At 42.2% G+C, this 288,358-nt stretch overlaps 6 protein-coding genes and 1 long non-coding RNA gene across 13 annotated transcripts; 2 read left to right on the plus strand and 5 right to left on the minus strand.

Moving 5' to 3' along the window:
* Window positions 1-6,005: 6,005 nt before the first annotated feature.
* LOC138624708 (myozenin-2-like) lies at window positions 6,006-14,190 on the minus strand. Its single transcript, XM_069705100.1, has 6 exons — window positions 14,007-14,190; window positions 13,130-13,219; window positions 12,131-12,297; window positions 9,829-9,961; window positions 7,168-7,351; window positions 6,006-6,567 (listed from the first exon to the last, which is right to left on the minus strand). Exons 2-6 carry the CDS (start codon window positions 13,209-13,211, stop codon window positions 6,342-6,344), a joined length of 792 nt encoding a protein of 263 aa, XP_069561201.1. The 5' UTR covers window positions 13,212-13,219; window positions 14,007-14,190; the 3' UTR covers window positions 6,006-6,341.
* Window positions 14,191-19,926: 5,736 nt separating this feature from the next.
* LOC138624709 (synaptopodin-2) lies at window positions 19,927-36,520 on the minus strand. Of its 2 annotated transcripts, XM_069705102.1 has the most exons (5): window positions 36,367-36,520; window positions 28,742-28,893; window positions 26,709-27,502; window positions 22,715-25,054; window positions 19,927-22,678 (listed from the first exon to the last, which is right to left on the minus strand). In XM_069705102.1, the coding sequence occupies exons 1-5, from the start codon at window positions 36,472-36,474 to the stop codon at window positions 21,201-21,203; spliced, it is 4,872 nt and encodes a 1,623-aa protein (XP_069561203.1). In that variant the 5' UTR covers window positions 36,475-36,520; the 3' UTR covers window positions 19,927-21,200. The 2 variants fall into 2 exon arrangements, with proteins under 2 accessions (XP_069561203.1, XP_069561202.1); XM_069705101.1 differs by having other exon boundaries at window positions 19,927-25,054; window positions 36,367-36,519.
* Window positions 36,521-37,903: 1,383 nt separating this feature from the next.
* sec24d (SEC24 homolog D, COPII coat complex component) lies at window positions 37,904-53,526 on the plus strand. Its single transcript, XM_069705148.1, has 23 exons — window positions 37,904-37,951; window positions 38,929-39,135; window positions 39,694-39,796; window positions 40,104-40,237; window positions 40,374-40,649; window positions 40,914-41,035; window positions 41,643-41,754; window positions 42,140-42,267; window positions 43,776-43,914; window positions 44,076-44,191; window positions 45,092-45,216; window positions 46,984-47,175; window positions 47,519-47,612; window positions 48,876-48,992; window positions 49,393-49,563; window positions 50,283-50,379; window positions 50,475-50,620; window positions 50,722-50,860; window positions 51,196-51,314; window positions 51,503-51,682; window positions 51,843-52,034; window positions 52,595-52,684; window positions 53,340-53,526. The coding sequence occupies exons 2-23, from the start codon at window positions 38,985-38,987 to the stop codon at window positions 53,478-53,480; spliced, it is 3,084 nt and encodes a 1,027-aa protein (XP_069561249.1). The 5' UTR covers window positions 37,904-37,951; window positions 38,929-38,984; the 3' UTR covers window positions 53,481-53,526.
* LOC138624717 (uncharacterized) lies at window positions 49,664-51,887 on the minus strand. 2 transcript variants are annotated; one of them, XR_011311180.1, is made up of 3 exons: window positions 51,810-51,887; window positions 51,201-51,332; window positions 49,664-49,844 (listed from the first exon to the last, which is right to left on the minus strand). It is a non-coding gene; the product is annotated as an uncharacterized lncRNA (long non-coding RNA). The 2 variants fall into 2 exon arrangements; XR_011311181.1 differs by lacking the exon at window positions 49,664-49,844 and adding an exon at window positions 49,956-50,315.
* A 3,216-nt stretch (window positions 53,527-56,742) lies between the features above and the next one.
* kcnip4a (potassium voltage-gated channel interacting protein 4a) lies at window positions 56,743-165,500 on the minus strand. Of its 4 annotated transcripts, XM_069705149.1 has the most exons (9): window positions 165,398-165,500; window positions 164,402-164,553; window positions 66,081-66,205; window positions 60,854-60,923; window positions 60,280-60,350; window positions 59,124-59,231; window positions 58,140-58,244; window positions 57,993-58,055; window positions 56,743-57,906 (listed from the first exon to the last, which is right to left on the minus strand). In XM_069705149.1, the coding sequence occupies exons 2-9, from the start codon at window positions 164,538-164,540 to the stop codon at window positions 57,859-57,861; spliced, it is 729 nt and encodes a 242-aa protein (XP_069561250.1). In that variant the 5' UTR covers window positions 164,541-164,553; window positions 165,398-165,500; the 3' UTR covers window positions 56,743-57,858. The 4 variants fall into 4 exon arrangements, with proteins under 4 accessions (XP_069561250.1, XP_069561254.1, XP_069561252.1 ...); XM_069705153.1 differs by lacking the exons at window positions 164,402-164,553; window positions 165,398-165,500 and adding an exon at window positions 139,184-139,703; XM_069705151.1 differs by lacking the exons at window positions 164,402-164,553; window positions 165,398-165,500 and adding an exon at window positions 97,102-97,216.
* A 20,186-nt stretch (window positions 165,501-185,686) lies between these two features.
* adgra3 (adhesion G protein-coupled receptor A3) lies at window positions 185,687-216,355 on the minus strand. The gene is made up of 19 exons (XM_069705189.1): window positions 215,697-216,355; window positions 207,722-207,793; window positions 202,120-202,191; window positions 196,349-196,420; window positions 196,177-196,248; window positions 195,710-195,870; window positions 194,840-195,053; window positions 194,573-194,737; window positions 193,854-194,055; window positions 193,605-193,754; window positions 192,955-193,113; window positions 192,677-192,862; window positions 192,250-192,457; window positions 191,894-192,102; window positions 191,503-191,627; window positions 190,341-190,464; window positions 189,604-189,749; window positions 188,877-188,972; window positions 185,687-188,184 (listed from the first exon to the last, which is right to left on the minus strand). The coding sequence occupies exons 1-19, from the start codon at window positions 215,912-215,914 to the stop codon at window positions 186,732-186,734; spliced, it is 4,104 nt and encodes a 1,367-aa protein (XP_069561290.1). The 5' UTR covers window positions 215,915-216,355; the 3' UTR covers window positions 185,687-186,731.
* Window positions 216,356-218,149: 1,794 nt separating this feature from the next.
* Window positions 218,150-225,805, plus strand: LOC138624718 (cytosolic beta-glucosidase). 2 transcript variants are annotated; one of them, XM_069705155.1, is made up of 5 exons: window positions 218,150-218,319; window positions 219,096-219,320; window positions 219,419-220,221; window positions 220,751-220,874; window positions 225,525-225,805. In XM_069705155.1, exons 1-5 carry the CDS (start codon window positions 218,265-218,267, stop codon window positions 225,572-225,574), a joined length of 1,257 nt encoding a protein of 418 aa, XP_069561256.1. In that variant the 5' UTR covers window positions 218,150-218,264; the 3' UTR covers window positions 225,575-225,805. The 2 variants fall into 2 exon arrangements, with proteins under 2 accessions (XP_069561256.1, XP_069561255.1); XM_069705154.1 differs by lacking the exon at window positions 225,525-225,805 and adding an exon at window positions 221,675-223,839.
* The last annotated feature ends 62,553 nt before the right edge of the window (window positions 225,806-288,358 follow it).

Here is a 288,358-nt window from a genome sequence, read left to right on the forward strand (position 1 = left end):
GCCATTGCCCCGACTTCTCACCTTGAAAAAGCCCCAGTGAACAGCTCGAGATTTGCTGAACAGTGAATAAGCACAGCTCAAATGGCAAGCCAATGTCCTCTCTTTGCTCGTGTTACCATTTTTGCAATTTCACCAGCATCAACAATAACAACACAATAACTATTACATATCAACTCTGTGGAATCAGGTTTACATAAACATGTTATATTCAGTTCTCTGATTTCAATGTCTGAACAAGTGAGTTCATGTTTTGACCAGTGTATTGATTCCATGATGAGCTGTATTGGGTCACTGGGCGGCTATATTCCATTTCACCCCAAATGTGCCGTGCCATTTGAAATGGTGTATTTTTAGCCCTGTTGTCTGGCTTTTCAATCTATATTTACAGTATGCTACAGACACCATGGAAAGTGTGTCTGAAAACCACACAACTTATTTCAAAGTGTTTCAGTGGACTACTTTTACACAAATGTAAAATAAAATTTGAAATTAATTTATTCACACGGCAAGAATCAGTTTCTATATTCAGATAGGACAGTGGGAATGTAGCGTACGCTAAGTAAATTTGAATGAATGAAGCTTCTTCTCTAACTAGTCTCATCTGCTGTAGTAATAGCATCTGCAAAATTTAAGTGTCTAATTAAAATGTAAACTAAATCTGCTCCTGTCTTGGCCTGGGTAATAATAAATGGCCTAGTTTGGGTGCATGTTTGTGTCCGCACACACACATTTGTATGTGTGTGGTATCATGGGAAATGAAAATAATTCAAATGGAACAACTTGTACTAAAAGAAAAGTAATGAGGACACAAGTTGTTCGGACCATAGCCATAAACTCAAACAAATATGGGATATCTTTTGAAGAATACATTGCACCGTGTGAGTTCAAACTGTGAGGTTGTCCATCAAGGTTACGTCTCTTCAATGAAAAACACGCCTTATTCAACTCCTGGAAAACCTGCATGGAGAAGAATGACCAAACAAAGCGATGCTTGTGATGTTTTCTGTGAACACCATTTGTTGTGTTGCTATTGAATTACTTCTATTGAGTAAATCACACAGAAGTGAATACCCCGTTGTTACGTAAGAGATTAAAACATGCTCCAATGCCACAATGGGGGCCAGGGGAGGTGACGCCTCTGAAACAACTTAGCTTTACAGTATTGAACTAGGGATAAAAACCCGGTAATGATGAGTGTTTGGAGTGAAAACGCTCCTCAGGTTACACAAGAATAATTACAAGTTCTTGGAGAGGACTTTTTGTTCAACCACTTTTCAAACCATTTCATGGCCATGACACCTGGCAATAAAATTTCAAAATAGGAGCGTTAAGAGAACACTGCTAAGAATTAAACTGATAAGATACAATTATCTTTTAGCATCTTGTCTGTGTCATATCTAACTTTAACTGGAATGGTATTTGCATGCTGAGGATGACTTGTCATTACCACACACACAAAATGATGTCCTAGCACAGCTGCATTTCGTAATATGGGAGCAGGTTAGAGATTTTGTTCATCCACGAGAAAAAACCTCTTCCGTTTTACTTTTCATTCATTTGTATTAATTTACATTTTCTCTCTAAACCCACATAAGACTTTGCTCATTGTTTTACTGCAGAAAAGTGGATGACATGAGCATAATTTTTTGGCAATTGCCCATGTTACATTAACTCTGGAGTGCAGCCAAAGGGATGACTGTGATATATTCCACTGCTGTGTCTGCTGTATCCACGGTAGCTGCAGCACACGGGAAAGGCATGATATCGCCTCAGTGCTGCATGTTAGGAAAGTAATAGGCGTCATTGACTAAGATAAGGCACATTAATTATTCTTCCCCCCCCGCCCCCCAACAACATCACCAGAATGGGCTATTTCCTCCCCATCTTCACATTAAGGACATTCAAAGCTATTTTCTGCTCTTTCTCAGCTACATTAGATGAGAACCAAGCATTTGCTTGTCATCTGAGGGTGTCAGTTTGTTTAGTTACTTGTTGTGTTAGCAGTTGTAAGTTCATAATTCTTGACTCACTATTAACCAAAGAGAGGAGGTTGTCGTACATTGACCAGTCAGGAACATAGATGAGTCCCTGGAGGCAAAAGACAGAGGTTGGATTACTGAGACAGAACACAGCTCTAATTGGTCTCAAGGGCTTTTGCAAGTAAACAGGAACACAATTTTGAATGTTCATCTGTCCACACGAGCTAATTACTAGCCTAGCTGTGTGCATCCTTCCGTGAACTGGTTTCAACAGTGGTGAATTTATGTACACTTAAACTCGATGAAAGTGAGTGCACAGTGCTCAACAATCATTTTCTGTTTTTAAAGGAAGTAGATCAAAGATTAATTTTGGCATTCACCTTGTGACCCAATTAAATAATCCCCACAAACTTGTGCATAGACTCATAGTAACGTCATTGTTTGTAATGTGCACTTACGCTGGCGTGCAACTCTTGCACACCCCGCTGACACTTGATGGATTGAAACTTTTCTCAGAGCGAAACATAGTTCAAGGTACTGCGTCATTTCACCTCGTTTCAGGGCGTGGAATGTGTGCCCCATCACCCTTCACCTCACCTTGTCGGCAACCCAACACCACCCTGCTAACCCCTGGGATGCATTATGTTCCCTCGTATTTTTAGATATCCCATTGGGCTTTGCACTTTTCTGTGAAAATGACCACCTGCCCCGCCCATCCACCAGGCTCAGCGAGTCCATCATGTCATTAAATGAGAAAGACATAAACTAAAACGCTGACACGCTGGATTAGCTGTGCTTGTCAGTTATCAAAGGTCATTTAAAAACAATATTACAAGGTTAATCCCAGATTCCCAACACGTCTGGTGGAAAATCTGAGCATAAATTCCACTTGAAATATGACAGTGAACTCATCAAAATGGTGTCTGCATGCTCAAATCTTTTGGAGAGCCATATGTCTTCATCCTGGTACCGCTCAGTGCCCTTGCAGTTGTTATTTCACAGCACATTTGTTTTCTCGCTCGACCCATGCATACTTAAAGAAATCCTTAAGGGATATTGGCTAGTCAAGTGGCTCAACCTTTTAGCAGCTGTCTGTGTCAGCAGCATACTGCACACTCAGTGTTCAGTGCTGTGTGTGCAGATGGAAACCCAAGGGACATGAGCTTTGAAACATGACAGTGAATGCAAAAGCAGCAGGGTCCATTGTTAACTGCTGATGAAGATCCAGAAGGCCAGCTGCTCGGACGGAGCAGGCTCCAAAAATACAGTCAAAAACTCCAGATGAATTTGAGAATTTAGTTTAGTTTGGCATCACTTTTTGCACACCAAAAAAAACATCATGTTTTGTGTTACATAACGTGGTCACTCTAGTCCTGGATGTCTATCAGGTGTTTGTGTACTTTCTCCCTCTCCAAATGCAGTTTCTAAAAGGATTTTCCTCGCTGAAGCTTCAACATGCCATCCCGTAACTTAAAAGAACGAAGCACTATAAATTTAGTCTCTTGCTCAAGGACACTACAGGAGCCAATTGCTGCAAAAAGCTTCAACTCCATTTATATTGGGATGATCCCTCTAAACACTGTGCCACCAGTTTGTCCAAGGCAAATTGTAGACCCAATCTATAATACAGTGCTCAGTGCCTACTGTGCCATCCCATGCCAAGGCAAACATGCCTGAGGGGAAACGGTTTGCGGTTAGAGACTAATAATCGAAGCGTCTGGCTCCCCAGCCCTCAGCCTACGCCACAGTCCTTGCCAATAATATTTCCGTCACTGCATTTTGATAATGGCTACATTCAAAGTTCAAAGAGAGTTCATGCCTGCTCCCGATAAACACTGCTTGATATTTACTGTGGTACTTGGCAGAGCTGCTGGCACTGTCGGAAGCTGGGTGGTGTGCTGTACACACAGTTTTGTGAAGAAGCTGGCGAGAGGAATTCAGCAGGACTCAAGAAGGGAGTGGTACCGGGAGCTGCACATTCCAAAGGCCCTCCGAGAGACGCCAGGAATGCTGATGCTGGACTTGGTCACGTGGCAGTTAGAAATCTGAAAGGCATTTCCTAATTCATTTTTGGAAACAGAAAACACATCACTAACTTGGACACAATTAAACATATACAGATGCAATAGTCTTCCAGAGTGTGGTTAAGAGTATGAGGAAGCATGGGAAATTATCATAATACAAATCGCTGCAAAAATGCTTTTCCCTATATTTTCTTCTGATGGAGTTTGACCTCCTGAAGATGCAATTTCTTTTGTCTTTTTTTTTTTTTAAGCTATTATGGTCATCATTGTGTAAATCAACTAAACCATCCCTCTGATTACTCCAATTAAGTGTAAATAGATTGACTTAATGGAAGGGCCTTATTGGATGATAGATGCATCAATGCACGTGGTATAAAAGAACAAATGAGAGAACTACCAAAAATAAATACGCGTGTTGGAAATTGGTAAAATGTCCCCACAAAAACCAAAAACCATCTAATACACGTAACTGACATCCATAAAACAATGTTTTCATCAACTGCTTTGCAAACCAGGCCCATTACTTACTTACCTGATGTCAAAGCTCAGTGATATGCTACAAATACAACAACACGCAGTGTAACACGCAGTATGACACATTGTCACAGTGATTAACAGCTTCAGCCTACCAGCACTGAGATCTCACCCCTCATCACCTGTGTGTTTTCACTGATAGTCCTCCTGACTGTCTATCATCTTGTACGTTGGCATGTATCTTTTGTACTCATCACAATTTGATCGATCACTTGACTAGAGCTCTAAAAGCGTCACACATCACAGGGACCAAACCCACAGTTTCCAGCACTACTTAACACTCCTGAAGTCAAAGCTTAGCCTGTGGTCAAAGGTCAAATGCGTGGATATCTTCTTCCATGGATTCAACTTGTGGTGTGTGGATTTAGTCACTCAGTGTTTACATTCAAGAGGAATGAGATAATGGAAATGTTTCACATAAAAGGCTGGAGGAAACCTCTAAAGTATTCATTTCTCCACTGAGAAATAAAGTTTCTTCATGTATTAAAGTACACTGCTGTTTATGAAGCAGTAGGCTGTAAATGTATTAAGAACAGTAAAGAGAAACATTGGTATTATAAATTTCTGTTATATTTCCCACACTTTTTAAAGGGAATAACTAAGTGCGTATATATATATATATATATTTTTTTTTAATTTCCCCTCAGGGATTAATAAAGTAAATACCTACCTACCTATATACATGTACAGAATACATCGTTAAAAGCAATTTGCCCAGAGGAAAAAGTATGCAAGCTTGGAGGTACTTACTGCAACAAACAAAGTGTTTTTGGTTTAATAAGGACATAACACAAGTGTTTAGCACCATAATTAATTTTTAATTAAGTATAAATGACTAAAATTGTAACTATTACTCATATTTTCCACACATGGAAAAATTATAAATTAAATCCCAGGGTAAATAATAAACTTCTTTCAAATTGCTAAATGAACACGTCATTATCTTTGCATCCCCTGTACAACCTGCATGCAGCTTTGAACCAGTCTATTTGCTTAAGTCTGAGATTAATTCTGAAAACGTAATAAACAGTAAGACAGATGGGGAGTGGGCACAGCTCATCATGCTGCTCTCCCATCAATCCCACTCCTCCGACTGGGCATCGCCAAACGGTGAGAGATGCATCAGTCAAGTTGCTTGTATCAAAGAAGCAGATTTGATTTGTCAGGCAGTGTAACCTTGAGGCGCGTTATCGTGGCTCACATGCATCTTTGGCGTCTCACACGATGCGATAAGTGATGGCTTTGCATAGGACTATAACACACAGGCGCAGCATCATTCACTCAAGGGAGCCTTCGGTGTAGCTCATACCAACTCACTGTGAAATTATTGCCTGGGGGCATGTTATGAATACGTTACCAATTTGCATCCATGGCCCAAAAAGGAAGCATGAATTCATTTTATCAACAATTTCAGAGGCAGAGAAGTGACTGAAAGTGAAGAAACAAAAAAAGGACAAGTCACGTAGGATTTAGTTTTTTGCATTCTACACCACTTTATTGAGCAAAAACGTCTCTCCAAGATAAAATACTCTTATGCACATTAATATACAACAAATATAATTTGTTCCAGTAGTGTTTCTGCCTACTATACGAAGAGATTTATTTTGTATTTTTCTCTGCAGTGCAAAAGTTACCATCACTGGAAAACCAAGGGATGCTGCACACATGCTAACTTGAACAGCAAAACCCGACAGGATGCTTTCTCTCACCCTGACTCTGCTCTGACAGTAATGTCCCCCCGCCCACAATAACCTCGGGTGAAGCAACTAAGCAGACAGCATCTCTGTGTGACTTCATCGTGGGTTCAAAGGTCTTCTGACTCAGGGATGAGCACAGGCTCAAGGCAAACAGTGGGGAGGGAGCCAGGATCCCCCGCCGACACCCACCCCAGAGCAGATCTGTTGAAGGAGGGTCGATTTACTGCCGCATCGCCCTGGAGCTCCGGAAGCTCCGGGAGGGATTCTACCTGCAGGGCCTTGATGGGAGCAGGTCTGGGTGCCTTGTTGAAACCGCCGAAAGGTGTTGCCACCCTGGAGGTGACAGAGTGACGGGGTTAATAGTAGCCGTCATGTGCTACTGATTGGCACTGCAATGGCATTTGAAGTGATGCAACTAATTAAAGCGCGTCAACGACTTTGACCAGGGGACATATTCCAAGATATTGCTGCTGAGGGTGAGACACACCATGTTATGAGTTAGCTGAAGGACAACCCTTGTTTTGCTCACTCAGCACTCGCGTGCATGATAAACTAAGGCAAGACTTCTTACCATTTTTGACTGGATGAAAAGTTACATTTATGAGCAGTAAAACACACTCTCAACACCTTCAGTTTGTTACACTCAGGGGTATTTCTGTTTCAGTTTTACTTGGTCTGGCGCGACCGCTAGCTTACGTTATGTCTATTTTCAACAATACTGTGTCAGTTTTCTGACCGAGTCTCCTCTTCTTATGCAACTGTTACACTACGCCCCAGCAATGAACCCATCATTTTGACTCGTGGTCACAGTGGCTGTAGTCTCGCTTTAGATATAAAATAGTCAGAATACGTGCATTTTGATTCTTTAAATTCGACATTTCACAGCGAGCTGTATTTCATTGATAACTAGCCGTCCACCTGTGTGCTTGTTACCTGTTGAAACTTTTGTACCCTGGGAGGTCTGTTTGGGGCTCCAGCTCAGGCATGCGGGTGATGAGCGTGTCAGCCAAGGCCGGGTCATTGATGATGGCCTGCTCCCACGGTGAGTGGTAGGACTTTGGCACAGCTGTGCTGTTGAACCTCTCTGGAGGGATGTCTTTCAAAGGACCTCCATACCCTGGGTAAACGATACAACACAGACACTGAATGAATGCAGGGCTTGCATATGTCAAATAAACAACATGCTTTGGCTTTTCCATTTTCCTGTTATATTTATACACATTAGATATCTTAATTCATACATTTTTAATTCAGTTCTGCTGTTAGACATTTCTCCACCTATGGCTCGTATTAAAGTAGCTTCAGAGTCCAATTCTTCATATCTGAAAGCAGCAACAGGCAAAGATGCCGTCCAAAGAAAGCTGAAAGCTGGAGAAAGCTTTGATCACACGAGGGCCAGCTATCGATGAGCAAACTTGAGAGTCTCATCTTATGATTTCAGAGAGCTGAAGTTAAAAAAGTTCACCTCTCGCTACCATTTGGAGCTGTCAGAATTCAAAGTTGCTTCTTTTTTTTTAAACTTAAAAGTACTTTGTGTTTGCTGCCATCTGAAAAATCTGATACTTGTAAGATTGCTTGCAAGGCTATTTTATTTTTTCCTAACACACTGAACGAAGTTGAGGTGTTTGAAATTAGACTGTGGGTGAGTGTGAGGAATGAGAACTGAAGAGTCTCATTACAAAAGAAAAGAGAGAAAAATAAAGACAAATCTCATAATTAAACCTACAGTGAAAAAAGGAGAAATAACACGTGAAGAAAATATAATCTTAATTTTATTTCTCATGAATATGTAGCTAATTAATAGCAACCTGGGCGTTGGATTTTGCAACCCTGTACTATTTTTGCTTCTTTTTATCCTTGTTAAAGTTCACAGCAAAACAACTCAAGGGACATCTACCCTGTGTTTTGTGTGTGTGTGTGTGTGTGTGTGTGTGTGTGTGTGTGTGTGTGTGTGTGTGTGTGTGTGTGTGTGTGTGTGTGTGTGTGTGTGTGTGTGTGTGTGTGTGTGTGTGTGTGTGTGCACGCCTGCATCTATGTCTGCCCGCATAGTCTGTGTGTGTTGATGGGAGAGGCCTATCCAAAGCACTATCCTTCAAACCCAGTGCTTCACTCAGGGGGGCTTACAAGCTCAGGCATTACATAACGCGGGGCGTCGTGTCACATCCTAACCTCTCACAATGAACAATCCCCCTTCCTGAGTTTATGTTTTGCCCTGAGGAGGAAGCGGGAGAGACCAAACAGACCTGTGGGGAAGTTTACAGATTTTTTTTTGTGAAGGGAATCCATTACAAAACAGTGTAAAATATTTTCTGAGGCCGTGGAATATCGTTCTTGCGGCTGGACGTTTGGCTGAGTTGATATTTTTGTGGGAAAGGACTTTTATTCACCCAGCTTTTTTGTGGAGATAAAAGAGGGATCTCAGAAAGCACTGAGGGGACACGGAGAAAGACAGCAAGCTGGCTTTTTGTCCATAGATGTTTTTTTTTCTAGTGCTCAACATTTTTGAAACGTGGTCTGATAATGAAAGACACATTTGATATGTCTGCAGGCTTTGTTGAAAATGGCACAAAATTCAGAGCAGGACAGTTTTAGAAAGTTTATATATACATATTAAGCTCTATCAGAATCCAAAGTTTTCCATGTGTAAGAATATTTCCTGGTTAAGAAATACTGCTAGCAGCACAGGAACATGGAACATGCACCCCTGGGTGGATGAGTAGGCTATTTTAGGAGTTCTTACCATTTGATACCTAATGCACTTTGGCCTAATTTCTGCTACAGCTGGAGTGACTTCATTCAGATACTGTAGGGTGATGTCTGGTGCAGAAATAACACCCCACCCCACTGTAGACATACTCATCCTTGGATTAGTATCAGTTTTGTGTCAACTAGGCAAAACCTAGAGATGAGGGAGGATGTGAGCGCAAAGCTGATGGTATCAGTGGCACGAGAGGCAAACAGGAAGCACTTCTCATGGGTCAAACTCGACGATCTTTAAAACGATGGTTAAAGCTGATTGCAACAAGGAGGGTTTAAATTTTTTTATTTTTTTTAAAAAAACTAGAGAGAAAGAGGGGAATGTGGAGGAGTGGACATGAAACAAAGGAGTGGGATGAAGATGGAGAGAAAAAGTAAGACAGGCAGAGAGAGTGAGAGTGAAAAACGTGTAATCATATTGTGCCTGAGGCCGACTCATTCCAGGCAAGGAGCGAATGTTTTCCAACATTATCAAAGCCTGCGTGAGTACAAACAATGAAAAACAGTTGAATCCTTATCAAAACAGCACATCCAGTACTTTGTGCACGGCGCAGTCTCTCCACCACAAGCATTTCTCACGAGCTACTCTGCATTCAACATGTGTGTATATTTAAAAAAAAACAACAACAAAAAAACGCACGCACAAGGTGAAGTTCAGGATGACGAAACAAATTACAAAGCCATTTTAAATGTGTTGTTTTACAGAAACAGGGACTGGGTAAGGTCGCAGAGTTGAACAGAAGTCAGCAGGCCAACTTTCACTAGAGTGTATCGCTGCTGTAAGATTAAGGTTCCTTGAAAAGAGTTACAGTGCACTGTGTCACCAGTGTTACCTACCCGGGGCGATGCTCTCTGGATTTGGCACCATACTTGTATCTAGTGTGTCAGAAGTCACTTCAGGTGGCTGGCTGACACCCGGGACGTTCCCGTTGCTGTCCAAGACAGCCTCAGACTGAGAAACCACTGAGTTCTGAAAGAAAGATCAAAGAGGTTTAGATGAGCTTAAAAGAAAAGTTTAACACTTTTTTTTTGTATCTGTTGGGATCAAAAGTTAATGCTCGACTTCAGACACAGTACGAGACGATTTGTATTGAATACAGTGGGAGCTCTTCTTGAGATTCCTTTGAGCTCTGTTTTGGTCTCTACCAACCAACCAACCAACACTATCAAATAATGGCGCAAGTCAGCTGTAAATTTTCCACTTTGTTCACCATTTGTCAATCACCTTTTTTGTCTAAAATTGACTGCTGGACTGATATCATACAATGAATTTATTAAAGATTTTGTGCTGAAAAAAAACAACAGCTTACCATATTAACTCTAAATGCGATGAATTATCAACATTGTGTTCATAGCTTGTTTCTGCTGCCATTTCTCACAGCTTTGAGGATTATTCATCCATGAAATAAGTGACAAAATGTGGTTAAATAACATCTGCTGAGAAAGATTGTGACAAAATCAACAGCTACGAACAGCTAGCAGCAAACATAAGAGAAGTTCTTCGTAAAATGGAGGGTTGAGCATCTGTGAATTCATGACAACTCTGTCCATTTCATCTTTTGTGGAAGATGACTGAATGCTCATGTATGAAAGTATGATGAAAAATGTTATTTGCAGTAAATCAGTGGTATAGTAACCTTGCTGATTCTTACTGCAGCTATTTCACATGTTAAGAAGTTACCAGACCTCACTTTTACATGTTTATAAGTAAAAAGAAAGGCTGTCTGTCCATTTTCTCTCAACATTACAGACATTGTTTTGTGAGCTGGGATGAAAAGTACTGCAGCCCAAGCGACCAGCTTTCATCCCTCTGAAAGATATTCATGATGATTTAGGCTACTCCAGGACTTCCTCAGGAAATGTTGACAACTTGAAAAAGAATCCTGCCATTACCCTGAGCAATAAACAAACCGAGATATGCGAGTCTTTTTCACTTCAAAGATAAGGGGGAAAACGTCCCTGGAGCACAATAATTATTTTATCTGTGGACTTCAAGAGGGCATTGAAAAGTACACAAGGCCACCACACAACTAAATCCAAGAGGATATAACTAGTGCTGCTAATTAATTAGATATAACAAAGAGAAACTTAGTTAGCTTATCTTGATTAAATTTTACTGAGAGCTGTAGGACATAAATTGGCCTATGTGCAACTAGGTCAGGCTAAGTAGTTCTAGGGAAAGAAAATGCTGACTTGGCACAGTGCCCATCCATACACAAAGGGACATTAATTAAGTTACTTGTGACCAGCTGGAAGACTTTTACTACTATTATTCTGAGGTGCCCCATGTCTGTTTGCAGGAGTCAAGCAAACACTTCAAGTGCTTGTTTTTTTGCCACATAAGGTTTGTATAGGATGTAAAGTATTGTGCAAATGCTTTTCATGTGATGGAAGGAAACAATGTAGTGAAAAATGGATGACTGTGCATGAAAAAACACTCTGCAGTCAACTTCACTTAACTCTATTTAATCAACGTGTGTCAGTTGGCTGTAAGTCTGCTGCATTGTATGTGTATTTAAAGGAATAGTTCTGCATGTTAAGCAATTATTTGCTTATTTGTTGTGTTTATCAAGAGTTAGATAACCACTCTAATGATTGCTAGATGAGAAACCAGGGCCAGGCCAAGGTTAACATAGCTCATCGTAAAGACTTGTCTGTCACTGGGGAACAAAATCTCCCCGTAAAGCTCAGTAGTTGACAGGCTAAATTATGTTTGTAAGATGTATAAAACAAACACAAAGTGTAAAAATCTTTTAAATAAATAATGTCATGATAAAAGGTGCAGTTTTATGAAGATGTACTGGGAACTTGCAGTGCTCAACCAAGGAATAGACCATTGTATTTTTTACACCTTAGTTTGTAGGGTTCACGCATTAAAATTTTTAGTGGGTTGGAAAAAAGCTAATAGTTGTTTTTTTTCTTCTTTACGACAGAGCCAAGCTAACTAGTTTTTATGCCAGGCAAACCTAACTCGCTGCTTCTAGCACAAATATGAGTGGAATTAGTCTTCTAAGTGTCTTCAAACATGAAAAATGTTCCCAAAATGTTAAACTTTTCATTTAGACAAAAACAAACAAATGAGGTTCTTTGTGGGCTTTTGTGTGGCATGACTTCATGCACATGTGATCACACGTCTTACAGTGAGCTGCTTGTTGTTCTCGTTCTGGATGTTTTCAAAAGTGTATTTTTCGGAGCGTCTCTGGCGCATTTTGAAGAGACGGGAGCCCCGGTTGGAGGCGAGAGACAGCTCCTCCAGCATGATGTCCTTAGGCACGCTCACTTTCTTCCCCAGATCCATCTCTATGTCTGGACAGAGGGAGATAAAACAACAGACTAAAGATCCTGTGTGTATTCAGTAAAGTGATCAGACTTCTGACAGGACAGATTTATTTTCCTAATTCCTCTACTCCCACCTATCAAGCCTTGTTGAATACAAATTATATTCACAGAGGGGGGAAAAAACAGCTTGCTGCAAATAAAAATCCCTGCACATGGATTGCTGACTTGGTACTCCTGCCAATATGATGAACGAGGAATCATCTCCCCTCGCAATCAACCCATGTCCCATGCTTGTTTTGTGGTTGGCTCCGCATGCTCGCAACTGCATGCTGATCATGGAGATGTCACAGGCCTATATCCAAGTGTGAGACTTATAATTTGCCAGAATATCTTTCAGCTGTCAGTATCCTTCAGACCCTCCCTATTCCTGAGCCACACAGTTGTCCTCGCCCTGAAATAGCGTGTTCAAAGGACAACGACAAAGGGATTAGTTACTTTGACCCATAAAAGTATTCATTTGCTTATTTATAGTCAGGGGCGTAGAGGGGAGGGTTGGCAACTGCCGCACTAGAAAATAGTGGGATCATGCGTTGAATGCAGCCGTGGCCGGTGTGTGTCGGGTGAGATGGTGTTTACTATTAAGTTAATATGCCCGGGATTTAAATGTGTCTTGTAAGTTATGGTGTTAAATCCATGTCTGTGTTGAGATGTGGAGAAAAATAAGAAGGTAGATAGGTGAAAGGAGGGACGTGAGAAGAAGGTGACAAGGAAACAGAAGCAAAGTAAGGATGCAACAAGAAAACTGAGAGGTCAGAGGGATTAGGAAAATGAGGAAGTGAGGAGGAAATTATACGGATACCTTCCTGAGCTAGAAACTCCTTGCAAATCGCTGCAGCCTGCATTTTCCTTTCCCCGGTTGTCATGGTGGAGAACTGCGACATGGCTGCCCCTGGGGAGTACACGGTGAGGCAAAAAGTCACAGGAGACAGTACACATCAGTGCAACCTGTTCAGATGTATAACAAGAGACAAAAGCAAGGCTGCATTGATTGGCCAACATCAACCATCCACAACACGCCACCGAAACAGGTTGGGGCAGCGAACAGGACAAAGTTAGCACGTCCCTTTAAATAACCTTGGCCTGTTAAACACCAAGCACATGTTCTTTAGATATGGCAACGAACTGTGTCAGGGGTCTGAGAATCAATAGGTTTGAAATCACCAAAGTGTGCTGAGAGGACCAAGGTATAAAACACGGTGCTGCCACCGCAAACATGTGAGACAGTGGAGGAAACAGCATCATGGAAAGTTTTCACTGAGGTGTCAGTGAACACAACACACATGTTTCAGTCCAATCTAAAAATGTCTTTCACAAAGTTTCTTAATGAAACATACAGTAGGAGCATTTCATATTAAAGGGTGATGTGTTCTCATCATTTGGAAATGAGCGGTTTCAGTTCAGTATCGACAAATGGCAAGTTTGTAGAATTAACTTCTAACTTTCAGAATCTATTTATATCTGGAAAATTAAGCTGTACATCACATAGGAGTGCTGATCAATAAGGAGATACATTTTGCAATAATATTTACAAAAAAATAATCAAATCATTTTGTTTTTAAAACTGCAACAGAAGGCCAGAAGGCCAGCTGGGAGTGAGAATCATGCTTAATTCAAAGTGCAAGGATCACATTAGAAGTGGACAGCACACATGTGGAGAGGCCCGAGTGATGGCTTACCTGTCCTGAAGGACCCTCAGGGGGTAGTCTCAAGTTGTGCCTGTCTCCTCGGGGTAGGAAGTTAGAAAGGAGAGAGGCTGGAGGGTCAGACTGGCTAGTTCGAACTGTGTTGGGTGCTCATGCTCCCCGGCACTGGGGCTTGTCGCGGGGAGGGCGGGCAGAGGGGGCTGCAGCCTGATCCAACTGACTGAGTGGGTGGGTGTCAGTTTGTGTGTTGTCATTGGTATTTAGTGCACAAGCAGAGAGGGGACTAAATTTAGAGTGCTGCCACTACTGCTAACTTTACCCTGGGTCTCTCTCTCTCTCCCTCTCTCTTGGCTGGTGTTATTACAGTAGCTCAGGACAGTTTACACTGATTTCAAAACAGGAGTATATTTTTGTCCTTGGGGGTACTTTTACAGTTATTGGTAAGGAGCTAAACTACTATACTGAAATAAAAATAGAGTTTACAATTAAATTAAAAATATACATTCACATTTTGCGCCACCTGAAAAATCTTTAGTTATTAAGTGTGTGCAAAAAGAAGTTCGAAAGAGAGCTGAGAATTCAAACAGATAGCAAAAACTGTGGATAAAAAGATGAAAATCAGATAGCTAAACATAATGGATAAGTGTCTGGAATTGAAAGGAGAGATGGTTAAAATATCTAGTGACAAGTAACAGCAAATATTTGAAATGTCTCTTTCTCCGATCAAACTGCTATGCACACAAGCTGAAACTAAACTGATCTAACATTAGTTGAGTTGTACGCAAAATGACGAACAACCACCATTATGTGCACATATATCCATTACACCCAGTTTAACATGAACTTTATTGTTTGTTCTTAACTGTCTGACAATAATAGGATGGAAACCATTGCTAAATGTGTTTTATCTGCACCAAAATATGGGTTGACACTGACTTAATCACCTATACTAAGAGCAATAAGGTGTTGCCACCTTGCAGCTCTGCTCATCTATATGAATTGAAAGGCACCAATGGAATGAAAACCCTCCTGGAAACCACTGACAAAGCTTTAACAATAAGCTGTAATAAAGCTGTTTCAGCAGCAGTTGTCCTTATCAGCGTTGGAAATTTGCCGCACACAAGATATATTTTCAGTAACATCCACCACAGGAACATGGGCCCCTGAAGGCCTGCAGACCAATCAGATAGTATTTGTTTTAAATGTCATCATGTAATATAGGAGGGACAAAAGCCTAGTAGGTTTCACTCACCTTATAATAAAGTCACAGGTTTTAATTGACCTTGCTAAATCTAATTTACCTGTATATATTTCTTTACTTGGAGAAAGACTCAAGTAAAGAGAAGCAGCTTGAGTTTGCAGCACACAGCAGGGCAGGCAAGCATTGGGTTAGATGTAAAAAGCCTCATGTTCATTGGCATACTGCAATTCAAAAAAATCATGCCATGAACCCCATACACAGAAATACATATTTCAAAGCTATGTGTGCCACACTTCATGATGCATTGCTCATATCCCGCTTCAGGCTCCACCCTTTAAAAGCATTTGAATTCTACAAAGTGTTTCCCAAATCTAAATTGGAGGGGCAATAATTTCTGTTTATCGTCTCGCTCTGCGCCCTTATCTCTCATTCGCTGATGTTCCAGCTACAGTAGGTACCCACTGTTATTATGTAACTGGTGGTCACCATGGGAACAGGCCCCCCCCTTACAACCCTCTTCTGCTGTATATGACTCTCCAAGACAACACATCACAGAGAAAGCTTTATGGGATGGCACAGCGAGCAACAAATGGCCCAGAGCAATGGATTTTCAAACTTGGAACAGAGAGCAAAGAGCACAAACACGCAGGGCAATTTGTGAGCTAGTACTTCTTGGTTGTATTTATTTTGTGAAATGCTTCATGTGAATCTATATTTGAGTTAGTTTGGAACAGAAATTGATTACTGGTATTGTATTATGACCACAATAGGTGTCGTTTGAATGGAAGCAATACAGTGAAATCAGCACAGATACCCCGCAGCATGTCAGGATGCTAAGTGAGTGAGTTGAGACGCAACACAATGCTGTGAGATAAATTGTATTTATGTTAATGAGATTAGGATATTATGTACACTCTGTGGACACACCAATCAAGCTTTACTTCTTGGAGATGATTACAAGTCAATAGCAAAAGTCCAACACAAATTTAAGCCAGAAGCCCATCGGTTTCTGGAAGCAATTCTCTCAGTCCCAGTAAATCTTTCATAAACTAAAACAATCATTTTTGTTGCCATAATTAGAAAATATAAATTCAACTTTCCCTCCTAACTGAAACTCCCTTATCTTTGGACTGCCATGTAACAACTGACTTGTTTTTCCCGAAGAAAAGTGTTAGACAGCAGCAATGTCCAACATCCTCCCTCTTTCTCTGCGTAGTTAGTGGCCACATGCTAATGCACTAATTAAAATGCACTTGGTAAATATGTGAATTAATCTCTCTTATTACAGATTACACAACAACATGTCCGCCCACAACATGGCGAGTTATAGCAATAACCTTTCCCCAAGTTTCAAGCCTCATTTCTAATGCATCACTAATTGCATTCTGACACTGACATGATATCCTGCATGTGTAAACACCACAAACACTGTCCTCAAGTTTCACGCACTGAGAAATCAAACAAAACCAGCAAAACAAAAAAGTGAACAATCACTGCAAGAAGCAGCATGCTGAATGCACACTTCCACAGCAGACAATGAAATCAGTATAAACCGAAAATCCACAAGCTAAAAAAAAAGTTAAGAAATAGTCTTCACATGTAGTTTACTATCAAATAGGTGGGTCACTGTTTCTTTCACTCTCTTAGCATCCATAACTCTTTCCTCAGGACACCACAGTTATTGAAAGGTAGCGATTATCTTTAGACACACTGTAAATATACAATCACTTACATCTTTTCCACCTATTCTGCACTAAACATGTCCATTCATTCTCATGATATCCATTCTAAAGAACATACTCATCTCCTACAGGTCCACTTCAGTGTATTTACCAAACTAGACAGTTGTCTGTTAAATGCTACTAACGTCATTTTTAAGTGACCATACAGATGAGTAATCCTCTCTTTTCTCATTTGATTATGGCATGCAAAGTAAATGCATTAATCTAAAACCTTTTATACTCAAGATATAACAGCAAAACAGTAGAACACATTTTAAAAACGGCAGTGTAGCATCAAAACCAGGAAAACACGAGCAATCTTTCCACACGTCCTTCTTAGATATTAGCTTTCTTTCCTTAATAAACTTCTATTGCTTGGTTATTTAAAAAACAGCAACACTTCAACTGTATGTGAATGTTTTATAGAATCTATGAGTAATGGGATTTCACTCATTAAAGACCACACAAGCTGAGCTGTCTCCTACCGCCTCCAACTCCAAGTGTTGCTGTTATACACAGGCTTGTAAGTTTGCTTTCCCAGGGGCCTCGTACACTCAGATGAAGACACTGAGGGCCTCAGGTTTGCCCCTGTTGCAGACCCGTGAGGCTGCCACTGTCTGGGCAGGGACCTGTAGCCAGCCTGACTGACTGAGGCGGAGACAGGGCTCCTTGTTGGGGACACAAAAGATGGAAGCGGAGCTCGACTCTGACTGCGACTTTGGCTCTGGCTCCAAGTCTGGCTGCCTGATTTCTGCGGGGCTTGGTAAGAAACCCTGGCCGTCCACTCTGTTGGCGGCTTGGGCAGGATTTTGCGCTGGGCTGCCAAGCGGACATTTGAGGCGAGGGTTTGCTGGAGGTTCTGGAAAGCAAAGGCTTCATCTACCAGGCCCAGGGGATGCCGGGAGGCAGCCTCCCAGGGTGTGAGGGGTTTGTAGCCCTTTACCAGCCAGGATGTTGGCCTTGCTGAGAGAGTTGTGGAGGCCCAAGCCGGAGGCCTGGGAGAGGAAGAAGCTGAAGCTGACTTCTGGCCTGTGTTTGGTACTCTGGCTGGTGGAGAAAGGGAGTAGCTCCTGCCAATTGCCTGGAAAGAAAAATCCAGACATGTTTATTTCAGTAAGGGTTCATTTTTGTTTGTCTGACTGGCCCATTGGCCAAATCAACTCAGCTTGGAAAACTGTTGAAAATAGAGTAGCTCTTTGTCAACATTCTTCTTTTAAGTGCTGTAATACTCTTATGTTGTATTTCATGTTTAAAAAATGTACTCTGTTTTATTCTTTGCAGATAAATATGTAAATAGGTGCCAAGATTAGAAAAAGCCATGAAAATAAATTAACTGCAAAAGCTGTTAAAAGCTCTATGAAACTTGTTATCATTAAACTTATTGCAGACATAATCGCCCATTTCACAGTAAGCCTCTTCAACCCAGTGCTTTAGCATTTGCCCAAACAGAGTGTCCTCTTATTTCACAGAACAACTGGCTTATGAGAACGTATGAGCTTCCCAACATAAGTCACATTCATCTTGTTTTCATTAGATCTGCTTTGCTCAACAACAACATTTGGAGAGAACATGGTGACTTCTACTTAATTCTTCTTCCTAAGAAATCTAGGCTGGCACGGGTGATGTGGGGTGGAAAAAAAACAACCTCTGTGCTGTTCATTGTCTGTTGAATATGGTGGACATGCAGAAAAGGCAGTGCTGCCATCGCCTGGTGAAAGATGAGTACTATCAGCAAACAGTGACAAAAAATTGCAAAAATGAAGGAACAGAATAGAAAAGAGTGCAGTCATAAAAAGACAAATGCTGAACGAGTCAAGGGGGCGAAAAAAAAATTCTTTGCTGACTCAGGTATCTGATAGGCTTAAAATGCCTGCAGCAGCGCTATCCTGGATTAGGGCAGACACAAGAATGTATGAGTAGATTAGTGGACAATTTAAGGTCATGTTTTCATTCTACTGAAGGAGATTGCCAAGATGAATATTTGCACGTTATTTATGTCCCTCAATCTGCCAATTCTGCAGAATTTAACATACAGTATCTCAGAAATGGCAGAGCATATGAGCTGGTGTTCATAATGGTGCGCATACAAACACTTCCATATTGAGACAGATGTTCAAAATAGTCTCCATATGGAGGCATGTTACAGCCCTGTTTATGTAGATTTATGGGGTGGCCAAAGTTTTCTTGAGGGGCACAAGGTCTGTGGGAAAGTACATTTGAGAGTCATAGGATCAATCTATATGTGGAACATCTGCTGTGCCTTAACCTATTTAAAACATATATATGTAATATATGGTTTTAGGTAGTTTAGTCATATTAACATTCATTTAACTCTATAAACAAGCTATTAATGGGCTGTGAACCTAGGGTAAAGTTTGAATTAATTTATATCTGACTAACACAAGCATTAAAATGTAAAACTGTCTTCAGAGGGAACTGTGGAACAAGTATAGCTGAGATAAAGATGTGTGTGTGTAATCAGCCAATGAAGCAGTGGCAGAGTCACATTGCTCCAGATATAGCTGCAGAAATCTGCTAACTGAAGGCACCATTTGATATTAAAACTTCCACTTAACAAGTAACTGCCCTTTTTGAAAATGCATGACAGAACACGGATACGCGTTTCAAAGGAATTAACCAATGAGGTCACAGCGAAGTCGCCAATCTATTAATATCCTTAAAAAAATGCATCATCAGGTCGTCATTCTGCGGGAATGTGCTGCTCAAGCATTCACCTCACCCCCTGAAAAAGTAGGTTACTCTGATAATGAGCTGCATTTGACTGATAACTGACAGGCTCTTTTTTAGAGTATAAACTGTATTTTATTTTATTTTCGAGAACTAATTCAGTTTGACGTACTTGATGCAATGGCCTTGATAGATTTGTAATGGAATTTTTTTTAAGGGCAAATAATAATTGTCAGTGCTTAAGGTGGAAAAGTGATGAAAATCAGCAAGATGAAAAGAAAAGAGACTAGGAATAGAATAAATCCTAAAAGCATGCTCAAAGGAAGAAAGAAAGGAAACGAAACAAGAATAAAAGACAATTTAATGGCACTGCAGTGAATCATACAGAAAGTGCACTCTGAAGAGAAACACACAAAGAGAAAAGAAAAAGAAAAGAACATAAAGAGCAAAAGCAGCCCTGTACCAAAAATACATTTTTGTGAGCATTAGCTAGTTATCTGTTCAATAACTCTTCTTTTATATGTCATTTATTATCTATTCATATATTTATATATATATAAAACAATACCAGGAGACGATGCATGAAGAGTGAAACTACAAGAGAGTCGGTGATATTATATATTTGTCTGGTATCAGAAAAAGAAAATACTATACAGGTCTGAACTATAGTAGCTTTTACTGGCTTAAGTTGAAATTTAAGCCTCCTCTCTGGACTTTCAGATCTCCCTCTCATGACGCAGTTTAAAAATAGTACCTAACATGATGCAACAGCTGGTAAAAAGCTTAAAATATAACTAACCCACTTCAGTCGGGGCTATGGAAAAAGACACTGGGGAAAGGCACTGAAGAATAAAAAACTGTTTACTTATCAAACATTTTATGTTTAAGTTAGCCTGTGTTAGTTGTGACAAGGACAACGTCTTCACTGTCTGGCCGGAAAATGGCCTGAAACTCCAGAGTTGTTACATAATCCCCGTACATGACAACCCTGACACTGCAAATTTAGCCTTCTGCTTGGTATCATTACACCCCACAAGCCTCACCCTTTTCACTTACCCCTTTATTTCTATCTTTACTTTATTTATCTTTATTGTATTTTAGTTTTTCTTTCTTTTGTATAACAAATAATATTCGGACTATTTAGCATTTTCTTCTTTTCAAAAATCAACTTTCTTTTTTCACTGTCCAGTACCATTCACTTGTGGTTTATTTTTCTCTCTCACCCCTTTATTTAATTTCGTACTGAGCATTATGCTCCCCTACATTCTCATAAAGCCACCACATTAAATTATTTTTACATAAAATTGCATTAATCTATAATGACTGCATAATTTACTATAAAAATGTTAACAGTTCAATTTGATTCTCTTATGTCTGATAAGATACACCATACTTACAACCCATTCTTTTTGTTAAGTTCCATCTTAGTAATTAGTGATGCTTTTTGCTCTCAAAACTTGCCAATCACCAAGTTCTGCCCTATACCAATAATAACGGTGAAGATAGTCTTTGCCAAAGCAAGTTTATGTGCTCAAAATATTGCACTTGGCCGTGGACTGCAAGAGCACCAACCCCCTGATTCAAGCAGGCACCAAGCATGTCATGATTCTATGAGAATCACTCTTTATCAACTGCTGTAGGCTTCCACACCTGAGCTGAGCTCTTTTTAGCCGTGAATTTAGGCTTAGGAGCAGCTGCAGTGTTGCCACCGGATGCAGATTCAGGCCGAGCAGCCACAGGGAAACTAGGAGCAATATAGCTACTGAGAGGCTGCGGCTGGTAAGGTGCAGAGGGAGTTGCCATATAGGGAGGGCTATTGGCTGGCTGGTAAGCAGCCTGTAGTGCCTGTGGATAGGCAGAGTTTGGAGACTGAGGAGTTTGGGGATGATAAGCTGGCGGGGCAGGTTGTTGATACTGTTGGTTATATGCTTGCTGGTATGGGCCACCAGTAGGTTGCTGATAAGGATTCGAAGGAGGATAAACATTAGCTTGGGATTGTTGATAGTGGCCATCATGCATCACAGGCTGCATGGGCATATCATAGGCTTGCTGGGGGTATGGGTTGCTAAAGGGTCCACCTGGCTGGACTGGGGGCATTTGCTCATATCTAATTGGTTGGCTATCAAGAGGTGGATTTGGAGGTGAACAGGTGGGTCCAGGTGCAGAAGGCTTTGCAGCCTCTGCTCCCGGGCCAAAGATAAAGAGTGAAGAATTTAGTTGATAGGGTTGATGCTTCATGACATCTATAACATTGAGAGGTTTACGGGCAGGCTTCTGTTTCTCTTTTTCTTTTTTCTTTGCTTTGGTCAAAGGGCTACTTGAAGGGAGCTGCTTTGTAGCTGCTGGGGGATACGATGGGGACTGAATAGGATTATATGCTAGTGGAGGTGGAGCACGTACATTGGGGGTATATTTCCACTCGTTTGGTAAGGAAGCAACTGGTGATGTTGGCCGGCTCGCCTTGTTTGCTTCCACAGTCTCAGAGTCCACAACAAACTTCTCCATACGAGACAGCCTCTTTGCGAACATATCAGCTCCTTTCCCTCTAACGACTGGCATCTCAAAAGCTGAACCTGGGGATGATGGGTTTAAGACAGTGGCCATTGGGTTGATGGGTGATGAAATTCTTTGACCGATGGTAAAAGAGTGCATCCGCTGTGGTGGAGAAGGAGGGGTCCGGTTCTGTGGCACATTTTGTAGTGGATGCCACGGTTTTGGAGAGGGACGAGTGTTCACTATTGACGTGGAGATATTCACAGGTGTTTGCTGTGACTGTGGTGTCCAGGCATTCACGGGTGTCTGAGGCTGGGTCTGAGATGGAGGCCATGTATTCATTGGTGGTTGTGGTGGAGGCTTTGAAGTGGACTGTTGCCAGTTTGGCTGTGGTGTGGGCTGGCGTGGAATTGGTTGAGTCCAAGGTGGCTGATGTTGGGCCTGATTTTGCTCTTGGGCCCAAGAATTAATCTGGTGCTGACCATGTTCTGGAGGGGGCTGAGCCCATGGTGTTTGGGTCTGAGCCTGGGCAGGTACTGGTGCCCATGGGTTCAAATTTGCTTGAGGCTGTGCTTGAGGCTGTACTTGAGGCTGTACTTGAGGCTGTACTTGAGGCTGTACTTGAGGCTGTGCTTGAGGCTGTGCTTGAGGCTGTGCTTGAGGCTGTGCTTGGGCTACTTGGATCCAAGGTGGCTGAGCTTGGACTTGAGTTTGTGATGGGGCCCAGGCATTAATTGAAGGCTGCTGTTGCTGTTGAGGCTGAGCTAATACCCAAGGTGGTTGAGGTTGACCTGGTGCTTGAGCCTGGGGCCATGTTTGTTGCAGAGCCTGATGCTGTGGTTGCTGCATCCATTGTGGTTGTGGCTGGGATTCTGGCTGAACCTGTTGAACCCAAGGAGGTTGTGCTTCAGACTTTTTCTGTGGTTGTTGTGCCCATGGTGGCTGAGGTTGAGAGGCTGTTTGTGATGGCTGTTGCCATGGGTTCTGGGGTTGTGGTAGCATTGGTTCTTGGGCTTGATCCCAGGCTGGCTGCATTTGCTGTCGGTGTGGCTGTTCGTTAGAGTGTGTCCAGGGGGCCTGAACCTGTGGCTGAGTCTGTGGTTGCTCTTGAGGCTGGGCCCAGGATGGCTGAGCATGTTTCTGAGCTTGGGTTTGCTCTTGAGGCTGAGTCCAGGATGGCTGAATTTGGGGGGTCCAAGTATTTGTAGGCGGTTGAAGCTGTGCTTGGGCCTGAGTGGGTTGACGTGTTACCCAAGGTGGCTGTGATGGGGACTGACTCGGAGGTGGGTTCTGGGGCTGCACTTGAGCTGGATGCCAAGAAGTGGAAGATGACTGTTGTTGTACTAGTGATTGTGCTGCACCCCAGTTAGTCACAGAAGAAGACTCATGCTGCAGAATAGAATTCATATGACCATTTGCCTCCTGAGCTGTCACTTGCACAGGGTGTTGTTGAGGTTCAGGCTCCGGGTGAGTCCATGCATGCTGTTCCACTGTGGTGGTGCTGGCAGGAGTCTCCTGGGTAGCAGGAGGGGGAGAGGGCTCAGGGGCAGGTGCAGGGGCTGGCTCTACTTCTGGAGCAGGGGTAGTCTCTGCGGTGGGGGCTATAGCAGGTGTGGATAGACTATTTTCAGCACACTCAGACATGTCCTGGTTGGTCACTTCTATCGGTGGGGACCAAGGAGGAGAGTTGGGGTTGATCACAGGCTTTGGGGCAACTGGTGGAGGAGTCTTATGTTTAACTCGCTGAGACTGGAGGAAATTACAAGCCTCAGCCCCAAGGCTAAGGTAGTCTTCCTCAGGTCCGGACTCAAAACCCAACTTCTTGTCGCTTCTGTTGAGGAGGTTCAGGAGTGCTGGGTTAGGTGATACTTTTGGGGCTTCCTTAAATGTGAACATAGGTTTGCCAGTATTCTTCTTCCTTGTATCCGACAACAGGCCCGTCCTAATTGCAGGAGTAGAAATGCGCTCATCACGAGAAGCTATATGTTCCCCTTGAGCCACAGAATCTTGATTGGTCCCACTCATTGCTTGAGAATAAGGGGTTACCACCATGCTTTCTGTTGTGAAAGGCTTTGCACTGCGATTGCTGAAAGAACTCTGCATTTCATTGGTTTGATGTTGGACTGTGCCATTGATGTTTGCAGAATACTGCTGTATTTGCTGTTGCTCTTGATGATATTGTTGCTGTGGCTGATACATTTGCTGCTGTTGATAATGACTTTGTTCATACTGCTGCTGCTGATGTATTTGTTGTTGGTGTTGTTGCTGCTGATGTTGTTGTTGTTGGTATTGTTGCTGCTGTTGGTATTGTTGCTGCTGTTGGTAGTTCTGTTGTTGCTCATAGTACTGTTGCTCTTGATATTGCTGGTATTGTTGTTGACTTTGTTGGTGCATATTTACATCCATGTAAGCATGCCCCTCTGTTGTGGACTGCTCCGCGATCTTCTTTTCAACCTCCGGCACTCCTTCCACGGGCATCCCTTGGCGCCGAAGCTCATCATGTTCAGCAGAAATCTCATCCATCCTCTGACGCCTTTGGACGAACATTAGGGCACCCTTGCCTTTGGTATCAGGCAAACACTCCATCTCTGCTTGGTTGTTCAAGTTCCTTTCAATTTCAAGGAGACCCTTGTCCAAGTTAAAGGTTAGCACACCTTTGCTACTCTGAGCATGAGTAAGAGAATGCTTGTTTATTTCAGAATCGTTAGGTGCAACAAGGGTGAATTCAACATTAGGGGTTTCTTGTTTGTCGTCTTCGTTTTCCTCGCTTTCTTCGTCGCTGTACTCTGGTTCGTCTTCTCCCGTGCCGTAGCTCACAAGTGTGTATTTCTTGGCTCTCTGACGATGTTTCTTGAACATCAACACCCCCTTGTTGTTGGGGTTGGGTGGAGCAGCCGTAAGAAACAGAGCAATACGTTTACATTTGGACTTGGCCTCCTTCACCTGTTTCTCAGACAGACTCTCGCCACGCCTGAGCCCTGTAAAGAGAAGCAAAAGAGAGAAAAAGATCAGAGATCGGGAAATAAAAAAAATAAAAACTTCTCTTAGGTAAATGTCATCTGAAATTAAATCTATTAATAACTTACATCAGAGTTAAAAACATCAAAACATTTCATCTGCATGTTCCCTGGGCCTTAATTAGTACTTATTTTTGAACAATTCTTTGATCGCTGACTTAATTACAATGCAGTCATTCCACATAGTATTGTGTCATTGTGTATTTGTCATTCGTGCACCTTGAATACGAGTTAAAAAATAAATGTATATTTTACCATATAAAATGTATTTTGGTTTCGCACTCATCTGAAGAGCTTTCACAAGTTTTTTAAAAAGGCAAAGCACAAAGCAATTAGACTTAGCTTGTAAGATTACACTGATATCAACACTTTTGTAAAAAAAAAAAAAAAAAAAGTTTCAAAAATAAATTCTATGCTCACAGCAGAAGCAGAAATGACAATAAACTATTAATACGTGGTGGAACTGAACACTCAACAAAACTAAGATGTTAACGGATTCCTTCCCATAAAAAGGATACATTGTGTATATTCTTCATCCACACATAATATTTATCCGCCTGTTGCTGTGAACTAATACATTATACATTTTTGATTGGCTTACTCCAAATATGCTCATTCAGCTGAAGCTAAAACATTGACCCATAAAGCCACAATGAAATTCTCTGACCCATGTCTAATGTTCTCATTTGTTCACAGAGTATGGACCACATTAAATTAGTTAGTCAGGAATAGGAACTGAGAAAGACAAAACACAGCTTGCATGCAATAAATTCACCAGGAGCAGAGTGTCTTTACCAGTCGTTATCTGTAAGCTGGCAAGCTATCCTCTTAAAACAATTTTGTTATTCTGACATCTATCACATTTGCTGATGCTTGGGCCAATCCGATTACAGAAATCACACAACAAAACCACTCTCAAACCGTCCAACAATACAAGGCTGTAATATAAAGACAAGCAGGCTTACATTTTTATATTCTTGCAAGACTAACCTGAAGGTGGAGGAGACAGCGGGAGTGAGCAACGGACTCACTTTTTTAGCTCAGTTAAAGCACCCAGTTTGAAAGGATCAGGTAACAATCTGGGTGAGCACATGCTGGTGTCTGTCAAAGGGCGACTTCTGCAGGCATCATCAGCGTGCTCGTGTTATATTTATGTCTTCCACACAGCTCAGAGGAACGCCTCGGTATCCATATTCATCATCAAGAACTTTTCAAATGGGACAGTTTATAATCAATTTAACTCCGTTGAATCTGTTTTCCCTTTGGTGCTTTTACATAAAAATGTTGGTGATTGTCCAATCTACACTGTGCCTCCCTACTATCTACCTATTGCTTTGGTTCTGTCAAAATTCAGGTTGCAGCCGGATGTATCTGCTTCCAGTCAAAGGAATGAGCACCCTGCTCCAACTCCTGTGACAGACACATACTATTTTGAGGGGTACACACACTGGGCATCAGGCTTTGGAATGCACACATGTTGACAAATGCAATTCAGTGTCGCAGATGACCTCTTAAAGAATAGATCCTTGAAACATGCACTCACACACAGAATAAAAAAAATACACACCAGGAGAATGCTCACAGGTAGAAATGGAAATGCTCTAAGGGTACTTACTGGCGTGCCGCGCCCGATGCTTGTTGGGTTTGTCTGGATCCTTCTCAGAATCAGAGTCCTGCTCTTCTGCCGGCGTCGCCTCTTCTGAGGGAATTTCAAATGAGACAGTAAAAGACCCGGGAACACCCTCGCAGTGCCCTCCTCCTTCTTCTCCTTCACTTTGGGATCCAACACTTTCACTGACCCTGGGGCCACCCACACTCAGGATGCCCCTCCCTGCTCCTGATGCTGCTGGCTGCTGCAAAATGACCTCCACCTGCCCCAGCATCGAGGGGGAGCCGACCACCACTCCATGGTGGCTGAGCGGCTCTCTGGCAGAGCACGACACATTGTGCGATGCGGTTGTGGTATGGATAGTCTCAACAGTCTTTCTGTTTGAGAGTTCCTCTCCAATTCCTAGAGCACTCCCGAGAGAGGTGCAGCCCACGTCATCCAAAGTTTGTTCAGAGAGGGACACCTGGAGCTCGACCATGTCCCCGGGGGAGAAGCACCGCTGCTCTTCATCATCATTATTCCTGAAAACAGCCTCCCGGCCTCTTGGATCACCACATGAGGGAGCATGTAGTTGAGTGCTGAGCAGCTGGGGTCGCCTGGGAAACTCTGTGTCGCTGTCTACCTCCTCATAGTAGGCCTCTTCTTGGGACTCAGATACGTAGAGTTCCTTTGGGACGGGGGACCTGTTCTTCGGCGATAGGATGTGGAGGGTGGTGCTCTCTAAAACCTCACCCGAAGAGACCCTCTCACCAGAGTGTGTCCCTTCTGATTCACAGTCTTCAGCAGGGAGGGAGTGGTATCTTTCAAAGAAAAGGGAGAAAAGTAATAAGCAATGTGGCACATTCTGTTAGTTCATCATTAAGGTTAAAAGGAAAGAAAAGAAAATCACTTCTTATTCTATTTGTTTTTTAAACAGGATACTGGTAAATTTGTTTAGATCTCAGCATTTTAAAATAAGTATTTAAATGCTCAAGGGATGTTAAATAAATGGCAACTCAGTAGCTCCAAGTGATATTTAGGCAAATATAAAATCTCTATTTAGCCTTCAAACCACCCACATTTGCATCAGTATATGTATCTTTTTATTTTTACTTCTAAATAAAAGACAGAGGCCTGTTCACACACATCTGTACAATGCCATTTCAGTGAGTACTTGTTGTCACTGAGGCATATTGGATTGAAGTCTTTCCTGTGGTAGTTGAAGTTGTCAAAGCAATCAGGTATATTTAATCGTTATGCAGGAGGTTAATCAAAAAGATCAGGGAACTGAAGTAGAAAGTAATCACGTTTAAATATCACTTTGCCTAATTTCCACTTTTAAGGTCAGCCTGGAGTAGCATTAAAGAGTGTAATTATCTGTGTCTGCAGTTACTGACCAATTAGACCTTAAAGAAAAGTCCATCATCTGCGCTCCAAGTCTATACAAACAAGATTCTGTCTGCAGAAACAGAAGCATTATGAACACAAATATACCTGTTTTGTATGGTTGTGCAGTAGTCACACAGAGAATACCTATATGAGAGAGTATATGAATCTGAAAATAACTTCTCAAGAACTAGATCATCTTTAATCTGCCTTCAAAACAACTGTTTGCAGTAGAGATACAGGCAGGCTAAGAATCATGCAGCGTTATCTGAGGACATGTCACACTGATATACAGGCTGGCAATGCAAGCTGAGTAATGGCTGAACAGCTGCATGCCAATCAGACAAGCAAATCTGTAACACACGGACATGGATTCACATACACAGAGGTTCACTGAGCTCTGCAAAAGGGCACAGGTCATAAAACAACATGCTATCTAAATGCTAATACAGCAGTGCAATAATCAGATCCCACTGCTGTTGTGAACACCAAGGATCGAGGGGACTGCATGGCTCAATTGTCCTGATACACAAACTTTGCAGTGTTTTACAGAACTGTCCTCATAGACTTGAATTGTTTTATATTTCACACAAATGACATCTCATGAATCAGACATTTTGATGAACGCAAAACTGCATAATTGTCATATGATCTCAGCTGTTGACTGGCACTACCTTTTGACAAGTAACTGCAGACAGTCGATTGACGTGTCGATGAGAGCAACAGCTTGTAAAAGAGTGAGATCAGCACATGGCTCCCCGTTGACTGACACCACCTCATCACCATCGCGCACTCCTGCCTGGAAGGCACGACCATCCTCCTCCACCTGTGGAAGACAATATCGTAGTAAGAGAACAAAAAAAAACAGTCAGATCACACAGATCAGTTTCCATCATCTCCGTACTGTATGTCAGTTCTTCACAAACCTCATCAAAAGAGCACCATCAGTTAATAATGTCCATAATATGCGGTGACCCGAAAAAGGAAAAGATGCAAAGTTGAACAGCTGTACAGTGGACATCCCCCAAGTGTGAGAACCGCCCTCTAACCTTCACACAGCCCAGCTATCAAAGTGCAGCTATTTACAGGAAGCCAAAATAAATCATGTTTGAAATGTTGTTAGTTGCTGCTGTCAGAAAATAGAAACTTTTTCCCTGGGTCAGTATCACAAATCCATTTTTATCTGGGAAAGCAATAGGACCACAGTATGTCAGCTCCTAAAGAGGAGAATAATAAGAGAAAAGTCTTCATCTACCTGTAACTTAAATAAAGGAAAGCTGCAAATGATAACGATGTCAGCAAAATAGAGCTTAAATAAAGAGTGGTTTATGCCCAGCACAAAGATAAGACCATCTGTTGAGGGACTCCATTCATTGAGTTTTGTAATTGCCTGTCTCTTTTGATGTGTATGAAGTTCAGACAAGGCCAGAATGGCAATGTGGGCAGAGGGATCGTTAATATTTTAGAGATGTTAAATGAGAATATGATCAAAAATTGTCTCAAACTATTTTAAATCACTGCAGAGTCGAGCAACAGTTTGCACAAATTCACACTTCAATGTACAAACAGTGTCATTGACATATTTATCAATAATAAAAGTGGCAATTCTACCTTAGTGTGTACCCTTCTACCAGCTGCATCTTATAGCAGCTCTATGCAGATCAATTCAAAGGGAACCTCTTTACTCAGTTAAACAAATGACTGATGGTTTCATTTTCTTGTAATTGGTTCCTGAAGCCCATAAAATGGTTCATTAATAAGAGGATTTAATCAGGAGAAATATCCCATAAATTCTGCACAAAAGGCCACTGATACAGCAAGAGGGATAAATTATTACTTACCAGGCAATTACATGATATGCTCCCAGGAAATATAAAAATATATATCAAATATAACAAATGCAAAGCTTTGGGAAGATTAACAAGGTCTGCAATGCTTCTCTGATGTATTAATTCAGATGTATGTTCTTCCCTCATACTTCTACTCTGATAATTCTCAAATAAAGACAACATGCCAAAAAGATAACCTTCAAATATTGTTAGATATAAAGCTCCACAGCTCAATTTATTCACCATATTGAGGTCATGTATCTTAATCTGTGTTCGGGCTAATTCCCCTGAAGGATTCTTTTACAAGGTTACTGAGTAATGTGTGACATCAGAATCAATACTCGTTAATCTTTGACCCTAAACATGAGTAAGTGACCACGTTATTCTGCCATCAATGAACGTCCCTCTGTTGAATTATTTGATCACTTGACCATTTAACAACACAGTTCCCCCTTGCTTGGATTATTTAGGATACCGAGAAGGATCTCCTGGTAAGCATCAGCCACATAAATCGTGCAATAGCTCACAGTTAAGACATTTTAAACTGATGATTTTCTATTTCCCTGTTTATTTTCTCAATAAAGAAACACAAAAATACAAATTTGCTACGTAATGCCTTCCTGGAATAAAATAATTGAAGAATGCTGCTTACAATAAATAGGAAAATCACAATCTTTACAATCGTGTTGTTTTCTACTGTACTGATAGGAATTAATAAAATGCTAAATTAAATCATGCATTTGTTCATGTTCCAATTTCGGATCACTGTAATTAAACCTAAATAAATAATTCTACAACTTTATAACAAATGCACTTTGTCATGAACGTGCAAAAGCAGCTTTAGATACATGCAGTAACACAACTCTGTCACTAGAGGGCGATAAATACACATGTTTTACGACTGAAGGAGGAAAAGGAAAATCATAACACATATACAAACGAAGCAAAAGAAAGTAAAAAGAAAAAGTTTGCTCTTCCAAAACCGTATCGGTTTCATCCCTTCTATTTCAAATGCAATACAAAAATCACACCTCATTCAAACATGCATTCAGCCAAAGCACTCCCTACCAAAGTCTGAGTCTAACATGGGCAGCATCCAGAACAATAAAACGAGCCTACCTTCCCATGTATACAAAACTATTTCATGGGTTTCATTACAGAGCTGGTAACTTTCAGATAAACTCCCCCTGACTCCATCCTCACTCCAGTATTTAAGAGTTAACTGTGTGCAAACATGCCCTATAAGGTAGTCAGTGTGTCTGTCCACTGGGACTCACACCTCACTACAGGGAGGATGGTTTTGTCTGGAATGCCACAGCAACCACCTCTGCTCCAAAAAAGGAGGGGAAACATTTGTCGTCGTCTCTCCTCGCAACTGAAAGATACACAGTCAAGCAGTGTTCAAAGGAAGCAGATATCACCTGGCGTCTCAACCCTGTTTGTAATGTGCGGCTTGTAAAGAGAGGCCAGACATATATGCAGTAACTGTATTGGAGAGGATGACAGATAAATGCTACACAGGTGTGAGGAGAGGAGATCATCAACAGTTATTCCAAAAATATTGTTCCAATTATCACATTTACCGCCACGAGAGGCCATAATCAAACAACACTGTAAGCCCAGGTACCCCATTCGCAAACGATCTATTTAATAAACTTAAACACAGCCGAAAATCACAGGAAACAAATGAGGCGTCTGCCGAGCTCGAGGCGGTTCCTGCCTTTCACAGCTTTGAGCAATTATGTTTTCACATTTCAGGCAAATATTTCCCAGCTGCCAACAGGTAACGCTCACATGTGGGAAGATTTACATTTAATGTCTTCATTCACTCGGCTGTACTTTTAGTAATGCTTCCTGGAGGGCCACTAACAGCATATATTGACATATATTGTAAAGTATTATTGTGTTCATGCAAGTTATAGGATTTTGGTTTTCCTAATTAATTTTCTTCCAATCATTGTCAGTGTTTCACTTTTTACTTTAATTTGAGTTAAAGGTACACCCTGCACAGTTTTTGATGACAAGCAGACCTATAGCGCAATTTTCATCAGTAGGTCACCATTTTGTTTGTATCATGTTTATGTATGAAGTCTCACACTTTTACACTACGATTGACAGTTGATGGCTGTGATGTGACGACAAAGACAATTGAAAATTTGCTTTGCAAATGTGAGGAAGGAAATGCACTTTTTTGTTGTTGGACCTCAAACATGCACATGTCTCGATGAGAAAGACTGATTGTAAATTCAATTTTTGGTTGTTGAAAACCCCACAGGGGACCTTTAAAGGAGCAGTGTGTAGGAAGAAGCGAAGTGAGAAGTTGTGTTGCCCAAAACACTTTTTGAGCGGAGAGGGACTCATGTTATGCAACATTAAATTAACATTTAGTTGTAATATTAATGAAAATACTGTCCATTAAAATCCTGGATTCAAATTCTTAATTAAGTAAAGTCTGCAAGTATCAACAGCATGATTAAAAATATATATTCTATTGCTGCCCACCACCACAGATTCCTCCAGCTCCGCTGTCACAAGGACAGATACAGGAGATCATTCCTGCCCACTGCCATAAGACTTTACAATAACTCACCTCTGGCAAAATCCATCACAGTACAAAAACACTGTTGACTGTGTTTCTTGGTTGCTTGTATATTATATGTATATTATATATATAGATATATACTGTACCGTATGTATATATATATATATATATATATATGTTGACTGTGTTTATTGGTTTGTTGTATATAATATATATAGATATTTAATGTACTGTATATATACTGTATGTACTGTGCATTTTATATTTTATATTTATATTTTTTATTTTATTGCTTTTCTATTATATTATTCTATTCTATTATTATTTTATTCTATTGTTTCTATTATTGCTCCTGTATGTATGCTGTTGTGGCGAAAAAATTTCCCCTCGGGGATTAATAAAGTATATACCTACCTACCCTACCCACCTAACTTTTGGCAACGCGACAGTGCTGAAAAGAGAATAAAGAGAATAATTTAAAAGCCAACAGTCATTCAAATAAAAACACTATTACAGCACCTGAGATGATCCTCTCTTTCTACCATCATCTGGTCCAAAGGTCAACGAGTTCTCACTTTAAGTTGCGTTGGCAAAAAGCATTCACGAGCAGGAATACTGCAACTCACTCCTAACATCCATGCATAATGTGGTTGGAGCACTGGACTCAGTTTGCTGAGATGATACAATATGAGAAGAGCAAAACAAACCCAGTCATCTTCTCAGGTCACTGCTTTCTCCCAGGACCGGAACAGCTGAAAAACACAGCGCCAAAACTCTACAAACTGAAAGAGTAGTAGGGCACTTTGTTTACCCCGGGAAAACAGCATTGAATGACTGAGGCAATGGTATTTTGCCGATTGCCTGGCAACTAAATAAGGTTCCTATGGTGCACTATTAGGGCTGAAGCATCAGCAACAAGAGCCCTCTGTAAAGGCAAGATCATGCTGGCAAAAAGGACTATTAATTCAAGCTAACACAATTTAAGGGACTTGGAATTAGTTTTCATAGTATGTACGAATGTAAAGTCTCAAAACTTTGCAGACCTTGTCATTCAGTGCTCCAAAACTGACCTGATGCATGTTGACATCTCGCATACCTAGATGGCATACCTTCGTAATTAGGCGAAAATGTCTCCTGTTCAGGTTGGCACGACTTAAACTATTTCTTTTCTTTTTTTTTTTTTTTCTAAGATACAGGAGAGCAGCTGTAAATTGCCCATGTGTTTCTGAAGGTGTGTTGCCGTCTTTGTAGGACTTCACAACCAAAACGTTGTACTGTGCAGTTTCTGTGGCTTTAAAAATGAAGTGACCTCATCAACTTTGTACTCAGGCCAGGACTCCAAATAAGAAGAAAAATACAACCTCCCTTATATGGGAAGAAGCTTGTAAGAGTGGATAGCCTGTGCCCTTACACTGTAGTGCTTGTCAGTACACAGAACAATCACTTTCTCTCAGGAAACAAAACACAGTTTCCAATACGTTCAACAGAAGCTTTAAAAGAAAAAAACCACACACACATTTTATCAGACGCAGGAGAGCCTCGAGCTTAAGAGCATTTGTCATGATCTTGGTATGTTTTTTTTTTTTTTTTACTTTTATCTCACGGACTTGGCTCTGTCCTTCCCACAAGAAGACAAGTTTGTAGGTATGTTTAGAGTTATGCCTTCCAGATGAGGTACACTAACACCCCCCCCCACCCCCAGCTGTCCCAGGTTGAGGCATATGCATCATGTTGAGCTACTTCACTTTAATAGCCCCACATTTAAATGTAGTGTATTCACAAGACTCTAATGTAACACATGAGAACACTTTGGGGGCTAGAATACTTTAAACAGCGCATTTATGTCTAAATTTAGACAGTGAAGTTTCACGAGAAAATTAAAACTTAAACAGGCATTAGAAGTAGGGGGCATTCCCCCATATGGGGGAGAGAGACGGAGACTTTCGTAGCTGTTTTGCTTACTAAACCTTACAGTAGTTGCTTTTTTTTAGCACCGCATTTTGTAAGAATAATGTTAGCCCATGTGTAATATTTGTTCCATATAGTGTACATGACTGACTGTATGGGGCATTTGTATCGATGGAACTTTAGATTTTGAACTAAGCCTGACATTTGTTCATACCTTTTAATAAAACTTATGTCAACAACTTTAAGAGAGACCAAAGGGAATATAATAATAATGTTTCTTTTATTTCATACTTTTATTCTGATATAAGCTCATCACTGGAGATTCTTGACTTATTGCTTCTGAAGCTTCCGTACAAGTAAAAATAATTATTTCATGAAATCAAACAGAAATCACAATGAAAGTCACACCTGAACTTCACAATGGTGGCTGCAGTTGTTGGAAACAGGTTAAGCATCTGTCATTAAAATGATCTTGTGATACTTTCAGAGTCTCTGAAGCTTTCTTGTGGCGCTTTGATGTCGCAGGAATGCAGCTTAAGAAAAACGTTTACACGTTCACTACTTGGACGACAGGTTAATGAGGGATCTGTGCAGTTTGAGCACTTGTTACATGCATTAAGATACCATATATAGAGTCTCAGTATGTCTTCCAAGTAAAGGCATCTGGCTTTACTTCTTTCAATGGGCATTTACATCGCAGCAAAATATCAAATAATCGTCTGGAAAACTGCATACTGACATTTTAATTTGAGTATTTTACATATTTAAGCCCAAATGCATGCCTTTAAACAATACTGGGTTAACTTGATCCATATACAGATGCTCATTCAATGAGAGTAAACTAAGTAAAAAGTAAGCTGGTGTTGTGTCCATTACTATGTTCAGTGTTTAAATTGAAACGATAAAGGTGTTCCCATGCAACACTGTCCAGACTGTTGTACAATGAATTAACACGTGCATTTCCAAAATCTTTTGTCACAACTGGTCTGAAAGTAGCTGAATTTGTATTTTAAGCTATACAATTGTAAATCTTTGCTTGCAAGATGTGACCAGGTGTGATGGATGGATAAAAAAAAGTATGAAACATTAGCATGCAAATGTAAGGCACCAGCCTACTGCCCTGAGAGTAGTATTCATCCATACTGCCTCAAAGTGCCAATGCAACATGTAATAGAATGGCTGTTGTGCATCAAAGAAAATTAGCTCCATCAGTCACCTGAGAGCAGATCAAATGCACCTACAAGGTTTATTACCTCATTATCAGGCTAAACACATGCTGAAGTGCTCTTGTACCAACATTTTAATTCGCCTCGCCTTCTTATCACTTGTCTGAATGCTAAAGTGATATCTATAATCATATTTTATCTGAACCTCTGACTCTTTTTGTTTGTGAGCATCAACATGACGCACATACCTTTCACTCACGAGCTTGGTTATGCTCTAACGCTTTGCTTTCTCGCTGAGGTCTGCCTGATAACGGATCAGGCTGCCCTCAGCTTCACACTCTCTCTTGGCCTTGACCATATAAGGGTGCCGAGGAATCTCTCACCAAAACACAGCCAACGCAGACAAAAATGCAGCGTCGCTCACTGCTCCGAATAAATGAGCCCCACCGGAGAATTAAACTTTCTAGAAATACCTATTTTTCTATTGGATTTCTCTACAAAACTCTGATGCCGTCTAATTCAAACTGGAAAGTGAACGGGATCTAAAAAAAAACCCACCAAAAAACAAATGTAAAACTCTTTTTGTGGTCCAATCCAAAAATGTTCAGGTGACTCATCAATAACACAAGACTAGCAGGATATTGCTTTATCCCAAATTCAAATGGGGGTAGATAGATAGACAGATAAACAGATTGACAGACAGACAGACAGACAGACAGACAGACAGACAGACAGATAGATAGATAGATAGATAGATAGATAGATAGATAGATAGATAGATAGATAGATAGATAGATAGATAGATAGATAGATAGATAGATAGATAGATAGATAGATAGATAGATAGGGCCTACCTGGGAAACGAGAAAAGGTCTGTAGGTGTCCCCCTCTCCATCCCGTAGGGTGAATCCCCAGGGGGCACCACCACGCAGCGTTACGCAGATGTAATCCCCGGTGCCCATGCTGCGCACAGCTCCTCAGCCAAACTTCCACAGTGCGCTCATCAAGCTGTCAGCCAGACCAGCAGCGCTTTACACAACCCACCTCCACTGTATAATCCCCATCATCTGAGCTCTCCCTGAGTCCAGCCCGCTTCATAAACGTCACGGCTCAAGGACCCGCCTGCAGGCGTTTTATGCAACTGGTGGTTTATTGTCGGTGAGCTCTCTCGCATTTTGCCCTTTGCCAAACATCCCCGAGCTGTAATATCCTGAATTACTTGGGAGAACAGCTACTTAATACTTTCATAAATATCACCCATCCACTAAAAAAAAAAAAAAAGAAGCCAAGATAAGCTGCAACAGACAAAATATCACGAATCACGGGAGCTATATTGTCCTTAATTCAATATCACAGATGACCTCCGCAGCACGAGAATGGCAAATGAATATCGGAATTTAGGTCTAGAGATCAAATTTCAAATGCAACCCCACCTTAAGGCATTTTTGACTTTTTGACTCTGCTAGATAAATCTCTAAAAATTCCACACGACCCTTTTTCATGTAATTTTATGCAGCTGAGTGAGGGGAAATGCAGGCGCTGGAACGATGAATTTCTGTTTCACAGACGGGACAAAAATCAATATATTAAGTTTAGCCCGTCATAAATAATAATAGCCTAATAATAACAAAAATATATTGGAACTTTGTGATCTGGATGTCAGATTAGAATGTCATTTCATCATCTACTTGTGTCAGTAGATTCATGGAGTATACTTCAGTGTATATTTACAATAATTAATTAGCCGATTGTGGCTATAATCTATCACTAATCATCTATTAATTGAATTAGCAATTCGTTTTCCCATATTTTGCAATGACCATATTCGAATTTAGTGTATTTGAGATGTTCTTTTTCTTAAAAAAAAAAATAATAATAATAATAATTTAAAAAAAAAAATCATAATGTCTTTTCTGGCTGAGGTGATGTTGAAACGCATTTATTGAGGACCGTTCAGTTCCACAACTCCTGTGCTGACGTGTATGGGTTCCCTTTCCTTCCCGCATGCGCAGAGTGCAAGACTCTGCTCAAAGTCTTGGCTCAGCCGTGTCAAGGCAACTGGAAGCACACGGGCCAAAAATAGAAGCGTGTAAACTCTTCAAAATAAAGCATAATTTATCGTTTTAAAACACAAAACTCGGGCGTACAAAACACTAAAATTATTTCCACACAGTCACGAAATGTTAAGTTTTTAAAAAAAAAACTAAAAAAAAAAAACAAAAACGTAATTTTGTTTGCGCCGCTCACGTCGCGTGGGAACGTTTTTACTTGGCCGTAAATAGTCTTATTTTGAAATGCGTAACCGGAAGCTGCGTATCCTTTTACGCGCGTCGACACGCGCTGGGGGATTGCAGCGAGCGTAACCAAAGCGACCGGCGCTGTGGCGGAGTTTGACGTGGCACTCTGCTTTCAGTGAAGAGGACTCTGACCGACATCCAGGTGAATAACAACACGACACTACGAACGTTTCAGCCTCTTCAAACGAGTACTTTTTATTTTATATATATCTATATATCTATCTCAGACTGTTCTTTATACGAGTGCCTTTATGTTGGAAACGAATGCGTTAAAAAAAAAAAAAAAAAAAAAGTTTGTAGTAATTTCCGCGTAGCTAGCAAGATGTTTCCTATCAATATGTCCTCATCACCTGAGCGAGGTGCTGCGCTGTCACGTTATTGCGATATTTCAATGCATTTTTCTTTATTTTTTTTTTATCGACACAGATTAGTGTTGTTGTCCGGCTGGATGTGAATTAAATGGAGGAAGCATAACTCGAGTGTTTGGAGCCATCATAACGGGCTTTGACGTGGCAATCCTCGGAAGTGGCAGTTAACTATTGAACCACTATTATGGATTTGTTACAACGGTTTATAATATATATATATGTAGTCATAAATCAATACGCAGCTGTTGGCTTGTTTACCAATCTGCGCCGAGTACAGTTTTGAGAAAAAAAAAAAGTTTACATGTGTGCAATTTTGGTTTAATTGGCCTGAATGACGGGCCTTTTCACCCACCAGATTCAACCTAAATACTGAAACAGGCGAGCAGTTAGTCACCTGCAGATGACCAAAGATAGGCTTGCTTTATCTCTCATCAAGCAATTCAAAGGTCCATGTTACACGGTGTTGGTGATTGCATGAGGTCAAATATCCGTTGTTGTCGCTGCGGATGGGAAACATGCTGATTTTGTTGCATGTCTACGGCCCACGTAAACAATTAGAGCAGCAATGACGAGTTGATTAACTGATTAGTTTGACAGACCCAACATTTATCACCAACTATTTTGAACTGCTTTTTTTTTTGCCAAATGTTGCTGTAGAATATATATATATTTTTTTAAAAATCAAGCAAACGAGATGAAGTAAAATCCCCGTGTACGCTCGGTTTTACATTTTACTCTTTCAACTCCTCAGGTTGTCAAACCTTTTTGATCTTGGCATGAGAAGACAGTGACCGCCATCCCAGCAAGATGAGTCAACAGGGTTATGTTGCTGCACCTCCCTACTCCCAGGCCCAGCCGGGGATGGGGGGCTACCAAGGTGGATTTGGGTCTGGTCCCGCACAGCCCGTCTACGCGCACTATGGGGGGCAGACTCAGGCCTTCAACGCTCCACCGGCAGGTGAAGTACCTCTGCCCTCGCCTGCGGGTCGTTTCCCAAATAACATGGTTCTCGGGCTGTCATTTCACAATTTCAGTCTTGTCACCTAACAGTGTATATTTCTGCTCGTTCATTTATGAATGGTATCAATTTTAGCTGATGGCGCTCTTTTTTTCATGACGGCAATAAAAGCACATTGTTTGCATTCATTAATTGATGTGTTACACCACCGTGATAGTACGCATGTTGAGTGCCAGTGGCACAAGTAGGGTACAATCAATGTATTGGCTTTGCACAGCACACTGAAGCAAATTCTGTTAAACTGAAGTGACATTTCTTTTGAAAGCTCAAAGTCTCAATAGAACGACTGATAGACTTACGATCAGAGACAGTAATGCTTTCTTGACACCAGCGTGGAAATCCAGTGCTACCACAGCTGACAGTCGAAACAATGGGCAGCATCAGAGCAGTGCTTCTGTTTAGATTAATCACTGTCACAATTTAAAATAGTATTTGCCTCTGGTATACTGACACAATGAGGATAATACAATCGCACGTAACGTGCATTACTCACCGCAGGTATGATGAAATCGCCAGTTGCCGCAGCCCCCGGCATGCCACCGCCTCCGGTGTCCGGTCAGTACAATCCAAACGTCCAGCAGAATGGCGCTCATCCACAGAGGTAACGGTCTTCATCAAACAGCAGTTTCTTGGAATGGTTCATTTTCACTGATATCGACTCAAATGGGTGGGGTTATGAATTTGTGCTGGAAATATTGGGGATGACAGCTCACTTTGTCTGGCTGCATAAACAAGACAGTCCAGATATTTGTAGCTATCATAACCATGAGAGGTAATCACTGTTGAGATTTCCTGAGACTGTTGCAGAACGGCGGCCATGCCAGCATAATGTCAAAAGCACCTTCTTGTGTATGAGACACTGTGTCAATATGAGACCACACTGAACCCGCCGTTCTTATATTCCTCAGGTACTCTGCTCCACCAACTGTGCCTGCTGCATATGGACTGCCTCCACAACCACCAAACAGCATGGCCTCCCCTGGCCCACCTCCAGCACAGCATCTCACCAATCAGATGAGTGCTATGAACTTGGGCAACTATGGTAAGTTTGCTATTTAATGATTTATACTTGCTAGAGATTATAAAACCCTTTGATTATAGTAATTCAGTGGAAGGGATTCGACAGGGAATAGAACAATGACAACCTCTTGTCTTCATTTCACATTTTAATTGTGTAGCTTCAGGACCTGTGCAGAGCCCTCCTCTTCCATCCAGCCCTGTAGTCCAGCACCCTTTCCAGACACCCACTCCTCCAGTGATGGGTCAGCCACAGATGCTTACAGGCCCCCAGTCACCTCCACCAGTAGGCATGCCAATGGCAGGCCAGTTGATGGCAGGACCACAAATGGCAAGCATGGGCAGACCTTTCACTGGGCCACCTCCTCCTGGCCCTGGAGGTTTCCAGCAGCCTGGTCCTGGACTTGCTGGTCCACCAGGGTACCCACAACAAGCAGGTAACTCTAAACCAAAAGGAGTGGCGCTCACGCAGTCAGAGAAATGTCCTGCCTGACAGAAACGAGACAGAAACGGCAACTGGACCAGAATGTGAAAAATCTTAAAATCTCAACAAAAAGCTAAAAGTTTCTAACACTGAAAACCAAATTTAAAATCCACTCATGTTTACAGTCTCTTTGATGCTTCATCCCTCTGCTCGGTTAGTTACAGCTGAGCTCTGTGCACACCGATTAACGGCCAATACGTCTTCTTTTAACGTACAGGTCAGTTTGGGGGACCCATGGCTGGACCCCAGCCAGGCATGCCAGGGGCCTTCCCCGGAGCACCAGCAGCACTGGCAGGCCCACCTCCGAAGAAACTGGACCCTGACTCTATCCCAAGCCCAGTGAGTCGACAGTTAATCCTCCTGGGACCGCATACCTTCACACACACCAACATACCACATTTGTCACTCCACGTTTTCTGTTCTGAACTAGCAGCTTATTAATTCCTCAAAATATTTCTGGCAAAGGCATGAACATCTGCTCCTTTGCTACGGAGTATTTTGTATGAGTTTATTAGTTTGGTGATGTATAAAGGATTAAGCCAAAGGTCTAGGATTAGACAAGAAAATGGTTAGGGATGTTAATTTGTCTTCAAACAGAAAAGCAAAAGCAGACACAAACATGACCAACATTTTATTTCCTTATTTTTCCCTTCCTAGGTTGTCTTTAATAATGAAGTATCCAATTTTTAAGACTTTTTTTGCCTTTATTTAGATAGTGAAGTGTAGACAGACAGGAAATGTGGGGAAAGAGAGCAGGGCAGTGACATGCAGTGAAGGTTCGGCTGGCCAGGAATCGAAGCAGGGACTCACTGCTGACAGCTTTTGCGCACATGTGGTATGCGCCCCAGTCAATCAGCTATCAGATGGCCTCATTATGACCATTTTAAAAACGCGTGGATCTACATAACGGACCTAAAGGATTCACACATAACTTCTCTGAATTTAGACCCGAGTCATCGAAGATGACCAAGAAAAACGAGGAGGAAACGTCTTCACAACGAACATCAGAGGACAGGTTCCACCTCTGGTCACCACCGACTTTCCAGTCCAGGATCAAGGTAATAAAAATAACATCTGAACTTCTTTGAGAGCCCAAAATAGTAGAAGATGTTATTTATAGTGATTTTAGGTGAACATATATTTTGGAAAAAATTATTAAAACTTTTTTTCTACAATTTTCCACATATGTATACAGACTGCATACCTGAGCACATTGAATTCAGTCATTTCTGTGTCATTTATCTGACTGTATATATTTTATAATTGATCAACTTTTGCTCAAAACATGGACATTTTCATTAGAATTTTAATCATTTCATACAGCTGGTAATGTTAAATAAACATTCAATATTGCAGTCCTACAGTTATTTTGAGGAGAGTGGTATTATAAATGTACTCTGTGATAATATCAGGGTTATGGATTCTTCTTTTTGCCAACTCCAGGGAACGCCAGCCCCAGGTTCATACGCTGCACCACCTACTCACTGCCCTGCACCGCTGATCTGGCCAAACAGTGCCAAGTACCCCTGGCTGCCATCATTAAACCCTTTGCCAGTTTACCAAAGAATGAGGTAAGTTATGGTTTTACTCGCAACTTAAAGCGAGTTGCCCCGTCGAGTTCAGTTATAGCAACACAAAATCACCTGCTAAGATGAACCAGAGCGCGAGGCAGAGATAGACTGCTGCTTTGTTGAACTATTGCAAGGACTGATAAATCCTGCTATACGCCAATGTCTGTCTCCGACTGTTGGTCGACCATTCGTCTTACATCAAAGCATTTTTTATCCTTGGACTGTACTGCTTCTGTAAATGCTGTACATTTTCATCTCAATATTGACTCATGAAACTTACAGAACACTTGTGGGAGACTGTTTATGCAATAGGGACATTATAATGTCAAAATCTAATGGAGAATAGAATACCGTATAATACCATATTTTAAAGTCTTCGTTAAATCCAGCTCTTTATGATTCCCTGCTGGGATATGTATCTGTAGTATAGAAACAGGGTCATGCTTTTATTTTGAAAAGATGATCAAAATATGAATGTCAAGTTTGTTTGCATATTCTACTCAAGTGTGCGCAGTTAGTTCTCTTCTGAGAGGTGTCTTCACGGACTACAAAAGTTCATTTGTCCTATGACTGACCTCCTTTTGGATCATGTGTGGTCCAAGAATCCTGCCTTCAATATTCTCCCCCTCCACTCGCCTTGTCCCCGGCAATTTGCCTTTTTAGGCAATGTTAGGTTTTTCTCATCTGGCTTGAGGCTAATTAGCTAATGTCAGATCTGCTGGGACCAGTGAAGAAGGGAGGAGGTTCATACAAGAGGAAATTTACTGTAAGTGTAGTGCACTTTCTGATTTGATTCCATCTAGTGCAACAGGGGACATGAATTATAAGTAGCCAAACCCTATCAGTGCTCTGAGTTTGTACGTAATGCTATAGTGCCTGAATATTGTTTGATTGTTTAGTCCTCCACCAGGTTTTGTTCACTGCACTGCGTAAACAGCCCTGAGATAGTGTAAACACTTGTCCTCTCCTCCTCGAAGTCTGATAATAAACCTGCATGCTGCCACGTCTGTGTGTTTTATGGTTGTCGAGTTCATTCGAAGCAAACATATTCAGTTTATGTTGTGTTAAAGCCTGCAGAGAGCCTTAAATAAACAGTGCAAAGACAGTCTCTGTCATCTGCAGGCCTGCTCAGTGCTCAGTTAAAGTGCTCAGTAACAGTGCTGTGGTGTGCCAAACAGCTCAATACTAACCATTTACACTCCACGGTAGACAAATGTGTTGCCTATCAACGTACAATGTGTATTGTTTGGGTGTCATGGAACCACTGATGCTTCAGAAAGTCAAGAATTAAATATCTCATAGCTGTCACAGTCATTTATTTCCTTTTAAAGAAACATTTGTGTTGTTGTTTTTACAATACCTATACCTATATACAGTACCTATAATGCTGCTGTAGTGAAAAAAATTTCCCCTTGTGGGATTAATAAAGTAACTATCTATCTGTCTATCTATCTATCTAAGCTGTCAACTACCTGACCAATATGTCCTCTGTATATGTCCCTGTGTAGACTCCTCTGTATGTCGCCAACCATGGAGAGACGGGCCCAGTCCGCTGCAATCGATGCAAGGCCTACATGTGCCCTTACATGCAGTTCATGGATGGAGGTCGTCGCTACCAGTGCTGTTTCTGCAACTGCGTCAATGAAGGTACACAAGAATGCAAAACAAGGCGGTTATTCTGAAAATAACACGCATCCCGCCATCTTTAGGTATCAAAGAGGATTTAATTTAAAGAACAAGAATGTGAAAAGCTCTAAATATGTTGTGTACAGCCCAACGCAGAATTGTATTTCTCTCTCTGATCCTAGTGCCAGTCTTCTACTTCCAACATCTTGACCACGTGGGCCGGAGGGTGGACCTCTACGACAGGCCTGAACTGTCCCTGGGATCCTATGAGTTTGTCGCCACTCTGGACTATTGCAAGGTACACCAACACTACTTCACATCTGTTGACTGTTTCCAATACACAGGAATTAAGTGAATCAACTTTTATCAGATTGATAAAGAAAAGCACTTTTAATTCAAGGATTTTTTTTTTTTTTTTTTTTTGCTGTTGCAAGGCAGAGTTTATTCTTCAAAGATTTGCCGCTGAAAGTAATTGGTTCTTCCAGACTCTGTTTAATACAGTATAAGAGATTTGCATCTGCAGGACTGCATTACTGATGTTTCTGAAGGGGCTTTTAGACAGCACCCTACATTATTCAAGATGAGCAGGACGGCAAAGAGTTCAGCTCAGTGTGCTTTTAAAAACACACAAAAAAAAGACTGCTGCCAATCAACTGCATGTCCCCTCAGAGGCTGTGGTTACTAAGAGCAACATTAGAGGGTCAAAGAAAGTTGGCAGAGCTAAGTCACTCCACTGGCCTACTTTTGCTCTGTTTATTAAGACTTATAAACAACATCTGCAGGCCAGCCAACAGACAAAAGCCTGCAAGGTCAGTGTCTTGTTGTGGGTTATAACTGCGGAAACATAACGGCATCTTACTGGCAAGCCACTCGCACACTTCATTGCCGTTACTGTGTATTCAGCAATTAATTCCTGGCACAGTCTCCTCATGGCTACAGTTATAAGCAATCACAAATGGAAACAAATAACTGAAACTTGGAAAAGGCATAACAGCCAACCCTGGGTTTGGGTTTCTTATTGATAAGCTATGATTAAAACCTTCAATTTGAGGATACGGGACTGAAAACTCATGACTCACTGTAAGTTTGCATTCGGGAACTTTTTTTGTCATTAATCTGAAATGAACGATGTCACGTTGCGCATCTGTCAAGTCGTCTTTGCCTGGAAAGCTTTTCACCTGCTGCCTTTTCCCCACAGAACAACAAGCCTCCGAATCCTCCTGCCTACATCTTCATGATTGATGTGTCCTACAACAACATCAAAAGTGGCCTGGTCAAACTGATATGTGATGAGCTGAAAACTCTGCTGGAGAAGCTGCCCAGGTACAGACATAAACATAAACACACACACGCACACGCACACAACCCTTACATACTTGAGCATTATAGGGAGGAATATTTATGCATCATCTGCTATATTAAGCCCTAAGTATCTTCTATACAGAGCCGTAGACTCTGTTAACGGACGCATCACTTTATACATCCAGGATATTCTCAATAAATTCATGCTCAACTAGAATCGGTTTAACACGCACAACTACATCACACTGCACATACGACACATGCTTTGCCAAAAAAAAGGGGGCTTCCCTAAAGTCTTAAACATCAAGCCGACTATTTGTTCACATCGGCAATATATTTCTGCATGACGTTTTGCGGATGGTTGGTATCGGTGAGAGGAGGTTGCAAAGCTGCCAAAACCAGAACACATTACGCAGTGCACGCTCTCGTCTCTGAAAGGCATCCAAAACCAAAATCTTTGTTGTTTGTGCAACTCTGGTTTTGCGGTCAGAATTACTCTGGAAGTGAGTTTTTGATTAATTACAACGGAGCGGATGATGTACTTCACCTGCCTACTCCTTGAATAACTTGGAAACTCTTCTTACTTTGTCAGTGCCAGCAACAATATATCTACATTTATCTACAGCCATGACATCATCCTTCAAACACAGCAGAAGTGTACTCAAGAAGATAAGCTCTCCTTCTGCAGCGTTTGAATCTTTAGTTTTAAATTAAAGCCACTGGATGCACTGCATTTTTTAAAGCCCTTGTAATTCTGCAGAATTTGCCAAAATCCATGTTTATTTCACTGAAGATAAAGCTGGAGCTCAGTTTAAATACATGCAAATCTAGACCAAGTTTTTTAATGTCATTTTTATCATCACTGGTATTTTGTAATCGCTATCTGGCAGGAGAGAGAGAACCATAAATAAACTTTTCTGAATCCGTTATTTCCAACAGCGCCGTAGCTTATGCTTAGAGAGAAGCCGTGGGATGGCAGTGAACCGGTGGTGTACTCTTTTTCAACAGTTCAGCCACATTACATGTGTTTCTTGGTGTGTCTGCATGATTTAAGAAGAGAGACTTACAAACTGCAGTCTGCAGTGTCAGTAAAGAATTCCTTCAACTTTCTGTTATGGTGACAGGTTTTGATTTATGGTCTGGTTCAGCAGAGCTACCAGATCTGAATCCAGAGTGTTCTGGTAAATCTCAGAGTTTTCCTTTTAGTAGTTCTTACCGGCTGAAGCCAAAAGACTTGTTTTATATCAAGAGGCACAGTATAGATAATACACAGCAAGTTGACTGGAATAGTGAGTGAGAGACAACGACAAAACAAATGAATATAGCGGCCGAGCTCACGAGTAAACATCAACCGTTTTCTTTAACAACCCTGGATTTTGTGAACCTGTGGCAGTTACTTTCTTCCTTTTTCCTGCAATTCCTATTTAGGACTTCATTTCTCACATGCACACACAAATTTGAACATTAATGAACATGTCCATATAAATGTTCCTTCAATCCTGGAATTTTTTTTTTATACTTTACAATTTGACCTGGATGGTAAATAGTCCTTTGAAAAGTGAAACAGAGCTTTAAAGTGTTTTCCTATCCAAAAATAAACAAGACTCTTCATGATTCAAAAAAAAAAAAAAAAAAAAAAGAAGAAGCTTTTATTGATTTATGGATGACTGCCAGACAGTGAATTCAAAACCTGGCATCTTGGACAAAATTATTCTTATGCAGAGACTCTATGCTGCTTCAACTGTTGTACTAGAAATTCATAGATATTTATCCTCTCTCCCTCTCCAGAGTGGAAGGTGCGGAGAGCTCAGCAATAAAGGTGGGCTTCGTTACCTACAACAAGGTCCTCCACTTCTACAACGTGAAGAGCGCTTTGGCCCAGCCGCAAATGATGGTGGTGTCGGACACGGCTGAGATGTTTGTCCCGCTGCTGGATGGCTTTCTTGTTAACTACCACGACTCCCGGGCCGTTATCTACAAGTAAGATACAGCTTATCATTCATGTGTGGAATAGCTGGACTATTGTGGATTCTCCTTTAAACAGGTGGTGGAAGACAGAATTGGGCAGGTTATTCCAAGCAATTCTCTGGAGTTTTAATCCAGAGAAGAAAAAAAAAAAAAAAAAAGGTTATTTTTATATCACTGCATGGGAAACGCTTTATTTGTCAGTTACATATTTTAAGAACAGCCATTATCAAGCCAGTGAAGACGACGTGGCATGTCTTTTATCATATCAGAATACAATAGATGATAATATTGCAAGTTAGCTGGGTGAGGCCCCCAGACCGAACCACCATCATAATCCTCTGCCTCTTGTCTGCAGCCTGCTGGACCAGATCCCTGACATGTTTGCAGACACCAACGAGAGCGAAACGGTCTTTGCCCCCGTCATCCAGGCCGGTGTCGAGGCATTTAAGGTTAGTCAAGAGGGTGACATCTGTCGACATGAAGGGGGACACAGCAACCTGCTTGAATCATATGTGGCTGCTATAGTTTTAAGTATAGACTTATGTCTGCAATAATAAAGTTCAAAATATCAGTGGCTCAGCTGGAAGCTTCCTATTTAACAAAGACCCTTTCCGTTGGCAGCGGTGTTTTCATTCTTGTACCCTGATCCCTTCACTTTTTGGATTGATTTCGTATCGTTTTTCATTTAGTGCAGCCAGAACGCAATGATGTGTTTTTGTAAAAGTCCGTTAATTCAACCCCAAAACAAGGCACTGCAGCCACACCACGAGATTGTTTCAGTTTGTCAAAATATTTCAGATATTAATACTCTCGCTAACTTTGGCATCAAAAGTCTGAACTCATTCAACTTATCAACCGAGTGAAGCAACGGTTTCTTTTTTCTCTTCCTGACATGTTTGTCAGAAGGTCAAAAAAAAATTCAATAAAATCTCTATTCAAATTTATTTGTACAGCACATTTAAAACACAACAAAAGGTTGACCAAAGCACTTCACATAGACAAACCGTGTTGATCAATAAAAACAAGTAGCATCAAAATCAAGATTAAGCTAACACAAAAAATATTAAGTAAAGGTTAAAGTGGAAGGGCCAGCGAAAATAAATAGGTTTTTAAACGGCTTTTGAACATTGGTAAAGAGATTGTCGACTTAATATGCAGGGGAAAGTTGTTCCGGAGCTTAGGAGCCACAACAGAGAAGGCACGGTCAGCTTCGGGTCATCATTTTAGATCTAGGAACAACTAATAGCTGTTGGTCGAGAGACCCGAGTAAACGAGTTTACTTTTAACTCCCAACAAACTTTCCCGGTGATACGAGGTCAGTGTTTTGGCGCACAGTGAGGAAAACATTCACACAGCTTTTAATTGGAGTCAGTTGTGATATTACCCAACAGCAAAAAGTCAGGGACTTATTTGTTTGGTCATACCTGATCAGATTTTTTTTTTTTTTTATATTGGTTCTCACATTTTTTTTATCATTTCTCTGTTGGTTTACTTTTCAACAAAGACAAGTGTTCTGTAAAGGAAGTTTATCATTCGAATATTTGTTGGGAATGAATTTTGTACCTCCTGACCTCATGATTTTACTGTAACGCTAGACAAAGCGCACAAGGAAGGAATCTGCCACACACACACACACACACACACACACACACACACACACACACACACCTTAGTGAGATCTTCTTCTCTTTCATCCGTCTCTTCCCCCCCAGGCAGCAGAATGTAGCGGAAAGCTCTTCATCTTCCACTCGTCCATTCCCACTGCTGAGGCTCCTGGCAAACTGAAGAACAGAGATGACAAAAAGCTGGTCAACACTGACAAAGAGAAAGTGAGCAACTTTTTTTTTGTGTCGAGTGAACTCGCCTCGTACAAATTGTTCTCGACTTCAAATACAGAAGGAAAAAAAAAAAAAAAAAAGGTAAATGCCTGGGATCAATTTACTTACAGTAAGGACAGAAGGTAGATTGTTTTAATAACATCATGAAATGAAAACTTTTTCTTTCTGTGGACACGGTTTGTATCAAATCACCATTTCAAAATAACATGCATGTTATTACTGTAAACTTTAGTTCAGATCTATTTTTTTAAAATTTATTAAAGAAACAGACATCTTGTAATAATTTCAAAGTGTGATTCAGCTTTGTTTGGAATCTGAGAAGGCTACTGCAGAAGACTGTTGACTTACTCGCTGACTCGTCCGTTTTTTTTTTTTTTTTTTCTTCCCACAGACCTTGTTCCAGCCTCAGAAAGGTGTGTATGAACAGCTGTCTAAGGATTGTGTGGCACAGGGCTGCTGCGTGGATCTCTTCCTTTTTCCCAGCCAGTATGTGGACATGGCAACCATGGCCGACGTGCCTTCACACACCGGAGGCTCCGTCTTCAAGTACAACAATTTCCAGGTGCAACATTCAGCAGGCATACCGGTTTACGTTGTGGAAAGGGAACTCGGTACACACACACACACACACACACACAAAAACGACGCAGCAAGCAGATGTGAACAATTACAGTTTTTATTTCTTGTAATTACACTAAGAGGTCACAATTTAACACGCAAAAGCATTACGCAGCACAGGAAAAGCAAGTTGTAGTCACATCACGAGTTTGGCGTGGCACCAGCGGTCTGATGTACAACTGGTCCCAGAGGACGGGTGCAACAAGCAGAGGAAGCTGATTCAGACTGTAGAAACACAACAAAATGCAGTCCTGAAGCAGGACAACACAAATTTACACACACACACACACACACACACACACACACACACACACACACACACACACACACACACACACACACACACACACACACCCTAAACCTACAAAGTATTTCAACCTACGACGAAACACTTAAGAAAAGCAGCACAATAAAGGGAATGTACACAAAACAGAACCCGTCATTAAGAGCATTTGATCACTTCGTAGCGACTAAATACCATTTTTATTTTTGCCTGAAGTGACAATTCAAGAAATTCCCTCACCCGATATTACCCAGAATTACTCATGTTAATGTACATGTATGACTGTCTGCTAGGCTCGGGACCAAATAGTGACAGCACTGCCATCTGCTGGTTAAAGCTTCTCTTCAGAAAATGTCATATTTTCCACTCTGCGTTGACAGATGGAGACAGACGGGGAGCATTTCCTGAGAGACCTGAGGAAAGATGTACAGAAGAGCATCGGATTTGATGCCATCATGCGTGTTCGTACCAGCACAGGTCAGGACAAGATTTCTCATCGCGTCCGTGTGTGTGTGTGTGTGTGATGTAGTCAGCTCTCAGTCATTCACACTACTGTGTGTGCCTTCCTGCAGGCTTCAGAGCCACAGACTTCTTTGGTGCCGTTCACATGAACAACACCACAGATATAGAGATGGCAGCTGTGGACTGTGACAAGGCCGTGACAGTAGAGTTAAAGCACGACGACACACTCAGCGAGGACAGTGGGGCTCTCATGCAGGTATGGCTTTAAAAATGTTTTAGATACAAGTTGTTGTTTTTTTTTTTTTTTAAAGAGAGCTGAAGCCCAAAGCTTTGCTTATCACTCATGTTTCCACTCAGTGTGCCTTGCTGTACACCACCATTGATGGACAGCGACGTCTCCGCATCCACAACCTCAGTCTGAACTGCAGCTTGCAGCTGTCTGAGCTGTTCAAGAGCTGCGAGACCGACTCACTCATCAACTTCTTTGCCAAATCCGGTGAGCGTCCTTTTGCGTCTAACCGGACTACATTAAATTTGAACATTTTATCTTTAAGGGCAACATTTAAAGCACTATACGCCTCCTTGATTCGACCCAGCGTATGACTCAATAATTTACTAATGCTCGGAGACTTCGGAGTAAAAGAAGTATGACTTATGGAAATAAGGACCACGCGTCTTCCTGTCATCACCACTAAGCAGACCGGATTTCTTCTTTCAACTTTTTTTTGGTTCCTTATCATAAACTGCCTCTTGTGTTCCTTCTCTCCACCCCCCCCCCCACCCACCCCCCGCTTCTGTCTTGCTACCAACCTTTTCTCACGGGCCATCCAGCTTACCGTGCCATATTGAACCAGCCTCTGAAGAATGTGAGGGAGATCCTGGTCAACCAGACAGCCCACATGCTGGCCTGCTACAGGAAGAACTGCGCCAGCCCGTCCGCCGCCAGCCAGGTCAGCGCAGGAAGAAGCCTGGAATGAGATTTATCCAACGCATTCATTTGATTTCAGGGTTTCAAGAACTCCTTGACGTACACACAGTGTCTGTAACATGTCTGAAGATTATGTCATGCATCTGCTGCACGCACGCCGCCTCTCAGAAGAGTTTTTTTTTTTTTTCTTCTGCCTGTATCCACGCGTAGCTGATCCTGCCCGATGCCATGAAAGTGTTCCCGGTCTACATGAACAGCCTGATGAAAACCGCTCCCCTGGTGGGCAGCACGGAGCTGTCCACGGACGACCGGGCCCACCAGAGGCTGTCGGTCATGGCCATGGGGGTGGAGGACACCCAGCTGCTGCTCTACCCGCGCCTCCTCCCGCTGGTAGGGAACAAACTCACTCACCCCGTGCTTCTCGTACGCACAGCTCTCGAAATAAAGTGCACTGATGAAGGCCTATTTGTAGGTTTGCTTTACGTCGTGTTTAATTCCTTCGGTAAAACGGACTCACTAATACACCACCGCGCTGCACTTTTCTTCCCAGCACACCGTAGACGTCAACAGTAAGGCGCTGCCCGCTCCGGTCCGCTGCTCGGAGGAGCGCCTTGGCGACTCCGCCGTGTTGCTGCTGGAGAACGGCCACTCCATGTTTCTGTGGCTGGGCCAGGCGAGCACACCGGACCTCATCCAGAGACTCTTCAACCTGCCCTCCCTCGCCCACCTGCAGGGACACATGGTCAGAATTCATTTATTAGCACTTTGACCTCAGCACATTCAGAATCCAGATTATCTGCTCCGAGAGATTTGAGATGAAACATTTGACCTTCCCGGTGCGCCTTAAGGTATTAGATGATAGCTGCAGAACATCAATTCCAATATGCTTTTACATTAAAAAAAATGTAGTCAGGAGAAGTAAAGACATCATAATTCAGAAAATATTCAATTTGTAAAAAAAAAAGTCTGCCCATTTTATCCAGTGTGAGTCCTTTAGAAAAAATAAAAAATAAACCGAGTCAACAATACTATAAACGTCAAAGCCTGAAGAAGGTCAACTCGGACAAAGTTGAAAGATGGACATTTATTTTCACGGCAAAACTCAAGCAACATTTTAAAATGCGTTCCTGGTACACAAGGGAAGGAGGCAGACAGTATTCAGTGTTGGCCTTTCAAGGAAACGAAACAACTCGTCGCATTATTCTTAAGTGAACTTTAGAAATCAAGGCAATTTGCTCTTTGCCTTTAATGCGTAGTCCCAGCGACCATTTCTATAGATTTACCCCTTGTTCTGTTTTCTAGTCTGCGCTGCCGGAGCTGGACAACCCGTTGTCGGTGAAGGTCCGATCCATCATCAGTGATCTTCTTGAAAGGAGGCCGAACTCCATGAAGGTAAGATATTTATTGCTGCAACATACTCCCCAAAAAGCCTCGTTCAACCACAATCATCATCACCTTTCCTATTCATTTTTTTTTTCCCCTTTTTAAAAAGAATAAAATAACGGAGAAAACCTTTTGGTAGCGCCGAGGTAATCCTATGCGGCGCGGCCTTTAAACGATCTCTGCTTCCCTCTAGTGGAGCTGGGTAGTAAATACAACCCTCAAAGACGGCTCCAAAAACCTCATTTTAATATTTTTTTGGTCATCATGTTTCCATATAAACCATCTAAATCAAAAGTACAACTCGAGAATGCAGATCATATGACTGTATAAAAAAAAAAAAAAAAAAGCCCGTGCGCTGCAGGCCCAGTGCTACCGAGCAGTTCATACCAAACAGAATCGTGACGTTTTAAATCCGCACAGAGCCGTGCGACCCCGTGCCTTTAAAACGAAGCAAAAAGCGCGATAAAAACGAATCGGAAAAACGGAGATGAAACTTGTCACACAAAAAAAAATGTAACAACCGTTAAGTGACATGGCGATGTCACCGGTCGGGGGGGGGGGGAGAGGAGAGAGCACATTTTGAAAGTATGAAAAGTCAACGCGCCGGAGGGACCCTGATCACCCCGTCCCGCGTCGCTCACTTCCGTTTTTCTGTCCCGCTCAGCTTCACATCGTGAAGCAGAGAGACCAAGTGGAGATGTTGTTCCGGCAGCTCCTGGTGGAGGACAAAGGCTTGCACGGCGGAGCCTCCTACATGGACTTCCTATGCAACGTTCACCGAGAGATCAGGCAGCTGCTCACTTAACCTCCTCCTCCTCCTCCTCCTCCTCCCTCCCCTCCCCGTCCTCCTCCCTCACCGGCCCGGGAGAAACACGACATCGAATGGACCACGCACAAAAATCTCACAGGGTCTCGGTCCGAGTGGGCGCCGTTCAAATCTTTTAAGGTGATCCGCGCGAAGTGTTTTTACAAAGACGGAGGGAGAATCGAGGAACCGGGGGGGGGGGGAGCCCAAAGCTGCCTTTTCCAGCCCGCCTGTGTCATTATTTAGTCTACACACAGTATGATCTTCAAATAACCACTTGTCGCCGGAGGGGGGGGTGGTGGTGGTGGTGGTGGTGGGGGGGGTTTAACGTAAATCTGCAGGAGTGAAACGGGCGACACGTGCAGCATTTCCCGCGCAGATACTTTGCGTGACGGAACGACTGGAACGACATCAGTGCCCGAGTCTGAAATGCAGTCTGGCAGAAGGCCCTTTGGCAGAAGCAATAAAACATCCACTGTGTATTCAGTTGGTTAAAGCACTTTTTTTTTCATTCCACGTTGTAGATTTTTTTTTTTTTTTTTTTTTTTTAAGGGTCTGGCTAAGACAAGGGGTTATTTGTGGGCCATACTGTCGATGTTCAAAAGTCTTTGTTATTCTCCCAAGTACATAAAGGAGTCTCAGTAAATAGTTTTTGGTTTTCTTTTTTTTTTTTTTTTTTTAAACAATAAATGCTCAAAGAATATTTACAATATTTAAACGACTTACAGAGGTTTCTACAATTTATTATGCTTTTGCTGTCTGACTGGGAAAATACGTCGGGAGAAATGTGGAAACGGGAGCTGGCAATTCCTAATTGAACAGGACAGGACTCGGGGTGCGTTCACGTCACGCCACGAAGTGATTCGAAGCAGTCGGTTGACGCATGCCCCCCCCCCCCTTTCCCAAAATCGAGTTCTTTGACCATTTATGGCCGAGATTTCTCCTCCTTCCCAATGTGCAGCGATAACGAAACATTTTGTTTTGGCGTTCCGAGTACAGAATGAAATGATCGCAGCTGTTTCTTGATATCGAGAACAAAGACCAACTGGCGTTTTTGGTTTTTTTTGGTTTGTTTTTACCCGCATCAGAGTTGGTACAAAAAAGGAGAATATTTAATGAGGAGGAGGAATGGATTGTAGAGAGGAATCGGGACGGGGGGACGGGACGGGGACGGGGGAATGACCAAATAATGAAACTTTTCCATCAAACTGCCTCAACAATCAACACGGGAAAAGATGCTCAATTTGTTCCCGTTTGATTCAGTTTACTATCCAACAACCTTCGACAGCGATGGAGTTTTTTTTGTTGTTGTTGTTTGTTTTTAATGGAAAAGGACTTTCGCAATGAATGGAAATCAGTTTTAACTCTTGTCAAGACACACAAATCAGACAAAATGGAAAATGTAAAAAAGTTATTACCGGATTAGGTTTTTTTTTGTCAGGGAAAAGTTGAAACCACCCACGTTCATTGAATCTCGTCTATAATGATAATGCGATTTCCGTCTTTCCTTTCGGTGCAGTTGGGAGCCTCATACTGTATCACATCAGTCATTCTGATAAATTGCTTGAGTGTAATTCATGTTTTTCATTTGCTGAATATTGTCTGATCTTGTGTATGTGTGGCCTATAAAGACTTTTTTTTTTTTTTTTTTTTGTACATGAAAAGCGCAACTTGTGTTTTCAAAAATCATTACCACCTGCCTTAAGTTGATATGATAGTTGTTAAAAAAAAAAAAAGTGTATTAAAATATACATGTGCAAGAGGTGTATGACTTAGATTTCAGTTTGTATGCAAACTTATCTCAGGTAATTTCACAAACTATTTTTAATTTGAAAGCAGCGATTCGAATCTAACTGGAAAGACGTGTGGAAATTCACGGTTTTGGTGTGTAATGTACATTTCAATCCTAAACAACCTGTTTCTCATTAAACTCTTGACTTTAACTGTTGTTGCTCAAATTTGTTAACTGCATTTTGTTTACAAGTGAAATTCATCGTTTCATCTTCTGACCAATAATAAAATGAAAACTTAAAATGCATTACTTCATTGATTAAGTTCTTTGTGTATGTAAGGTTACACAAACCAACATTTAAAGTTGTCAAATGAACATTAAACTCTCTATATGTCCGGCAAATCATTTTACTTTTCTATTTATTTCACGTCAGTTAATCCAGGGAAGATAGAAAACGGTATTTTTGACACAATATGTAATGTCCTCCTGCTACCAGAAGGGGGCATAAAATGTCTGTTCTTCAGTCAGAATAATACAGTTTGAGCTGCAAATAATTGCTTTAGATGGCTGTTATTCTGTATTTTTGTCCGCAATCGGGAACACAGTCTATCTGGTCCGTCCGAGCGGCTGTTTAGCGTTTTCTGTGAATAATATATGACTTGGGAAAACACTAGAGACGTTTTAGTTTCAGAAAGTATCCACTGACATACCGTAGATGGATTTGGAAGTGGATAGTGGTGCCACATGTTGTGTTTCCTGACGGTTATCTTTCTTAAATCAGAATTCAGAGACTAAAATCCAACGCGTCACCAAACATGAACAGTTTTACAAACGGCAAATCAGGGAGACGGTGGCAGGTTTGATGGTGATCCCAGCTGGTGAAGAATATGTGACTTTCTTTCCTAAATGAAGGGATGACCAACAAGACTCGCTGAGGAGCTGTTTAAAGTTTGTCACTGCAACTCCCGGCGATACAGTGCAGTGACACACATGATGAACACTTTGAATCACAGACATGTTAAAACGGTCAAATCCTGAAAAATATTCACCAAAAGAAACGACCAGTTTGGAAGTTTTAGACACATTTCTGGCTCGTTCATCGGACACGTCCTGTGTCCAATGACCGAGTCACTGTGAAAAGGAAGAAACAACGAGAACTTGTCAGATTGAAACACTGAATAACTTACTTATATGATGTCCAGACACTTCTCTCAGGAGTCCAGGAGAGTTTCCAATGAGCTGGAGGAAGTCAGAAAGTGAGACGTCTTCTACCCAGCATGCCTTGTGTTTGCTAACATTTTGGAGCCAATCAATGCTTTAATCAGTGACAGCCGGAACCAATCAGGCTGGAGAGGTGGACTTTATCCCACGGGACGAGGAGGAGAAGGGAAACAGCAGGAAGCGTGTCAGCCAAACCCCCCCCCAAAAAAAAAACAATGAATATAATACAAATATGTATCCCCAACCAAAGCCCACTGCCCTTTCTCATTAAAAACAGTGATGTATATGAACAAATCTAAAGACCTGAAATTCACCCGTGAGCGAATTTTCATTTAATACTGTACAACTGACAATCTTTTGTACAATGACCATAATACCATATAAATAACCTCGAACACCGTTTTTAGTGTAAACTCCTAAACAGCGCTCCAAAAACAAAATAAAAACATATCGATAGATGGTTTACTTTCCATTAAATATACATCCATAAAGGTTAAATGAAATACACTGAAAGCAGCATTTTCTCTTGTGACAAAGATATCGTCGTCTAACATGATACTCATGGTAAATATAGCTACCTGTGTGCTTCTGTAGACAAACCATCGATATTATGGTCCGGTTTTGACATCAATACAATCCTTGTGTTGTCTTATTCTAGTTGGCAAGTAAACATGAACAAAGTTGAAAAGTTTCTCATCGTAGAGTTCTTACCTAATGCGTTATCTATATAGTTTGTACAATTTGAAATGGTACAATGAATGTTGTATTTTATTTTTCTTCCTCTAAATGCTTCCTTCGAAAGAGCAAAAAGACACCACAGCGGTTGCCTACGTCTGGCGGGAACACTCTGGAATTGAGAGCCAGTCTGGAATGTAAAAGCAGAGACGGCCGTGAAGGTACCTCCGATTTTTGCTTTTTGTTCGGTGTTTTTCATGCTTTTAAAAGTCACAGTGATTTCACTTGGCAGTAAATAAAACGCATCAAGGCTGCAATAGAGATGGAACAAACTTGTCTCTTCTGCCTTTTGTTGACAATATCGGAGCCGCCTGCAGAACTCAGCTCAAACACAAAGACACTTCAGAGACAGATGGTGGAAATCAGCCTTGATGTTCATGTTTTCATTTTGCAAAATGTAACCTAGCCGATAGCTTTTTTTTTTCTTCTTCTTTTTTTTCCTCTACTTGGGTTTATTGTATGCCATACATTTCTCTAACTAACTGTATTCAATTAATGGTTTTAAAAGGCAGCTAATTCCAGAGTGTTCACACCATGTTGCCTAATACTTGTGGCCCAGTGTAATGAACAATATTTTATCCATGAACAAAAGTCTGCATAGCACACTGTACACAGTATGAGTCCAAGTCAGTAATTGGGCCAAGCTAAAGATGATGCTCTTCTTCCAAAGCCTCCGCAGTCAGCCAAAAGTTAAAGAACGTTTTCAAAGAGATGCATTGATCGCATGATGTTTTCATCCTGAGGAGACAAAGAAACAACGTAATGAGGAACACTGACATTAAGCCAGCTGCAGTAAGAGCAGATGCGTCAAAGATCCAGCTTACATTTTGGCAACAGTCGATGAACTCGTCTATGGTTACCACTCCATCTTTATTCTTGTCCATCTTCTGTTGGAGACAAAGAAAATGAAAGATGACCAACTAATAAAGCCTCACGTATGGCACAGTGGACGCTGCCGGCTGCACACTTGCCTGAAAGAATACTTCTACATGCTGACGGGGTGTTTCCTCTTTGAGGACAGGGTATGTGCATTTTCCCATCATGTCGTAGATGGCCTTCATGATGTCCAGCATTTCCTGTGATCCACAGAAAAGCGTCGTTTCACCCAAATCATAAAAAAAAAAAAAAAAAAAAAAAAGGTCGGCAATGTCTTCGGTCCAGATTGAAATATGTCAAAAATTACTGGTTCGATTGCCATGCAGTTTTGTACATGTACATTGATGAACTTTGGTTACATTTTCATCTAGAGCTACTATGAAGTCAAAATTTGCCAAATACTTTGATTTATGACCAAATAACTACAAAATGGATGCCGTTCCTCTCAGCTGTAGCTTCCACTATAGTACATTCATTTGTAATGTAACGCGAAGTGCATTCAAACCACGAGAACCTGAATATCAGACAGAAATCAGCCTTGTTATAAAAAAAAGCAAAGAAAAAAAAGCTGGAGGGATGTGTTCCCTCAGGTAAAACAGAATTAAGATTTAGTTACAGATACGAAAATTCAAAAGCTTCTCACGGTGGCAATTTTATAATTCTTTGAAATTAAGTAAGGCGTTTATGTCACCAAGTCCACCAGGCATGTGATTTGCCAAACGTGGTGCCAGATGAAGTTATATTGTGGCAAAAGTTGGGTCTGCTTCGACTGTTTTGCTGGACGATGCCCGATGTTTTGGCTGCACCCCCTCTCCACTGTAATCCTCACCGTGTCTCATGCAGAGCTAAATTCAGTCCGAGTCCAGTCTTGCGTATTTGGTCAAGTTAATTTTCATTCGACAAATGACATTTCTTGATCGTACCATTGGAGCAAAGGCAAACATATCATAGGAGGAATGTTTCGAAACTCAAAAAACTTTACACCACCGGTGAGAAGTAGGTTTCATTTTTAAAAAGTGGATATTTTGATATTGCAGTCTGGTGAATTTCCATTATTGCCAGTGTTTGAGGAGACGTACCTCTTTAGTGATATATCCGTCTTTATTGATATCATAAAGGTTGAAAGCCCAGTTGAGTTTTTCCTGGACTGTGCCTCGCAGGAGGATAGAAAGGCCCATAACAAAATCCTGCAGTGGAAAGAAGAAAATTGTACAAAATATCACAATTAAAAAGTAGCACACTGTGAACAACGAGTACACGAAAACATGGGGGGGGGTAAACAAAAACAATGCATTACTCCCATTGCACTCTGTATAGGTGAGGCATTTCAACTGACTTCAACACTTCTGCAGGTGCACAGTACTGCCAGGTATTAATTAGAGGCAAATGATGAAACGGCAAGAGTGCAGACACTATAAATCAAAAATACCTCGTTATTCAAATTATTAGCCAGCTCGTATTCTGCGTCGGCCGTCAGGGAATCCCCGTACGTTTGAACAGAATGAACTGCACATTAGCCGGAGAAGCTTTGGTTTTCGGTAATGACGGCTTTTCTGTCCTAATAAGCAAATATGAGCCCCTCATAAATATTCATCAAATGTTGATAGCATCTCAAGTGAACTTGGTTCGGCTAATAATTAAAGTGGATTGGGGTTTGCGGGTTACATAATGCTCCAGTGTAATACATTAGTAACATGCAGCATCAATAAATACATTTGTTTTCCAGGGGAGCTAAACAGAGCTCACATCTTTACTACATTTACCACAAACACATACACTGTTCACGTTTTTTTTTACACGACGCGCAATTTTTATATTTATGGGAAAATTCACTTGTAACCTTTGTCAAACTGAAAAAAACTAATGCTGCGTTCAAATAGGGTCGGAGAGATAAGTCCATATGGATGGCCCCCTCATGTGGTATCTAGATGTCAGAGTTGTGACATGTTTCCTGACTTGTTTTCAGAAATGGAGGACGTGGAAGTTCATTTTTCATTGGATGGTAAGCTACATATATGTAATTTCAGCCATGTAGAGTTTGTCTTCATTACTTGGATAATAGCCTACGTCTGAGGAAAATGTCGTTCTTCCCAAAGGCTTCATCTTTCCCCTCCGTCCTTTTGCATTTCCTGCTTTTCGTTAACCCCCTCCTTGTTAGCTTGCTAAATTGTTGGCCTCTGTGGCCTCTAGACGCCGCCCATGCACAACTTCCTGTGTTGTAACCAGAATACTTGCCTCAAAACTCAGAGAGCCGTTGTGATCTGTGTCAAATGCATTGAAAAGGAAATGTGCGTACGTCGAAGCATCTACGAAGAGAAAAAACATGAAACGTAAAAAAACTTCGCCAATGACACCAGCTGTAACACATCAATGAGATTCTGTACCTTTTCTGTACTACTTCAAAGTAAACAGGCTCCTGACGAGAGAGAAGAAGAGCATGCTGAGAGCTACGAGTTTTATCATTGTTTCGTGTGTGCCGTGCCATTATGTTCACTGGTCTGCCTTTCTTCTCTCTGAAGAGATATATCAAAGCCTCCTAATGTTTTCCCTCTTCTTCCTCAGGAAGAGTCTTTGCATAATGATGAGATCCAGCAGTGAGAAACTCAAGGCTGCATAAATACTTTTCTCCCTCTGCCTCTCAGTCGCTGCATTTCCTCAGATGGAAGGTCAACTTAAAGTACCCTGAGCTCGGGTGCAATTTTTGTAAACACTCGTCAAAGACAATTTCCGTCATTCCAGCAAACAGATGAGAGAAGAAGCACTTGTGAGAGGGAACACAAGCAGGGAATACAAAGCGGTGAGCACAGACCTCCTTGTGGGAAGAACTGCGAGTAGATTTCTTTAAAAGTTTCTTCGTTGACGACTCCACTGGGACATTCCTGGAAGACAAAATGGAATTGCACAGGTCACTTGCCATCTATATTAAAGACTCCCGCTTATATCAAAGTCATTCATTTAAATTGTTGTTTAAGACGTGCCAAAAAAAAAAAAATGACCAAGAGACAGAAACTTAAAAGCCCCCAGTGACCACACGTGGCTGAAAAGTCCATTTTCGGTGGGAAGACGTATTTAGAAAAGAAACTTTTTATTCCATCACGGATTGACTTTTGTAAATTCCACCCTCAGACAGTGTGTTACAGTCAAAAACATGTTCAATTTGGTGGAAACCGCAAACTATCCGAGCCTTAATGCATACCGTCGCTCCTCCACGGCCATTCAGAGTCACTCACTGTGGTTGTCGGGTAGCATTCAGTGGAAAAGACTGAATACTTTTACGAACACTTCAGAGAAAATCGCCTTTGTCTCGTTTTCAAAAGGACCAAAGAAAATAATGGACGACCTTGCTCAAGGCAGCATGGTGATAAAGGCAGGCAGTTATGCGGGTTCAATTCCGCTCTCTTGGTGCGAGGCGGTACGCCGCACACTCTGGCAGGATATTGAATTCACAGACCGAGGAAATGCTCCACCCATATGGGCAATTTCCAGAGCAGGACCCACATGTTTCTCTCGGTTTTTCTGTACAAAGGAATGGCCGCAGTGGAGGCTGCAGTAGGAAATCAAGGATTTCACAGGGTGGATGCAACAATATGAATACCTCTGATACAGGGATAAATAGTGCAGATAAGGCATGTACACGTTCACATCAACACATTTCATACCCTGACATGAACAATGTCAACAATTAATGTGATTTCAAATCTGTTTTACTTTTGTTTCAGAAGCCTACATTAGGAGCATTTGCTACTGTCATTTCTCTGGGACTGGGTCTCCTCCTTCCTGTGACCATGTCTGATCAGACACTTTGGGAAACAGAGCAGTGGAGATGGAGAAAATAAAGATGAAACCTTGTTGTCTTGCTTCAAAAGGGGTCCTCGTGTTTCAAGCAAAGAGGATGCTGCAAGGTTGCCTGCATAAGTCCCCTGACACTCGCCTGCTTTGTCTCACAGACCCAGTTGCATATCTTGTACGGCGAGCTGAGAGAGGATTTGGGGGAAGTTAGGGAGACAGAATAAGAACAAGTCTGTCTCCACATTGTCGTTTGGTGTCTGTATTTAATGAGGTCTGAGAGTCACTGGTTGGACCACTGCGGGGATCCGAAAACTACTCTCCATTGGGGACAGAATAAATAGCACGGATTATAATGGAGTTAGTCCGGCGCTCACAACAACAAATCAAGACTAATTTAGGCACAGATTTGAGAAGAAATGTTCATGTCAGCATGAGAACATGCTAATAATAGCAATGCTAATGTACCCATGTTCAGCATTTCCACTTAAAAATGTATGACATTAGCATGCACATTTTTTTTTATTAATTAGCACTAAGTGCAAATGTCAACTGAGGCTGATTGCAACGCCATAAGTTTAGCAATTATTTGATTATAATTCAAAGTATTGAAAATGTTTTGACTTGATCATGGCATCATATATACAGTTGCTATAGAAACACAGATTACATTTTCTGCACACCTTATTGAACTGTAGATTTCATTTAAAATGGATACAAATGGTATTTTTAAAGTCAACACAAAAAACAATAATGACAAAATAAAAACATGTTTAAAAAAAAAAAAAAAATTCAAATGTAAAATCTGATGGAACTCCAAATTATACTCATTTTGTCCTTTTCGCTTTAACTAGTATATTCCTGAGATGTGTGTGGAACTGGCCTGGAGTCCACATGTGGTAAAGTGACATGATTGGACACACTTCAGAGAGGAAGACACCCGTCTATGTAAAGGTCCCACAATCGACACTGCATGTCGGGACAAAAACCAAACCGCCAAGTCCAATGGGAGAGCTCTGTGATAAAACTGCGGCATGGCATTGTTCAGGAGAAGAGGATAAAACAGTTTGAAAAGCTTCGAGTGGTCCCAGGAGCACAGTGGGCACCAGGGCTGCTCAACGAGATGGCCAAGAAAACTCTAAGCTGCCAAACGGGCCACGAAAGTGAGAACAAGTTTAAATGTGTAATACATGTTAAACAAAAGATACGAAATCTTTTGTTTAACATTATGGGTTCTGAAGTGTAGATTGATTGATTTAAGAAAACGACAATTTGACCCATTCAGAATGAAATCTACACCAAAACCCTTCACAGAAAAGTGAAAGTGGTTTGAAGTGACTGCATCTGACAGACGAACGTGTGAACGACATCAAGCTTCTCATTGCACTGGTTGATTTCAAAACGATAACCCTGCCGAGACCGCAGAGATGTTTTGGGAGGAAACCTTGGATATCAAACATATCCACCACAAAAGCAAAAAAGTGCTCTGTAGCATCTTTGTACATTTGACACAGGCAGTGTTTCTCTGTTGTTTACTGGAGCTTCTGTTAATTAGCTCTATGTTTATGCGCTACAACAGTGCAGGGAACCGGCTCTCAACAGTCAACCCGGTGTTGAAGTAGTAGTGCAGGGAAATGTCCTGTAATTAGGTGTTTAAAGTGGGGGGGGGGGGAGACGCTCAACACCACCTCACTTGTAGAGTCTGCGCACGCCTGTATGTGTGCGTACACAGACGGACAATTCCAGCTGTCAATATTATTAACACACCGATGACACACTGGGACAGTAATGTTCGAATGGCCGTGTTGCAAGTCAGCTTCTTCCTCGAACATCGCTAACTTATTCTGACAAATCTGAAGGAAAATTAAAGGTCACCGAAACCTATCCGAGCATATTTTATCGTCTCTTCTCCGTCTCACGACGACACCGGCGAGGGAGGCAATTTTTCAATTGAGAACGAAGCCCCTGTCATCTAGTTGCCACGTGCAACGCAAGGGCCCCTGCGATTCAATTTAAAGAAATAGCTGCACTCTGATTTAAGGTGCCGTCAGGATAAACTCTGATCCTGCAAAGCTAAAATCAGTATTTCATTTAACCGACGCCCTCTGCTTGAGTTATTAATAGCAAGCTACTGGGAAAGCTCTTTTCTTATCACGTGGGCATCAGTGAAACACGGATCAATGATTTACCCAATTAAAGACATCAAATTCTCCACATTTGTATGTTTTACGTTAAAATAAAATTCATTCCTCACAGCAGAAATAAAAGGCAAAGAGCAACTGGAATAATGGTAAATTGGTAAGTTGTGTACAATGATAAACAGTGAAGATTTTTCACTTTCCCTTGGATGCCGTTTCATTTTTCACATTATTCAGTGCCATTCTCCTTCGACGGAGTGCGAGATCAGAAGATGTATTTGTATTCATTTGATATGCTTGTAAAATTAGCTTATCCATGATAACAAAACCATAAATATAATCTGCGAAATGCAGGACCGGTCGGGCGTGAAATTCTGTTCGGAGACTCGTGAAGCGCTACAGCAGTAAAGCGGTGTGGGGGAATGAAATAAACCTGCGAACAGGGAGGCATCCTGACTGATGGAATAGAAAGTACAAGATCTTAATCTAATGTCCGAGGCGGTGCCCCGGACTGTGAACTGTGAAAGCCCAGCAGATTTGGTCAGACGTGAGGACAATATTGTGTTATTTTCTGTAGACTCGGGTCTGCGGGTTTATGAAACAATTGACTCTCTCAAACCTTTAAAAGTTGACCTTTGCTTAAATTCCTCTTTAAAAGCAAAACTCCCAGAACCACAGGTCGTGTTGCGCTCCCTCTGCCAGACATATTACTGGATCTAAAGACAAAGCTCCACTTTGACCACCTGCCCCACAAGTGCATGACTCGTCAAGTTTGTTGTCGAGACAAACAACCTCATCCTGCCACTCGGATCGGAGGCATTTGATTTGCTGTGAAACCCCGGACACCGAGGACGAAGGGCCACTTCTCGTCGTGGGAATCGTGCCAGCTTTTATTTGTTTGGCTGGCCTTAAAAGCCATGCTACTTTCTGCCGGTGTCGCTGGGATGAGGCAAGACAACGATGAGCTGTTTGACCCCAGCAGGTAAAAAAAAAAAAAAAAAAAAAGTGCTTCACTATGGACTTAGTGATGGACAGAAGCTATTTAATTGCTGCAATTTAAGGGTCATTATTCTCCTCGTCTGACTTGGACCTCTGCCTCAACAACATCTGTCTAATTACACGGCAGAGAAGTGCAATTGAGTAAATGAAAAGGAAATGTCTTTCCATGACAAAAAGCAAGACTGCGAATCTACTCCAGCAGCTCGGTGGGGTTGTACTGAGGCACAGCTGTGTGTTCTGCTGAATAGCTACTAACATCGGCATGCTGACATGCTGATGTTGAGCTGGCGTGACATCTGAGGCTGATGGGAATGACATTAGTTACGTAAGTATTTTGTCACAAAAAAACTATAAATTATAGAAATAAAAAAAACGTGATCTGATGGTGTTGACAGACGAAGTTCAGCATTAAAAGGGAATCAGGCAGATTGTGTGGCACAAATTAAAGGCCTCATTAGAACACTTTTTTTTACCCCCGTCTCTAGTGGGAGTGGACTAATGGGCAGGCTTTGCAGGGACTTCACTGGAACGGGCTCAACAGGAAACTGAAGCCCCGTGGGAATTTCACGATCACATGACTCGCTATCCTCTTTCATTCCCGGACAATTTCGGTTGAGTTAATTCTGGGTCACCTCATTACACCTCACACACCAGAGGTGACAATGAAAAGCGAGGCTGTTTTATGTGAGCTGCTCTCAAGGACTATGACCTGGATTGCTCATCAGTAATCTCCCGCAGTGGATTCGAGGTACAACCTAATTATCCCTGGCGCGGTGAATCATGTACATAAATTTCAATTTCAACACCTCGTGCAGCATGCAGTTTATTCAGCAAAGTGGGATATCTCGGATGCTCGATTATTTTGTTTTACTCCACGAGCGGAGTGAAAGCTGCAGTGATGAGCACCAGAAGGAAGTTGAGCTGTTTGAAAGGACTCGAGTAGAAGCGCGAGAGAAGGTGGTAAAAGAATGAATAACAGAAAATCAAAGAAAAACAATTTTTTTTTTTTTTTTTTTTTATATCCGAGACAGAGGGATGTCCGAGAGAGAACAAAGCCCACCGACTTGTACATTATGCGCGGTGCTGAGGCTGCACGGTGGCCGTGTCACTTACGTTCTTGAAGCCTCGGTAGAGGATCTGTAGCTCTTTGCGAGAGAAACGTGTCTGAGCTTCAAGCTGTTCCAGGCCCTCGGGGCGATGGCGGACGGCAGATAGTTCAAGCTCATCCTCAACGCTGTCTGGAGAGGAAGAGGAAGAAGGTCAGATGTGAACAGATGTTTGTTGGAGTACTGGCAAATTATCTTTTTTTTTTTTTGAGGCTGGCCTTTTAGTTATCGCACCAACACTTCCACATGTCAAAAAATAGGGACACAAATAATTCTAGACATTTGCAACACCTATATCCAAAAGGCTAAAAACTCATTTTGAAATGAAACGGCATCAGAATCCCGAAACATCCATTCGAGTAAATGAAGCATTATGTTTTTTTTTCCCTTCGCCTCATTATATATCAAGGTCCTTCGTTTGGCCCTTCACGAAACCAAACAAAAATCTCGGTGCCCTTTTCTTCTGCACAACAAATACAAGAGCAGAGGTAATTAGCGTTATTGAGACCTCAGAACACAACAAGTCCTTGTGGCAGAGAGCCTCCTCGTGAACAAGGACAGCTGAACCCTGTGAAATGTTTTAATGGGCCTGTAATGATGGCAGATGCTGTCTGGGCACTGTCACTGACTGCACTGTCCTCGCAGCACAGCGTTTGACTTGTCTTGTTGGCGCAGGGCCTCTCATCCACCTGAAGTGTGACACCCTGTCTAAGTGCCTCATTAGCTACCAAGGATCTCACTGTGGCCCACAGCCAAAAGGCCAGATCTTCTAATAAACCACAATTAACCTGCTGCTGCGGCGCAAATGCTGGGCATTTATAAGTGACGTTAGCTGATGTAAAGGAAATAAAACAGCTGCTGGATCTTATTTTCATCCTCATGTTAGTTCAGCAGCTGTAGAATTACAGCTGTGTAATTACTCCATTCATGTTTATCTGCCCGGTTGAACATCAGACACACTATTTGTGCGTTCACCATACAATTACGATGCAAATATATCCATGTCAATGTAAACGATGGCGATAATTCAGACTAAACAAATGACAAATGTGCTTTATGGCGCATCGTTTTACACATTCAACAAATGATTGAACGGTGAAATAAAGATTTCTAAAAAAAAATCGAATGTTGTGGCTGAAATGCGGCTCCAGCAATCGTGCGTAACGAAAGCCCGTCTTGAGTGCATGTTCAAATACCATGAAAAGCCACAGAAAGAAAAAAAGCATCTTAGACGACAACAACAAGAACAAAATCATCAGAGAGAGAGAGACAGAGAGAGAGACAGAGAGACAGCGAGAGAGAGCCTTGGAAGAGCCACTTGCTTTGACTACCGGAGGATGACTTTTTGGCTGTTGAGCATGGAAAGAGCCTCATGAGTCGAGCTCTCACGCCGCGCTTGTGGACAATCTGAGGGTAACCTGGGAAGTACAGCATTAAGTCTCGCGGTTACCTCGGCAACTGAGAGCCTCAGTACATTCTAGGAAACTGGACATGCAATTGGCGAGAGGGTCTATTTAAGTTCATACAGACAGAAGGTTGCTTCAGGACAACAACACAGTATTTTTGCACCGTGTTCGGTTTAAAGCTGCACCAGGTGCCTCAACAGGTGGAGAGAGACACCTTGTTAAATTTGTCAGACTTAAAAAAAAAAAATCCCAGAAAATGTTTAATGTGGCCATACCTGTAGCTCACAGCTGTGGCAGCTGCTCTGTGAAGCTGTACCTGGGCACAGTGGTGCTTTGAGCTTCACACTAATGTGAGCATTCAACCAAGCTCAAAATGTTAACACTGGTATGATATTTACCATTTGATTTGAGCTAATTTCATACTGGCCTTTGCTAATTTGCACTAAACACACAGTGCAGCTGAGGCTGATGGGAAGTTTTTAATTCTGCATGGATTTGGTCAGGACAAAATTAAACATTAACCTGATTGTGGTGTTGGATTAAAACACAGGAAATCATTTTAACAGTATCACAATTCATCCTGAAGATGAACCATCGTGGCCATTCATCCAATAATTGTTTAGACACTTTACCTAAAACCAAAAACTAAAATCCATGACACTAAAAGGACCATAACTTTGTGTACAAAACTGAATGGCAATCCCATCCAATTACTTTTGTCATCAGTCTAGACCAATTGGTGGATCAGCAGCCCAACATCCATAGAGACACTAGTGCAGATGAAAATATATATATATATATATAAGCTACAAGTTCATGACTGTCTAAGCCTGGCATTTCTGCAAGTCATGAGGCACTAGTCCACTGGGTTACATGATTTATTAATGAGTCTTCCAGCACATTGTAGGTCATCAGTGTAAAAGACAGGCTCTGAATATGATATGGAGCCTGCAACCTCACGTCAGGGTGCAAGTTAATATCTCATCAGGTGGGATCTCTTTTCACACTTAACCAAGCATGCTGCTGGACAAAAGAGTGTTTTCCTCCAGTCAATATCACAAACACTTTCATGTGTTTTGTGCAGCATCACTCTGTGAGCATAAACGTCATTAAGTAATAAGTCCAGAGCAATGCCCAAAAGTGCACAAACCCGTTTCCCCTTCTTCTCAGGGTTATTCTGACGTTTTTTTTTTGTGAGGTTTGACACGAGTGCTGTAAACCATTTGTCAGTCATGCAACACTTCATTAATTGCAAAGCTACGCACAAAGATACAAAATAATAATAGAGGTGGATCTCATGGTATATTCATAACTCGTCCACCAAACGACAAGATGGCCGTCGGGAGTTGTACGAGGCCTCCATAAACCTGGGCTATAAAGGGATCTCGTAGTAACAATTACATCACAGAGTAGAGGCAGTGAAAATTGGGTCATAAATCTGCAACCTGGTCTGGAGGTTAAGAGCAAAACATGTCTGTTTGCAGAAGAGAAGCTCAGTGTGGGTAAGAGAAATACGACACCTGAAAAAAGCTGCTTGACTAAACTGAATTAATGACTTTTTACGTTATTCCTTTGGATGTTCCACTGCTTTGATCAGATGTTTAATACCTATACGACTGATATATGATATCGGCTTTATTCATGTGAAATCATCAGTGAGTGTGAGGAAGAAGGCTTGACTAATCTTAGCCTGAAGCACGACTTCTTATCCAAAATCTGAATTCTCAAATGTCTCAGCCTTTTCACCCTCACAACGCACTGAGGTAAACACACGAACTGTGTTAACGGACTACAGGCAAACCACACAGCAGATGGTTAAAAGCTCTCGGATTAGACCTGGCACAGTGTTCAATATGACCAGCGTTATTGTGCCCAGCAAACCTCCCTGCTGTGAAAGATACTGATTGGTTTCTGCTGAAGGCCAGCTCATGCTGCCCTAATAATAATAATAATAATAATACGATAACTTTGGAGGATGACGCCCTCATCAGTTCTTGTTACCTCCCTGACACACACCTTCCTACCCGAGTGGAGAGGAGACGTCTGAGTGCCCTCGCTCAGGTTGAACTAGACAGATGTTGCTTTTGTTACCGAGATATATCGATCTTGACAGCAAGCTGTCTTTATTTGGAAGCATTACTGTACTAGAGAGAGACATCTTTTCTCAAGGACAAGCTGATGGGCTTCAGTATTGGACTGATATAGGATGCTGTGCAAACTAAAAGGAGTACATTCAGATTAGTTCTACTAGTAGAACTGAAAGCATGACTGTTGGCGAGAAGCTGAACCAATAAGAATGTCATAAAAACTGATCTCTAAAGTGGAGCAGAGCTTGAGTGACGCGGTGCTTAATCAGGCGAGAAAAGAGCATGCAGTCATGGCTGTCTGATTAATGTTTGCCCTTTCATTTCATTGACAAATTGGATCTGACGTTTGACTGCGTGTGTGATAATGTAAAGAAAGGCTTCTACTGTGCCCGCGAAGGTCAAAGTTCACCATTTTGCTGGCATTACATCACTTAAATGCAATTTTTTTAACGCCATGAATGGGTGTTGTTGTCCTGAAGAAACGAGTATATTAGGAAAGACGATTCCGTGAAGTCTAAACATGTTAAATTTCAGTCGTGCACACACATGATGTCATGCCGTACTTTTGCCTTTCTCAAAAGAAAAAAACCAACAAACCGTTGCAGCCTTTTGAGTGGCAGCTGCTATAATAGCCGATATATAGTAGCTGACTGTACAGCTCATCAGAAATGTAAGCCACAGCCACCTCTGGGTAACAAAGCTGCCGTCGCCATTTTGCCCTGCAGCAATACAACACAATGAGACTGAATGCCCCAGAGTGGGAGGGTCATAAACACAGGAAAATGTCTCAGCAAAATGTAATTACCACAGGACATAAGGTAACAAGCTTTGTAGACTACAGCCATAAAAAAAAGGTTGACTACACAATATCACAGCGTGAGCCAACAAAGCTGCAAAAATGCTTAAACACTGAAAAAGTGAGAATATTACCCCAAAAAAAAAAAAAAAAAAACGAGTCAAGACTGATTAATCATGGCTCAACTAGCACTCCCTCATGGTTTACTATTTAGGCCTCATTTATCTCAAAGGTAAGGTCGAGCAGGGAGGTAAAACCTCACTAGCTTTAATCTGATCCATAAACAACAACAAAAAAGAGAGTGGCTGCTAAATAATTGATAAATCTATATCATGTACAAACGAAAATGTATTCAGGTGGCTACACATGGCTGCTTAAAATCAATAAATCATGGTTCAATTCTTCTGCTGAAGCGTACAGTCTGATGAACGGCGCTGCTGAGCTTGCTGCTTCTTGGTTGGGGTATGAGGGGATACAGTAAGTGCTACACACAGGCAAATGATGGCCTGAGGGACCACATGGGACACATTAATTTAATACAGTAAGTACAAAAGCCCTCACTCAGGGCGAGATTCAAATTAAAAAGCATTAAAGGGATCTTTAATGGGTCAAATCTAGGTTTAATCTGTGTGAAATTGGACAAGATAGTTTTTAACTTCAGCCACTGATTACATTTATCAGCGCTAATTTTACTTCCTCGCTGTCTGTCTTTTACTTTATTCCAAACCTTTCGCCCTGTGTTGGAGCTGTATCTGTATGTGGACTAGTATCTTTTCTCAAGAGTTTCTCTTTCTCTCTGTGTGTGCGTGTATCTAAGATGAGGTCTTAACTTATACTGTTTAGCTTCAGCTCTTTGCCATTTATTTAGCGACGTGGCGCCAAGAAGGCAGGGCTCTCAAAAGTAGGCCATGACTCCGAGGGAGCACAACTTATCTTCCGACAGCTACAGTCAGATAGTGTTACGGGCAGCAACACCAAGGATGTGAGCCAGTGCAGCTGTAGGAGTGGTCTAAAGAGCTTAGACTGCAACTGGACAGTGACTCTGGGTTACAGTTAACGGCCGACTTAGTCTAATTGAATTCGTGTCAGTGACCTATGGTTTCACTTAATGCTCAGATAGAAAGACTTGTTTACACGCAGGTAACGTGAAAACCCATTTAAATAATGAAAAAGCTCATGCATGATTGGTTTTCAGGGAGTGGGGTTGGGATGACATCGCAGAAAGCTAAAAAAAAAAAAAAAAAAAAAAAAAAAAAGCTTCAGAGTAAACATTTAAACATTCAAGGTAGTGCTCTCAGTGACAGTGTAAACATGCTTCTGTTTAGAGATAATGTAAGTTTGTGTCAACTGTTTACCCGTTTCACCATCTCAGTTTGGTACGTTGGCATCTTTCCAATTGCCAATCAGGATTAGACACGTGCTGCTTGTGGATCTCTCACAGTAAAAATATAAACAGCAGATGAAGAGTCACGCACAATAACTGCAGGACGGACATGACATGATTTACGATACGATTTATATTATTAGGTTACAAAATATTTTTTTTACAGGTTTGAACGCATTAAGCACATCGTTAAAATAAATACAGGAAGACCAATTTCTAAGTCAAATTGAGCCTGTTTTTTTTTTAGTAGTCGAAGAAGCTATAGACGACACAACTGTATGAGTGTTTGGATCAGCATTTCATTATTTTACAAATTGCATGTATCAGCTATACTTTTATGCACAGTAAATTTGTTGGGGTGATTTCAAGTACCAACTTCCTGGTTGCTAACTAACACAGCCTTACATAAAACTTACATTATGTCAAATTGACAACAAACGGGTAGTAAAAATTTACAAAAGCGCTTGTCACATTTTATGCTTGCAAGACACTTCTCGTGTGACTATAACACTCTTATTGTGGGTTATGCACTCACCATCATTGCTGCAGGTATCAGAGGTTCTGCCAGAGCCCCTGCTGTTTCATTTAGATGCGTTAGTGATTGATCGCAACATCCCTAACTGTCGAATGAAACCGCAAGAATGAACCAGACTTCCTCACATTTACAGACTCAGCCACCTGCTGTCGAAAAGCTCCCGGTGACATCACGTCCTGCTGTCTCTGACTAACTTAACACCTGAACCAAACTCAAAACTGATTTTTATCTCAAACTGAGCTCGCTCCTAATATAGCCTCTTCTGAGTCCTGGCTATACAACACGGGGGGAGAAAAAAACCCAGCAGCAATCTGAGCATATCAAGTTCATCGCAAAGCTGTGCTCTTCCTATTGCTATCCATTTAGGGACAAAATATGTCAACAGTCACAGAACAGGTATGGGTGATTGCAATGGCAGACAAAAGCAGCAGCAGTCAAACGTGATCAGAAAGTTAGTTTCAGACTTTGAACTGATGTTTGCATTTAGGATTAAAGTTGGAATTGAAATTGCTGGGTTCCAGTCTGACTTTATCATTTCAATAGGCACATTATAATCAGTAGTCATTTTCTGGGACATTTCAAGTCCCCTCAGAGAATTTATCTGCCATTGGACACCAGTGCTGCCGTCCCTATCTTAATGTGACACTCTGGACGAGGTTGAAACGGGTTCTGAGATCAGGTTAATCACTGCAGAAAGATGGATTGTTTTACTGAGCTAGTGATTCAGTGTGACAGTCGTTCAGTGACACATGGTACCAACACAGCATCACATGTCCCCCTTAAATTACGACAAAAGCCATATGCCGACATATTTTGCACTAATTCTGAAGTGACAGTTAACATTCTCAAATTGGACTTTAAAAAAAACAAACAAACAAAAAACGTACTTTACGGGTTTTCTTGGTTTTATTAAAACATTAACGTTACTCGACTGATTATTGATGAGTGCTATCAAAAAATAAATTTGAAATGTTTGCAGTCCTCACACCAGGCATTAAAGTCAGAGGATCCCAGGTGTTAATCTTTTAACACCCTTAAGTTGTCTCCTGCAGACCTCGTGACAGATGGTATCAAAGTCAAAGTCAGAAAACCGCTGCCTCTTTCATCAGCAACGAGTTACACTAAAACGAAACACATCAAATTTTCATGGCGTCTGCATAGACAAATTATGTCAACCTGAACCCATCAAGTCATCTTTTGCAACCCAATTATTTGCGGTGGCTCATACATGTTCCTCACTCCATAGCATTAAAAACTAAACAGTCACGCAGAAGTAAAATGAATTGCCTTAGTTGATAGCTGTAAAAAAAAAAAAAAAAAAAAAGTAAAACATTTTTTATTTCATAATATTTAAGTCAAATGTGGCCCCTGCTATGCTGGCTTGTCGATACCTCTTTCGATTTCAAATCTAAACACCCCCATCTTTCTAAAAGGTCAGCCCAGTTTTAGTAACGGGCTACACATGGGACATTTGCAGAAGGTCATGCTGTCATACGGTCAATTGCACAAACGCAGAGGTAAAAAGCCTTTTGGCTCAATTATATCTAATCTAATCAGCGAAATCTGGTTGACTTTTAGCACTTTCCCCTCAGTGTTCAAATCCCAGGGCTGCATGCTGTTTTTGAGTGAAACGGGGACAAATGTAACAGACACTTTGCAGCCAGCAATTAACTGAAATTACACCTGCGGGGTGAGCGCAGATGAGTCGTGTTTGTCAGACAATGCCGGCGTGATTGGCATGATTCCCAAAAAGAAGGCCAATGTGATATCAAACTGACCTGCTAATCTGAAGTTACACCAACTCCTGGACGAAATGGAGACAAGTGTTGTTTGGCTGTTTTGATCTATGGCTCGAGTAATGCCTCTGTCAACAGTGAACGTCTGCTCACAAATGATCGCGCTGCTGCGGATGCTCAACATAATGAGAGTGCATTGATATAATATTTCCATAGACTGTGTTTACATTTGAAGCAGAGCCAGATTCAATGGAAAGATGAGTGAAGAGGCATTGATTATACATTTGATGCCCCCACAAGCGTCAGAGGAAACATTTCTTTGTGATTCACTTGAATGGGATACTTTGAACCACAACTAAATTAGAAGGTAATGAGTTATATTGCGAGTTCACTATCCTCATGTTCTCAGCTTTACTTACTCACATAAACTTACATTTTCTCTGTAAATGCTCAACACAGTTGGGGGGCATTTGAATCTGTGAATCTACGTTGAAAAAGAGCAGGTGAAACCAAAAGACACATGACTTTCTGTACAGACATACAGGCTGCCCTGTGGAAATATACCAACAGATATGAGTTAACTGCAAAAAAAAAAAAAAGGTGAATGGAAATGCAACATACCGCTGGCATCTGCAAGATCTACCTGCAGGCAAAAGATAAAAGATCGCGCTCCTTTGCAGCGGGTGACTTTGCCTTTCCTGAAGCATAATGAATTCCCTGTTGCGGCACCAAATATTTTCTAATGCTACAAAACAAATCATAGCAGACATCCAGAACGCCAGAGCTACCAACAGTGGACATCTACTGATTACAATGCTGCTTTCGCAAGTGTTACATCTGCAGAACCGAGTCAATAAAAGAAAAGTAATTCAAACACAGGCCCCACTGTGGAATGAGAAGGCCTCATTTTATATCAGATAAATCAGATGGACGATGAGGGAGGTGGATACACATCTGCCATTTGTTCTCATTTGGTGGGCGCAAATACAAATAAGCTCAGAGACTGGCGTCAGGCAGGGCAATATGTCACTGTTGTTATTTGATAAAACAGCTTCTGGTTCCTTACGTCAGGCAGGCAAATCTGGCAATGAAATCTTAGGACGGAAGGCAAGGTCAGTGTTTGGTTCGTCTCAAAAACCAAACCCAAGTGAGCTCACTACTGAGACCACAAAGACCAAATGTCTGTTCGACAGCCCGAAATAAAAAACACATTTGAAATATTTTTGCTGGGCTATGAATTTACTAATCCTGGGACACAACATCAACTTTTGTGCCTTGCTGCAAAGGATGAAAGGCAGATCCAAATAAATCAGAGGAGGCTGGGAATAGATGCGTGTTAACAGCCAAATGGACTGAAGCCGTGAGTATTCCCATCAGGTTAGCTATTGCAAGACGGGCGGCAAAGCAGCTCAAACTACAGTGCCAAAAACAATGCATTTGCTTTCCACTGCTACTGCAAGTTGCTACAGTTTGTATGTTGCCTAATGCACCAGCAGCTCTGATTAGTGTAAATGATTGTGAAAAGCGACTGTGAGAAATGTGACTGTTGTACAGCCTAATTTTTCAGGCTTAAGATGGACATGAAATAAATGCTGTCCTCTTCTCTTCTGTTTTGAGTGTGACTGACTACGCTGACTGCTGATCTGGGGACTGGATGCCAAGATTCTTTATGAGGCAGAGCGGGCTCTCACGCTGGCCATAATGACATGCCATCAGAGGGTCGAGGCATTTATTGGAATCTGGGGAAAGAGCAGGCTATGCTTTTAATTGCAATCATTTGTCACTTGGAAGTGCTTCAATAATAGTCTGTCTATAGGAAAACCTTCCTGCAGCAATGGAGGGAAAGGGTCTGCTTTTCTACTCCAATCATTTTAAAGATTAGAAGATGGGACAAGAGAGGAAGAAGGAGTTTTTATCACACTTTCGCTCCAAAGTTCAGAGCTTTCATGCCAGAAGAAGGTGGAAAGAGTCTTTATGACTCAGTTGTAGTGAGTCATCTGTATTCCAGCTGCTGACAGGAAACTCACACTGATGCTACCAGTCACTCAGAAAAGAGCATTAATGGATAAATGGATTTTCCCCTGACAAGATAGGCAGTGTTTATATTTCACATAAACAACCTCTTGAACGCACAACTAGTTTTCTCCATATACTGTGGCTCAGCCAAAAGACGATATCCAGTGGGGCAACATGGGGAAAAACTAACCGCGGAAATCACCAGAGGTGAAACCAAATGGGCTGGATAGTTACTTCTTTGACAATGAGGCCTTTTCTCTGTTGCTACTCTTGTGATGAAAAAGTTGCTTGCCAGTTATGTGACAACACGATTTATGGTCTGCAGCACAAACCAATATCATTAAAATGAGCAAAGCGATTTGTGTTTATTACTCTTACTTGCACTTTACAATGTAGATCATCTCAGTTTTTAAAAATGGAAAACGTTAATTTCGTATGCTGGGCCTGTGGGGCGGACTGAACATTCGTGCTGGCTTCACAGCTGATGATGTACTGTATTTTATTTTATCAGACGCTGCGAAATTAAAACTGATCCTTGCGCAGCAAATGGTTTCGATACACTAAAGAAATCTCTTTTATTGAGATTGGTTCACTATACAGTCGGTATAATTCGGCACTTTCAATCCGAGAGTCCCACTTCTCTTTACATTCGTGCAGTCCCCTGAAGTTTGAAGGCTTTTCCCACCACTCTCCTTTCATCACAAAATGTTATCTTCAATCAGCTGAGAAAAAAACAACACTCTAAGGGGTTCAGTGAGAGAGAGAGAGAGAAACAAAAGACAGAAAAACATCAAAAGACAGTACAGACACTTCATAAAACACACACACACACACACACACACACACACACACACACACACACACACACACACACACACACACACACACACACACACACACACACACACACACACACACACACACACACACACACACACACACACAAATCCTCTATTGAAGTACAGGGGACTTTAAAGCCCGGTACATAAAATCCATCTGAAAAATAAAACAACAGCTATAAGGGTTGGCAAGGAATTCCTGCATTATGCATGAGAACTTATGTCCTTGGTTTAATTATGAAACTTGCTGTTGCTGGATTCATGTGTCAACATGATTATTCATTTTTCCAGCTCATTAAAGTCATGAACATGCTGAATGAGCATGCTGGTTGGGTGGCCTTGATTGAAAAAACAATATCACATGTGGAGCTTCAAAAGGTCTCACAATGGTTGAAGGTTTACTGTTGATTTTGTTTTTCAGCACTTGAGCCAAAATATATGAATGAATGAATATCACAAAAATCAACAAGCATATTTATTTTTAATAACACTACGAGACAGTACATGATACAGCCTCCCTGCACTACTACTCCATGATCCAGGTCATTTAATTAAGTGCATCAGCGTGCCGCTCCCTCTTCCACAGGGAGCCTTTAAGCACTGCGATCATCCATATCGGATCCTCAGCTCAGAAGTATCCGTCATGATTCTTCTATCAGCATTTATTACCTGTGATGTTTTCATCAGACTGATACTTGTCCTTGCTCTCCTCACTTAGATTGGCAGGCTGAGTCCTCTTACTTCCAATAAGCTCTGCTGCTTTGCCCTTCCTGCCTCTAAAGACACCAGAGGGATCTGCAACTTAGGACGTGCAGACAAAGGTTAAGTCAATCAAGTCACTGCTCTAAATAGACATCATGGAAAATAGCCAAAGGGTAATTGGGCCAGTTGATTGTTGTCCTTTGAACGGACTGGTTCGTGGATGAACAATTACAGGTAGCAGTAGAGCCGCTCAAAGTATCTCACACTACCGGGAACTGAGTCATTGCTTCCATATTATAATCTTCAAAATGCTCACCTGAATAACAATAAAATGTATTTCCACGATGAACATTGCCAGTTGCATTTACTGAACACATCATAAATGCCATCATCTGAAATAATGAAAAAGATGCTAAACAATTCTGCTGACTCAACGTCGATGATGGATGTGCGACTCGGCAAAGAAAACAATCCCATCAAGATGCAGCACAGTTCATCCCGCGGCCATAAAACAGTGCGAGAGAGCTAAAAATCGACACACTGCACTTAGAAAAATGAAGAACATGCTTTCATTATCTCACAGCGTTTCAAGCCCCTCGCTGGTTGCCAACTTTAAAGAATATCACAATTACCCATCCTGAGAATGAAGACATAAAGACTCTGACCCACCGCAGTTAATCTTGGGCTCTAAAACACAGCTGTGATTCTCTTATAGAAGGGCTGGTTTTATACCCAGATGATGTGATTATCAATGACAGGCACGTCATAACTGCTGTATCACAAATAAATGCCACCAAAAAGCAGCAGAAAGGTCAGTCATAATTTTGTATCATGAAAATTCAACAAGAATGTTTCATGTTAGAAACCATGAGATATCCTTTAGTCATCTTTTTTTTTAGACCCGAATAATTTAACACCTTTTTTTCAGAATCTAAACGATGTAATAAACGATGTAATGAAGGTTGGTTGACCATTTACACCCATGTAAAAGATGAGTACACTTATTTTTAATAAACAAAGAGTTTAGCTGTGCTTCCAGCTGCGGGGCTGTGCTTCGAGCTAAATGATAACTACAGCATGCTCACAATGACATTGCTTGACATTGAAGGTCAGCAGGTTTAAAGTTCATCATGTTAATAATTTTAGCATATTAGCGTGATAACTTTCGCCAACCAGCGCTAAACAAATGTGTCAGCAGAGGGTTGCATGGACACAGAAATTTTGACGAAGATGATGGGACCAAATAAAAAGTAAAGCAAACACTAAATCCTCTGGAGAGCTTGAATGTCTGCACCAAATCTGAAGGCAAACCATGAAAAACTGTCAAGACATTTTACAAAAAAATGTTGAAATGTGAACCGACTGTTTGAGGTAAAGTCAGACGCTCACTCGGGGGTCAGCAGATACCCGTCTAACATCTGGTCATCCATGAGACGTTGAGATGATGACACATTTCAGTGGAGATCACCTGTCTGAAGGACAGGAGGCCACTCTGAAAACATTGCCTAAAAAGTTCAACAAGGTAAATAAGAGTAATTGTGATGATGATGATATGAAGAGTTAAAGTCATAAAATTAAAGTTTGGTTTTACTGAACCGCTTTCACCTCCAAACATAATTTGTGCTTCATCATCATCAATAACTTGACCGAACAGAGTCACGGGTGCTCGTTATGGCACCGCAACACTTTGCTTAAGTGAAAACAGACAATCGGCAGCAAAACAGGTCCAGGTCAGGGCTGACGCTGACGCTAACTCTCTCTGTTGCCAAGCAATTAATTCCCATCAAGGACACACGGAACACGAGAACCTTGTTCGATGAATATCGGAGGTCAGGCTTTCTGCGCTCTCACCCGATAATCACAAACGGCAGGTCCAAATTGACACAGTGCTCCATGCTTGTTCAGGTAATGGTGTACTTGTGAATGTGTGTGTGTGTGTGTGTGTGTGTGTGTGTGTGTGTGTGTGTGTGTGTGTGTGTGTGTGTGTGTGTGTGTGTGTGTGTGTGTGTGTGTGTGTGTGTGTGTGTGTGTGTGTGTGTGTGTGTGTGTGTGTGTGGTGTGGAGTTGGGGGTGTTGCTGTGTAGAGCTGAACCGGAGAATAATTCATCATTGTGTGACATACTGATTAGTCTGCAGCCTATGAGGCTTTACTCAGCAGTTTGCACTAATGCATCGTATGAGGGGAAGTAGAAATGAACATATGCGCGCAAAGGACGCGAGTACGTGTGTGGATGAGCGAAACAAAAAAGTGAAAGTCTGTCCGTGTTGTGCTGCAGTGTGTCCAAGTGAATGAGGCTTGGAAATGTAAAGATAGACTGGAAAATGGAATGAATGGAAAAGATAGATCACTGGAAAAAAACCCACCAAAAAAACCCCATTAAATCCAAATTTCTACAACAGTAACTCAACCTTTAATGAGAGTGCTCATTACACCATTTTAGGAGCCAAGTAGAGCAAACACTTAGCCAGCTGCGGTGACATCGAAACAATAGTCTTGGGATAGATAGCAAGAATTCACACCATTTCAATTACATTCAGACTCAAAGCGGCGACTCGCCACATCTCGCCCGTATTCACAGTACAACGCTCCGGTGACTTTTCACGGTGTGGTTCGATGATCCCGTTATGTTTCTCCGATATGAAAGCATGCCAGTGACCGGCAGAGGCTTTTAATCAACTGTTTTTTCCAGGTCTGAAGTGCTTACAATCTGTGTCACAATCCCTGTGGGGCAGACGTGACCCTCTCTGCTGGCTATGTGTCGTCTGCTACGTCTTGATGTTTACATAGTGTACGGTTTCTTTTAGCTGCCAGCTGACAGGATACAGTACAAAGTGGAGCAGTGTAAAATACATCCAGAGTTTACTCTGCTCAAATTCGCTCTCGTGACTGGACTGTTGCCAGTTTAAATGTGCAGTCCAGCTGAGAAGCTCTCTCACCATTTACCACACGGAGACTTTTAAAGGAAGACCTTTATTCCCCAGACGCCCCAGTCGGGCTGCTCAGGTGGCCGGCAGTGTAGAAGATGTGATCGCAGTGGGCAGCTTCCAGCTGTGAACATGTCTGACTGTATGAATGTTAAACAGAGCGTGCACTTTCAGTGAAACATCATCCCTTGAGGTTTGTAAAAATAAAATAAAAAGGGTCATAAACACCCATTTTTAGTTACTACAGAAGGTGACAGCTGCTACAAAGTTATTTTTGTATGACTGTTAGGGTTTATGTAAAAAAAAAAAAAAAAAAAAACTGTGGCTCTGGTTAGGAATGACACATCCAGTGGCAAATATTTGTAAGTACAGTCTCTGAATCCTGTTGTTAGCACTGGCCCTCCAACTATGCAATTCATTTATTTGTTCAATTTAGAAACATAAGTCCCCTCACTGCCTTAAAAATGTGACTCAACTAAACGCAGGATGAATAATTAGTTCAAAGTCTTTTTTGTTACGTTTTGAAAATGTTAAAATAGCTGAATCAACTGAAGTTGGGAAAAATAGTTTAATAAACCTAGGATATTAAGTTGAATCCAGACAGGCAATCGTTATAGTTAGATTGGTTTTCCTTTTATATTTTGTTTGCCAAAATTTTGCCAAGTTTTTCATTTCACTTTAGGAACTTTCTGCTGCAGCTGTTAAATCTGTTTGCAAAAACATAACATGAGCTAAAATTCAGTACGAAGACATTTTCTCACATTTTGTAAAGACGAATTGATAATTAAGATAAGTAATAAGATGTAGCTATAGAGAACACATTGTAAAGTGATTGCTCAATTATTTGGCAACAATTTTTTTTAATTATTATAATATATCATGTCAGTTGTTTTTCAATCAAAAATGTGAAACATTTCTGGTCAATATGTGACTATAAATCCTAAATAAACTGAAATTATGTTTGTGTAAACTAAATATAATTTTGTAATGCTGGTTTGATAAAGCAAACATTTATGTCACTTCGGGTGCTGGGAAATAACTGCAGGCATTTTTACTAATTGAGTAATCAAGAAAACAATCAAAAGGATAATGGAAATAATTATCAGTTGCACCCCGAGAGGGGACTATCTATTAGCTTCTTCATGAGCTCACTTTCAGGCTTAAATCCGAGACTCTAAATCAGCCACAGCTGTAAAAGTCAGTGCTCATATTTCTAAAAAGATCTGTGCCTTCTCATTATAAACCCAATCTGGCTCGTCGTAGAAACAATCTCAGCCTTATTTTTAAGCCCTCTCCCAATCTCTCTTGGTGGTCCATGCCCCTCGTCTTCTCCTGAACATGACTGAAAACACATGCAAAACATCAATACCTGTATCGACTGCTTGTCAGGTACCACGAGCTCAGACAGCAGATATTCTGTAAGCAATTACACCACGAGACACCTGTGAGGAATACAGATCACATCAACGGGCAAACAGCAGCCCCGCACGCCGGCTTTGACATCTGTATCATCTAACTGTGGCAAATAATCAATTCAAAGTCAGCTGCATTTGGAAACGCAGAGCGAGGGGAAAACCGACTCGTCACTGTTTAGCGAAGCACTTAAACCACTGCGCATGAGGTTTTCAGTTTCCCCGAACAGAAACACTGGCTCGCGTGCCTTTGAAATAACGCAGCCGGAGTATTTACACAGCCGCTAACACCTCCTCTCTCCATCTAAACATTTCTCTCGGGTTAGGTCAGGTCAGTTTTTTCCAGCTACACATTATGACACATTATCACTTCTCTATTTACTTATTGTCTCACTGAATAAGTACACAGCTTCAGACACTTCTGATTGATTATTCTAATTAGAAGATAGGGCGTGGGTACTAAGCAGCTGTCTAATGGATGGGCTGCTTTTTTTTTAGTTCAAACTGCTTACTATGCTGCTCTACTTTATTTAATGAGACAACCGCAGTGAGTCTAAACTCAACAGTTTATTTAGGCCCAGCACTTTATGTGCTCAGTAAACCTTACAGTGCCAGTACTTAGTACACTATGATGGTTTTCCAGGGGTGTACAATAAAATACATATCCATGAAAAAGTTGTCATTTCAATCTCTTATTTTTGTATATTGAAGATAAATCACTATCACAAAACAAGACAGACAAGCTCGGATGCTTGAAAATATCAGAAGCACTCTCTCTTTTCTCAGCTCTCAGATTTCAGAACTTGCCTCTGAAGCCTTTCCATCTTTCCGAACTGACACATTTTTCTTGCTCGAGACCTTTCTCTCTCCAGTCACATCACAAGCTCACACTTTTTTCTGTCCCATTTTCTGTTCCGTTCATGAAATCGTTTTTTTTGTTGTTTTTTTTCCCCCGAGTCAGAGTCTTTCCTGCTTTGGTACATGGTACTCAATTAATGTCACAACTTTTCAACTCGCTGTCATCGAAACTCTTCAGTCTGTTTCAAAGGAGTTCTGGCGACCAAAGAGTAACCCTGATGAGTCAGGGGGAAATTAAGAGGAAAACGCCTGCATCAACAATATTCACAACACATTACATCTATCAGCAAGCAATTTCTATTTATTTCAGCTTTTTCGTTCTCTCCCTCAGTTGCTCCGTCAGCGTCTTACCCTCTGAGAAGCTGATGAGCCCCAGAAGGTGCAGGAGCTTGATGGAGGCGAACACCAGCACCACGATGCCCACTGTCTGCAGCCCCTCAGTCTCCCAGATCGCGCTCAGCATTGCTCCACCCTCTGCCCACTCCGTGCCACCATACCCCGACCCGAACCCGGAGCCCGAGTCGGCCTCCTCGCCCTCTGGGACGCCGCCAGGACCAGGACCAGGACCAGGACCAGGACCGTCACTCCCACCTGGCCCCGCACTCCAGTTCCCCTGCAACAACTCCAGCGCTACGCCGGCCCACGTACACGGGCCGGGCACCTCCCAGGCACCCACCTACTGCTGGTTCGCTCCCTAAATCCAGTCTGGGTCGGGTTAAGATGGGACGAGAACTGCGATGAACTGGCCTCAGGTGAGTGAGGAGCTAAAAGTCATTGAGGATCTCTCTGATCTCGAGGGGGTCACTGGGAATTTAGAAGAGATGAACAAAAGGGGAATAAAGTCCAAATATGCTGAGCTCAAGGCCTCCTTCTTTTTCATTCCCCTCCTCGCAAATGAGGAGACATGTGAGAGCTGTAGTAAAAGCAAACTCTGCTCTTCTCTGACAGTTTGTGGCTCTCTCTCTCGCTCTTTCAGGCACACTGACTGCCTCACTGCAAAGTAAAGGGAGGGAAGATGAGAGGGAGTGGATATGAGTGAGGAAGTGAGGAGGGAGGGGTTGGGAGGGGAGGAGGGAGGGGTTGGGAGGGAAGGGGAGAGGAGACAGAGGCGGAGGGGTGGTGTGGTGCTAGAAGATGCATGACCACTCACAAAAGCTAAACATGTTCACATTCGCTTCAAACACAGAAGCACATCCTGAGATGTTGCACTGAAGGAGAGCACAGTAAGTGTCACTGAATATTAGTAGTATTGTATGTTTTCTAACCATCATGTCATTAAAATGAAGACAATTGCACTATTTTGTGGCCAGAGAGGATTGAAGTTGCAGATGATGAGGAAACACAAAGATTCATTTAATTAAGAAAGCATTATGGACAGCCAAAACAAGAACTTTCTCAAATATTTTCAATGTTTTTATTTAAGAAACGTCTCATGTTTCAAATTGCTTTTGAAGAGAGGCTTTTGGAAAGTTTAATTAGATAGTCATATGTCATATCAAGAGCTGTTTTAAACCTCTGAGAGAAGCTCGTTGCTTCCATGTGTAACACAGCATAACCAGAAGAAATAAAGGGAATATGAACTGTGAGAGGAACAAAAGCAGAATTTCCTGAAAATGTCCAAGTATGTCACGGCTAATTGAGCTTTCTCTCGGCACGTGAATGTAAACGGTCTGATTTGTCATGGGAATGAGGGGAAGTCGATGGTCTCAGTGGTGTTTACACACACCAATGTAAGAGGATAGAGAGTGAGGAGAAAAATAGCATTGATCACACCACTGTATTTAATGTAATAGCTCGTTTTCAAAAACAGTTTGAGTCGTGTGTGTGTGTGTGTGTGTGTGTGTGTGTGTGTGTGTGTGTGTGTGTGTGTGTGTGTGTGTGTGTGTGTGTGTGTGTGTGTGTGTTTGATTTATGTAGTCAGTGTTTGTAGCAAATGAGTGAAGACACCACCATCTACTGGCCCCGTGTAGAGTGTCATAGTCGTTACCATCAGCCATGACATTCATTATTTCCTTGCACATAAAACAAAGAACAGAGCAGAATTTTTGATTTAATCCTTTTCATCTATTTCTACAGTAAATATTCCAAATGATTAACCCCAATTGATACAAGCTCATAACGTGTAAAAACAACAACAACACATTGCGAGTAGTTATTTGCATCTACAAACACAATTTCTCTGCACTCTATTTGATTATTGGGACTCTGCTGTGTTGCAGGCTGTAATTCCATCTACAGTAAAGGCAGCCATATGTCACTGATGTAAATGCACAAAGCCACCTTAATTACAATCATCACGGCAGGAAATTATTTTGGCACTGTGATAAGAACCCGTGACTCACCGCTTGATAAATGTTCAATAAGAAGCAGTGGCTTTTACCAATGATGGAAAAACTCACACGCAGCCATTCAAATGCAGTCTATCTGTCACTGCTTTTTTTTTCACAACAACACAGCGTAGAAAATAAGGGATGTAAGTCAGATTTTTTTTTTTTTTTTTTTAAATTTTTGTGAATAATTTAGCTTGATAGAATTTGAAAAAGATAATATTGTTTCAACCGACACATCCTGCTTAAATTTTTTAAAAAAAGCCCCTGGCCATGTGACCAGTCATGGGTGTGAGAGGTCATCCATAGAAAGTAAAATCTACTCACTAACCGTGCTGTTGAAATATGATGGTGGACTCACCTCAACTATATACTGTGTACAGTAATTGTAATAGTAACAGTAATAAAAATGTTTGTTACATATATTCAAGTATTTATGACAATGCAATGACGTATGCTTCCTGAAAATGTAAATGAACTTGTTCCAGTAAAGACTGTCAGTCTACTTTTCTTTTCCAACTCTACAGACTGTTCCATATTTAATGATCTACATTAGTCAACAGATTAATTTTGTCTTTTGGACGTCAGCTGGAAAATATTGATTTAAGATTAATGACAAAATCGCTAAATTTGATCAAACCGCCGTCGAGCACATAGCAAGAACATTTTAAAAGTTGCAATAATCAATATTTCTATATCAACGGTAGATTAAATAACTGTAATATGAAAGTTGGTTCTCATATTGATCAAGCCACTCTCGTGTTTCTCAGCTCCACTGAGCGTTTTAGCACATTTCAGCTTGTTTTGATTTTGTTGGTTTGGTCCACTCTAATCATTGACATTTCCAGAAGTAGTAGGTAGCTCTAAAAATCCACTTCACCCTACCGGCGCAGCAGCAACTGACAACCGAAGTTAGTGACCAGCTTATGAATAACGGGGCACAATTAGCAGCGAGAAAGCCAGATACTTTTTTTTCCACCTCAGCTGGAGACACACAGAGAGAACACTGGACTTGGTTTTATTAAGGGGCCTGGTCAACTTCAAATATGATATGTCATGGTCGTGGTTACAGCCTGTCTTCAAAACCCACAAGCCACCTAAATCAAGTTAAATCAGGTGTAACTGTTTCTGATGGCTGTTAGAGAACAAATACCTAAATTTAAATATCCAATATTTTAAATCTGGACTCTCTCTGAACTTTCAAAAATCATCTAAAATAACCACAAGTATCAAAATCCTGAAGAGGATAAAAAAAAACATGTCCCAATGTTATTGTAGCACAACAGCGAGTCAATCAAAGGCAATAACAAATTCCCACGTGGAAAAATGGCAGGTCTTGTTCCAAGCATTATGCAGCCGTCACACACAATACATAAAATATCAGCTGAACAAACAGTTAAATGCTTCAGTTTCTCCTGAGCTGCAACATCCAGCTCCAAGCAGCAGTGCCAACATGTAGACACTGGCACGACATCAGTGAAGCCGCAGTGACATCACATAACCATTCAAGCCACATGAACAGCAGCCAGAACAGGCTTCACTTTCCTGAATGCATCCCTTTTTCACAAAATCAGGGGGATGCATTGCCTCAGGCCTTTCCCTTTCATGGCTTGGCTCTCCGAACGGTCCCCGATAGACAAATGGTTAATAAAACAGCCAGAAAGATTTGACCTATCAGAACCTCTCTCCAGTATAGAGATACTATATCCAAACAATAAATTATTGAAGCTGTGAGGGTGAGGCTGTTGGATATACGTGTTGTGAAAAAGTGGGGGTGGGGATTTTGTGACAGGAAGCACCCATCCAGCTATTATCAGAGCTGTGATCCTAGCAGTGCTGCTGACAGATAAATATTACACCCCACATCTTGGTCAATTAATGTCACACAAATTCTGGACAATCACCACTCTAACGACGCCACAACACGGCAGGCCTGACAGATGGGAAATCGAAGACTTCAGCGTTTACAGACCTGACAGGGATGTAAGAGTAAAATTACAAAATTATTTTATATCTAAAGTGGAAAAAGAAAACAGGAGCCGTGACAAGTTAAAGGAGAAAAGCATCCTGAATGAGCTTCGACAGATAGCTACTCACAACATTGATGATTCAGTGACCATATTGGAAAGATGCCAACTGTCTCAATTGCTGTCATAAAAGACAAACATGTATAAAATTACAATACAACTGTCATGTACACAAGTCCTACTCCAATCAGACTTACTATGGTCATAATATGTGTATTAAAGTCGTACCACTGGCATCATGCAGATTTAGACAAAAGGTTGTTCATTGCTTCTGGTTCAACTACTGAGCTGTAAATATGTCCCATATAAAAATGTGTGTCTGCTGTGATTGTGTAGAACATCGTGGCCAGACAAATAACTTTAATAACACTGGGACTGAAGCTAACATCTGGAAAATTAAAGAGTCGGGACAAAATCAGTCATTTGCGGTGATGAAATTGAACAGACTGATATATGCCCTTTTCAAATTAATTACATTTGTATAGTATTTCTCTAAATCTGCTCATGTCAGCAGACATTCATGCCTTTTAAATGATTAAATTGGTCTTCTCAGGTGAAAACATTTTCTCCTCGGCTGAATATTTTCAGATGGATGTTAATAATGGACCTTTTATTGAATAACAATTCCTTTTGGTAACTTTTGATGGCTTTACAAAAAAAAAAAACATCCAATCACTTGATGACAGCTGGTACAAACCAAATAACCACATGCCATCATGACATCGTGACTGATGGGTTCCACAAAAGACCTCGACCAACCTCCATAACCTCAGTTGGATACCATCGCCGAACGATCCGAGCCCGAAATGTCAAGCTGTACTCAGGTCCACATTTCTTATCTGCGTAACGAACAGGAGGAGCCTGAGTGACAAACCCGCACCTCTGCAGACCGAAAAACACTGATCTGGGAAGAGATTACATATTTTTCTCACTCATCACTGCCACACGTCTCCCACTTTCCATCCTCAGCATTCACCAGGGGAGGATCTTATCACTTTGTGTCTGGGCTGAGTGGACACGGAGGACATGAGCAGCGCTACAGGTCAATGAATCCATCTCACAAACAGAAGGCATGTTGACTGCAATAAATACAGAGAAGAAAAACAAAGAGAAAAAACAAGCTTTTAAGAGTTTCCTATGTACACTGTAGTTAATGGTGAGCATGCTCTGATCATTTCCTTCTAAACCCTTCAGACTATTAGGGAAGCAGGAGAACAATAAAAACGGGTGCTGGAGCAAGTTGAGTATTTTTTCCTGAGACTGTAACGACCTCTGGTTCTTTATTAGTTTTGTTTTGCGCAGCAACAGCATGTGCATACCAAACAGTCCATAGACAACATTTCTATTAAGTATTGGACAAGTGTTATCTTTCCTGAAGCTCGCAGTGAGCCCGTGTGAAAGTACGAGACCAGCAGAAGGGGAACTGGCTGCGATGTAATCAATCAAAGCGACACCGATCGGCGGACGGGCAAAGAGGCGAAGATGAGATAGTCCCGCTGTTTACAGATCAGCTTAGGGTACAAGTGGGTGATATAATTAGGCGACACCTGCAGCGATTTACTCAGGCATGCAAAGCAGCATTAGTGTTTGCGTTGTGTTTTCCAAGGCACAGTAAAATGAGGCTGTCATATCTACTGAGGCGGCGCCTGTGAAGGGGAAGGCAATTATGAGCCGTGAACCAGGGCAACCCTCTGTGAAGCAGCGTGTGCAATCAACCGTGGAGTGCCATGGGGTGGCTCTGATATTGAGAACTTACTTTGTTGACTCACTCCGCCAGGATGCATGCATTTATGGGAATTGGCCATTTTTAACCCTTCAGACACAAACCATTGGATCGACGGAGGATCAACAAGTGTGAGTGAATTGTTTCAGCTTCATGCGAGAGCTGATGATTCCCCACGTGCTGAATGTTAATCGCATTATTCTAACAAATGTGTAATTCCAGTTGAGTTCAACCATTTGTAAAGTTTCATTCATGATTTGTACTTACAGTTTAAAAAAAAACACCAAAAAAAACCCAGCACTTTCACATCAGATATTTCTGATATGAGCTGAAAATTGATCTGCAAAACGTTTCTTTACCATTTGTCATTTGTTCTGTTAGTCAAACCAAACAAGGGAAGCTGATTTCAAAAGTGAACCTGGGTTTTAGGAAATCGTGAAAGGCGTTTTTCGTTATCTTTTGACATCAACTAAACGATTAGCTGAAAAAATATTCTTAGATCAATACTTGATGTGAAAATTGTTGGGTGCATTCAGCCACTGTGCCAAATAAGGCCAAATAAGGCATGGATAATGTGGCGATAATTACCTTGACAACTACATCAGTAAAAGCAGGGAACACAATTTTGCATTTGGTTTTGCATCACTTGTTTAATGACTCACAAGCAACAGCTACTTGACTGATCCACCCACCCCACCTTGACTTTGTGCAACCTCCCGAAGGGTACCAAAAGTTTGCTCCCGGATCTTGCGGAGTCGTGTAAGACAGCAAAAACAAAAGCAGAATCCGGAACAATGACTTCCGGAGTGGAAGAGGCCTGTAAGTGAAAGCCATTCATTAAGAAATGGCAGCCTTCTGTGCGCAGCAGGTCCACTAGATTCTTATCAACATCCCAATTCATTCCAGATGATTAGTTCTAGTGTAAAAGGGAGAAGTCAATGGCATTGTCTGCAAGTAGACAGTAATACAAAGCTCAGGCCAGTGTGCTGGAGAAGATAACATTGACCTGCTTTTCTCTGCGTCTTTGCCATATTAGCTCCGGCAGGGTTATCTGACAGCTCACTGTGGACAACACGTAGAGGTAAAGAGCAGGACATGGGTTTCCTCTGCACAGCCAGCCTGTCATCTGATTTATGGTACGATATCCTTCAGCAGCAGAGTGCCAGTCAAGCTGAACTTCAAGTGCAAAGGCCAATGGAGAATATGCATTAGCTGGGACGCTGAAAGGAGAAAAGACAAGGGCGAAATAAAATGGCAGACAGAATAGGAGACGGCTGGAGCCACTGTCCAGAGGATGAGATATGACGAGCAGAGTTCAGCAGCAAGAAAAGGATGCTGAGAGGAAATCCATACAGGCGGTTATTTCTTCAAAAGAATCGTGACTGTGGATATAAAATTGTGGAAGCAGTGCGCGAGAGCCGGAGAGCTCCCGTTTGAGCAACATTAGAACCACAGGACGGTGATGAGTAGTGTGTTATTTATGATCACAATCATTTTAGGTTTACTGTTAGGGATTGTGTTCAACAAATACACATTTCCTGCGTAGAAGCACAAATCACGTGAAGCACTACATGAAACATCTATAGTGATGCCGACTTAGCTTCGACAAGGAAGCGTAAATTATTGGATCAAACTAAAGGGAGAACATGAGTGAATATTAGATTTGCATGAGAACACCAATGGAATGACTCGCTGCGTGTCAGCTGTGTTTGAGCTCACGTTAGCTATATGAACTAGAGTAGCTGACACAGTCAGACTTGCTGTGAACTTGTTTCAAAGTCGAACTTAATTTGGCTTTAAAAGCGCTGAATTAAGTAACTAGAAATACACTCAGTGATAAATGAATCACTGAATATCATCTCAAGTAGTTTTAAAAACCTGTTTAAGTGGAAGAAATATTTGCATAAATGTTCATTATTGATATAATGTGATAAAAAAGGAGGTCGGTAAGGTTTCTGTATTTAATATTACAAAAGAATCCTCTGATGTCTTCAGCTGCTTTGCTCCGTCTTGTGACCCTCGACTTGCCGGGCCATTGAGAGCCTCCTTACTTTCCAGTTGGCTGCATAAAGGGTGTAAAACTCCCTGCATTGGCACTGAGTGTCTGCACGGGACATAAATCTAAAGGTGTTAAATTATCCACAGGGAATAAAACACTTTGCTGGCACTGTTCATTTTCTCACTTGTTAGAATGGAGGTGAATCAAATTCACATATAACATCCATCTGAAAACAGGACTAATCCGATTTATGGCTTGCCATAATCTTGACCGTCGATGATGATCAAATCATCTCATCACACATTTACACTCCTACATGCTTTGAGGCAAATATACTATTTTACCGAATTGTATTCCTCATATTATTGAATTCGGAAGAATAGAACAATATTTTCACCCTTAAAAGACAGGATAAATGGTAAACCCTGAATGTTTTTAATGGAAAAAAAAAATCTGCATTCATTCAGCTTATCCATTTAATATTACAAGCAAAGGGCACTCCTCGAGCAAACTTTAGTCGAGGTGTTAATAATATCTCACTTCTAAAAACTGTAGTTAATTGTGTGGAGACATCCCTTGCCATAATGGTATTAAATGAGAGGAAATCATTTATTGGCGGCGTTTGGTTCACAGATCTATGAAGCGGATAAGCTATTGCTTCGAAGCGAAGCAGCGAAGTATAAGTTTTAATGACCCCCGAAGACAAACAGTGAATTAAAAACCTGAGTGAATTACGCATGATGAGTGATTTAATTTCATTCCAGGAAGTTCACTTAATGTATTGAACCCTGTGGTGGGAAGACGCTAAATGCATCTTTATTTCATAGTAGTCGTTCAAAAACAGAGAGGGCAGTCACGCCAAAGCAATAACAATAAACAGCACCATATTGTTTGTATGACACACAAGCAGCCATTGTGTTATTTTGAGAGGTGGTAAGATTATGTGAGACTTTTGCACACATGCAGAAACTGAGAACACTAAACAACAGCAACATAAAAACTTCAGATCGTCTGCGGTTACTGAGCTCATTCTGTCCAGGGACAAAAGATCAAAACAAACCACCAAGGACCAAATTCGTTGTATTTTTTAATCAAACTGCAATTTTGTTATATTACAATTACATGTCTGAAGAGGGGAACTTGCTGTAGTTTCCTATTGTAAGATCAGATACATGAAATATTAACCAACAATGCAAATTAGGAAACTTTTTTGTTTTTGCGTTAAATTGTGAGCAAATTCAGTTATTTGGTGATATAAAAGAGATATAGAACTTTATAGCAAGAACCTATGTCGTGGTGCCCCAGCGCCACCTTGAGCCAAAGCATAAAACCAAACCCCATTTGTACTCAAACTCTCCTATGCTCTGCTGGAGAAGGCTAATATAACATCTACAGTACAGGATCATGAGCTTGCATCATGTTTTTTTTTTTTGTGTTCTTCATACATCATTTTACTTACATATATCCTTTTACAAAGATGGACTTTTTACCAGCATTTTTCTCCACATTTTGGGAGAAATCCCTCCTGGCAGGTGTTACTGATTTTAGGGGACAGTCTTGCAACTTTAAAGGCATTTTTCCTGCATACAACTCTTCTCTGCTGCCAAGTTGCCAAACCAGCAGCTGCTATTTGGACAAATTAAAGTAACTTAAAGTAACTTCACAACTTGCAAATCAAAGCCGTGGTGAAAAAACGCTCCATATTTGGAGAACATTTCTAAGCCAGCAAAAAAAAAAAAAGGAGAGACAAGTCAGCCCAGACAATCTGACCCTAAATGCTAATACTACTCTAATGTTCAATATGTAAACAGGTTAAGGTTGTTTCAACACTAAAACAGAAGGTTTAAAGCTGCACTCAGGCGATTCATTCACTCATTATCTTATGTACACGATTACGCAACCTCCAAAATGAATGACGCTAAATGCAAAGCACACGAGCTCATAACAGCACTTACTGTACAGGTCCTATTACCAACAAGGTGGGTTTTTTTTATATATAGTAATAGTAAAAGTAGTTCTTCAATTAAGGTAAAAAAAAAAAAAAAAAAACAATAATCTGCTCTTTTACAAATGTGCCAGCAGAAAAAGCTTAAATCAAGTTACAGCATAATAAATTCTGGATTCTGAAAAACAGACAATAGTCGCTCCCTTATCACTGCTGTGATTGATGACATTGTAAAGCTAATGTCTGCAGAAACATCACTAACAGTGTTTATTTCAATGGCAAGCTATAAGGCACAACAATATACCTCTCTGAGGCTCCACGCTATTTTCAAAATAAATCATAATAAATTGCAGAGTTTTTAATACTCCTTCACTGAATAATATCCAACTACAATAAATGTAAGATGGAGGCAATAAGGAGCACGTTATAGATGCTAGCATGAATATGTATAACAGCACAAATATTAGAAAAAGAGACAGATAGGTAACATCATATTTCAGACACGAACAGTTCCCAGATTAACACGTCAGATTTATTTAACTCGCTCTATTCAAACACTTCCCTGTTATCTTCCCCTGTCTACATTTTAGACACTAATGATCTCGGAGGTGTATAATTGTCACATCACCGCTATAGTGCTGAACTTGTACAAAATTAGCTGTAACCTTTTGTACCATATGGGAGGGTGTGCCATCTCTAACCCGTGAAGTAATCCCTGTCAAAGTTGTGAGCTCACAGGGACGGACCGAGCTCAGCTTAGAAACATTTATAAAAAGAGAGCAATTAGGCCATTTTTTTTTTAACTGGGCTGACCTCGGATCAGCTTCTGCCATCAGACGCTTTCATGTGGCTGCTCAAGTAATCACAAAAGTGAGAGCATCCTCTTAGGCAGCATTGGTGGTCGTAACTATGCTCTACGCTTGCATATATTTTGATATGTTGACTACCTTCATATGTTTTACACCTGACATTTATGTAAACAGTCAGCTGTTGTCTGATTTTCCACGGGACATTTTCTACAGTGCAAATATATTATGGATTGATATGGTGGCAAACCGTTTTATTAGTCTGGATTTAAAGTGTAAAATAAATGAATATTCTCCTTAACAACCACTGCCTGAGAAATATGCCCAGTTATTCGGGAAAAACTAATCTAACTCAAAACTATTTGCAGGGTTTTGGATATTTAATTTGATTTATCTACACAGAACTGCAACATACATTTGAATTAAGTAGAGCAACCTGGCATTGCCTTTGCACCTAAACACTGGATTTGCAGCTGGAGTTGCTGGTTGAAGCTGATGGTAAGCTTTGGTTCCCTCTGCTGGCAAATCTGCTAACTCTCACATGTAGGTCAATGAAAGAGGATTTTTGCAAAGTTTAGGGTTGAACCTTAAATCCATACATAGTTAAACAGGCGGTACTTTTCCTGGGGACTAAAGTTTTTTTTTTTTTTTTTTTTTCTTTTCTTCACCCCTAACTTCAAAGAGAGCTCTTTATCTCAAACAACAGTTATGAGCTGTTCATGGTATTATACTCTATTCATGGTGGGAATGTTTGTGCATGTAATGTACAATGAATCGATGTTTCGAGTTCTCTGGTCCACAGCTGTAATATGTCGTTTTATTATCCATAAAAGCAGCAGAATATAACAAGATGTAATAATAAAAACACATCAACAAAACACATTAGGTCTAAAATGACAGCTCGCATGCCACAGATTAAACCTCCTCATGTGATTTCTCCAGCACCATGTGTGGCGCCTACTCCAAGAATCATGTGTCATAAAGCCTTCATGAGTGTTAACATATCCTCTTATCAAACACTATTACGATGTAAATCAAATTTGACTTCTTTGTTCATTCACATTGGGAAATGTTAAGTTCCTCTGTGCAGCCAAACTATGTGCTGTGTCTCTGATAAACAAGACTGAAGCCATGTGCACCTCAGGCCTTTGTTCACATAGTGTGCAGTTTAAAACGGGATTTTTCTTGTTCTCTGAAGTGCTCATCTTAATAACATACAAGCCATGTGGAATCCAGCTTCATACGACATTAATGTACCACACAGTTCTTGAGAAGAACACATAACGAAACAAAAGAGCCCAGTCACTTGAGCTGGGATTTATTGTGAGTAGAAGTTACAACAATGGGAGGATGATGTGTGACAGACGGTAGCTCTACAAACACAATAACCTACAGTAGGATAAGACTTGGGTGGCTTGAGTCAGTGGAGTGACAGAGGATACCAGTGGCTTGGTCAATGGACTACATTTGATCAAGTTTCATTCACGCTGGATACAAACCCGTTTCACCCAGAACATGAAGGTAAATTGTCCTTTTTAAAGTCAAAGAGTGAAAATTAGGCGCGATAATGCACGTGGCAGTGGTAACCGTTTCCAATGAGAATCACTTGTTCCAAAGTCACGGCCGATAAAAGCCCCTCCTTCAGCAGGGTAATAACCTCCAAAACCTGCCATATCAAAGGCTGCCCGTGTGAGCTGTCACGTCCCAGTGCTCTGGTGGCACACCACCGTCACTCACTGTCACGCCGCTAAAGAGAGGCACAGAGACTGAAAAGAGACATTTGCGTCCAAATGTGTTTCAAGTCTATTTTTCTCCAAAAGCCATCAAGTGGGAGAGCACCACAGAGTTATAATCAACTCTACAAATTGCAGTCGTATTTCTTGGCTTGTTGGCTTTGTCTTTGGAAAGATCTTTTATAACTGATCTATGATAAAGCATCTCAAATGAAATAATCCAATCTAAACAGTTCTGCTTTTAAATATGTATTAAATCACTCAAAAACTGTTTTAAAATGTGCACTACTATATTTCATTTAATTTTCAGAACAAAACGTACCAGCACTAACAGACTGGACATATGGCATTTTTACAATCCCACGTGCAGATGCTGTATAGCTGGGCATTCATGTCATATTTGAGTAAACATTAAAAATACAAGTGAAATAAGCAAGTGTTTAATTTTTAAATGGTCAGCCAAGCAACGCCAACGCCAACTTCTTTTATTCTGGCTGGTTGGAGGATGTTTGTTTGCCTCTCACTTGTGAAAGACCAGCCATAAGGCAAGCATCTTAGCCGCCTGTACAGTAAGTGGAGCTTATAAATAGCAGGTGGTGTTCGGTGCCAGAGACCCAACTCCTGAATATTAGATTCACACTTTGGTGGGGGAGACTCAGTATGGCACCTTGACAAATCTCAAGTGGGCACAGCTTCAATCATTGTTCGCCGCTAAGCAACATGGAAGAGAAAGTGAAAACAAAAACAAAAATTAATCACGAAGCAAAGGCATCTCTCAGTAACCGAACTCAATATGCGACATTTAGTTGCACACACATCCTGACTCTACTAATTAACAGTAACATAATATTTGCGATAATTTTTCATCTACCTGATTTCATTTGAATATCACGCCTTCTATTTTTCCAAGCTCACATGAGAATAGTTAAAGTCATCATGGCAGCTTCCAGCCATCACCAAGTTCCAGGTGCTCAAGGTTCCAGCTGCTGCCGAGTGACATTCAGTCCTTAGCTGTCTAACTCTCATTTGGATAAACAAGTTAGCAAGCCCACAGATGATGCAAGCTTTCACATACAATCTAATTTCCTTCAAATTTAATAAACTAATCATCAAATTGGAAGCAAAGTGTCAAGATCGTACAAAGAATATTGGATGTTAAATGAGAGCTGTAAATGATATCGAAATCCAATGAAAAGGATTAAAAGCAGAATGTCAGATTTTCATATTTGGCCGTCGTGCATGAGTAATCCGAACTGTTGAGCCAATTAGCCACAAAGTCAGGTGACTCATAGATGCAACATATTGAATTAAAAAGCTGAAAGGACAGACACAGAGGCTGTTAAAGACTTTGGTTCGATGAGAGACAGACTGAAAGTTGACCTAATGATGTCAATAAGACACAACTGAAGGAGGAGCCAAACTCCAAAATCAGAATGGTTCCATAAAATATTACATTTTGACAAACTTAACCCTTTTAACGATAAAGGAGTCAGACTTGTGCTTTAGGTTGCTAAAGGTGAACACTAACATATATATTAACCAGCAATAGACAAACATTAGAGAGAGCAACACGTGGGAGTTCTGAATTACAATGAAACGTGTCAAAAGGCACACAGCAGATGAAAAACACTCGGCCGGTAGGCAAAACTAGTAAACGATGCTCGTATCTTTTTTTAAACCTGGGAAACAACAAATGGTTACTAACTACCAACAGTAGAACAAAAAAAAAAAAATCTATTCCACAGCGTGAACAGAGTTTGCCATCTCCTTACCGTCATAGCCGGCTTCTAACAAACCAAACTGCTCCAGCACCTTCACAAACAGGACCACAACTACCAGCACAGCAATCATTTCCAGTCCCTCCAAGTTCATAGTCAACATGTCGGACGGGTCACAGGATGCCCATTGCCGAAGACGTAAAGCTCAGCGTCCAGCACCGTCTGCAGGTCATTTAACTCCACTTAAGAGCCCTGCATTTCTGGCTCTGATGAGAGACCAGCACAAGTCAGAGAGGTGGGGAGTGGAGGGAGGGGGAGAATAAGTGTGAAGAAGAGAAAGGAAGGAGGGGAGGGGGGGAGATAGAGTGGCAGGGATAAAGAGGAGGGGGCGTGCAGAGAGACTGGAAAAAGAGGCATGGAGGGAATTTATAGTATACTAGCCTAAAATGAAGATTCTTATCTGGATATTTTAGATTTGAAATGTACAAATACATCTCAACTATTTGATGGATTGCAAACATGTTGACATTCATGGTTCCCAGAAGATGAATTCTCGGGAAATCTGACATCATTATCAGCATTATCAAAATGCAATTCATCATCGCAGTCTCAACTTTAATTTGGTGCCAATTAGCAAATGCTAGAATGCAAAAGGGTTGCCCTCATTACTCTGTTAATTGATATGCAGCTATTACAGCTGTAAACTGTTGTTAAATAGACAAAACTTTAATAACTTTTTGAAATTATGCAAATTATTTCATCACGCTGCAAATGATGGGTAAATACTTCTAATAACTTCTCGTGTGGCTATTTATTTTCTCTGTCTGACAATCATAAAGCATCCTGGTGAGTGTTACTCTTGATTAGATCACGGAGGGCACTTGACCTCGGATGAAATTATTAATCGCTGTAGAAAATCCTTGTGATAATAAGAGGTCACATCATTTGTGAATTGCATGTTGTAGTACGTGCAAATTATAAATGTTTTTTAGCTGGAAACACAGCTCACTAACAGAGTTTTGTCTGAATAATAGAATAAAATCAGAGCACAATTGCTCGAGGAATTTTACTGACAAAGAGCACCTTGAAATCCACCCAAGTCAGTAATTAAAATTTTCAATATTCCCCACCTTCTCAATATTTACTCTGTTAAGGAAGTAATAACGTGTATGATTGAGACTCCATAAAAGTGGCTGCGGGAGGACTGATCAGTGTTAAATGTCAGCTCAAGAAATAACCCGTGTCTGTGACCTCAACAGCACCTTTACTTTAAATAAAGCGCAAAACCTTAAGGGAGAGATAACAAGGAAGAGGTCAGGGAGAAAGACAACACGGCAGAGAAGGAAGGACTCGGAGGTTCTGGGTGGAAATGTGCCTGCGGTCTGCTGCCGGTGGCTGCTGGAGACAAAGGAAAGATTTCATGTGGTGTCTGCCAGCAGTATTTTTCAATACACAGTATGAATGAATTTTAACAGGATCAGATAGTCTTTGTTCCATCGTGAACCCAGAAAATTGTTGAGTCCTTCACTAACTCACATCTTGTAGATACCAAATCAGGCAAACTCCACAATTAATAGTGACCTGAACGTGTTTCAAAAGGGCCACATAAACTGACAACATCCAGCTGAGGAAAGCCGATGAAAAGAGCATGTGGTTTCTATCAGATTCTCAAGATTAGGCAAAAAGCTAGATCAATTTTTTTCCATGCAGAGCAGTATCCACCACAGCCTGCTCCAAAAACACAGGAAGACCCTCCTTCCAGAATACGTTTAAAATGCTTCATTAGAAAAATGTACAATGTAGTTTGTAATTAAAAGCCACTCCACAGATAAGGTCCCCTTGCACACCACCTCGGGGAAGGAACAGATCCCATGCTAATCTCCACAGCCTGTTGGCTCAAACAAAATTGTTTGTGCCGTTTTACCATGGAAACAACCTCTCTGCTGTGCATGCTTTTGGGCAGCTCATTTATCCCACTATCACTTACTTTCCTTTATTTGAGGCAGCTGAGCAAGAGCCAAATATAGCTCCCAAACCCTGAGAGACTCTGTGTGTGTGTGTGTGTGTGTGTGTGTGTGTGTGTGTGTGTGTGTGTGTGTGTGTGTGTGTGTGTGTGTGTGTGTGTGTGTGTGTGTGTGTGTGTGTGTGTGTGTGTGAGAGAGTGAGTGTGTGAGTGTGTGTGAGTGAGTGTGTGCGCAGAAGTGTGCATGTGTGTGCTGTCTGCAGACATGAGCAGGACCGCCATCTGTGTAGTGAGCTCCTGGAGAACAGAGGGTGTAAAGGTGAAAAGGTGCGACAGAAGGTGTGAGATGGAGCTAGACTGAGAGGAAAGGAACTTCCAGCTGTGTTTTAACATGAAATAACATGAGATTTGACTTTCCCCGAGACGTTTCTATTCAACACCGTGACCTAATCTCTAAGAGACGTTCTCCACTTTCCAACATCTGCCCTGCAATCACCTCAGAACTTTGCACAGGGTGCAATCAAGGCCTTCAGCTAATGGTGATGAAAATAATCGAGGTTTGTGCATGTCATCAGCACAGGGTGTGCTGTATCAATCAGTGTGTGATTGGTGATGAATGTAATTGCCAGTGCGGAGCATTGTGGTGCGTTGTTTGGAGCTGGTAGCGTGCACCGTGCTGTAGGTGGCGGAGAGCGTCTGCAGCTCCTGCAAACTGACAAAACTGCTACCAGAAAAATACACTGAGCTCTCTAACAGCATCACATGAGCAGCGCATCACTCCAAATGAAAATAAGGTAATGAGTCATACCCCCCCCCCACCCCCACCCCCTGGGAATTGTGATAATTATGATAATGATTAGAATATCACACAAACAATATAAATGAGAACAGCTTATTATGTATTGATATTTGAAAACAAAACTGGGCTCCATTTTGTGCTGATTGTCCCGAGATGACATTCACATGACTTTTATAAGAATAAGAATTCGTACAGTGAGCAAAACCGATTAAATAACCCCGAAAAGGAATGAATCTATCTCAATACATTTATTGCCCGATATATCAGGCAATAACGGGGCTCAATTGTTGTCCAAAAACTACATAAATGACTCATGAATGCGCTGGGTAACGTGTTCCTTCTTCAACACCATGACCATGGGCACTGCTGTTTTGTTTTTTTTCCCTTCTCAGTCTCTTTGACTCATCCTACTGCTGTAAATACTCACGAGAGAACGAAATGTGAATTTAATTACAGCAGAAAAAATGTCTCCAACAAAAACACAATTTACTTCAGTTTGAGTAACATTTACTAAAAACTAAAGTATAGAGCTGATTTATCAAACCATGAACTTTTTTTTTTTTTTTAAATGAAAATCAAATTCATCTGCCATTCATAAAGATATACTGTACATCTTCACTTGGAACAATCGTAGGACTGAAACTAAGACAGGATAGGTAACAAAAAGTAGGCTATTGGGCTTGTGATTATGATTGGTTTTGTCTTTTTCGTTGAATTTGTTGACAACAATACCAAAATCAAATATTGCCAACCGTACTCTTTCATATATTTGACTAATTAATGTACTCCAACCCCCCCCCCCCCCCAGATAATATTCTACCAGATACCCACACAGTACCCTTCCAATGTTGTATTCGACACGACGGACGGAGGGAAATCATTAACCAGTTGAAAATAGTTCTTTTCTTTACATAATTTGCTCCTCTGATTTTCAATTCGATTTCAATTGTCAGTGGAAGCAAGTTATAAAATGCAAATCATGTCCTATACCGATCTACAGCATGTTTAGCATCTGAAGATCCTATATTTAGGCTGATTTAAATCAAAGCGATTGCAGCTGTGATTAACGGACCTGCGGGTAAAACGTCCTCTTAAAGTAAACACAATGGAAGGAAGACACTGTTTACTCACGTTAAATTAAGTTACAATTGAATTCCCATCTGTAGACAAACTAGTGCTGCAACGTGGCATTAAAACAAATTAATGTCTCCCATTTGTTGGAAGAAATTACACAGGACGACCCCGGTGGCCTGTAACCTTCAAACAATATGGTTAATTGCAAATTAATGTGATACGGATCGTGTTAAATTCACAGTAATAGATCGCAGTACAATGAGTTTGCTGTCAAATGTGTGCCGTGAGATTTTTTTGTTTGGTAAGACAACACAAGCTAATAAAAAAAAGTGGATCCTGCTACAGTCTGAGATTAACAATGAAATCTTAGTTAAAAAATAAGATTTAACTAAATAATTCAACAAAAGCTTCCATGGAATTGATTTGTTAGGTGTTCAGCAGGATTTAATCACTTTTTGGATTTCCACAAATGACCAAACACAAGTCAACAGAAGATGAACTGTCTGTATGAGTTGTCACTTTCACAGCTTCAGAGGTTTTCACCAATGCCAAACTAACAGGCTTTGTTGTTCTGAATCATCAGAACTGAGCTTTTCTTGTCTGCAAGAAGCCGGTTTCTTTGGCTCTGCTGCCATCAAGTGGACAAAGCAAGAATCAACAAGGCAAAAGCCCTAATTATACTGTAAATACAATGAAATACGTTAAAATATCCTCCGCACAATTTCATTAAAAATGTACCTAAAAACCGACAGGATACTTTTTGTAACATTAGATATTAGATTTAATTCATGTACTATTCATAGTAATTGAGGACATTATCCTTGTCTTCATAATTAGCTGTATCATTTGCTATTCTGCAAACATATGGACATATTCCAAGACTGTATATGAGATTTGGAGTGAGTCTACCGCATCAACCATTTCAATCAATAAGAAAACCCTTATATATGGTTTGTCTCAGTTTATATTTGAAAAGTCTTTTTTTTTCAATTGTTTAAATTTTCACAAACAGAATTCTGTATAGTCTGATTTAAGGAGTGGTTTATATATATATATATATATATATATAAATAAGGATATTGTAACTGATTTGGGTGTTTAAGATTTGGTTTCCCATTTTGATTTGTTGTCACAGACAGGAGGTTTGGATTACACTGCGAGTTGAATTCGATGCCTGTCTTTAATTAATTCAGTGCTGACTGTGTGAAGCAACTCACCCTTTCCTGCCAAATGAGCTCATCTTCCCATCACCAGGTGACTATTAGTTAACACCGAGCCTCAATTCAACTAAATTAGACTGTACAATAACTCACCTCTGGCAAAATACATCACATAACAATAATACTGTTGACTGTGTTTCTTGGTTGTTTGTATATAATATATATATAGATATATACTGTACTAAACATTTTGGACTATGAATCTATGTACGACAATTGCTTTAGTACATTCTTACGAAATATTGTTCATATAAAATATCAAATGGAAATTACATTGAACACACAGTACAAAGTTTTACGGATCTAAACTGTCTGTGTTATGCCGAGGAATGAAGTGTTAATCGAACTGGCAACGCACCCGAGGTGACATAAGTACACGTGGTTGCCCTACAGGTGGCAGTATGCTCTGCTACGACCCACCGTTTTCCTGGAAACTTCATGCATCGTGTGAAAAACAGATAGCATGCCACGGCCGCGAGACATTACATGAAAAGAAAATCAAGATGATCTGCAATCGCCACACAACCTGTGCGAGGCACGCGTCATGCGTGCCGTCTGGACAATAAGTGCTTTGTCTCTCTTTTTTTGCGTGGTTTCCAGCAAAAAAACACACACACAAAAAAAAACAGACGGGGAAAAGATCTGTAATCAAATGTGTACTATATAATCATAGCAGAAACCCAGTATAGGCTGTAATTATGTTAAATCAATAATTTAACGAGTGAAGGGAGGTGTTTTTCTCTCTCTCTCTATCTCTCCGTCTGTCTTGTGTCTGTGATTCTTCCTCTGACCGAGGGGGGAAACTAAAATCCAGGACTGCTTTTTGGTTCCAAATCTTCACTCAGTCATGATTACTGATGGCCATTATCAGAGAAACTCAAACTAGCAGACATGCTGGCAGCGTGGACACGGACGCACACGCACACGCACACACACACACACACACACAACACACACACGCACACACACGCACACACGCACACACACACACACCCGCCATGCAGGCAGTGTGTCCCAGGCCTGAACCACTTCACTGCCCGTGCACAGCAAAGCTCATTTTTCTGCACCTGCGGAGCTTCTCTGAGCAGGATGCTGGTCATTAATCCAATTCTAAGTGAACCCTCTTAATCCTGGTCACCGTGCCCTGTGGGAACAGAGTGATTCATTTCAGCCAACACACTGCTGCACTGAGTGCCGTGCCATGGTTGGAAATCCAAACAAGATCACAGCCCAAAGCCAACTGATGTGGCTTTGCTTTTCAATTTAAATGCTAATTTAGAGAACAGAGAAACCGACGCAGTATAATGACACAGTGACTTTGAAAAGGACTCGGATTACATGCTGCTCATAGACTCCAAAGAGAAGCAGAAGTTGCATAGGTGACCCCTCCTCATTTCCTCATGTAACAATAGCCTTTTGTTACACATTACAGAATATGTGATGTATTTTACATGCCGTGTGGCTCAATAAAAATCAATGATGTTTTCCAATTGTTGGAAGGAGAAACCAATTTCACTTTGATATTTTCCCATCAGAGTCTATAGATTCATCAAGATCAGGATCATATTAGACAGTGGAAGACACTGGAGTCATTGCAGTTATTCATAAAGAGACAATTAAGCTCTGAACATCATGTATCCTACAATAATAACCACTGGGAAGTTACCACAGTCCGTAGGGGACTTCTCATTGGCTGGTAGTTAATACTGCGATATGGATCAATGGACTTGTACTTGCAGCGAGATGAGTGCCAAAGAACTATGTGAATACTAAAGGTTCTCTCAAATCTCTGTCGCACTGTGGCGTCCACTTCTGAAGATAAGTAGTTCAGTGAAGAGCGGTGCATGTGGCAGATGGCTGAGGAAAAAAAAAAAAGAGAGTTCAAAGTGATTCGGGCATACAGCCCATGTTTACAGTAATAATTACACCAAGCAAAAAAAAAAAAAAAGTGCGCTCCCTTCCTCTTTTTGTACCGCGAAGTAAAATAGCCGGACCTTATAGGACTTTGTTGTCTAATAGTGCGATGAATGCGTGTTTCAAAATTCTTTCAATGAGCCATGCTTTTAGGAGTACGGGAGAGTGCTTACTCGCATGAAAGGTTGCAGTTACACTTAAAATAAGTGCAAACCTGCGACCAAAATGTACGAGCATATGATTATGCAAATATTTGATCTCACAAACATTCCTCTTTAGTGTGCAGCAATAGTCTGCCAACACTTTGGGGCTTCACTTTTCCTTGGCTTTGCGTTTCAATATCAATGTAATAATACTGGAGCAAAAAAAAAAATAATAATTATGGGGGTAGAGACATTTTGAAAACCTACTTTGATTCAGTGTTCAAAATGCACAAAAAAAAAAAAAAAAAAAGTTATTTTGTGCTTGTGACTAAATCTTTGTCAAGCAGTGTTGTTTGCTGTTTGTTTAAATAATATTCTTTGTGGCCATAATGCTCGGCAGAAGCTCAGAGATTGTGTCATGATCGTCGCGAGCTCCCGGGGTTTATGTTTCAACAGAAAATGCCTTGTTTTTCGTATGATCAGATTGGGCTGCGAGTGCACATGGCGATTTGGTGGCGAGGCTACCCCCAAAAATGACAGCTGCTCTCCCTGTGGTCAGCCAGAGTCTCCACTCAGTTCTGTAAACACCAGAAGGCCTGGAAGGAAAGGGGGCCAGCTCCAAGCAGCATACTGGACGTCTCCATTACCCCTCGTGTTCATGTCACACGGAATTAGCACAAGAAAACAAAGCTCAGCGTGCATCTTAACTCAGTTAAAATTATTATCATCCAAAAACAAAAAATGCTAACTAGTTCAGACAGTTGATCAAATTTCATTGCGGTCGCTGATGTTAATGTTTTGCTGCGTTTCCATTGGAGCAGCTCGACATCTGAGTGCAGCTCGCTCGCTCACTCGCTCGCTCACTCCTCCACAAACTCTACGCGCAGCAACTCCCGACAACACAAACAGGCAAAACATTTAAAACGACAGAAAACACGAGGCCAAACACGACTGAATAAAACCACGTCTGTTATCGCACTCGATGCGGGGGCCGGGGGAGGTGGGAGGGAGGGGGGGGGGCATGGGAGCTCGAGAGGGAGCTGCAGGCCAAAGTTTCTATGGGTGCTTACTGTTCCATCGTCTCTTGTCATGTAGATGAGCGCAGCTATGAAAACTAATGGAAAGCATTATAGTGGGTAGTGGAGTGGCACTAAGGTCTCTCAGACAGCGCATGTTTTATTATTCTGTCCTCACATAAAGAGCCTTACACGGTACGAATCAGTACGTGACACGATTTCAAAAAAATAGTTACAATTTCAGAACAAACTGTTTTGCGATGGATTTAGGACAAAACAAATAAAGGGATATCTTCTTCAAGCGTTTTGTCGAGCAGACGACAAGGTGGTGCCGATATTTAGTTGTTTTTTTTTGGTTTTGTTTTATGACCATAAATACAAAATTCTAAGATATTCACCTTACAATGACACAAATCAGAGAAGAGCTGCAAATAGTTATATTTGTCAACGAAAGCAAACGTTTGATAGTTACATTAACTGTCGATTCAACTGCAGCTAAATAATACGTTAAACAACTGAATAAACACCTCCCTAAACATTGATCACAAGTGAGCATCCGTCAGAAGGACACCTGTCGACCTTCGCTACATGCCCGTCATGTTCGTGGAGCTGTAAATAATAAACTTGGGTAAAAAAAAAAAAAAAAGTATGAACACGGTGGATATCTTTTGGATAAGAGCTTTTTATTTAGCTTTTAAAAATCAAACGCGCGAGATCTGCTCTAACGTAAGATGAAATCATAAACATGCCAGGCTAACAAATGACAGCAGTGACATAACCAAGGCTTTCTTAAAAAGGCCCCCCTGTTTATGATAGTGAAGATGTCTCCATGCCTGGTTATGTTCTTGCGTTGGCCTCATCTCGCGCCACGCTGCAGTACAAACGTGTCCACGTCTTCTCTTAAATGTGGCGAGGACGTTGACTTTTTGAGTGGAGCACGCAGCTTTTAATCTCCGCTTTTAGCAGGATGTCATGTGCTGTTATGTAGCCATCAAGTGCACATTGAACATCCCTTTTACAGTGAAACCCTTAAAAAGAAGCCGAAGAAAGTGTTGTCCGCCAACTCATGAAACTAATGTTGTCCTCGTAGTTAGCTTGCTACAACTCATTTTAGGGAAGTTTATCTCGGTTACCCAGTTCAACCCTTACCCACAATGGCTCGTGTCATATTAAGCCAACATGAAGCTGGGCAGCATTCAGGCCACGGGAACGTAAGAGCCCGGGAAAATAGGAACGACTCTGATTTTAGCTGGACAAATTGAACGTCGCCAGGATAAAGCCAGTTTTTAATCTGCCTCCATTTAAAACAATGAACCCCCTGTTTTAAAAATGACTTTCAATTTTGAAGTGTAAATCTCAACAGGCAGAGTGACAGTAAGAATGCAAACCACCATCATCAACCGACGCTGGAAAAACGAATCGATTTCAAAATATATCTCCTCCATATTAGTTTGGATATCAGCTACACTTTAAATACGGTGTACATAAGCCCAACAATTAGGAACATCGCATGCACAAAGACTGTGTGTATCTGGATCCCGTGTTCTCCTTTCTAGGTCTCCATGAAATGTGCTTATAGTGCACATGACTGCCTGCTCTGTGATCTATTGCCCGAGCGAGTTACAAAGAGCCCCTCATTCATTTTGCTTTCAAGCTCTCCAACAATACCCGCATGAAATATGACTTACTGTACTTTACATGTCATCTGTTCTGTCTCTCTCCCACCACACCACTAAATATAACCTCTGACAGTTATTGTCCACCGGCCACCCACTAAATATTTCATTGTTCTTTCAGAAAGACGGGGCTTTCTTGTCTTTTGTTACAGTGACAAGCAGTGACGAGTCGATGCAGTATGCTGCACGTGTGCTGTCACTGGAAAATCAATATTGGGAAGAGCAAATGGAAAAAGTCAGGCAAGTTTGTGGAGTTCAGCCCGAAATGTTTCCCAAAACGTGGCCGATTTCAAGTCAATTTCATGGACTGCTGGTGTGGCAACATGAACCCAGATGGGATTAAAGAGAAAACAGAGGATTAATGGAGAACTTTCTGAATGCCCAAATCCAAAACACACACACACAGAATGATGCACAGGACTCGTAAATGCATTACAACTAATTATCTGGTTGAAATATAACAGAGTGAAATAAATCTTCTGTTTTTTTGGTTATTAGTTAACAGCTCAGATTAAAGATTAAATTGTCTCGTCTTGCCTACCTGTCCTCTTGCGTCTTTGTTTTGGCTGAACGGAGAAGATGACCATTAAAGCTCCCATGATGCCCTCCAGACTTTCTCGCCTAGTGATCTGGAAGTACTGCTAGATTTCACACACTTTCACTCCCACACTTGGGTGGCTTGAGAGTGAAAACGGAGGAGGGGGGGGGAAGACCCACAAAGAGATGCTGGGATCCTCACATGAAAAATAAAGTCCCCGGTCCAAACTTGTCCTTTATATTCACCCTGGTTAGGTGGGCTGCATGTCGAGCAATAGGAGAGGAGTGGGAGTGAAACGTGCGTGCCTCTGTGGAGTTTTGAATTTTGACGCGCACACACTGCAGCCCTCTTTCTCTCGTTTTCACACTCTGAAGTGAGAGCCCGCTGGATAATCTCTGCTCTGCAACAGCTACTTCGTACCAGTTGAGCACCTAGATTGATTGAGCGCTCGGAAAGAAAGCCAGTAACACGCTGTGGAGTGTGGTACTGACGCTCTTTTCAACAGATCTCCTCTCGCGGGGAGGGACAAACTGGAGGAAGGCGAGAGAGCTCATGCTGGAGATAACATTTTTCCTTACTGGCTGATTTTTAACTACATCTCCTGCTGGGAACGGGAGGAGAAAATCACGCTGTGTCCATGGCACCGAGTCAGAAAGAGCCGACAACCAGTGGCTCGTTTACATATTTAAATGACGTACAAGCAATCACCTGCGAGTGTCTCTTCTGCCTGGTAATGGTGACAAGTCATTTTATAAACAGATTAATGGCACACCAGGAACACTGCTGTGGTAATAGCAACAGCATTTGATCCATCCACTACAATGGGGAAAAAAAAGCCTTCAAATCACTGGATGATAGCTGAAATGAAATCACTCCTATTTATTTCACAACAGGCTTTCTGCGAAGGTCTTAAATTGTATCTTAGTTGAACTAAAACCAATTAAATCTGATTTACAACATCAATGCCGACAATCTTGTGAGTAGCGTACAGAAATCAAGAGAACCCTCCAAAAATTCAACTACATTATATTTATGTAAGAAAGAATAGGTTCTGATGGGAGTACTGATTCAGTATTCATAACTGCAGTCAAAAATCTCCTGCTTCCATAAGAAACTTATTTCCCATGCCTTTCTACACTGCATGATTGCCTCTTCAGAGCTCATCCTGCAGCCGCTTATTCAGTGGACTCCAGCTGACTTTGAGGTTCTTCAGGATTACAGGGAAGGTCTGCAGGTCAGAATCACGTTGAAGCCCACATCTCTTCTATTCTCATGCTTTTGCTGAGAAAACTACCACAGAGACGCTCGCCTGATGTGACACAACAAAAGAGGAAAATACAAAGACAAATGCTTCCGCTCCCCATGCCACCCACGCGCAATTCATTTCATGAACTGCGATGCCAGTCTAACTGAGAAACGGAAAAGCCAACCACTGCAATCAAGTACCAATTTGCACCTACTCCATTAACCTGCTTCCTGGCGGCTGCGTGTTCTTTGTCGCTCCGAGGCCTCCTGCAGCTGTCAGAATGAAGGTAAGGTAACACTGAAATGACAAAGTTTACCAGCATCATTGAACTGACTCTGACTGTGGGTGCAGGCTCTCCAAACTGTAGATCTATATGTACAAAAGAAAAAGAAACACACACTCACACAAAGAGGTTTCCGCAGCCTTTCTGAAGGTCAAGGAACTTTAAATTACCAATGTGCTCCCTATTTCTTTTGTAATTAGGTTCCTGTAAAGGAGTCTGACCAACCACGGGTGCAATTACTTCAGCATGACACCTGCATTATAATACTACCCTTAACCTTGAAAATAGCCCTTACTATGGCAAAACAACATTAGGGAGCAACCGTTTCTATTGAACATTTATGAGCAATTGATTCAAACTATACTACTTTTTAACTGTTCAAGCATACGCCATGTACTTTATGCTATTTGGACACCAATGTCTCTTTTATTGATGTAATTTTGAGCAGGTTAACTGTTATTGCCTTCATTTAGGCTGATAAAACATGAACCTTTCATCCACTTGATCAGATAAACACAGCACTCACTAAATGCTTATTTGTTTTTTCTTTGGGTTTTAATAATGACCAATATGGGGACTTTTCTGTCATTTCTCGACAAACAAAACATGCCATTGAACAAAATTTGAATATGCTATAATTGCAAACAATCACCACAGAGGTATTACTTGCAGATGCAGTTTTTTTATAGTTATAAAAGTGTCTATAAGTGCAGATGTTTTAAGAAAACTGAGCTCAGAAGATGTGGTCCTCAATGATGCTGTAGTTTAAAGAGCTACTGATTAAAAATCAGTGCCAACGTTATGTTGTCCACATGTCCCATTACCTTGTTCGACAGCTAAATATTGTGAGTGTAAGAATCAGCAGAACAACATAGTAAACAGTAAATGTTTATATCCAAGCATGTGTATCTACATATGTTTACGGAGGCTCGAAATCACGGTTGAATTGATTTTGACTAAACCTAAGTGGCACTCTGAGAAAGGGTCAAAAGCACAGTCACTTGATAGGAACCCTTCAGCTGGAGCCCCAGTTTGAAGATCAGGCCAAATCAGCTGAGCATGGCTTTTCAAAGGGTCTTCTAATTATGTCGGAGCCGTAATGACGCTTCATTAAATTAGACACTCCAGAGAATAGGACGGAATAATCAAAATGTCTCTGGGGTAAATCCTCTCCGCACACACACGGAGGCTTACTCCACACCACTTGAGGAAAACAATCTGATTAACTGTACGGGTTTGGAGAAAGAAATTGCAAAGGCGGCACAAGTGCTTGATACTTGAAATAAAGTCACACAGAGATCATTAATAGCATTTAGGTCTGATCATTTCAAGGACACAACACGTCATGTAAACATCGCGTTACTTGGAAAAGTAAATACTTGTATATCTCAAGTGTGTAGGAGCTCTGCCGCCCACAGACCAGCTATAACTTCACATGTCGGTCCATTATCTGAAGTGCTGGGCTTCATGCCTATTTTTCTTCCAGCCCACAATACCCTTTCTTGCCCCTGTTTTTTTTTTTCTTTTTTCCTGCTGATCAATCTGATGCCGTAGACAGCACTTCATTAAAAGAGATTCTGTTCATCTGGAGGTGTTTGTGACTCAGACAGACTGGGGAGCTATATGCAGGTGGTCCCCCCCCCCCCCACTGTCGTTTGAACTAACAACATGCAAAGGCAAACGGAAATGTAGTTGAGCCATAGCCGCAGGAAGCTTGTGAACAGCGGTGGAATCATGATGAGAGCGATGAATCAGACAAGTGGATGTGCACACAGAGAGCTCTAGGTGAAGACCAAAACGGAAGGTTTGTGTAAGACATAACAACGGTTATTCTTTTGAACTTGAGTGAATTTCACCTTTAAAACCTAAAAAAAAAGTTCACAGCTCTTCTGCTTTCATAATGCCTTTGTTGACTTTCTTACCGGTAGGATAAACTATGGGCAACAACACGATGCTGGGAAACAAACGCCCCTGTATGCAACTGTGAAGCAGAAGTGTACGGGCTCACTGCTAGAACAACAATTTGTAGAGCGGCAGTTCCACGTGCATCAGCTTGTCTATCGGCATCCCAGTCAGCTTTTAAAGCAGTCACTGCGATTCTATGAACTGTACGATGTGCTCACTCCCACTACATGTTTTAATCTAACCTGCGTGGCGGAAACCAGCAACTTCTCTGCTCACAATGTACGAGTCACGCATAAAATAAGCATGAAACCAATGCAGTCTTTGTTCAGTGACAGTTACATTAAAGTTTATTCAAACAAAATGACCATGTGCTCAAAGAGAGAAAGGCAGCATTACTTTGCGCAAGTTTAAAGTGGAAATGGCACTGCTGATGTATGTTTGAATGTTGCACTCCTCTTCATGGACATTTTGTGTTTGGTTGATTCAAATCCTTTGTTATTGACAGTATGCAGTATTTCCAGTGCATCAACTGTCACAGTCAAACTTATGACCGATCAAACACATTTAGAAAATAATCAACAAGAAATATTAATTTATGCATATTGGTTGTTTTCTCTAGCTGTACTGAAAACATCACAAACCACTGACTTTATAGGTGATTAATTAGGATCATGTGAATTCTAAAGTAGCTGAGGATGATGTGGCACAAGAAAATTGAGACTCATTTCTGCACTTGAATCTGTCAACAAAATTATAATTCAAATTTATGAAGCAAAGATGTCAAATATTTGCTGGTTCCAACTTCTCAAGCACAATGTTTGTGTTGTGGAAAGTTGAAGGCTGATTCTTAGGAAAATCCCTCGTGGCTCTCCATTGCTTGTTTATCTAACTGAACTGACGAGAGTTTATAGTGTTTATTCTATGTTGAATCTAAACACATTTCTGGCTCATCCTGTATAACAATGTGCTTATGAGGGTTTTTCCTATTTGTCAGATTTCTATTAGCTGTACGGAGTATAGAAAGGAAAAAAAAACCCTCAAAAACGCACTTATTTAAAAAAATATATTTAATATGGAAAATATATCCATAGTTTTTCTATGTTGTTGTTGGCTTAATGTAAACCTTGCATTTGTTTTTCACATGGCTGAGTTACTTCACAGGCATCCTTAATTTCATCTCTAAAAGAGCAGTATTCATGTTGTCCACTACGTGGCAGCAAAAGAGTGTAAGTACATGCATCGTTGTTATCCTTTGCAAGAGTGACAAAGTATGCACATTTCTCTAAGCAATGCTGACTTCCATATTAATCTCACAGACAGGACAAACATAAAAAAAAGGATTTTTCACAGTATTTTACAGCTCAAGTGCTTCAAGCTTCTTTTACTACACAAAGACATACGTTACTTTCTTCCTAATTATTCATCAGTGCTATTGACACATGCAAACAAGAGAGACGACATCTAATCAATGAAACCAATGGATGTGCCCGTTCTTGTACAGCCCTCTCCACTGGATGCAAAAAAAACATTGATATAAAGCTGTTTTCAAAATTGTGGCCAACTTTTTTTTTTTCAACAAGACAAAATACAGCTTTTCATTTCATTATCTCGCAATCACTGTGGATCAATTTGAAGCCTTGTATGCAAGATAAATAAAAGAAAGTTATTGGTTAAGAAATAAAAGTCCACTTCCATACTTTGTACAGTAGAGGGCACAATTGATCTTGAAAAAGAAAAGTAGCACACAAACAGCCCTCTGACTGTCCACATACATATCTGGGAGAGGTATCTTCGTTTGTGCTATTTACTTTACAATAATGCCATGTTATCTAGCTGAAAGCATGCGTGCTGTGATTGCAGTTCTCCTATCTAAACAGTATTGAGATCAAAAGAACTCGGGCCATTAAACAACCACACAGTACATGCATCATAGACTTTATAACAAAGATTAGGGGCTCTTGACAAAAAAAAGAGCAATGTAAATAACAGAGAGCAGACATCCTTCTTTCTTTTCCATGACGTAACACACGGTCTGTCCAGAGTACACTGTATATGTCAGAGCTCGTTCTTATACAAACTATGTCTCTTTTTCCAATATACATTCGAATTCTCTGTCGGCTTTGGGTTAGAAACTAAATGTAAAATAAGCCCACAGCAAGCAGCGATGATCCAGTCTGTTTGATGGCAGCTGAGAGTTTGAGTAAGGAGAGAACACGCCGAGCAGCAGTCAGAGCTTTACGGCCACATTTCCCCCAAAATATTTCAGAAATACAAGCAAAGCAGCAGCGTTTGAAGAGGAAATTAAATTTAAAGAGGACAGGAGAATGGTAGACCTTTCAGTGATTAACGCAAGACAAAATGTGAATTTTAACTCCGAATATAAGAAAAGGAAATCGTAAGTAACAATACAGGAAATGGATTGTCTGCTACAGTACATTGGTATAACAGAAAAATGGCTTATTTTGTGCTGAATATTTTTTTGTTAATATTAAGGCTGGATGTGCAGAGAAGCAGTAACAGATCATAGCACGACCTCTAAAAAGAGACTGTCCAAACCAGTAAAGCAGCAGTTGACAGAGGTAAACCCAGCACCCTCATTTTAGACAGAATCTGCCTGCTGTTTGTAATTAGGGATCAATTAAAATGCTCTATGGAGGTTGTCATGAGGCTTATTTTCAAAGCACAGCAGATTATGCACATGCAATCTTAACAGTACAGTTAATGTCATACATGAGGGACGGCTTGGACACACAGCAACAGAAGCCACGACTGTGCTACTGTAAAAAAAAATGCCTGTTAGAATATGCACACTCAGCACTTTATCTTTCCTGCAAGGCAATGAAAGCATCAACTACACCTTCATCTGCAAAACGATCCCACTATCGTCCTGAGACTGGTCGAAGCATAATGTGAGGCTGCAGTGACACCGGGCTGCACTACCTGCCCAGATGGTCTGAATCAGTGGGCACCGGGCCTCACGGTGCGCACCGTATCCAACTGCCATCAATCATACACAAATATGGTGCAGGGAAAAGGTTACATCGCTTCAGATGGCACAAAAAAAACCAACAAAAAAAGCCTGACGGAGCCGAGCACGGCAGCTCAGCCGCTCCAACGTTTAGTGAACCTCGGTGAATACACTATTTGTTTGGCACCGTCTTCGCCAACAAAATATCTCTGTCCATTGAGGTAGCACAGTTGTTTGGGGATTTCTAGAATAGATCATTAGGAAGCGTTGGCAAGCTGTTTGCATTTATTAACTTTTTCCCCTCTTTTTTTCTTTCCCCTTTTCTCCAAGTGCTTACTGTAAACAGAGAAGAAGAGCATGACTCAGCACTACCTTTAATGACGCATTCAAGTACAGAACTTTCCTCAAGGAGTAATAAAAGCAGAGTAGTCGGCCAGAGTCATAACTTTAATCAAGCTGTCCTGCTGCAACCAGCAAACCGAGTATTACAGAGAAACTGTTCAAAACAAATGCCTTGTCTTTACCGCAGTCTGACTGCAGGTTTCAAACAACACATCCCGCACCAGTGGTTATATGGAGCTGTCCAACATGGATGCCAGCCAAGCAGTTACAGTTGGGCGTGAGGCTCAGCGGCACCCGCTCAAGTCGATCCGTCATTAGCGCAGCCCCACCTGCTGCCTTTGTGCACCCTGTAGGCCACATTCTTTTATTACCTGCTGACATGTAGCTGCTGTCCGTGTGACACCGAGCCCACGGTTACACATCAGTGTTCATCGAGCCGTGTATGACATGGAAAAGTGTCCAAAACAAATTACAACAGAGCTGCAACAGCGGCGCTTTTCTATGCAGTCCATTTACAAATGTATCAGGTCAAGCCAAAACTTATCCGGACTAAAACTCTCCCTCAGCGGCAACAAATGACAAATCTGCACAGATGGCTGCAAGGACACCAGATTCCGTGTTTTTACTTTCTCTAAGCGATGCGCTTCATCACCTCTTAACGCAGCGGATATTGCATTACAGCAGCGTAATGAGCAGTGTTCACGCTGAATCATAGCTCTTCACACCGGATTCGTCTCCAAATAAAAAACGATGAAACTCATGCGAGGATCAACCCAATACAATCTGCCGTGGTACATGCGGTGCCACTGGTACTCAGGAGCCCACATATTGCTAAATAAGCGATTCAGATGCGAGATGAAAGCACAATTTAATGCTCCTTTGGAATCGGTGAGGTCCTAAACCCCAACAGCAATAACCATCACGCCACTTGATTTTAGCAATATTGTATACTGTACATTATCATCCGAAACACTATCTGTGCCAATTGAGTTCTGCTTGAGGTCGCAGGGGAGCAGATGAGTCTACGGCGTGAGAAACTACACGAAGCTCTAAAGCATAGTATTAAATATGCACAGTTTAATCAGCTCACTCTGTTTCAGTCACATAACTGAGAGGGCAGGGATTTATACAGGATGTAAAAACACGAGCGCAGAACTGCATTGAGGCTTTAAAACGGCAAGCATGAAATCCATCTTTTTTTTCTCTGATTGAAAACACATTATGGTATCATGGCATTATGCAAAGCAACTGGTGGGAAACTTTTACATTCAAGACTAATTCTGGTTTATAACGACTGGCATCTTGATTTTAGTAACTGATCTGCTCACGTCACAACATGACTCCAGAAAGTTAAAAGTGCACTCCACCAAGTTTACACATCATGACTGGTTTACTTGTCATACTGAGCACAATTCAGCCTGTATGAACAGTTGTATTATGTCCTCTGTGGATCCACAATGGTGGTTTCACAAGTCTCCTGAGGGAAGTAACACTAAATTGCCCGATTACCCCCTTTGAAGTGACACTATTTAACTTTGGCCTTAAGTGACAATTGTGACGACTGACTCAGTGATGTGAGCAGCACAGTAATATTCACCTAAAATTTGCTACCATTAGCCACCAAAATCTACTATAAAGACCAAGTAAGACGAGGAATCAAACCCCTGAGTGAACTGAAATAATTAAAGATGTGTTTTAATGTTAAAAATTCCATCTAATCATTTTAGACCTTGTTTCTTTATAATATGTCATGTATGAGCTGGACCTGTGTGGGTTTGTCTGCCTGTTCTTCATTACCTCATCATTTAAAGGGAAGTTCATGAAGTCAGCTGAGAGGTGCAGCTGCGTATCCTTGGATGAACAACCTTGAACATCCATCGGCTTTGCCGGGGTCACAAACAGTGCCATGCAACACACATTCATCAACTGGCTCTAAAATCTATTAGGCTGGCTCTGATGACAGCTCATCACCAACAATGACAGGTGAAACACTGACCGTGTCAATGATGCCAACACTGCTGGTGCCCGACAAGCACACGCTCTCTGTTAATAAACCAGAGAGCGGAGGGGAAACCCTTTTCTGCGGGTAAAAGTCGAGACATGTTGTGAGCCTTCTTCCCACAGGGACCTGTAGCCCGTAACCAAATGCTGTTCGTGCCAGCAGCTACGGTAACACTCGCGTATCATCTATACTCTCTTATGTTTCCTACACGGAGGCCATATTGCATGTCAGGGCTGAGAAATTGCAGCATGAGTTTCATCATGTAATGCCAGCATCTAGTTCACTTTCACAGGCTCAGAAAAAAGCGATGATGATGTTTGGTGGAAACAGTCGATTGACTCTTTTTATCAGTCTTATCTGATAGACTGCAGACAGGCAAGTGATTGTGAATGTGAATAGCAGCAGTGCAAAATGAGATTAGAGGAGCACTGCTTGGAAAAAATGTTTGCACTATCTAATTTAAAAGCTGAAGTCAAGCCAACAGCTTTTGGTCATTAATCCTTGCGGATTGAGAGGGGATATTAGAGTGGGTCTTTGTTTCATGCCTCTCCAAATCACTAAAGTTTGCTTCCATTAAAATACTTTCATTCTAACTGTGGAATCGGCTTTTCTCTGCACCTTTGATCTGAAACTAGAAGCCAATCAATATGTACAATCTACTAGACCGTCTGAAACCAACCTCACACACAATGTTCACTTTACTAAGGCGTGCACTTTCAAGCAGGGGCCCATGACGAGAGTATATTTCTGTTTGCTGGATGACTGTACCACCAAAATGTCCTGCTTCATGAGTTCCTAATGCCTTAATGATCTGTTGTTACTGCAGTAACGTGCCGACTCTGCAGCAACAGAGAGAAGGGCTGAACAGTCAGTGTCTTCTGAGTGGATGCTACAGCTCAGGGCATATCCTCTCAGTCGAATTCAGTTGCACACGCTTCACACCAACAATGGGGAACAAGGCTGTGATCAATGCTGTTGGTGTCTCTGAACTTGCTGAGGCGGTTGCTTCTCTACCAAATACACTGTCTCACCAGTGATGAAGTTATGTTTAAGGCCGAGTATGTCCTGAAAAACAGTACGTGGCGAGGTGCGATACCCAGCTGCAGTGATGTTCCCTTCATTTGAATCATATTTACATGCTGTAAGAGGAAGAATTATTGTATATGTAATTATAATATAATATATAATAATATATATGTTGAATATTTTAATTTGACAGAACAGTAGAGCCATACAAACATGGAATCTTGAATATTTTACTCGGTATCAAAATGAGAAGTTGAAACCAGTTGAAGAACAATGTATGATTAGGAATAAATTCCTTTTTTTTTTTTTTTTCATCTCTTGTTTCGTGGAAAAATAAAAAGGGACAGCTCGAAGTTAAGAAGAAAATGTCATAAGTGTAGAGGATAAAATGTAGAGAAAAGGACGCATAACTTTTCAGGCAATGATCAAAGTACTTTTCCTTCTGCTTTATTTATTTACAACACTACATAAACACTTATGGTGTGAAAGATGATACAGTAGGTAAACCACTTATGTGAGGGTTATACAAGCATTTACGCTGTATATCTTTGAGGGCACCGATCTATGAATTAATCACACAGCAATCCTCTGCTGTGTAACTGCTGGTGTGCACACAGTTTCTCTCATCTGCAACTGACCTCTACATTTTCTGTCCACCTCAAAGTCGAGATAACTCCTTCTAACCTTTAAATCCACCTCCATAATACCACAGCCGCTGACCTTTCACCCCACCGACGCCATTTCCAGAAGCAGCTCGTCTGTGGTGCACCCGACAGAACTAGGTTGAGTTCCCGCTCATAAAAATGACATGAAGTTAAGTTGACTGGCAGAAATGTTCGCTTGAATTATGCATTGCATGATAAATACTGACCTCCGGGGGGAACTGCTTCCCGAGACGTTTCAGTTCAATGTAAGGTGAACAGAAAACACGGAGCTCTTCCCTCGGGGATTCTGATAGATGGTACACAAATCAAATGGATCAGTTCGGCGGACGCCGTTGTGCCATATTGAGGCCGGCGGCTGCGGCTCTGAATGTAATGTTATGAGTTAGGCCTGTCTTGTGTCAAGTGATGCAGTCACAGCTCATTGATAATCCATATGCAGATGTGAGGGAGCATGTGCTTAGGCCACTTATAGAAATTACAAGAAATGCCAATACGTGTGAGTCAACCATGGATAGAGCAGGCCTGCTGAGCACAGGACCAGGGGCCAAGAGTCACATTGCCCCTCAGATAGAGTCTTGATTTGAAATCAATGATGTTTAGAAAGTCACAAAGCTCAGTGGAAAGTACTATTATTTTTTATATATTTTTTTTTTATATCGAATATCTTTCATCCAAATCCAGTCTAGTATTTGTTTTTATTTTTTCCTTCACAGTTGCAGCCATCTCGAGCTACAGTGATATTTCCTTGAAATACAAAAAGAGATTTCTGTTTCTGCTCGATATCACAGAGAGAGAGAAAGATAACAAAGAGATGCAGAAAAACTACAAAGAGATGTAAAGAGACAAAAAAAAAGGGACAACAAGTGACGCAGACGTTTTGCGTCTCTTTGAATCTTGATGTGTTGCTCCTGCGTTTGGGGCCCTTTTTAAAAGTATCAGCTCAGGAGCACATTGTCCAATAATTAATTCATGGCGTCAGCTTCGCCTTTCTCTCCCTGTCAAACTCCCTTTCGCTGATACTTGTCAGGATGATGCAGTCATGTGGTCTGCCTATTATTATTAATGCAACACACACACACACACACACACTTCGGGCTATCCTTTAGTGTACTGTCCTTCACATTCACTGTGCGCCTCCTCTGCTTCCACCCACCAACCGTATATGACAAACATTGCAGGTGAATACATTCCAGCATTTCTGCACTCGAGTGCTCAGCAGCAGGTTTTTCAAGGTTTCAGCTTTTACTCAGAACACAGTGTTGTTTGGAAACCAGCCAGCTTCTCTGCAATAATGCAGCTAACTTCAATTACGCCGTTTGCCTGGCTCAGTTATTGGAACCCACACTGCATGTTTACAAGTGCAGTTTTAATGTGACGCCACCTGAAACTGCAGCCAGCGCTGTTTACCATGCATTCGTCACAGTGGTGCAAACGAACACTACTCAAGTGTTAATACATCCATTTTCAGGGCACAGTACAATTTAGTTCGGGGAATTTCCAGATGACAGAGTGGAACCCTTTCAAATACGCACACACTGACGTCGAAGAACACCCTCTCGCACACATATACACATCGATCCAAGGTGAGTTTTCCACTCAGATTTGTCTGCGCTCTGGGGAAGAGAGAAATGGTGGAATGGGGCACTTTTAATGCAGTTAGGGGCCGCTGCACCGTGTCATCCATCTAGTGAAGGACACACATCAGTCTATGAGCCCCTACTGCAGCCTAAACTCACAGCCCATCATCTTCTCAGCTCTCAAGGAATGACCAGAGGCAGAGGAACCAAGCAGGGTTTACACAGGAAGAAAGTGCCCGTCTGAGTTCAGAAGAGCAGGAATAAGGACGGGACTGAGGGACAGCGGTGTCAGTGATCCTGATACCGGTCGAATTAAACTGTTTGGAGAGAGCGTAGCAGCTCGGCATAATCCAAATTAAAGCGGCAACTGATTTCATCATCCAGTGGTCTGTTAATCCGTTTTTCAATTAATCTATTAATTGTCTAGTCCGTTAATATCAAACAATACTAACATGTGTACTTCACAATCTTCCAGAGCCCTTCCAAAAAAAAGAGTTTAATGTGGCTTGTTTTGTCAGAAGAAATTAAAGCTATGTTTAATTACAATGATATTGACAATAAAACAGCAGCAAATCTGTACTATCTGAAAAGCTATCAGCAACAATATTTTGGTATTCTTTTTTTGATATATACAGTACATTAAAAAAATAAATAAATAAAAAATCACCAAATGCATCAGATAGACTGCAAACATAAGTCTGAGGGGAAAATGGCTAAGCATTACACTGACTTTAATCACCACACTTTGCGTACTTTGATGAGCTGAAGTGCATACATTTGCACAACTTTGTTCACTACCCCTGATAAACCATCATCGTGTGAAACTGTCCTGTTCGCTTCCAGGATTCATTATTTTGAGATGGTTGTGCCGAGATTCGTCAGGAATTCGTGTATTTACATAAGCGGACAGGTTTACAACCAAGATAAAGTGTCTCCTCATATTTCATCCCTAAACCACAGCCCCACCTTTCTGGTGTGGGGTGTCAGGGAGAAACACACACACCTGGAGTGACACCGAGTTTACAGACATTTGCTGGCAGCAAAGTTTGACAGCACTTCAACAGCAAATTAAATTGTCACAAGTTTGATCATGTTCTTCTCGTATATTACAGCCATAAGCAGACAGCCCTTTAACCGGGGGAATCACTGTTTTGGCAGGTGTCTGAATCGCTGAAGTATCCTTGAGGCAATAACTGAATCCCTACCAGCATTAGTGACGCCGTGCAATAATCCTGACATCCACAAAACAACACAGCAACTCCCGTTCTGAACAGACGTCAGTGTTTCATGATCACTCGCTGCCTTTGCTAAAAAAAAAAAAAAAGGGTTAACGTCTGGATCAAACAGTGCAGGCTCGGCAGGCATCATAAAATCCCATTACATGGTCAAGCTGTGGCGTCACAGAGCTGCTCTGGATCTGAGCTCGGGGTCAATAGACAATCGATTAAATTAATTTCCCCATCTTCATAGCTCGGCAACAGAAATTGACCAAATTCATGAGAACATCTGAACAGATATAACTTGATTTGTCTGGCAGGCAGTTTAGCTTGATTGAATGATTTTCATCTTATGGAACAACATGCACCAATTATGCGAGAGTACAACTTTTTAGTTAGGATGTTTTAAAGTCTTAACGAACATTGTGAGCAAACATAAAGAAATATACACACAGATTTCTAGCTGGATAGAAACAGTTTATACAGTAAGCGTCTGTGGGTGCAGCTCTGTCTGTGGCTGAACAACTATGCAAGACGATTCATAAAGCAAATGCAAAACTTAGTTAGAATTTATAAGAAGGGTGCATGAAATTAGATCATCATTTCTCACAGCATTCAATCAACTACTGAAAATAAATTGAGATTACTTTAATCTTTTAAAGTATTCAGCTTTTTTCTTTTTAGTTTATTTACATTTAGCGGTAAAACAAAACAAAAAAAGCCCAATTGGCTGACGTTTTCCTCATTTAAACCCAATTTACACCCACGTTTGAGGGCACAGTTGTGGGTTTCTCTAGAAGAGAATCAGCTTTAACAGTTGAGTTTCAACAGAGCCAGCCTTTTCCCTTAATAAACATGGATTTACACCAAATTCCCACCTCTAAAAAGATCCTTCATAGCAAGAGCTGCTTTAACGCCTGCAGGATTGTAAACCTTTAAGCTCAGTCTTTTTATTCTTGCCCTCAGACATGACTTTCTCATCAATTATTCACATTCTATCGTTTGCTAGAAGTGGGGAATTGAATTTAAAACCAATAAAATCCTGGTTCTAACACAAATCATCAGAGATGTGCAACAGAAGGTGAAAAAAGGTGAGGGCCAAGTTTCCCTAATGTAAGTAATGAGTCTGTTTATATAAAACAACAGATAGAAAAGATGGGCAACTTGTGAAAAAATTATGAGAACACAACTGTGTTGATAGTTAATCAAAATCCTGAGTGTTTTGCATGCAGAAGATGGTGTACAAGGCTCAGGGTTAGATGAGAGGAGGCATGCCGAGGTCATGAATAAGAAATCAACAGAGGCATTCTCACTGATCCCATATAGAATAAATCTAACAACGCAAGTACAGTATGGGCTCAACTTAACAGCAGGGTGAGGAAACTAAAGCGTCTTGTCCACACTCGGCATCAGCTCTACTCCACTCTATTGGTACCAGGTACTTCAATGCAGCCTCATTACTTCGTCCAGTGAATTTGAAAAGTTTGGTCCCTGTAGTAGCTTGGCTAGTTAACAGTGGGTCAGGATGCCCTGTGTTGTGCACACAGTAACGCAGGGATTGTGACGAATCTCTCTGACCAATCAGTAGTCTGCAGTGTTTTCACATCACCTTTTAGTATCGGTGTCAGCGCTCTTGCAACCTTGATGGAGGTGATACTAAAAATAGTACCAGGTACCATCCACAACTTTTGGAAAACCCCCCAAAAATGCGAGTACAGTAAAGTTGATATAATGTGATGACAGATATGACCTGACTGACTGTTTGAATGCATCACTTTTAAACACCTTTGAACTAAATGTAGTAGAACGTACTGTATCCATTGCATCTTTTTCTTGGGCTGATGATGGCAGACAGATGCAACCCACACATGCACAAGTCCCCTAGAAATGTACAAGTATTTTTTTTTTTTTTTTGCACTGCTCTGTGAAAGCAGAGTCTGCAGCAGCCCACTCTTAATCCCAGAGAAAGGCGCTCTAAAGTCTGTAGTGACCGCCAGCGAGGGAAGAAAAGTCCTGACAGTTTTGGGTTGGGAATAACTCGCTCAATGTCAGCTGTTCACAAACAAATGCATACATGGATAGCATAAAAACATCATACAAATACTGAGGTCAACAAGCATGCGTGAGTGTGCTGTACATTTACAAAAAATAAATACTAATATAAATCAACTTTCAGTGCCTTATTTTGATAGCCATTATAACACTATGGTTGACTGATCAGACTTGCAAAGCAGGGGCAATCAGTATTAGCATAGGTTATAAAACATCGGTAGGCAATCAGAACAGCAGCATGTGAGGTGACTACAGAGTGAGACTGCAGGAAAGTTATGTTCCTCCTCTTAGGATCAAAACTATATTTATCGTGGGATTTAATTGCCTGACAGCCCAAATTAAGCTAACCTGCTCATCATGACGTAGTGATTTGTGTTTCCTGTCATGAAAAAAACTTCTACACCCTGGAACCTTTACGAACTCTAAATTGGCTTAAGGACATTTTAAGCAGACGGCACAGACTGCCTTTTCAAATCAGCAATTTACCTTTGAAACCCTCCTCTTCATCATTATTCCAGAGCTTTATCAACCTGACCAGAGAGTCTATTTTAGCATGTCCCAGCCTGCGCCGTTCAAACTCGCTGAGCACATTGATCGTTTTTTTTAGTTTTTTTTTTTAAAGGACAAGTAATTGTGGGTGAGTGGTGTGCTCTGATTGCCTCTGGGCTTCTTCAAGACCAATTTGTCTGCTTGTCACTTGAGGGCCGGGGCTCAGAACTCAGTGTGGGGCAGGGAAGGAGCCCAACGGGAAATGTGATCTCCTCTTGACGAGTTGAGTGCTTCCGCTTTCTCCGTTTGTGTGCGTTTTCTTGCCGTGTTGGGTGTATTTTGTGTGTTTCTGGGCACTGACGACTGAGCGCGAGACCCCTCTGTTTGAGTTGCAGGCACTTGTTGCTACAGAGCTTAGTGTTCAGAGAAGCTATAGAAATATCGTCTTTCTCCAAGTAAACGTATTTGTTAGCTGTGGGAAAATACGTTTCATGTGTTTGACAAATATATTTTTTGGAGAGAAATTCCAGATTGAACAAATAGCACAAGAGGATCTATTGATTTGTGTTAGTGTTCGCTATTCTCCATGTTCCAGAGAGAATTAACACTATGACTTGCCCAAGCAGATCACTTAATCAGCATAACCTCCTCAAAGTACAATTCAGCATGCCAATACTATCCTCTCGTATATCACGTCAGCACCATGACGATCTATAACAAGCTCATCTGTTTCAAGCTAAATGGAATCACATCGGCATCGTTCTCCAATAAAAACGACACGCCGCAGACACCTCCGCTGAAAACCATCACAAAATATCGTGGAGCATGTTTAGTGGAGAAATCATCACTTATACGGCATCTTCCCTCTTCGCAACGTTTTCTGTGTGGTTGCTTCGGGCTCCGGATTTAGCCAGCCATTACAGAACAAGGCCCATTTTTCATGTGTTAATAGGCGTCCTCCATTAAACATGAACCTGGAGGTACTATCATTTAGCTTGGCGCCATCACTTCCACAAACCAGCAGCAGATACTACAAGAGATACAGCCTCTATGACACTCACTGATGAAAGGATAAAGCTTTAGAGGGAAAGGGAAAAAAAAATATTAAAAAAAAACCCCAGAAGAGCACATTCAAAGCTGTTCACATTCAACCGCCCGTTCTCTGCTGCGACAAGGCTGGATTTACCACTAGGGAGCCTAATTCACCTCACTATGTCTTTCTCAAGGTGAGAAGAGACACTTCCTCCCAAAAGCTCTCCACACACCTTTTAATCTTGTAAATCATCTCTGAACATTTTGAAGATCAAATTTCATATAAATTCAATTAAAAAAAAAAAAAAAAAAAGTTTTATTATAAAGCATGTCTAGGTATAAATGCTGATAAAGTGTTAAAACGCTCAGTTCACAAATAAAAGCTCACATCCCATATTCAGCAAATGCGCAGTTTGGATTTCCGTAAATTGTGATGTCACAAACTCACCCTCATGCCACTTGTACATCCTCAGCACGACCTACTGTCCAACCTTGTTATGTGGAAGAAAACACTAAACGGTCATTCTGTCTGTTACAAGACTGAAGAAAACCTGGGGTTGGCTGAAGTGTGCATGATTCAGAAAAGAGTCAGCCAATCAGAAGAGAGGGTCACTGACATCTACGCACCTTTAAGACACTGACACAAACAGCCTGTTGTTAGCCTGCACCAGGGAGAAACTTAATAGACGAGGTATAAAACTATACTGAGATGGTTTCTGACACTTAAAACCACCAAAATATCTTCCTATGGATATTAAGACTGCATATAAAAACACCAGAAAAGTGTAAAATATGGGACGTTTAATGATCTAAGTTTTTGAACGCTACCACTTTCTCTTTAAAAAAAAATACCTAGTGAATCAAGTGTTTTACACTAGAACTATAAGATCCTGAAATGAAAAATGAAACCAAATTTTGCAAATTCATCTTTCATATTTTTCAAGAATTTACCCTGAAATCATCAATAATGTTTGAGTAAGTAATTTTTGATGTGTCAAAGAGACTTAATATTATAATTACATTTACGAGGTGGGGATAAATACAACTAACAATGAATGCTAATGTGGCTGTGTTCGTTTAATGTGTACACGTTCGTCATACCAACCTTATAAGATGTTAATTTGTAAATGGTGTGTTGAAACTTTGTTGTGCTGTGCCAAGTTGGCAAAAAAAAATATTATTGCAGATTTCATATTGTAATAAATTCAGAATATCATATAATGTAGCTTTCAAAACCAGGGAAGGACATTTAAACAAGACCATGACACGACTATCAGCAAAGTTCACAGATATCTGGTACCTTATCTCAGTCGATAAATCAATACACTGCCGAGCGCTACATCTATTTAAATGAGGAGTATGCAGCAAAGTATAAAGTCAAGTAAAAACAGATTTCGTAGCAAACCGGTTACTTGCGACTAAACCTTTTCATGATACCCAACCAAAACGCACGAGTGTCTGATTACGCAGACAATACCAATGTGAAACGTGGCAAAGAAATCCAGCCTGCTCCTGTACCACGCTGAAACCCCACACCGCTACCCCTGCATAACAGACAATATCCACCTCTCCCATGAGGGCCTTATCTTCGTTGAAACTTTCCATCAGCACACTGCTTCAGTTGCAGCCATACTCTGAGAACACTGGCACTCAATATTTGCCTTTTATGTACTAAGTCATAGCTCACCAGACGGTCAAAGTCAAGTGACAGACTCTAAATCAGAAAGCCAACGATGAGTTAAAGCAGAACTCTAATAAAAATTCATAGAGAAATCTGAGGTGGGAGAAGTTAAAAGTATGCTAATTTGATTGAAATGTGATTCTACTTTATCCAGAAGTTTCGCAATAAATCACGAGATCCTACCTGACATCATTACAGCCAGTCTAAAACCTAATACAGCAGACACATGCATAAATGCATGCAATACTCTGCCATGTAGACATTTGTCATAAAGTTGCCTCTGGCAGGATGTCCTATATTAAAAAAAAAAAAAGAAAATTGTAATACAAGGCGTGTAAGTGAAATATAATCTTAAAGACTGATGGAAAAAAACGACATGCTGTGATGTGATGGTAATGAGGAACGGACTTGGTTTAATAAATTGCTACTTTGTTGGGTACCCCACTGCTGAGACCTGATTCAAATGTCTTATAGATTTCTCTTTAATGGCAGCATGCCTTCAACACAGCGGACCACATGTTGGCCTCTCTGCGAGATCAGACCCAGGGTTATATTTATTTTATGCTGAGCCAATCAGGAAGTCTATACAAACCGTTGTGGGCGCGTGCACGCTCGCAGTGATGAGTATCCACTGAAATTATGCAATTAATCATAAAGTTGCTCCGTACGACATTAATTTTGTATCATAAAACATAGCAACATGAAGCTCATCCATCTTCTGCAGCATTTCAATAAGCTAGCTGCATATATGCAGCCATTAACTGTCAAAAAGCTGCTTAATGGTTGTGTGATGGAGTTTGTTTGATGACTATTCTCTCTTTCCAAGAATCTAATGTAATTACATGTCTCAGTGTGGTGGAAAAGCTTAATTGATTGTATTTTTAAACTTGGTTAGGATCAGAAGAATCGCGCTTTAAAACAAAACTCCACGTTTTTTTCTGGTTTGACTTTTAATTAGAAAAGCAAGTTGTGAAAAAGGGTATTTGTCAAATCGGGAGTTATTTTTTATGTAATCATTTTCACAACTTAAGTGTCATTTGAATGTGAAAGCAAACTCATCACCTTTGAAAAACTTCATGATGAATTCCTTTATATGCACGTCTATTCTGTGATGCCTGTTTTCACCGACTCAAATTCAAACGTTTCTGTTTTCTAGCGAAGGTGAGTCCACTGTAAATGAACTAATGTTTGGATATTTTACATAATTGGAAAACCCTTATTTCCATCCTGCATTGTTCTTCATGCAGGTCTGAACACACCTAGAAAAGTTAAACATCATCACAGTCATCTTTTTGTGCATGTCTCCCACATCTGACTGAGTTGCAACGAGATGCAGTCATATAACATGATTATAAAGCAAAGCAGTTGATCTGACCCTGAAGGCCAGTTTATGCCAAAGCTCTGAGTTTGTGCAGTGGCACCGTCCCCATCTTTCTGCCTGGAGATAAACTGTTTAATCTCAAAGATGGGGACAGTCAGGAAACCTTTTTCTTTGATGATGCACTGCAAACGGTGCACCTTGCTTGTCCCTTTCGTTTCATGTGTCTCCAGAAGCTGAACAAACGAGTCAGCAGCTGTATTAAGGAACAATTCACATTAAATATGGATATTTCCTTACTTGTATTAAAAGCTGTCAAGTTAAAAATGTATTAAAAGCATTATTTTACTTTCATTACTTTTGCTCTGTTACCATTGGCACAAAGGAATGGTTGGCTTCTCCAGCACCTCAGAGAATTGTTTTTTCTGCCTCATTCCCTGGCATCAAGTGATACACAAAGGACACAAATGGAAATACGGGAAGCAAATATTGCTTTGTCTACATCTCTATTTTCTACTTGAGCTTTTTATTCTCCGCTCCACTGACTCCGCTTGTATTTACTCTAGCAAAACTCAGATTACCCTTTTTTTTCTCCCCCTACAAACCGGAAGGTTTTCTTTTACTGTCTAAAGAACTTCTGGCCGTGCACGACAAGACTGGAACCACCAGGCAGAAGAAAACACATTCAGCTACACAATCTGTGCTGTGGATTCCGTTTTTTTTTTTTATATAAATATCTTGCTGCTTTAATAACTTTCAAGAGTTGTTAAGTCCTTGCCAAAGGTAACAAAACTGTTGTGCAGTATTTTGGCTTCTGATTAGCCTTTAAACTCAAATATCTACAACTCCAACTGGCCTTCAATTCATTTTCTCACCAGTGTGTGAAGCAACATGCCCGGACACAGTTACTGTCACAGATCCATCCACAAATACCTACCCGTTTGTCTTTAAGCTGTTTAACCTGACAGACCAAGGCCTAAACTCATGTGACCTGGTCAAAGCAGTCTATCAACAGCAACAAGGTAACTGTCCCTGAGATAAAAAAAAAATACACCGGCCTGGCAGAAAACCTGTGGCATTGTATTCAAATGAGCACCTCTTAAGGTTCAATGTTTTTAAAAGGTACAGATTACCCCTGGGGGCATGGCGGTTCTTTCCCCTTTAAAAATGTATACGGCAAAGATGGTTTCTAGGACACCTGAATCGATATCATGCTACTCAATCGATGCATCCATCACTGAAGCCATGTAATCCATTCTCAGGACAATAAACAGAGCTAAATCTTCCTCAGTAATCCAATATCAGTATTTGACGGTGTGTGTAACCTCAGATATGTTCGTATGGTGGAAGTCTCACTAGAATCAGTTAAAACAGGACACACAGGGTTGAGCGAAAGGTTCACATTTCCTTTGGGGGCACGGTGTAATCACAGAGGAGGAAGGAGGAAAAATAGGCCAATGAACCTAAAAGGAGGGACCAGAGCAAAAAGGGTGATCCATCCTTATTAGGTACCAATCTCATGGATCAAGCAGCCAGTCAGAGGCACAACAATGGTCAGGCAGATCTGAGAAGCAGTGCACAAGAGGAGATAGACCTCTGCTGTATCAGCCAAAGCTCAGAGCTTGCAGAGGCAGAAGGACTGTAAAATGGCAAACACAAATACCTTTCCCTTTGTGCTTTGCATTTAAATTGAATTTGCGATGGCTTCAGCAGTGCATGGAAAAGGCAGGAGACTGAAGAGAAATTCTAAATGACACCCTGCCTCCACAGAGGACGCTCCGTTGCTCGGCATGTCGTACATCACCTTCTCTCCTTGTCGCTACGTTTACGCGCCGAGCTGCAACCATTTAATCTGTATTTCGCAGAGTCATACCTACAGGAAAGGTGAAAAGTTGTCTTACCGGCAAGTGTGGCTAAAACTGTAGCAAGAACTGGAGTTTTCACATCATTAAAGATATTCTGATCAATCTGGCACTGTTCGAAATTTGGCCACCACACACACACAACAAAAGACTCAACTGGTGGTCTTTGAAGCTGCTGTTCAGCAAAATCAGTCCAACCAATTCATCAGGGTGTCCAATCTCTTCCACACAGCAGGTTGAAGTGTATCCATCGACTGTAGATCTGAGAAAGCCTTGCAGACAAAAATCACGATTCAAGATGCAGCATGTGTGAGGCTGCGTTATTGTTTTAAGGTCAGACAAATTTGCCAGATGTCTGACTGAGATGAAAGCTGCTCGTTCAGAGTGGCGTGCAGGGGAAGGAACCCTATGCAGGATTTTGACAAGAATAGAGCAAATGTTGATTGTCAGAGCTGTAACGGATTACAAAGAGATGTAATGAGTCACTGCTCTTTAAAAAAAAACAAAAAAAAAACAGCCTGGATAAGTTTTAAAATGAGTGACAACTGAAAGAAAATCCAGCAGTTGAACTAAAAAAGCAGATATGGTAATTGACATTTGGCTTTTACGGTGTATTGCACTGGAGATGTAAACAGCATTTTTCAATGAAAACATCCCCGTTACTCTCACAATGATTCAGACACAGAGACGCCTTTCAAAATAACAGACAAGTTCTGACCTAAGCACCCATACAGACAATGGTGGATTCTGAACACTGCATCATTCTCTTAATTTTATCCGAGCAACATATTCAAGAATGTGTTCCCTCAGATTTGAGGACACATACAGAGACACACTTAAATCCTACTACTACTTCCACCTTACAAAGACTAATGAAGCGAACAGAAATTACGCTACAACACATTACTTGCCTCGTTCAAGTTAATTGATCAAATTAATTTGTCTCTTCTAATGGAGGCATGTTAGCTGCCTTATTATGCTTTAACAGTGACGTTAGGCGGGCGAGAGCCCTCCCGTTTACACCAGCCTGCCGCTGACACAGAGTTAGCCAGGTAAGTAATGGGGCCGGGGGTGGATCTGTCTGCAGAATGATGGAGAAGGAGCGCCATTTTCCGCATGGCCATCCATGACGAGCTCCGCCGGGGAGAGTGAGTGATTACACCGGTTTACAACAGAGGTGTGGGGAGTCGATTGGGGTGGGGGGTAGTTGGGGGCCTTGTATAGTGGAGATCAGGGATTGTGTGTTGAGGATAGGAAGCAACATTCTGGTCACACAATAGCACTTTATCCCCTGCACCCTGCAACACCCACAGCTCAGCTGTCTTTATTGCAAAACCAGAAAATGATTAGGCGAGTTAATATTCTCCGATTGACCTCTGGAGCAGCTGCGGCTATTCAAATTAAATTGGAATCATGCAAATAATTTGATTATAGTGTGGACAAATAATCCCAAAGCGGAAAAATAAACAAGACAACGAGGAAATGTATGCGACGAATATATCATTTGACTGAAGCTGACCTTTTTGACAATTGTCATTCAGAAATTGGACACTAACTTTTCACACTGGTACGTCTCGGATGCCAATTGCATTGTGGTATATAATGAAAGTTGCACACACTCTCTCCACAGGACTGTGTATATGTACATTGCGTGTGTGTACACTCTTTTTTTTCTCCTCATGCCCTCTTTCATTGGAAACTTTTAGTCATTTACCACACCAACGTGAGATGCTGACTCACTCCACAGTGACTTCATCTACCCGAGGGTAATTAAGAAGGAAAACGCTGCTTACCCAACCTGCATTTATATACGACGCTCACACACATTGTTTTCCCGACACAGTCTAGTTCATTAACTCGGTCGCTGAAACAAAAACCCTTCAAGAAATAATAGGTTTTGTACAACATCATTATTACCTGTCCAAAACTGCAGGGAAAGCACTCGACAGCAACATTAATAATTACACCGAAACATGAAGCCCTGAACACAAGTTTGATCTCGAGTCCAAAAGAGAGCGCTGCATGGGGAAAATGTCAAAACGTACAGTTTGAGGGAATAACTGTCTGTCATTTACGTCCCACCTCGTATCCACCTTTTCATTTCTTCTGTTTATCCAACCGTTTGACATTTTGCGCAAACCTCCGCTTTCGGTGTGGGGAGATTGATCTGTTTGAAATTTCAATCTGCAACCAATCAAAGAGGACATGGAAACCATTTGAGAACAGTCATTTTCATCAGTGGATCCACGGAGTGCCTGAGGAAAATGAAAGATGAAAAAGAAAAAAAAAATACAAAAGCCCAGATTCCTGCGGGACAGCAGCAATAAAAGTCTCTCAATAAAATATGCAGTGCTCAATATGAGAAATTCGACTTTCACTTTCAGCCCTTTCTTAGACATTACTGACGCTACTGCAAAAGTAACTGCGCAAATGAGCGCGTATTACGATACTTGGCTCCTCTTGTTTCCCTCGAGTCCAGACTCTGACCCTCAAAGGCGCATTGATTTTCTTTTGTTGGTGGGGATCTGGAGCAGGGCTGCAGTCCCAGTAATTGCGAGCTAACGGTGCGTGGAGAGGACGTTGTCTCTGGTATCGCAGAACGTCTGGGGCAGGAGGTTCACTTTTTGTGAAAGCACAGCCAAGTCAGCTGACAGTTGGAAACATTTGAAACAAAGAGCCTCGACGGTACCTTAAATTCGGTGATTATGAGTGCGAGCGGGGAGATATTATGAGCAGGGGAGGAGGAACGGGGACGCAAAGCAGCGAGCAGGATAATATGGACAAAGAAAGGGCAAAGCAAAAGGAAGGTGATAGCCGAGGAGGGGAAAACTTTTTAATTTAAATTAACAATAGTAATGGCCACTTGGAGGAGAGTCAGAGCAGACAGGAAGAGCCCTTCGGTAATAAACAACTCTTTGGGGAAATAACAACAATAAAAAAGACAACTAATCCACACCAAACAAATTACAACTCCTCGTGACATCTTAAAGGCCAGTTTTGTGTTGGCAATTCTTTACTGTGACTTCACTTTGGTCCACTGACAGTCAGTCCTCACATCGACATCAAGCCGAATCATGAAAACTTTGTACCAAAGATTGTTTATGTGTTTGTTGTTGTTTTTCTGATACCAAAGCATTGGAGTTGAATTTCATGCTCTATTCACTCATAGACAGGAGCTTGTAACGCAGCCATGCACATCAAAACTAAAAATAACCCAGCCATTCCTTCCACTCAGGAGGACTCTCGTTTACCAACATTAGTGCAAATGGGAAAACTGATTACTTGCACTAGCATGGGTGAATTTAAATGGACAGTGTCATGGGATAACCACAGGCCAATGTACAATGCAAATACAGACAAATGTGGAGAAATGCCACCTGAAGGATCGGCGGATGTTGCGGCGGTGACACAGAGCTGATCGATTCAGGCAGAGAAACCATCAATTTTAGAGTCAGAACACCTGAACATGGGAAAACACAGCCCCTCGTTCATTTGAATCAGACCAGATTGACGACACAGTGGGGTGGGCACAGAAAAAAATTAAAAAAAAAAAATGCTGGGTTGTCTGGCAAAAAAGTTGAAGCTGGCTGTACTTGGCTCATTTGGATGGGAAATGCAAAAAAAAAAAAAATAAAAAGCACATTTCAGTAGAAGTCTGTTGGTGTGATGATGTCAGATCGTGCTGTACACAAAAATCCCTTCCCACTTACAACTTTAATCACTCTTTTCAAATACGGTGACATTTTAGTGACAAGCTCATCACTACCTAATTAGTTGCGGTAATTAATAAGGTATATGCAATTACAGGGCTGGTGGAGGACGGAGGAGTTTCTCTGGGTGTTTCCGTGACTACATCAGCCTTGAAATGTGTGTTTTGCAGGGACTTGTATGGAGCTGAAACAATGTGGGAGGGAAACAGGAATGATGATTGAAGCTGGTAATAATTCATGTGAAACTTCTCTCCAATCCCGACCTCAACAATAGCAAGGTCAAGGAATATTACACACATTTAGACTGAAGTAGATGGCGACATTCATTTTCCAGGTCAGCGAGCACACTCTCCCTCTCCTGTTTTACGTAACACTGGGCCAGATTGTCTTGCAGTACTTTAACAGCTCCTGACAGCCCCTCACTCATTTCCAGGCAGGCAGAGCAGGATCCGGGTGGACCGAAGCTGCTGTAGGACGTCAACAGTGAGTTCCGATGATACTCAAAGCCAAGCAATGTGTGTGCGCGCGCCCCACTGAGCTAAAGAATCTGTGCTGCTCTGGTGTTGGACGGCAACACAGCAGCAGAAACCAGAAACCAGACGTGGGCAGGGACGCGGAAACCGAGACGGTCAACTGCCAGGAAGCCGACATGGATACGCGTATCACGGTCAAACGTCTGCGCTCGCCAAAAGGCAGCAAACCTTGGGATAGGGGTCACGACGAAAGGTCACGGTGCAAGGTTAAAAGAAAGCCGTTACCACATGACACTGATACTTGCTCGTCTTTTTCCATTATGTAAGAGGCTTGGCAGAGGGCGGCTTGGTGTCGTGGATTACTACAACATCCTCCATACACCCAGATGCTCGTCAGGTGAATCAAACAGATGCCATGTCAGCGCACCGAGTGTGAAGGGAGACATTATGTAACGCGCTTTTTCCATCTGTTATTGTTTTGCCAGTCTGAACAACATGGAAGAAATGTTCATGTACAACAGATTAACTGTTCCATTGCACAGCATAAAGAGTCAGCGCTATTGGTCACCTCTGTGTTTTTAAAAGACATTCTCAAAACCTGCTGAACAAAAAAGGAAATGAAATGAAATATTGGAACCCGCACTTGACAGTTTTGTTCTGCATTAATATTTCAATGAGCTCTGCGGAGGTTGTTAAGGTCTATGAACTTTGGCAAATTATTACACGAGCGGCACCAACGCTGGCAGCTAATTCACAAACGAGAGTTATTAGCTTTTCTATTGTCAATGCAGACGTGGACTTCAAACACTAGCTGATAATAAATAGCTGCATATAGAATGTTTTACCACTGTTTAGAAAAAATGAATATACACTCATCCGCACTGCAAAGGCTCACTTGTACATCACAACTACAATATACACAAAACCACAGCAGTTCAAAACCAACAGCGTAGAATAGCGACTTGTCTCTTGCCATTCAGACCGGAGGACACTGTGTTGCACAGAGATGATGCCAAACCAACCCGGGTATCAAATATTCAGTGTTTGGTCAGGGATTATGGGCTTTGAACGTGCTGTCCTCGTGGGACAGGTGGAACATGACCTGCTAATAGCCATCAGGAAACCACAGAGAGGGAAACAAAGACGGGCCCTCGCGTCATTGGGCAGGCCCCCAAACATGTGCTCACAAGTACAAGTCAGTGAGTGCTTTTATTTTCTCCGTGTTGTCTTATGGCCGTAGATTGAATGACGAGCAGATCGTCTTAACACGTAGATCACATGAACAGACTTTTTCTTTGCGGTGGAGCAGCTTTTTCATTCTTTGGTGTCGTTGAAACCAGATAAGACTCTTTCAACTTGTAATTACTGTACAACTACAGAGGCCTCAAATAATTTAACATAAATATTCTGCAAATTATTCCAAGCAGCAGATGAAAAGCTTCATTTCGAAAGAGATTTTGCAGGGAGATAGCACAATTAGTTTATAGACTACACTGTCTCAAAGGACCTTGAACTCAAACCAGAACTTCTCCACACAGACAGACAGACGTCTGGTGGGGACCATGACTTCGGGGATGAACTGGACAACGACTGTTTAGGAGGTATGACCCAGGGACAACCTCAGACAACGGGACAGCAACATGTCCAAACTGAAGAAGTCTGTTGAAAGTCGCAGGGGAAAGGATGCGAGTTTCTCTCCGCTTGTGCATCGGTACATGAAGGATCCACACCATAAGTTTATGCACGCACAAATGACAAATGACAAAAGACCTGCACAAATTACAATAACTCACACCTTCAAACTTGAAAATGCCTCTTATTCTGCCCAAACACACAGTCACTGCAAAGTGTTCAGACATGTTTGAAGGGAATGCCCTTAACACTTTTATAAACAGCGGCAGAGATGGACGGGTACAGGCGAGAGTGCACCGAAGCGCATCATTCAGTATTTGTTCAGCATCGAAACAGACATGCGTAGCTGATTAGAATCGCGCGCTCATTAGCTAAAAAAGCAACAAACATTGTAATTAACTCCAAAATTCAGCATGCAGATGATTTTCAACGCCGATCACGAAGGCAGGTGAGGTGACTGGAGGACGTACAGTGTGCACAGCAGTACACCAGCGCCGTCTTTGAGCCTGGTGCGCCTGACACCGGCCACTGAAAAGATTTTGAGCAAAATAACTCTTTGAAAACTAATTAAGCCGTACTTCGGGAAAAATTCACAGCGGAAGATTTTGTTCTCTCAGATCAGGGAGAGGATAGCATCGTCCACAGCTTTTCAGCCATCCTGTGGTGTGTTCCACAACCGACTGGAGCCGAGTGTGAGCGTCGGCCGCCTGTCTCTCGCCTCTCTGCTCTGACGGTTTAAGAATGGGGTGATGAGCCAACACCAGACGCTCAATAACAGTTTATGAATGACTCGCATAAACGCATATTATTTGGGTTGGTCTGTATCTTTTAAAATAGAGAGGTGCTTATGGAACAATTAGTGATTTTCAGACAAGGTTACTGAACTCAAATATACAAAATACATTAAATAAACACCACATTTAGAAATAAACATGATCCCTTGTAGCTGATTTAGCAATACAAATACAAATGTGTAATCATTTGAAAGCCAGACACTGCAATTGTTCAGCATTATAAAGAACAGAGCGAAGGAAGTATTCATCTCTCCTAAACGCAAAACAACTTCATTGACAAGCTGAATGTAACTGCTGAAATCAATACGAGCTGGCTCGTCAGCGCTCTGGCAGTGCACAGAGAGCAACGTTTTCTCTGCTCCAAATGGTTGAGAGGACATGTGCGGTGATGTCAAATGATATGTTTGGAATCAGTTACAAGTATGTGAGCCTGTCCTGATGAGGAGAAAAGGATGATGGGTTACAGGAGCTGACAGCATGACACTCAGGGAAGAAGCGAACGGTTTAGATGTGGTGAAGAAGTCCCAGAAATATCACTCTGATTCAGAGCAAATGAGAGATGTATTGTTTTCTGAAATGCAAGCCAGCTGAACAAGCCAGAAAAGACCATGTGCAAAGCATCTCTCAGCACAACCAAAGGTATGAATTATGTAACAAATAGGTATTGAAAATGTGTCACTAAATAACCCAGTGATAGGACATGTCAATGATCCCGGTGGATACTCTGGTGGACTTGCTCGCTCTGCCTGCTCGTCTCTCACAGCGGCAGTGTTAGGAGATAAAGATTTCCCCTGGTGGGAGCAGCCAATAAGTTTCTGCTTTTCAATGGATTGAACATGTGCTGACATTGCTGTTTGGATTTATAACCTGCACATCTGTGATTTGTTTTTCCCCTACAGTCAGAAATTCAAGGTCTGCTGGGCTGCAGTGGTGGCATGAATAGGTATGGTGGACTTTTGTCTCTCTTAAACACTTTGTGTGGAAGTACACTCACTCTGCTTCGATCAATGAATGATTTCCTGTGTTCACTGAAGACATCAAAAGATTTTTTTTTTCTGGATTCTACCTTCATATCACAGTTAAGGATGACTGCTGTGTAAACAAGGATATTAAAACTGGAACTTTAACATGTAATATATTAGGAAAAAAAAAAGCCAGTGTGGAGGACAATCATTCATGGCATCACATATGTGACGTACAGCTACATCTGCGCAGGTGTCTTCTGTTACATCACGCACATTACCCTCAACCTGCACTATATGTTTGCACTGGCCTTGGCAACTAAGTGATCAATGAAGCAATGACTGTGAGGCTGTGAGACAATGAACATCTCAATTCAAATCCCATGGTCAGCTAACTGACTCCATCCACCATTCTCTTCCCCTGGTCCCCCAAATATGGCCAAGCCAGCTTCACTCTGGTCAAACTCCATTTATATTAATCTGCAGCACACAAGCTGTGTAAAATAAGATAATATGATGTGTTTATAGAGAAATGGATCCACCCAAGTGGAAACTCCCACATAAATGACTGGTAATGGCATTTCATAATGGCATACATCTTCTAGAAATTCATTTGCAGTTATATAATATGTGTCAAAGATAGGCTCTGTGCACCAACATCATAGTTATATGCTGACATTATCTACTTAGGTCAGTGGACCTCAACAGTTTGGATTAATTTATCGAGTTGAATGATGGAGAATAATCTGCAGTACTGCTGGCTTCAAACTAGTCCGATGACATCCGTTTCACTAATAAACCAGTCATACTAATATTACTTCAGACTGTGGTCAATCAAAAAAAAAAATGTCCTCATAAATTTACATGAATTAAATTAGTCCAAAGGGAAATAATGTCCAGCCTTATATTTTACGTGATCAATAATTAAGAAGCGCTGACACTGACAAGAAAGAATACCTCCCCCCCCAAGCAAACACTGTGGCCTGCAGCACAGCACAAAGCAACGCTACATTTCATCAAATGGCAAAGCTTCGAGGACACAAAAGGAAATTACACCAGAATATACACTAATTGTGTTATCATCAGATGGGAATTGCAATCTGACCTAAACGACTTGCTGGTAGCTATGGAAACCAACAGCATCCTCCTCTGGGCAGTTGCTGTGCATGGATTTCTTCAGGCCTGGAATCACTCACATTGTACAGTATTTTCATTGGTGTGATTGGAAAGCTGAAGCCATCTACTTCTTTTATAGGACAGCCCATTGATGGGGCGACTCTACTTGTTCTCACCGTCTCCAAGTAGAAGACAAAGTAGGCCACAGCTAGATGGACATTTTCTCTTTGGCTCAACTAAAATCTGTACAGTATATTGAAGGGGCCATGAGTAGTAAATATACTGTAAATCTCATGTTCACGAGCGTGAGGTAATTCATTGGCATGTTCATGAAAGCACCTCTCTGGGGCTCGGCACCACGAAATATGATAATCAACAACCGACTTGACAGCAGCTCCATTGATACAAGAACGAGAGAGGAGCCACACAAATCGAGGATGTCAATATGCTACGAGAGGAGTCACGTCATCTGTGCAGCTCACCAGAACAAAAACAACACAGTGCACCATGAAGTCCAAGAACAAACAAGAAAAACAAGTTCTGAACGATAGATAGCAATAACCCCTGCTAGTTTGGTGCATAATGTGACTCATGATGTGTGCAACAGTTGCAATTATGACTATGCGACGGCTGGAAATCTTTATCCTGTAATCTGCTGGTAATCCACTATAATCCCAGATTTCATCTTGTTAAACCTATTGATTCACTATCGCTTTTATTAGGAAAGCTCTTGGTGTGTGTGTGTGCGCGCGCACGCACCTCAGACAAAAAAAAACAGTGCAGACGTTGTGATAAATACTGCTGCGCGTGTTCATTTCAAATCCTCCCCTGAAGAAGAAATTGGAGAATACATCTCCGATTTCTTCTTCTGGGGAGGATTTCAGAAGGATTATTATTTCTCAGCCACTCTTGTACTAGATTATGTGATCTGAATGCACAACAACTGATGTAAACAAGAAAACAGGACTACTTGTAAAAAGATCTGTAGGCAATGTTGAATACAACTCTTGAGGTGCTGAAAGCATGACTGCGAGAGTGAGCTGACAGAACCAGTGATGCTCAAATACACAAAAACTGCTCTTTGTGTGTTGCGTGAGATTTCACTGCTTTGCCTTTAGTCCTCCTGTGTTTTTACACTTCCACATGCACGCACAGTCTCGTAAATCATGATGCAGCGAAGGAGATAAATCCAAACCCACTCTGGAAATCCTCACAGTTCTTTAAGTGCGCTTTACGGGGCATACATGTATACACAACCTATGCAAGCTCCATGTGTCATCTGTTGACTTTATAATAAGCTACTTTTATGAAAACGTGAATTAAGGGAGGAGGTATGATTTAACTGCTGAGAAGATAAAACAAAAAGCTCTGCAGGCTCTGGAGAATCACAGCGAACAGAGACACGGGGGTGGGGGGACAAATCGGCCACTCACAGTCTTACCGGTGTTGAGCGTCCCTGTGATGAGTCTGAACAGGTACTGGGCGAACTTGAAGATCTCACGCTTGCATCGTTTCCTGCAGCTCATCTTTGCTCCTCGGAGGGGGTGGGGGGGATGCTGGGAAAGGTCAGCACAAAAGGAGGACTCTGTCTTCAGGGTTACTCAAAAAAAAAAAAAAAAATTAAAAAAAAAATAAATCCAGGGGAAGACTTTTAGTTTGACAAAGTCCCACGACGGGGAAAGTGTCCTTTTGTCTGCTGCTCTCCTGCGGCTGTGTCAGCGTGGCCCTCGTGGCTGCGTGTGACAGGAGTGATGATCATGAGTGAGTGGAGAGCAGCGACATGGGGCTCGTCTCGCGTGTGTGTAGCTGTGTGTGCGTGTGTCCGAGCTCCTCTGTTGCGCCGCTCCGGGGTAAGGCTGTCTGATCAACACGGGGACGTTGTGGACTCTTTTGTCAGGTCATTAATATTTGCTTACCGCCGGTTTACCTCCTGCTCTCTGGGGGAGATGAAGGGGCTTCTCTGTTCTTTTTTTTCTCCTCCACCACCACCACCACCACCACTCACTAATCCTCTTCAGACTTTTCCTGCAACTCCTCTGAGCAAACACTCTGCTACTCTTCTTCTGTGTCACTACAGACTACTCTGCCGGCTTCACAATACAGTGGTCATCCAGCATGTCTGTCCCTCTCCGTCTTTCTCAGACACACAAACAAAAACACACTCCCACACTTGATCTCGTAGTGCGCCTGCTGCTCGCTCTACTCGGCACCATCTGTGGATGTTTTACCCTTACTGACGGTTGCCATGGAGGTGTGGCCTGATTGGCCCGAGAGGAGGAGGAGGAGGAGAAGAAGAAGAGAGATAGAAAGCACACAAGGAGGAGGAGAGAAATAAAGGAGAATTAAGGGGAAAGTGTCCACCTCAATGAATCAGCAATGAGAGTACATTATGGAACCGCCGCCTGATGTGTAGCTCAAACATTGAGTGACAGTAATGGACAATTTGAAATGGGGCACCGTGGGCTCTGGAGACGCACATAAGCTAAGTGGTTGAGGGGGGTGATAAATACACTGCTTCAATTAAAAGTCAAGAGACAGGTGGAGGCTGGAGGAAAATGCCAGGTGACTCAGGTTGGTGAAATTTCATGCAACAAAATGTCAAGGTCAGTCTTAATAATGACTGACAGGCTACGCCCAGCGTCTGTGATGACATTAGGACCAGCCAAGTGCATCATCTTCTTCACTAATTAGCCGACACTGTACCTCAATTGCACTCATCTATCAATGCCAAGCTTTCACATCTGAAAAGCTTGTTATTAACTCCAACCTTTAACTGTTTGCAGTCTTATTACTGCGGTAGAAAACAATGTCAGCCACATTTTTCTCATTATTACATGTCCATCAGGCCGACAGGTTTATGAGGTACAACTGGGCTTGAAAATGCTCTGAAACGGGGCTCAGGCTCTACAGGTCAGTTGACAGAGAGGCAGTTCTATTTTTGGTGGATCCTGCTCCGCGTAGAGACTCTGTAGACTCTGACCTTGGAGTTCTTGTCAGCGCGTTATGCCGCACACACTTTCTGGACAGGAATGAGCAGCGAGGGGATTGTTCCACAGGCAAGAATAAAACTTTTTTTTTTTTTTTTTTTAAAAGGTGCACTTTGAGAACACTAAAGATTTCAACAGCTTGAAGTATTGTGTGAAACTTCTTACTGGGCCAGAGCGGCATAGAGAACTGGTACAGCGTCTCAATTAGGTGAATAATTTACAAGGTACTTGCGGGGCGTCGCAGTGCCTTTGTGACACGATTTTCTTTCACAGACTTTGGCAGTGGACAGAAAGACTTTCAAACCGTGTCAATTATTTGCTAAAAAAAAAATAGAGACTTTTTTTTTTTGAAAGTCTTTAAAAGTCCTGAGTTTATGTTACTATGCCAGTCACACTTTCTATTCTCACACAGCACATATGCAGTTTACAATGACAAAGGGGCAGATTCACCTCTGAAATTCTTGGTTATTTTTGGGAAAGAAAAAGGACTCTCAATTCACAAAGAGGAAGACAACAGCAAGCGTCTCAGTTCTAGCCAATACCTGCTGACTTTATTGCTAACTGCCAGCTAATTATTATTAGGTCTGTTGGCTGGTGGTGAAATGTTGTGTCTGGTTGACTCACTTTGAAAACACTGACTCTGAAAAAAGGGCTGAAAGAGAGAAGCACTTGATAGCTTCATGCTTGACATAGTGTTAAACACAAGAGCTAAAAAATAAAGTTGTTGTCCTCACTAACAGACCATTTTCACAGCAGACATTTGAACTTGTTTTAGCAGTAAAACGACACGTGTAATTAAAAACCTGTCACAGGATTCCATTCAGGTGTGTAAGCTCAGATTCCTGGTGTGCACATTAGCTCACTTATCAGGCTCATTGAGATACTGCAGCGAAATCGAACAGAACCAAAACATATTTGGGTTGCAGGAGTGTCATATTCCCCAAACCAGGACAGATCTTCTCAAGTTTTATACAAGAACCTCTGTATTAAGCATCCAGTATACAACAAAGTGGACATGTCAGATATGAAGGGGCTTTTTTTTTTTTCTTTCTTTTTTATGTAAACATAAAATGACCACTTACCTTTGTGAAGTAATGCCACTTTAGAATTATAACTACGACATCTATTCCTTACTTTTCATTGTGTATATTTTTGGTTTAAGGAGTGCTTTTAAAATGGCATGCCTGGTCATTGGTCAGAGCTTGCATTCGGTCCATACTTTGCAGGCACCGCACTCCTGTTAACCCTCCTGAGAAAACTTAATTTCAACATGTGTGCTTCTCCATCACCTGTCACCTACCTCCTGGTTTCCATTTCTATCCATGTTTCCGATAAACAAATGCACGCCTGGAGACTCTGTAATTTCCACAGAGGCACTTTGGAGCAGCTACACGGCCGTATTTTCAGGTCACACAATGAAAAAAAATGTCCGTGGCAAAATGAGTACAGTGAGGTTTGTCACCTCACTATTTCTGAGGTGAACAGATGGCCTGCTGCTGACTTTTGTGACGAGCAAACGAACACTGACCAAAACACATCATTCAGGTACGCTGCGCTGCTGGCAAACACTGCATTCAAAACTAAAAGACATCTATTTTCCCGCAAGCCAACAAATAACCCACAGATCACTCTCAAGTACTCCCCAACCCCCGTGTTGAGTGTGAAGTGGGGAACAAATCACGACATTCCAAGTCCATATACAGTCAGGAAAAACTCTCAACACGAGTCGTGTTGTTTACCTTAATGAGCATGGTTCAGGCAAAAAGTGACATGGAAGCTGAGGACAAACACAGATGCTGAAAACTTGAGGGACATTTGGTTAAATTTAAAGATGAAAAAACATATCCATGTCATATGTGGAGCACAAGAAAAGGGTTTGCTTGGAAGCACTGAAACAACTCCCTCTATGGCAGGTATTTAATAACTGTCATGTCTTGCTTTAATTAAGAATCAATATAGATCAACAGCAGGATTTTTCAGACCCTATAGACATTAGAAAGAAACAGATTAATCTGAACTGTTGAGTAAAACTTGCCTCATCTTAAGTTATTCTACCATATCTGCAGCCTCGCCAAACACTGTCTTCTTCAAGTAAAAACAATTTCACTCCAACAACAGAGACAGGCACGGCTACTGCACGATATCTGCATTGTTCAAGAAATTGTAGCCTTGACGCAGAATGTTGTGGCCAGACGCTGCTCTAAAAAGGACCCTTGAACCTCCCACAGGTCTTCACTAAATGAAGTGTGGACTGGTTTCACTTCTGTTCCTACAGAGGTATGTACCGTCTAAAAGTCAATTTGGCCTTGAGGGTTGTTTGAAGTTGAAGGGAATCGGTGCAGAGCAGAGTGAAAAAAAATTCTCCAGCTCATTAGTTTTGACATTTTAAAATTGCAGTTAAACAATCTGATATATTTTGCTTAAGCAGAAAAGTTTCAGACCTATGCAGCTCGTGCAGGTGTATCTCCCCTAAATCTTTTTCACTGGCATTTCCCCTATCATCTAGAACATAAAGTCCCACAGAAACTTTTATTTCTTTCCAGACTTTGATGGAACATGAGCTTTTTCATGTTGCACCCTTGAGCAGTGACAGGAGGAACATGAAATAGGCTCCACTGAGGGAGACGTTGACAGATATATTGATCCATCTACAAAACACTGACTGCAGGTGCTCAGGGGTGAGCGCCAACATTAACACGAGAGCTTGTTTACCCAACTGTGTTGAAATCAGCTCGCTGAAAAATTGCATAGAACAGCTTGTCATCAAATATGGGAGCACGCGTGAAGAGCATACACAAACTGCAAACTGTTTGCCTGCTAAATAGCAGCAAAATCGCTGATTAAACGCCGAAACCGCAACACAACTCGTGTTTCACTCTTTAAAGTCAAAATGGATGATACATCGGTACTACAGCAGGAGAGAAACTGGGAGCTTTGGGCAAAGTGGCCCCTAAATTGAACATCAAGAGCTGAGTCACAATCTATAGAGGAGGTATCTGTCATCAGGTGGTGGAGTGTGCTTCACTGCGCTGGGTGAGTGCTCCACTGTCTCACCTTAGCTTGCTTGACAATATCCATAAAAAGGTCCTGAGAGTTGTTGGACTGGAAAAGAACACGGTGGTCAACGAGCCATCCACCGCCTCACTCACAGATGTTAGACTATGAATACCTTTTAAATTATTCAAACTTTGAAGTATTTCGGGGTTTTCTTGTCCTTATTGAAGGGGCATGCACCGAGAGAACAAGCATGCTACAAGCATGAACAGGTACCGAGACAGCAAAGGTAATTCAGCGTTTTATTCACTCAATTGTGCTGATTGTTCATTAGATTGACTATTGACAACCGGAGACAAATGCTAATTATGTTTTTTCATGCCGATGTTAGAGAACAATCCCTGCTAATCTCCAAGTGCACGGTGCAATCTGACAAAGCGCTAGCGTGATCTACATCTACTACATGATTAAACTATTATTATTATTATTCCACCAAAACACAAAAGTTAGACCCCTAATTAATAGAAAAGCTACAAAGAGCCAACTTGTCAAACTCTGCAGGTACAACATCAGCAGGCTGTCTTCAGACTGTGTTCCAGCACCTGAACATATCGCAGAACACCAGCATGCACTGAAATGAGTAATATCTGCTGCAGAACTGCTGCTCAGCATAGCAGAGTTTTGGTAAACAAGGCAAACGCCAATACGCCATCAGCACAGTATGAAAATCTCTGGGAACAGAAGTCGAAGCAAACAGAAAGATGACACACACACACACGCGCACATACACACACACACACACGCGCATGCGCGCACACACACACACGAACAGAGGAGCAGAAAGGCAGTAACATTTTCATTTTATTATTGCACCCACCACCTGGGCCATAGATTTGAGAAACACTGAAAACATCAGTCTAAGTCATAGAAAATTTGGCCTGAACATGAAAAAAAAAAAAAAAGAAACATTTTAAAAGGTATTAATATTGCATTTTGTGGAAGGTGCATGTTAATGATGACATTATTAACAGTTCAGATGTATTTTCTGAAAATTTGATTTCCCACACTCAATAGAAGGGTGTATTTCTGTGGGGAAAAAATACACATAGAATACCCCACCTGGAGTTTTTTGAATTGCAATTATCCCCTGAACAGTTCTTTGGTTTCTAGAATCCCTATAGTCATAGAAAAACCGACAGAAAGCACGACCTCCATGACCTCACTGGTAGCTTTGGTCCTTCCTAGCAAACATCCACCTTTTGTCCCATGGTTTACTATTATACTATCGTGGAAAATGTATAATGTTCACTGCAAAAGCAATGCTGTCACAACTCCAAAAGTCACTGCACAAAAAAGCATTGGTGCAATGACTAATTTGTTCATTTGTTTCACTAAACAAACATGCAATAAATTAAAAGCTCCTCAGAGTCCACACACTACAACACTGGAGATTCTGCTGAGTAAACAGAAAGCTGGGAGGATGCAATAACTACAGCATCAATTCTGTTCACTGCTTTCTATAGATATAAATCCTCAGAGACTGTCTGTATAAACACTTCTACTGCAGTCGATTTCAACAGTAAGGGGAGAAATAACTGGAAACCGTAGATACACTGTAGACGTGTGATGCATTCATTTCCAAATAGAAACAGTTAAGTCTGGGCTCTCTTCCCAGAATTGCTTACTGAATACACAATTTTGTGAGCCTAAAAAATAAGGTGGTAATTTTAAACCTCATTGCCAAACATACACAATGACAGGAAAATGGGACATCCTCACAGTTGAGAGCTACACAGTCGCCACATCACAAAATATTGAATAATAAAATAATAATTATTGGAAAATTTACAGGATGTGCTTCGGCAGCAATCTCTGAATCCATATGCACTTTAACAGAGGCAGTAAAAACCGGGTTCAAACGCAGCAACATTTAATTCAACACATTTTTCAGCCTCCAACCTGAAATGACCTAAAGATAAGCTCAACAACCAGTTAAAGCTCCTGAAAGCAGCTTCTTGTAAAGCAGAAAATGAGTGAGCGGTGGGGTTTCTCATCAATGTCTCTGTCAGGATGAACCCAATAAAGTCATGGGTGGAGTGAAGCTCTTTTTTCTCCACGTGAAGCTTCAAGTTTTGCTCGAAGGCCAAAAAAATGGCTGCCAAAGTATAAAAAGACTTAAAAATTTAAAAATGAACAGTCCAAAAATGAAGTGAAACCGTTCCACTGAACAATATTACGGTCTGATGGCCTAAATCACTTTAAATACTGGGTCTGCATTGTATAACCACAAGGGAACGAAGAGAAAAGCCTCCCCTCAGGAGATGCAGGACACTAAGCTATCAAGCCAAATGGTTGCTATAGTAACCTTTATGGAGAGCTTAAGCACACAGCTGCTGCCAATAGGAAAATGGTTGATCGATTTTGTAAATCTGTCATTAGGAAAAAGGTTAGCAGGTTTGTTAAAGCACAAAGGAAGAAATAACAACCATATTTGAATGCACAAAACAGCCTCATGAAACACTGGGTTAATGCTGCATCTTCCTCAGCAGATCAAGTTAGCCGTCAGGGAATTAAGGTCGAGGCTGGACTCGCATCAAAGGAAAGTGGGCTTCAAACAATATGATTGCAAATGGCCGATCAATTGTGAGTCATTTCTCCTTGCTGACCGAGACTAACTCAGAGGACAGTATTTTCAATGAGTCTCTATTTCAAACAGTTTGTTTAAATACAAAAATACAAACAAATATGGCTGCAACTCACCAATACTGAGTATTGAATCACTTTTGTCTGTAAAATGAACAGAATTACTAAAAACTCATTCAATATTTTCTAAAAAGGAAGATAATTCAAAAGCTCCCCCCCCCCCCAAAAAAAAAGCCCCCAAATCCTCAGATTCTGCTCACATGTTTATGGCATTAAAAATCAAAATAGTTGACAAATCTGGCTCGTATCATGTGTAACACCCGAGCATATGATGATCAAGCGAACTAACTTGGAATACTTTCAGAAGTTATTGCTTCCCCACTGCTCTGTTGATATCAGTGCTGCACTTCATTAGCATGCAACACAAACGGTCTTTGAACTTTTTGATTGCAACTTGTAGAGTAAAGAATCATAGATTATGCTGCTGTTATTAAACCAATTGTTAGATTAATATTGAGGATTTATTCGAAAGACAGAACTAACTTAAATTCATTAAAGGATTAATGGAGCTGAAGTTCTTGGAAAATAAAAAGGGTCCACCTACTCCATTAATGTTAACAACTGCAGGAATGTAGTGCTTTTTCTGACGCAACGGATTAACGGTCACTTTGACAATGCAAGGTGTCGTTGCAGATAAGAGTCAGGTCGGTATCTGAAGACAGTAATGAATTGCTTTTGACATCAGTGCACTCATGTCAGCACAACTGCTCCCTTAGGGCCCTTCTGAAAAACATATGGGATGCCTCCTCACATTAAAATCCATTCTCCTGCTTTGTATGCACTTTGCAGTCCACTCTGATACAGTGCGTGTATTCTGCATTACAGAATGATGGATCATCACACGGAACATATGGCAGGTCTAAAACGGTACTTTGCCCAAATGCTTATCGGGATGCCCACTGCAGTCTGTCTTCATTGGCATTCATTACCCATCTTTGGAATTAGGAGTTTGTTTTGAAAAGGTCATTATGGGAAATTGGCGTGATCCTCTTCATTATGAATCTGCTGATGGGATACTTAGAACGGCACGGTGGACCCTGAAATGCTATGTCCTTTTTCTTTTTACTGGAGAGAACACAGCGCAGTACATCTCCGTCATTACTCCTTGAACTCACAGGCGACGTTTTATCTGCACTCCGGTATCTTGCTGGGACTATTTGGAGAGATGAAGGCTCTTGAACAAGACACTGATAAGGGTCATTAGCTTTATGTCTCAATTCACATAGAGCTGAAAAAAGGCTTGTATTGGAAAACTCAGAAAAAATTGTGCCCCAAACAGGATGAGTCTCTACTTCAAAGATGAATGCTTTATTCTGCCCTGCTTGCATTTTAATTACAGGCTCTGAAATGGTCAAATAGACTTCCCGGCCCTTTTTCAAGGAGCATTAGGTCTTGTATTAATGCCTGCTGACAAAAACTACTTTCACACTGCAAAGCTTAATGCTCAATTCTGATTTCTTGTTGAGAACAGATTTTTTTTTCTTACACCCCTTATGAACTCAGTGTGGCCAATATCTAACACCAGTCTGAAAATGTTACATGTAGAAAATCAGCCACAAATTCTTCTTTTGTTGAAGTCATACGAGGTTTGAACCAATTCCTACGGCTCTTAAGTTCACAGTGACATTGGAGCCACATTCACCTGTGATCCTGTTCTCTTTGGACATGCTTTCAAACATAGGCCAGTTACGGTAGGTGCTTTGAAGTTTTCTTGGAGCCTTTCTCTAAATCCTAAATCTAAACACCTCATTATCCCTCCACTGAACAATGTCCTTCATGCTTCGTGCTAGTACCGCCAACAGTGCGTGTGCTCGATCACCACTATTAGGGTCGTGACAAATAGAGTCCTCAAGGGACGTAAAAGTTGTATACATTTTAATGTCTTCTCTGAGCACAGGTCAGATTGGTAGTGTATCAGAATCAGGGCCACCAGTCAGAGTTGGAAAGGCACACTGTCTTTCAAATTACAATCCAATACAACAATGACAGTGATTTGGACCACCTTCAAATGTATTGAATGTTGTAGGTACTGTTATTCAGGCAGCTCCTCGCCTTTGGCTCTGGACCAGATTCAGCACTGCCTACAGTACATATGTTAGCAGAGCAAGTCACCTTCTGTGTAATTGGTGGACTTATCCAACAGTAAAGCGTGCTGTATATCTTATAATGTGAGGGCAAAGAAGTTAATGCATGGGGCTCCTGCAGCTTGATAATGCAGGCAGGTGAGCTGACTGCCAACATCACTGATTGGTGATACTAATGCTCAAAGGCATCACCCTCGTGCATACTTGTGAGCACTTAAAAACATATGGTCTGTTAGCACACGTGCTAAAGCACTATTTAATGTTCCAGAGAACAATGAATGTAGGTGTATTCTCGAAGGAACTAAATGCTTGTGAACTCACTACTTTACATGATTTAGATATGATGCGACACTGAGAATGTCCCAACTGGCCATCGCCTATTTTACCCATCGAGGACTGTAGCCGCTAGCGTACCACACTGTCAAAAGGGCCCAAAACAGACAAGGTTCTTCATGCAATGACAAGATACAGTACTGAAACAAAGTTAGAGAGAGAGTACATTAGAGTTTAAACAGTAAACTCAATCATGAGCTGAAATGCAAAATCACTTTGCTTCATCATACATGACAGCTGACTGACAACGTCTGTCTTGATAATCAACACTTTGCATCTGTCGCCACTGACTCCAACATTATATTACATGTGTTTCAATGTTTTCTTCATGACTTTTAGACAAAACTATTCTGTATTAATATTATAATCAAAAAATACTCTGAACATGAATTGACAGCTGCAGCTCTAAGCTGCACTCTTTAATTGATCTTAAGATTTACGAAGTTTAAACTCTGCACTGGCTGTTTTTTTTTTCAGTTTCCTTAAAGAGCACTGAAAAGACTCGGCATTAAATTGTTTTTTTTAATTGACAGTGATACTGACACTAACACAGGTCACATACCTACACGGTCCAAATTTGAAATTACATTTGTGTAAAATGTTTCGGCAATTGCAAAGTAGGTGTGCTGGGTCATAGGCTCAATCCAAACAAATCAAAATGCTTCATGGAATAGAATATAATGACAGACATGCAGCAACAAAGTACAAGGCTTTACCATGCAGTGGCTGTAGATGTGTTTAAACCAGAAGTCAAAATCTGGTAGATGACAAAATGGTACATGAAACGCAAGACGGCTTTTGATTTTAAACAGATGCAGGAAGTCGCATCATTTGGTCGACCAATAGAGAAAACTCAATCACTCAGTCAGTGACGGAATAGTCATGTTTATAGGAATGGCCTTGGTGTTGTGGCCAATAAACTGCATATTAAACTGCAAGGAAATAGATTTTACAACGTCAGCACAGAGAAGGGTGACTGGATCATGAAACCACAAGGCTTCCATCTGCCATAGGAATATCAGGTGAGAAGAGAAACATAAGAGTAAAGGAAAACCCTGCATTACTGCAATTCATCATCTCTATTACGCAGCCACGAACACCAACTGTCCCAATGCAGTGCAGCTCTTACTCATCTTTCCCAACTCAAAAAAGTCATGAGTTGCAGTCGATTCTTAGGACGTTTTGGGACTTCTTGTGGCATTTCAAAACTGCCTGACTATATTTCTGACCCAGAGAGGTGGTGAGAAAAAGAGAATGAAAAAGGAAGGAAGAAGGAGTAAATCACAATACATCTGAGTAATGAACACATCAAACCCAGGGACAGTAATGAACTTCATCCCTCCTTCCACAACGACATCACTCAGTTTGATCGAGCGAGGGGTCAGCCTTCATTTTCACTGAGAGCAAAAACAATAATGATGTGGAAAGCTTTGGTCTCCCATATTTACTGTTCTTCAGTCCAGCCAGGTCTTTAATGATGGCACAGTAAAGACACAGACATCATGAATTTCAAATGATTTTCTGCAGGTGAGTGAATGAGAAAAAGGGGGCAGAGTATGTCACCAGGGAAATGTAGATGGCATTTAAACTATGGGTTTATACTGCAGAGTGTGGCTTCAATATGAAATGGAGTTGAGCCCATGTTGAATGTTAAGTACAATGTTTTTTGATTTACTCACTTCTCTGAGGAAGACTATTCCTGTTACAAAAACTTTATGGCTGGAAGTTCTGTTTCACATGTAAATTATGAATATAGGGTTAAGGCCATCTGGCAGTTCATTTTAAAGTGCCAATGAGTACTTTATATTGAAAAATACTATTTTGGTGACAAAAATGTACATATAAATACCCTTTATTTTAAGGATTGATATGAAAATCCTTGATTTTAAGGATTGATATGAAGTAATCTTGACCTGGCTTGATCACTGACACAAAGAAAAACCCAAAGTATTTGGTTTGCTCAGTGCTGACGATGTAATGAATTGTGATACATGGGGACACAGCTTTATCTCCATTTCATTTCCAGGCTAGAAATGCCCCCAATGTTGTTGAAAGTGTGGAATTAGATGCAAATCTTGTGTAAATCTTAACCTTGAATAAAAATACAGATTTTCTGGGCCATCAATCTTGATATGGTGGCCAGGCACTCTCCTTACAGATCGGTCTGTTGGGGAAGGCTGCAGCTCAATTTTCTTCAAAAGGAAAATAAAATGTTTCCGTCTCGCAAGAATTGAATGTGCTTGTTTTAAATAGTTACTTTGATACAATGCTAGTTGTATATGGCGATCATATGGGAGCTGGTCATGCAAATCTATCTGAGCAGGAGCCAATCAGTCTTCCCGAGAACTCTCCCGATAACTCAATGTGAAGCCAATAAGGGTAAGAGTCCTTGTTAACATGCTGATGAAAGCCATAAAGACTCGTATGCATGGACAGGATTTATATCATCTTCAAAAAAATGCTCTTGTCGTATTTGACTTTTTTCCTCTTGTAAATTCCCTTAAACCAGATTTTCCACAAAGCCTGAATCACTCAACAAAAGGATGGACAGAGCATTTGGCGTACGAGCATTAATCCAGACACACTAAATCATTGATAAGACCTACAGTGTGCTGGGGCAAATTCACCAAAGCCACCTTTAGTTGGCCCACTAATAATGTGGCAGAAGAGGAGAAAAGAAAATGAGGTGGAAGACGGTGTTTACGGCTGTGTTGCTTCTTTTTATTTCGTGATTTGAATCTAAACCACACAGGCTCCCTGACTGCTATCGTTATGGACCATGCAGAAGCTGTCACAACTAAGGGAGTACTTAAAAAAAAGAGTGAATGCAGAATTACACAGCAAAACATATATCGAAAACTCAACCACACTGAACCTCCTCTGACAGGACAAGTCATGGTCAACAACAGCTAATACAACATTTAAACAAGTCTACAGCCATTCTAGTGGCTCTTTAAGTCTGTAGATACAGTGGAGCTTTAAGATACAGACTGATATTTAAAAAAAAAAAATGCCAACATGCTCACAGTGACAATGCTAACATGTTTGTGTTTGGCATGTAATATTTAAGTGGCTCATTGATCTTAGTTTAGCAGTTTAGCATGTTATGGTTCACTGATGAGCAAAACAAAGTACAGTTGGCCAAAAGGAATGTCACTAGTCTTCAAAATAAATCCTGAATAACTTAATCAAATTTCATGGCAATCCATCAATTATCTTTTAATAATAATTATTTCAGAGAGAAAATGACACTTGAAGAACCAAGAACCTGTAAAGACTGTACTGCTGAATAAATATTTTGGATCGGGACATTAACATTTAAACATTTGTTAATTTCCATTACCAGCCCAATTGATCCAAAAACAAAAACAAAAAGCATTCGTGGTCTTCGCAGCATGCCATGTTCGACAGTATTTCTGCATCTTTGGGACATCCGTTTCAGCTCAAGACCCACGTTTCATTTCCAAACTATTGCAGCAGCCTTTAACCAATCAGCAATGACCACTATATGACGCATGTTGCACGCCGAAACACACCGAGCTGTAAACAACAGATTCTTCACCAATTTGAGCGGAGCGCAACGCAATGTCGGCCAATGACCATTGCAAGCTTCAAATAAATTCAAGGATACAAGCGGCATTGTTCTTGTTCCAGCTTCAACTGTTCGTTACCGCTTCTCCCAGCTCTGCCACCACCACTATTGTGGCGACTACATTTCGTCCACCCTTTAGAGTGGCTCAGCAAACCTTCATACAAACAGTGTTTCCACACTATGATCACAGCAAAGACTGAATCTGTGAGCAATAGGTGGCGGGGCCAAGCTAGTCCAACACATCTGGTCAGTTTCTGTGTTTAAAACTTTGTATTGTCAGGTAAAAAAAAAAATATGCAACCCTAATATGGGATGTGGCTTTCACTGGGAAGACAGAAATAGAGTTAATTTCAAATATTACACGCTCCGGTGCTATCAACAAACTTTTAATTCACTTATTCTGCAGCTACTCATGAAAGGCTTCTTTTAAACTTTTTAACACTGAAGGGCACAACACTACTCTCTCTTGCAAAAAGCTATTTACTGAATGACTGCCTTAGAGATGAGAAAAATAAAACAACTTGGTAGCTGCCATGGGAATGGGGAAATTACACCCAGTACTGTGCAGTACAAACAGTCATTAGCACTGTAATTACTGGACGGCCATCATGTTTGAAATTCATCAGTAGAAGTGGATTGCCAGTAAGCACTGCTAGAAGCACAAGGAAATAATAGGTGCTGTTACTTAAGCAGGTTCCACAATGTCAAACAAACGCGCAGCAAAAAGTCAAAGTGAACGATTCATCCTGGGAAGTGACTCTGTTAGTGTTGAGATGGAGTTATCTGTCATAACGAAGCGTATATTGTGCCATGCTAAAAGGCTCTGCAGGACAGCTGAAAGCCATCTCTTTTCCATGACCTCATTTTGTTTGGTTTCGTGCTGGAGGCCTGGTGTGGTTTGTTGACCCAATTTCTACAGGGTGCACGACTGCCGACAGACAGACAGTTACTTAAGAAGGATAGGCGTCGTCCGGTGGGAGCACTGATACTCCTCGTTTTCCCCTCAAGTGAGAACAAATGGGACTGGCGCCATTAGCACAGCAGCAAATATAGAGGCTGTCCTTAATGCGTTGCTACATGGGTGAGATATTCTCAACCTTGTTCTCTGTGAAAGTGAGACAAAAAAAAAAAATAGAAGTGCCACTTAAAAAGAATGTTCTGGATTGGACCAATGCCACCGAGGGACTAATAAGACACCAATTTCCTGCAAAAAAAAAAAAAAAAAAAGGCACTTTCAATACGACATAAAAATAACAAGGTGAGTTTCTTTCACAGTTCTATAACGGCATGAGAAACTAAATTCTCAAGGGCCTATCAAAGCACAAGGCATGGAGTGGGGTACAAAGGAAACTGACTAATTGTGCTTCAGTCTGACTAAAAATGTTATTCCATGTCCAATATAGGGTTCAGTATTGTATGAAAAGTTAAAATATTGTCTATATGTACCGTATTGTTTATACTGGTACGAAAACAACGTATTTTTTTAGCACCTTACTTTTGGGAATAACACCCTTTATAGCCACACAACAGAAAAATGTGTGAAATGCGTTATTTCTTTTTGATTTCAGGTGTGAAACTCTTGTTTGTTTTTCTATTATTCCTAAATTGAAAAAAATATCTAATGCTCAAGAAGCTGTAGGCAAATTGAGGCGAACCACTGCACCTGCCCAAAGATTTCAATATTTTAGGAGAATCAGAAGGAGCTTGTTCAGCTGCCGATTCTTCCGACGTGCACGTCACTTTATTTGCCAGAACAGGAAATGACAGATACATCCTGAAAATAATCACTGCAGCAGCAAAATAACCAATCCCTCATAAATGGTTACAAGCCAAAAACAGAAGATAACCGTCTTGAAATGATCAGAAGTTCAAGATGGGAAGATTAGCTTTTCTGCTACGAGTGAGAAAACATTTATAGGTTGCAAGATCGACACAATGAAAAAATATATTTGGCGTAGTAAGGGGGGTGACTGGTGGTTTGCCTTTACATCCGTGGAGCTTAAAATGCCATTTGCCTTGCTTTCGCCGCATAATATGTCAATCATGATTAATTTATGCCGTTAATGTAGAGATTTATAAAGATGCGCTGTTAATAACCCATTACCTATCATTATATATCATAAATGGATGTTGTTGACGCCATGGAGCGTGGCAATTAACACTGCTCTTCTGTGCTCCTGTTTCTGATATTAAAAAGTTTTTTTTTTTTTTTTTTTTGTAAAATCAGCATAAAATAAATTCTGCATTAATTAAGCTCTTGGAGTGGTAATATCAGTCTTATCCACTGCTGGATTACAACAGTACACCAAAGCAACAAGATGATAAGTTAAACCACTAAAAGCCAACAAGGTTTTCAGCAGGTGATGAGTTGCTCTTTTAGAAAAAACAAAAAAAGCACAGCTTAATTGTTAAAAGTGGTCCAAGTACAAACCGCGCCACAATTATTCTTCATAAATGAAATGCAAATCTGTAAAAAAATATGTACATCAGAAACAGTCTGATCAATGAATCAGTTAAGAAGAGTATGAATATGAGGAAGCAATCAATGGATTATTTGTACCGCAGGTACATTTTGATCCTTGAATGTTTTCCGTTACCCAGCTTTCATAAAGTAAATATCAGCAACATAAAGGCTGTACGTAACTGAAGTCTGAACCTGTGACCTTTGAGTATTTTTTTTTTTTCCAATATGCTGTCATGCATGTCCATGTTTATCACAACAGCTGCAGCAGACTCCAGTCTGTTTAACAGCTATCTGCTTGGGTCTCAAAGGAGCAGCTTTTCATTCTGTTGCAGTCTGCCAGCTCCAAGCTGGAAAACGTTAACTTTTCTCTGCCATTTCAGGCCGGCGCTTCCACCTTCAGCCATCTGTCTCTGCCTCTGGTCCTCCTCCTGCGCCGTCCTTATCTAGTCCTTCTCCTGTTTCTCCCACTAATTGCTCTGCTCTTTCCCTCTGCTCGCCCCTATTGTCTCGCACGTCTATTTCCAAGTCTCCTTTTCTTCACTTTCCACTGTGTATCTGCTCACACGTGTCCCTCTTGGTGGCGGCGGTCAGCAACGCTGTAAAGGTTGCGTCCGCTTCCACGGTATCAAACCTGGCTCAGGAGTCTCACGGGCTCAGCTGCAGGGTACTGGCATATAAATGAGCTCTAAACAGGCAAACTGTGTGGGTATTCAATTCAAATGACAACGGCATTAAAGTCCCCTTGAAGGCAGGAATCTCTCTCAAAGCCTCTTTAACCAACTTTTAGCTTAAAATAGTCTTCCTTTGCGTTATGAAAACAGGTGCTTCATTCTCTCCTGCTCACTTTGGCTCTTTTTTTTTTTCCAATGAAGTCCCACATCAGGCAGGAAGATCAGAGTAGTAAGACAGATAGCGGAAACACGCAGGCCGGCCAACTGCATCTCATATATTACCAGGATGGTGATTTGTGATGTAATGAGGCCGCATCATTTCATTATTAATTTTGGTCTGACTTAAGGGTGTAATGCAAATGTGTGTCCTTGAAAAGAAAGACTTTCTTTTGTAAAATCACTTTACTATCCTGAATACTGAATCAGTATCTCAGAATAATTTTACGACAGAATGATTGGAATTCATCAAAAAGCATGATCTCAATTAGCGAATATCTCCCTTCTACTGCAATGTTTTTCGATGGCGTCTTGACATTAGCAAATATTAACACTAAAACTTTGATAGCCAGACAGTTAATTCTCTTTATAGTTGCTTTAATTAAAGCCCCATGAAATGATGCCAAGTGAGTTCACATATATTCGTAAACATAATTGGAATTCTAAAATCGCACCATGTTGCTCGTTAGCCATGGTGAGAACAAAGTACATCCGTTTTTTTCCTAACGATCATTTTTATGTTTGTAACAGAAAAACTGAACAGGATTAAAAGGAAACAACACTTTAATTTATAATTTGTTACTCAGTCAAATGCCAATTAAATAGCATGTCTATCACATTTAATTGCAGTAAAACTAAAACAAAATGACTATCTGCTTTAAACTTTATATCGCAAAACGGCAAGCCCACAGATCAACGATGACATTTTTTCTGTTTTCCCTTCCTGAGACAGTCTTTACAACCAGGAACTAGTCTGTCATTTGGGACGTATCTGCAGACAGGTGGAGTGTTAAATGACAGTTTCACAGAGATGCTCCCAGTAGGACCTCAGTCTTATTTCTGTTTCTTCTCACAGTGACAGCTTGTTGAAACTCCCATCCTGTGCCGACATGTCATTAACGTGTCATATCACATCTGCATTAGAGTTAAACTAACGTCTCATAATGGACTGTGATGGGGATGTCCGGAGCTGACACGAGGTAGTACCGATTAAGGAAGGCTTTTAAATGATCCAATCACCATTAAAAATGTGACCACGAGTGTCTATTCAAAAAAAATATAATTGGAACCCGCTGCACCAACTGGGAAAAATACTGCATTATGACATTGTTTCCTTTAATTCTCAGATGATGAAGTTAAAATTTCCTGCAGCCTGCCACAGCTGCCTTTGGTAAATCCAGATTTATTTCAAACAGTTGTTACTGTTCGAGGAAACCTGAAACGTGATTTTTCTGTGCGATAGAGTTAAGTATGTAGTAAAGTGAGGAGTCACATGATTAGAAAAGCCAAGCAAAAATGTCATGAATAGGGTATAGCTTAGACTATCCATTGTGTTACTCTAATTATAATAATTAATTCACAAAGCTAGAGGTTACTTAAAAGTGACTTTACTCAAAAGTATTCAAATATCAAGATATACCTCCGTACAGATGCTTGCAGCACCCTTCATGTTGAACATGAAATACATCACACCTTACTAAACCATCTCGGAGGGACATATGAATGAAACTCGCACGGTCTCTCGGGCCTGGTAGTGAGCGCCTCTGCTGCTCGGATGGTGCCTGACAAAGGTAGAGGAGATAAATTAGACCAATGACAGGGACAGGTGTGTCAAAGCCGAGTGACACAAACACAGGAAAGTCATTTCTGCCCTACAGCAGCCAAAGGCTTACGATGTCTCTGTGCTGGGTATTAATCAGGAGGGCCTATTTATAGAGGGCCCAGGCCGCTGCTAGAAAACAAACACTTTGACTGAAGTAGGTTGCCAGCAAATGACTGTAATACCGGTAGACACGAGGGGAAAAGAGGACGCGCGAGGAAAAGAACGTAGCCAGGTTAAGGGTACGTTATGTAGAGGCAGCTGATGATTAATGACATTCACAACTGCTTATCAACTTTCCTCGAGTAACCTCTCAATCTATGACTAGTTTAGGAACTTTCATTTCTCAGTGGCGTATCTAGTTAACAAAAGAAGAATGTTTTTTGAAACTCCTTTGCTGTTGATCATCTGAAACTGTTATTTTTATCCTCAATCTGTTGATTAGCTCTTCCATTAATGGTTTGTGTACAAAATGGAAATACGAGGAATCCTGTGCACAAAGTCCCAAAGCCCAATGTGGCATCGTCCCTTCGTCATAAGATAATAAGTCGATGGAACAATCCCACACGGTCCACTAAGTAGCTGTAATGGAGGTTTCCATAATATCACATAATCTTCCTCAGTGAATTGAGTTTGTCAAATCAAATTGCTTAATTGCTCAAATTTCCATTACTTTCAAGTGTTATTTTTATTATGTCGCACAGTAAAGAGCTGCATTAGGGCTTTTTTTTCTGTGGCTTTAGAGGAGCATTTATAAATCTAAGTAAATAAATCCGATGATGTCAGTGATGTCATCGGGGATACATCTCTGTCTTGGAGACACTTGGAAATTGGAGTTTGAGAGGCTTGGGCAGTTATCAAATCAGCACTAGAAATGATGTTACTCAGTTGCATTATGGGAGATTTAGCATCCAGTGTTTTAAACAATGGTGTAAAACTGAGAATATTTTCTTTTACTGTGATGATTCATTTGGTGTCTCTCAAGTTTAGCAACTTTGAAGAACTGCATAACCAAGTTGCTGGAGGACTTTGAAGACGTTGTAATAGGGAAGATTTTTAGGTTAGACCTTAAATCTTATGGGTACCTAAATCTTACACCTTCCTCTTTCAATGAATTAATCGATTGACCGAAAATGTATCGTCAATTATTCGGAAAATGTATTAATCTCGATAATTGCAAGTTATTTTTTAAGCAAAAACATTAAGAATAGACTGGTTTACGCTTCTAAAATGTGAATAGCTTCAGTTTTTTTTCAACACGTTAATGGTGGTAAAATAAATACTAAAAAGTGGACTGTTGGGTGAAACATCCAATGTGTCAGTTTAGGTTTTGGGAAATTGTGATGGACACGTTTCATTACTTTCTTACAGTTTGTATATTAAACCCTCAAACCATCAACCAAGGACCGGGACAAAAGAACTGATTCGTGAAATAGTTTACAGACTTTTCTGTCAGTCCGCTTATTTAATTGTTTCAGGATAAAAGCATTACATACACTCGAAATGCATCTTTAATGACGTGTAGAATGAGTTCCTCGTACAGCTTGGACAAAAGAACCCGGCTTGGTTACAGTCATGACTCGGGCACATTCACGTGTCGAAGCAGCCGGCATCTCGGTTAGCGGTGTCCAACTGACAGGATGGAGTGTGAGTGTCTGTCAGCGGGCTACTTTAGGGTGTTTTACAAACACTGGTTCGCTGGGTTCTCCTATTCTCCGACTAATCCCAGGCTGTTAGCTGCTAATCCCTGTTTATCAACAGAGAGTTTCAGGTCGTGGTCGAGACTGAGGAAGAGAATGGCCGGCTCACTGTAGTGTGACATAATGGAAAGTGCTTCTCCAATCATGTGTGTTTCGGCTGGGTGATATTTAAGCCTTATATAGAATTACTAGGGAGGGCGTTAACTGCATTAACCAATTACAAGCGGATCGTTTCTGTGCCTTTAACAACAAAGTCATGATTTTTAGAAACGTATTCTTTGCATTGAAAAACATGAATCTTAATACAGATAAAAAAAATTCACCATTGGCCAGAGTGTTGGCAAAGGGCAGATCCCTGCAAGATAATGTAGCAAACACTTTGTCCAACAGAACAAAATTCATCTGCAACTGCGTCAGCGGCTCTGCAGGGGAATATATATGCAAGATTACAGGTGTGCAGAGAACGCATTTCCACAAATTTGTCATCTCTGAGCCCATTAGCTGTAAACAGCGTGCACTGTAGCATTTTCTCTCTGGCTGTCATCAGAAACGAGCAAGCACCATGAGGAAGATTAATGTCAGGGAGAGGCATCACTGTTGGATCCCTTCCACTCGTTCTCCAGCAGCTGTTTTCACAACATATGACTCAAATGAATGACAATAGCAGGACATGTCTGCATGTCAGCCTGCCTGTAGTCCCTGGGCAATCGCTCTTTTCCCTCCTTCCCCTCCCAACTGATAGGCCGCATGCTGCCTCAGCTTCCCCTCTAATACATCATTGCCTTTTCCCATTTCCACCTCAGCTCCACAGACGCCCGCACTCTTGACCAAGTGGGAAAATAGATTAAAATAGAAAGAGAGTTGCTTTACCGAAGGCAGACATTTGGCCCAAAGCTTTTCGCCAATTTGTGATTTATGCACATCAAGGACATCCACCCCGGGACTCTCAATGATAACATGTTCTCCGCAATACAGCAACATGGTGAATGGCACCGGATCTCAAGGTTTAAGGATCCTTTAAGCAACGCATCTCACCGTGGTGTCTGTTGAATATAATATTATGCTGCGAGCAAATTCTCAGCAATTAATTTCAAATTAGTGGAGAGGCAGTGGGATTTGAGTGTGACGATAAAAAGGAAAGGTTACCATTCATCCTGGCCATTTAAAAAAAAATTTTTTTTTTTTTTTTTTTTTTTGCCTGACAACAAAATGGATTGAACTTCTTCATAAAGATTCATTACCAGCGACTCGGCCATAGCAGAGGTAAATCAGTTCTGTGATCTTCAAAGAACACGACCCTGAACTGCAGCCTCAAGGTGGTGGGATTCTGCTGCTTACAGCCTCAGAGTTGAAGCTACGGAGAACGCAACAACACCTAAGTGAATACAATATATATATATGAGAAGAAACTGGAAACCAGCATTTCCATACTGCATCTTTAAAGCTATTTTGATCTTACACAGTCAAGTTTTGGTCAGAGATTTAAAAGGAGAACTGGCTAAAAGTGGAATTAAATGACGCGACAGTACGTTTGTCACTGCGCAAAATGTTATGGTGAAAAACCGGCTTGTTTAACATCACACTTGTGTGTATATCAGGATATCTGCCGACTAAGAACAAGTCAGAAATGAATAAAAACAGCTCTTGTATCATGTTTTAGCCTCTGCAGATAATGCTTGTGAAATAAACGACTTGCCAGAGCCGCAAAAATCCCAGTTGACTGATATTTCCCGCTGATGAACACTGATATGCTCGATTCTGTGTCCTGGACGTCCAGTCATGAAGCAGAATGCCAGCAGAGCATCCATATTCATATTTCCCTGTCATCATATTTCAATAGCGTGCTGTCCCACTATCAAGAAAGCTGAGTATCTGCTACAGTGAGTGCATCTGGGGCCACGAAATTACTGCTGCAGTGCAGACATTCAGAGAATTTATGACAGTATCACCACCTGAGTGTTCAAAGACACGTGATGTTTTCTGGGTGGGTCTTATCTTGCAGGGTGGTTATGCCGAATTATATTGGACTGCACTGGTGTTGATATTGTGCCCATACTGTGTATATAACAGCCAAATTTAAGTACGATAAAACCAGGTTAACAACAGCAGCATGATATATTATCAGGCATCCACATTTGTTTTGTTTAAACAACCTCAGAGGGGTTTTTTGAGGGGTTTTTTCAGACAATGCTGCACCTAGTTTTAAACAGGCACAGTGATTCATTCAATATATGATATCATCCTAACCAAATTAAATGATCTACTTAAGTTACTTCACATGAAAATCCAAATCCAAATCCAAAAACTGTTGCTGAAGAACACCGAGTGTAGCAAACTGTACATCAGCTTGGCCATTAATTTAGTCTGTAGCATGCTGCCCTCTCCTGGCAGGAAAGAGGAGGTGCAATGATGGATTTCTACCCCGTGTCCATAAAAGTATCAGAATTTCTACCAATTCAAACCAAAAAAAAAAGGGTTAACAATTGAAATTTATCGAACAAATAAACTTACTGTAATACATAAAATAGATGTAACAGTTCTATGTGAGAGTGATAAATAGAAATAGTATATTGTGATGTGACTTGACAACCATATCAAGTGTAAAGTTCAATTACTTCTCAGTAATCCTTGTAAAAAAAAAAAAAAAAAGTAAAAAAAAATATATATATATATTAGCTCATTATATATAAATATAATCCACAAACAGACGGAAAACATTTAAAGACAGAGTCCTGTATGTCATTTCCCTCTGCGTATAAAGCAACTGACCCGATTAAGTGCGTCATGAAGACAGCGGGGATTTGTAAATGTCTCTCTCGCAGCAGACATCTCTCTCAGGGACATAACATGCGGGTTGTGTATTTCTAGAGACGCGCGCTTTATTGAGCATGCTCACTTTCAGGAGACTGCTCCAACGTCCGGAGGGCACTATTGGCACCTGGCAGCTTTATAGTGTGTTGGTCTGCATGCTGGGAGGTTATTCTAGGCAACGCAGGGAGGTAATATTATTAGTTTGAGACGCCACCTAAAGACAAGAACATCTGAGAAAAACATATGGTACGAGAGAAGGCTTTAAAATACAGAACAACTGTTGTTGTTGTTGTTGTTGTGCACCTTGTGTCTCAAAAATCATAGTTTCCATGATGTCTATATTAATTACATACATTAGATGAGGACGTTTTTTTTTCTTTTTTATAAAATCTGTAAATTCTACTACTGCAAAGCCATTTAAAAAAGTTATTGTCCTTTGTACAGTATACAACAGCTAAAACTTGAGGCAGCCTGCTCTGAGATGGCAGCAAGTTTTAAATGAAAAAGGAGCAGAGAAAGGAATGAAAGTCGAATTCTAACGTGGCTGACAGAAACACCTGGGTCCTGGTGTGGCTCCAGCTGTGGTTGCCAGCTTGCAAGTTATTAGAAAGACAGATTCAAATGACAACTGTGTGCGCGCACACACACACAGACGCGGATTGTACGTAACCAACCCAAGGCAAAGTACAAGAAAAAAAACTACAATGATTATATGATCGAGAAACTGCACCTGCCCCATTGTCACCAATCTAATCAAAACAAAATGAAAAAGGCTTTTTACCTTTTTCATAAAAAGGTAAATATTCATGATGTTGCTTCTCTTATTTACGACAACAGATGTTTTGCCGGCCTTCTGTTGTTGTTTTCCCCCTGCAGAAAAAATATTTTCTGCAGATGTAATTTAGGAATCCCTACAGTAATATTCATGACCGTTTCATAAAATGTTAAATCATACCCAAACACAAGCCATTTATCCCAAACAATTGACGAGCCGCTGTGAAATACAAAAATGCCTGATGTCAACTATAACACAATCACAGGAACCAATGACGTGTACTTCATAAGTGACATCAAGATAGAAGAAACGGTGAAAAAGCTTAGCTCACAGTGCCACTACTTCCACAAGAAAATGATCTGCACATGTCGCTCGACAAGAAATACAAAAGTCTCCGAGGCCTTAGTAAAAAATCAATCATCGAAAATTTGAATTTGATCCCCCCAAAAAAACCAATAACAACACAAAGACATCAACACATATCGCAGCAGGGACGGCATCAAAAAGGGGTTAAATTCATGCTCTGGTGTACGTAAAAGGTGATATAATAACCTTTGCCAAATGGCAGCCGAGCGTTTTCTCTCTGTATTTTACAGACTGCTTCAGTGGCCACAAAATCCAGCTGTAAATCCTGTTTTTATTCGGCTATACGGCCAATGTGAATATCTAACCTGAGAAGTAATCAATACTGATACAGGTTCAAACTGAATTAATTTACAGGAGCTGTCGACTGTGACTCATGGGGCAAAGCGTTCTGATCATTTTTCATTCCAGTAAGATCATAAATCCTGGTGTTCCTGTGAGGTGAAAGGATGACGAATCGATACCACGTGAATATGTTTTCAAAGGTGTTGACACCCGAGCACTTTTTAGACATCCTGGAAGCTTTTGCTCCATTTCTTCAAGTCAAAATTCAAAGTTCGCAACACGGCCAACACGAGTAAAGTGTTACTGTCAAATTCAATCAAAAATATAATATTAAAATATAATAGTATTTAGTTGTCTTTTTTGGGGGGGGAGTGCTCTCAGAGTTTACATTGTCCTTGTGAACTTGCCTGAGCATGGATCGCAGTTTTGCTAAAAGCTTCCTGTTGACGATGTTTTGGAGAACATTTTTGTTGCCGTTTGACTTTTATCACAGTGAACGTTATTTTCTTTATTTTCTTGTAATAAATTATGTACGCGGCAATTCATGTTTGGCATAAAATATCCAAATCCACTGGCTTTTGGCTGTTGGTAATCAATATGCGAACAAAATAAGTTCTTGGCCTTACAAACATTTACCTTCTCTCTGTAAAAATGCTTGATGTTACAGTAGTGGCTTATAACTGGTCTCATTTATGTCAAAGAATATATTTAAACATTTTAGTTCCTGGTACAAAGCAACAACGTTAGCTCCTGCTTCCATGCACACTAAAATGCCGTTTGTGTTTCATGGAGAAATACTTCATTTGTCATTTGCTTTAAAAGGTCACGCTAATAGCACAAGCCAAAACAATTCAACTTCACTTTCACTGCTGTGCACACTAAAGCTAATCTTGGGTAATTTCTTTGAATCAGGTGATCTGTGGGGGATCCGTGTTTCTCAGCAGACCTGGAAACATCAAAATATCTCCACTAAGCGCTTGACAACCCAATCATCCTACGAACGAGAGGCGATTCATCACAACTGGCGCGGATTGGATGAGACTTGGTGCTGTCTGCAGGGATAAATCTGTGGTTTGTGTACCTTTGGGGTTCGGGGAGGCCCAGGTCACGATGCGCCGCACCAGGCAGCAGTTGAGGAGGACTTTCTTGGAGAAGCCGTGGTCTTTACGGAAATGCTGCAGCTCCTCCCTCCACTGGGTTCTCTTTGTTGGCGAACACATGGCTGGAAGTTAACTAATGTAAAATATATATATAATTATTTGCAAGAACAATAGGCAATACATTCTGTATAAAAAAAAATAGCCCAAATTATTTGGGGCGGTATGAAGCAAAACCCAAAAAGCACAAGGTTAAAAACAATTGCTGTAAACATTGATCTACTGCATATTGAAAACAGAGGTGATAATTATTAGCCTCGTGATTCAAAAGATCTGGTAAAAAGATTCAAACACAAATAGTTACATCCGCTGCAGCGTGCAAAACAAACTGTCACACGTTAAGGCAACAGACCTGAGAACAGATGCTAATCTGGAATACTTTTGGCACCCCCCAGTTACGCACGGCCATAAGGATATACAAGACATTTCCACTTGCCCTTTTTGAACAGGGAAACGCTCTTCTTACGTGTCCTGAGCTGTTGTTTCGAGAAAGCAAGATCTCGCTATTCAAAGACTCAGGGTGGAAAAAATAAACAAACCAATTAAATTGTCTTCATGCAAACAAGCTGCAACGACTCTTTCCCGACAATTTTCCTCACACTAATACAATGTCAAACTAAACCCTCAACATTTTTTTATTTGTCTCCAGACAATCGTCCGACGGTAAAACAAATACAATTTTGTCACGCCTACATAAAACATGACCTGATGATAGCCTACCTCAGGAAGTACCATGATTACAATCCCCCTGAACGTCCCATTTCAAGAGCAGAAATTTGACACATCGACAGATCACAGATCACTTAGTTGCTCTGACTGCAATTTTCAGGATCATAAATTTATACCCTTCCATGCAAAGGAATTGTGGTCCAGTGAGTGGACCAACTGCTGTCAATTTTCCCCGTTGGGGTTCATCTTACCTTGGAGGCTAAAAACACGACGCGCACGCTCGTTCTGCTTCCTCAGTCTGCAAGTGATCCTCAGGTTTCACACAAGCACTTTCCCTTTCCCGAGCTGATCGACAGAGTGTTAAAGAGGGTGGAAGGAGGAGGAGAAAGAAGAGGAGAGCGAGGACGTCTCTGTGAAGCAGAGCGAGTGAATGAATGGAGAGAGAGAGAGACAGAGAGACAGAGAGAGAGAACTGCCATGAGACACTGGCTTTTGCTTCAAGTTAGAGGACCATACACTTGTGTTTTACTCAAGTGTCAGAGGAAGAGGAGAGAGAGTCAGAGGTGCTGGTAGATGAGTTGATAGTGGAGCCCTTTGATCGGCCTCCTCGAGCATTTTAAAACACACGACAGCATTCAGCACACACAAACACGCATACTTTGAATGCCCGCTCCCTCCAACAGATCACAATTAGAAGAAATCTACAGTTTTAATCATTCCGCGTCTTCAAAAAGGTTGTGTCGTTGATGCTGACCAAAATGCGCACACAACTGTCAAGCCGAAAGCTGGCACCGAATGTCTCATCGCGAATAAGTCTTATTCTTTGAAACGACGGTCCCTTATTTAAATGAAATTGTTTCCAAGTATGGAGTCATTTTTAACATCTGAGAAACGTGACTTCTTTTGATAGATGAAGAGGGTTTTATAGAAAACGTTATTTCAAAGTGGCGAGTTTGTTTCCCCAGAAGTTGCAGCAGATCTGTTGCTGCCCCTGAACAAATTCCTGTTACCCTCCGGTAGTTTAGATACCTACAGTTCTACAGAACAACAAGTGCAAAGTATTTTTTTTTTTGAGTGTGGCATTGACTTGTTGTCAAAGTGTTGGTTCTACATCTTAGTTTAGTGTGCTACATTTGCGAAGTAGCACACAACATAATCTACAACTCGGACTGAAAGAAAAGCCACGAGATTTGCTTGATATTTTGATAAATTAACAATTTGACTTCATGTTGGCGCCAAGTAAAAAGCGAACCAGAAAAACTCAAGCACATTGTGCGAGTAAAGATTACAAGCTCCCGTAATCTGACCAATCCGACAAAATACAAGACCACGGTGATATTTAACGTGAGCTGCATGTGAACACTTCCTGTAGGTATTTCACAGTAAAAGCCACCTGCTGGTTTGCAGATGGAAAACTTGTACCGAGTAATCAAAGTTACACCACTGGTTGGTTGAATGCTACACGACTAACGAACTGTGACTAACCGTTTAAAAAAAATTGTTGTGTGCTCCTTAATTTTTTTCCATTGAGAAACCCTTGGTTCCTCCTTGGAAAAAAAAGTTACCTCAGTAAACCTCAGTGATGGCAATTATGTCTAAACGTCTGTACTAAAATCACAACACAATATGTATTGAAAAATCTCACCCAACACCACCAATGTCCACCTAATGATTGGCTATGTGTTAATCTACAGTTATTTCACTGGATACGTGAAAATTCTTAAAGTCTTAATAGTGGCACGACAAGAAAAGTCAGAGAATCAGGAGAACTTCATTCTCTGGGAACCATGAATGTTTTCACAAAATTTCAAAGCAATCCACCAAACAGTCCAGTAGTTGTTGAGATGCAGTATTTCAAATTATGTCAAATTATGGAGCAGCTGGCTTCCTGTCAAACCAAAAATGATACTCAGCTCTCAGTAAGAATTAACAACAGCCATGTTTTAGCTTCATTTTTTTTGACAAATTGTTTTGCGACATTTTGGCAACCGTTTAAGCCTTAGCCATCTGACCCTGCCCTCCGGTGTCTGTGTGCAGTTGGACTGTTTCTCTCTTTAATTACCAACATATTACTGTATTATACTTATCACAGATAGGTTAGGTTAGGTAGTTACTTTATTAATCCCTGAGGGGACATTTTTTTAATTTAATAGAAATGATGTAGCTGGTCAGACTGACTGAATGGAAGATGCAAGTTCATTTAAAAATGTTGTCCTTTGGCGTTTGGTAGAAAATGATGCACAGCCATTACAGCCCAGAAATTATTACCCCAGAAATGATTACCCTGAACGTATTGCTGGTGTGTTAATGTCTCCCAGAAAATGTTGGCTGTGGAATTTTTGTGAGCGCTCACCGCAATCCTTATATTTATGTTACAACATACAGTAAGTGTCCTACATTTCTGTACATCGCATGCAAAGGATTTTGTTCCTGGTCAATGGCCAAATGGGCTAAAGATTACATTTAAATGCACATAACGTTAATTTCTGCACGGTGATAGATGGTTATGCTTCAGTGGAGATGGCGATGCTAAATCTAATTACTTCCCCCTGAGATGAAGACGACGTATTCTGTACCTGAGAAGACAGAGAGGGGCCGTGGACGCAGGGCTGGGAATAAAGCCATGTTTTCCCAGCAGGCCGAGACACACTCATGATTGAAACGAGCCAACAGATTGGGCTCCGTGTTAGGGCGTGTAATAAACGTGTGCATGGATATGCATTCTCTGGTAACACTCGTTAGGTGAGCACATACGTCCACATCCTAAAGGAAAGGGCTTGAAAGCTTTGTCCCCAATACTGAATAATTTACATTCAAGAAGAAATTGATATTCAGGACCACCTGCCATTACGGAAATCAAACCGCTATAATGCTCTTTTCAAATCGAGATGTGCAACAATAACACAACAACACCTACTGTTTCTTCAGGTTCATCACAAATATACTAATTAACTATATGTAGGAGCTCTGCAATGTACTATTTCCAATAATAATGCATAGGAACTTAATTAATCAATTCAACTGGGTATTTTTTTTTTTTTTTGCCAGTCAACCATGTTACAGCACACAACTCCTCACCAAGCAAACAGAAGACACATCTGAATGTGAGTGGGGGAAGGGTGAAGTGATATTCCCATCTCATCATCTCAGTTACGATCATCCGTCCTGCTCAAGCCAACCTTGGAAAATGACTGAAATACAATCCGTGTACATTAGCTGCTTGAAGCCTTTAGGGTGCCATGCGGTTCGTGTACGAGATATACAAGTGGGCTTGTGCATCACTTGCAGACTTAAATCTTCATGGTTGCTCTGATAGAGACACCCAACAGTTATGTCAGAAGCAATTTGCCGTAATGCAATCGGAAATCAGTTCAGACAGACAGCTCAAGTGGAATGGATTTATTGTTATATCAAGTTATAAGTGTGTGTACAGTAAGTAAGCTCTGACATCATCGCTCCCTGCAGCAATTGTTAAATCTCCCCCAATTTCCCACAAAAAAAATGCAATTTATACAAATTCCATTATGTGTAGAATGGGCATCAAGTGTACTAATCCAATAACAAAACAACGTTTTCTATTAAACGGTAGCAGTGCAGAGCAAATAGCCATCAGACCATCACCACTGTTGGCAGTGAGTACAGCTGACTGCAGCTGCAGTTTAAACTACACAACAGAAGCTCAGCATTTACACAAACTCATGACAGAAACATTGAAAAGCCTGGCAAGCTCTCGTATAAATTTAAAGACCAATATTGCAGTCAAAATGTGATAAAAAAAAAAAAAAATGTTGAACAACGTAAAAGATTATCCTGCTTAGAGAAACAAATTTGCACTGAGCCAATAGGAAACTGCCAAAAACAGGCAACATCAAGGGAGCAAATATGTGCAAACGACATTCCGCTTTGATGAAACATGAGTTATATTTCACTACTATAAGTAAATCAAAAGCATGAAAATACCTCCAATCAAAAGGGAAAACAACAAGCACAAAAAATATGCTTAGCAACCAAGAAAACTCATGACCAACACCGAAGAGCACAAGCAGCTGCACAGGGAAAGAAACAAGTGGACAGTTAGTGCATACAAGCAGCCTCATGGGTAATTTAATGCCACCACGTTAACAGACCAACTTAAGAAAGCGGAGACATCTTTGCACAATAGGCTTGTCAGAACAAGAAGGTAGGAAGTGATCCTCGAGCAACTCGGCAAGCTTTGAAGGTTGGTGGAGTCGTTGTGGTCGCAGGCAGAAGGCCAAGACGGAAAACACCAGCAGCAGCAGAGTGTGGTACAAACCGGGTTTATACTCCTTCACCAAACTAACCCCGTGAAGTTAACAAGCACAGAGTTGACAGAAGCAAAGCAGCAAGCTGAAATAGACAGCTTTTTTTTTTTTTACACATGCTGCTCTGGACATACAGCACAGACTGTAGTACACACACACACACACACACACACACACACACACACACACACACACACACACACACACACACACACACACACACACACACACACACACCACTCTGGGCTTTGTGCTTCAGCAAATTCAATTTGAAATAAAATAATGGATTAAAATGGCAAGTCTGAGCTTAGTCTCAGCTTCTACCAAATCTTTCTCAGGCAGCTGTGTTGTTTCAAAGCTAGTTCATGCAGACGAGGTCAAGCAAGGCCCACAGTGGACTGACACTTGTTATTCAGAGGCGGAGTTGCCCGTCAATGTAAAGAGAAAAGGAAGGTAGCTTTCACCCATACTAATGAAGACGATAAAAACGAGGTTCAAAAAGGGTCACTGGTTTGTTAAAAACCAACACTTGGGTACATTTCAAAAGAGCAGTGCGAGTATAGCGGCGTGCCCAACCGAGGGAGCCAGCAGTAGTTCACATCAGAGGCGAGTTGCTGTAAACTAAATTATGTTCCCGGGTAACAAATGAATGTGACCAACAATGCTTTGACTTAAAATGCAGCATAAAATCCAGTCTCCTGAAAACAGTTTACATAATACACATGCAAGCAAAGCAACCCTGGTACAGCCGGAAGGCCCACACACAAAAAAAATAACTTCCCCTTTTACTGAATAATTGAGAGCATTATTATGTCATTTAACATCAGCCTCAGCTTGTGTTTTTAAAAAAATAATAGCACTTTCATAAACAATGAAAAATGTATGTCCCAAAATGTTTTTCCTGGATTTCAATATTTGCTGTAAGCAATTTCTGAGTGAATATACAAAGCTAATGGTAAAAGAAGAATTTCTGGTTTTTTTTTTCCACAATTGGGATTGTCTTAATCTTGCTGAAATTGCTTGTTTATAAAGAATGAAGTGATTATTGACGAGGACATGGCATCGCAACCAATAAAAAGCAAGGACAAACCTCTGAAAATGTGGATAATGCAGCAAGTAATTAATGAAGGCTCAATGCAGCCAGTTGTAGAACGAGTCAAACATCAGTGTAACTGGCAGAATTTCTCAAACCGTTATGTCCCCTGTCCCTTTACGAAGAACTGTGACTCTGGTCAAGCCCCAGAGTTGCAGCCCATTTTGGAAAAACTAGAGGAATATTAACAACCCTGTCCGAGTATAAAATGATGGAAGACACACATTCAGGAAAACGGGGTTCATTTGAACCAAGCCCTGCATTTCCATAAAACATTGCAAGGACAATGCAATAGCCCATTACAGAAGCCATTATCCATGGCAAAGGAGGTGGCTGCCCAGCAGCATCAGCAACATCAAATTGAATAAGCTCTTTAATTGTCTTGAACGTTGTCACCAAATTACCAAACCGAGTTCACGACTTGTCTTTACTACTCAAGTGTAACATGGGTGCTCACAGCAGCTTCCTATAGGTTCCATCGATTGAAAATAAAAAATAAACATACATTTTGGCCTACATGTAACCATTAAAAGTTGTAATGGCATCTACATGGGAACATACACATTTTAATACCTCTTTGTATTATATAAAGGTCATGACGAGCAAAGGCAGCAGGGTAAAATCCAGCGACTTATTGTTTTCTTTCCAAGATTTTCATTTCATAGAGAGAAGAAAAACTATGACCATCGAGTTGTTTTTGCCGCAGTACTCCAGACGCATCCTGTTGCTTATTTGCTACCACTGACATGAGCGGCATGCATGTGTGAATAGGATGTATACGACGATTACTCTTGAAGAGAGCTAGCGATGATGACTTGTTCTCTTCAAGTGCAAAAGATTTGGTTTCTATTTTTTTTCATGCAGAAACGGTATAAATGTAGAAATGAAGTCTTCCGAAGCTATTGGTGAAAGATTACTTTTTTGAGATTGCTCAACTTTATTGAATTGCCTCACCCTTGCCCACCGATAGTAAAACTTTAGAAGCACACAAACAACAGTTACAGCCACTGCAGAGCCCCGTGTTATAAAAAAAAAAAAAAAAAAAAACGCTGTCACATGTTGGAGCCATAAACCGGAGTACTCATTATTCTCTGTTGCAAGAGCTTGAAATAAGATGCTACTTTCCATGCCATCTTTCCTTCCCAGCTCCAATGTCACGGTGGTCAGAACCCCTGTAGCTCAGTGCTACCAGGTCACTTGGTAGTCACAGCAAGGCCAGACTGAAGACACACGGGGCGGTATGGAACAAGGCAGGCTGTCTCACTACCACCCCCACCCCCCCAACCCTCCCACTCCCACTCGCAGACATGTTCTCTTCCTAATTTCTCCCACACCCACTGTGACCTTGTCCTCCAAAGTTGCAGCTAAAATTAGCAGAATGCATGAGGGAAGCAGCCCCCCGTGGATGAAACAAACAGCGGTGCGGTATTTAAAGATGAGAGATGGAGGCTCGTCCCGGTGAAGTCGCAGTATGTATCGGCATGCCACGGATCTACTTTCTTCCTCGTTCTGAAACACGAGAGCTCCGTCATGGTACCTCGGCGGAAACGGTAGCTGTTCACTTATTTACTGAAGATGACCTGAAATCGACGCAATCACTTCTCGAACCGAGGCCGAGTAACGTGATGAGAGGGAGAACATACTGACCACAAGGAAGCAAAGATCAGTGTCCGATTTACTGAAATGAAAGTGTCCGTGTATAACCTCCCACTCAGACAAAGTGTTTTTCCTTCTCGGGTTAGGGTGTCCTGTAGCCCCCTGCCTTCAAGTGGTTGATTCAAATTACACCTTTCAACAGCATTGGTTGCAAAAGGCTAATTGAAAGGTCACAACATAATGAAAGAAAAAAGTGCTCCCCACTTAACAGTCCTGCTGATACAATTATCTGTCAATCACAGCATTTGTTCATTATCGTGCCTCAATTATACACCAGTGCCATTATTGCATAAATAAGAGTTCAGCACTTTTACAGGGGTAATTGACGAAGCTCTTGGGGGGAAGGCAACTCGGCATAATGAAAATGAATGGTGCACACAGTCAATCAGTTCACATTTGCCCGGCCTCTCTCACACGTGCTCACACTTCCACCTGTTAAATGGACTGTGGCATTATGGCCCATGTAGCAGTCGGTTTTAAATAAGAAGGAAAAAAAAACAAATCTGACGTGAGTAAAGAAGGAGAAAGTCAACACGCAGGCCCACGCTGCCGAGGGAAAGCTGGTATGTATGGACTAGCCCGCATCTTCGAACATGCAGCCCTTCAAAGCACGACGCCAAACCTGACACAACACTCCCCGCACATACAGACACCTCCAGAGACACACGCAGACCTTTTTACCACTTCCCTGCCCTCTGCGGGCGCGTGCAGTTTCCTCAGTCAAAGTGTTAGAATGCCCCCCCATAAATTATTCATCCGCAGCGCCTGCTATCTGAAGATAACAGAGGGTCGTTATCGGTCAGCGTGTACAGAGACACAGCGCCGGTGACTATACAAGCACCGAGAGGGATTTGGGGCACGTTCTGTGTAAGGATGCGTGTCACCGTGGCAGTCAAGCACACAAAAGAATAGAGCCTATCCGCAGGTTGACGTTGTAAGGTCACTTTCAATTTCTCTGGGGATGCTCTTGATTTTCAGCTCATCTAACGAAGGGCAATTTGTTTGCCACTGCATAACTAACAAGAGGCTTATCGCAGTAGTTACCTGCCATCAACGCTTGTATTTACGGCAGTCGGTCAGAAAAACAAAACAAAACTGACAACCAGGCATCCATGCACGCTCTCTCCAACTAACGGGGATCATACATCATCACTTTGTTTGTTTTATTGAATTTTAAGCACATCAAGTCAGTTCCAAAAATCCAACTGTTCCCTTTGATTCCCTATTCACCTATAAACTGTTGATCCGAGTGTATTGAATTTATCTGAACTACAATACGTATAAATATCTATCGACAAATATTTTTGAAAACATACGAGACAAAGCAGCAAGTGCTAGACCAGAGAGATTAATTGATCACCAGACAACAAGCAAACATTGTAAGTTACTTTTTTCCCACCAAAAACGCAAAAATGAATTGCTTCCACATTTTAAACTGTTAATATTTTCAGGGGTTTTCCGAAGTTTCCGATGATAATAAAGTAGATATCTACAGGCAGACAGGAGTCAAACCACACAAAGGTAGTTAAATCTGGGCTGTAGGAAATTGATATTGGTATTTTTCACTATTTTCTGTCATGTTATGTAAAGTGGTCGAGGGGAAAGAGCTTCCCAAGTGGGGAAGTTTAAAAACTGGGAGGGAGCTGGAAGGTGCAAAAAAAAAAAAAAAATACAAATTTGAATATTCTCATTATATGCACAAACACAGGCACCCAAATGACTTGTGGAAGACAGAAAAGGCTTGGCTCAGCAGCTCCTGTGGAAAGTGATAAATCAGGAAAATAAACGGTCCCATTCATCAATAACGATAATACTCAGTAGTTGCAGCATTAAATGCAGATTTACACACACAAATATATCAACCTAAACCCGGCCGGTGTGTTTTTCCAGATATGATATGCAAGTCAATAACATCGGTTAATTCTACTCTCATTGGACTGTGGCGCAATTAATTCATGGCAATATCTGACTTGATCTCAAAACATATTTCATTAAACTATAAAAGGTCAAACCATCTATTGAGGCACGCTCTTATATGCAAGCTAAAATAAATAGAATAAAACAAACAGTGAAAGGAAGTATGTCCCCTGTATTCAGGAGTGGAGCTCAACCGTTCGATGATGAAAAGTGTGTAAATAGTGCATTTTCTCTGTCCGACCACTTGGTGTCAGCCTTGCTCACTGCATCGACGCCACAGCTACCACGAAGCACACGGATTCTTTCCGTGGTGTTCAAGGTTGAACGTGAGTTGACAAAACATTGAAATGATGATTCCTTAAACCAATGCAGATGAGCCCATTGACAGCCACTATTCTTCCAGTCTATTTTCAGGTCTACCCTAATTATAAAGATGGACCCGGGCGGACACATGGCACACATGTCTGTACGCTTTGCATGTCATAATCTCCCATTGGAATGACAGATATGTTTAGTGCCGTGTTGTTGTGGAGTCTATATTAAGTCCTGGCAGTACCCTGCAAGGACATGGAAACCCCCTCCCCCCTCCCTGGGATGAGAAGAAAGACAGACGGACCCTCCAGTTGGCCACTGGTGCCAGGCCTGCCTCCACATATGGCCTGTATGATGTTCAGCCCCGACACCGATTCATCAAGGCGTCCTTGAAAAAACTCATCCTACGAGACATGGGGGCTGAATTATTTCACGTCGTTTTTAATGTCTTCTCTTTTGTTTAGATTCTCACAGTGGGGGGCAATGTTGAGGGAGTGAAATGTGACAAAGATCACAAGCTGAAAATGAACTCGGAAGCACATTGTGATGCACTGTTGCTTATTTGTCGGACGATTCGGGGATGTGTAGGGATGAGTAATTCACACAGGTGAGACGGAAAGCCCCAGGATATCTAACTTCAAAAGGAACAAAGCAGGAAAGGTTGATAAGTAAAACAAGAGCCAAACCAAACTGCTGGATCTGAATGCCAAGCTGCCAACTGAATACAACACAGTGGGAAACAGTAAATAGTAGGATCCATGTCATGCTCAGCGAATATTGCTAAATCAAATCAAAGAGAAAGCAACATTTTTCAAAACTAAATCTATCCATTCAAAGCTTTGACATGTCAACAGTTAACTGTTAACACCAATCTGCAGATGCTTAAACTTGTAGGGAGACAACTGACAATAAGTAATGGGTTAAATAATTATATTAGACATGCTTCTAAGTTTTTAAAAAAACAAAACAACAACACTGATATATTAGCAGGCTACCAATCCTTTAATTGATCGAACCTCCTTTACTATCAGAAAATGAATTATGATGTTCAGGTAAAACAAATAAAACGTTAAAGATAAATATTCAAAAGTTATAAAGGAACTTCAGCCTTGAAATATTTTTTCAAGTAACATCACTCCACTTATGCGAAACAAAACAAAAAGAAAACTGTTCTTCAGGGGAGGGGTGCTTGTGTTGTACAAAGTGCATTTAAAAAAAAAAAAAAAAAAGCAGGAGTCAATTTCTGACAAGGCAAGAAATGACCAGTGATAAAGGTTTCTCTTTTTCTGGGGAATGCGGTTCATCCGCAGCGTGACCTTGGCACAAACAAAGCCAAGCGTTGCCACCCAGTTGGCACCGGCTGTTTGGCACTCCGTCCAAAGAAGTCAAATGGAGTGAATCTGTGGCATAAACAAGCCTGCGGGTGGGAACGTAAACATGAAAGACAGTCCACTTCTTTTAGCCTCCAGCGATCACAAACAAGCACCTTATGTTCCACCGTCCCTGCGCTTAAAGTCGCCGCAACAGAGCCGTGTCCACCCTTCCACCACTTTCCCCTCTTCATCCCGGTCAGCCACCCCCTCTGCTCATGCATCATCGTCTTACTCCACCTCTCTCTTTCCGCTCCCTGCGTCCGCACCCCGCCCTCTTTTCTTTTGGACTTTTCCTTCGCTCATTCTTCTCTGGCCTGTGTCCCAAGGCAGATGGTCCATGCAAGCAGATGCTCCCCCACCCAGTGCCCGCGAAGGAAAAACAAAGCCGGGATGCAAAGCAAACAAAATCTGCTGGAGGGCGCCCGGGAGATGAAGAAGGAACTTTCATGGTGCAATTAATCTTGGACGTGACCGTGGACCGTCTCTTTATTGACAGGTAGCGAGCAAACACACAGGTGGTCCCAAAAATGTCAGAAAAAAAAATCATTTCCGAAAGACAAACACTTCTTTCTTAAAGATGGAGAGCACACTTAACTCCACAGCAGTTTGTATGCCATTAAGATTATCTGATGTGGCAGATCTGACTGTTTAATAAGTCAAACCGTCCAATTGTGAATCTATTTGCGGAGTGAATACAAAACAAGAGGCGCAAAGTCAACGTGAGGAAAGTCACGCAGTTACTTCTGCAATTACCATAATTAAGAACGCAAAAACTGCCACATAAAACATCACACGGTCCAAGTTGTTCAAATAGGTTTATTAACATAATCGCCACATCTTACTTTGAAATAATCAGGCATAATGTAATCGGGTCTATTAACAAATCAAACAGCCCGTCTCCACTGGAGGACTTTCGCATACGATCCTTTAACTGCATCCTGTCAAAACGTTGCTCTGAAAAGATCAATCACAACGCTGTGCCGTCTGACAGATTTGGAGCAGTTTCCCCAGTCTGTACCTTTGCTTCACTGTGATCTCAGGACCCCTGACCGACAGATGTTCAGAAAACACACAAACCCACACACCACATGTGGTCACTTCTCAACTCCATAGGAGCTCACAGCTGACAACAGACAGCGGACGCTATGGTTCCTTCCAGGCCTCCGCAAAGGTTCCTATACAGTCTATAAATTAGGATTAACTATAATCGAAGATCAATTTTCAGACGGAGCCTAACCTGGCCAGTGATTGGTTCCTATGTATCTGATGATTTTTTTTTTTTTTCTTTTTCACATTTCATGGTGGCTTAACTTTAAAACTGCAGCCTCAAATAAATTCTGCATATTGAGATCTTGACGATGTGACAACAATAATAAATGCTGCAAATGGGTTATTGCACTTGGTTGCATCAAAGCCTAACCCACAGCACACAACTCGGATTCACACTAAAATCATGACTCGGTACTAATGTTATACATGTTGTTTACATCAGAAAGGTCTGGGGTACTAAGATTGCAGACATCATAGGTTGTCTGTTTTTTTTAGTTCATAAACTAGTTCTGTTGGAAAATATAATTCATGTTGCAGGCTAAACATAAGCCAAAGTAATTAAATGCAAATCAGAGTAAACGAAGCATTGATTCAAACGCAAATGAGGTAAACGCCTCATGGTAACATTTTTACCGTTTATGTTTTATTACTTAATATTGTTGGACATTTGTTCAGAGCTTAATATCAGGAATAATTACAATGATAATTCATATTGATGCCGAAGACGAGACAAAAAGCCCATAACGGACCCAACTTTTGTCTCAAGTATTCCAGTGCAGGAGAAGGAGCTAGCCGTGGTGCTGAAAGCAACTCAATCGTAACAATAACCCTTACGGGGCTGCGTTTCATACACCGCCTTTTTTGAAACTCGGGGATTCTGTACTAAAGGAGAGAAATGTCGAGGGGAGCCGTTGGCAGACTCCGACAGCAGTTGTAATGGTGATCTGAGAGAGCTCCCAGGCACTGATGCAAAGAATCACTACACCGAGGAAGCAGCTCTTGGGAGGATCAACTCATGGCTGAATGGATGTAGCATTTTTATGGGCGATTGTTAAATTTTAATATTTCCCAGGGGGAAGGGTGTGGGGTATGATGTGGTCACCCACTGGGCAAAAAAGTGGTGGGGGGGTGGGGGAGTGTGTGTGTGTGGGGGGGGGGGGGAGAATAAGCACCAAGTGACAGACTGTTGTTTCTCTCTACATTGAGCAGTGCAAATTGGTAACAAATTCCAGCATGCTTCACCTCACCCAGGCTGACTCTGTAGTCCTAATGAATATATGAATCGTGACTACTAAGGGAGGCTGTGCGTCACTTACTGCTCGAGGCAAACCTTTCAGCTACAAACCCAAGTCAAGACATCAATGTTTTTTTTTAAAAATAAGATAACTGCAAATCCTCAATAACATAACGTCGGAGAGTTTAGATTTGAATACTGCAATATCCTATAACCAAGAAATGAAACGCAGACTGTGACAGTCGCATTCTGGAATATTCAGCCCCTTCGACAGCCTTTGTCAAAGTCTGCAAGATCTTATTAGTTGATATTAGTTTTACCACTCGGTGGAACTTATTGCTGCACTTGCATACGTTATTTGTCTCCTGTTCTTCGTAGCAAAGACCAGGAGTGGGGAAACATTCCTGAACCAATACAAAACACTTTCCTGAAGGAGCATTAAGACCTCTCAAATCTGTTTTAATTCTTAGAGGTGTGACTCATATCTTGAACAAAGGATAATTATAAGTCAATTAGGTGTGCAAACAAACATTAACCCGTGACGAGCAGTTAACGGCTCTTCTGGGTCTCCGAGCAGCAGTCAGAGGAAACCTAAGGACTATAACCGAGTGATCGTTATTCTGAAAGACGGCCAAGTACTGAACCCAGGAGAGGATTTGTGCAACCGAGTTCATTATGGTCCATATTTTAAAAGGATGCCCGTGTGTCCATATATTCAAATTCTATTATCACAAGGAGGTTCAAAAGTTTTGCATACGCAGTGTGGGGCTACAGTGGCAGATAAACATGAAAATAAATATCTTTAGAGGTTGTTGTTTTTTTTGTTGTTGTCATGGTGGACATGTTGACTTGACAAAGCAGGAAAACCACAGGTGGGTTCATGATGGCTGCGTGCCAATTAAGGGGAAACCCTGCCATCACGCAAGCTGGTTCACTGCCATGGTTTACTGGGCTGCTTAATGGAACTGAATCATCATTAATGTCATTATTTCCACCAGAGATTTTCCTGCTGTGACACGTGACAACAGGAATTTCTACACCTTAACTATCCGAAGAAAACCGTAAAGCTCTGCAGGTAAAACTATTTAGCAGGAACAAAAAAAAAAAAAACAAAAAAAGAAATGATGTTGCTGCTCAGTTGAATTCTGACAAAATGACAAAAGCCCGACACAATGGCCATCAACAAAACCATATTTTTTTTTCTTTCAAGAAAAGGCAAAAGTCAAAACGTGAGCTACAGTTAGTGGCAATAAAGCAACATATTTACCTACAAGCATGCAAACTAAACTTCAGCGTGGAAAAAAACAACAACTTATTAACTCAGTTTTAACTCATTAAAATGTCAATTTAATATTGCCTTTAAAAAATAAAAGGGCCTATTAACAATAAACAGACTACGCGCCAACTGTCAAATCACTTTGCTTCCATATAACTGTCAACTTTTTCAACCGGATTTAATTTGCTTTCGAGGAGACGTGAGCGTTAAAAGTTGTCCTCTCATCGAAAAGGAGTTTGTTTTGACATGAATTACGAGCCGAATTGGGAAACAGTCCCGCGATCACCCAAAAACTCACGTTGTGCCGAAATGGGTCACGGATCGTTTGACCGCTGCGCAAGGCAATATTAAATTGGGACTATTATTGCGAGGAGTTTCGCGTGCGCGCCGTCTGGAACAGAACAGGACCCGACAGATCACACCGCGTTACTACCGGTGAACGAGCCCAAAACACGCCACCGCCGTCCTACCAGTTGAAGAAACAGCAGCGTCCACCCGGCCGGAGACGGTTTCCACTCGCTTCGCGTCCATCGTTGATGAAGAAAACGGACTTTTAATTTTTATTTATTTTTATTTTTTTTCTTCCCCGTCAAAACCAGCCTCGGTCACAGGAGCTCGTCTGCGATGACTTGTGGTACGACTTGCTGCTCCTGCAACTCGCAAGTTTCGCAGCGTGTTGTGTGTGTGTGTGTGTGTGTCAGAGAGTAAGAGTGACAGGCAGCGCTGGAAAGCTACTCGTGCACCCGGTACTTTGTCGGGAGCGCGCGTTACGTGGGTGGGGTGGGGTGGGGTGGGTGGTGATGGCGGAGGGTGGGCGTGTCGGTCTCAAATACGCCTCTGGCTGGTCCCTTTTCCAAGTTTGTCCGATGTGAAAATCCCTTCGTGCCATTTGTTTATTGCAAATATTAAATATGGAAGTTCCAGAAATAAATAAATAATGATCAGATTTATTATGTTTGTTCATTCACAAACATTCAATGTCAATCAACTCAGTTCAAATCGGTTCATGATTGGGTTGTCGGTCGTGTCTCATCACTGCCTCGTACATAAAAAAAAGGCACATTTAAATCACCGGGGATGTTAAAGCTGCCACATAAGGTCCTTTTTCTGTTTCAACGTGACAAACATACCACTTCTCACGAACTCAGATCGAATAGCTCCACCGACCTCGGGCCAACCCAACAGACTCTGAAAGCTGTCAAAGAGCCAGGCCTTATCGCCCGACATCGATCCCCGACCTCTCGTGGCTTAGCAGGAACAAATCCACGCCGCTGAATTTCTTCAAACTTTCAGAAATCCATATCTCAATCGCTATGACCATAAAGCTCTGCTGTCCGCACACCGATTACACCAGACAGTTTTCACACACACGCACGCACATACACACACACACACACACACACACACACACACACACACACACACCGTAGTGCACCTTCATATATTGACTTTATGGTTGTCTCCGTTACAGTGTGGTTTTGTTTGGCATGCCATCGGCTATATTCAACTTTTAAAGCTGTGGTTCGGGGTCCGCCGGGGGGGTCTTTAACAACCTTTTCATCATATATCTCTCCACTTTCCCAACTCGCCACAAACAGTTACATAATTCTGCACCGAGCCCAAAAAAACAACAAAAAAAACCCCACTTTGGGACACTGTATGATAAAAATGTGTGGGGGGTAGGGGGGTCCGCAGATAAGTATAACACACAAGGCACTTGATGGAAATCGTGAACATTCAATGCGCAGTATTCTCTCTCCCTTTTTCTCGATCACTCGCACAAATAAACTGCAGCATAAGCAATATATCAGAAGTGTATTTTCTGTAAGCAGTCCAGTGAGAAATCAAGTGGAGTTTTTATTTATTTATTTATTTTTTTCCACACATACCGTAGCTGCACAATGCAACGAGCCCACAGCAGCTGAGAGAGTAAAGCCCTGGATGAAAGGATAAACCAGGCTGCTTCTTAGCAAGTCAGCTGTCAGCTATTTTAAAGATGAGAAGGTTGTTTGTTTTTTTGTTGTTTTTTAACTTTTCACGGCAGCAAAAAGAAGGCGAGATTGCAAATGATCGTTTGACCGTCTCCCAAGAATACCGCAAAGAATAAAGTTTCCTGTCACATTGTAAAAGCCCAAACTCACTTTCAGCTAAATACGCTAAACAGCTTCAGACAAAAACATAAAACAGGAGGCCAACTTGCTCAGCGGGTATTATGGGAAAACTTCTTGACACATCTAAAAAAACACAGGAGCTTCTTTCTTAAGCAACTTGGATGTGAGAGACTGTAGCCACCTTGAAGTGTTGTGTAATGAATATTTTTAGACATTTATTTCTAGAATATACATGAATCGTCTGCAGACGATTAAAACATGGCGTCTTGTAATTCCACAGGAACCCTGGCGGGACGGCGGACCATCAAAAATAATGCATAAAGCTTGGACCAGTCCTTTACTTTGTCTCTTTATCGTCTTCTTTCAGACAAAGAAACATCCAAATATTTAGGTGTGTGTTTTACTATATTTAGCGTATTTGCGCGTGTACGTTTTTCCTCAATTTGTGGAAAGTCAGCCTTTAAATCGGGCTGTGGACGACGCGTGATCAAACCTCTCTGGATAAGCCTTCAAAGTATAGACAGAAATGAAACTTGCAAAGTTTTGTGCTGCTGAAATAGTGAGCGTGAGAAAAAAAAACTTCTTTTGAGAAAACAGGCTTTAATTAAAAGGCCGTTTCCTCCAGTTGAATCAGTTTACTATGCTACCGAGAAAAAAAAAAAAGTTCATATGGGGAATCTGTCTTTTAAATATGAAGGCTTTTGTTTTACAGAGTTACATGAGGAGAATGGTAAACAGAAAATAAACTTAACAGACAGTAAGACAGGTAAAATCGCTCAGACTTTCTTTGTTTGGACATTTCCATCCCCGTATGCTCATAGCCTCATTCACAGCCTTACGGTGTGCCAACAAGACAAATGGATTCCAGTAGACAACACTTCAATTTCTGAGGTGTACGTGTGAGAGAGACAGCTCCTGTCTGTCACCGTGAACAATGCTACCTTTTTTTTTTTTTTTTTTACCTTGCTATAAATAACAAAGCACCTGGACAGAAAGACGAAGCCAAATCAGTGCAGACAGATTGGCACAGGTGGACGGATGGCGATACGAGGGCATTAATGAGAGCGCAGGTCTGCCGACACATGGGGATGGGAGCTCTGCGGATGGCTTGATATCATCATTAAAGGCCAGTGTGTGTGTGTGTGTGTGTGTGTGTGTGTGTGTGTGTGTGTGTGTGTGTGTGTGTGTGTGTGTGTGTGTGTGTGTGTGTGTTTTGGTGTGACTTTGGGAAAAAATGGAAAATGGCATTGGACAGTGTTCGACCATCATTTAGGTCGACTGAAAACTTAGATTTGACTCTTGCAGACAGTAAATATATCAGTAGTGGTAAATCCAAGCTCGCTGAGTACAAAGAGGGGAATTATTTAAAATGGCTTAAGAATCCACACGCATGCACACGTTGAAGCATAATCCTGATCTAATGATCAAAACCAGTTAGAGAGCCTTCCCCCTCCTCTTGCCCCTTTCCCCCCCCCCCCACGAGATCACCAAACGAGCATCTATTTCTGTCTTCATCTCCGATGGTGCCCAAAGTTAATCATGATATATTTGGGTTTGCACAAGGTCTCTGCGCTGTATTTAATGAGGAGATTTTGCTCATGTGGGAATTTCCCCACATCGATTTATCAAAGCATACGGTTAAAAAAAAAAAGAAAAAAAAGAAATGAAAATGATATCTTTACGTAACACTTCGCAGCAGTGTGAAAAGGACCGCGGGCTAAGGCTGATTTTTGTGGCCCCTCCAGGCCATCGCGAGGTGAGAATTGCGGCTGATTTTGCCGTTCGGGGCGATTTCCAATTTCATTGTTTACATTATTTAAGGTGGCAACTTATAACCGTCTTCTGCCAGAAAGCCCTTACACTGGAATCAGTTTGAGTTGAGACAGAAAGGTAAAGTGTTCATCGTATGCAGGCCCACGACTGGATGTCGCAACGGCGCTTTCAGAACCCATTAACGTGTCATTACTGAAAAATGGAATGCAAAGAAGTAGTATTCTCTATATCTTTCAGTTTTTCTCTTTTATAAGTCAAATGTGAGCTTGAACTTAAGGGAAAGAGTTTGACCAACTAGCTGAAGTATAAAAAGGAGATGGAAGTTCGGTGCCTTAAGTGAGAGAGGGATTTAAGATCAAGCCCCAGAAGTTTTTGCCTGGATGGGCAAAAAAAAAAAAAAAAAAAAAGACAAGATAAGATGCCTTTGACTTTGAAGTGGCCATTGGATTTGACCATTAAAATGTAAAGCTAAGGTCAAAGTTCACTTTAAATTACAGTGTAAGCGTTACCCTCCTGAAAATACAAAGTGAAACACAAGACAAAAAGGTTAGCTCCTCCGGTAAGAACGATCTTATATGATCTGCATTCCCCATCAATATTAGTTCATTTAAATCGGATACACAATTAAGCATCTTTCTGATTTCCCTAAAAAAAAAAAAAAAAAAAAAAAAAGCCTTTTTTTAATGTTTAGTCACAAGCTGTTGCTTCAGAGAAGAGGTGAGTTTGCCGTTTTGGAGAAAATGATGTGCAAACGTAAAAGGAAAAAAAAAAGAAGAAAAAAAGAAAAGCAATTCATAATCGTTGTCATAATATCGGTTTAATGCGAAGGACAGCGGTCATTTTCACAGCTTCCGCAAGCACGCACCAGTCTTCAAACTGTCAGCAATATTTGTGTAACGTTCGGTTACAAGTGTTCAAATGTTTGCAAAAGCCCTGACCTTCGCTCAAACATGATGCGCACGCTGACGTGACTAGGCAAACTTACCAAACTATCCAAATGATCAATTACCTGTGCAGACAGCTCTGAGGTGACAGTGATCGTCACATTCCCCGGGTGCTAATTAAGTCTTTGATCCACATGTCGGGCCCGGAGGGTGGGGTGGGGTGGGGTGGGGTGGGGGGCCTTGGGTGATTGGCTCGCCGCAGGTAAGAAATATATGGCCTCCCCTGGATCACTCCAGTGGCGAGTTTCCACGACAAGAGCCAGATGCTTCCTCCGGGCGCCACAGCAGCAGCAGCAGCAGCAGCAGCTGGGAGATGTAAACAGCGCGTCACTCGCCTTGACGCCGGTCGTCTCCGGGCCTTCCTGGGAAGGAACCGGGCTCCGAAACGCTCCGCGGAGCACACCTAAGTGGAAACCGGGCGGGCAAGCGAAGGAGACGTCACGGAGGGATCGTGACGTTTGTCTGAAAAAAAAAAAAAAAAAAAAATGCACCGTTTGTCACCGACGGATGCTCTGGGAGTATGAATTTAATTCTCTCATCTCTGGCTTATTATGTCCGAGACGTGCGCTCTGTAACCCGAAGACCTTTTTTTTTTTTTTGGAAAGAGACAAAGACCTAAATGACTTCATTTGTTTTATCTTAATTTATTATCGATTTCTGCTCAAGGTGTCCCCGCGATCTTAAAGCAGAGATTCTATCGGTTTATTTGCCTTGATGAGCTCCCCCCCCCCCTCACGCAGCACAAACATCCTCCCATTGTCATTCAGGCCTCGCCGACAACCTCGGATGAACTTTCTAACAGATGGCAGCGCTCAAGAACCTTGGCGATTATTTGAGGATCACTCTTCGGAGCCTCGTGGGAATCAGCGAGGCTGCCACTAATCAAGGCCTAACTACTCTCTGCATAATTCACAAGTCTTTTTTTTAATTTTTTTTTCTTTTTGAATAATTTGTCACATCCAAGATGGCTCGGCCATCTATCTCTGCCCGAGTGAAAGATGTGTTTTATTAATACGCCATTAATGGAAAAAAATTGGGAGCTATTGGAGCTGCAACGTCTCTCCGCTTCCCCGGTGATCGAGATGATCCCTGGACGGCGATCAGTTCTCGCGCGTAGGAAATTGCTGGAATAATTTTCAATCTGACCTTCCAAGATTTTTTTTTTACGATTGTTAGCTAATGACGTGCTGTGAAGATAAGAATATTTCATCACTTCGATTCGGGAGTAGTGGCCTTATTTAAGGCATTGAGCAAGAATGGCTGGTTCCGACTACTTTACAGCAGTAAATGTTGTCCAATGGTTTCCAAGCTGGGTGGGGGGGGTGTCAGTTTAGGAACTGTCCCCTTTGAAAACAGAATGCAGCGATTTGCAAATCATGTAAAACCATATTTAATTGAAAATAGACCAAAGACAACATGTCTGCAAATCATTGCGTTCTGTTTTTTTTTTATTTACATTTTACACAGCATCCCAAGGTATTTTTGGGGGGGGGGGGGGGGGGAACGGGGGTTGTATCTGTTGTGGGGGTAGGGGGGGGGGTTATAGTGGCTTCAGAGCCTCCCTGAACCCCTAGAAAAGAGGAGAACCGATCCGAGATCAGACCTGCAATACGACGCTGTGGCTGTTCCGACACAACCGGTAAGTCGGATAAATGGCATTCGCCAAGCAAAAACGGACACTAATCCATCTCCCCCGAGTACTCAGCAGTCAAATCACACTCGGCGTCTCCCGCGGACTCTCCTGCACCGCGGCGTCGGGCTGCGAGTGGGACTCCAGTCGAGCTGTCGGCGGTGGAGGAGACAGACGGGGAGAAGCTGGAAGAAGACACTTCTCTCTCTCTCTCTCTCTCTCATTATCCTTCCTTCTCGCGGCGGCTTCGCTTGCCCCGAGAGTCGGCTGTCAATCACAACCGAGGGGCATCGAGTCAGCGGGGGCCCCGCAATCGTACGGCGCGCACCCGTCAAGTCTGCCGGCAGGCGGGGAGGAAACGCCTGGAGAGCCCAGACGCGCAGCCAAGTCGCAATTAAAGTGCTGCGCTGCTGTGGAGGAAGAAACCTGAGGCCACCTGAAGGTCAGTGGAAAAAACCCAATTACCAGCTTGTCAGGAGGAGTAATTCTTGGAAACAAAACAGCTCCGACTCACCTTCGCAGAGGTGGGGGAGGTGGAGGGAGGTCCCAGAAGATGAGAATCTGGGTGGTTTTGCGAGAACAAAAACTTTCAATTAGGTAATCAGAACTTTTGTTTTATTACTGTTGGGCCAAAGTGGAGAAATCCGCTCCGGGGGGGTGAGTGTATGCACAGGACCACAGCTCAGACCGCCCAGTTACATGTACGGAACTCTCAAATGGAATAAAGGTGTTGGATTACAAGTTATAAAAATAGAACATTTACACAAACGTATCTACAAAGACAGTTCAGTGGCAGTAATGTGGCTAATTTTCCAATAATTATCTTTTTCCAAGAAAAAAAAAAAATGTACAACCAAAAAAAAAAAAAGAAGACATTTCACAGTTTAAAAGGCGTGAGCTGTTATTCTGCAGTCTTTGGGACGGAAACCGTTGCTACACAGTAGTTTCATGTTTCCACAAGCCGGTCTTTACGCTGGCTGCGCTCTCTGTGGTGATCAGGGGCACCGCTTGGCCGTTTTCTTTAAGCGTGCCACCGTTTTGGGTGACGAGGTTGAGCCCGTACGACTTCGGCTGGCTTTGCAGTTCCGCGCTGCCGGGCTGCTTCACGGGACCAGAGTCTTTGCTCGAGGTCGACGCCGCAGCGGTCGCCGCCTGCTCGGTTTCTACGGCAACCGCTGTCCCGTTCCCCAACGCGCCGCCGCCTCCTCCTCCTTTGTCTGCGTGGCGGGGGCGCCGCGGCAGGCTCGCGCTGTCGCTGCTGTCCTGCTGCAGCTGGCTCTGATGCCGCTCTCTGTAGGCCATGTAGGCCGCCCGCCGGCTGTTCCGCGCGGCCATGTCGTAATGGTGGTGTCGCCTGTGGGGGGCGCTCTGCACGCTGCCCTCCACGCTGGTGGGCACGTCGTAGGCGTACTCCCGCAGCACGGTCAGCCGGCTCGCCCTGTGCGCCCGCGCCCTGTTTTTGTGATGCCGGCCCGCGGGCCCGTTCGTGGCAGCCGCCGGATTGGCGATGTTGTTCATCGGGCGGAACTGCACCTCCACGGGGGCCACGTGCATTTTTATTTCGTTGTCCAGCGAATGCTCAGTCAGGCTGTTGTCCAGAACGGCCGTGCCGTTGGCCGTCGCCGGGGCCGAGGCGGACTTGCACTGAGCCGCCTCCGCGTGCAGATTGGTCAGCTTGCTGCCGTTGGCGGAGTTGCGCATGCTCGGGGCGCTCTTGTTGGTGTAGGAAGAGTCTGCGCTGCTGTGGCCGCACTTCGTTGACTCCCCGTCCGCCTTGCCGTCGGATCCGGCTGCGGCCGCCGGAGCCACGCCCGGCTGAGGCAGAAGGACGTCCTCCTGCGCGGAGTACGCTCGTCTGCCGGAGCAGCACGCCTGGGACCAGTAGCGCCTCATGTCCTGTCTGTTGACGCAGTGATGCGCCACCATGAACGCCCCGAGTGCCAGCGCCGCCACCCCGAACAGGCAGGTGAACGCCAAGTCGAAGGGGTGGTCCTGCGACACGGCCATGGCCCCGAACACCCAGAGGGCCGCGTAGAGCCCCAGCGCCCCGGCGGCGCCCATCAGCTGGGCGGCGAAGGTGTGCTCGTTCTCCAGGGCCGACAGCGGCACGGCGTGCGGGGCGGACCCGACGGAGGACGACGCCTCGTGGGGATGAAGCTGCAGAGTGACGGAGAGGCAGTGGCCGCTGGGGGCCTCTGGTCCGGCCTCGCTGCTGGCCGAAGCCAGATGCTGCTGCTCTTCAGTCGACTCCTTCAGCTCGTAGCGGCGCTCGGGGTGTCGCCGCAACTGGAGCAGGATGCTGAGGAAGTACATGCAGTCCACGAAGATGATGAATCCTACGGGGCCATAGAAAGCCCCGATACTCGGCTCCCACGCCATCCAGCAGCTAGAAGGAGAAGGGACAGACGAGACCGTTCAAACATTTCATCCACAGTCGAGACATTGGACGGAGCTTCGAAGCTCATTTAAAAGAGTTCTTTATGTCCACTTAGATCTTCGAGCAACTTCTAACATTAAATGATCCACGGTGCTCATTAAAACAACACCTCGTCACCCCATCTTAATCCGTCACGAGCATTATTTACTTTCGCAAACTTGAAATTACTCTGAAAAACTTCGGTGTCTAATTTCTCCAGTTACTGTCCCATTACTTTTAATAACACAGGCTGAATTTGTCTTGCTTGCAAGAAATTAATTAAACTCCAAAGACTCCGAGACAGATACGGGTCCAGATTTCTCAATTAGTCAGCCACGCTGCACACTCTAAACAGCTGCCACTGTCGAGAGGGGTGGGCGAGCTCGCTGTAAACTGGCAGCAGTTGCTTGTTGCTTGGATGCACATATCATTAATAGGCATCTATAATCAGAACTTTGGGGGATAAACTTTTCCCACCCACATAAAAATAGCCATTATTTACTAAAAGCGCTGCAGTCTGGCCGGTCGATTACAAAGCCAATTCCTCCCGAGGACAGACTGTAAAAGTATGCTGTGGGCTCGGATTGCTTCCTTGCTAAATACTCCCGTCCAGATAAAATGGCACACGAGCACAAACTGAAGATGGTAAAGGGCCCGCTCACTATGGCGCGTTGGTCTGGCTGCCGTAGTTTTTGATGTTAGCTGCTGCAGTGATCCCACAGACGATGATGGGTATCCCTCCGCCGATCAAGTAGAACCTTTTGGAGAAAGCAAACGGAAGTGGTTCTGCTTTAGTGCTTCTGTTTTCTGTCATGACACGTGGGAACGACGCTTGGAAACACGGGAGGTCCAGCGATGTGTGTGGCCTCCACACTGACACCATGTGGCAGCTTAACTATTAAAACACATAAGAGGAGAAGCAAACTCTGTGCAGATCAAGAAATGACGAGTATATAAATCTCGTATTTCATTTGATGACACAGTAGAGTTTTGTCCGCACTAAGCGGATCATTTGTATTAAAAGAAACCCATCTCACTTGGGTCATGTGTGGCCTGCTGTGTCTCACCCACTGATAAAGATAGAAAACAGACCACAATCTAATTACGTCAAAAACATCTCCTATTGATGGTACAAATTTAATTGTGGTAATTCAGGTGGCTGGCTGCTATGTATTTGTCTATAATTGTACTTTTAATGCAGGCACACTGTACGGCAAAAGAAACGAGAGAGCACCAAAACACTCGATCTTGGTGGCGTCTCGCGTCGTCTCTTGACACGCGGCATGATGCAGCAAACGCGACAGTATTCCGGCTGTTGCTTGGTGCGAACATGTAACGTTCCCTTGCCCTCTGTGCTCGGTTGTCACGCTCGAAGAGGTGGAAACAAACCTCAGCATAGGCCGCGGAGGCGGCGGCGGCTCGTCCAGCTCTTCGTAGCGCTTGGCCTTGCGCGTCACCTGTTTGTAAATGTTGCGCGCAGTCACGCCCACCCACAGAGCGGTAGCCAGAGTAGAGTAGTGCAGCAAAATGCCCACCTGGAGGAGATCACACCATGATAATTATATGACTTCACTAAGGCAAAAAAAAACAACAACAACAACAGACTCTCATATATCAGGATAACAAAATGCTCCTTTCAGGTTCTAATGTTTCACCAATGAAAGCAAGAATAATTGATGGGAAGCACTGCGTGTGGGGGATTTCAATTAGCATCGTGAATCTTGAGCAGTTTTCTATTAAGCGTGTCATCATCAGCCCGAGTTGAAAAATCACCTTACGAGATGCAGCGTTACACCTGAGGTGATCAAGTAAACAAACAACACGTTCTCTGCCAAACTTTTTCACCCAGATACTTGGCAGTTATGGCGCAACGAAAAATGAATAAGTAATGAGGAGAGGCGCAGGATTGCCCGGAGCCACGGGAAACGATCAGCTACATATCTCTATGTATCTTTTACTGGGTTTCCCCCGGTTTTATGAACGCAGTGAACTTGGCCAAAGGCAACTTCGTCAACCTTTTTTCCCTAGAAAACATCCAAACGACTTGTTCATCTCTGACTGCTCATTATTAAGCTTGAATGGGGGGGATGGGGGAGGAAGGGGGGGGAGGGGTGCTGTATACTCACTGCTTGACAGACACTTGAATATCGTGTCTGATTGATGCCGCCTACAAAAACCCCACTTGTGAGGGAGAGGTGGAAGCCGAGGTTGACCAGCATGTGCCAAAACTTGCGGCTGACACGGACAGACCTGTCGTCACAGAAACAACAGATCACAGATTTAAAGCTCGAGAAAAAAATAAAATAAAATGGATGTTGTGAAAGTATCTCCTGTGGATTGGGTTTATGTTGACACCAGGACTGGGAAATAACAATACAAATTTGGGATGTGAAAAATAAAGAGAATAAAAACTTAACAGTAACATTTTGAGAAACTGGCATTACAAAAGTAAATAGACAGGGTAAACGTCTAAATTTATAAGTGAAAAAGATAAATATCACTTAATTACAATGACCAAATTACAATTTTAACATATTCTTAAAAAAAAAATTAAAAAAAAATCCCACCGATATTGTTATAAGAGGCAACTCATTCATTTGACTGGGGGATTTCCCATGATGCACCGAGCGCCGTCTCTCTCCCTGGACCTCTCTGCAGGTATCTATGGCTTGATGTCTGATCTGGCACCACCAGCCTGCCCTTTGTTTATTGTTTGTTGTTTTTCTACGCTCATCTTTTCTCTCTGCAACCCCCCCCCGACCTGTCGTGGCAGATGGTTGCACACCCCTGAGTCTGGTTCTGTCAAAGGTTTCTTCCTGTTAAAAGGATGTTTTTTTTTTCTTCCCTTCCCACTGTCTCCAACTGGGACCTGTTGGGAGTTTTTTCTATTATACGGTAAGGTCTTTTGACCTTATTATGTAAAGTGCCCTGAGATTACTTGTCTTGTGACTTGGCTCTATGTTCATGCCACTGAATTGAGTCATCTCCCACTATTTTGTTAAATTATTGTTCTTCTAGTTTGCTTTCAGGGGGGGAAATGGGAGAGGTTTTATATGAACATTTAAAAACAGAAAACAGAATTACGTTTGGAAAAAAAAAAAACCCGAACATGATAAATAACAAAGCAAAAATGAAAAAGAGAGATTGTTGTGTAGTGGGCTGAAATAAATGGGCACTTGGAACAAAAAAAAAAACAACAACAAAAAAGCAAAAATACATCCTGCATGGTAGTAAATTCGAGCAACCAGCAAAGCATAAGTGAATTAAAATGTTAGATTATTGTCTTACCTGTGATGGTAGATGTAGCTAACAATGATGGTGAACAGGCAGAGGAGGAGTATGATCGTTGTGGCGTAGATGACTGGGTGCAGGGGCTGAATGCTTGGAGAGAATTGTTCCACACTGCTGAGGTCCTGCAAGAAAGAAGAGGTGACAAATCCTCAGCTTTAAATAATACTGTTCTGTCATAAAAAAAAAAAAATTTAAAAAAAAATCAGTGCAAGATGCAAAGTGCCCTGACTCCAGTACTATATTTTCCTGGTTCATGTATGTCTGGTGAACCTTTAATTGGTATGGCAAAACCTCCAGCAAATTTCAGCTCATCATTATTGACACTAACTAGTGGAAAAACATCACTTTACAAAGGGCATGACTGGACATAAGGAGGAGCTCAACCTACCATAAGCAGGCCATAGTTCCCCAGAGAGCTGCACGATATGGTGGTGTAATTGTCGTAATGGTCCAGGATGCGGCAGCCGTCGCCCTGCCATCCTCCCTGACCTCCCGCCAGGCTGAAGTTCCAGCAGGCGGACACGGCGTCTGAGCCGCGGGCGAACCGCCGCACGGTGATGTTAACGGGGGTCCTCAGGACACGCAGGGACATGCCGTCTGATGGAAAACACCAAATCAGGGTAAAGACGCTCTTCCAGTGTTTAAGTCATCGCCTGATAACAAGCCCTCATTTTTGGTTGCTTTATTTTTTTTTCAAGTGTTAGAACATTTGCAGATTCTAAAACCAAAAACATTGCAACTCACCTATCTTGGCCATGATGACCGGGGTGGCCACACTCCTCCTCTTCCCTCCATCAGCCAGTTGCGAGGAGTTGCCAGTGGAGGGAAAAAATTTGCCATTGCGGAAGCCCAGTAGGTGGAGCTTGTAGACTGTGTCGTCCGCCTGTCCGGGGAGTGCAGCCTGGGTAAAGAGCAACTGAGGAAGCTGCAGGGAAGCCTCCACGATGGTGTTCTAAGAGGACGGAAAACACGAGGTCAAGATCCAACGATTCCTTTTTACAGTCCATTTCTTCTTCCGGTCATCTTTGTTATGGTTAAAAAAAAAAAAAAAAAAATGATGAACTGACTGACAGCGTGTATTTAAAAGCTCTAATCATAACCGCAGCCCACAATAAAAGCTTGCTTTAATGAAACCACAAACAAATTGTGACTCTTCCTGGCAGGAGCTGACCTTGTGAAGGATGCTGGAGAAGGAACTGGAGGTGTTGCATTTGAACGTGAGCTGGCGGTCCTGGCCGGGCGTGCGCTCCTGGCCGGGCGTGCGCTCCTGGCCGGACCTCTGGAATAACATGCAGGTCATGCCATTCCAGTCACTGGCTCTGACGGCGTGGGCCTCCAGTGCTATGTTGGGCGATGTCTGAGAGGAGAACGGCAAGAGTGACGCGTTTACGTTCCCATTCGGCAGAACTCGCAGTGAAACATGCCACAGTGCCGTTAACAGGGGCTGACCAGGGAGAAGGCCTGCGCGTTGGCCAGGCGGTAGACGGCGATCTTCTGGAGGCAGGCGATGATGCGCGAGCAGGCCAGCGATTCGCGCTGAGCCATCCACAGCACCCTCTCATCGGCCAGCATCAGGTTGCTGGCCATGCTGAGCATCACCTCACCCAGCTGGGAGACGCACACGGGTTCAAAATAAACGCGGGGCGGCGTCGACTCGGAAAAAGCATTGCATTTGTCACTTCGGTCACTCGCCAACATTCACTCCAGCAGCACATACTCTCAAGCACTCGAGTGGAAACAAGAGAAAATGTGGATGAGTTCAGGCAGCAACTTGTTTGTATCAAATGGCACTAAACACATGCTGGCGGGAGATGCTTGATTTGGCTCTTGAAGCAACTAAGTGACTATTGGAAACACATTTCAAGCATGATGTCGCACCACAAAACTTTTGTGTATGCTTTTAAAAGGCAGCGCTACTTGCCTGCAGCACTTGCAACACGAGCGCCTTAACTTTTTGTTGGCCTGCCGTTGCGCTCAAAGTCGTGACAACAAATTCTTTCTCATTAAACGACGTGACAGCAAACAGCTGCTGAGAATGAATCTATTTGTCCTTGCCGTTCGGTCGCAAACGTGAACAAATAAGCACGGGCGCCACTTGCCTCTTTAAGCTTCTCAACGAACTTCCCAAACTTCTCGATCATCTCGGCCACAAAGATGATGTCCATTTTGTCGGTGAAGTTGGCAGCATCTATCGTGTAGAGCAACAGGCGCTGAGCTCTGGTCACCACGTTGCTCTCGTTCAGCGGCATCTGGCAGGAAGACACACAGAGCGAGTTGGTGTGAAACGGTAAATGAACTTCAAGGGGAAAGACAATTTAAAAAGCCCGAGGTCAGAACCAGATGCACACCTGGTTGATGACGTAGAGAAACCTGGTGACGTCTTTCTGGAACTGGCAGCGGGAGTAGTCCTCCTCCGCCCACAGGCCCTCGCGATCACAGTAGCGCCACGCCTGCTGCTCCTCCCCGGAGCTGCCCGAGTAGGGGCCCGTGCTCGATGGCAGTCTGTTGCAGGGGAGGTAGGATCTGATCCCTGGCAGGGTGCGTGGCCACCTGAGAGAATTTAAATAAAAGACTGTCAAACGGATCCTTGCGGTGTCTTTAGTTCATCCTAACTTTGTGCCGTGCGAGTTAGAGCAGTAGCACCAGAGCAGTGACGCGATTCGTGGTCGGATCTGTGACACCTCATGCAGGTTTTACATTTAACCACGAGGGGGTGCTGCTTGCACAACAACGCCGCAAGAAAAACATTTTGTCACAGGAAAAGATTTTAATATTGATTCATATTTTCAACCTGCAGTTTGGCAAATGACATATATTATGTGAATAGAGCTACTATTTGCTGATCTTGTTTGGTTTATAAGATGCTCATTGTATCATATTAAATCAAAAAGGTCAGCTGATGGTATTTTTATCAATTGAAATGAGAAGCTTTTCTTAGCCCAAGTAAAATAAAAGATGTTATTGTTCTATTTCAAAATAAAATCCAGGTTTATAGATGGGAGAATTACATTTGACTCTAAAGACATCTGAGTGACTGGCTCTGTGTCTGTTTCAGTATCTACTGCACCTGAACTCTCCCTTGTTGTTGAACACTTGTTCAGGAACACAGTACTTGGCAGAACTTTCCAACACCACAATGTGGACAGTCCTGTTGGTGTTGCCCCTGCTGGTCCTGACCCGACACTCCCAGTTCCCCGTAAAACCAAGCTGGATGTTGGAGATCGTCAAGGCGCTGATGGAAAAACACAGAGGAGGAACTTATTCATTATGTTTACTACTCAAACGAACGTCACAATTTCCTGAACTTTAGTAAACTGAATGCGCATCATCGTACCTGGCAATCAGCGAACAGTTCTGCACAATGCTCTTCTTGATGACGATGCCCTGGGTGGCGTCAGACTTGACCATGCGGCCGTTCTGGTACCACAGCACCTGCATGTCCTCGGCCACCAGGGACGCCTGACACTGGAAAGGTAAGCTGTCCCCTTGAAAGACCACCTGTCGCTGGGACGGAGTCAGCTGGAAGGAGGGCAGCTCAAGTGGAGCATCTGAGGAAAACAACAAAGCGAGTTATAGGTCTCACAAAATAAAAAAAAAAAGGAGGCTGTCACAAATGACTCGACGCCGACATTTTTGTTTCACACCGGGAACGCATAATGAAGCTGAAACGGTGTCAGATTTTCTGGGTACTTTAGTGCTATTTGTCATTCATGTCAGGCCAGCGGCTCGGGCTAAATCTATGCCATGTATTTCATAATCCCTCACTGAGATGAGTGCCAAACTGATAAGACATGAGCAAGTACAAACAAAGGCAGCGGTGGCCTGGGCGGCCCGTGTCTTATCTCCCGTGTCATTGCACAAGACCCTGCTCCCCAAATACCAGCCTCACTGATACCAAAACAGAGATATTAAAGAGACACTGCACCAGTTTAGACAGCGCAATCTCAAAATGACTTATTTCAATATTTCAACGTGTCAGAGTGGAGAAATGACAGGTAGTGTCACTGAAATGATGAACAATTGCATTTCAGAGTGCCACTATTTTAGGATGACACCTTTGTGCTGTGTCAAATCCATGACCCGATGCATGTGAATGTTTGTGTATCTGTGTAGTTCAGAGGTGTGTGTGTGTGTGTGTGTGTGTGTGTGTGTGTGTGTGTGTGTGTGTGTGTGTGTGTGTGTGTGTGTGCGTGTGTGTTCGTACCACAGGTGAGCAGCTCCGGCCTGATGGAGGTGATCAGCTGACCCTGGAGAGACTGAGGGTAGGAGCACTTGGTGTTCTTCACAGCGATGTTCCTCTCTTTGATCCAACGCAGCAGCCACACGAGGTTGCAGTCGCACAGCAGATACAATGTCTGAAACTCCCTGGAGATGACAAGAAACACACACACACACACACACACACACACACACACACACACACACACACACACACACACACACACACACACACACACACACACACACACACAGTTTAAGTGGTGGAGTACTATGAAATATCGAGTTAAGTAACAAACAGCCATTTGCCTGATGGAATAGTCCAATTTTTCTGGCATATTATGGGACTTAAAGACAGTTTTGATTGCTTTAATGATGCATGGCAGATCTACAGACATCACAATCACACTTAGGCTGGCGTGTGATGTCAAAGTATCTCCTGAGCACACTTACAATGCTTTCAGAGACACCAAGCTGTCAAAGGTCCCCTGAGCCAATGAAGAGAACATGTTCCCTGAAAGGTTTCTGAAAGAATAATAAAAAAAAAAAAAAAACATTATTTCAGTCTGTTAATAAAAAAAAGAGAGATGATTATATCATATTTATAACAGTAGAAATTACTTACAGTCGGATCAGACTGGCGAGGCCCTTGAAGATGTCTACGTTAAGACAGCCGATGCTGTTGTTGGACAGGTCTCTGTAACACACACAGAAAAACAAGTTTCTGGTTTATTTGTTCCACAGTAGTCTTTATTAGGGCTGAGAATGTTTTACAACAACATAAACCATGAAAATCAGATTCTATCGTAGAAAAAAAAAAAAAATAATAAACACAGAAAATGATGCTGAGTTGCAGAGATAAAAAAAAAAAAAAAAAAAAAAAACCCCAGTAGGTTTAAAAGAAAACAAACTAAGTTTAAGAGAGGCATGTTGAGGCAGAGATCTCAAACATTCAGCTGACAGACTTACAACTTTCAAGGTGATTTTAGATCATGTCTGTGTGGGCCTGCAGGGGAACCAAACATCAAAGGCGGAGTAACACCGTGGGAGGTGATTAATCACCCGTGATTAATGTCAAACGTGTGTGTTTCTCCTGTGGATGGGACCTGACATGATGTCTCTTGGCAAACATCCGATAAAAGTGTCCGACACTCCTGACGCCTTTTTAGGAGGAGCTGCAGACGATCCCAGGGCCCAGAGCGGAACAGACGGACGCTGCCACTGCGAATCACACCTTATGTACAACTATTTAGATATGCCAGCAAAGAGGAGATATTCACTGGCAGCTCGAGGTCAATTTCAGGCACCGTCACCGCCCGGGGACCACGCCGGTCACACAAAAAGGTGGCTGGAGTTTTGACCTCTCGTGCTTACGACCGAAATGATTAAAAAAGATGAGGGATAAAGTGGAAATATATCCCGCTAAACAAAATTCAGGGTGTTTTGGTGCTTTTATTGTGAAACATTGGGTAGTTACACTGCGTGGGACTGCTCAAATGGCAATCTGAAATACAAACATGACTGTTTTAACTGCTCAAATTCACCGGAAAGGTTGCAACGGAGCAATATCAGCATTCAGGTGGAGTCGAGTGTTTCTGGCCAGTTGGCGAATTGATGCAACGTTCTCTTTCCTCTTGGCGCTGATTTCCGTCTCCGCTGCTGTCCGTCTGCCGCGTTCTCTGAGGTCCTGTTCAGACTTGACATTGACGTGTGTCTCGGGGCGACCTGATCCCCGGCGGACAGCTGGCCAGCTCGTAGTGCTGCGTCAGTTCGCGCCTGCCATTAGAATGCGTCTCCACGTGTCTCCAGTGAGCACTCGCGGTTGGATCGAACTTCCCCACATCTACGTGAACATGTACATCACGTTTAAAAAAAAACAACAACAAAAAACGTACAGAAATGAGAGGGGGTCGAAGCAAACGGCATTTTAAAAAAAAAGAAAAAAGAAAAAGAAACATCCTTTCTCTCGAAGCGGTAAATTAGCCTACATGTGACCTATTTCACATCTCTTAAGTTATTACTATCAATTATTCTCCCAAATTATGTTGTCATAAAAAAATTTATGATGCTCTTAAAAAAAAAACACAATAAATCATCCCTTATCATCCCAGCACTCCTTTTCATTTATTTCCATTACTCTTCTGAAAGGTGCTCGAGCAAGCAAAACTTTAAAGATAATGAACATGATCCGTCTGAGAGCCGTCTGACCTGAAGAAGCAGTCTGTTGCGGGTAAATAGTTTCACATTATTGCAGCGCGCCAGATAGAATCAAATAACGTGACGAAGCAATTGAACCGCAGGAACCGCTGGAGGAGCGTCAAGCCGAGAGTGTTTTCCTTCTTTCATTTTCGACTCAAAACAGACAGAAAAAGTCAAAACTCGTTCTTCAGGACTAAACCCCGCCAGTCGCGACGCACTCGCGTCTGTTCAGGCTCGGAGGATTGAATCGTTCCAGCAGGTTAGAGGTCCGGTTACTGGTGACTCCAGATATAGACCTCTTCTGGTTTATATCTGGAGTCACCAGTAAATTACCTCCTATTTTCTGTGCGCTTCAGTCGCGCTCACCAGAATCGATTATAGAGATATTTATTTTCTACTTGATATTATTTCTATTGCTTTTTGCAGAGGACGCGAGTTGAGCCGGCGGTTTTCTTCGGTGTTGATCCAGGACACGCTGCCGACAGAATGTGGCTGTATTTGTCCCAGACCATCTTGAATGTCGATGTATCCTGGATGCGCCTCGGGTTACATTCACGCCTCTGCTTTGATCTGTCCACTTTTCTACGGATCGACTAAAAAAAAAAAAAAAAAAAAAAAAAAACCATTTCAACGCCAAATGTGAGAAATTTATTTTTGACTGAAACAGTCCGGGAGAAAGGTGAGAGCGAACCGCCAAGTCGGGTCGTGAAAAACCGAAACAATTGGGCTGACGGGCACTAAAACGGAAGAGGCCCCGAGCTGAGCGGAGCTGCAAAGCCTCACCCTTATTGTCGGTAGATTATTCTCATGTGATTCGCCGATAACAAGTAAACGCTGATCGGGTCAGACTGAGCACTCTGGGACAGTAAAGCAACCAGTCCCGGTGAGTTGGAAGTTTCAAAGCCCCGGCACCGCGAAAAAAAAAAAAGCTGGAACGCACCCTCCGCCGTGAGTGATGCAGTCACCGAAAAGTGCCGGGAAAAGGAACGAGAGCCTGGGAGGAAAGACGCATCATTACCTCAACCCAGCAGCTAAACTGTATCCCGGGGCGCTCCGGGAACGTGATACTAACACAAGGTGATGCCTCGAAAATGACTGGCAGGCAGATGCTAACATCCCTGCATTTATGTAATTATTGGTGTTGCTCCTTAAGGTACCAGCTGGGGAATTTACTGTGTGAGGTTATTAGTTCCACTTGGAAGAGAAGAAGGAAAAAAAAGCCGCCTTGCGCGAGGCTTTGCCAATTTGAGCATCGTGTGTCATGGGAAGGATAACGCAGTAGACGTGAGGGGGGGGGGCGGATGGGGGGGGGGACAGGGGGGAGGGGGGGCTTCCCCCAGCCGAAGGCAGACTTTCATCTCATTTGAACGCCTGGATTCAAATACCAGTTACAGCTACATCAAGGGGTCTGCAGACAAGATGGTGAACATCCTTATTACTTTCAGTCACTTTGTTAGAAACCGTTATGGCTAAAGTAATTGAAAAAAAAAAAAAAAAAAATCAACCCACATTTCCCCCCCCTTTTTTTTTTTTTTTTTTTTTTTTTTAAACTGACTAAAGCCCCAACCACGTCTCGCAGCCACAGGCATGCAGCAAATTAACGGCTCAGCGCAGCACATCGGTCGCTGAAGATGAGAACGTGCAGCAGAAGCAAAAAAAAAAAAAAAAAAAAAAATAGCTAGATGTGATGAGGTGTGCAGCAGGGACGTTCAGCTGTCGGGAGGAATGCGGAGTCAAAAAAAAAAAAAAAAAAAAAAAGAGGGCTGAGGCGGGAGGGATCCGTAGGGTGAGCGAGTGAGAGACGAAGGCGTGTTTAAACGTATTGGTAAATCTCAAACTGTGCTTGCAGCCGGGTGTGTGAAGTGAAGTTATCTCGCGCCCGTCGGGCGTAACCGCCAGCGCGCCCCGCATCCGTTCTCTCCGCACGAACGGAGACACCCAGACAGCCGGGAACAGCTGACGACTTCTCGCTCAGACGTTATTCCCGTTGCGAGGCTGCAAGTGGGGAAGTTCTCTTTGCGCCTCGCGTCGTTATCGTCGCCGGATCTGGATTTTGAACCTGCTCGTTGTGGCGGATCCTGTGCGGCCTGTGAGGCCTGTGAAAGCAGTCGCGTAGTGTCGTCCTCCCCCCCCCCCCCCCCTCGATGATGTTGTGGTGATGTGTTCGGGAGAGGGGGGGGGGGTTGTCAGCTGGGTTCATGCTCAAAGTCGAACAGAAAACCCGCATTATAAACAGGGGGCTTTGACGGGAGTGGGCTTTTATGAGGCCGGGAGGGTCCGCTCGTTTAATCCTGGATCCGGTGTTTCTGGAGCTCAATGAATACCAGGGAATAAAAGTCAGGGTATCCAGCCGGTGCTTTTGACCCTGGTTTTGGAAGTCGTTAATATATTATCTCCACTGCCAAACAAATACGTTTTGTAATTCTGGACGTGTCTCTTGTTCAACAGCTCCACCGGGCGGGGAAAAATCTGAATTGCAAACTTGTTTCTAACCTCTTGGACATCATTTCCCACGACCTCGTGTTAATACAAGTGCTGATTTTAGTGCAGCGAGACTGATTACACGACAACTTCCATAACGTTTCCCGGGTTTTCATGATCGCAGAAACCCTGGCAAAGGTGAAGACGGATTAATGTGACAGAAAAACGAGTACAAAAATCTATTTTTATGTACAGTATTCCTCGCTGCCAATTAACTGCACTCCCATTTTCCACAAAAAGCGGAGTGGATGCGTAGCGGCTCATGCCAACCCCTTGATGTAGGGCTTCTGTGTTTACATTCCCAGGGTCCAGCACCAGCTCATCGTATCCTTTGCTCCTCTTCTCTTTTCTGTGCTCCCTTCCCTTTCACAGCCGAGTGACTGACAACTACCCTTTGAAATTTACTGAGACGGGTGAAGGGGGCCAATTACACTTTGCTGCCCTCAAGGCAAAACCAGACTGTACCCTCCGAACAAGTGTTTCCATGTGATGGGCGGCGATAAGGAAAGCCCTCAGGAATAACTCGTCTGTGTGTACGGTGGGTGTAGATTTTTAATACGCAGAAGACATATAGACTGACAAGGCTCTGTCTGACTGTGACATGAATATGCACTGTGGTGGTGGTGTGTGTGTGTGTGTGTGTGTGTGTGTGTGTGTGTGTGTGTGTGTGTGTGTGTGTGTGTGTGTGTGTGTGTGTGTGTGTGTGTGTGTGTGTGTGTGTGTGGTGTGTGGAGGGGGATGAGGGGGGGGGTCTGAGCCAAGGAGCTGACTGCCTTCCTGTCTCGCTCTTATTGCTCCACAGCAGCAGCCAAGCTCAAGTTTGTGTTGGCAGCGACTGGGTGCTGTCGGACGACTCCAATTCATGCTGTGTTCTCGCTTGCTCGCTCGCTCGCTCTCTCTCTCTCTCTCACACACACACACACACACACACACACACACACACACACACACACACACACACACACACACAAACAGGGGAACACACAACTCTACCGCTTACATCTGACCTGCCACACAAACACACACACCACGTAACCTTGATTCCAGCTTTGCCGTATTCCTCATGTAATTTTCACAGAGATCACACCTCTGTTTATACGTCCCACCTTCCTTTTTTTTCCTGGAGTGTGTGAAAGTATATAAGGCCTCATGCTGTCTGCAGAGCTCTCTGGCACAAGGCCAGACAAAACAAGGGAGTGGAAATAGACTGCTGCCCGACCATGTTCTCTTATGGACACTGGATACACTCTAGATCTGTTAGAACACACGCAGCACATTGCAATTGTAGATATATATATATATATGTGTATATATAAAAAACAGCAGCTGTAAACATGGTGTATGCAATCAGATTCATTTCTGAAAGCACAGGAAGTGGCTTTAACTGCGTTCTAATTTCAAAATGCTTTTAAACTGTGACGTGCTTTTCAAAGCACAAAAGTTCCAGCAGTTTATAATACAATTTTTTTTATATAAAATAACCTCCGATACAATATGGACACTATAAACCACCATGCCCATGTGGAAAGTGATTAAAACGAACACTAGAAACCTTTAAAAAAAAAAAAAAAAAACAGTTTGAAATTTGGATCCTTCTTTGCACAAAACAAGAGCAGCTCAGTGAAATCCCACAGGAGCTAGACACGTGCACGTCGAGTATACAAACACTTAGAGAAACCACATTGAAGAGAGCGCCAATACTCCACCAATACTCACAGTCGTTTTAGTGCTGGCAAGCCCAGAAAAGCACCGGGTTCAATGCGACTGATCATGTTACTCCGCAAGTCCCTGTGGGATGGGGGGGGGGGGGGAGAAAAAAATAAAGGATTTAAGGTCATGAGTGATTCAAACAGAAACAAAACAGAAGAAATGCAACAGTTTTGCTATTCTATCATTAAAGTCTTTTTTTTTTTTTTTTAGGCAGAAAAGTCATAAATGATCTGCTTCCAGGAAGACTGCGTGCATTTCACACTCGTCTAAAATCATTAACTGTTGATCAGACAAAACGTGGACATCTGAAAACGTCACTGGAATGGGAACTTGCGACGGCCATTTTTTTCGCCATTTGCCGAGTAAATAGCAAATTACAGATCGTGATACCAGTTAAATACGTCTTTCCATAAATTCAGTCAGATTTTGGCTCATTTGCGCAACTTCTTTAACTGTATTTGGGTGACATTTATATGAACAGTAATCTGCGATTAAGGTTTATGAAATGTGAGCAGCTGCGGGTTCATGATTATGCAAACAACTATTTCAGTGAGGTGATGACCGATGTAACCACAGCACTGCGCCGCCATTGTTTGACATTAACATTTCAAAATCAGCAGCCATAAGAATACGGTTCATACAAAGGAAAGAGTGTCTCGGACATGCATTTTTCTTCTTTTTTTTTTCTTTCTTTAATCCAATAACGCCACCCAGACCTCCTCTAAACTCAAGCACTGTCATCACTACATAGCTGCTGTCACCGACAACCTGACCCTCAAAGGCATTTCTGTAAGCTCTCTCACACACGCACACAACCTCCCTCCCCTGAGGTTCAAAGGCTTGTGGTAGCAGAATTCCTGCGGCGCTCACCTGCGCTGGCACCGCCTAGTCACTCATTACAGGAGGCTTTCTAGTCGCCACCTGAACCCACACAAAGGACCTCTGGGTAACTCTGCCTGTTTGATGTCAGGGAACTGTCATCCGAAGGCGGGTAGGTGGCCGCAGATAAGTCACAGACAAAAAAAAAAAAAAAAATAAAAATCTATTGCTTGTTAAAACTTTTGATGTGAGCGAGCAGAGCCGGCTTCCCTGTGCTGAGAGACAAATGAGAGGACAGGACAAAGAAATCAAACATATCCTTACGAGACCTTCACAGCCGCTGAACGCCAGCTTTCGGAGAGTGTATTGGGTGCACAAACAGGCTTGTTGATTCTGTTCATGCGAGTGTTGCTGAAGCTAATCATTTTTCACGTAAACAATTTGACCAAAATCTTCTGTTCAAGTTCAGAACGAAAGAGACGAAAAGAGAAACCTCTTGCGCTTCAGGCTGATTCACTGCTCAGGTGTGCACAATAAAAATAAAAAGCAGAACAATGTCAATGTTCCACTGATTGAAATCAAGGATTCATGTCACTTTAATAAAGTAAAACAAGACTAAACGCAAACTTTTATTCTTTTAAAAAGTACTGACGTCACGTAGATCCGGCTCGAACCGACCATGAAGGAGACGGTGGCTGTACGATGCCTGCAGGAGGTCGAAGATCAGAACACATATCAGTCACGCCTGCAAAACTGTCTCAAGTAACCATTACTACTAATGGTAAAATAAGACCTCTGCAGTTCTCTGATCGTCCAATACTTGTGGATGAAATATGGGGAGTCAGAGAGAACCAGTCCGTGTTTAACCATCCATAACTGCCCTTCAGATTCCAGCGGCCGCCGACCACACATGACCTGGCACCTTTTAAATCTATTTGCAGAGAGAAAAACGCCAGGTTTTCTCCACACGGTCCAACTGAAATAGCTGGCTGAGGATTTTCAAGCGTGTTCCAGATCTGTTCTTGAACTGGCCCCAAACCGAAGGGCGGTTTTACAGCTGCTGCCACTTTTAAGGGCACACATACCGGCTTCCAAATGTGTTATTCATATTAAAATGAATACACATGTCATGTACACTCAAGATTACTGAAAGCTCTTCTTCCAATTTGCTTGTGACCTCGAGGGTTGTAGACTGAATATGGAAGGTTCCTGGCATTGAACGTTCATTTCCACTAAGAAGAGAGAAGCTGGAGGTGTTAAGAGAAGCCACCAGAATGATTTTAGACAACAGTAGATTTTGCTGTCCAATAACAGCCAAAAATGAGATTGATTTTTTTTATTTGTGCTCGTGTAATAGAACATTTGAGCATTTCTAATCATACTGATGGAGTTACCATCGCCAAAATGCGAAGTAGGTTCACAACTGCACAACTTTTGTTTTGACTTGAGGAATGTGGGAAGGTTTTATTTCCCGGACGTAAGTCAGAATAATTGTGGTTGGGACCACCAGCAAAAAAACACAACACTACTTAGTGTATTAAATTCAGCAAGGCGGCATTTTAACATTTAATTTGTTTGTTTGTGTTTAAAGGTCCCAAATTGTACACTTCTTTGTGTTGTATTTGCAGTCTTGATATCCACAAGAACAGATTTGTATCCATGTAAAGTTTGAATCTCCTCTCTAAAGCATCTCACAGGCTGGTTTGTGTCTCTTTCTACAGTTTCTCCTCAGTATTGTAGCTTGCTAGCTCTGCGACAAAATGACTGCTTGCTGTATTCTTCCAGACAAAAAGTGTGACAGTCGACCTTGCTGAGGCCAGAGTGTGAATTTGTGACATCACAAATGGCAGAGTTGCTAAATACAGGCTGAGTGCAGTACTCTGAGGACTGTTTTGACACTTTCACAGTATTTATGCAGCACCTAGACCTGCTTTATAAATAAAAAAAAGAAAGAATCTGAAATCTGAATTTATACAATATGGGGCCATTAAAAAAAGTCTCTCATTAATCCCACTGCTGAAGCAAAAAAAAAGAACCTTGTCAACAGCGTCCTCTTTTCAAAGTGCACTGTAATCTAATCCATTTCAATCTGACTTTATGTTAAAACGTAACTTGCTTCTTGTATTGTGTTGTACCATTCATGAATTGACAACAATCAGTTCTTTAGGAAACACCACATATGTATACCCGTGCTCCGTTTTCCACAATAAGCATTCCTCCACAGCAGTGGATTTAGAAAGGAATTAGCATGTGACTGTCATCTAGCTGGACTCCTATTTCTATGAGCAGAGTGATAATGGGGATTCTGCGTGGCTTATTTCCAAGCAAGGACACCTTTGGCCCCAACAAAACACAGCGGTCTCCACAGTTACTTTGCAATTTCACGCGGAGTGCCGGAAAGGCCGCAATCGATTCTCTACCCTCTCTCCGGTGCTCACAGCCAGCTGCTGTCTCAGTCCTCACCGCTGCATTTAAGCAGTCCAAATGAGGGAGAACTCCTTTGTGGGCTAAGAAAAAAACAAAAAAAAGAAAAGCCGTGAAGGCGGGAGGAAGGAGGGGTGGAGGGGAAGACGGAGAGCCTCCGTGCATTCAAACAGACTCCTGCAGCACTTTTTTTTTTTCTTCTTTTTTTTACCCTCTTTGAGGCTTTGAGGAGAAAGGAGTGTGTATTGAGGTGGGAGAGGGAGGGGGGAGGGAGATGTGTGTGGGAATAGTGCTGCTGACACCTCTGGCCTTTGCCCGGCCTCATTACAATGTCAAAAGCAAGCAAGCCATCGAGCAATCTCTCTCCACTGGCCGAGGTTGGGCTGCAGTGGGGTGGGGTCTGTGAGGCACGATAATGGGAGCTGCTTTTGGAGGTAAAACTTGCCTGTGGATTGATGCAGCGACAGGCAGAACGGAGTTCACAGCCGAACGAACGTCTGGCCATTCGCAGACAAAACAGATAAGTGCCTTAAGGGCTTTCTCGGTGGAGGAAGATCAAAGATTTTTTTTTTTTTTTCTTCACACATGCAGCCTCATGTTCATCCCGAGCGCCAAAAACTAACAACTGACCCAATTCCAGAGCCCATCGGGGAATTCTCCTGCAAATCTACAAACAATCCGGGCAGATTGTCTTATTAAAACGGGAGTCAGCTCAAGAATAGTCGCGCACACAAGTAATTATGACCACAAGATACAAATATGCCTAAATACTGCATATGTACTTTATAGTAGTAATGTGTAAAACCAATAGTTATCATGTATGGTCCAGAAAAACACGTCAGTAGATTTTTTTTTTTTTTTAATGAAAAAAATGATCAAGTTAGCTTTATTGATAAATGATAACTGAAAATCGAGGATATATTTTGAATGTAGAACGTCTTTCTGATTTGACACCACATGAAGCCAATACTGCTTCATACATCCTCTATAGTTCTGGTGTGTTTCAACAGGACTGAGAAGAATGGCAGAGGGAATATACTCTAAAGAATTCCATATCAATGCAGTCATGTGTTATTGTAGCCTTGGGTAGAAGCAGGGCCACTAATGGTCTGGTTATTTTATCTGCATGAAGCCATTCCTCGAGTGATAAATCATTCATGGCCCATATGTGCAGGCCCACAGCCATTTTCTTGAATTCTCCATGGGAAGGGAACACGGGTGATGACATTCCTTTTTCCAATCAGGCTCGCGTGGCATGAATGACATTTCCTCATTGTTTAAGAAATCCCAGAGAACACAGATAGATATACCCATAAATGCCTTCACTAATCACGAAAACCGACTTTCCCTCTCCTCGTCGGGCCCCCTCAGTAAAGTGCCGACATGTTACAGACTTTGCTCACTGCTGTCATTACTGTCTCTTGGACAAGCTTGCTTTTGTGTCCTTCCTTGTGAAGAAAGTAGACCCCATCCCAGGAATACTCAAGCAGCGGTATGTTGAAAGCATGTCAATGACCAACCCTTGAGGCTCCACCTATAATTAGCCCTTTCTCCTAACATCTCTATTCTTCCACCATTGACTGACATCCTTGACTGAAGCGAAGTGCTGTGTGGATGCCTACTCATTTTCTGTGACCTGGAAGTTCCACTGGCAAGGCGCCAATGTGTGTTTTACAAACCTCCGGCTCCACAAGCCAAAGCTCTACTTGTGGAGTGATGGATAGCTCCTGCTAATGCACTGGTGGATATAATGGGAAATACTGCCAGCGGTTTTGACGACAATCTCAAAGCACCACATGCAAAGAGCACTGGTGATATTTCATGAATCCATAAGACCTAAATATCTGCTTTGACATACACAAATGCGATGAACACATTACTTGTTTGATCAGCTTCCAGAAGATGTATATCTATAGCCTGTTCAACGCAGCAGTTGCTGCTATTGTGTTGCTTATAATCAAGAAACAGTTTCATAACGTGGCTTCTCCTCCTGGAAGCAGTGACAGGTGGAAGAAGCCTCTTTCAGTGATTCTTTGTGATGCATCTCAGCGTCTTTAAGAGTTTATATGAAAAACAAACTGTCAGCTGTGGTCCAGTTCAACTTGGAAGCTGCCGAGCTTTTTCATAAATGGAGGGAGAACCATACATCCTCATGTGTTTACATCACGATGAAGGTCAGAAAGCGAACAGCCGGAAAGCAATCAGTTTCATCGGTTACGTGGTACAATTTTTCTTTCGGGGAAAATGTTTAAACTAATTTACTGGGAATATGAGGCTCCATGTAAACGTGGCCACTGAGTGCAGACCTACTGATGCATTAATGCTCCTCGAATTACTGGCTGAAAAAAATAAAAACAGTACTTACAATTTCTCCAAAGCAGCCAATCCAAAGAAGGATCCATTTCTGAGTTCTTGAATTTTGTTGTTGTTTAAAATTCTGTGGAGAGAAAAAAAAATAATACATTAATATAAAGCACCAAAACAGTATCCTTTAAATCTGATTAAACTTGACATGTGAGTGCTTGATTTCAGTGTTTCCATATTTTTTTTTTTTTATTCTGTGCCAGGTCTCATTGTGCCAAAAGCTGTGTGTGATGTTACTTTTCTAATGTATTAAGTTACATGCAGCTGAAGTGTTTCTGTCATCTTATCACACTAAGTTCAACTTGATGTCTGGAAGAAACAACAGTTTTCATACATTAGAGCAGCCACAGAACCAAAAACATCAGCAAGAATGTTTGTTAATTAAATGTGAAGCTGGAATCAAAAGCATCGAGAGTCTCTTTCCACTCCGAGTGGAACGATGCCACACTGCTACTTGTTGACAGATAACAATATCAAGTCTCACTCTTTGTCCTCTGGCCACTCTTAGCTTCTAGGGAGAGAGTGTTCCCCACCGCAAGGACGAGGTCTGAGGAAAAACAACTTTATCTTCAGACGAGTGTTTTCTTTCATGTGAAATTGGCAGCGTCTGAGCAGTCTCCAGACAGGTAGCCAAAATAAGATCAAGAGTGAGTTCTCTCAGCTTTTAGCAGGTATCATAATCTGATCTGTGGCGGCGACTACTCTTGGTGGCGCACTAACCATGAAACGGGCACAACATTTGACACCGTGTGCTTGTTCACCGCAGCACTGTAAACCAAACCAAATATTTAATCACTCCATAAAGCGCCGTCACTATTTACAGAAGGGACGCTCGAACAGAAACCCAAACATTACATACTCGAAAGAAAAAGGGTTGTGTACAGATAAACAATCTGTCATAGTAACAACGAACAACGGAATAAATCCGATGCGCTACAAGTCAACAAATGTGCAGAATGTAAACAAATTCTCCAATAATAAGAGGCCGTCTGAAGTATTCCGCCCTTACTCCCTTCAATGCGAGCAAACCGTTGCAAATATCGGCTTTAAGCAACTCCCCAACTGCAGATATTAAACCCCCAATACAGCATCGTTGCTACAGCAACACTGCATGACGTCACCTTCACCGCAACACATCACGTCTTTCTCCATCCAGCTCTCACTGGTAACCAAACAGAGGACCGTCTGCACCTCCTCAACTGACCACAGCGTGGTTTTGCGGGTTGTCGTTAATCTCGTAATCCAGTCAATTACAGACATTGTGGGCATTATAGTAGCTTGGCCAGTTAGCAACGGCGGATTTGTGCAAGATGTCTTGCGCATGCAGTGACACACAGCTTGTGACGATTCTCTCTGACCAATCACGGGTCTGCAGTGACTTTATGTGACCTTTTAGTATCGACACCAAAAATAGAACCAAGTTACCATCCACAACTTTTTTTTTCCCCCCAAAGGAGAACGGAACAAAGCAAGTCGAGTTGAGCTGATACCTGCAGTGGAATTTTTTTCTTTTTTCTTTTGTCAACAAAGAAAACCTTTGCGTAGTGTTAATTCTTGTTAACTTCCTGCTTGGGTATATAAACCGCATTTTATTGTCCAGTTTATTTTCCCTGCAAAGCTCATTCACAGCATACAAAGCTCCAAAGCATGGCTACGCTTTTGTGTCCTCAGTCTTTCGTCCAGACTGGTCCCGAAGGATCTGGGAAAGCAATAGCACTGTTAAACACCCAGCAGAAAACCCAAGCAGGGAACTTGTGGTTAGCATGTGTTTCTGGCCAGCAGGGAGGGGATGTGGTGGGTGACATACATGCTAGTGGCACCCACAACCCTGGGCCAGACTGGAGTCATTACGGGGTGTTGAGGGGTTGTTTTATTACAGGGTTGGACAGGGGAGACTCGTTGGAGGTTTGCAGTTTGGCTCCCTGCCGTTCAGAGAGAGAGAGAGCACGCTGCGCACAAACAGTTCCTCTGTTACGGTGATGTAGGAGACTGCAAATTCTATGACTGCCTTGCGTACACATGATCTGATGACATGGGCAGAGACGCTGGGCCCCCCAAAGATAGCGGTCACGGAAGTCCCATTTACAGGGAGGAATACTTGGCATACTGAAAGGATGTATTCACCGCGAGGGATGTGAATTTAAGAATGCGGTTCTCGGTCCAGAGGACGGACAAAAACACCTTGCAGTACAATAACGCCGCAATAAAAAGACTGTAATGTTCAGCTTGTTGTTCACGCGGACATTAAATTAAGAATGTACAGTTTATGACAAATATAAATTCCACTAGATGCCAATCAGCAGTAATGCCCGACTGACAATCCCCCTTATGTATCATTGTATCATTTACAGAGGAGAGGAGACAAAATGTTAACGGAGGTATTCAGCAAGCAGGAATAGTGAAATGACAAAGACGTGGGCCGAAGTAGACGCTCGCTGCCTTTGACGTGAAGTTACAAGCGGCGTGAAAGGTTCCTTCGTCTTCACAGAAAGTTGTAGAATTAGGTTTAACGAACAGATGTTGAATTTAAAACAACACATCTCGGGAACCATTGGAGCGTGGCTACATAAATACACAGCTCAAGCCTTGTGACTCTGTGGGTCATCAAAAATAAATCTGTAAAAGAGAGTTCTCCTGAGAGTCATGAGCCCTTTTCTTGGCTCCTTTCCATCCCTCCCTTCTTTGCATGCTCCCCCCCCCCCCCCCTTCTCCGGCCCTCCGTCCCTCCCTCTTCCTCATGACAGGAGCGTGACCTCGGCATGTTAGACACTGCTTTGGCTGCAAAGTTAAGTCCTGTTTGCGCTCTGGCACCGGTGTGAGAGCTGCAATGTGCACATAACATAGCCTCAAATCTGCATGGAGATCGTGGCCATTTAACCACCGGCGTCTCCACCGCCCTCAAAGACGGTCTGCGACCAGACCGTCTGTCTCTGGACGTCAGCCTGCCTGAGGTCTCCACACTGAAGACCAGCTGATGGAATTTCCTCAGGCTACGCCTCAGACGATACAGGAGGGGAGTCTCCCTTATCTTGATGCATAGATAAGACCTGCTTGAGCTCAAGCCAGGAACAAGCTGCAGGGGGATCCTAGCAAATCTCACATCCTGACAACTGATACAGATGCCATAAATCTCTGTGACATTTATGGAAAAATGGATTCTAAAACCAGAATTTCTACTCTTACTCACACGGTGATATAAAAATGCATTGGCCAAGATATCATCTTGCTTTCAAACTGAGTAAATATGACACTATTGAGGGTACTCCTGGGTTCTTTTTCACTTAATAAATCACACCTTCGAAAGCTTCTGCCTCTGGCTGTCGGCACATTGTCGAGACAGAGACACAAAATGGCCAGCCACTACTCACTCCCCTCACTGGCACATGGTGCTTTGAGGACAAAGCCAACTCCTGCTCTCTCGACACTTTCTCTGTGCTCAGGAGGCTTTTAGACAAAGAACTCCCAAGCGTGGAGATCTGGAACTGCTCAGCAGGTTTCAAATAAGTTTCAGGCTGCAGTTGAGCTCATAAAAACCCTTCTAGAATGGCTTCCTCTCAATATAGTGGATGGAAAAGTGGGCCTCAGCTCAGGTGGAAAAAGGAACTGGTCCAATGGGTGCAACTTGCCAAGGTTCTTCTTGTATTTATGCAGCAATTTCTTGTTCCACAAATGATCCAAGTGTGAAGATTGTTACGCTGTTATGCGTAACGAGACAGAAATGTTGCAGGGAGGATTTTTGTTTAGCGTGTTTCTGAGGTAATACCAACTCTTTACAAGGATCCACTTGAATTGAAGCATGTTTAAAAAGGCACATACATGCTCTTTTTGCCTCGTTATTCGTGGAAGACTTAGGCCTGACGATATCTTCTTACAACATTCAACAGGCTGAACCATTAGAGCAAGGTATTCACCTTACAACTCCAAGCCTGAATGGCAAAATCACCCATCGTTTAAACACCAGGATAAAAGGGGATGAGCGGTTAAATGAACACAGACATGAAGGCACCGCACATAGCTCATGTCTGCACACTGAACTGAATTTCTTGTCTGTGGATTAACCGATACTCGAGGCAACCTGGCAAAGTCAAAGCTCAACTGGTGTGCGAAATGAATAGGCTGCAAACTGTCAGTGCTTCACCTTCGGGATTTCGCTTTCTTCTGCAAACACTGCAGAACTACTATGAAAACAACAACAACACACAGGAGCATTCCTTTTAGACTAACGGCATGCCTGGAAAGCACCAAAAAACAAACCCTCTTAGGACAACGCATGACGGCAGGCACCCGTGTTCGTTCTCATTACACAAGCACTTCAATGGCTACTGGGATGACATAGAAACATGTACGAGATGACTGACGCCACGGACTGATCGCGCCCTAGACCGGTCTGCCCGAATTTACAATCATCTGAAGACTTTCAAGATCTGAAATCCAAAGGGAAGCAGCTCCACAGGCGCGCTTTTAAGGGAAGCAAAATCTCAAGGAAACCAGATGAGAGCGTGACCCAAACTCGCAGCACGCACTGCTGGGAAACAAGACAAGTTTACTGCACTCTAATGTGTCATCAAACTGAGCGCTCTTTCCCTGCGGTGAGGGAGGAAACCTCTGCTTTCTTCCAGACATTAATCCTGCGCTTCTCTGTGGGGGCCAAAAACCAGGTGCGCTTATTTACACTGTCCAACCCAGGTGCTCGCCGTGAACGGATCCCGATTACACCAAACAAGGCGAGGAAAGAAATTTGAGCCGGGCGAGCACAGAAAGCTTAAACGTAGCGAGTTCCTGCCTCTGCGAGCGTGTCGGCTGAAACTTAAAAAGGTACGCAGAAATAAGCACTCCCGTCCACACCCAACACAAACTGCTCACGCAACCTTTTTTTTTTTTTTTTTTTATCTGTCTCCGGGAGGTAAAGGTTAAACTCAAGCCGTCGTATTTTAGCCGAGGCGCGCACTGACATGGGAGGACAGGCCAGCTGTAAACACATTCGTGTCATTTCCTCTCGGATTACTTAGGCATGTGGTCTCATTGGGAGAGCACAAATGCGGGGAATGCATTACTCACTTTTTTTTTTCTCTCTCTACAGAGAGGCATTCAGAGCAGAACTGCACTGAAAGACTACATGCACTCAGCGTCGGGGCGAACGGCTACCACCAAATATTCAAGTCGGGCAAAATGTTAGCTGATAACGGTGTCACTGCTCATAAACGAACCGGCAGAGTTCAAGCTTGACTTCCTGTTCCTTTTCTGGCGTGTCGTCGAACCCATTCTCCCAGCGGTTCAACAAGTTCCCCAAAGCCGAGAGAGCGGTTGAGAAAATTCTTGAAGAAGCGTGCTTGCGGTTCAAATCTTTTTTTTTTTTTTTTCATTATGTAAAAAGCCTGGATTTAAAGTTCGATCTGTTGGTAAACCTCTAAAGAGGAGTGGGGCGAGTACAATGAATAGAATGGGTTTCTAATCACGCCTAACTTTAACTGTCATTTTAAAAAGAAAAAGCGATGCCACCAGTCAGTTCCTGTACAAATGACCATTCCGCTATAAGTATCCCGAGTAGCTAAGAGAATCATTTGCCATTTTGGGGATGTTTTTAAATGGAAGCGAGAGATTTGGTTACTGCTGCTGAAAGCATGGGTACAAAAGCCATTTCAAGATGCAGATCTATTTGTTGATAGAGAACAAAGATAGTTTGTGCGCCTCGAGAAAAGCACACCGAATAATATCCTCAAGTGTTTGCTAAATATAATACGCCGTAATATAACGAGTCACTTAAGAAACAGCAGAATCTAGTAAATTCGCAGCATGAAATCCATGTCCGCACGCAGAGCCGACGGCGGCTGAACGGGGTGAGATTTGCTTCGGCTTAACGAGGAGAAATAAAGAGGGCTGATCGTTTCCAAGCTTGGGGAAGGGCTACTCGCTGCAGCCGAGACTCCTGTCTCAGTTTACCAGCTGTGTCCGGGCCACGGTCAACACCCCACAAGACGGAGGGAGTGCAGTAAAACGGGACCACCGCGCCCCCCCCCCCCCCCCGAGAAGGCCCCGCTGATTTTACAGGTCGAGAAATTAACATCCCCAAAACGGCACAGTCAACCTAAATCGCTGCTTCGGTGCCACCCGTGCCCGCAGGGAACCGTGAGGACACTTCGGCTGGCAGAGGAGAGTTCTGTTGTCCTCGCACGACAACAATCGTCCAGAAAACACAAAAGCGGACGGTGGGAGGGAGGGGGGGGAATTCTTGCGACTTTCTGTCTGCGGTCTCTAATTACATGGTTTCCCGTTCTCTGGAAGGCCGGCGTCCACATTACAGCGTCTGAGCTCCGTGTTAAATCGCGAGAAACCTGGCTCAACCTCCAATCCATCACTGCCAGAACAAGATGACAAGACTCCGAGCTCACTGAGGACGTAGAAAACAGCAGGACGAGCGACATGGGCCCCGTGTTAATGCCTTCAGAGCAGACCGGAGCAAAGTGATCTGCATATCTCAAATTCTATAAATATTTTGAAGTGTTGTGAAAATATCCCTCAAAACATAAAGAGAGGAAAATTAAGAGTAGGCGAGAAACAAAATTCAGGAGCTACCAAAATTCAAGTACCACACATGTATTTTTTTTCTATAAATCTTTCACGCCCAGTGAAAGCCGACATTTCTCAGCTGATATTGCCCCCCCCCCCCAAAAAAAAAAAGAAAAAGTAAGTACTGCTCCTTTATGAATGACCGAAATAAAGCAAGTTTCAAATCTCTCATTTGTACTTTAGTACTGTACTGAAACCACCACAAACGCGTATCAGTATGAATAAGCGCATGTAAAAACCAAACAAGCCCATGACTTCGTAAAGTGCTGCAGGCCAATGCACATGTGCCTTGTGGTAAACCACTTAAAACCATGCACTGCACTGCAATGGTCTTACAGCTCAGTCCATTACCTTTCTCTCCCTTCCTGGAGTCTATTATTTTCTTTCCACTCCTGCACCCTGCCCTGTTATTCTCATAATCCCCCCCCCCAAACACACACACACACACACACACACCACCACACACTGTTATATGACGCCTTGGAGATACGGTGTCACGTGTGACCACTTATTTAGCAGTCAAAATATCTCCCTGCACATGAATAACTACGTTACAGGAAGACAGGCAGTTACTGTTAAATGAGTTTTGCATTGTGTAGGTGTAGTAACAGTGCATGTTCACAGCTGTAAAATGGTGAGCTGAATTATCGACCCATATCTATGGAGTTTACATTGTTTTGGCGCAACAGAAACGAAAACCAATGTTTCCCAAAGCCCAAAACCTCTTGTTTTGTCATTTGCACAACCAAACGGGGTTCAGTTTGTTTTAATGGAGGATTAAAGGAACTAGAGTCTGAAATGATACCGGATTTTGGGGCCCAACGCCAATATACTGTATACACAGTGTAAACAAATGCAATCGTTGCTATAATCCATCAAATGTGGTGATCAAACACTTTTGACATAATTTGTGTGATGGAATATCCACATCGCAATCAGTGCACTGAAACAGTAAACTCCACCGAGTGTTTAATGACTTATGAATAACTCACAAAGGGGAACAATTTCTAATTTACCCCAAACATCTTTTTCTGCATTATGTTCTGTAAAAAAAAAAAAAAAAAAAAAATACAAAAAAAGTTTTCATGCTGACCCATATTGGCCAACGTACACAGATACTGATATACCCCCCTTCCCTCCCCTCCCCTTAGGGAACTCTGTAGTTTTAGCGGTACTGAGAATCACAAAACCCCCCCTTTTTTTGTTGTTGTTGTCTTTTTCCCCCTCGTATTATATAGACGTATTAAATAGAGTATTTAGAAGTGCAGCCTGCGCCACAGGGAATATAGGGGGGCTGTAGTTCTCGCAGGTTTTGGGTGTGTTCCCCCCCCCCCCCCCCACCACCACCCCACCCCACCCCACCTTCCCCTCCCTAAAATGAAGGCAGCGTGGATCTCCTGTATACTCACAGTGTGGCTGTGCTGTTGGGGAAGGAGTCCGGGGGCAACACCTGATGGAGCTCCATGTTGCTGCAGACCACTTTCCTGTCGGACGGCGGGCTTTTCCCGCCGCTCTTCGAGCGTTCGTCGCTCGGTCTGCAGGCAGAGGAGAGCGCGGAGCCGCCGGAGCCGCCGGAGCCTCTCAGCAGCAGCAGAATCACCAACAACTGCAAACGATCCCCCCTCATTTTCACACACGACTGGGACACCGCTGCAGCATTGGCAAAAAGGGGAACAATGGCTTGATAACACACGGGGCAGATAGGGTGGGGGGGGGGGAAGTGTTGATACCGAGTACCTTCGTTACAAAAATGTGACCTTAAAGCCGGACAAAAAGGAGACCTTCGCCTGCATGTTGTTTGGCTCAACTGAGCCTTCCTCCTCCATTTCTCGCAGGGCTCTTTCTCTTTGCTCACGGCAGAGGTGTCCCTTCTTTCTTTGGAAAACCACTCATTTATAATTCCCGTTTCCTTCCCGGCGACGCTTTCATTTCCTCCAACTCCACAAATCCAACGAAACGCTGCGTTTTGTCGCCGCCTTACCGAGTAATTCGCCCGGTTGTTGAGCGGGTCTCTTTGTTGCCCATAGCGTGGGTCCAAATCAGAGCGAGTCCGAGTCTTTTCCACGGGAGGCGGCTGCAGTCATCCCAGGTTTATCCACTCCAACTTTGGGCAAGGGGTGGGAGGGTGAAAAAGCTCACTTTAATGTCACAGTACTTTGGACTGCGAACTGCACCAAATAAAAGCGAGTAAACTCTCCCCTGGGCACCAACAGGAAATTACTTTGAAAAAAAAAAAAAATTAAAAAAAAATAAAAATAACGAAAGCGTCAAAAGGAGAAACTTTTTCAGCTTCAACAGTTCTACAAATGTCACCAAAAAAACAAAGTCAAATCCTCTCAATCGCTTGAAGAACCGTTTTCGAAGTGGTTAGTGCGTCTTTTTTTGTTTTTTTTGTTACCTCCGTGTCTTTGGAAAGTCTTCAAAACTAGTCCTCTTCTCATGGTCCTGCCCCGGGATCCACTATCGTCAAGGCCAATGGAATTCAAAGCCATATCCGGTCCGGATTTCAGAATAAAAGCACGGGGCTCAGGAATCGTCATCCATTGAAGGTGTGTCTGTGTGTTTAGGTCAGACTATTCAAGCTTCAGTGATGGAAAATAACTACTCAAGGGTGAAGACTTTATCTGGAAAGGAGTGGGGATATACATTTTGCAGGGGATCTTGGAATTCCTCCACCTGGGAAGATTTAGGAATTTTTCATGGCATTTCTTGCAATCCTACATAATATAACCTACTGGTTCATGGGTATAACACGAATGCAAAATTAGTTTTTCTTCTCAGATAGACACAAAAATGAACACACAAAAATGCAATAATATTTATGATGCACATACAAATGATATAAAGGGTACTTGAAAACCATTCCAATGTGCTATGACACTATAACTAGAAGAACCTGTAATTTATTAACTGTATGTATGAACAATCCATTTTCTTTGTTGTGATCAGGTCGAGTGAGTCACTTCATACTGTAGAAAACTGAACGACAGGATAGAGTTGGAAGCGAGCGCAGGCCCAGGTAGCATTTGGCCTTCAGGCAACCCTGACCCCATTCACCTCCACTGGGCTGTCTGTTTTCAGGAGGCTTGACGGTCATACAGGACATCCCATAATGCTACAAACAGAAGAATGTAAGAAAAAAAAAAGTTAAGTTACCATCTGACTTTCGGTCAGCTACACAATCAAAGCCAATCAAAAGCCGTTTCGAAAAGTTCCTCTGGATGAAGAAACTGCCACAGTCTGAAATGGTTTCTACATATATCCATGGACACGGGTTTTTAACACATTTCACTGAAAATCATGATATTAATTGCAAACACGTTTCATTTTGTAACTACAGCTAATTTGACCTTATTTTTGAAGTACAAAACCTTACAACCAATGTGCTACTGTCACCAAACTCAAATATAATATTTCAACTTGAATCATGTTTAGAATGATTATGATAAACGTTTCGATGACTTACATGCTATATTAACATGTCAACAACACCGGACAGACTGCCAAATTTTTTTTTTTCTTTCCACACTAACAAGTCAAGACGTCATCAGGCAGGACTGCAGCCTCCTGTGCTGCGTTCAGGTGCTCCTCGTTGATTTGAGGTCCAGAACAACGTTTTATGGGAACAATGAAAGGTCAGAGCCTGTAACTAGTGTTGCTTTTGGCTTACTACTACGACGACTACACAATGACAACCTTTAATTCATTCTGTAAAAGACCGGAATAAAGAAAAGAGAAAGCATATTATGAAAGGTGTTTTCAGTTTTAGTAAAAAAAAAAAATGCATGTAAAAAGAAACTAGGCGGAAAACCGTTACGCCCCTTGAACGCAACATCTCGGAGTAGTTCCTGTTTCGTCGGATATGTATGGCTGCACGTTGTACTCCGCGCAAAAACATTTACTTTCAATATGTGGTTTCTATGAGATAAACACGCAAGAAGAAACACATTGTTTCAGCGTCCCAACACAAATGAAACATGTTCCCTCGTGACTTTGCTTGGGGAGCGGGAACTGCAGCGTATCAAATAGAAGGTATGTAAGGACAACCACGAGATTTCTGCCACTATGGTAGTGATCACTGTTTGAAATATTGAATGTGACAATGCGGGGTCTAATGGAGTAAAAAGCCCTACAACTAATACTAGAGTTAATAAACAAAGCCTTTATTATGCCTACGTAGTAATTTAAGTCAGTTCTAACAGAAATTGTGCCTCGTTTTGTGGTGGCACTGTAGTAGGTTTTGCAATGATGCAGTCAGAGACATATCTAATATATATAAAAAAAAAATCCAACACCACAAACTAAAACCAAATGAAAAATAATTAGCATTTGAATTCACAAAACTGTTGACACACTTACAGCCTATTTAACAAACATTATTCCTCTTGGACTAAAAGGAATCATGTTTCTAAAAAAAAAAAAAAAAAAGGTTGTATGCATAGGTGTCATATGATGTTGAAGTATAACCTATACAACGGTTTACTTATATAATCATGAACATTACAGTGTCTGCTGTTGTTTTGACTGCCTCTCAAATCTGGTTCATTTAAATCTGGCAACAAATTCACAAAGAACTCCAGACAATGATGTTTAGGACTGAAGACAAATTAAGAGGAAAATGAAAACAATAAATCCTCATGGAGATGAGCCAAAGCTACAGTCACAATCAATCCCCTGAAATCCACAGACACACTGCAGGTCCCAGCAAGAACACTACTGTGATCTTTCTTTATGTCAACACCCTACCTACTTTTTTTTTTTTTTTTTATTTTTTAATGAAATGCGACATTCTTTATGTGCCCGTCGAGGTGGCTGGCAGGCAGACGGCAAGGGACAGAGTATCTGGGACACGTTTTGTCATGAGAGCGGCAACGTGTTCGGGGAGCAGAATGGAGATGTGGCCGGTAACAGCTACGAGCTGTGGGAGAAAGACTTGGAGTGTATCCAGCTGCTTGGCCTGACGCACTATCGCCTGTCTCTCTCCTGGGCCCGCCTCCTGCCTGATGGGACCACAAGGCACGTCAATCAGAAAGGTATTTTCATATTCCCTGATGACCTCCTCTGGAATTAAATCCAAGCCTGTTTGATGGCTTTAGTTGCTGTTTATTACCCATCGCTGTCTGTCCAACAGGTGTACAGTACTACAACAAAGTGATTGACGATTTGCTGGCCTGCAACGTCTCACCAACGGTCACCCTCTACCACTTCGACCTGCCTCAAGCTCTCCAAGATCAGGGGGGCTGGAAGTCACCTGGTATCGCAGCCCTCTTTGACAACTATGCCAAGTTTTGTTTCCAAACATTCGGGGATCGTGTCAAACTCTGGATCACCATCAATGAGCCGCATGTGTGCGCCAAACTGGGTCACGAAGACGGCCTCCACGCCCCGGGGCTGAAGGAGAAGGGCACCGCTGCCTACCTGGCGGGACACAACATGCTGCGTGCCCACGCCACGGCCTGGCACAGCTACAGCTCTGTCTACAGGCCGGAGCAGAAGGGCGCGGTGTCTCTGGCCCTCAACAGCGACTGGCTCGAGCCATCACAACGAGGCTGCGAGGAGGACGTCGCTGCTACCGAACGTGACCTCGCGTTTACGCTGGGATGGTTTGCCTGGCCCGTGTTTGTGACTGGAGATTATCCAGAAATCATGAGGTCTGCCATAGACGCCCAAAGTAGGAAGCTGGGACACAGCGGCGCCTCGAGGCTGCCCCGGTTCTCAAACGATGACCCTACCATTTTGGGAACAGCCGATTTCTTTGCATTAAACTACTATACGTCTCGCAAAGTTAAATCAGGAGGAGGCTGTGGACAAACGTTGTGTATGAAGAGCGACCGAGATGCAGAAGAAGTTTTGGATTCTTCCTGGCCTATTTGTGGGGCGTCCTGGCTGGCTGTGGCGCCTGATGGCTTGAGGAAACTTCTAAAGTACATTAAGGTGAAACGACAAATAAACCCTCATCTTTTTAGTTCATGTTCTGCTGCATGTTCTGCTATAACTTTTAGCTAACTTAATCCACATCACTAAAAAGGACTTAATCCACATCATTTCCTTTGACTTTGGATTCAATCAGCTGAAATGCAAAGTCATTGTTCTTTTTTTTTTCTTTGAATCAAACTAAATTGACCAACAAGACAGATCGCCTTCAACCAAACAAGGAGAACACGCTGACATTTGTTTAGTGTCTGGCTATTGATTTTGTATGCAGTAATCGCCTCTCAACACCTCCAGAAACACATTGATGCTTCATTAGTGCTGTCACATTGAATGAAACAGTTACTTCGCTGAAAAGTGTTTGCAAACGAGCAATTTCCTGCTGTTGTGACTTGTCACAGGCCATTAGTTTGAGCCTGGCACCGTTGAAATGCAGCTAAACGGCACACTGTCGACCGATCTGTCTCCGCTCCGAATGCCTGACAGCCGTGATGCCTTGTTTGACAATAATGTTTGCCCTCTGACTTTCCAGGACACTTTCAAAAACCCGGCCGTCTACGTTACAGAGAATGGCTTCTCTCAGGTGGGGCCGCTGCAAATTGAAGACGTCCAGCGCTGTGAGTTTTACAAGGAGACCATCATGGAAATGGCTACAGGTAATGGCTAGTAAATCAGTACTGCATAAATACCGCATAATAAAGTAGCTGTGGCAAGACGGTCGTAGGGCCCCAGGATGTGTACGAGGCAAATGATGGTGAAAATATTCCAAAGTTTCATTCAGTAACAGTATACTTTCAGTCCAGCATGGAACACACAGTTTAATGAATGACCCTTGTACTGTATAAAATGTATGATATTTTACATCATATGATTAGTATGCAAAGACTGGTTTCTGTCGCATCAAGTGATTCTCAATTAAACTTTCCATGACACCCTCTGGAATGTAAGTGCATCCACACCCACGTGTGTGTGTCTCTTAATTAAGCAGCCATACTTGAGCGTCTGTCCTCGTTGAAGTTAAAACAAACATTAGAGATATGCACATGTATCAATTAACTGATTCGATCTTTTTTAATATTAAAATCAGAGTTATCACGGTGGAAAGAAAAACAGCAACCATGATGGATTTTCTTCAACTAAAACAATAAAAATATATATATATATTTGAACTCTTAATTTTTCGGCCTCGGGAGTTGTGGAGTTGTTTTGTTTTGGTGCCACCATGTGGCCGGTCTGTTATTTTAGATGCCAGAGATTTGGAACGAAATGGAATCAATCCATTATTTTAATGTGTTTTTTTTTTTTGTTTTTTTTTTACACCTGCATATGAACAGGTGGCTTTAGGAGTTAGAGTTTCTGTGGGACGTCAATCCCTTCCTTTTGAGATACAGAATAAATAGACGTCTGACAAAAATAGTACTTTTATTGCCATTATATGTTTTAACTCTGTTTATAGCCATACAAGAAGATGGGGTCGACGTGCGTGGATATTTTGCGTGGTCCCTGATGGACAACTTTGAATGGGCTGATGGATACAGCGTTCGTTTTGGATTGTTCCACGTGGACTTCTCGGATTCGAAGCGGAGTCGAACCATCTATCGGTCTGGACGGGAATATGCCAGGATCATCTCTAAATACAAATCCGGTCAATCCAAATGAGAGCAGCTGGCAACACGACCATCACTTCATAATGTTACAGATAAAATGAATTTTTCCCTTTCTCATACACTAATAATAAACCAGCAGTGGATAGATTTTTGTTTTGTTCGACTCACAAATTACAAATTGTAAGAACCTAATTGACTTGGCATCAACTTCCTCACGCTGTGCATGCAGAATTTAAAGCACCACTATTGTCTCTGAATTTCTTTTCAGTTTAGAAAACGGTCAGGGACTAGTCCAAGACGTTGGCGGACTTGCTTGTTTTTATAGAAAATCTGACTCCAGTTGGGGGATGTGAAGACGTTGGCAAAGAGGGTTACATTGATTCAATTGAATGCAAATTCGTATTCTGCCCTGTCCAATTCCCAGTCAGTCTATAGAAGGAGGTTTATGAACAGCCAAGGCAGCTGTAAGCAGAGCAGACGAAGCTGCTGCGGCCACTTCACACGTTTGAGTAGCAACCATCAGCAATATTAACAGCGGTACCGTCATGCAAATCAGCACGGCACGTACGTCTATTAAGTGCCTACGTGCCATTGGCCTGCGTTGGCGGTCTATCTACGTCTCTAAAAATCTACCAGTGACAATCACATGAGTGTGTCAGTTGGCAAGGATAATACCTCGCATTGTTCTCTGGAAGTTTACGGTCGACTGGATGGTGGAGGTCTGCAGCCGCAGTGACGCCGGCACGGGGAGGGCGGAGTTAACGCCAAAACATGAGCTGCAGTAATTACACTCCCGACTTGAAAGGTCATTTCCTGTTTACAGACCAGAAGACACAATGCATGTCAATTTACGGGGGTCCAGACAAATATGGTATGCCCACGTGGTAATAAGAGAACCTGACAAACATGATCCTCCAGGAGAAGCCCGGCATGCATTAAGGATCTGAAAACGATAGTCAACAAAATACGTTTTCCTCTCCTTCAAAATTATGTGTCTCAACGCAGACGGATACAAAGAAACACGAGGGGATAAAGGCATGTCAGTTGACCGATGGCTCAAAGCACATGATATTTATATGGAATAAAGGTTCAGATCAAAGGCAGACGTAAAATCATTGATAATTACTGTAGTTTGTCTATAGGGAAACTAAACCACAAATCATAGAGTACAGTTTTAAATCCTTTTGTAACTCCTCAACCTTACCTATCAAAGAGAAAGGACACGACAGAAGCTAAAGTACTACAGTCAACTAAGTGATGATGATGCCCGTCAGGGTGCATAAAGAACACCAGAGACTTTGAAGGGATGCCAGCTGAAAGCAACAGATGTCCTGCCACAGGAAGAGAGCATAATGCCATTTGTGTTCCCCGGACAGCTGTGCAAACCCTCGACTCAGAGAAAAGAGAAAGAGCAAGGCCAAAAACAAAACAAAAAACTCCCAGAGGCTCTGTGTTGATTCTTTGGCATACTGTGGTTAAGGTTCAGGATTATTTTTGATAGTGTGCTTTACGATGCACTGTAGTGCTCCCGGGTTTCAGGAACGGTATTGAATCTTTGGTGGGTGTTCAGATGTGTCTGATAGAAAGGAGGATATTGTAGGCTCTTTGTGGTGTTTTGGGGTCATGCCAGTCCCACATCAGTAAACAGGGTGAGAAGCAGAGACGAGGAAGACCAGCTTGACAGCACGTGTTTGTGAGCCTACAGTGCCACCTTGTGGTACACAAGGGAATCACAGTGTGTACTGTACTGCACTTGACAATATGGTGCCGCACGACGTGCCGCTTCGATTAATAAAACGCATCCTGTTGGTGTAACAATAAACAAGTAAAGCAGCCTTCTAACCACAATACATCATATATTTAACACAATTAATATTTATGCTCCGATCTGAAGGAAAATGTCATTTATATTCTGTGTTGGGAGACTTTGTTTGCATTAATAAGCATGGTGTATCGTGACATCCAGTTGGCTCAGCTCACTGTTTTCAACAGATGTGAATAATACCCTTGTGGCCCTCCTCCATCTATGTCAAGCCGAGTGAGAATCTCCTTTGTCTTATGATGAATAACAAGCTATTGTGGAAACATGAATAATGCCGCCGCTCGGCTTGGAACTTCTTCTTCGGAGGCTGCTTTGAACGCAAAGTTGAACCGCATCTCACACTATTTTTTAACACTAATGAAGTTCATCTGTGGCTCTGTTAGAGGCTGCTGGTGGTCTTTGAATCTCTGCAGAACACAAAAGCATTTACTAAACAAATGTAACATTCAACTTGTCAGGCAAAAACATACACAAATCCAGCGTGGCAAAAAAAAAAAAAAAAGAAGAGAGAAGCAACAATTGAAATCTATCTTACCCGAGTCAGAGTCAAAATCACAACGGAAGCAGGTTTCATTCACGTTTCCCATGATTCATCAGCACAGCCCATGGGCAACTGAATTCTCAGCTAAGAGTTGATTAGTAATTCCAACAACTGTCTCCCAGTATTGATGGATTCCATCTTCCTCTATCACTGGGTGGAGGTAGCTGCATGGGTGAAAGAACCTCCACTGCTGCTGAATTGATTGAATGAAATATGAGCGAGAGGTTACCCTGCACTCAGTGGATGTTGAAATTAGCCATTTATGGAGAACCGAGGAATAATATGTGCCTATTGCGACTTGGAAAGCTTAAAACATTAATTAGCATTTAAATAATTCACACTTCCAGTCTCTTTAATAGCCCAACTACGAATATTCAACTTCAATTCATTACAGCTAGCAGAATTTATTCTGATTAGGCCTCCATGTAGAAAGTCACCGAAGAAACCCTTTCTAAATGTGCTTTCCAATTAAGCGCCAAATATATCATGTGTACAGATAAGTTGCTTTTGACAATGAATTAGCACATTTAATTGTAACATTCAATCACATTCACTGGCGGAGATTTACCCCGAGGAACATTCTGGTAAATTACCAAGAGAGGCCCATTTGTACTTGACCAAACTTAACTCATTATATTTTGACAGACACTATAAAATATTCAATAACAAGGAAATTCATTTACTTATTATAAATTAACTAAATAATTTAGCCGCTAATAAACTATCTTCACTGTGAATTATAGGAAAAGCAGAATCTTGTATATCAGTGCAGTGCTTACAGGTGCAAAGGGTAGGACTTGTGGCAAATAATTACCTTTTTCTATTTACTGATTACCCTCATATGCATATTCCCTGGAGAAATTGTATAATTAGATTGTTGCTTCAATATCAAGATGAAGAGACGTGAGCCACTCCCTTTCTCTGGAGCACAGATACAAATCTCTTCCCTCTTTTCTTTGTCTGGGTCTCTCAGTCAGCTGGTGAGGGACCCGAGAGCCCCCAAACCACCACTCAGCCTGTCTTCATGTCGTCTTTTTCTTTTCTTTTCTTCCCCTTTCTTTCTCTCGCTCTTTTTCCTCTCACTCTCTCTAGCTCATCATCTTCTCCTCTCCTAATCGCATTGCTCATTTTCCATTGACAAGTGAGTATGAGAAGAGAGGGAAAAAGAAAGAGAGAAAAAAAAAACAGCACAAACTTTCTAAATCCTATTGACCTACTTCACCAGACATTTCATTGGGAATTCATATTAGTGCAAAAGAGTTAGAAGAAGAAATGTTTTCTCATTTTTTCCCCCTTCTGTCTTCCTCACAACCCCCTCCTTTTTATTCTCTTTCAGCTGGAAGCCATCTTCCTTGCATCCCATATTTGATCCTGTATGAGCACTAACAGTACAAGTGGATAAACGCCTTACAGTGGCATGAGCAGCGTTTTCGGAGCTCTGTCACCACTTTTGACAGTGGCGTAAGAAGCGAGACATCGAAGTTATAAAAAGGCGATTTGGAAGACCTCATCTGTGATTGATGAATTTCGGCGGTGGAGACGAGACTGAGGAAGATGAATATTGCTGGGCCTCGAAGACAGGAAGTGGACTTATGACAGACCCAGACAGAGAACTAAAGCGGGGAGATGGAGAGAGAATAAAAAAAAAAAGAGAAAAAGGCAATTCAAATCTTTTCTTTTAAGCCCCTCCCTGAGGGACTGCAGATGACCCTGCTAACGACTGTCAAAAATTCTAACTCCCTTGAGTGTGATGGCGCTGCATGATGGGAGGGGGTTCGCAGACCCGCCTGAAAAATTGAAAGCTCCTAGAATATTCAGCTAACCCTGTGTGCTCAGTTGGGGGTGGTGATGTAGGAGGTGGGTGGGTGGGTGGGTGTGTGTGCAGAGATTGGGATTCTGTGTATGCATGTGTGTGTGTGCGTGTGTGTGTGTGTGTGTGTGTGGTGGGTAAGCCCAGCGGTGGTGGCGAGTGAGAACCTCCCTCCGTGTGCTGTGTGTGTGGTGGCCAATGAGCCGAGTGCCGTGTCTCACGGGAACAGCGGCGGGACGGCGAGTGAACACAAGCGAGGAAGGGGGAAAGACACAATTTATTGAACTTTAAGAACGGAAGTGAAACCCAACTGATGGCGGTGCGGTTACCAGGCCTGGATCCAAGCGGGGAGACTAATGACGTGGACGTAACCCCGTGCTCCCGATATGCAAACAGAATGTCATCAGCAAAGAAAGAGTCAAACATCCTTCTGCTCTAAATCTCCTCTCTAACATAAGGGACAGAAAATGAATACCTGTAGGTCTTATCAGTTTCCACATTTGCACTCCCTACTTCGATCAAAGATTTAAGGAACAACTGTGGTTTTGTAGAAGCTTGATCTTAATTTTAATTAATTTAGTTTGGGCTATCCTTCACTCTATTAACAACATTACTCACTGAGAAAATTGCTGAACTCGAAAAACACAAGATCATCATAATCCATTTTAGTCAAACAGAGATAAGACCAAGTGGTAACCAATAGCCACTCCGAAGGGTGGGCTAATCAGCCGACCAGTGGGGGTGGCTTATTGCGTATACGTTCATGTCGTTTCAACAATGGCAGCGGTGGTAGAGTTTCATTGTACGACATATTTCATACGGTAGTCGAAGCCGATCGGTTAAAGGCCGCTCCAATAGCTTCAAAATCCACTCGAGGTCTACGCCCATTTGGATGCAGAAAACTGGAAGTATTCCTCATTGAAGCGTAGCAAGACCCTATCTATGCACAAAGGGAATTTGGGTCTGGTAATACCAGACCGCACAAACCAGTAACTGGCCATGAAACATTTTTTACTTATGACATGGCAGAAATGAGCCGTTTATCCTTTTTGGCAATTTGCGCTACAGTTGCATGTGTTGCATTTTTCTTAATCACTTCCTGTCATGCCCACAACAAGGGGATTTTGAACTGGAGTCTGTAATCACTGAGCTGCGTTTTCCTGATGCAGCAAATTGGCTATCGTGACCGTAAGGCTTTCAGAGTTTCTTTGTTCAAAGTGAACGATATAAAAGGGTCAAGTGTGTGAGTTATGATATCCAAACTTTGGTTTAGATGATCACTTGTTTACCCCTGGCTAAACTGTTTACAGTCTGACCCCTTGAGTTTTCTTGCCCAGTCGGATTCGTCTCAGATTTCAGCAATTACCCCGGCGAATACAGTTTTATTAAAGCAAAAAATAATTGGGAAACGCACAGTATGTCTTAACGTATCAGGTGGAGATTCAATTTGGGATTTTTCTTTAAATGCTTAAACTCTGGCGCAAAGAGAAAAGCCGTTTAGGGACGGCGATCCAACAGTTCTGACAAAAAAAAGCAGCCAATTTCAGGTATTTCCCCAAACAACAAGTGGTTCCTTTGGAAAACTCTGCAACTCATCTTTGATTAACTGCAGGCGCTTTAGGTTCAGGCCATTTCAAGAGGATGAGGAGAGAGGAGACGCATGGGGTGCAGAGCAACAGTGCGCGTGGACTAATTAACTCTAAGTGTTGTACGACATGCTCCCTGTTCACCCGTGTTGTCACTCAGGGTTTGAGTGGCACTAATGAGAGAATTATCTAGCCTCGGACCCTGGTAATGCATTCAAATGAACACCAGCTGACCTGACCTACGAGATGGCTTTTTAATCTCACCACTTAATACCAATCAGACCTGCTTTCTCATGTGCCCACACTGGGAGGGCCCTCTGCTCCAAACGCCGCCATCCATTTTTTTCCCCCCGCCCCACTGTTGATCTAAGGGAGAGCGTTAATTGTCTTGGATGACTCGAGGGCCTCTGTTGATATTATGCAGAGAACCTCAGGTGTGCGGGATAAAACAAGTGGATAGGGCCTCTAAAGTGTTTGCCGGGCATCAAAATGAAAGTGTTAGTGCGTGTGCATGCTTGTGTGTGCGTGTAAGCCCCTTATCATGAGAACCCAGTTGAGGATTAAGAAGGTTAATAAGGTCATGAGTTTGCAACAAAAGTCTGTGACATACAATAGAGCTTTGGCATTGTTGGATTACCATAATCATCACCCATTGGTGCCCGAACCTGTGACTCGATTGTTGTGCTCACTAGATGCAATACGAATGTTCTGCAGGGGGGGCGGGCTAGGGGGAAATTAATAATTACCTCCTGGTATGAGCAATTTAAGCATTTATACTCGAGCAAATAAGCCTGTGTTTCTAATTGGATCAAGGTATTTTCAGTTTGTTGTCTAGCGAGGTTAACCGTGATGGTGTGTTTTCAGCCAGACAGCAATTGTGAACTTGTGGGCAACATGAGCAATAAGCCCTTTCAAGTGTTTGGGCTGTAGTCGTTTTTGTTTTGCCAAGTGCTCGAGGTAACAAATAGCAGATCAGCCAGAGTTCAAGGCTGCTCGTGAAACGGTTGGTGCGTTTCAATGCCTTTTGGGGAGACTTTTATTGTTATAAATCTTGTGGCATTCTCGGAGCGTGTGTGTTCGGCTGTTCGTGTGTGCCAGCGAGTCGAGCTCATGCTCGGACGCGACGTCTGCTCGTGTAAACGTGCAAATTAAGCCTTAGGAGGCAATTGCGCCCTCCCGGTCTGCAACCGTCCAACCCTCTGAGTGTGCAGAAGTGTGCTGAGATAGGGAGGAAAAAATATTGATGAGTCTAATATACAAGTCTTTCCACCTCCCTCAAGTCATTAGAATCTATATTTTTATACTGTTCACAAGCACTCAGGATTTGCCTGAATGAGGTGCAATTAAAAGGGATTTAATGGGATTTGCTTATTGCTGATTCAAGGAGGGGGTTGTGATACCTTTGGTAGCAATTTCCCTCTGCAATGTAAATTTTGAAGTTATACAATTAAGTGGGGAATAAGCCCTTCGGAGAGAGTTGCCATCTTGAAAAGAAGTGGTAAGAGAGACGTCATGTTGAAACTGCGCCACCGATGAGATGAGATGATGTGATCATAATGTAGCTTCCTTGTGTTCCCTCTTACTGCAGATGACGACACAGTATCCTGATTTCGACTGTACTTTGACTGCTCTGTGTGTGTGTGTAAATGAATAGTGGGTGAAAAGTTTCGTAGCGGTGCGTAGAATCACACGCGACCGGGATTCAATGACATGTTACGGGGTTGGGTGCATTTTGGAGCACATCATTTACATCACTCGCTGACAGCTAATTGTGCAGCAGACGTTAAAAATCTGCCCGTGTGTTGTGTCATGCATGTGTGTGGCAAAGTTGCAGCTTTCGTCTCTCTATCTCAGCCCACAGGTCCATTGTCATGCAGGCGCTCGGGTAACGGGCCCGGTCGTCACTCATCTGCCTGACGGCCGCTGCTATCTGCCCTGACGCTGACTGATGATGGGAGGGTGGGATGGGAGTGTGTCGGTGTCAGCACCCAGTCTGTGGTGGGAAGAGGGGCGGGGAGGGGGTGGGGGGTAGGTGGAGGGGTCTGTGGCAGGCACGCAGCGAGGGAGGCGAGATAGATCCCGCCCTGAGTGAGGGCTTAGTTAGACACCAGTGGGCAGTGCTGCATTCACTGACCTGGACTGTAATAGTGGAGCTACCGGGCACGGCGAGGACAGCAGTGTTGTGGAGACGGATCAGTGGTCACTTGGACAGCATGACACCGAAAAGAAAGTTAGGCGAACAAAAAGACGCGATGTTGTTCAAATTCACCATCGGATTAGAAGAGTTGTCATGTAGCTTTGCACAGTTGGTGTAAAACAGGGGTCATCAAACTGTGGTAAGGATGTCCAGTGTGGGAACTCGCGGCGTTGCAGGAGGTTGAAACAAAACTCAGAAAGCAAATTTAAATGTTGAGTCGATGAACAGACGTTTGGGAGGTAAGACGACATGTTTTTTGTTTTTTTTTTAATACTGGAAGACAAATTACGAGTGAAATGAGCGGATCGCACGACGGCTGAGCATTTTGTACTTTGGAACTGGTGTGCACCACCGACAGTCCAAACAAATGTGAATTCAGACAGCCAGAGTTTCAAACGTCACATACCTAAAGAAGCCAATCTCATCACTTTGCGGGGTGAGGGGGGGGGGGGCTTTCCACATCATCAAAGAAGCAGGTGAGCATGGGAGGGTTGGGTGGAGAAAGAGGCGGGAACTGTTTGCATATTCATAGTCTCGCACATATTGAATGAAGGCAAAGGTGTCGAGTCAAGTCTAATCCATTTTAAGACATTAGGGAATTTGCTTCTGGGAAACAACTTCTAAATATGCAATGCTGATGAACACAGATGAGTTTTTAGTAGTTTAATCAATGCCAGGAACTTTAAGTGTTGCATTAGGATATCATTTATCAGGTAATTATTTCATTGAGACTGAATGTTAATTATCTCTATTACTGTGTTCCATGTATGCATTTATGTACGTACTGTATATGCACAGGTGGACGTATGCGTTTTCATGCATCTAGTGTCTGGGAAGATCAATGCGTCCCCGTCGATGTTGTCTTGCCCTCCACACGTGAAATGAATGGAAGGGGAGGCGGAAGGGGAGGGGGAAGGGGAGGCGGAAGGGGAGGGGGAGGAGGAGAGGAGAGGAGAGTGGGGCCGAGTGGCTAAATGGATGCGATGCAAATGGCACCAGAGGACATAGGAATCAATTTACCTTATTGAAACAAATGAGAGCAGCTCAGCCCTGCCATGGCGTGTGCGGGTGTTTTTTTTGTTTTGTTTTTTTGGCCGCCCCCATTGTTATTGTAATTAACCCACCCAACCCAAATCCCTGACCCTCCCTTTCACAAATGCAGCCAACCCCCTCGACAACCCTGCCTGTGCCTGCCTGGGTTCCCTTTTACCCTAATGAAAAAGCCTTAGAGGTTCCCAGGTAAAAAAAATGTAGGTGCTGTAATGGTGATTCATGGCCTGGGTGACATGCTAAAAGGCAAAGGAGATCTGCCTCGGAAAGCATTCAGGGAAGGGTATTCCACATACGAGCGCCAACACGCACACACCCACAGACCCTCTGCTGACTTACGGTCATTTCCTTTACCCAGCATGCTCTCTTGTTTATATACTCCCCTCTCCCCACATTCAGGGAATTCCCAATAACCAAAATGGACTTTGGCGAGTCGTTTGAATGACCTCGAAGGTAAGAGGCCAACGCGATGCCTATTTCATCTCGTGATGTGTGATGTCCTATTGGAAATTTGCCATTCTTTCATTTACAGGGAGGCCACATTGACACTAATTCCCCAGTGTGGCATGGGCATTGTGTAGGGGTCTTGGGGGATGGATCAATAGTTTAGAGAGAGCGATGGGGTCATGGTGGAATCAATGCGCTGGACAAACGACCTCCAGCTGCCGCCTGCACCTTCCAAGCCGCTTGACACCTGAGGCGATCTTTACTGAAATGTCCTCTGCTGAAATGCCACAGGGCCACGGGCTGCTGAGCAGTCACTCATGCAGGGCCCCCGAATCAAGTGGTGTATGCAAACTGGGTCTGCTTGTCATCCACGGTGAAAGGCCTTGGCTCAGCTTTACTACATAAACAAAACTCATGCACCTGAGAATGTCAATTACCTTCCGCCTTCCCCTTCTGACGGCCCCGCGCTTGATGGCCAAATTGGGATTAATTTGGGGAGGATGGGGGCCGGTGTAGAGGTGACACTGTGTCATTACACCTCAAAGAGAGAGAGACGGCTGTGGCGTGGGGAACAAGAGCAGCGGGCCGGCTTGATTGCTCCCCTATTGCCCTGCGCAACGTTTTGCATAAGCGGCAAGAGGCGCTGATGAAAACAAGTGGCGGTTTCAGGTCGGACGCAGACACCCAGAAAATGAGCTTTTTTCCCCCCTTTTCTCTTCTTACCCTTCCGCTGGGCCGCATAATTCAGAAGAGCCATCTTGTGGAAATGTCATCGTGTGGTGGCGATGGAGCAAGCAGTGTGACAGAATGCTGTAACGCCTCCCGGGCTGGGGCCCTCGCCACGCTTGCTACGCCCGAGTCGGCCTGACCTTGCAGGTGCTGATATATGCAGCCACATTGGCGTCAACAAATGGACAACCGGTGCCTCGTCTTTGTGGAAGGTTTTAGCCAGCGCCGGCGCAACTTTTTCCTCTGTTTTGGGTTCATGGAGAGGTGGTGCATATTTCAAAGACAGCCTGTATATGTTTATTTGCTTGAGGATATAGATTTCTTCCCTTTTTCCCTCCTTTTCTTTTTTTGAATAGAGGTCAATTCCCCACTGTGCTTTCTCTTTTATGCGCCCACTCCCTATTCTTCATTCCTCTTACCTGCTGACACATCTGACAACACGCTGCTGTATTATCATCTCCCAACCCCCAGCTCTATGCCTTCCCCAACAACACAGGGCTGGCCCGACTCCTCCACCCCTTCTCTTTCTCCTTTAGAAAACTGATTATAAATGGTCAATTTGAAAATAGACTGGAAAGTCCCCAAGGCTGCTTGGCTTGTCAAATTGAAAAGGGACAAGGACAAGTCAGTCGACTTTCTCCCTGTCCGCCGTCCCGGTGTTTCCGAGGCAGGTGTACGAGAGGGAACGTAACAAATTCCCCCCATGCGGCGAGCAAGGCGATGGCGAAGGATGACGAGGGAGGGTGGGGCCCTCAGCATTTATATCACAAGTCTCCACAAAGAGTCTATGGATCACTCCAGTGGGCTGGTGTTGGCAGTATCAGGAAAAGCCATAGGCTGTCAGGGAGTATGTGCTTTTCATATTTCACTGCAGACAGCTTTCCCTTCTCCCGGCCTCACTCACAGCAGCCTTTGAGGATAATATCTTCAAATCTCTCCTTGCCATGCTGAGAGGCTATTTTTAAATAGATATTTATTTCATTCTCTCAATTTTTCTTCCCTCTCTCTCCCTGTCTCTCTCTCCCCTCTGTCCTACAGGTATAGCTTTGTGACCAGTGGAGAAATTGACACAAAACGGAGAAACGCTTGTGGCGCTAAAGGTATTTCTGTCAACACCAATCTACGAGTCTTTTCCTCTAACATTCATTTACAAAAAAAGAAAAGAAAATCTGGCTTGTTTCTATTTAGCGCTGCCGCCATCACAAACAAAATCAACCCCTCTACCTACAATTTACCAAAATATGATTAACAAAGCGAAAAAAAAAAAAAAAAAAAAAAAGACATGAACTTGGTAAAAAATTGGCTTTGGACCAATTCTGCTGAGGTCTCATCTAATCAAGAGACAGAGCGACTAAATACTTGATTTTATGAGTCTTCCAGTGATCCGCAGTGACTTTTTATGTTAACAATAAAGCCCCTTTCTGATTAATCACACTGGTGAGATGGAAAGCACCCTTTGATATAGCCCAGACGTCCATTGCGACGTGATTCATCAGAGGAGACCATGCAATCAGATGGGACGTGTGCTCCCCCCCCCCAACACGTATCCCCTCTCTCCGCAGAATACATTAGAGGAGTGTGAGCGACGGAATCATCAGATACCAGGAGGTGAACTGAAGTGGTCATGAACCTAGTGTCAAACTCAAATAGCTGAATGGCAAAAGATAAAACAAACAAGGAACGTGAGCTGCTTGCAGAGCAAAGCGAGGAGCCGCGTGTCGCGCTGGTGAGAACTTTTACAGATAAGGCCCGCTAGCCCTGCATCGCAATTGGGCCATTATCGAGTGTGACCCCTGCCGAATACGACCCTAAATTTATGTATTGTGTGAAATTTCTCCCCACGCCGCATGACATGAGTTATGTTTTATGCTCAATTGTGAGCTGTTCTTCTTTCCCCCGGGGTGCACGGTCCTTCTGACCGACTGCACAAAAAAAAAAAAAAAAAAAAAAGGAAACAAAAAGGTGGATGGAAAATTGTGCGCTGTGACTTTCCCTTTGGGCTGAACGTTGCTATTAGCAATGTGACCGTGCTTCAGGTTGAATACTGCGGTGACAGAATACACAATAAAGCTTGTTCACTCAAAAGACTTTCACTTGCTTCCTTTTACGCCCTTCAAGGTGGGCTCCTCCAATCGACAGCATTTCAGTCGGTCGCACTTTCATGTTTACCATTTCAGACGAGAATATTAGATAAAAAAAAAAAAAAGGAGACGCTACGACCTAATGCTTTAGTACACTCTCTCTCTGTATTCCCTGACGATTGTCTCTTGCGCAGTAAGCACATTTGAAGTTGTTGTCTGTTATTCTTTATCGTATTTCGTCCTTCTAACCATGGCTAATAGCAGTTTTTCCTATCTTCCTCTATTTCTGGGCTAAGCCGGGTCTTAGAGCTGGCCCTCCGTTTTACAGAGAGGCAGAAAATGCTTGGGTAAGCAGAGGAAGGATTCCTCGCTCGCTACTTCAGGTAGTCCCCTCCCTCCCTTTAGCCGAGATATCTATCCCAGGCCCTTATTATCACCAAACAAGCACTTTTTGATGATGATAAGTAATAGCCACATCCCTATGTGTAGGACTCACTCCTCAGGGGAGTAAAGAGAGCATGCTGGTCATTTTTCTTGCCTGTTTGGCGTCCAGCAATCCCGGGGAAAATAGAGGCTGCATGGAGGGGGGTGGGGGAAGGGATTCTGTGTATGTTCAGCACTATTCACAAATGAAGGAATGAGCAGGAGATTGTGTGAGAGAAATCCTTTTTGCCGTTTTCCAATGATCTAACGAATACCTCATTTATTATAATCCTGATTACTAAAGACATCATATCTCCTAAAGTGAGACATTAATAAGTGGGAAGTGGCCACAGCTTCACATTAAATACTCCAGCTCTACAATGTGGCTGTCAAACAGTGTGGATAATCCCAGTGATGAATCCCCAACTTGCTTGTTTGTTCAGAGCAACAATGATGGAGAAGGAACACATCAAAAGGCGAGGATGACTTAAGGGTCAGCGCCTCCTGCTGAAATTGTGTATCCACTAATAGCACAGTTGGGTGACAGCAGTGGTCGAGGAAGGAGATGATAAGCCGTGGACAAAAGTGAAGATACCCTGCGACCAAAGCGGACACAAACAAACAGCATCTCGGGGGCCTTCTAATCTCGCAGACGTGCTCGACAGTGGCCTGTCAAAACGCACAGACCAATTTATATGCACAGCAGGGGAACTCCCCTCTTCTCAATTTGGTTGGCATCTTGTTTATTTCGTGACATGGCTGCATCTCGCTGCCAACCGCACCGACATAATTTAGTCGGACTTGAACAAGAGGCTGATATTACAGTCTGCTAAAGGAGGGAAGGGAGGGAAGGGACGGCAGAGAGGGGCAAAAAGAAAAATCAAAGACAGGAAGAAGGAAGTCACAGCCTGAAATATTGAGCAGTGCGAGTGAGATAAAAGATTGAGGCTAAGCGCGCCAAACACAACTGGTTTATGTACTTGGAGTTGAAAGTTTGGGACTTATTCCTGCGTCTGCTTGCCCACTATGAATGCAGCCTCGGTTGTGATCTGCCAAGTATGCCACTCAACAGAAGTGGCTTTCAAAGCAGGTGTCCAGACCAGTGTATCAACCGCTTTGTCCTCAAGCCAACATAACCTTTGTGGGGAGGCGAGTATTTAGAAGAGGAGGGCTGTTGCTTTCACGCATCTTGACTTTAACAAGTTGGTAATACTTTGATGGAGCCCAAGAGGCCTCTGGTCATTAATGTACATCCTGTTTGATACATTTAAAAAAAAAAAACATGTATAGTTGACTGAAAAAATGACCGGTTTGACAGCACTCGTGTTTACACAAGTACATGCAACACTTTTTAGGTTCTTTTTTTTTTTTTCTTTTTTTTTTAAACCCAGAAGAGTAAACTTGTTTTAGGAGCGCTGCCTGTGGTCTAAATATATAGCTAGTAGTGTGGTCACATGAAAGTGGTGGCTCTCCCCCCATCCTGGTGGCTGTCACAGTGAATCCCGGAGCTGCCGCTGAGCAGCCTGACCTTTGGCTCTGCCTTTTAGTACATTGATCCGCCGGTCACTTTAAACCAAGATGGGTTCCCTCGTCTTGCTCGCTCCCACCCAGTTCACCTGAGCGGACTTGGCGACTGCCTGGGCCTTCGCCCCGTGGCCTCTGACACGCGTTTTCCCCCATTAAGACGGTTCTGTGCACGAGCCAGTCAGAATTATTGCTCTTTTCTTTTTTCTTTTTTTTTTTTACTGTCTTAAATAATACTGTATCCATTAAAAACAAAAAAAACAAAAGGATAGAAGCTTTGCTTCCAGACCAGATGCGTGGGGTCATGCGTTCTAATTTTAGGAAGTGTTAATTGCAGCCCTCTTAAGTGTCCTCACTGCCACCTTTGACAAAAGCACCATTCATAGGCAGGGCAGCCAGGCGGGCTGGCAGGGCGCCCACTTTGCCAGTTGTTGCTGACACTTCCTTGGCAGCACCAGGCCAGCACTGGCTGAGGTGTCTGCTGATGCTGCCTTCCCAATAATCATACCTCATATTGCTTATTCTACAAGCAGAATTTTGAAATGCTCTAATCTGTACTTTTAACTGATGTCATTTTGGTCGATGATAAATTTCAGAAAAGTTGCATTTAAGGTTTAAAACGCCTGCTGTAATTTCTAGATCAAGGTTAATTAAGTTGAAGAGTGGGAAAGCTAAAAATGGAACAGATCCTCTGTTGTCCATGAAACACTGCGGCTGTCTTGATCTAAGTGAGAGCATTTTGTCACTTTAAGGCCTGGGAGTTCACCTCTTGAGTCGGGTCTCGTAAACATGCTCCCTGCAAAGGCAATAGAGGCGCGGCACGTGCAGCACAAAGCAATTCAGCATTCTAACGCCCTGTCACTGCACTCACATTTCAACCATTCTTTATTCTCTGCCACAGTTCCAGCAGGGTGTAAATTGTATGGGGCTGTAATTAATCCATGTCAGGTCAGAGAAGAAGAAGGAAAAAAACGAAGGGAAACGAGCTGAAGTGTGAGGTGCCTTTGATAATGGCACCCCTCGCCCCCCATCGCACTCCACACATACGCCTGCGCTATATTGTTCTGCATTCATGAAGGAAATCTGGGACCCCCGAGGAGCTGGAGGCCTCCTACAGTACTTTCATGTTTCTAAAGCCCGCCATAGCTCTATTTGTCCCATTGTCCTCCTTCTCCACTATAGGACAGAGGCAGCCTCCTGGCGTGGGCGGACAAAATATATATAACTTCAAAAGACAATTCATGCCGAGCTCATATAGTATGTGACCACAGTATAACCCCAATTTCAACTTGCATCATCAAATCAGCAGCGTAGAAATAACTTGAAATTAAAATGTGCGATTCACATTAAATATATAAAAGCCATTCAAAATCCTCTCCCCTGCTACACACATGTTCCAGCAAAGTGATGTTTGGAGAATAAAAGGCTCTACAACCAATTTTCAGGTTTAATGGAGGTGAAAAGGTTCATTACACTCCCACCTTTGGAGATGTAATGATGGTTTCCCTAATAAAGAGAGAGCTTTTGAAATGAGCCTGATCAGAAGTGCTGCTGTCAATCATGTTGACAAACACATGCATTTGAAGAGGGAAGAACACTAGTGTGTGAATGGGAGGGGTATAATTTGCTGACACGACTGACATTTATAAGTTGGATCCCCCCAGTGTTAATTTTAGCCTGTGAAGGAGACTGTAATTAACTCGGCACATAGGCCCTGACTACAAACTAAACACTAAATATCATGTGTGTAAGGGATGAAAATCTGAGGCATACGCACCTTAGATTTGCATTTCAGCCATTATAGTTACGTGGCCTCTGGGAGGGCAATGTTGTTCTGTCGGCCCAGCACTTTCGTCCAGGGCTGAAATGTCTCAACAGTCGTTCGTTTGATTTGCATGGACGTTTTGTACCGACATTCGTGATCCCCACAGCATTCTAATTGCAGCAGTGATTTTCTACTTTTTCCATGTACTTCCACAAACTGATTTTTGGTTTTTAAAATTACATATCTTGTTTGATGGATTGCCATTAAATTTGGTACAGATATCCATGAGCCCCAAAGGACGGATGATGAATGACTTTGGTTTGATTTTCTGTATTGGCACCAGCGGGTTAAATATGTCATTTATCCCCTGAATTAACATCTACAAAACATATTTGGTACAGATATCCACGATCCCCAGAGGATGAATCCGAGAGACGTTAGTGTTCCCGCCAGCAGGTCGAAGTTGTCATTTAACCTCTGAAATAATGTCTAACAAATCAACACGTTCTCATTCCCCGGGCATCAAATACTGCCATTTTTTTTAAAAGCCGTCTCATATAGGCGCACAAGGTGCCCGATGTTTAGGCACCAAGAACTAGGTGGTATTAGTTTGGAAAAGATTATGGCTTGGGTTAAATTGTTGGTTGCTGGTTGCCATTGTTTAGGTTTAAGCAACAAAACTACTAAAGTTAAAGTTCAGAAAAGATCACGCTTTGGGTTACTTAAAAGAAACCCACATTGACTTTTGCTTTTCACGGACTTAAACATTGGTCTCCCAGGTGAAAGTCTTGGGTTTATTGCATCCAACTGGATTGCCACTAAATTTGATATAAATGTCTGTGGTTCTGAAACAATAAATATGAATAGCTTTGGTGATTTATGCCAACATGGAATTGGCTTTTCATGACCACAGATCTGCAAAACTACTGACACTCCCAACAGCTTTAGCTGCACTTTTTTTTTTTTTTTTTTAGCTCAAATTAGCAAAGTTTAGCATATCAACAAACTTGATAAACAAGACAGTGAACATGGTAATCATTACACCTGCTAAACATCGACATCGTCACTGATAACATATTGCCACGCCAGCAATAGCAGCCAGCTTAAAACATGTGCCTAAGGGTTCACTCTTATTCAGTTCAGAAGTGGTTTGTAACTACTCTGTAATATTGTTCAGGGAAGAAAACTGCGCTTTCCTGAGGCTTTCTCTCGAGTTCAGTGAGTTTGTGTATTAAGCAACGCAGGCCCATACATTTTAATCAATAAAAGCTTCAGGGTCGAAGGTCGAATCTATATCATGCTGTAACTACCCAAATCCGAGAAGATCTAACATGAAACTTGTGCAGCCAAAGATTGAATAGAGTTACGTAATCCTAAAGGGCCTCTTCTTATCTCAATCTCCCCCCCCTGCAGAGCTTCACAAGTTTTGCTTCATTATTACTCCAGCTGAACATCTCTTTCTTAGTCTAGTGAACAGAGAGATGAGCAGGGGAGAATTTAAATCTGTCGGGGGGGGGGGGGGAAATGAGTGCAGGAACCACAGCGTAGAAACTTTTTCAGGCTCCATTTAAACTTTGAACTGACGATGTAATGTGTTTCACTCCAGAATCTCAAAGGATGAGGGATTTTGGGTTTCAGTTTCTGGCCTGCTGCTCATTTAGGCCTTATTAATCTAATTACTTGCCCAATTGTACATATTTAACATCGCCCCGGTCCTCTCCCAACTCTACTGTGAGAAAATGCCAGACGAACTCAGTTGGATATACCTTTATAAGGAAAATTGCTGAAGCTTGCAGATAGTAAAAGAAAAGCTAAATGGCTGCAATTCATCACACGATTACACCAATTATATCGCTGAGATTTGGACGGGCTCAGATCACAGACCTCTCCGTCTGGGATTCCTGGCAGCCAATCCCATGTGCGCACGAGTCTGAGACACTAAGGCCCATTTATCTACCTTTGGGGAAGACTGTGCCAATATTAATGCCCTGACCATGATTCCCCATCATCCACTTCACCCGGTTGGTGACACGAGCAGTTTACATATAGGTTATTAATGGTCTATAAATATTCACTTGATGTTTAGTGGGACTTTGTGGCAGCCATTAGTAAAAGACGTTTGTGACGGGTGGGGAGCCAGACGGGAGTTTTTTATTTCTTGACGTGACAGCGCGATGGTGTGGCTAACCTTGGGGATCTGGCCTGATGGGGAATTGGACCTTGGTTTGCGGCACTACTTTTATTCTCGGGCTTTTCATGACTAGTGAGGCAGTGAATGATGAGCAGCATGCTTCAGACCTCTTATTCTTATCATCCCAAAATACAAGGCTAGGGAGGGAGGGAGGGAGGGAGGGAAAGAGGGAGGGATGGGGGCTAGGGAGGGTGGGAGGTAGGCACACCCACCCCTACCCCATGCACTCAAGTACACCCGTTCTTTCAGCAAAACAAATCCATCAAAACTTAAATAAACGTCCCTCTCTGAAAAAAAATATGCACAAACACGGAAAAAAACAAAAACAAAGGAGAGAAATTAAAGTACATTGTGAAAAATGAGTTAGCTGTCTCTGTCTGTGTAATTTTCCTCTCTCTATAACTGAGCAGCAACCAGATCTGCACAAATCCAAATGCAATCAGACAGCATCCTGGAACATGCACAGCATTACATACACCTTGCTCACCGTGGATTAAATTGCCATTGACAAAGTCTTGTTGTTGCTCCCTCTTCTCGGGATATGATTTAAATTGGATTTGTGTAGACATTTCTGACACAGTGAAATGGAGAGAGGAAGAGAGGGAGGAAGAACAGGTGCTGGTTGAGAGGAAAGGTGAGAGCAGAGAGACGTGGGGGCAATCAGAGACTGAGGGAACGAGTGGGAGGAGAGATAAAGAGAAACAAATCAGAAAAGGAGGTCGAGCCAACGAGAGACGGAGACAGAAGAAGAGAACGGGGTAAAAGAGAAAGAGAGCATGTCTGACTGTTTCACAGGTTCATTCTGATGCATGGAGACAGACAGGAGAATAGATTGGTAGCCTTGGGTGGATAAGGACAGAACCATTCCCCAGAGAGATGGATTAGACGAAGGAGTGGAAATAAATGATCGCAGATTTTAATGGCCTTTTGGCTTGCTGTGTCCCCGCCCTCCCCTTTCTCGTCCCCCTTTCCTATTTCCACGCGGTGCGAGTTTTACAGTGATGACATTTTCACATGCCAACTGTCTACCTTTTGCAGTTTAACTCTAAAACAATCATCTTCTTCCAGTTACAGATGCGTAGCGAGGCAGAGGAAACTGGCACCTAAGCTAGAGTTACATGTCGTGTAGGACGTGACCTGTACAAACAGGATGAGGAGGGTATAACGTTTCCTTTGTCCTAGACCAGAACACGCACACAGAAACACACAGGAAGAGGCTTCTGCAGTTAAGCCTTTCTGGATTTAGAGCATGAATCCTTTTGAAGGAAAAATCTGCCTCTTCCTTTTGTAGTTTCTTTTGGCAGCAACTAACAAATATTTTCAGTATTAAACCTGTGGATTATTTTTTCAGTCTTTTGTACCATGAAAAGTAAAAAGAAGGTGAAAATATGTCAATCACAACTTCAAAGAATCCAGGGTAACGTCTTCAAAACTGGTGGTTTCTGTTTTGGTCAACCTGGGTTATGGTTGCATTCTGTTTTCTCTTCGAAATACGTTTGGCTGAAGGCTCGTGTGGCGATTGGGCCAAAGACTTATTTGAAGCCATTTCTCCATGTCCTCACATCTTCGGAAAGAGAGCCGCAATAATCAACATTTTTATGTAACAATAGGTCAAATGTCAGTGTAATCTGAAAAAAATGCTTGTCGTGACAATCCCAAATAGCTTTATTCTGCAGTTCCCCTGAATAGATCCACTGTAAGCTCCCTGTCCTCAGTTAACATTCGAAAGTTAGCTGGTGTACCTTTTGTGCGGCAAAAATTGTGGAGAAAAAACTAGAACGAAAAGAAGAGTGAATATTTGACTTTGACCTGAGATTTGTCAGGTGGCCAGAAACACGATACAGAATGAAAGCTAATGCTGTGGTGTGTCAACAGGCTACGGTTGAACCAACTTGTAAATCGAAACAGCTTTTTAACGTGACTGTATGTTAGTGTTTAAAGTGAGTTGTGCGTCCGCAGAAATGTATGGTATATCTGTTCATTCTATAATATACTTCGTGGTGGAAAGTAATTAAGTACATTTACTGAAGTACGGTACTGAAGTGCAATTTTGAGGTACTTGAGTATCTCTATTTACTGCTACTTTATACTTCTACTCTTTTACATTTAAAAAGGAAATATTGTATTTTACTCTGCTACCTTTATTGGACTAAAGCTTTAGATGAAGATGAAGATATATCTGTTTTGATGGATGATATAACAAGCTTTAAAAAATACAACATATTGTTAAAGATTAAATCAGAGGTTTCCAACCTTTTTGGCTCCTGCCATCTTACAAAAAGCAGAGCGTAGTCAGGGTTGCATTTCAGATGTCTGTGAATCGTTAACGGCTCTACCAAATAGTGATTTCTCCCTCTAAACTTCTCACACGGTTTTATTTTAACAAATGTTCAAATGATTCAATATCTCACCAGAAATCAAAGATTGGTGTCCCTTTTTAGGAAATTGTTTGAAGTAGTTCAAATTAGCTTCACCTGCAGCGGCTACAACAGTGACATGCTGATGCTGACACACTGATGCTTCATTATTCATAATCTAATGATGTCATACATAATAAAACATCAGTTAGTGGGACAGAACCAGTACTTTTACTTTAACACTTTAACTATATTCTGTTGCTAATATGTACTTTTACTTGAGTTGGGTTTTTTATGCAGCACTTTTACTTGTATTGGAGTATTATTACTCTGCTGTACTGGTACTTCTACTCAAGTAAAGGCTCTGAATACTTCTTCCACCACTGAATGTACCCCCTTGGTATGAGGGTACAAACACTGACAGCTGCTCCCATCTCCCTCTGTTTCCCCCTTTCCTATAAGAGTTGCAAAGGGCAGAGCACTTTAATGACACACTTTTCATATTACCCTGCTCCACCTTATCACTAAATGCAGCACCACATTAATCTGGACAATTTTAACATTATATATGTATGTTTAAAATACAGGGGAGCCGGCACATAAGTCAGTATATTCGAATAATATACTTGGCCATTAGTTTTTATGGAAATACAGCCTTGAGTTGTGGAATAAAAAATGGGTCTCACTCCTAATTTCTGTTATGATAGGTTCCATACCTGATTGCCTCCATAAGAGGCAGATCTGTCTTCATAAGGCCTTGTGAGGCTGCTGACAACTATTTAGCTCTGCTAATCCATTTGTTTGATTTATTTCTTACAGTATGTGGCTAATGTCTTTTAAAGATCTAGCGGCTACAGGGAGATGAAGAAAAACCAATTGCTGACAGATAGCATCAGATTTTTGAGCATCTAATCATTCTTGCATATCTCCCTCTCCTCAGAATTCCTTTTGGTTAATAAATGAGATGCCTTGATGAGCACAAGAGATACGGATGCTGTTCCGTACCAGTCTCGACAAGATAGTGATTTTGAGGGTGAGATAAGCATCATCTAAATAATGCAATGGACTACTGAAAATAAATTGATGACATGAAACAAATCACACCACTCCAGCAGCTTAAATTCTGGTACAGAGGAGGAACATAGAGGAAACAAAGCCTGTTAAGAGCACCGAGGGAGGATTTAGTCAACTTTCTTTTTCTCATTCAATTCTCTTCCCCTTCTGTCTCTCCTAGTTTAAGTAAAAATTGCCTCCATCACTCCCTGACCTCTAACCCAGAGAGGCCTTGCTCGGGGACCCGGCCAGCAGGTTGAGGTGAGGGCTGAGAGGACTTCGGGAGGAGGGCTCCAGCCCTGTCCGATCAGGAACATCCGTCACCGTCAGACTGACCACAACCAGAGCTCGGTCTAGCACACGGGGGTGGTGGTGGTGGTGGTGGTGGTTGTGCCCGTGGAGGTGGGGGGAGGGAAAAGAGGGAGCGATAAAGACTGATGGGTTAGGGTCTCCTGCTCCTCTATCATCATTTCACAGGTCTGGGACTGTGAGACAGCAGCCTCTCACAGAGGGAATCACCGCTGGTTTGGGGGATGGATGGGAGATGGTGAAAGAAGAAAAGTAGGATGCTACAGGAAGGTGGAATGTAATCAGTTTGGTGGACTAGACTTTGCCACTTAAAGAACCACTGACGAAAGCCAGCGGGTGAGTTGACAGACCGATTGAAATTGTCTACAACAGCATTTGAGAAGTATTCAAAATTGAAATGTATTTCGAATCCCGAGTTGCAGACTGAGGCGCTGGGTGGCTTTCCGCAATTTCTGTGCAAATACATGCAAATAAAACTCTGAGGGCATGCATATACATTGCACACAATGTGAGGACTTATTCTCCACGAAACATAATGTGGGGCCAAAAACATAATGTGCGCGCAAACACATGCGCGCATCTGACCACAACAAACAAGTATTTACTTAAATACACAACTACACGTTTAGAGTGCACACGGAAGTATACACAAACCCACAGGTGCTTTCACAATCGTGCGCACGCACTCACACACCTACCTACACACAGATTAGGCTGCTGCTGGGACTGAAGAAAATGGCTTTAGGGGACCCATGGCAGCGGCGGTGGTTCCCTGTCTCTGGCTTAGACACAGCCACGTCGATAACTAATCCTGACCTTTCCCCAGCCACCAAATTGAAAAATAAGAATAAGAAAAAATAAAATAGATGGCGGATGCTATCGAGACGGCCTCTGCTGCTTCCTGCAGGTGTAAGAAGCGCTCCATCTATTGGATCGAGTGTGTGTGTGTATGTGGGGGGGGGGGGGGGGGGAGAGAGAGGGAACGGTCGTATATACTTTTCACGATGCCCCCTCACACGGGCTGAGAGACTAACTCCAGCCTTGGTTTGACCCAGTGGCCCACTCCGAGAGTCAGTCACAGGGTGGATTTCAGTCCATCGTGTCATGGCAGTCGGTCTTCCAATCACAGATATGAATCAAGATAAGAAAGCCTGGAGACCTGTGCGATTACATGCAATATGTGACCTATACAAATCCAGATGTTGGCCCATGGTTCATTATGAGGAGAGTCTCACCTTTCCTTGGGTCACACCCCAACACACACCCACTTCTTGGGCTGTCATACCTGTTAGAGCTCTAAATTACCTTTGCCACAAGCATGGAGAGTGTTGCCAAGCATCTTGGTATAGCGAATATATTTGGTTACATTACCGGACCACCTCTGGTGAGACACCAAGGAGGTGACGTGCTCCTACCGGATCTAGTCATGTATTTATCATCAGAATAATTGAAATACACTTCTCTTTACTGTTAAAGTACCTGACTATACAGTGAAAGGCGCACGTAGGAAGTCCAAAGTATCAGCGCTTCCCTAGAAGATGAGATTCTCATTGCTCTTTGACAATCAGTGATTGAGCACGAGTGAAGTTGAGGTAACAGAATGCTACATATGGCACAAGGAAACACTTTCATTGGAAAAATAGGAAAATGAAGCAGCAACTAAGTACTTAGAAATAGTGCAAAATGAAACAAGAGAAAACTCATTTGAAAACAGAAATCAAATTACTGCAGTGACTTTGCCCAACCTAAATGAGACCATTTTCTCATACTGCCCACACAAAGCGAGATACTATAATTTGTGTGGAATTTAATTTCTGTGCTGAATTGGCAGTGGACACGCACACAGAGGCACAGAGAAAAGGGAAGACCTAATGCAATTGATGTACAGAGACACAAATTTGCACAAAGACATACTCCTGCTGCTTGTTGTCTCCGTGATACATTCGAACAAAAGAGCTCTCCACTATGTTGCAAAGCATGTATGCACATCGTCACAAACATAAATTCCAGGTTAGTGAAACAGCCTGATATTCCTGCAAAATCCACTAGGGGGTGTATAGTCGTCAGTCCCAAAGAGCCTGCTCCAGGTCCACTGAAACTGAGCCTCCTTTTGGCAGTGGTGTTGCTCTGCCAGTTAAGTTTAGATCATTGCAGATCAGTGGTTAATATCAAATGCTGATAGTGACGTTGAAATCCAGTGCTTCAATCATTTATCAAATCCTAGCCCACCTCAAATATTTATGGGACAAAATCAGAGTGGAAAGCAGGGAGGGTAAATGGAAGGAATTTAGCTAATTTGTGAGCATGAGAATAAAAGTCGTGTGCGTACAGTAGATGCAAGCAGACAGACAGGCCGCAAAATTCACATTTTGAGCATGCAGATTCATATACTGGTACGCTACAACGCAGCAGGTAGAAGATCAGTGTTCACACAGTAGCATTCAGCGCACAGAGTGGGGAGGTGGGGTGATACAAAAGCTGGGTGCTGTGCAAAAAAAAAAAAAAAAAAAAAAAATCCCCATTCTTCCTCACCATCCTCTCTGCTGGCAGATCAACAGGCGCTCCCTGTAACTGCCTCTCATTGCGAAGGTATCGGTGCGCCGCGCGAGTCAAATCTGTCCCCGTCTTTTGATGCAAATAACACACATTTGTAAGACTCATTAGTCACTCAGTGGGTAATGGGGCCAGACAGTGAAAGAAAAAACCACAACGGTGGGTAAAAAAAAAAAAAAGAAGAATGGGACAGATTAGAGTTTTAATATTTTACACACAAAACAAGTCAACACACAAAGTCGTACAAAACTGTGCAGGCTGCAGATGCTACAGTCACACAGATTGTTACACAGGAACAAAAGACAAAGAGGCGGGTTGCCAGTTGTAAAAGGAAAGCAGGCATGGAATGGCAGTGTTGGAAATAAACTGCATAACTGTGAATTTATATGCGACACATCCACTGGGCAAATAACTAAAGTAGTCTCCTTGGACAAGACACTGTTCTCTGAATTCATTTTCAACCATCAAACCGAAACTGGGAGCGGCTATCAAGGGAAGCAAGAGCATGTACCCTGCAGTATATGTTCACTCAGGAAACTCAGTAAACAGATGCAGCACACTGCAGCTCTTGACAACCAGTTTTTTTTTTATTTAAGTGAACGATAGATTCCAAAACTCGGGAGTAAATGTTCACCTTTACACTACTACCTACTGTATATATATTACCTGCATTCATTCATTATTTAGCCACTTCAGGGCATTGAAACAAGCTGTACAAACACGGACTCATACCACTTTATAAAATTTATGTGGCAGAGATGTAGTTTATTTTGATTTCTGGCAGACACAAAGCAACATTAGCTTCCATTTGGACTGAATATACGTTACGTTTTCTTTGAATGACCGGCTCCTTAGCTGCTTGAGCTGGTGGGTAACTTGTTGTTTGTTGCAAGACGGGTGGTAATGTCCAGTGGGTTAATGAGTGCTTGTTGTTGGTTTTAGTGAACCACAAAATCCAACAAAAGGCTAAATCTATTATTAACATAAAAACATTCATTAGAGAAGCTTTAAAAGGGGATATTAGGACTGATTCTATAAAAAAAATTAAAAAAAATAAAAAATAAATTCTCGGATTTGCGATTTGGTTCCTTTTATTTAGCATGTTCCTTTGAATCCCGGTATCACGCCAAAGTGTGTACACCTCCCTGTCTGTACACCTCCCAGTCCACAAAGACATACTGGGTCAGTGCTGCGTTTTTACCTTGCCGCGGTGAGAAAAACAATGTGGTTGAGTATAGGAAAACAAAACCACATGGTTTAGGCACAAAAAACAACTTGGATAGGATCAAGAAAAGAATTCTTAAAAGAAAATCCAGGTCGCTTTCTCACAGAGTCGCATCCTGGTTTTATGAGTGAAAGTGCTGTATTTTAACACTTTTTTGTACTACATCAAATTACCTGTAAATTCTGGCAAAATGTTGCTCGCAGAGTCTAACAAAATGAATGCTTTCATGTATTCATTTCTACATGGGTTTACTATCAACTGGAAGGACATTTCTGGCATAAGAAAATATCTATAACATTTTCCTTGACATTGATTAGTGTTTTGTTCACTGAGGAAAAAAAAAATGTGGTTCAACATATATTAATTGTGTTGTAATCCAGTCAATCACTTCTAATCATACACTTGAAATGAGCCCCATTCAAAAGTAGAGTAGGCAACAAGTCACATGAAAGAGAATGTAAAGTGCCCCGTGTCCGAACGGAGCTCATCCTATACATCATCTACATTCCCAGGCTCTGTCAGAGAAGGTCACTGGAGTGCACCCTCCAGTGGCCGTGTTACAGCTATTTTCTGCTGTGTTTTAGCTCTTTTTAATGGAATGTTTGCCTCCAGCTATCCACAGCATGGCTAATTAATCGGAGTAATTATTTGCTTAGGCAGACAAAGTGAGCGTTTTGTCTGTGTTCGGCAGTTTTCGACAGGAGAACATTGTGTCCGGGTGAGGGCACAGGGACTGGAGCACGATAACTGGGGATGTAAAGTAGGGATGATGACTCATTAATGCAAGAGCATTTTTCCTAATTATTCTTTTGGTGTATGTGTTTGAGTGTGTGCCGGAGCACTGTGTCACCGTCTTTAGGATTTGGGAATTTAGAGCCAGGTTTTATGGTTTTTAGGCATACACTAATTAACTATGAATGTTTTGAGCTGTGGTCAGTCATACTGATGGCTGCAATTGGGTTTCAGTGACCCTGTTGGACTCATTAAGAGTATTCATGTATTCATGGTCTTGGAAAGTTGAAGCAAAACAGCAACCTTAAACTTGATATACTACTTTCCTCACTGCTTAACAATGGCAGAAACAAAACATTATGCTTCGGTTTCCTCAACTGATCCTCTAAGTTGTGTCTTTCAAGAAAAATAAAGAATACTTGGGACCAAAACATGGACAGAAAATCAAACTACGGCATCCAAAAAAATAGTTAAGCACATTCTTCTGCAATACAACACAGTCAACTGCACAAAGACACACTTGGAGAAGGATATGCAGACAAGTACACAGTGAAATGCATCCAGATATAATGGCCAACTCAGTCCTAGAGTCCGGAAACTAAATCAGGAACTAAAAGTTTTCCTGTTTGTTACCGTTTTAGTTTTGTTTGAGATGCAACTTTTCAGTGAGAGAAGAATGACTGTGTACTTAATATATTACTGCAGTGTGACCGTAATGTTTGGATAAATCTTGCAGACAAGTAGCAAGTGGTATAAAATAAGTAGGACAATGAAAAGCTAAGCCCGTTTCTGAAGCAGCGACGGTCGTATGTATTTTTGAGGTTGGTTTAGTGCTCTACAGTATCGGAACAATTCTAAAATAAAGTTTGAATTTTCCTCCTGACTGTCTCACATTAGCTAACTGTTGTTAGTCAGGATGCTGGCTAGTGCTGGTATCCAGCAAATAGTCCTATCAATTACTGCAGAAAACCATATTATAGAAAAAACAAATCAACTAAGTAAAAAGAAAGGACAGTTCACTTTAAGACATGAAGGTCAGTCAATCCCATAAATGTAAAGACCTTTAAATGTTTCTTCAAGTGAAGGTGCAAAAAACATCAACTGCTGTGATGAAACAGGCTCTCCTGAGGACCGCCCAAGAAAAAGAAGACCAAGAGTTCTCTGGTGCAGAGAAGTTCATGAGAGCAAGCCTCAGAAATCAATTAATAGCACCTCAGATTAGAGATCACATCAATGCTTTCCAGAGTTCAAACAGCAGACACATCTTAAACATCAGACACATCTTAAACATCAGCATTTCACAGGAGATGCACGAATCATGGTCAGACAGGTGCAAAGAAACCACTACTGAGGGAGACCACTCTGAAGAAGAGAATTTTCTGGGCCAAGACACACGAGGAATGGACATTGGAGCACTGTAGGCAACTTATTCAGAATTTAAGGAAACACTGGACCACCATGGCTACCAGAACATTCTGCAGCAACTCGCTGTTTCATGTGGTCTGCGCTTATTGCGACCATCCTTTGTCAGTATAAAGACCCAAAACACACCTCCAGCTTATTAAAGCCTATTTGACAAAGAAGAAGAGTGATAGAGTGCTGCATCAGATGACCTGAATTTCACAATTACTCAACTTAAACCCGGTTGAGATGGTCTGGAATGAGTTGGACCGCGGAGTAAAGGAAAAGCATCCCAGAGGGGCTCTGCATACGTGGGAACTCCTTCAAGAATTTGGAAAAGGTCCAGGTGATGACCTCATTTAGCCAAATGGGGGAATACCAAGAGGCAGGTTAGTTTAAACACTTAATAAATTGTTTGAACAAAGTTAATGTGGTTTAAAAGTGGCTAACTTTAATTGGTTTGTGAACAGATGGCAAGTTTGTTTTTTGCATGAAGGTACGATTTGCTATATGCCCATCAATAACCTTAACTTCTGCACCCTTACTAAGGTGCCCAAGTGCAATGATCCAGGTATTGTTTCTAAATGTTGTTCCAACAATAACAAGCTCGATAAAGTGATACGGTTCTAGCAACGCCAGCAAATATTGAGGAATTGGAGCCGACGCAACAACAACGCCAAATAAAGTTTATTTCAAAAGTCTTCCATGGTCATTTACCGACATGCCGCTGCACTCTGCTCACATTGAGGGAAGGTCTCGGTTTACATTTTGGTGAGTTTAGCGTACAGCATATGTTATGTGTGTAACATATGTCGGCCGGTTAATGGCTGCTCCAAAAGGTTCAAAATTAACCCGAGGTCTACGCCCATTAGGATGCAACAACTGAAAACAACCTCTGTCGGAGCATGGCCAGACCCTATCTATTCAAAAAGGCGATGTGGGTCTGGTAACACCAGACTAGAAATGTAAGGTAAAGATCCTGGATTTCTACAAAAGTTACTGCCGTGGAAAATGGCCAAAAGAAAAACAGAGAAATGACTGTGGCCTGGTAACTAATGATGCCAGCCATATATGAGAATAGCATGAATGACATTTTGTGAGTTTGGGCATTGTGGTTGTAATAGTGGGAGGTTATTGCCTGCACACGCTCCATCAGCTTGCAGTACATTTTCTTTGGCTTAATCATGCCAGTAAACAAGACTGACACACCCATATATCCCTACCCATTACACAACTTTATGTATCAACGAGCAGAAATAAAATTGGCATGAACTGTACATTTAGCAAATCTTAGCAGCCACACATAAACAAGCAGACAAACACACAGAGACACTAACATACTCACACTCTTGCTCCTGCCTATATTGAACAGGCTGGGTCCTTCGAACACTCTAAATCTGTTCATCTGTCAAAGTGTCAGAGTCTATGCATCATCCCCGAGTCTCAGGCGCACACACAAACATACACACAAGGCAGGGAGCATCTCTCAGAAGCAAAGCAGAAGGCTTTACTATATTTTAAATGAAGCAGGCTTAGAGATATCAGATTGCTCTCCATCTTAGGGGAGACTGTTGCTGCTCTTGTGTGTGTGGGAGTAACAAAACATTAACTATTTTCAGGGAGCCTTACACTGCGTCTTAACAGCAGACAGAAAAATATAAGGAATAAGATAGATTCATGTTTCCAGGGTAGTCAAAGTCATACTGATGATGCTGCGCAGAAGAAATTGATTTACCTTGTTCCTATACTGACAACAAACTGGGGACATTCAGGTAAAACTAAATATCTCAAGTCAATAAATGTGTCATATTAACCTGACATTAAACAAATAAAAAAAGATGTTAAAAAAGATGTAGAAAAATGGTGAGTACAAGCAAATAATGGCCAAAGAACTTGTAAGATAATTCAGTTTATCACAACTTTGGCCTTTTCACCATAGTTTTGGCTATTATTTTTTTTTTATAGGCATTGATAACGTTGCTCACTAAGTGTTGATTATAAACAAGAGTATATGCCTAGATTATACAAACTACTTTAAAGTGACCACACAAGAAATGTTGCCAACAATCCTCGTATTACCCAGGAACAATGAGCAAACTCCATCTGATGATGAAGATCATGTGATTTGACCAACAGATTCAGAAGAGCAAACTGGGACTAGTCGTGTTATTTTCCCTCATCTACAATATAACTGGTTAAAGTCAATAATTGCTAATGTAATTTTACATAACATTTTGTTTCATTCTCAGCCTGATATATATTTTTTTCAAATGTGTTTATCCATGATCTCAGCTATTAACTTGGCGAATCATTATTATTAGTAATAATAATAAAAATAAAATTAAAAAAAGACCTCACGTGTTTTAAATTGTTACTGGACCACAGTTAGAGACTTTCTATATGCTCAATATAATAATGTCCTTCTGTCATTGTTCTCAAAGTAACTCCACTTGTAAAGTACTCGAATGCTACAAAGAGATGCTCAGCCACCACTACTGCATATTCTCCAGAGGCCTGGATGTAAATGGGAACAGTACACGGTGTGCGAATATGATTATGGTTCAGAAAAGGGCAGAGAGCCTCCGTACAGGTAAGGACAGTTGTATTGTAGATGCAGCTATAAACAAAAAGTGATTCTACAGCTAGTTAGAGGAAAAAGTCATTTGCAATATTACATTGTCAGTAGAATCGCAAAAAGCACAAACACCCTCTGTTCCTCCTATCGTTCCCCTTCCCCTTTGTCTCTGCTGCCCCCCCCTACCACCACACACACACACACACACACACACACACACACACACACACACACACACACACACACACACACACACACACACACACACACACACACGTTCACAGTTTCTGATGGCCATAATTCAAAGGTCACGGGCGCCCTGGAGCGTATAGTATCTTACCACACCTCAGTGGTCCAACACAGCTCCCAGGTGAGAAGGGATGCTGTGGGCTCAGCATGCTGATGCAAGCACGTCTTCTAAAAGAACAGAGCGGAGCAAAGTAATTTGTTTGTGTGTCATTGTCTTTGATTGTTGGGCAACTGCATGTGAATTTATGCACGTGTTTCAAAACTACAGCCTTTCCTACTCCACATGCCTAAATAGGCCGACAGTGTCACGGCAGACAAAAACACTAAGTGCTGCAATCTCATTAACACACAAGGACTTGGCTTTTCGACAGGCATGACAAAAACATCAGCTGTTAGACGAGGACTTGTGCTGGTGGACAGTTTGAGAATTTATAGTTTAACATTTAACATTAAATGACTTTGACCAATCTTACAATGGATTGAAATTGTGAACATGGATGGTTCATAACGATGTCTCCGGAGACCTAATTGTGTATCCACCAACCTTGGCTCCAATCCCCGACCCAATGCTTTTGTTCCTGTGTCTCATTTTTGGATGCCCCACAATCCTTTTTTTGGGGAACAAATAAAATTGTAGACAGGGTTTACAACTATTATGGAGGAAGCCATTAGGTAATTGACCATTGGCTAAACCCATGCCCTGCATAGCAATTGTCCAGTCACATCTTGGCGACTATGACTGGGCACAGCAGGCCTGTCAACCTTTTGGACGCATGTCTGGCTAACCTGCTACATTTTACCCTCCTAGTTTGTGGAGTTACAAGTTCCACAAACAAATGAAAAGTCTTGCTCACGATAGACTCCACTGTTTAGTCTTTTAACTCTGGTCGCTGGTCCAGGACTATATTAGCACGTAGGGTAAGAGCTGAGAAGGAAAAAGCGGGGGATCTGACTCAATCTGACGGCGAAGCGAGAACACTACAACCGCCCACCTATAGCGGAAACCTGACTGCACCCCGGACCTGTCAATCAAACCATAACATGCCCCCAAACATACCTCTCCTCCTCTCAGAAGGAGTGGATTAAGTGAATGACACCATATTGACTTGGAGAAAAAGTGTGGCAACTTTATATTTCATGAAAGAAATGGAATGAGAATTTATGGAGCCAGAGCCTATTTGGATCCAACCTCTAGTGGCACTCAGTGGTATTGCAGTTTAAGGCACATCGGCATTGACCTCACAGAAGCGACATCCTCTTCTATGTACAGTCTATGGTTGAGTTTAGGCACCAAAACTACTTGTTTAGGCCGAGGAAAAACGTTACACATCTTAAAAACTTGACATAAGTTAACGAATGTACTTTACTTGAAGGTTGCACCGTGTGTCCTACCAAGTAGACTCATTAAGCCCCTATTAGCTCATCCTCTGTATTTGGGACAGAGATGTGATGTTAACCACCTTTTCAATAACTATCAAGAGTCAGACTAGGTGGCTCATGTTAACAGTTCTGTCCTGCTCAATTGGATTTTGAGAAGTTTGCACCAAACTAAATATCAGAGACGGTGTTATTATTAATCAAGTGCATATTTACAGGATTTTTATTTTAACAGGAGCTCAAAAATCATCAAACGATAACTTCAACCCAATTATGTTGCTAATGTCAGCATTATCGAGCGAAACACATTCGGGGGAAAAAAAAAAAAATCTGCCAAAGTCAGTTGCCATTTCAGACTAACGAAAATCACTCCGAATTGTTGTGGCTAATCTGCTGCAATTAACACCATAAACTACTGTGTGCTGTGTAAAATTGGAAAGCTCGGCAGCAGTAGCAACAGTAACACATGAGTGCAGGGCACAGGGAGCGATCAATTGGGTTGTAATAGGCCATTGGAAAGATGTCCAAAAAGTTTCTCACAACTTAAACTTTCTACCACTTAATCTCTCCCAACCTGCATTGTCTTGTTTGGATTGTTCTTTTTTTGTTCTGCATCTTTGTGTCTGGCTCTCTTATTTTATCCTTCTCCTGTTAACTCTCTTTTGATTCACGTCACACGCACGCACGCGCACACACACACACACACACAAAAACAAATACACACACACAGTCATAATCACACCTTGTCCTCCACTCGCTTCCCCTCATTCCTTCCCTCTCTCCTTCACCACCCTCTCTTCCCTTGTGAGCAGTCAGATGAGAATGTGTGTTTGAGGGGGTGAGGAGAGGGGGTTTAATGTCAGCCCAGGCCATGATCCGCTCTGAGGAGTTGATTTGCTGCGGCTCAGCGCCCTAGAGGCTGATTAGCATTCCACCGCTCCCCAACTCCCTCATACTGTATGGCGGCACAACCGCATACGTCTGCCTCTGCCATCCTTTCTCACTTCCGGATTTTTTTTGAGACATTCAGTCCTGCCACCCCACGCCCATAATGAGCCCTACAAATATCAGTGTTACACTCACTCGCAGCTATCCTGGAGCAACCCTATTGGACTGAGCAAAGTGCCTTAACGCAAAGGAATAATTGTCAGTGGGATGAAATGGTCTTTCCCCCCCCCCCCCCCTTCCACCTCTGAGTGTGAAGATTTTCTTATTGTGACTGCGTAGTGGCTGTTGGCTCACCCCCAAGACAATAAGCTCAGACAACGGCTGAACTTGTGGCCTTCTTAAAACACTTGCCAAACTGATTGGCATTGGGGCCCTGGGTGCGGCTCCCGAGGTTTGGTGCTTTTTCCTTTCACTCAATGAGACAGCCCTAATGATAGGTGTGCCAAGGCGGCGCAGCGACATCGATCGGGAAGAAATAACCAGATTAGTCTCTCATTGGGTCTGGGAGAACGGATAAGGTACAGAACTGGGTGTCAAGATGAAATGGACCAGATATCAAAAGATAAATGATAGATCAGAGTTTCAGATGGAGTTTTGACTGCGGTTGCCAACAAAATCCAAAGAAAGGACAGCGCGTCTGCAGAAAACACTTTGAGGTTATTCTGTACTGACATCTGGGTACAATATTTAGGTTGTAGTTGATTTTATGAACCTAAGAACACATACATTAATTTGATGCCGGGGACAGCAAATCTTCCAGTGTGACGTGAACGCAGCTGTTTGGATAAAGTAAGTTATCTTCCAAGACATCATTGCTTGAGCATTTGGCAATTCACTCTTAGTTATGTGAGACATATCTCATGGGCAAATTGATATGGAGTGCTCCTTTATTGAGCTAAAGCAGGAACAAACTTTAGGTTTATTGAATACACCCCAGGTGCTCAATAACCGTCAGACCCCATCAGACGACAGAAGCTCTCTATTGAGCAACAGAGATTAAGTTTCTTGACTTGAGCCTCTCCAGCTGAGAACAAAGATATATACCTGAATAATGCCGAGGAGAGAGGCTTAATGAAAAATAAGATAAAGAAGAATGAAGAGACAGCATATATTGGCACCTTATTGGCATCTCACAGCACCTGGCCATTAGTGTATGCTTTGACATACTGAATAGGATTCACCGGCTCAGAGGAATAATCCTAATGAAGAGTACAAATTTAAAAATGCCAGATTCAAAGAAAAGAGCTCAATCATCCGCATCCCCCTCTTCAGTTTCCCTGCGCAGGTGCAGAATGCAGGAGTCCCGGCATTGTGGGCAGGCATTAATTCACCTGAGCACTGTTGCTTTATTCTTCCATACATCAAAATAAGAAAAGACTGTTGTCTCTTTTTTGTGTGCAAGTGTATATTTACAAATGAGCGCTTTTAATTTAAAAGAATGACCCAATTCGTAGGTGGTGTCAAAGACATGATGACTAATGCTTTGCCTGGAGACTTGCTGCAAGTGATTGGTTTTCTATTGCATCAAAATCAGAGATTCATAGATCATGATAAAGTGGTGTGACCGGGACAATGCTTCATTAATGGCCAGAGAGGGACGCAGGCTGGGGAGTAACACCCTGTTTCTCATCTGCAGCTCAATAAGGCTTTAAAATAGGGCCTTCAACTTGGCAGAAAATGTGAGGTGAAGGGCAAATTTTCAACAGAAACTTATAGGCACAAAGAATTTCCAGTGGAGCAGTTCTTCCTATCTCCGAAAGATATATACAAGCCTACATGTGGCTGATAAGTACAGGACTGTCCACTGCTTGGTCTTTCGGTGGACATTTTATCTTTCCTCTAAAGGTAGCGAGGCTTAAAATCCATAACGAGAACCCTCTTCGGCACGTTCGCTGCCCCTATCTGTGTCTGTATGTGTCTTTAATAAAGACGCTGTCCTCACTTCCTGCCAACTCCCTTCAGATTCACAGCTCTATTTACAGGTCCTGCATGGCCCTGCCAAATCAGGGGCCCTCAAATTGGGTAGTTAAAGGAGCTGCGGGTGGAGAAGTGCATTTTATCACCAGATATGCCCAGAAATCAATGCACCCTCTCAAATGGCTGTCTCTTTATGGACCGTCAGGGAAATATGAGTGGAAATGGAGAAGCGGGAGGGCAGTGATGTGATATGAGTGAAGGCCTTCATTCCTGTGTCTTACCTCCCCAGTTCACAACAGACATTAACACCAAGGGTCCCATTGGTTAAAACTCCCCTTTCTCTGAGTCTATTGTGTGCAGTCGTGCGAGGTTTTGTACCTGATTACTGGACATAAAATCACAAAAAAGGAGGTTCTCAAAAATGGGTAAAGCCGGAGTACGAACAGCATTCGAAACAATCCCAGGAAAGTTTATAATGTGACTATAACCAGATAAAAAAAACATTTCCAGATTACTGCAGCTACTTTAAACACCACAGGAGGGAACAGAATGGTGTTAACTTCAGACATCAGAGGGACAGCTGAGAGTGACCAACTCCATGGAGTCACTGATTAACAACTGTGATGTAATCTTTTAACTAATTACACACTTAACTGACATATTGCCAATACCTAACTGTGTTCAGTGCTCATCTATATTGCCAATATGGCAATATTTGACAAAACAGGCAATATACACTTCAATACTGATGGCAGTTGTTATCAAATTTCAAAAAAAAATTAACAGAAGGTTTAAATTTTAAGAGTGTGACCCTATTCTTCCTCCTTCTAATGTCAAATCATAACACAGTCAAATTGAGGTTTAAAAGGAGACAAAACCAGATAATAAAAACTAAAGCATACTTGAATACCACAAATACAACATCTACACCTGGTATCAACATGCAACCTGAATCTGGATATGAAATCTGGCATTAATATCTGATGGAAGAGTTGAACACCAATTGAACTTCAATACCTCTATTGCTCTGACCCATCAAACCACCACACTTTATGTTACTTTAAGACAACAGGACAGGACTTCCTCCTTTGGACGTGACAAACAAGAGTCATGCCTTCAGCTGCAGGAGGGCTTTCTCACGTGAAGCTATAAAAGCATGTTGATTTTGGTCATTATGGAAGTTTCAAACTTTCTAATTAATACAGTACATTAATTCCTTTGACTCTGCCTTGATACAAAGACATTTATAAAATGTACATGGAGGGATTTGGAGTTACTCATGCAGCTGTCTTCCCGTTTGCATGTTCTGACAGTAGTGTGCTACCACAGCAGTTTGGTGAGTTTTTAAAGTCAAAGCTGTTTAACTCACGTCAATCACACATGTCTCCGCGCCACATGAACACCTGTAAAGTGTTCATGTACTTGATCTGCATGTTGCCACCGCCTAAACGCTGGAGTTGCTTCAGGCCTATGGAACAGGCACATTGACTCAGGAGTAAACTGCTCTTTATTTAGAGGCCAGTCTCCCGAGTTCAGACCCAAGGTCACTGCATCACGCGATGGACTCCGGCTGCCAACAAAGTAGCCTATCAGTCATCAGCCTTAATGAATAGGGTGAGGTGTAAAAATAGACACAAAGACACGCAGTCAGAATGCAAGCTTTCACAGGCAACCGTGGCATTCACACTTGGTGACTTGCACCTCCTATTATCAGTCCACATAGCTGTCTTTTCATGTCCCAAACAGTTATCTTAAGTTTGCTGAAGGTTATTTTAGTGACCGTGTTCTGCTGCACGCCAAGTGAGAAACACCAGCCGAGCACAACATTCACAGTTGAGATGGGGTCCGTGTTCAATTCAGGACAGTTTATAGTACAGACATTATATTTCCATTCATTCTTATAATTGATATATTATATATGCCAGGTTTTGTGCCCTCGTGGGTTCAAGAAAAACTCTTGCCCGTCATAAGAAACTCTCCAAGATGAAAGGATGGGACTGCTCGGTTTGATTTTAAAGATCAACTTAATACCGGCCTGTGCAGCAGTGTTTCCCTGTCTTCTCTGGGTAAAAAAAAACCTCTGACCGCATGGGTGTGTCTGGGCGTGGTGAAAAGTGTGCACCGCAGCACTTGTAACCACACTCAGGGACGGTGGGGTCAACTGAACCAGCCGCTATTCCAATTCTACATCAGAGCAGCAAGGTGAGATGTTAGCAGTCAGCAATCAAAATCACCGGCGGGCCCTTTTGAAAAGTCATTCAATTCAAAAGAAGGGAAAATAAGCCAGCTGACAAAGATGAAAGTCAAAGATCAGGCCAAGGCCTAAACTGCTGTGTCAATGTGCAAGCCAAATCAGGAATCCACGTCACAGCCCGCCTCTGCCTTATGGTTTGACGGCAAGGACATGAATCATGTGTGAATGCAGGTGAATTCTGGCTATTGCTAAATCTTACTTTATGGTATGTCTGGCTCCAGAATATTCTCCGTTGCATGCATGAGCACTGCAAGGCTGCGAGGGGATCAGCCGTGTACTGAAATAGTGTCCTTTGACAGCGTTGTCGCTTCCCTTTACTAAACCCAAACCGGTCCTTCGGCATTAAGAGGCTCAGGGTGGCAGATGGCCGGCCCCCTCGCAGAGTGACTCGCCAGGTCGGACTGGCACACATGTTCCCTCAGTGCAATTAAGTCTAGCTGACCCCTCAGAGCCCCCTGCATCAGCGGGGTGTTTCCGTCGCGTTCCTCCATGCAGATGCCTGCGCCAGTGTGTTCGGCGCGCAAAACCTTGCCACGCGTGTCACGCGGTGCACATATGGCTGCTCCGTGTTCAGCATGTTTAATAGCACTGACGTGTTTTGGGAGATAACGTTAAGGCAGTGGGGGGGGGGGGGGGAAACCGAGACTAAATTGACCATCCATACGACAAATAAAACCGTTGAGGTTTTGGTGCTAGGACTGTGCAGTGGGCTCCAGAACGCAGACGGTGATAAAGCAATAATGTATTGTGAAGGAACAAGACTGAGAAACGTGCAGGTTCATTCTTCCATTGTTAGCTGTTTGGTTATGCGTGGAGGAGGGGGGAGAGGGAGGAAGAGGGGGGGGGGGAGGCGTGCTTTGTTCTCATGCAGCTCTTAAATCAAATTCTTGTTTTTGATTGCGCAAACAAATCACTCACCATTTGCAACCTGACTCCTGAAACAGCGTCTCACTCACTCTCCCACCCACCCCCTCCCTCTCTCCCCCCCTCTCCCCCTCGTCCATATGTACAGTAGATATATCTCTTTATTTGCATGCGCAGACTGCACTGAAGCATGACAATAAAAGAAGCAGCTTAATATATCAAAAAAAATCCGTCTTATTTATTGGCATCTGAAGTGTTTGCTAGCAACAAAAATCATTCCCGTGCCAAATAGTCTTTGTAAGGCTTGACTGCTATTTACTGTCATGCGTCTCATTTTAGTGTTATGGGTGATTATGATGGGGAGGACTGTGCAGCCGTATATTAGCATGCGCTGAATGAGCTGTGGGACATGATGCCCCGTGACTGCGAGGTAAATGAAAGCCGCATGCTTATGCAGATGCATTTACAGGCTGACATGAAGTGAAGAAGAAAAGAAAAAAGCCTCCGATATTATGCAGCGACGTAGTGTACGCGTGATGCATCCATCAATCCTTCGCTCCGTCTATTTTGGCGGAACTGCACATTCACCCTTCTGCAACGATCGTCCTTTTCTTGTCCCAGAAAGTCAATCTTTCAGTCCAGCATCTCATCTAATTTGGGATGCGCAGACGAGCTGACCCTCTGTTGTCCCGATTCCGGCGGCGGAACCTGAAAGCATCAGTGTGGCTGTCACTCTGTGGGTAAATTACTGTGGTTCCCGCTGTCCTGCAGCGAGGCTCGGGTCAGACTGGGCCGTATCTGCCCCGTTCATCCAATTAGAAAATTAGTTTAAACCCTTCACTTGTGCTGACAGACACAGGCACAGGCCACACGCCACGCACGCACGCACACACACACACACACACACACACGCACGCACACACACACACACACACACACAGGTGCTGGACACAGCATCTGCCCCATCACCCACACTATTTCTTAATTTAGATCTCAAGTAGGATAACCGGTCAAAACACACATACAAACACACGGAGGGATAAATAGACCGTCTGTCTCCCCACTTCCCCCTCTGTCTGCCACATGGTGCAGACACACATCAATTGATTTGGCATCTCTCTTCCAGTCTCCTTCGTTCTCGCTCTCTCTCTCTCTCTTTCATACACACAATCACATACACAAAGCATGAAGTCCCTCCCCTGGGGATGAAATCACTTACACACCCACCCACCCACATACACACACACACACACACACACACACACACACACGCACGCACACAAACATACACAAATATCGGGTGGCTCGTTGCTGGAGTGGACAGGCCTTTGTGAGATAACGGGCAAACGCAGCCTGACAGGCTCGGCTGGGCCATTATTGAATTGCAGTGAAGACTATATTACTTTAGAGTGAGATAAAAGACTACATACAAGACGGATGGGTGGGGGACATCAAACAAGACTGTGTCCGGATTGTGCCAGGAGTAATCCGGCTGAAGGCAGCGCTGATTTCCCCCAGGCCAGGTGCCATTTCTCCTTGAATAATTCTTATGAGGAATCCAACAGCATCTTGTGTCTTGGACTGCCGTTGTACGAAACTCAGATGTTATGATTGGAATTCCTCAAAATCGTTTAGCTGCATGCGGTGCGCCCCTCGACCGGAGGATGTTTCTCGACTGCGAATGGAGAGGAAGGATCCTCGGGGGAAATACTTTTGATGGTGTTTGGGAGGTTTGGCCCAGAATGCAATATGGATCGTAGGAGAAGCCATCTGACGTTGAGGAAACATTTGGCACCTCGTGTCATCTGCTGAACTTGTTTGCAGTCAGAGGCGTCTTTGATCTCCAGACAAAAACAATGTAAACAGATGCTTTGTGTATGCTCACTCTGAACATCTTAGGCTGCAAAAAGGCTGACAGGTATGATGATGATAATGCTGTGAACTAAGGTGATCATTACTCACTTCAAAGGGGAAATTAACAACGAAAAAACAATGCAGAACTCAATATATGAAGCATAGCTAACAGCACCCCTGAGTTTTCACTCTTCTATTATGTGCTGCAAGGTGATAGCACTCTTTTGTAGCTGGCAGTGCTGAATGGCATTGGACTTGACAGTGATGCTGGCATGTCATTAATCAAATATATATGCATGGAAATCATTTAGGCGCCCCGCCATAGGTTATGCTCAGGTGGCAAGGAATAAAATAACTGGGGTGAATAGAGTCCTTTTCCACCAAGATCTAATACAGTTCCTGCAGAATTAAAAAACAAGGCTGTCTCCAACATAAATCCAGACTCATTCTACATTAATAAAATATCAGGGAGATGAGAAAATTGATCTATTTCAGCTTGTTCTCTGAATTACAATGCAGAGTCATGGCAATTTAAGAGTCTCCAAGTTGCGGACATGACATGTTCGTAGTGTCTTCTGAAAGATGCCATCATGTCGTGGCGATGTTCACGCCGTCGGTGTGTCAGATTGCACACGAGCGATGTCAGATGGGCCCGAACGGTTCAGAAACATCAAGAATGTCAGTTGCGATGAGCTGCAGGCAGCTGAGCACAGCAGTGACACTTTGAGGAGGAGAAACAAGGCGTTTTAGAACACGCAACACGTGTGAGTGCTTTGATGGCTCTCTTGTCTGGTCAAATTGCACCAACCTCTGGTAATTAGTACGAACATATGTGCTACTGGATCTTTCCAAATAAGAACCAAACAACCCAACTTCAGTTGTTACAAAGGATGGATCATGATTGTTTTGAATATTCAAATTCGTCATTAAAATATGAAAAAAAACAGAATAATATAAGCAACTATTGTCTTTTTAACCCCTGTTTTTACCAGTGCCTGGTTGTAATGCATTAATCTCATCAGAAATTGCCAGTAATGTACCTGAAAGCTTTTTGCCAACCACCATTCAACAATATAAGGAGAAGAACACATTGCGACCAGGCTTCCGAGTTTTGCCAGGTAAAACTTGTGTGGTTCTGGGATATTAGAGGCCGCGATGCAAAAGGACAAACATGTCAAGACGACTACAGCTGACAAAAACTTCTGTCGAACAACAAAATAAATGAATGTGAGATGCAATGCGAACTCTCCAAATAAGGCGAGCAGACAATCAGTGTTCCACAGCTGTGCACAGTCATTAGAGTGAAGCACAGAGCAAATGGTACATCCGGCCCACAGATCAACATTCAGTGACCAGAAGAAATGAGTTTGATGTCGGACGTGCAAATCAAACAACGATCCTCATCTCAAAGATGAAGCTGAATGCATGCTTCCCTTCAAGCTTTTTTCCAAGGCGAGGGTTAAGAAGTTACACACCGATGTCAGGCAAAGCAACATAAACTCCAGGTGAGATGCAAGTTAAATTCATTGCAAATAATAAAGCACATACTAAAATCTCAACTCTAAGAGGGCTCATGATTTCTTCTTGGCTTGCGTGTATAGAGACAGAGTTTGTGCCTCAACCTATCCAACCTTTAAATCATGGCATTGACGGATTACAAAATTGATTTTTCAACCTGGATTTGAAACAGTTTGGAAGGCACTGAGAAATGTCCTGCTCCCAATAGGTGTGTTACAGCATATGGGGATGTTATGGTAGCAGTGGCTGGGATAACGTATCTTTTTTGGATGTGTCATAAGTGCCGTCTTTTCCTGGTTTTAAAGGCTACCTTATCATAAAGTGATGTCATTTTCTGAATTTACTAGCCTGTTCTAACTATTTCATTATTTGCCTTTACCCGCATAGACATCATATCCACTAATAGCCATTGGTCCAAACAATTTGATTTTGTCCTCATCACGCAGTCCTAAGTAGCAATATTATCTGCAAATGTGTGTGGACAGTTGAGAAACTATTTCAGTTTGAGTGTGTGGACCCAGATTTGTGAATTTATAAAGGACTCTGCAACTGTTTATTCAGATTTTCAAGTCTAAAAAGATTTGTCAATGTGTACACAAAACTGGAAAAATGAAAAAGATTTGTACACTTGCCAAAGAAACTGCAAATACAGAGTGTAAAACCCATTTGATTACATGCTGTCGTGCCACGGGTGTAAATGTGTGCATCTCTCTCATTAGCTTCATCAATCAAACCTGTGATAGACTGTCTTCATCACTGTAAAGTTATATTTTTTATGGACATTTCAGTTTGCAACAGAAGCAACATTGTAAAACATGGTTTCTGAGACCAAAGTCAACCCACACGAAAGGTGTTTAGTGATTTTGAAAAGGTATGTGTTCACGCTTTTCTCAACTAAAGGCACGCAAGTGGCAACTTTTGCGCTCTCTGTAATGTTTGTGGGCTAATATTAAAAGTCTGGTCAAATTGACAGTTGTGTCAAAAAAATGTTTTTCAGATTTCATTAGGCTCCGCACAGATTTAAGGCACTCAGTGCCAGACACAGCAAAGCAGCCCGAAACAGAACCGAGCTTCCACCATGTTTCACAGTGTTATTCTCATCTGTGAACACAGAGCTGATAAATTCAATGTTTTGTCTCATTCTTCCAGAAGCGTCGGGGCTTGTTAAAATGCATTTGAGTAAATTCCAGACAGTTTTGGAAAATGTTTTTCTATGAACACTGGAGTCCTCCTGGGTCGTCTTCCATGGAGCTCACTGTCACTTAGTAAACGACGGATGTTGCGATCAGACGCTGATGTGGCTCGACCTTAGAGTTCAGCTTGTATCTGGCTTTTTGTTGACCATATGCACTATTCTTCGGTTCAGTCTGGGGTCCATTATCCTCTTGCGGCCACGTTCGGGGAGGTTGAGTTCGACCCTTAGACTTCTATTTGCAGCTGCAGTCCCAGAGACATCAGGCTGCTTGGAGACTGTCATCTTGTCTTTCTGTTGAACATGCTTGTCTATTATTTTATTTCTGATCTTCTCAGACAGCTCTCTTATTTACTTTCTCTGGTCAGTGTGCAGTGTGGTGCACACAATGAAACCAAACAGCAGTGAACATTTTTCTAAATTTGTATACGCTGAATGACTAAATACAAGATTGAGGACATATGTAATACTAATACAAGAAAAACTGGTTGAAATATCGCTATCTCATTTTAGAAATTACATGTAATCATTTCTTAAAGTACCAACAAATCTATCCAGGCCATTTTTAGAATATTTCTCTTTAAGAAATAATAACATCTCTTTTCACACTTTCTTTGCTTTACTATGACATACCAAAGCCCCACAAGCAGTCTATTGCTTTGAATTTAATTTAATTTTTCAGAAGGAATGAAGCAATGTTTGAATGAACTATAAAAATTTCCCCTTGGGGATTAATAAAGTACCTACCTACCTACCTACCTACCTACCTACCTACCTGAGGGCGCCAACAAAAGTATCCACGTCTGTACGAGGGACAACTAAGTACTTATTTACAAGAGCTGGAAAAAAAAAAAAAAATTCTTCCATTGGTTGTCTTTTTGCAACACTCCTGTTGTGCTTGGGATCTGAAAATATGTACTTCTGAAAAAGATGACCCAAACATGGACGTGTACAACAAGCAATCGCGATTCCATCATCGTCTGACTTGTCGCAGTGAAAGTGCACAACGGCCCGGCGAGGCCACGATTACTATCACTTGCGTCGCCGTCTGGTGATACCAAGCTTTCGAGCTGGTGAGGCACACAGCGAGCGGAGCGGAGCCTGTCAGTGTGAACCTGTGAGCCGTCTTGCCAGACAGACGACCACACACATTTGCAGATATCAGTCACAAGGAAAAAGGCAGCCAACTGCGTGGCATAACTGAGGTGGAAAGGAAGAAGTATTCATGGTTCTAATACGTCAAGTGAAATACTTACAATTTACTCCTATAATAAAAGGGCACTTACATTCACTAGCGCATATCTCGGTTGGAAATGAAGCACCTGCTACTCGCAAAATATGGGTAATTTTCTGTAGCGGTGGTTTAGATTTCCTCAACCTACCATGGCGGGTAAATAATACGTAGCTTATACAAATAAATTATGCAATTGTCGCTGAATGATTTCTGATATTGCAGAAAACAGATTCTGTGTTTTCCACAACCACTTTCTTTAACAGTGCAACAAAAATGCAACAAAAAGCCCAGGGGCTGGTGGCTCTGGAGGGGCTGGTGAAATTCCCTGTTTGTGTGCAGCAGCCTGAGAAAGCTTAATTATGAATTAATGGATTAATGGGGTGGTGGGGAGAAACGGTTGTGTTGATGCTGGCAAGAAAACGTGTCTACATTTTCAACACGCTGTGAGCAGGCGTGTTGTCATGTTGGAGAACCTAAGAACCATTGCGCCACATTTCAGGTTGTCTGTGTTGAATCTTTTCCCTCAAACGCCTACAAACATATCACATTTGGACTCAATGTTGACAGTCTGTCCCTGCGGGAGGAAATCACAGTGCTTTCATTCAGTTTTTGCAGGTCTATGAAATGTTCTGGTCTTCTACTGTATTAAGTCGCTACTTCCAAACCCATTATGTGGTTAGAGCATTGTGAAATCCAGTGAACTGTAGATTAAGGTCTACTTTTCTACATTCTACACTAGATTGACTTCCCAATTCATTCTCTAATTTGTGCTATTGATTATGAGCTAAAATAATTAAGACCAATGTGGAAGAACAAGGTAAATACAAACTGGTTATTCTCTGATTGAGGACTGGACTGTGTGTTATCCCCTCCCACCAAAAGCTCCACCTTTTGGGTTTGTATTTAATGCAAGACAGCCTCGTTGTCTTATTTATTTGCTGACGTGATTCACAACGTGATAACAATAATTAACTGAGGTTATTAATTTTTAATGAGAGACCTAAATGGTGCACCCCAAGGGCCTATAACCTCTGGTTTTAATTAATATGCGGTGGGTGCACATTAGGCTTTCAATTAGAGGAGGGGGAATGGCCAGGCAATCACTGAGCGCTTTTAATCCATATGCTCATCAAGGGTCCAAGTCATGCCTTTTTAATCAAGCACTCCAGATCTGAAAAGAGCCAAAACACATGTCTATCAGTCATTCAGTGGGAAGAGCTAGAAGCAATTCTGGACTTCAAGAAAAGTACTGTCTCTTAATGAGCTTGGCTAAAGATGGTAACGTGGCATGTAACAGCGAGGGAATTCAGAGAGGAGGAGGAGGAAAAAGGGATGCAGAGTTTTTCAAGACAAGCTGGGAGGGAAGGTGGGATTAATGAGATGCAAATTAGTCCCCATTTTTTTTTCCCAAACGCTGACAGCTGAAGCGTCGCTTTGACAGGGGACACCGTCAGTCCAACAAGCCCAAATAAACACTTCTCTGTTTTACCACCCAAACAAATGGCTCTCTATGCGCCAAGATGTGGCACATTCTGCTGGCTTGCCGCAGGTGACTCAAGGCCTTCCGTGAAAATGAGAATTCTCTGCCATGAGGAGAAACTCTGTTTGCATGCATGTTGGACAAGTGTGTTTGTACACCTTGTAAAACAATGCCATCTCATCCCAAGAACACACACAAACACGCACCCTGCCTGAATCATTAAATAACCCAGGTGTTCTGGGTTGTGCATGTGGGGAAGTAAAATGTTCTTGCCCTCAGGAAGTCTTACCTCAGTAGCCTAATGACTAATCAGCAAATCTTTTTTCAAGATTACATGGATGAGGCAAAAATATTAAATGGTATAATCACACATTTCAATTCAACCACAAATAAAAGAAAATAAGCACAAGTACTCCTTTAGTCTTATGACAAAGGCACAGACAGCAGCCATAGATAAAAAAAATAAAAAAAGAGCTGTGAGAAGTACCAGTTTCAAACCGCATCAGAAAAAAAGCGTACTAATCCCACATGAAGGAACATTAAAGTGTTTCACAACTGGAATCTCTGTGTGTTTGTCAGAATTGGTGAATAAAAAGAAATTGAGACACAGGGGTGACGGAGAGGGGTGGAAAACAAAACATGCGAGACTTATAGACAGAGAGGAAAGTCAATAGATACGTAGACAGGTAGACAGAGAGATCGGGGGATGTTGTGCAGCAGCTAATGCACACCAGCAATTATGGGCCATCATAATCACAGCATCCAGTGACAACATAATCATAGCACAATCAGGTGGCGAATCAGAGGCAATTTGCAGACTATATCTACAACTTGGAGGGGCTGGTGAAATTCCCCGTTTGTGTGCAGCAGCCTGAGAAAGCTTAATTATCCTGATGAGGGGGTGGCAGAGAAGAGACCGGCGACTGCCGGCACGCTTCGAGCCACCTATGAGACGAACGACGGCTGCCGACGGTGGAGGCACCTGGAAACTGGTTCTGTGTGCATCACGAAGAATTCCCTCGTGGCAACAAGCAGGTGTCAAATTGATCCTGATTGAGGAGACAAGGAAGAGCAGATACACTCGTTGTTGGTTGTAATTTGTCCTGTGATTTCCGCTCCTGTGAGTGTACGTTTTGTGGCCGTGTGTCTCGACAGCACGTGGGCGTGTCGATATATATGTGCACTTAAAGAACTGGGATAATTAACTTCAAGAACATCCCTTTTTCCCTTGCTACAGAGGCTGATTGTCTTGTCAAGATCTGGCTGCTGGCCGAGATGCGAACATAATGATCATCTCTGAGAATTTATAATATATTCATGTATAAGGAATCCAAAATTTGAAATCTACAAGGAGACAAAAATAACTGCAGAGCAGTCTCACAAAAATGTCTGTGTTCACTGAAAAAAGAAATACCTTTGGGTTATGTTATTAAACTTAGAAATGAACAACAAGGAAACTGAATTAATCTCCACCATGAAGGGGAGCCAGATAATTCCAGTTGAGCAAATTGAATTGGAATGTAAATGTTAAAAATGATCCACATGCTGTCCCTGGGTTCCTACGAGCATGGGCTCCGAATTCAGCGCGCGCCTCTCCCTTCGTTGATCAAATATGTGGATAACAACAAAATTAATTATACATATTAATGCTTTGCTTGCCAGTTTTTCACGCGCATCTCCCCGAAAAAGGCTTTCTTCAAAAAGCACCCGTCCAGAATTTGAACTAACTAATCTCCAGTTGCCTGGGGAGAGAAAACAAGCGCTTTGAGGGAATAAGTTACATTCTGTTGCGGCGTTTACACGTGTGGCTGAGCACAGAACTTCAGAGCTGGCATTTCAATCAGGAGCCATCAGAGGCATCCTTGGCAGATAAGAGGAGCTGCACAAGCTCCTCTGCTCTAAACTCTAACAGTGTGTTTACGCAGGAGATACACTCTGCATACAGTAGAACGAATCGGGGCGCTGCACCGAGGCCTGACGCAGAAGATCTGTTCTCGCTGGGTTTGTTCTAATCGGAGGAAAACTTGCGCTGTGCACAAAAAGTGGTGATATTTTAACTAGTGATCGCGGTTTGTCTGGTAGAAAACTTTTTTATTCATTTGGCTCACATAAGTTGGAGAGAAGTTAACGACCATAACGACAGGTGGTCGTGAGATGAACTGAAGGGGACGCAAAAGAGAAATAAAATCCACGACGTGACATGTCATTTAACCACCCGCGTGTCCTTTCGACATTTTAGTGAAACACATGTATTTGCTTATTTGTTGCCGAGACTTAGATGAGAAGATTGACACCACGCACGTGTTTGTATGGTAAATATGAAAGCTCCGGCGAGCTGCTAGTTAGCTTAGCATGGCACAAAGTCTGGAACCAGGGTGAAACTGCTCGCGTGGCTAAGTGCAAAGGTCACAAAAGCACCTCCTGGCACCCCTAAAGCCAACTGGCAAATTATATGCTGTGATTCCATATGTACAAAAACCAAAGTGGGAAAGTGACATGATGTGCTCGTGCAGTGACTTTCAGTTTTTTTTTTGTCAACAGTCTGAGGTTGCCTCAGAAAGAAACGCCAAAGTCACGACGAGGTGACCGCAAACAAGCATATTTCCCAGAAAACCAAACTATTCCTTGATACCACTTTAACAGATCATCAAATAGCCAAATTTGCAAAAGACTGTCCAAAAGTCCCATATTAACAGCAGCTAAATTGTGCACAAACAGTATGACTCAATAAGTAATGCACTAGACAAAGTTATATCTTCAGTGGTGTGACGGCTGCTTGCTTTTGCTCTTCAAAACTCCTTTGTTATGTCAGATAGATTTCCTGGATGGCGACCAATATCCGTAAGGCTTATTGGAGTGCTGCATCCACACAACCCACAAAGGACACCCAGAGATAACAGGAAAAGCTGGACCTCTTCCTAAAGTGACGTATTACTGAGGCTCGCCTTGCTGTGCACTGGGGGTCCGTATCCTCAGCATAACCAGTTTATATCACCTGTGTAAAGATTCATTGGTGTGATCACTGGAATTGACTTTTAAGTGACCTGCTTGCGATAAAAATGAGGCTAATTATGCCGGGTTGGGAGAGCGTCACCTTTGTGAAAATATCTCATCTATTGACGCCTTAATTTTAATGACACGTATGACCTTTGGGAGTCACACCCTTGAGCTAGACAAATACAGCAGAGAGATGTCTTGGCTCGTTCCTGCGAGCTCAGAGATGTTCGGTCTTACTGCAAGCTTGCTTCATCTTCATCATTTGGAAAATGCTTCTTCATTAGCTTTTTAAATCTACTGCAGTCCTCCTACATTTTAAATTTAAATGTGACTTCAATGTCTTATCAATTGCAGGTTATTGTGGCATGTGGTGATGTCAACAATGATTAATGTGTTATGAAAGCTTGGGAGCCACTCTGCCCGTGGTGCTTATCCTATGTAGCATCATTTATGTTTATTATTACAAGGTTAGCATCCCCCCCTACACATGATATGCATCTTTGCATTAGTCTAAGAAGATTTTAACATGACATCTGGTTGTCAAAACAGACAGAGAAAAAGGGTTTAGAGGACTGAACGTGTGGCTGAGGGCAACAAATTAAACTGCCGGTTTAAGCACTGCAAAAAAACAAGTCAGTTGAGTTTTTTGGTGTTTCCTTAAATCTAATTCTAAGAGAAGCAAATCTACAAATGATTTAAAACTCCCTGAGTCACCTTAGTCACCTATTACATGCATTCTACTACATTAAAATCAAATCAAATCTGAGAATCTGAGATTCTTTAATCTTTAAAATAACGAACAACTATCAACTACTAATGTGTCACTTAAAGGTCTCCAGAATGCTGCCACAATAAATACAGTGCCTCTTGCCAGAAGTAGAGACTGCCCATATGCACGATACTTTTTTTTTTTGGTTTATAGTAAATGCTGTTAAAATGCCTTCAAAGCCAGCACATAAGTAGATACTAATGTTGGCAAACAGATTCCCTGTGTAGGTGCCACAAATCGAGGCTAAGTCCAAGTCTGCTTGATGTACGTTTCGACATGAGTGCGGCTATCCAGGGTTACGCGCTTCGACTTCAGTCTGCACAACAGAAAGGGGAGTGACGAGCAGAAAGAAAAAAAAAAAAAAAAGAGAGACCAGTGGAGTGTCTGGAAGTTTGGGGATCAGTCTGTCTGAGCTGCCACACATAGTAGACACACTGTACGCATCCAGAGTCTGTGTGTGTTGAAACGTCTATACTGTCAGTTGGGCAACTTGATTGATGGCTGTTTTCAGGTGAAGAAACCGCAATACGCGAGACAGACAGAAAAAGCCCAACCGCAGGTATGTGTCCCTATATGAGCGGCGACGTGTGCGTTAAAAAAAAAAACTGCTGCAGATATATTGTATTACAGGAACAACCTGTGGCAGTTCAGTGTTTAAGTGCATGAAGATTATGTAGACTGCATTAGTGGTAATCAGGGAAATACAGCTTACCTTAATGTGATCCCATATACAGCTACAGCTACACCATTACAACAACTCAGCCTCCTAATAAATCTACAAGCCCTCAGTCAGTGGCGACCATCGTTTGAATGACACTTCCGTGTTCAGGCAGAAATCACATCTACCCCAACTAAATTGACATGGACCAGTTTTCCATATCAGAGGTGCTCTCCAGCAGTCAAGTATGTGCGGATCTGTTTGTGCGTGTGTGTTTGTCGGTGTGTCTTTTGTGCGAATGTATGTGTGTGTGTGTGTGTGTGTGTGTGAGAGATCTCATTTCTGTATCGTTTCGGTGGTCTGATGCGCGCGTGGGACTCAAGCCCACAGCGGAGAGTCAATCTGAGACATCTATTATGCACTTCATCAATCTTTTTGGACTCTTGACATTTCACTAGCTGAACAAATTGTCAGTTATCAAAACTCAATTTCAGAAATGACATGTCGAAATTCACTCCTCTACCCCCCCACCCTCCTCCCCCCCCGCCCCGAAACCCCTCCTCCTCCACTCGTACTCACTGTTCCTCTCCCGTCTCTCTCGGCATATATCTGCCCACATTTACCTGCATTCCGTCGCAGAGAATTTCCCCAAACAAATTGACACGCACGCACGTGTACACGCATACACATGAGGACGAATGAAGTTCATTTCTCGCCCTCCTCGACTTCTTCCTATCCTTTCCCAAGTGCTTAAATGGCTTAGCGACGGCAGTTTTGTATGCAAAGAGTTAACGGCTGTTGGAGTTAATCGCTCCTGGGCTACCGGCGTTCCTGTGAGCAGATAAGGCTGTTTATAAATTGATTTGGTTATGCTTCATTGATAATAAAAGGAGCCAGGCTTTGTTTACCTAACAAAACACACACACACACAGCACGCCTTATTTAGATCCCAGCTAAATGTGTGTGTGTGTGTGTGTGTGTGTGTGTGTGTGTGTGTGTGTGTGTGTGTGTGTGTGTGTGTGTGTGTCAGCGTACTGCATAAGCACCTGCATCTACTGTATCTGCGAAGGTGTAAAAGAGAGTTAAGTGTGCTTGAATGTGTGTGAAAGAGGGAATAAATGTGGAAAGAAAGAAGAAAAAGGCAAAGAAACAGAGATGAGTAGGCCATTGGAGTGACAGGGTCAACCTTGAGGAAAAGGATGTTGGGAAAAAAAAAATCATTAGCGCAAAGTAAAGGTGAAAGCAGGCAACACTGAAGGGGGCCTAATCCTTGTTCACTCCCGTTAATGAAAGTCATCAGTCACATTCCTATGCATACTAATGACATGTGCAAGTGCAATGACACATACCCAAAATCTCACGCACACACATACACGTGCACCTTTACACACGGCATGCTCTGTGATGTAAAATAGTACACGAGGACTTCTGTACCTCGTTCGGAGAAACTTCAAGCACGATTCCTTCTTCACGTGACGGACTTTGTGACTCTTTGTATGTTTTTCCACAGATTAACGTTTAAAACAACCTTAAACGGAAAGAGTGATCTGTAATCTGTGTCGCCCGCTTCGTTTGGTGATGTCATCTAGTGTGATAAACTCAAATGTTTTTTTACACTTTGTGAACATAACAAATACTGTGTTATTGGCGATGACAAGCCTGATGGAGGATTTAAAATTAAGGCAGAAAGAATGTAGGGAAAGAGAATATCCAAAAAGTAAAAATAAAGTTGTGTGTCGTGTAAAGATTAATGGCAAATAGCATTTGCGAAAATGTAATGTTCGTTCCAAACTATTTGAAAGTTTTATGATCACTCCTAATCAGTTCTGAATAAATTCCAGGTAGAATTACTTTCTCAAAGACCTACAAGATGCTTTGAATGTTAACATTGGTTAAATTCAACCTGTTGTAAACGGTGCCCTAGTTTGAGGCACCAAAACTACTTGACTAGGTTTAGGAAAATATTAAGTAACAGTTCGTACATCACATAAGTTACTTTATGTACGTTATTTAAGGTAAATACGTTACTTAAGTTTACTTCCGTAAAATTACTTTATACTATACTATTACTATAAATAAATTAACCCACGTTCACTCGCTTTCACACTGATATTAACATCAGCATCCCGAGTGAAAGTCCTGTGTTTGATCCATCCAACTGCCCCCAACCTCCTCACCAGTGGATTTTCAAATTTTTTTATATGGCGTAGGAGAAGTGCTGCCAGAGCACACCAGAACCACGTCGCGCCACTTTTTTTTTTTTCTCCAAATGAGGAAATAACATACTTGCAGTTCTTGGTCATTCATGTAATTCATTTACATTTTGACGTGCTTGACGACCCAATCATCTCTCAGGTGTGTGTCCTGTAAGAGAGACAAAACAAAAAATGGAATAGTAGAAGTTATAATATTGCCATTGAGGGTGTATTGATTGATTCACAATGTCAACTCAAAGCCTTGTTGTGATACGTTAAATAATTCAATCAACACTTCCTATATCTGTTTCAAATGAAAAGCCTTCTAATGTAGATAGTAGCAGTAGATGGAAACCCCACATTTCTCGATGAGGCTTTTATTTGCGAAACATTTGCAGAAACTTATTTGAACTGAAATTGGATAGTCACACTTTAGGTTAGTAATTAAGAACAACCCTTGAAAATAGCAGGATCATATTGCTGACTTAATTATATTAAAGTGATGGAAATACACATGCTTCCATACCAGAATTGTTTCTCTGAATCAGGTGGTCATGGCACCGACGCCAAGGAAAACCTGAGATAATCTCTAAGATGTCAGCGGGCTCTGGCAAAACGTCAGTATTTGACGCTCTGGGAATGAGACCAGGCTGTTACATGACCGTATTGCTGTTTTTTTTTTTTTTTTTGTAACAAACCACGTTACTGAATTTAAGAGACCGCAACTCTGGCAGGCAAAGATTATCAGTTTTCAAAGTCATCATAATTTGTTATTGCATAACTATATATTTAGAATTCCGTTTGAGCTCCGTTTTTACTTGCAGCACAACCAGTGGCCTTAAGCCATTTAATGCAACACAGTATCCGAGATAAGGACGTACACACAGCCACGGATACGACCAAAATGATCTCAGCATTAAAGGCAATTATTATGAATGTCCAAAATATGCTCATGACTCCACGCACCTCATTGGCTATTAAAGAAAGTGACATGCAGTCGATTTGAAGCGAGCAAAGTTACCCAAAGCTTGAAACACTACTTCTAAAGCACACTGAAGTCGAATTCTATGGTCTAAGGAAAATTACGACCCCACAAGCAGTTTTATTTAGGACATCAACCAAATACAATTGCATTGTTCAAAGTACCAAATTTAGATGCATCACTGCCCCAAGAATCAAACTAAAAAACAACCCATCTGCAGAAGTGAAACATTTATCCTCCTTGGGGACTGGATAAAAAGTTACCCACTGTTTCCCTTTCCTGTTGTTGGTGTGGCAATACACACAGAGTATCTGGGGCATTTCGGATTCAGTGATTAAATTAAATATAGTATGTTAATTCACGGACAAATAAGAACCTATCGAATCTGAGCTGAATTGATGCGACACCGCGGCTGAACTGAATCAGATTCAGCTGACTTTGTCCTGCTGTGTATCTCAATGTACCATTACAAATGTATTTGTCTTCATCTTTTGTTGGAGCATGGACCATATACACATCTAATTGTTTGAGAGGCACAGACAGCAGTACAAATTTAGATGGAACATTTTCAGTTAAAGAGATGGACAATATTAGAGAAAGTGTGGAAGAGAAATGTGGCGCATTTCTTGCAGGGATGAACTGAGACGATTATACCAGCTACACGAGGTGAACTCTATTTAGTGCTTTTCAATCTTCCTTCAAGCAGTGTCAGTGTGAAATTTAATTTGGTGTTGCATCTGCCCATGTAACCTTGACAAGTTTTCAGAATTATTTGATCAGTCCCGACCGCTCAAAATTTGTCTACTGATTTAATGACATCGCCATTCCTTTTTTTTAAAACAGCCATACCTCGAGCCATACCTACAGCACTGCTTACAGTAAGCGGATAGATGATTAAGGACTGTTCCAATTCAAAAAGTCAGTTTTTCCAACAAATCCCATTCAGATGAGCAGGAATTTAAAACCACAAAACTTATACAACAGTATTCCATGACAACCTGACAGCAGCGTAGAGACACAGTGGTTTGTTATTGAGGTATATTATGCTGCAAAAAATATCTCATTCCTTTTTGCTATTCCTGTAGCAGATTAATTTTCCACTGAAAATATCCTGACCTTTTTCTGACTCTCCCCGAAGAGGCATTTCCCCCTTTACACCAAAAACTGGTTGCACGGGAGGTACAGTAGATTACAAAGATCAGTAACTCTGCTCGGGGGACCCTACTGGCTCAAGATTTATGATGATCAGGAAGCTCATCAGAGGAACAGGGGAGAAAGAAAAAAAAAAAAAAACACAGGCGAAGAAAACATAGACTCAGAGGAAAAGTTCCAATAATCATAAACATCCGACTCGTATTCCCTGAACAGTAAGTCCTGTGCGAAGCTCATTAGCATTCAGCGGACCCACCAGATTACTTGGGGCACTCTGTAATTTGCAATAAAAAATAAAGATGACGCCAAAACAAAAACAAATCTGAGCTGATACAAATTAAGAGAAGCGCACTTGGTTAGTCTGTCAAGCAGTAAATTTACCCCGCGCTGCGTGGAAAAAAAACGGAAGAAAAAAACTGGGCTCGAGCACAGACAGGAGGAAATTAATGAGCTGTCTGTTTGTGTGACTTTATTCCCTTTGTATTTCCACCATTTTGCCCGGACAGCGTATCAATCTGCCTTTACGGTAATGACGCTTTTGGAGCTGGAAATTATTGCATTAAAGTGATCGGGTTCATTTTGGTTGTGAGAAAGGAGAGGAAAGTTCTGCAGGGCGTCTCGTCCCGCCGGGGAAAGGTGTAGCAGAAAGATACACCGCACACAGGCAGCACCTTTTTTTTTTTCCCTTTTTTTTTTTTTTTACTGTTTTTGTATGGTGAAGACGACAAAAGTTCACATATCACTCTGGAGAGTAAAGAGTCCCCTTTTACTCAAAGTTGTTATATGGGACATTTATCACATCTCCACAGTTGGCCTCAGCTGGTTTATCAGCTGAACCAGTGATGTCACCCAATCCTAGGATGTTTTAATGAAGCCAATCCTTTTCCCGGCTGCCTGAGAGGGTCTCTCAGCATGTAGGCTCCAGCTGCTGGCTGACACCCCGATAAGCCGGACCTCTCACTCCAACGCCTCGCGCTGCTCATGCTGACTCATCACTCGGCCTTTCAGATTAAGAGAAAAGGTCTGGTGGGTGTCGCCACGCGGGGTCTAAACACCACCTTCCCGATCTCCAAACCTATATAACCTCTGTTTACGCTGATTGAAACATGCTGATATGGGAGATACCCAGTGGTGGAGGAAAAAAAAATTAAATAAAAAGTTTGTAATAGAGACCAAAATAGGTTAGGGAATGAAACGCTTGCTGATGCTGCACTAACGTGGCAGATGGGAAATGAAATTGTCGGCTCTTTCCGCTGTGTCCCTCTATCTTTGCACCCATCCATCCATCTCGTGATCTATCCTCCAGCAGCAGAAAAAGCAGAGGTGGGAATGTAAGCCACCTGAAGCTTTTAGGTCAGCTCTCACGGGACGTCACCCTGCATCTCGGAGGACTGTGACGAGAGTCCTAACCTGGCAGCACGGCTGACCTCCCTCCATCAGCCTACTGCTGCACACAGTGCAACACAGAGGGACTGTCATACGCTGGACACCTATGTCCGACCTCTCTGCTTGTGTATGCATTAAGCAATTTTCTGATACTTGTAACTGTGGGGAAACATGGGTGCCTGTCTCTCAGAGCTGCATTCTAGCCTGCTAAGCTGTTGTTCTCATTTCTCTCCTCGTGTTTCACTCGAGGTCGATAAAACTGACATTACGGGTCACAGAGGAAGTCGCAAAAGGTTGTAAAAATGAAAATGCTACAAAACACACAGGACCGCTGTACGACATCGGGGAAAGTTGGGAGCAAATTAGTCACAGTGCCACGTAGTTTTCACACAAATGTTCAAAACAACAAAAAGGAAACGTCCAATGACCTGCGGTAGCTTTTGGTTAAAGCCGAATATAGAAACACATCGAACATATTATTCACCCACTTTTGACAAATCTGTATCTTTAGCTTGATAGATGCCAATTTTGTGGGCCTGTTGTTTGGTGCTGGGCAGGATCATTGGGGCGTCTTTGCTGAAAACAGCCTGTCGCTGTGGCTAGGAACAAGGTTGATGATAGATTTTTTTTTTGTGGCCTTAAAAGTAATCCAATGACCGAAAAGAGACAAAAGGTTTAGGAGAGTTGAGAAAGAGTGTGTTCTTCACGAGTGTTGAGCGTTGATGCATTACTGATAAGCCCATTACTGTAATGTAATAACTTTTTCTTCAACTTCAATTTTAGCAATCAAATGAATGCTTTAATACTTATGTATCTATACTTATATATATATATAGCTATTTTGGTTTGTCAGCTTGCTTGCTTGGATTTCAGCTTCATCTCCGAGCATTTGGTGGAGAGACGAGTCTGTTGGAGCATATTTTATCTGGAGCGTCTTTATCTGGCTCGTTATATCTGGTGGTAAGTCTAAATAAGGAATAACCTGGGGTTTATTTAAGAGCTTAAAGGCATGCAGCATGCGGCCACTGTGGCTACTGCTAAGCTTGCTGCAGTAATGATCTCCAAACCATAATCTGTGCAAGTTGTTCAACCACAATGTCTCATATTATACTTTTACATATTGAACAGGTGTGGTGAAAAATATTAACTATTACTTTTTTTATTGAGTCACATTTTCTTCCAAGTTGGAAGCTCTACACTGTCACCATGAGCAACACCTTTAATATAGCAGTCATTTGATCCATTCTTAAAATAACAAATATTGATCAGTGGAGCTTGCACTGGCAATCAGTGACATAGATGACAACACTAATTTAAATCAACAGATATAAAAATACGACTGTGTTTTTCTGACAGCATGCATTCGTTTCCGAATGTGTGTTATGCGTTTCATTTATTTCCACACAGCTCTGATATGGAGCCGACTGAAACAGTTGGACAGCTAGTTCTGCCATTGTCACCTTCACATAAATCCCTGACATGGCTGTCTGGAGATATTTACAGATAGAGAAAGCATCAGGGGACAGCAAAGTGCTGAGATAAACCTCGCCTCACCCCCACCCCTTTTTATACATGAACCCACAAATATAAACATATACATTCCTATTTGCCAAATCAGTATGGCGGCTGAGATGCATGGCTGGCAACAGGAGGAGGGGATGCAAGAAATAATCCATCATGCCCAGAAACTGAAATAGTAACCCTAAACCTCTGTGGACATCCCAGGCTGTGTCTTCTGGCCTGAGAAACAGGGCTGCTTTCTATAGGACTCTTGAGCAGCTCGAAAAGATTATGGGATGAGAGAAAAAACAGAAAATACCCTGTTCGTCTGTTCCCCAAGCTTGGCTGAGGTTCTTATTGCCGACTATGTATCCATTACTGCCTTCCTCCGGTGCCCCCGCATCAATACGGCCCAGAGAAAATCTGGTATGGCGGCACCTTCCATTGACAAAGCATGTCTGGGTGGGTCGATAGTGTATTAATATGGGACAATGGTGCTATCCACGTGTGGCTCGCACCACTAGGCCATATCGGAGTCTCTAGCACGCCCAGGGGCTGTGTGAATGGCCTTCAGCTCCACTGGGGCAGTGGATGCTTCTTGTGTTGTGTGTGTGTTAGTGTGTGTTAGTGTGTGTGTGTGTGTGTGTGTGTGTTCGGAGTGTTTTCAAACCAAGAAGTCCCAATAACTGACTAGCAGACCAAAGAAAGAGAGACAGAACAAGGGAGAGAAACATGGTCCACTGCTAACAATGTTAACTGTCTGCCTGGAACACTACAGCAAAAGCATGCAGCAGGGAAAATGATCTGCCTATTCTGCTGTCTGGTTGGTGGGTTTAACAACACTTCGGCATGAAAACAAGTTTGCTGGATACATGGATAGAGCAATGGTGTAAACTTTAAAGTTTGGTTTTAGTTTACAATCCCAATTCCCAAAAAGTTGGGAAACTCAGTAAATACAAATAAAAACAGAATGCAATGATTTGCAAATCACATAGACCGAAGACAACATATATTGAAACTGTGAAATGGTATTGTTTGATCAAAAATCCACACGCATTTTGAATTTGATGCCAGCGACACGTCTCAAAAAAGCTTGGACAAGGGCATGTTTACCACTGTTTTGCATCATCTCTTCTTTTAACAACACTCTGTAAATGTTTGTGAACTGAGTAGACTGAGTTTTGAAAATGAAAAGTTGTCCTATAATTGCCTAAGATATAATTTTAGCTGCTCAAATCTTCAGGGTCTCCTTTGTCATATTTTTTATTTTAACAATGCGCCCAATTTTTTTAATTGGAGTCTGGACTGCAGGCAAACCAGTTTATCACCCGGAGTCTTCTACTAGCGAGCCAGGCAGTTGTAATACATGCAGAATGCAGTTTGGCATTATTTTGCTGAAATAAATGAGGCCTTTCCAAAAAGAGATGTTTACTGGGAGCATATGTTGCTCCAAAACCTGTATACATTGTTCAGCATTAATGGTTCCTTCCCAGATGTGCAAGCTACTCGTGCCACGTGCACTAATTCATCTCTGTACCATCACGGATGATGGCTTATGAACTGAGCGCTGATAACAAGCTCGATGGTCCCTCTCCTCTTTAGCCTAGAGGATGCAGCGTCCATCAATTTCAAAGTAAGCACATATTCTACATAAAACAACACAAATTCGCAGTTTCAACATTTCGTATGTTGTCTTTGCTCTATTTGCAATTGAAATGAGTTAATGGGATTTGCAAATCATTGCATTCTGTTATTATTTACATTTTACACAGCGTCCCAACTTCTTTGGAAACGGGGTTGTTTTAAAACTAGGGAAGGGTTAGATTTTTTAAAATCTTTTAATAGTTCAAAACAGTGTGATGTTAGACATGCAGAGTAAACAACAACCCTCTTCTCAAGGATAATAGTTAAATATATTGCTTCTCATCGGGCAAAGGTTTTTTAAAGTTTGATGGCATATGTTGAGCCCAAGTTTGTGGCATTAATCTCTCCTTTTTAGTGTCCACACACAAATAAAAGTTGAATAGTTACCAGCAAATAGTAGTTTTGTTTCCATCCCTAGATAAAACTGCAACCAACATGACAGAAAATTGAGATAGAACAAAACATTATTTTTAAAGCGACAATTAAAAATCTACTACTGTTAACACACACAAACATAAAAAGCATTATTTTTCTCTATTAGGCTCAAATCATTTCCTCATGACTCAGACAATCCAGAAATTTACCAACAATATAATTACTCCCCAGTTTAAATGAAACATCCTTAAAACACAGGGAATGGTTGGATTAATAAAAGTCCATGTTGGTTTTAACATGTCTGGGTTTTATTTATGAGCCTGTCACACCCAGCTGTGAGAGACCATGCAGCCATGTTCAGTCATCAGCAAGGGCTTGCTTTGGCCTAAATAGGTTTTGTCAGTTCAATCCATTTTATATATCTACATCACTGTGTTGGTATTAGATCAACACGCGGTACCGTGTCACTTTTGTCCTTGCTTAATTTGGTTACAAGGAAGGGGAGTAAATCATTTTTTTATCACAAGGTCTGTGCAAATTCAGAGAAATCTGCATGTGTCTGATCACGGGAACGCACATATGAAAATAAATCCATTTATTTTGTGGTATCTACCAGCTTCTGAAAGTATTGCGCTTCTTTTCTTTCTCAAGAAAATAATGAACTGAAGCCGAAAATTGTAAGATGTAAACCAACAGACAGCAGACAACTGACGTTCTAAAGCAAAAACACACATGTTCCGTCACAATGTCTTGTCTTGCGCAGGCGTGCGCGCACACACACACACACACACACACACACACACACACACGCACGCACACACACACACACACACACACACACACACGGTTTGGTGATTTACTAGTACAGATGAGGCCCTGGGACTACCTCTGCCACCACAGCACTCAAATCAAAGCTGTCAACAGGGACCCTGGAGGAAGGGAGGAATCAGAAAATATCTCCTCGCTTTTCCTCCTCACCATGACCTGTGTATGTGCAGACGAGATGGTGTGAGTGCATATATCTTTTTGTGTGTGTGTGTGTGTGTGTGTGTGTGTGTAGGTCTGAGAAATGTTTGAAAAGATGCGCAAAACCTATCAGTTGGCTATGTGGGAGATCATCAGGATGCCGGCAGAACCCGATTCACCTTCTTCCCCCTCTGCCTGGCCATTATACCTTGGGAAATATACACCTTTGGATGCATGGTGGCCAGAGGCTTGTTTACTTGCTAAACAACTTTGGTAGCTGAGTGGCATTTTCAGTGATGTGGCGAGGAAGATTGACTGTCTGCCGGCTCTGGGTGGGTGTCCACAGTCCGGGTGCATTCTTTACTATCCCTGCCAGCCCGCTTGTCTCACATTACATACCAGCTCACCTCACAGGCAGGAACACATAGATTCCATTTGTGTACTCATCTGTGAGCGGACATACACGTATGCAAATATGTGTACACACACACACACACACACACACACACACACACACACACACACACACACACACACACACACACACACACACACACACACACACACAGCTCACACTCCAGCCCATTTTCATCCAAATGAATTGGCTGCTCCACACGTGCATGATACCTATCCCAGCCCTGGATCCAATTTCCATGTTGATGAAACTGAATTTACAGTAAAAATGCATCTAAACATACTGGTGTGCAAGGTGTCTAGTATAATACAGCTGATGAGTGATTGCACGGGTTTTACCATGCCATTATCGTTGTAATCGCTGTAATCATTTGACCCTCTTTTGGCTATTTCAGTCAACGTGCAACCTTCATACCTGGCAGTATCTCTGTGTGAAACGATGCAGGAATGACTCTGCGAACGGTTGCAAATTGATTTAGGGAGCCAGGGGAGAAATGTCTGCCAGTTCGCTATCAAAGTTCATGCATTGTATTTACCCGAGCCCGATTACCTTAACAAGGCACATATATCACATAATTAATCCAGAAGATTACCATCAAAAATCCATAAACCAGTAACATGCTTCCTTGCGCTCTGCCATTAATTATATTTGTGGCACTGAAAAGAAGAGATTGAAAACAGAGACAAAAAAAAAAGAAGGGAAAAAGGGATGCACGGGACCAAGAGGCATATGGCATTTTTAATAAACAAGCTGATTACACTATTACTTGCTCACGTTATTGATTTATTTTCACGACATCACAATGTGAACATATGAGCAATAGCAGGACGTTATAAGTAATTTCATAAGGTATCATAATTCTACTTGAACAAACGTTGCAACCAGTAATATGTTGGTTACATACAAAATATTACAACATCAGCATATGATGAGATTTACACATGCAGCTTTTCTGAGATTTAAAAAAAAAAAAAAATTAATAAGAAATCAAGGCTGACTAGTCTATTATGGATCAATTTTGTCTGATTGTATGAAATCCATCTCAGCTGATTGAGATTTCAAGGCGCAAGGGTCGATTTCTAAAGCCCATTATTTTCTGACTGACGGATATAGACACTGTCAGCTAGACATCTAGGCCTCCAGGCATAGCTGGAGGATGGTAGTGGGACCCGTTGCCTAACTTTGATTCCTCCTCAACCACCTTGCTCTTTCTTCCCAGACATCTCTTTTTCTTTTTCTCTTTTTTTTTTTTTCTTCCTTTTGCCCATCGACCGACTCTGTTGCATTTTTGTCTGTCAGGGTAGGAGTGCTTTAAAATAATCGTACGGCTTTCAGAAAGTGTCGACCGGTGTGTATAACATTTTTATCACTCTTGGTGTCGGGCTGGTTTTTGCTGGCCTTGCCTGTGGCGCGTTCAACAAGAAGAGAGAGCGCCCTGTCAAAAGGTCTCAGCCTTGAGCGCAAACAAGAAGACAAAGCAAAACATAGAAGTCAAAAGCTTCGATACCTGATAGCAGGTTTTTTAGACTCGAGTCCATTTCTTAGTTTTACAATCTTTGAACCTGATGCAACACGCCGAGATGACTTGTTTGATACATCAGAGTTCAATCAGTCCTCTTCTGAGTTCAAGTTGCCAAAAGTGCATCCCCTCTTTACCCTTTTAACCTGATGTACCACATACTCTCTTTGTCTTCTACTCTTTTCTCCTTCTCTGTCTCCATTCGTTTCCTCAGTCTCTACGTCTTTCTGTCTGATGCTCACATCTGACTTTTCGCCTTTGTGGTTCTTTGTGCATCTCTTTTTCTTCTTTTCTCGTCTTCGCTCAATGTCTCAGTGCCCCCCCCCTCCCTACTACCCACCCACACCCTTGTCTCTCTTCTTTCTGCATGATGGTGATGGATGGGGCCTATGGATGAGTGGGCTGTGTGAGGGGCTGTGATGAAGACTGGCCTTGAAGGGAAGAGTGCGAAAGTAAGAGGTGGGCGGGGCAACATGAAAGAGAGGGAAAGTAGGGTATGCAGAAAGAAGAAGAGAGATTGAGGAACGCAGTGAGAGGTGGAGAAGACAAAGAGACCAAGATGGGGAGGGAAAAACAGAAGATGATGGTTGTAGGCCTGAGGGCTTTGCTGTGAAGGTAAGCGGGGTGTGCTGACCCTGCCCTGTGCCCGGGGCTCTGCCTTGACAGCAGATCTTGTCCTGCGTTGATCCAACACCATGTGATGAGGTGAAATCCAAATGGGAAGGCTGAATATCCAAATCCGAACACCAGGTTCCTGAGAGTTATAAGCTTGAGCCTTGTACAAACAAGACGTTAGACGTGTCACGGTAGCGATCGGTGCCCTTGCCTTCACAAACAATCTCAAAAGGTTTTCTGATTACAAGGGTGTACCAACTGAAGACTTCTGGGATGCAAATCATCAGGATGTTTCATGAAAACATGCAAAAAGTCACATTTAGGCATGTTCTCCATCTCCCTCCTTGCCATCACCCGGTGTACTGTGTCTCTCTCGTTGGACTTGGGAGACTCTGGTGACCGCTACTAGAGGAAAGACAAGCGTCACGTGAAAAAAGAGACAACCAAAGGTAAGCTACCTTTCAGGAGGCTTACCAGCTTGTGTACTATACTGTTTGCAATCGCAACTGTTCTTGAAAAACCACTGAGACTCTACAAAGATTCACCGAAAGAACAAATGTGGTCCACCGTGTGCCACGTTCCTTATTCTTTCACCATAATCTTTCCAAAATGCCACAACAATGCCCAAATATAACGACAATGATTATGAGACAAAACTAAACCAAGACTTAAGTCAAGACGGCTTCTAAAATATGAAATAATACCTAACAAATAAGAAATTCAAACATAACTTGATCCAAATTTTAAAACTGCTGCTGAATACTGCTTTTCCTGGTCTTTACTGGCTTGAAGTTACTCTTGAAACCACCTTATAATTGTTTATATCAGTTACAAAGTGAGATATTTTTAAAGTAAAAACATGACTTGATTCTGCTCATCTCACCTCCAATATTTGTCTTCAACGTTCAATGATAAAAATCAAACATGATACTGCATCTGGTATAATTAAGAATGAGGCAACAGGGATGCATGCATATTCTTTGCCGAATTTAGGGTTTCTGTTTTAAACCATAAAACAAAATGTGGGACAGGAAATTGCAGTGACATTTATGTAAACTGCACTGGCCTTGATACATGTAGATTTTAATACAGAAGCAAAACATGAAGCTCTTGGGTTTAGCTCTTCTTTTGGAGGGCACAGCCTCAGTAAGGACTCAAAATCTTCCACCATAATGGATATCATCTGATTTGTACATGGCACAATAAGGGAGAAAAATGCTTTAATATTGAATGAGCAAATCTGTTTGACTCGGCCATATATCTTTACATCCCATTGCATCCTACACATAAATGCAGGGATCTTGAGATGATAGCCTAATTGTAAAGGCCCATGATTTTCTACTAGCGTCATAAATATGCCACATCCCATCCTGTCTGCGACGTTACCCATCCGTTCAGCTTCCTTTGCATTCTATTAGGCAACCAGGCACGGAAATGAAGGATACCACGAGAGACCCTAAAGGAGATCCATTTAGAGAGAGGGGGAGGGGGACACAGAGATTTTTGACCCCTTTCACCTCAGAGCCTGTGGGGACCGCAGGGGCTCACAAAGCTTTGTCACTGACAGAGCCCTGGGGTCCTGACACCTGCACAATCGGCAATATGACAGCGAGAGACAGAGGAGGCCAAGAGTAGGTTCCTGCTGACAGACCTACTGAAGTCCCACAGCTCCAAGACAGGTTAGCGGGGTTAGGAATGAGACGGTATCATTCAAGAATCGATGGGAGGTGGGTATTTCCGACACATAATTAGGGCAGGATCTTTGTTTATCAAATAGGTATGTCTGGGATAAAAAAAAAAAAAAAAAAAATCGTCAAAGAGAAACTCGAGTTATTTGAGAAACTTCCTGTGCACATTTTCAGGAGAGAAAGACAATTTTATTTGATCATTTTAAGGTACTCTAGATTTAAATTTAAATTAACAATGACATGTATATTTTCTGTTTCAATACTGAGGATTCAACTCAAAAGACTGACAAGCTGAGCTGGTGACTTTGATGCAGGAGCATCAGCAGCTTCTCTTGTAGGTGTATGAGTTATGTGAAACCTAAAAATATATTCTTGCCAAAACTGATAAAAATTACACCCAGTGGGAAATTGCCTTTTATCTTCCTTTTTAAAGAGCTTCCATCACCGGACTGCAAATAAGTCCTTGATTTTTTTGCACTTAGCCAGTCAGCCAATTAAGCTAATCCAAACATCCAAAACTCTGCACAAAGCCGTTTCCATCAGCTCTCACTGAAGTCCATGTAGCTGGGACACTGAACAAACATCTATCAGTGGCGACAAGCCTGTTTCCCTTGGGCTTTCACCCGAGCTTCCAACTGGAGCTGACCTGTCCAATCTTATTTGGACCCCAGGAGCTCTTCTTGCCTTCATTTCAGGGTCCCCCAACTGTTCACTCGCCCTCCCACCTTCCTCCCGCCATCCACTAACTGCCAACCTTAATCTGTGGATCAACCCATCTGGCCCGCATCCGTAATGGCTGGGAGGCAGTTTAGAGTCGGTAAGGATGCAGTATACATACAGTACATATTGTTCTGAACGGTTTAGCTGGCTCAGGGGTGTTCACCAATTTGGAGTGTCAGGTCAGGATACAGAGGCTGGACTGTGATCCACAGAGGTTTACTGAGGGTTTAAAGGTACACAGGCACAATTACCAAATCGTTCAGTCCTTTACACTGGATGTAAACTGGAGTGTAATTATCATTTCTCAAGAAAATAAAGAAGGAATGCACTATCCAAACAGTAATGAGGCTATCAACATGAAGGCATATAAAGTAAATGACAGTAGTTAGGCTAAATCCACACAACATCCTTCATTAAAATATTGGGTGTGCAACAGGAAGACTAACAATATCCACAAAGCTTAGACAGTAAACTGAACAAGCCTTTCTAACCACAAGTGAAACAAACACAAGCTACCATCGAGCATCCAACCGGCAATGAAGGTCTTTAACTCAATAACAATCTCATAAACACTAATGTAACCTTCCAATATGTCTGCAACAGTGAACTGGCACGTTCCACTTACATATAGTCAGCTACACACACACACAACAAATAAGGTTTCCTTGCTTTTATACCCGTGAAGTGACCATCTGACGAGAATGTCTGCTTCATGGCATGGGGGTATTCTAACCTGCCAGGGATGGGGTTGCTATGGCGATTAATTAGCTTGTACGGGTGCCCTGCCAGAGACCTTCCTCCACCTATATTTAATTACGAAATGACTTTGACATTTCCAAGGTTTGTGCTCTTGCTGAAAAGGGTTATTTGTTAATTGCAATTGAGAAAAAAAATAAAAAATGTCAATCATTTAGTGTGATTTAATAACAATTGGACAAAGTTTCATAAACTGTATTGAGAGATCCATTGCCCATTTTATCATTTTTTTTTTTTTTGCCATGAAGAGGATAACTTCTGCTGGACTGCAGTATTGACAAGAGGACTGTAGTAGATACTGTATCAGTTATGATGTGGGTCAAAAGTGCAAGCTGCTGACTCGATGCGTTGTAGAGGTTTTGGATCCGAAAAAGAGGACGAGTTAATTGGTATTGTAAAGTGCATCCACAGCTTGTTTACACATAACCTTGTAAGGCATTGCATGTCTGTTTGCATGCTGCACAAATAAATCAACTAATTGAATATGCAAAGAACAAGCGGTATATCAGTGGCAAACACAAACACAACACGAACCAAAGTAGGGTTCAACGTGAGCTTTTTATTAAAAACAAACAATAAACAATGTCCATTAGCCAGCGGGACGCACTGAGACAATACGTCAGATACAAATCTACGAGGAGCAGTCTGTAAAAAAGACCATCAAGAAATATCAAAATATAATCGGGAAAGAGGATTTGCAATAATATCACCATTACTAAATTCTCTAATTCAAATTTTTATGTTTTCATTGCCTTTTTGCCAAATAATTGTTCTGTTTGCAAAACTTAAAACTGCAATGAACTGAAACCTTTTCTGACAAAGTGATAATTACCTATTAAGGAAATGTCTTCTCCAGCCAGCTCACCAAAAATAGAATTTAGTAGGTCGTTGTGGCTCGTCCTCTTCCTGGCATCTATAATATACTGCTAAATGAGATG

This window comes from Brachyistius frenatus, unplaced genomic scaffold (genome assembly GCF_029030835.1).
Source record: "Brachyistius frenatus isolate BFR_SWC_R1_liver_20210118 unplaced genomic scaffold, ASM2903083v1 Contig_54, whole genome shotgun sequence".
In the NCBI taxonomy this organism is placed as follows: domain Eukaryota; kingdom Metazoa; phylum Chordata; class Actinopteri; family Embiotocidae; genus Brachyistius; species Brachyistius frenatus.

Coding starts and splice junctions, on each gene's coding strand:
- sec24d (XM_069705148.1), top strand. CDS start 38,985: ATGAGTCAACAGGGTTATGTTGCTGCACCTCCCTACTCCCAGGCCCAG. Junction 39,136..39,693: donor CTTCAACGCTCCACCGGCAG/GTGAAGTACCTC, acceptor TACTCACCGCAG/GTATGATGAAATCGCCAGTT. Junction 47,613..48,875: donor CCGGTGTCGAGGCATTTAAG/GTTAGTCAAGAG, acceptor CTTCCCCCCCAG/GCAGCAGAATGTAGCGGAAA.
- kcnip4a (XM_069705149.1), bottom strand. CDS start 164,540: ATGTGTTCGCCAACAAAGAGAACCCAGTGGAGGGAGGAGCTGCAGCAT. Junction 66,206..164,401: donor GGCCTCCCCGAACCCCAAAG/GTACACAAACCA, acceptor CTTCCTCTCCAG/ACAGCGTTGAGGATGAGCTT. Junction 58,056..58,139: donor ATGTAGAAGTATTCTTTCAG/GCAAGTGTGCAG, acceptor TGTCTCCAACAG/AAGATGGACAAGAATAAAGA.
- LOC138624709 (XM_069705101.1), bottom strand. CDS start 36,474: ATGGGCACCGGGGATTACATCTGCGTAACGCTGCGTGGTGGTGCCCCC. Junction 27,503..28,741: donor CTGCAGTTACTTGTCAAAAG/GTAGTGCCAGTC, acceptor TTTCTTTGAAAG/ATACCACTCCCTCCCTGCTG. Junction 25,055..26,708: donor GCATCGGGCGCGGCACGCCA/GTAAGTACCCTT, acceptor TTCTCTTTACAG/GGCTCAGGCGTGGCGAGAGT.
- adgra3 (XM_069705189.1), bottom strand. CDS start 215,914: ATGAGGGGGGATCGTTTGCAGTTGTTGGTGATTCTGCTGCTGCTGAGA. Junction 194,738..194,839: donor AACTGTTCGCTGATTGCCAG/GTACGATGATGC, acceptor TTTTTCCATCAG/CGCCTTGACGATCTCCAACA. Junction 190,465..191,502: donor AGCTACATCTACCATCACAG/GTAAGACAATAA, acceptor CTGTGACGACAG/GTCTGTCCGTGTCAGCCGCA.
- LOC138624708 (XM_069705100.1), bottom strand. CDS start 13,211: ATGTCGCAGTTCTCCACCATGACAACCGGGGAAAGGAAAATGCAGGCT. Junction 9,962..12,130: donor AGAACAACAAGCAGCTCACT/GTAAGACGTGTG, acceptor TCTTTCTTTCAG/AACTCAGTGGTTTCTCAGTC. Junction 6,568..7,167: donor GGGTACAAAAGTTTCAACAG/GTAACAAGCACA, acceptor TGTCACCTCCAG/GGTGGCAACACCTTTCGGCG.
- LOC138624718 (XM_069705154.1), top strand. CDS start 218,265: ATGTTCCCTCGTGACTTTGCTTGGGGAGCGGGAACTGCAGCGTATCAA. Junction 218,320..219,095: donor TGCAGCGTATCAAATAGAAG/GTATGTAAGGAC, acceptor GTGCCCGTCGAG/GTGGCTGGCAGGCAGACGGC. Junction 220,222..220,750: donor AACTTCTAAAGTACATTAAG/GTGAAACGACAA, acceptor CTGACTTTCCAG/GACACTTTCAAAAACCCGGC.